Below are 259791 nucleotides of genomic sequence, written 5' to 3'. Positions count from 1 at the left end.
AGTACTTTCCTTGTTTGTCATAAGTCTTAAAGTATATATGTATATATTAAATTCAACCAGAAAAACATATATGACATAGAGAATCTTGCCTTATGTATGTGGAATTTACCAATTACAAGTATAAGATTCATTGTGTAACACAGGAATGCCTGGTTTTATCTATTACCACTCCGGTAATAGATTTTTTCTTTATTAAGCAAGTGGCCATGACTTTTCTATAAGCATAGTGCTGTATAAAGATTTTTACTGTTTACTGTACTATACTTGATGTTTATGTCAGTGAACTGGAATGTTTTTATCTAACAAATATTTACCTATTTAAGTTTCTATTAAAAGCACAGTTGTTTTCCACAAACTACTGTATGTACTTTATAGTAACTGACAGAAAAAAGAATAATATCACGTTAATTAAAAAATTTTAAAAAGTCATAATACATTAATGAATAATATATTTGTTTATGTGGCTTTGTCCTCTTGTGGAAAAAATAGACTGATTTTAGTGTCAGACAGAATGTTATTCTCTTTTTCTTCTCCTTGACCTATTAATTAATACATCATAAGCCCCTAAAACTTCTTATGGGATAACTTTGATATAATTTATTTTTCATTTTATGTGTACTTGTGTTTTTTTGCAATTATTTTCTATTTAGGAAAATACATGTGCTCAAAACACAAACTGGGACAGATCATTTAAGGAATATGGGCTTGCATCCTGACACCAGAGGGTGCTGAGTTTCTATTTCCCACAGTGTATCCTCATTGTGTATTTTCTCAAATAACATGCTCCTCATGTATGCTGTGTGAGCAGTGATTCAGAACCAAATAAAGTGGACAGCAACAGTCTGGCCTGTAACGTCAGCTCCATGAACAGCAGCCACGCTCATTCTACTGCCTCTGAGAGCAGCTAGTCAGCAAAGTATTTATGTAACATACCAGCCTCGAGTTTGGAGAGGCAGATCTGTAGTTGAAATCCACAGAGCCGGGCTGGAAAATGTTGCAGAGGAAACATCTGCCATAAAGGTGCACTCCTTGAAGGCACCTTAACCTCGTGTGCTGCAGTGAAGGTGCTCTCTGGCTGACAGCAGGCAGAGTGTAAATGTGTGCATGCAGTAAATGAAAAAAAAATACTACTCACTGCTCTCGAAATCTGTGGTTTCCACCTCATATGTGTTGCCTGAGCTACAATCATTACACTTCCTGTTATTTAAAGCAGGTTGTTCTGTAAATGCAGACTGTTCAAATACATGTTCCCTATTGTGAAAAAATGAACTATTTATATTAACTATAAATCTCTACAGAGTTACACAGCAGTGTACTTACTGATGTTGGCAACTAAATCCTGCTTCAAATATCTTAAACATAATGTTCACATAATTGTTAAACTAATTCCTATGTGGATCAACACCACAAACAGCTTAAAAACTGTCCCCTGAGCATATCTTTTATGCAGTATTCATCTCTGAGGAACACATTTTTGGGAAATATTGTCTTTTTCTGCTATTTCTGGCATTTATTTTATGATAATGACAAACAATTGCTGTGCAGCATATTTGTTTTCTAAGAAAAATGTTGTTTTTTATGATAACAAATGTTTTATTTGCTCTGTTGAAAAAACATGCAGTATGTGCCTTCACTTGGTGAATTTGGCAAATTCGTTATCTCTTGTTTGGAAGATGGTAAACAAAGATGTTGCAGTAAAAATGAAGATAACTCAAGTGGAATGAATACTTCTGTAGCATTAAGAGAAATAGACTTCTTTGTAACACAAGTCTGTAGCTTTCAATTTTAATACAGACCATAAGTAATTATATGACTTCACAAATCCACATTAAATCTAGTGTAATCCACCTTTCCTCATTCCTGATGTAATCAAAAGAGTCACTGTATCAACATGATAATCATACCAAATCAAATAAGTCATCATTTAAAAAAAAAATTAATCAGTGCTGTATATAGGTGGCTTTCCCCTTATGTCTTCCTCCAACAGCCAACTTGTACAGCACTCTCTTTTTTTTTACCATTCCCCATACATGTTACATTAATTTATATTCTCCCAGGGCTTCTTCCTCTCTGACGGGTACATCCTCTCAGTCTATTTTCCCTGTGCTCCTCCTCCTCTTTGTGTTCCTTCTCCAACTCCAGAGCTGTTCCCAAACCTTGCTCTCCTCCTGTGCAGAGTCTTGTTTATTCATTAGGGAGGCGACCAAGATTCAACCATCTTCTTCTTTGTTTTTCTCATTTGCACTAGCCCCCTTTCATTTAGGTAAGTCCGCATTTTACTCAACAACATTTGACAATTTTTGATGCTCCCCACTGTCTATTTAAATCTTTCTTTCTGATGTCTTTCCCCACTCTAGGTGGGTTCTCTTGTTGAGAACAAAAATCCAAGAGAATATGTCTGTATCTCTCAGTCTTTTGTATTTTAGACCGTATTCTCTTTTATGCACTTACATTGTGCATCGCTGAATGGAGCTTTCAACATCTAGAACATCTTCTTAGTTTGTTTGTTCCACTCAAGGCTACCTGGCAGCATGGACAGATTATCATGACCATGGGCCCTGGACACAAACTCGCCACAGACCCCTACCTGCACACGGAAATAGTACATCCAGGTCATCACCGGCACAGCTGCTAACAGTAACACCATCACCTTCGACCTGTTTTTTGGTGAAAAATGTTGAAATAGAAGGTATTTGTTGTAGAAAAGTGGCATCTTTAGCTTCTTTTTCTTTATTGACTTTACGCTTTTGCGACCCGCTAAGCGCACGTTTCTGATTTATTTGGCTAATTTACAAAACAGTCAAACAATGTCATAATCATCCTACATTTTCAAAATCACATTTACTCTAATATTTAAAAAAAAACAAAAATACTTTACACATAGATAATAATAGATAACAATAAATCTTAAGGCTAAGGGCCCATATTGGCTCCAGGGCCCTGGGCACGTGGCCACTTTGCCCATGTGGTAATCTGTCTATGCCTGGCAGGTTGAAGGCTATATTAGAGGTTCTGTTCAATACCAGCCAGCCTACTAAATTTATTCCTTGTTATTGCTCATAATGAGAAAATGTGCCACTGGTGATTTCTTTCAGCTGGTGCTTTTAAGGCTATATGGTCTTTGTCTACTTAACCTGCTCTTCCACTTCTGGTTCAGCTTTAAAGAGATTCGTTCACTTAGAAAACTACTTTTTATTTTTCCACCATCCACCTGCAGGTTCTGCTGACTAATCTCCAATACTTAGTTGTTTTACTGCAACGTTTTACGGAGAGCCACGTCATTCAATTCCCCACCCAAACTTTACACTGCCTATCCAGTTACCAGATACCACCTATCCAGTCATCCTGCTCTGCCACCCAGTGGACATTGTACGCGACCCAGTCCACAGCGCAGAGCGACCCAAGACCCAATTTGACATTGTGCACTACCCAGCTGGTTAGTGCTGATTGGATAGAAATTCAACCACCTCTCTTAAAATGTAAGTAGATTACTTTGAAACTTTGGAAATAAGCTAAAATCTAGTCTGTTGGTCAGTTGTACCATCATGGCTAATACGAGAACCTAAACTTGATCTATGCATACTGAATAATAACAAAAGTTATCAGGAGACATAGTCAAGGAAGTTAAGTCTCATCTGCAACAAGAATGGAGTTCATATTTACAGATTAATGATGGATCAAAGGATCCAGAGAGCGTGAGAGTGGCATTTGGAGTAACTATTCCTGAGTTAAGAATTAAAAACGGACATAGAATTTCAGATCATATTTCAGTATTCACAGCAGAGATGCTGGGAATATTCTGGGCACTTTGTTGGGTAGAGGACAAAAAACCAGAAAACTCAGTCATAGCAGCTTTAACTACAATGAGAGAAAGCAAATCCAAGTTCAGACCTGATATCTTGACAGAGATTTATCAAACGGTATACAGAATTCACAAGGCAGGGTGTGAGGTGGGATTTTGTTTGGATACCAGTACACATGGGTGTGGAGGGAAATGAGGAAGCAGATTACTTTGCAAAGAATGCTGCTCATGAGGATAGAGTAGAAATTGCCCAACAATATGGACTCTCAGAATACACTTCAGTCATAAACAAGTCAGTGAAAGAATTATGGCAGAATATATGGGAAAAAGAAAAGAAGGAGAGGTCTTACTTTACAATATAGAAAACAGTGGAAAAAGCAGGACGTAATTTTGCCCGCAAAAGGAAAGATTCAGTTGTCATAACCAGGTTTAGGCTTGGGCATCGTGGGCTTAGGAGTGGGTTGGCTCTGATTGGGAAACATCCGGATGGCAAATGTGAGTGTGGAGAGACAGTAAGACACATCCTCATCCAGTGCAAGAATTACTCACTTCAAAGGAAGAAGCTGTTCAAAGACCTGGGAGCAGCTGGAGAAACTGTTTTTACCTTACTCAACCTGGATAACTAGACTAAAATGAAGAAGCTGATGGAATATTTGTCAAGTATTGGACTTTATATCAAAATATAAATAACTGTCAAAAGGAACATCAATAACAAACAGTAGTTCAAGTTCAATTTTATTATTTGTCCAAAATGGGAAAGCATAAAAACACACAGTTAAATGTAAAAATATACAATATGCCACAGAAACATACAGTTTACATAGACAAGTAAATATCCACCATAACCCCCCAAGACATCGGCAAATCATCGCTACAAATATAATGTACAGCCCTTATGCCTTTATGAGGGAGTGTTGTTAATGAAGGTGATTTCTGCTCATCCGAAGCATAATTTGAGATCCACCAAGTAACTGTCTTCAATTATTTATTATATCAGGCCTGGTTCACTTATTGTCACAGCATACAGAATACAGCAAGGAACGATAGACAGAGGAAAACAGGTTGTAATCCCTTATATGGTCCACCCACAACATCTGGAACACTCAAAGTTCTTGCCATACATCCATTTGGCATAGAGTCAAAGGCACATATGTTTTCCATAAGGTCCTTCCCACAATTCTATACATTATAGCTTTAAAGTCAACAGAAACTAACATTCCTGAGGAGTGTTGTTTTCTCTTCTAAGACGTTCAGAAACCATGTGACCCTAGGCCTCTTTCTTAACCTTCAATATATATGGTTAGGTTAGATGATAGTTAAAGGTACGCCGAATAAACATTAACTTTGCATTATCATAAACACATTATATTAGCCCCTCAATATTAATGATTGTCACAGTCTCTGTATCATTATCATCATCATCGTCATCAACATCATCACCATCACTGAGGTAGTGGACTAATCATGCATGCACAAGCATGAAGCAGTATGCCATAGGAAGTAGGTAGCTATAGCATTACAGAGAACAGACGAGAAAGAAGGTGGTGTCTGGTTACTGGAAAGGTGGCGTGCAGTTTGGGTGGGGTTTTGAATGAAATGGCATCTTCGTAGATCTCCTACATATTGACTCACTCTAGCATCAGTGGTCGGACACAAAAAAGCTCTTGATCCTCTGACCTCCATCTCAGCAGCCATAGTGAGGAATTTTCCAGCTGAGCCATAAAAGACCGCTATATGTAGAGAGCTGAGTTGAGTGGGCCATTTTGGGCAACGAGGTCTCAGACTGTTTGATCCTGAACTGCTCAGATGACTCCTGAGATTTCTCTTACAGGCTCAAATACAGGCTCGGTGAATGCAGCCACATCTATCAGTGCTGTTTTACTTGCATGAGAATGTGAATCTATTCTGGGTTTAACAACTAATAATGGTGATGTGAAGGACTGTAAGATAAGGGAGTCATTATTAGCAAGTCAGTGTTATCTATTTTGACTCCATTTCTACCCCGAGACTGCAAAAATCTAGTTAATTTGTAAAAAATGTTGGACCAGCACAGGCATTGACTAATTAGAATAACACAATGAGTACCACATTCACACTGGCATGACTGATATTGTTCCTCTGTCTTCAAACATTGTGGATGTAATAATAGAAATGATGATAAAATAGAAAGTTTCGCAGATGATAAATGTTATCAGCAACCAAAGCAAAACATTCAAACATCCCCATAATGATACGCTTCTGTTAATACATTCAGAATTTGATTTTAACTCTGAACCTTGAGAAGGGTCTTTTGACTGAGATGCTGACAATAAAATGAAAGAAGCAGATGCGATATGGAGTCCTTTATGTTTAGTTTTCTGCACCACTAAGAAGAGAGTAATATCTCCAGTAATATCAGCTTAATCAGTAATATTCATTTTCTTAAAAATTAGGCTTTTATACACCTAAATTAGATTACTGCTGATCTTAATCTGTTTTACAAAAATGAACCACAGGCCACTTTTCCTCATTGGGTCTAAACTGTGATCACTGAGACCTTTGGAAATTTTTGTTAAGTGTCCAATCATCCAACTTTTGTTTTCATTCTTCCTGTTTTCATTCTTCCACCACTTCTATGTGGTGAGTAACTACAAAGATGGATATTCCTCACTTGGAACTGACATTGCTGAAGGGATAAATAAGGCTTAAGTCCAGTCACGGCAATGGAAACTAATACTTAAAGCTTCCCTAAGCTTAACCAAAGTCTATAACTTTATCAGCATGTTTGAGTGAGAACCATGAAGTGTTATAGGAGACTGATCAGAAAGGACTCCTTTTGGTTGTTGTGCATGGTCCTTGTCTGGCAGCAGGATTGTCCTGTTTAAAATGATCTATGTGGGGAACAGATGGCACAATGTAGCAGAATCCACAACACAATTTGCAGTGACCCATGGGCTTAAAAATGTAAGGCTACTTCATGAAAAGATAAATAAATTAACTGCAGACAAGTGGCAGAAGTTACGATACAGATCTGGGTTGGCACAACTGTGCAATTAACTTTTTTTTTGTCTTTTGTCTTTTTGTCCCATTAAAAGTATGAGTTACTCTGAAGTTATGTTTAAAATGTAGTACAAAGTCAAGAAGCACAACGAGCTAGCAGAGCTTTGTAAACAGAACCGTGTTCCTGTGCATGCTCAGTGGCATCTGCCATACAAGAAACTACTCTCCGGAGACTGAAAATGTGATCGCTATTATTAGTCTTTGGAGCCATTTCTAAACAAACTACTGTGCCCAGTGCACTTACCCAGTGCAACAGTGTGGCTCATTCACATGTTTCTCATCAGTTTTTGGACAACAGCTGATGAACACTGCACAGAGGAATACAATATATCTGGCTTTGGATGCACACACAACACTAGAGATGAATTCATTGTTGGTTTGTCTCTGCACATGAGATTTGTTGACAATAAGAAAAATATAGAAAATCACCTGCTATGTCCTTTAACGGATCACCAAAGTTATTACAATTCATCCTAAAGGGGAACATGAACATCTGTACCAAATTTCATGGCATGTCATTCAATAGTTGTAGAGACATTTCACCAAAAACAAAAGTGTCAACCTCATGGTGGCGCAAGAGGAAAAGTCAGGGGATTCCCAAAGTCATCAGAATTCATCTCCTGGGGACCATGAATGTCTTTACAAATTTTTTATGGGATATTTTAGTCTGAACCAAAGAAGTGGCGGACTGAAATTGCCCTCCCTAGAGCCATGCTGCCAGAGTGGCTAAAAATTGAGCATGGAGCCGGCTGCATCACTGTTAACTATTCAGGCAGAACTTTGGGAAGAAAAATAAAGTCTTACCACTGTGCTGTCACAGCTTTTGGCTTGGAAAGAGGGCAGGCTTGGGTCTTGAGGTTTAAGAGCAGAGATGAGTGAATGCCAAAGCTGGAGCAGAGTTGGCATGGAGTTAAAATGGACTCAGGGCCAAAGTGGAGTCATAGCCATATCAGAGCAGAGTCAGTGTTGGTGCCAATCTGGCCGAAGAGTCACCGAGGAGATGGAGCTGAGATTGAGCCAGTGCCAGAGACATTTTTGAGCATAGCTTGAGCTGATGCCCATTCTGGAGATGAGTAGGAGTTGATGTTAGAGAGGGAGTCTCGCTTTTACTGAGGAAGCAGGAGCTGATGACGAAGAAGACGATGAGTGGAGTCTGAGTTGCGTCAGAGTGGAACCAACCAGATAATTGCTGGAGAAGAGCCAGCATAAAGCTGCTGGAGTCTGTACTGAAGTCAGAGAGGGAACTGGAGTGGGGGAGGAGAACTAAGATGAAGAGTTGTAAGACACTGGGGATTCACGAAGACTTTCTTTCATTTTCCATTTTATTCCTTTTCTGATCTTAACAATGTGTTGAATTTAAAAGCGGAGAACAGTGTGAAGCTGACGAAGAAAAATTGTGCTGTCAATGAATATGTTGAGCTTGGCAGGTGAGGAGGAGTGACTTGATATGATGAAAAGGAATCTGTCACTCTGGCTGGAGACAGAACATTTTGCTCTGGACAGTTGACAGACTAGCTGGTGGTAGCCGCAGAAAAGAACAATTTCTTTTTTTTTTTTTTTGCTATAAATATTGTTGTCTGCAGTTCTTATGCTGACCTTTTAACAGAGGGACCACTTTAGAGCTCGAAATCAAATCAGTCATTAATCTAATTTACTCACAGATCATAATGTCATCAAGATAATTTATACCGTCTCTTCTGAATCAAGTAATTCATTAGAGCAAATTTTGCAGATGGCCCATAGAGGCATCTTGAATGGCGATTTTGTCCTTTTGTCTCCCTACATCAAATTATAAACTCCTGTTTCTCCCCCAATATTAGATTAAAATATTTTTTCTGTCTTCTCTCTAATTCATTCAAAGAGCATTCATTGTTATGCTCTCTCTTTGTTGATGTGTCCACTTTATCCACTAAAGAAGTTACCAGAATTTCTGCAATATATTCCTTGAAAGTTCTTTCCCACCTCCAGAAGAAGGTCCATGTTTTCCTTGTGTGTCTATTCTTTCATTCACAGTAAGTAAGTTAATATGATTAAGCTAAATCATCTGTTATATTCTTTTTTTGCCCTATAGATCCACATCTCATGCTAACTTCTTTTCTTCCCTTCCTCTCATTTTCATCCTGAGATCCTACTTTTAGTCTGCTTTACTGATAAGGTGACCTGTTCTTCCTTCTATACCTCAGTCTTGTGAAGAGCCTCAGTGAAAAAAAATTGCATTTTTGTGTTTAATCTGCAGGATTGATTCGCAGTATACAGTACTCAAGGGCTCCATATGTTCAGGATATACAGTATAAAAGTATTGCACCCGAATGATAGTCAGTTGCATGACCTTCATATGCAGTTGCTTTGATTTTACAGATGTGAGCCTTTACTTCAATCATTTGCTGTTCCCAGCTGTGGGATAGAAAAAGCATGTGTGCCCCAAATCCTTATGATAAAGTGGTCTGGGAAAGATGAGCAAGTCAGTATTATTTCTAGAACTGCAACAATTAGTCAATTTATCGATTAGTTGCCAACTATTGAATTAATCTCCAACTATTTTGGTAATCAATTAGTCATTTTTTAAGAAAAAAATTCTGTGATTCTAGCTTTTCAAGTGTGAATATTTGGTGTACTGTTGGTTTGGACAAAAGAAGATATTCAAGGTTATGCCCTTGGGCTTTGAGAAACAGTGATTGAGATTTTTCACCATTTTCTGGACATTTTATGGTTTAAACGAATTGATTAATAAAGAAAATAATAGACAGATTAATCGACATTGAAAACAATTGTTAGTTGCAGCTTTAATAATGTCATCAGTACATTTCATTTTATACTTTGTCTCAACTGCATAGAGTAGAGAGCATGGAAAAAGCTGAAATAATAGATCAGATAATAGTGCATCTAGTCTTTGTACTACTGACTACAATATATAGCACAAAGCACACAATGAACACAATAACATGACATTGATAAAGCACTGGAAGTAATGAAAGGAAATCATAGCTCATAGAGTTCATGGTAAGTTCCTTATTCATGGCCATACATTTAATACAAATCCTCACCCGGGAGTATAGTAGACTAATTGTCTTGTTGTATTTTTCATGTAATTCGATTCTTTGGGATTGTGTGTTTTCTTTTTAAATGAAGACTATCTTCAAATGATTTATGTTCTTTTTAAATTAGTAATCAGCTACTATAATGATGAAAAATTGATACATTTCCCCTTTCACTGATCTAGCTGACTGTCATTCCAGTGGTTTGAAATGTTGATGTTGTGTTTTCAACTCAGCTGATTGTAACATCATTTTGCATCACCTACTTTTGAATGCCCTGAGAATATTAACACTGTAGACTGCTTTCTAAGAAAAACAATCACATTTTTGATATTTTTGGGAAATACGTTTATCCACTTTCATGCTGAGAGTTAGACGAGAGGATAATGTGTTAATTAGTGAGTATTAGAGGTATTAGATGGTAGATTTTTTTTAAACTTTGGACAGAGCTGTTTCATCTTCATTGTAAGCTAACTGCTCCTGGTTGTAGCTTCGTATTAAACAGACAAATGTGACAGTGCTGATGTTCTCATCTAACTGTTGCGTATTTCCAAAACTGTGGAACTATTCCTTTGAACAATTTAGGACTATTTCATTTAACATATTGATTTAAAAATCTATGTAAACTAATCTTATTCCTGCATTTGATTAGAATTCTCTCCAGTTTACTTAACTTCTATCTTAATACCTTGAAACCAGAAAATACAACTGAGTGTTGATTAGTCCAAGGCAGTTTTCCTCACTGAAACGTCCTTTGTGACATGCTTTATGAGCGAATGCATCAAGTATTTAAGCACATATTGACATTTGCATTATCTGTAAATGAAAATGTGTACATTTTACACCACAGCCGACCACCACTTATCACCATTTACAAACTCTACCTCCATTTCTTTCACCACTATCTCCTCTTTTGTTTAATTTTATTGTGACAGCGCGTGTAATAAGTACTGAGGCTGAGGCACAAATGGAGAGGAACCAGTTTGTAGCTTGCGATGATGAGGTGGCAATGACTGTGTGATGGGTCAGATCAGAAATTCAGCCAGGCCACTAGAGAAAGTAATTGTTTTCCAGGGATGGCAAGGGTTACATGTGAGAGCCAAAGGAAGAAATAGGGAACGAGAATGGATACAGGGGAGGGAGGGTATGAGTAGGTATGCAACATAAAGAGCCGTTCTCTCCTCCTCCTCCTCCTCCTCCTTTTCTGTCATTTGTATCACTCTGTCCCTCCTCCTTCTCTCCTCCCGTTCCTTGTCCTTATCAGATAAGCGAGGACGCCTTCATTCTAAAGGTGCTACTAGACATCTCCAGTAACTATGTGTGTGTTTATGTGATGTGTGTGTATGTGTGTGCGTGTGTGTTTTCATGACAGTTATGGGAGCTTGTCATCGTGCTCCTCTAGATCAATGGAGCACAGTTGCCTAGCAACCTGCTGATCAGGAGGAAGGAGGCGGGAGAGAGAAAGAGAGAGAGAGAGAGAGAGAGAGAGCAGCATAAGATTAGAAAAGAGAGAGGGATGGAGAGTCTGGAGAGAGAAGGAAAGAGGGAAGAGAAGTGGGTGAGATCAACAGTAAAGAATGCTGTGGTTGGATGACAGGAAATAAGACCTAAGACAGTAGAGCTTAGCATGTCAAATCTGTCTTTGTGTGTACTGTAAGAGAAGGGTGAGAAGGTGTGAGGGAGTGGGAGGAATGTGGGGTGTGAATGCATGAATCGTGCATATGTGTGTAATTGTGTGTGAGGTTGTGCAACAGTAGTTTGGGACTGATGAGTTGATGTTGATACTATCGCGCTGAAATAGAACATCAAAGCGCTACCATGGTGACGCCAGCAGCACGCTCTCTCTCATTTAGCTGCTGATTTAATTATCTTTATCTTAAAGGGGAACAAAGTGGTTAAACGCACTGCATTGGGAGGGAGCGGCGGTAGAGATAAACAGCAGGGAATGAGTGGGAGGAGGGGGGAAAAAATGGAGAGGGAACTTGGAGGGAGATGAATTTGGACAGGAGGAAATGAGGAGAGGGGAGATGGGCATAAAGAAGGAGAGGGGAGGAGAGCAAGGACGAGGCGAATGAAACAAGAGTGTGAGAGGGATGGATGGAAAGAGAGTCTGATGATCAGGTGTTGGTTGGCCTCTTGAGAGATGAACACATATGCTCCACATCGTCTATGATATTTACACAGTCTCCCCCTCCCTGCCAGTGATGGCAGGAGGAAGGAGGAGGAAATGAAGGGGTGTGAAGGGAGGATGGGGTGTCATTATAAAGGAAAAAGAGGGAGGGAGGGAAGAGACAGAGGAATAGCTGTACATCCCAGAGGTATACTCTGTGACTGAGTTAGAATAACATGTGGAGGCAGAGTGGCTGTTAAACTTTATGGAGGATTGAAAATGGACAATTAGCATCTCAACGATCTCACTGTCACCTGGAACACCCCCCCCCCCCCCCCCCCCTCCTGTTGTCATAGTAACCCTCCTCTCCCCGCTCACACTTCCAAATTCATGCTGCCCCGCTCCACTATGGCCTGTGCGCATAGTGCACATACCTGCACCCGCACACAAATGGGGCACTTCCTGTGTATAATCATATAAATAATCAATATTGTGTGTATTTTTGGTCTGCGTTTTTTTCCCTCAATTGTTCTACAATTCTGCTACAGCATAGAGTGATATTTTAGACGATAGTGTGCTTCCAACTTTGTGGTGACAGTTTCGGGGGAGGCCTTTTCCTGTTTCAACATGACGGTGCCCCCATGCATAAAGCAAGGACCATAAATAAATGGTTTTCCGAGTTATTCTAGTCTGCACAGAGCCCTGACCTCAACCCCATCCAACACCTTTGAGATGAACCGGAACTCTGCGAGCCAGTGCCCATCCTCGCTAATGCTCCTGTGGAGGCTGATACAGCTGCATAATAATGCCCATGGTTTGGGAATGATATTTTCAACAGCAGGCATTTTTTTTCACAGCAGACATTTTGTGTTGTCATAGCAGGAAAAGCACAGGTGTTACTAATGACATTAACGAAACAAAGTGTCCCAGTAAGCCATGACAGTGTGACAGTGTGCCAGCATACTCAATACCAGAACCCTGAAACTGAATTTGTCATTTACACCTGCTGTGGCATGTCAAAATGTCTATCTGACATGTTTGGGTGTTTGCATACCTTTGGCCATATGGTGTTTGAGATGTTCACTCATGATTTGTGTGCGTGTGAACTGTGCAGTATGTTTGATCAGGTATGCAGGTGTATCCACTCTATTTAATTCTATCTTTGCTCTGTGAGGTACATGTTGCTTCAGGCAGTAGGGCGATGGAGTGTACTTCTTGCGTGGTGTGCAGTTATTATGACATTTTGGAGGGCACAAAGTAAAAGTTCAAAGGTTAAAGGTATGGTTATAAGGTTGATAAAGAAGGCGGGCTCTGTGCTGTGGACTGCTCTGGAGTCCTTAGAGTTGGTTGTGGAGAGAAGGTTGTTACACAAGTTGCTCAACATAATGGACAACACTACACACCCCCTACACACCACACCACCACAGAGAGTCCTCAGTCAGAGGCTCCTTCAGCTCTGCTGCAACAAGGACCGTTACAGGAGGTCATTCCTGCCCACCGTAATAGCATCTACAATGACTCCCCTCTGTGCCTAGAAGGGAGACTCATCCACTGAGTGGCAATGGACATTTTACATTTCATTTGCACATTAATAGCAATAGCTATCTATTTAAAATTCTTTTTTTATTCTACTTATTTTTATTTAGAATACAACTTGTATTTCTTTTCTTTTCTATCCATCTACCTATCTATCTGTCTATCTATCTATCTATATATATATCTATATCTATATCTATATCTATATATCTATATATCTATCTATCTATCTATCTATCTATCTATCTATATATATATATATATATATATATATATATATAATAGGCAACAATGTGTTCCTTGTTACTGGCTTCCCTGTTCATTATCCGCTCTGAAAGTCTGTTCTACTGCACAAAACTGCTGACCCCTGACCCCTTACTGTAGGGCATGGAGTGCCGCAGGCTGTGAGTGGCTGCATTGCCATGACAACCTGCAGCAGCACACAGGTCAAGATTTATGGTCATTCTGATGTGCACAGACTCACACGAAGATTTGCACATGTACACACACACACACACGCACAAAGGTAAATCAGTACTGTGAGGATTGTAATGACCTATAGATCTTGAGTTTTTTTTCCCCCATTTGGCCACACATGTAAGCAAGCCCACCCTGACACACACACTCCTCCCCTCCTCTCATTCAGTCTCTTCACCCACCTCTGTGCACACACACACACACACACACACACACACCCAATCAGTCGGGCTTTGTTTGGTCCTTGTCGGTCACTCTCCATCTGCTGGTCAGATGATCAATGCTAATGCCTGTTGAGAGTTCTAATGACACACAGATCCATACGCAGATGGACTGTGCATTCGCTCGCGTGCCTGAGTGTGTGTGCGTGCCCGCGCACGTGTGTAGGTGTCCGTGTGTGCATGTTTGCGCACATAATGTTGTTTGTGTTTAGAAATTGCAATCCTTTGATGAGGACAGGTCAGCGCTATTGTTATAAATGAGAGTAAGATTGCAGGGAGGTGACCTCTCCCACCTCACACACAGAGACACACACATACACACACACGTATACACACATGCGCACGTGGCTGTTTGCACTATTGGCAAGTAGAATTAGTAAATGTATGAGCTACACAGAAACTCATTACAACACGATTAGAGACAAACCTCCCATTTAATCTCATTTAGAAAAGGGTGGTTGCCTGTCAAACACACTCACGTACACACACTAACTCACTTATGCGCATGCACAGAGATACACACATTTGTACCTACACAAAGACCACCCTCCTTGTAGGAATGACAGCAGGGGTGTCTTTCTGACTCATATGACACCCTTCTAATCATATGCTCTCACTGCACTTGTAAATACTGTGTTTAAATTGAAATACAAAGTCTTCTACATACATAATTCTACTGTTTATATCATATCACCTTTAAAAACCTGACATTTCTCTGCATGTGGCACTTCAGCTCCTCCCTTCCTCACCCCCCTCTGCCCCGTTTGTCACCATTCACAGCACAAACTAGGTAAACCTCATCGTCTCAAGCTCAGCTCCAAACACTGTAGCACAAACTGACATAAATGCAAGCACAAAAATATGGGCACACAAACACAAACTCAAACACACACACACTGGATGCTGACAGATGAGTTTTTATTTTTGGCTGTATATTCTCTCTGCTGGCAGTTCAGACACATATTACCCCCTGCACAAGCGCTCCTGCACACACGCACACATATATAAAGAAAATATCTATACACACCCAGACACACATACACAGTGACCTTCTCTCTGCTGAGTAGGCAAAGAGTCAGGGGTCACTGCCTGCTGTCAGCCTGTCAGAGAGAGGAAGGGAGAGAGGAAGTGAGGAGAGGCAGAGGAAGAGCAAACATGGTTGGAGGAATGTACAGAATGGAGTTCCTCCGCTTCATCATTCAATAAAGACTAATGCAATCAGAGGCGGCCCATATCTGTCACGGTTAATGCTGGCTGATAGAGTCGCAGCAATTTAAAATGCTCATGGTATAATGCATTTTCCTGTGCCTCTTACAGACTGATGATGCATCACATCACGCCTTGATGGCTCTTGTAGAAACAGATAACCTGCTCTGCAGCATGCTGGATCAGGCCTCCATTATGCCTGACCATTTTGCTCGTTTATATCTTAATCGGCTACAAAGAAGTTTCATTCCAAAAACCATTTGAAAAACAACAGTTACCTGAAGTTCACTGCTCAGTCTTTTAGAATTATTGCAGATAATTATGGCCTCGGTTACTCCAACAAAGGCCACAAAGGATATCCATTAAGGAGTTTCGCTGTAATTTAATAATCACTTTCCCAGAGTGGCTATTTTTTCCCCAAATGTGAATATGCTGTATTTTAGAATATCTTAAAATCATGTTCATACATGATCAAGTATTTTTTGTCTCATTATTGAGTCATAAAATGTTTTTGTCAAGTGTATTTTCTTCTTGATTGTAATGCTGTGATTTTGCACTTTCTTCTCTCAAGATACTTACAATTATCGCTTGAAAATTCTTTGGGATAATCTTTCTGCACTGGCAGATTCTTCACATTTGAAGAAAAGAACACATTTATTGATCAATAACGGAAAAAAATTACCTGAAAAGATCCATATTTTTGCAAAATTTTTTAGTTTAGAATATCTTACTGTGTTAAATGTGACATTCATTCTGTCAAAGCAGATAATAATATCGTGTACATGTGAATTTTACCTTCTGTTTGTGCACGTTCGTCCTCTACACTGAAAAGATGTGTTTCTACCAAAAATTTCCCTGGTGTTTTTCATTGCACTGGGAAGAGATGGAAGAACGTTATTATTTGATAATGCCATTTGGTCCAAAAGGTCAGCTTGGCCTGGGGATGGGGGAAGAGAGAGAGAATGGGGAGGAGGCAAGAGAGGAGTACAGTTTGGAGAGCTATGAGGAGTGGTGGTGGTGGTGGTCAGTCCAATGGGAAACCAGGTGCTGATGCTGAGATAGTTTCCATAGTAACTCCACCTCCTCCTCCCTGTCTCTGTCTCCCTTCTTCTGTTTCTAACACCCCCCTCACACATAAGAACGCACACAAAACCGTGTGCAGAACTGCATGCACAGACCTCCCCTCTTCATCCCAGTACTGCTCTCAGTGGTCATCCCAGTTTGCTTTAATATCTGTTGAATATCTGTTTCATGTTCCAGCTGTGTGGTCATACAGATATACTGTAGCTCAGCCATTAAAATTCCCTCTCTACTAGTTGCCTGCCTTGCTGGAGTAAATATGTACCTAAGCAGATATCTTATAGCACCCAACAGCTGATACAGATTGTACAATCCCCTGCAAACACACACAGATAAAGATGACAACTCCTGTACAAAGACAGGAATAATGTATGTTTGTGCAGTTGACAGCTGCACATCACTAAGATAAAATGCCATTCTATTTATCGTTCTCGCAGAGTGCATCTCGAATCAACATCTACGATCAGGTCACGGTTGTTCTTTTTAAAGGAGGCCTTAGCCTTCTGTTGCGAATTTTTCAGCTCTACTATTCTACGTCATTCAGCTACAGCACTCGATGAAGGTGAGCAGTAAAGCAGAGTAAACAGAGTAAAGCAGCTGTGCTGGCTAGTCATAGACAGACAGATATAGATGGATAGAGAAAGAGAGAAAGAAAGAGAGAGAAAGCGAAGCAGCAGCAGCTGGCCCACGGAGCCCAGGGAGAGCACCTCTGAGCTGGGCTCAACACAGCTGGAGTGCCTCACTGGGACAGGCTGGAAAACAGCCCTGTGTGTGTGTGTGTGTGTGTGTGTGTGTGTTTGTGTGTGTATCTGCATGTGTGTGTTTGCTGCTGATCTTGCACAGGTTTGTGTGTACAGCATATTTACGAAATTTGTACACGTAGCAATATAGCATGAATGTAAATACACTACATGACCAAAAGTATGTGGACACTTGAACATAACACCCGTATCTGATTGTCCGACTGCCTGAAGAAAGATGTACCTAACAGGGATCAAATGAAGGGGATTCGTTACACACACACACACACACACAAATCACAAACCTCAATCAGGTCTTATACATTTAATGGCTAACTGGCTGCAGGGATTTGCTCCCATTCAGCCACAAGTACATTAGTGAGGTTCAGTGCTGATGTTGGGTGATAAGACCTGGCCCCCAGTCTGAGTTACAGTTCATCTCACAGAGGTGTTGAATATGGATGAGATCTGTTTGTCCACATCAAATTGAAAAACTGTTTCTTCATGGACCTGGCTATGTGCATGGCAGGGATTGTCATGTAGAAACAGGGGGGCGTACCTTAAAGGATAGGTTCTCAGTTTATCAAATCTGTCTTAAAACAATAGTCAGGTGCCCAAATGAATACTGAAACAGTTTTTGCTCGCTGTAATCATTCCTCCAGTTCATACCCTTATAATGCACTTACAATTTAAGTGATGGGGGACAAAATCTATATTTTTGCTCATTTTGAGCCAGATTTTTGCTCATTTTGAGCAAAAATGTATTTTAAAGTTTATCTAAAGATAATATAAGGCTTCAGCTGTCTGAGTTAGTTAAATAAACTGGATATCATAACAAAAAGAGGGAACTCAGCACTAGAACAACAGTAACTTTGAAAGATATTGACATGATATGACTTATTTGGATGGCTGAAGCTTCATATTAGCTTCAGGTAAGCTTTTAAATACATCTTTGCACAAAACAACTGTGGATTGTGTCCCTCATCACTTAGACTGAGAGTGCATCATAAAGAGATCTCTTAATTGTCAGGGTGAACAACAGGGATGATTACAGCATTGTAAACATGTGTCAATGTTCATTTGGGTACCTGCCTATAGTGAACCTGTCCTTTAATCTGTTGCCACAAAGTTGGAAACACACTACTGTCTAAAAATCATGCGACATTAAGATTTTCTCTTAATTGGAACTAAGAGGCCTTGCTCGAACCATGAAAAATAGTACTTAAAAGTATGAGGACAGGGGTGTCCGTATACATTTGTCCCTAAGTGTGACTCTCGAATCTCGCTCACAGGTATTAAGTATGTGTTTTGTATAAGTGAGCGTAACCGTGCAGCATATGTGTGTGTGTGTGTGTGTATTTGGGGGGGGGGAATAGAGTGAGAGAGATATGTAAATTGAGGCGGCCTGTCGCTGTTTCCTTTTCATTCCGTCCTTCCCCCCCACAGTTCACTGAATCGCTGTCTCCCTACACTCGCTCCTGTGGCGCGAGAGAGGTAAAGGCCATCGTCTGTCACTCACGGATTTAATCATTCGGATCTACCGCGGTTCTCGCCCGTATTTTCTGCCTCCGGTAATTGCGTTTCTGTTTCGTGCTGGCGGTTGAGTGCGCGCTGTCCAAGGTGCTGCAGCAGCGCGCGGCCCCGCCCATCCTCCTCTCCTCTCTAACTCACACATACACACACACACACACACGCACACACACTTGCTCTCTCTCTCTCTCTCTTTGGCAACCACGTGACTTTCCCTCTGCCGAGTCTCGCGGAGAGCATCAGACTGCACCTTTTCCTCTTCAAGAGAAACGGAGAGAGAGAAGAGAGAGAGAGAGACATTGAGTCAGACAGAGACAGCGAGCGCGAGAGAGGGACGGAGAGCTAAAGAGAGAGAGAGAGAGAGCGCGAGAGAGGGGAAGACCAATAGCACCTTGTAGCCCGGAGGCGAGCCCGTGATAATTTTATAACTGCCCGGTAGACCTACCACCAGGTGCGCGGCTGCTCTCTCCTCTCTCTCGCGGCTATGAGATTCTCCTCAAATGAGAAGGGAAATCGATGAGGCGCGCGCGGCACTGTTGCCACGGAACCACAGGATGCGCGAGAGGTAGGTCGGTCGGTTTTCTAGCCTTATGCTGTAAGCTATATGTGTCTGCATTGAGGAAAAAGCCGCTGTGGGCTTGTTTTTTGTTGGGGTTTTTTATTTACCGGGGCGAGGCTGTCACATCACCGGTACAGGTAGTGATGTCAATAAAAAACGAGTGTGGAAAAAAAAAAGTAATTACCGTGTTACCGGTTAGCTAAGCTGTTAAGTGCTAGGGCGCAGGTGATAACTGAACCCCGGTGTAACGGGCGCGCAGAGAGAGAAAAATGGAGAGGAGGTAGGCTATGGCTGCGAATCGACAATCGATATTTCAACCGCATTCATTCACCCCGTCTATCAATAACTGTGATGTCCGCCGCTTTTCGCCTTTCAAAGGACCCGAGACGCGGAGAGGAAAGTGTAGCCCGATGTGTGTGTTTAATTGAACCCAATGTGTTGTGTGTGTGTGTGTGTGTGTGTGTGTGTGTGTGTGAGTGTGTGTGTGTGTGTGTGTGTGTCAGTGTGTTCACTTGTTAGAAATGAGCTCGGAAGCCGTTAATTCGATAAAGCGAGGCGGTTTGAGTCATCCGCCGCAGCGCGCGGTGCTGCTCCCGCTCTTTGTGATGTAGCTCACAGCATCCTTGACGGTGGCGCGAGGTGGCCACCGTTTACCGTTATTGATTCCCCTTAAGAAGAAAATGACACAAAAAAAAGACAAAAGCCATTGGTGACGGCGTTTCTTTCAGCATACTGTTAAGTTTCAGAGGTGATTTAAAAATATGCTTAATGGCGTTTAAGGTAGTCGCAGGTATGCCACCTTATAAAAATCTCCTGCGGCATGATGGGAGCTCTGTTGAGGAGCTGCTTTTTGTGTATGTCTATGTGTATGTGTATGCGCGTGCCTATAAGCTTGAGTCGTTGTTGTGTGGGTTGTGTGAAGTAAAATAAATCTAGTTTTTATTATGTATGTTCAGTATGTGAATAGAGGCTTAATTTAGGCCTTTTAAAATGTGTAATGTGACAATGTGATGTGTTTATGTGTGTGTGTGTGTGCACAAAATGTACGAGAGAGAGTAATTTGAGAGTAATACCAGGCTGGGCTTGTGTATGCTCTGTGTGTGTGTGTGTTTGTGTGTGTGTGTGTGTGTGTGTGTGTGTGTGTGTGTGTGTGTGTGTGTGTGTGCTGAGAGTTTGTGCGTGCATGTTTACGTGTGTGTGTGTTGTGTGTGTGTGTGACCCTGGTTGATTGTGCCGTCTCTGTTCTCTCTGTAGGTCGCTGGAGAGAGTGATGACGCGGCAGTGAGAGACACACATACCTCACTCGCGCGCACACATATACACACACACACACACACACACACACATACACACACACACACACACATATTTGCCCACACACACTTTAAGTCTTGCCCTACTAAGACAAGGAGGAGGGGGAGAAAATTCTGCTATGACGGTGTCATTTCTCTCCATTACCAGTGTGTGAGCCACACACATACACACACACACACACACACACACACACACACACGCACACATACACACACACACACACACTAACACTCCGTGGGGAGTTGCCTGCATGGGGGAGAAGGCCCTATCTAGGCCACAAAGATGGAGTTCACATCCTATTCGTCACGTATCTAACACTCACACAGATGTACACACAAACACACACACCTGGAATCTCATATGTCAGAAGTGAAGAATGAAAGACTGAATGGGAAAGACATTAGAACATCTCAGAGAAGACACAAACACCAGGCCGAGGCAAAAGAAGATGCATCAAGTGTGCTAAAAAGGACGGAGGGAGCTTCTGTTTGACCCCTCCCCTACTGGAGCTGTATCTTATAGAGGCCTCCCCTTGTAAAGAGCACAACCAAGAAAGCAGGGTGCACCTGAGACACCTAGAAAGTGTTCTTCGAAGTGCCCTACAGTTGTCACAATGAGCTGTAGGCTAGCAGGAACACCCCTGCTCTAGCCTCTATCTCCTGTGTGTGTGAGTGTGAGCGCGAGTGTGTGTATGAGTGTGATGGCGGTGTGTGTTTGGGCGGCGGCCCCCCTGCTCTTCCTGGGGCTGTGCCTGTGCAGCGTGGGGGGCCAGGCCCAAGGGGAGGTCCTGGAGTTTGGAGGCGTGTCCAGTCAGTGGGGGCGGTTTCCAGTGTGGAACGCCTGCTGCGAGAGTGTGCTGAGCTTCAGCCTGCGGACTCACAGCCAGGAGGGCCTACTGCTCTACCTGGATGACGAGGGCTTCTGCGACTTCCTGGAGCTGCTCCTCCTCCATGGCCACCTCCGCCTGCGCTTCTCTATCTTCTGTGCTGAGCCGGCCGAGCTGCAGTCAGGCGTGGCGGTGAGCGATGGGCACTGGCACGCAGTGCGTGTCAAGCGGGACTGGAGGAACACCTCGTTGGAGGTGGACGGGCGACTGGAGGGATGGGCGGAGGTGAAGAGCAAGAGAAGAGACATGACAGTATTCAGCCACACCTTTATGGGCGGGGTGACGCCAGAGCTCCACTCCTCACCCCTGCGCCTCACCTCCCCTTCGGTGCGGGAACACCCCGCCTTCCGTGGCTGGATCACGGCGGTGAGCATCAACGGCTCACTGGTGACGCTGGACAGCTCAGAGGGCGTCACAGTAACAGCTGGATGTGGGCCGGACCACCAGTGCCAAAATGGAGGGGTGTGCAGCGTGGTCAACGACCAGGCCGTCTGCGACTGCTCTGACACGGGTTACCAAGGCAACGACTGCAGCGAAGGTAAGGCCCAGAACCATGCTGACCCATCATATACATCTCATCCCTTACATGCACACACTTTAATAAACACACACACACACACACATTCGGTTACTTTTCTGGATACATATCTCCAAATTTATACCTCAGATTTCAAACACCAGGTCCCTGAGTGTAGACATGTATTTTTCATTCACACCTTCACTGCTGTGTTCAGTAGGTGTGTATGGACCAGCAGCCTTCACAAACAGTGCAAGACATGCATACTGATTATGTTTGATATTGATTTCTTATGGCTGCCAATGACTCACTATTTAGTATGTACCTCCACAAGTCAGAGCTAAGCCCCCTCCCAAGAAGTGCAGCCAGTTTATTGGAGATGGAGCTGAGAGCTTGAGCTTGAGCTTGAACAGCTGTTCTGAGCTGCATTTGGACCGTGAAGCTGGAGAGTCTGGAGATTTGAGACAAATTCCAGAAACACAGAAAAACCTTACCTGGCTGACTGTGTTAAAGCCTTGATGGGCTCAGTTGGTGTGTTTGGCAAAACACAATAACCATATAGATCCATTATGGATTTGGTTGTTGGCTCATGTTGAGAGACTTTAATTGGAACTAGGCTAAGAGGCTGAAAATCAGTGGTTGTTACATGTTTGACACCTGGCTGCCTGTGTTAATGGATTTGCATTGATTAGAGATGGCCTTCACAGGTACTATACATAGGGAGTTGAAATGAAGCGTGTACAATCTATTGCCTGCCATTATATTGAACATGCTCTGTTTGTGTATGTGTGAGTGTGTAAAGTATGTATTCTTGTGTCTTGTGCATTATAAAAGAGGAAATAGTTTCCTGTCAGTAGTGCTTTATAAATATGAAGAACTGTGACAATATACAGCCTTGTATAAAAATAAAACTTGTCTTTGCGTTATTGGAAGAGGCAAAAGAAAAATGCTGTTTCACAAATTATTTAATATATCAACTCTACAGAACACCCTCCCTTAATACTGTCAAATAAGCCTTTGGTCAATACAAGCGCCAATATACAGAGCACAGTAATGATGTCCATTACAAAAACGAAACAGCTGCTTAATGAACTCAGCTACCTTGTTATGGGCCAATACTGCAAATGCTTTCATTTCCCCCTGCTTAGTTGTGTGTGTCGTCAGATTTGCTTCAGTTCATTCACAGAGCAAATCTGCATTCTTAATCAATAGCACTTTTAAGTACTGTATGTCTTTTTTTTTTCCCCTTTCGACGCCAAAGATGGCTTTCAGCGTTGCCTCAGCGATTGATTTTTTTAATGATACAAATGCATCAGCCAAAAACAGCAGAGTGGCCTTGCTGCACGGCCACCGTTTGTCACTGGCCTGACCTCACACCCGACCCGGCACCGCTGTCAGCATCACACATCCCTTTAGCCATCCACCATATAGCATTTAGCGGACAGTGGGATGGCCTAGGTTACCATGGAGACAGAACTAATTGGGAGACCTCATGCCAGGAGTGTTTCTTCGTCCTCGCTCTTCCTGCCTTCCAATCCTTAGCCTCCCCCTCCCGCACTCCTGCTGCACAGCTCTCTCGTCTTCTAGTGACTTCGACATCATGGCTGTCACACAAATCTTCTATATTTTACATGTTTGTGGTAGTGAATGATGTGCACGTATGTTCATATGTATGACGGGCATCCTCAAGGCAATAATGGCTGTTTTGACCACTGGTCTTAATTTTCCAAGCAGGTGGGGCAGGTGGTTGTTGCAATATGCAAAATGCAATATGCAATATTTTCATTATCGATTAATCTGCTAATTATTTTCTTGATTAATTGATTAATTGTTTAGATTATGAGTTGTCAGAAAATAGTGAAAAATGTGTGATATTCCGCTTACTGTCACATATGATACATAAAAGCAGCAAATCTTCAAATCTGAGGAGCTGAAACCAGAGAATTTTGGCATTTTTGTTTGAAAAATGACTAAAATGATTAATCAATCATCGAAGTAGTTGATGATTCATTTTCTTTTGATTGATAAAAATCGACTAATTGTTGCAGCTCCTCTCACTAGTACTGATATGGTTATTCGATTGACAGAAAAATCATCAATGACAAAAGTACTTAATCATAGCTATTTCTAAAGCAAAAACATTCTCCTTTTTCCAGCTTCTCCGTTTTATATAATTGCAAATTAAATGCCTTTGGGTTTTGGACTCTTGGTCTGAAAAAACAGCAATTTGAAGACATCACCTTGTGCTCTGAGAAAGAGTGATAGGCATTTTTCTAGATCTGCAACAATTAGTCGAATACCTGATCAGTCGATTAACAGAAGATTAATCTGCTATAACTATTTTGATGAGTAATGAATTGTTTAGATAATTTTTAAAGCAAAAACGGCAAGGAATCAATGGTTCCAGGTTCTTAAATGTGAGAATGTGCTGTTTTTTTCTTGGTCTTACTTTATAATAAATTGAATATGTTTGGGGTTTTGGACTGTTTATTGGACAAAACAAGATATTTAATGACACCACTTTGTGCTCTAGGACACTGTGATAGACGTTTTTCACTGTTTTTTGACGTTTTATGACCAAACAAATAATCGATTAATTGAGAAATTGTCAGATTAATTGATAAGGAAAATAATTGTTACTTGCAGCTCTACATTTTCACTCCTTTCTGTCGGTTTATAGACTAAAGGCTTAATTGAGGTATCATAATAAATGACAGCTCAATCTATAATGAAAATAATTGTTACTTGCAGTCGTAGTTCTCACTGCAGCATGGGGGTTGTCTATACATTCAGGAAGTGACAGGTGAAGCTATGATCAGCGCTTTGTGGAAGCTCACTGCTGCGCTGAGAATTACATGTGATCTGAGCCTAATCCAGTCTGCTGTTATTACTGCTGGTTAGGGCACAGTAGGAGACACACTCAGCGCTGACACATGCATACATACCTGCAGTAACACATGTAACATAAACATACAAACCCACAGAGAAACACATTCACACAGTGTGTAAGCTCCACCACCACCACCACCACCACCACCACCATTAGTCACATCGCCAGTGAGATTCCTAACAGCAGTGTAGCTCTACAGACATTTTACATAAAGGCTCTCACCTGATACAATACCTACTTTGGACTGGTACTTTTGTTGCTCAACAAGAGGCTACTTATACCTTTCATGGGGCTGTTTTATTTTCCTAGAGATGGACTCACATTTCAATTGTGAGTGATGCCAAGTGTTACCATGGAGCACAAGTGCTACATTCATTTTTTTTTTTCTCTTAGCAGTAGTGGCTAATGTTAGTAATAGTAGTCTCATAAAATAGTCCCAGTTAGGAGGTCTGCTTGGATGGATGTACATGTTTTGAGCTGTTTTGAGCAATATTTGGTTGAAGTGGTACATCAGATCTGCCAGCAGCTTGCTCCTCCGGGCCCCCAGTACTTAGCTATGACGGGGGGGGGGGGGGGGTCGAGGTTTCTGGAGGTTTCTGCTCTGCTGCACCACGCTTGTGGAACAGCCTTCCTAACCATCTAAGGGCAGCACAGACCCTAGACTCTTTAAAAAAGGCCTAAAACCTTATTACTATTTTCTTTATGTTGTATGTTCTGTGTTATTAATACTGTAGCACTTTGAGTTTCACTATAAATGAAAAGTGCGGTACAAGTTAAATGTATTATTGTTATTATATATTTGATTGTGGTACATTTTCTATGATGTGAAATCATATCACATTACCAGAACAACATAATGCTCTCTTGCTCCATTATTGAATCTTAGTATGTGATTGTTGTTTCTGATCAATAGTTTCCTCTTCTTAGATTCCCATACTAGAGTTTGGGTAGAAATTGCTGCAGGGTTTAGAGTATGATGGTGGCAGAAATTGATGTTGGCTTAATGGTTTACTTGGTTACTCACTGGTAATTATATTACAGTCATTTATTGACATTAGCTCACAAAACGTACTTAAGGGACAGAGCTATATTAAACAGCAGCAAATGGGGCCAGGAAATAGAAACTTTTAAAGCTTTTAAACTAAAACACTGCAAAAAGCATGGAGTGCAACAACATGTTAAGAGTACTTCCGATGCTTGGTTTCTTTCAGACCTCTGTGAATCATAAAACTCGTCTGAAAATAGTTCAGAGAGATACAGAGAGGTCTGAGAGGAGAATCAAGTAGATGATGTATTCTTTTGTGGATGGTTTAAAAGTTTTTGGAGTGCTGTGTTCTGGTTGAAAATGTTTTTTTTTATATTTTTAAACTGGCCCCATGTACTGTGGTTCATTTTGGTCTTACAAGATGCTGGTTCACTTGGATATCGCTGACCACAGGATACACAGGCTGAGCTAATATCCATGCATCAATATCACTACTAGTGAGTAACTCAAACCAACTTAGAGTATGTCAGAAATCTCTTCTCAGGTGCACTCTAGGTAGGAAAATCCAAAGGCTGTATCTGAGAAAAATGAGATGGGAGGCAAAGGGAGTAGGGAAAAAAAAAAGCTCAGGTCAGAATCCCCCTTTGACTAAAGTAAAAATATTATGTTAACAGCATCTATAGTTTTGTTTAATGGTGATTGTATGTGGTGGAATTGTAGATGTCTCTTTGGAAATGGGAATCATTATTTGTGAGTATATGAGTCCAGGCTTTGTAGTTGTTTTGTAAGAGCAGAGGCAGGGTCGGGATGAAGGTATATCTCTTATATGCTACCTTCAAATTATTATGTTATTTTGAATCCAGCAACCTCACTGAAGCTGCACAGTAAAGCTTTGAGATAAAATTATAACCCTCTGAAAATTAGAAAAAAATTCTGTTATGAATCTTTAATAAAGAATGAATATGCTCTGCTAGAGGAAAAAATGGATCCTCGGGATCGTATTTGAAGCCAGAAATAAGCAATTCGACTGTGGCAGTGCTAGTTTCCTTACACGTTTACAATTACATGATATCTTCAAGGCTCCTTAATGATCCACTTTTATTCACATTCATATTTTCACATGTTTGTGACAAGCTTAGAAACATGATATTATTATAGACTGTATGCATTTTTATTCTCCCCAGAAAGACAGTATATTATATATTTCATTCACGGGGGTTGTTCCAAAGCACTAGAATATGTCAGTTTTGGAGAAAACTCACTATTTGAGATATTGAAAATATAGCTGTAGTAAGAGTTTGTGCAGGGTTATGCATAGATGTAATTACTGTCTTTCTGCCCTCCAGTGAAGGCAGAGTGAACCTTGCTTGTTAGGCCTGGCCTGGCTTGCATTGTCCTTGAGGGCAAATCGCTGTTAGCATGCTAATGGCTCCACCTGTTTCTGCCATGCTACTAGCACAAGGGCAGAGTCAAGGAACACTCAGATGAGCAGAAAGCTCAGAAAACACACACACACACACACACACACTTACACAGAAACTCATATGCACACAAACACACACACACACTGTCCCAGTATTGAACCATGCATGCCCCTCGTCTTCCTGCACTGCTAATCCATCCCTACATGTTTCCCTGCTATTTCACGTCATTATTACTGCCATAGTCAATGTAAGTATGTGTGTGTGTGTGTGTGTGTGTGTGTGTGAACGACAGATTGAGGGAGTGATTGTGAGACTGAATGTGTGTGTGTATATGTGTGTGTGTGCGCGTGTGTGTGTGTTGCATGCTATCTGTCGGGTGCTCAGGGGAGAGGAAGCTGCTGCAAGGTAAGTTCTGGGGTAAACGGCTCCTGAATCCAAATATACAGGTAGGAATGTATATTTTCGCCCACACCCCCCTCCACCCTCTGTATCTACAAGTGTGGGTGGGTATGTGTGTGTGCGCTTATGTATGTATATTTGTACACATGTGAAGTCATAGAAAGAGATTGTGCAATATTTTTTATGCAGCTTTGTGCATATATATACTATATATATACAATAATAGACAAACCTCAGTTTTGGCTACCAGTGCAGCATGGTATCCATTGTGACGTTTGCGTGGACTTTGCATGTATGTTACCACGGTAACCCTGGACGGGTGTGCATGTACAGTAAGTAGCCATGGTAACCCAAGGGCTGAGCATGCATGTTAATGAATGTCTGTCTCTCTCTTTCCTCGCCCGGCCCCGACACCTTCCCAGAGCACAGCTACACTCCAGGTAGGTTGCACTTCTCTATCGCTATCTAACAATCAATCAATCAATCAATCAATCAATCAATCTATCTATCTATCTATCTATCTATCTATCTCTCAATTCCATCTTTGTCTGTCTATATTTGAGTTTCTCCTCCTGCTCTTCACTCAAACATTTCTTTCTTTGCTTTTTATCTGATTCCTTCTGTTCTTTTTCACTTCACATTCTCATTACAACCTCTATTGTGGAAATACAGTACAAGGTATCCAGCGTATATATATATATATATATAAATATATATATGTTGGTCTGTGTGGGTATATAGGGGTTGGTTGCTGACATCTGGTAAGTACTACATCCAGTGTGTAATCATTTGAAGTGGCTCTTGCCTCAAGGTTACATAGACATAGACACACACAAATACTGTACTTTATACAACCTAGTTCATGGCTGTGTGCAAACGTCTGTGTGCGTACCTGTTTGTGCGTAGGATCACTGCCTAGGATGAGTAAGTGACTTCAAAGCGAGTTTTTTTAGACATTTGGAATAATTTAGAGGACTCATACACACACAGAAACACACAAAGAGAACTTTAGCTTTCACCAGCATGTCATTGGCAAACTCCTGTATCACACAAATACACATATATATATACACATGCAAACATACACTTCACACCCCATGATCCTTTGCTGTGCTGACTGTGCTCTTGTCTTCCTTTAAGGTCTGGCACACCTGATGATTGGCGACCAAGGTATGGCCTCCTCTTACCTCACTTCCTGTTGTCCTCTGCTATACCATCATTCCCTACCTCCTCACCCCCACACTCACAACTCCCTGTATCCCTCCCCCCCACTTCATCACCACCTGGCGCGAGAGGAAGTTGTCTCTCTAGGCACTGAAGTAAGGTCAGTTATTTTCAGTAATTGAGATTTCTTCATTCTATAAACGGTCCCATTTGGTCTCAATGAAAATTTCAGTTGTAATTTAAACTGAAATGGATGACTTGGGCATTTAAAGTGGAACAATTAAATATGAAATATGGCTTTAAAGATAATTTCTGGTTTGATTTTTGAAGAGAATGATGAGCCTGAGAGCAACTTCTGCTGGGACATATATATATAATCATGGCTGCTGATGTGGGAGGGATTAACAGGAAGGTGTAGGTGGTTGCAGCTTGATGGCACTTCGCTGGGTTAGATTTGGCAGGGCTCCAGGTCATGGAAATGGAGCTAAGGCCCGACTGACCGACTGACTCCATGGATGGTTTGATTTGGTCCTTACTCTTCCACCTCATTTCATTTTCTTTCATCTGTATAAGAGTTTGATCGAGAGGATGGAGCATTGAGTGTGTGTGTGCACGATGTTTACATATGTGTGCACGTGTGCCTTTACATCAGGGTTTGAATCAACGACTGTGGCAGTTTTCACAGGAACTCTCATCCACATCCATCCGTGGCTTTTCATCAGCTTCCAGCATGCTTTGCTCTGCAGTTACCGGTCCGCGCATTTTTTGCTTCTGTTCCTACATTGGCGAGCGCATGTGACAGATGTTCCTGCTGTGTATGAAAGCAATTCTGTTATACTTCAACCCCCCCAAGTTGTCCAGTGTCTTTTGAACACAACCCAAAAACAAATGCCACTGGTCTTCCTTTTGAAAATTGTTCACTGATGAACAAAACTCTCTCCTCTTGCCCTCCTTCTCCTTTTTTTTCCTCCCCTTCCTTCTTTGTTTCCTGTCCTCTTTCTTACTGTTTGGGACACCACCCTCTGTGAATTTAGGAAAGCTCAGAGGTACCCCCCCTGATTTTGTCATGTGTATGGCTAATGGGCTGTTCTGGATGGTTTTGAAGTTGAATGTATTGACAGGCTCTTGTATGTATGGTAATGCAGACCTTTAGAGCTGTATGGCTTCAATTTGCCATAAAATTGGAATGTTTCATTTATGAAAAAGGTAAGCTGTTGCATGCATGTGTGTGTGTGAGCGTGCTCATACTTACATGTGTGGTGTGTGCATGCGTGTGAATGAATAGGAGCTACGGCCTACAGTGCCTTTGAAAATCTGAAGGTAGGTGCTGCTCGATCAGTTGGCTCTGCATGACGCTGATGAATACACTGATTGGCCCACATGAAGACAGGCCTGACTGTGACAGGCTGAGCTGAGTCTATTGTGGTTTTTTGATTGGATGAGAGAGGACATGATGACGGCTGTCTCCCATTGTGACAGGGCCGGCGCGTATCCAGTTGAAATGTGCTATTTAATGAAATGTTCATCCAAGCTGGTGGATAGAAATATCTTGAACAGAGCGCAAATTATGTCTCTAACCATCTATCACAGTGAGACATTCTGACGTGTATATTTTTATCAGAGCATTTTTACTATGCTTTGATTGCTAAGTAAGCTCCTGGTGCAGGAGTTTCTGCCTTAAAATGTCTGCCATGAATCATCCAGGTGGCAGCGAAAATTTAATTGCTTCATCTGGCTTATGCTCAGCATTTTAAATCACCTACTTAAGGACTGACATGTATTAACATATGTTTCCAGCATTATTACACAATGTATTCGGTGTATTTGTGTATGTATAGTGGATACCCTCACTATTACGGATGTTTGGATTGTGATAGGCTGAAGGTAGAACTGTCGCTGAATTTTTTTTCTCTTCTTTTTTAAAACCTTTGAAGTCTCTTTCAGAAACTCTACACATGAAAAAACTGTGTGTGTGTATATGTGTGTGTGTGTGCGTGTGTTTGTGTGAGTGTGTTTTTGCTCTGCATACTGAGATGTAAAGGCTGTCAAATGGTGCAGACGAAGCCTAGCTTAGGTTAGCTCAGTGTAAAGAGGCTTTTTGAGGAGCCTGCAAAGCTGAAATGAGTTTCTTTGAGGGGGCGGATTGGGTGTGGGGAGGGGTGTCTTAGAAAGATATATAGCATGTGTGTCTGCTTGTGTGTGTGTGTGTGTGTGTGTGTGTGTATGTATGTGTGTGTGTGCTGGAGAAATTGAGAAAAAGAGACTGCGCCTGTGAGAGAAGAGCTAAAGGAATGAATGATAGAGGTAGTAGAGAGGGAAAGAGAGGAAGCGAGAGAGAGATAAAGTGAGTCGTCTTCGCTTCTGTGATGTAGAGCAACTGCCTGTATCTGCAAAGGGACAGCGGTGCTCCTGTCTGCCCTCCCAGCCCAGTCATTCTCCAAGGGACATCAGCCCTGATGGGGAGCCCCGGACCTTTCCCCTCCTCCATAAAACACAGCTATCATTCTCCCTGGAAACGATACCCACAGATCACTAATCACTTTGAGTGGGTGAAAATGCACGAATTGTAGAGGGAAGAAAGAAAAGAGGGAGCCAAATTGGATTTTCATAAGTATCGAGCAGCCAAAGGAAGAGGGGGAAAAGGATTTTTTTTTTTTTTTTTTTTTTTGAAAAGTATTGAGCAGCAATAATCTGGATGGAAAATGTGCTTAAAGCCAAGTAGCAGATTTTGCCCTTTCTCTTCTTTCTGTCTGGCCAAGAATAGACCGTGAAGAGTTCCGGGTGAATGAGCAATTGGAGGTTCTGAATAGGATTGAGGAGTGGCTCTTGGACGTAATTGGCAGCGATACTTGTTTATGTTTATTTATTTATTTGAGCTTTGAGGTGCTTTGTCCGGTTAATAACGGTTGTTGGTCCGCATGTCCAAGTGTTCTCGATATCAATCCGACAATCTGTGCGCAGCATAGACAAGTGGTCAGCCTGTCTTGAAGTGACCTTTAAACATGCACGTACGTGAACGGATGGACAAACAGACACACGCTCACACACAATAACCTTTAGAGAGTGCCTGCTGAGTAGGTGAGTGAGTGTGTGTTCAGTGTAAATATGCATGAGTAAGGCTGCCTGCACATATTCTTCACGGTCAGTGGATGAAGGCAGGAGAGGGAACGAGGTGTGTGTGTGTGTGTGTGTGTTTGTATGTTTGTGTGAGTCTTGTGCAAGTGCGTGTTTTAGGGGAGGTGGATTGTGAGTCATCGCTTGTGACTCATAAAGCGTCGGCAATCAAAGCGGCTCATTTTAACACATTGTCTTATGGCGAAAACACACAGATGGGCGCACACTCCATTCAGGCACAGGCTACACACACACATGTTTAGTGTCACACTCTTTGGATTCCTCTTTATATTGTCGCTTTCGTTTTTGTCTCTCCTCCTCTCTTGTTCTCTCCGGGAAAAGCACATGTGCGTGCTTTCCTCACAAACACACATACACACACACACACACACACACACACACACACACAGCGGACCGAGCTCCGTGCTGACTCCACCATATGTGGGATTGGGAGTGGTAGCAGACGCCAAGACAAGAGGAACCAGTCAGTACCAGCAAAGTACAGCTTGTCTCCTACCTCTTACTCATCATGATCCAGTAGTCCTAATAATAAATCACACAAAGACTGATTACTTTTTAATAAAATACAGGCCCACATGAGACTAAATTAAAAAACAGATTGTCATTATTTTAATAATGCCTTTATAATTTGTCATTTATCTCAATCATGTGTGTGTGTTTTTTAAGGTAGTAGGCTAATGATTAGTCAATCGTCAGAAAATTAATCAGCAACCATTTCAATAATTCATAAATTATTTTTAAATACTTTTTCTTTTTTTTTTTTTTACTTTTTATGCAGAAAATGTCAAATGTGTTCTGGTTGCAGCTTCTCAAGTGTGAGGATTTGCTGCTTTTCTCTCTTTTATATATAATAGATTCAATAACTTTGGATTTGGACTGTTGGTCCATTGTTGGGAATCTAAAGATGTAAGTTTGGCTCTGGGAACTTTTTAGTGGTATTTTTCCAATATTTTACGAGGTTTTAAATACAAAATGATTCATTTATTAATTTAAAAAAAAATAGAACCAAATCCAACATGCCAAGAACCGAGTACTCATTAAAAAATTTGAATTTCAGTTCTGCTTATTGGTTCCTAAATGTGTTAATCCTTCATTATTGCAAACAAAGGCTACATATCTGCAAGGACCTGTCTACATCATGCACCAACACAACAGCATTTTAGATATAAGCATGCATGGCTAACATCACAATAATAGTAATATATGTAAAAGATGGACCGCAGTAAATCCACAAAAGTGTGGCTAAATTTATTAAAGAAAACAACAGGGCAAAGTGCAATGCATGTGGGAATCTAATTGGCTGAAAATCAGGTTGCAAATCAAATTTGACCAAACATTTAAGGCAGCACGGCATCAATCTGAAACAATGTTCAGTATTTGATGTCTTGCGGTAGAGCCAGGGATACCCGTGACACACCGTTCTCTTTGGCAATAAAGGGAAAGACAAAACTGAGGAGTGTTACGTACTACAGCATCCACAAGAAAATGTATGTACTGACTGTGGATCATACATTTTTATTGTATGTATTTGTGAATGTTCAGTTAAAAAGACTAAAAGTCAAAGTAAACGCTAAAAAGAGTAAAGACATTTTTGTTATCTACCTCTTTTTTTTGCCATATTAGAATTGAACCGATAAGAACTGAAAAGCTGATCAGAATCAATAAAACTCAAACGATACTTAGTCCTAATTGTAATTACTAATTGCATAATAGTTGCAGCCCTGCTAGACTACTAGGAATAAAGGATGTTGCCTTGTGTTTTTGTCTGTAGGTGTACTGAATCAGCTGTAACTTTGGTTTTAGTAAACATAAAAGAAAAATCAGTTTAATATATTGACACTATTATTTGTGACATTATAATTATTTAAAATCACCAAAGTGTCTAATAATTCTTTGTCAGCATTCCCCAAATTTCTGTAGCTTCTGTAAGAAAATCTGGAAAATCATCTAAGCCTTGAAGTAAATACTATAATACTACTGTAATACTGTGTATATGTCAGTAGAAAAATATTTATCTGACACATACAGTATATTAGCCACTGTAGTGGTAATGCTTACACAATTTAGCAAGACGGGCAAGTGAGCAACATCCAACTCGAGGTGAGAGAGAGCCGCTTGGTGTTAAGAGGCAAGTGTCTGGTGATTGGCTGCCTGCCGGACTGACTGGCATGAATTTGGCTGCTGATGGCCGCATTTTGAGCTGTGAAAAAAAACTCTTAAAACTAAGTTGTGCCCCCTCCGGCCATCAGCGGTGATAAGCAATTGCAACCAAGTTTTTACTGAAAAATGTATCATTTTTACTTGATATACCCTCTTCACTAATGGGGCTAATTCTGCTTCCACTCTCTACTACTAACATCCATTACAGTACTGTACTACAACACTCATTAATGCTTAACACCCATGCAGCTCTTGTAATGAAAGTCCCAGCACCACATACAGAGCTCTACCCCCACATTATCAGGGAGATGCTCAGTTACCGAATTCACCATGGGAAAAGTCTAGCAATCCACATGTAAATGTACACATTTACTGCTAATTGTATGCAATTACCATCCTGTTAGCAAATGTATACATTAACATTTTTACACATTCACCGCAACGCTAATAGGGAACACACAAAGCCGCTGCACCCTGTAATCGCCTAAAAATAAAGACATCAAACGGACTCCCCATTTACGGAGGATGAAGGGGAAAGATAGAGTGGAGGCTGGCTGCGAGTATATAAGGGAGGGCGGGAGGAGGGGTGGGCGGTATAAGGTAAAAGAGTGTAGAAAAGTGATGGTGAGGAAAGATAGGAGCGTATTCAGAAAGTGGGAAAAGAAGGGTGGAAAGAGAAGGTCGGAGACGCAGAGGGAGACAGGAAGGGAGATAAGACTGCAGCGTTTCTCAGCAGGGGCGCCTGCATCTCTCCTTGGGCTCCTTGACTTGACACAGTCTCGCGTCAGCCAGGACGGTATTCATCAGTGATGCAGATACCTTATCCACGCACACGTTCCCTTTAGAAAGAAAAAGAAAGAAACAGGCTAGTCTGTGCTCCTATTGTTGTTGTTTTTTTTACCTGTTCTCGCAGTTTCCATTGTGTCTGGGTGGGTGCTGAGGGTAGTGGCCCAATTGGCAATTCACTCCAGTGCCCCATCCGGCATTTGAAGTTTTCTTTGTTGTTTGCCAAAACAATAAAAAAACACATGAACACGCACACACCCACACACAAGCACTCTTTTTTTTTTTTGTACTCGTCTGGCATAACTACAACAACTGAAATAGCCACAGCATTCATTAAAAAACCCATTACATTACCTTTATGAAAAGAGGTCTTTATGCTCTTGTTATTTGTTAACAACCTGCTGTAAGAGGGTTTCATTAGGCGTGCTGGTGTGACGGTGTGTGTGTGTGTGTGTGTATCTCTGAAATTACATGCATCCAAACCTGAGCATCATTATGTGTGTGTGTGTGTGTATCGGTTTATTTAACCTGGCTAGTACATGTGTTTGTGTGCTCGCCTATGCGGGTGTATGTGTGTCTAAAAGGGATGAAACTGACTCTGATCTTATCCAGCTTAAGACAAATACACTGTTCTGCCTGCAGACATTGTCATGGAAACAAGTCGGTTTCCCTGGGTACCGGAGAGAAGGCCAAATTTGAGCTACAGACAGAAAGAGAGCGAGAGAAAGATGAGCATAGATAAAAAAAGAAACAAAAAGGGACACGAAATAAAAGATTTAACATAAATTCAGCAAGTGTGCTGTTCATTGTTTTTGCTTAAAATTAAATTCAAAGGAATTAACGATTTAAAATATTATGTAGTTATGTTCTAGTTGTGTATCAAGGGAAAAAGAGACTTTATCTGCTCAAAAAGCAACATGTTTTACTTACAGCTGCAACTAACAATTCTTTCCATTATTGATTAATGCGTTTTTTTCCAATTAGTCGATTAGAACAGCGAAGATTAGTCAGTCAACAGAAAAATATCAATTACCTTCATAATTGATTCATCGTTTAAGTAATTCTTCAAGTAAAAATGCCAAACATTTGGAGTTTGGACTGTTAGTTGGACAAAACATGACATCACCTCCGGTTTTGAGAAATTGATGAATCCAGAAAACAACGAGCGAATGAATTATGAAAATAATCGTTAGTTACAGCCCTATAATTGATAAATCATTCACAGAGTCAAGTGTGACGTCTTATGCTTGATAAACGAGTCTTAAGTTACCAAAATGGTTGTTGATTAATTTTATAAGTATCAACCAATTAAATCATCAAATACTCTTCTCTGGTTTCACTTTTTGTGACAGTGGAAGATTTTTGTCAGAACTGGTGTCACATTTATTTTACTGCATATCTCATTCTGGGCATGAACGCCTTCAATTTAACAACAACCACCACCACAAAGAAAAAGGAATAAGAGATCAACGTTGCGACAACCAATCTGTCACTTGTGTCCTGACAGTAATATCCTCCTCTACAGTATTGCTCCCCTGGCTGTGATGTGATAGTCCAATCGCTTTCAAAGCCAGATGCTGTATATCACTGAATAGAGATGGAGACGGCAGTCATAGCCTTTAGTGAACTTGGTAGTGTAGATTTTCACACTTTAACTTAATATAGAGACTATGCATATGTTATACATACATTTACATACATTTCCTACACTGGTCATCTATATATACTGTACGAGTGCATAGTTAATCCACCTGTCTGTTATTACGTAAGGAGGGATGCCTTCATGCAGGTTGTTTGAGTTTATGCTGTGTGTGTGTGTGTGTGTGTGTGTGTGTGTGTGTGTGTGTGCGTGTGTGTGTGTGTGTGTGTGTGGACAGTCTGAAAGGAGCTGATAGCAGAACTGCATGGTGGGCTAAAAACGAGGTGCAGGGGAATTGCAGTGTGCTATCTCCAGAATGACAGGGCTGCCATGATTGAGGCTTGCTACACTAGGATTTAGATACACCAGCATTTTTCTCTCTTTCGTTCTCTACAGCCATCCATCCATTCCTCCCTCTCTGCCACTCCCTTCCCTTGTCTCTTTCTTTTTTTTTTCCTCTTCCATTTTGTGTTACTCATCTCAATGAGTCTCTCCATCTCTCCCTTTTTTTTTTTTCCCCACTTCGTCTTTCAAATTCCCCCTGTGCATCTTTTCCTCTTCTCTACCCTGCTTCATTCCACCCTGCTCCCTCTATCAGGTGCTGTATAATGTAGGCTCCCCTGATGTGCTCCCAGCCTCCATCCGCCATTTTGATTCAGTACAGCTGTCCATGATAATGTACTGTTCACTCAATCACTCTTTCTCTCTCTCACCCTCCTTCTCAATCTCTCTTCCTGTCTCTCTCTCTCTCTCTCTCTCTCTCTCTCCCTGAAACACACATGCACAAACACATTCATATTTGCTGCAGCCCCTGAAACACGGGGTTGCCATGGAAATGACAAATTAGTGTGTGAAACGTTGAGGAGGAGACCCATGAGAAGAGACAAAGCCATATGAGACGCGCGCACTCACACTCGCCATATGCACACAAACACACCGAGAAATCCAAGTGATGTGTGTTTGATCGTTGGAGGGGCGGTACGGTTGCAGCTGGTCCCAACAGCAGCAACCATCAGATCAGTTATTCACTCTTTCTCTCTCTCCTTTCTGCCTCCCCGTAGACTGCTTTATTCATTAGAGTAGTAATGTTTAACACCAATCACCCTCCACCTTTACATTTTTGTCTATTGCAACTCCTCCTATAGCCTGCATAGTCCATTTTTGTTAAACTTTTTTTTTACTAGTTGCTCGCATATTTATTTCTTACCCTGTTTCATAACTCCCTGCTTTCCATTCTTCATGCTCCCTCTTCTCCTTTCCTGTCTTTTCCTCTCTTTTTATTTTAATCAGGTAGTCTCTCTGTGATTGAAATCTCTTTTTCAAGGGAAAACTGGGGAAAAAGAAAGACATGTAAAGTGAGATGGGGTCGCAACTAACAAGTAGTTTCATTTGTCTATGAATTATTTATAACAGATGTTCACAAAATGTTAGAAAAATGTGGAAAAAAATACCCATCAGAATTTCTCAGATGCCAAACTGATGTCTTCAAATTGCTTGTTTTGTCCAACCAATAGTCTAAAATCCAAAGATATTCAATTTAGTTGTCAGAGAAAGGCAGCAAATCCTCATATTTCAGACCCACAACTGTTTGGCATTATTGCTTGATAAATTATTTAAATGATCCTGAAATCCTAAAATTGTAAAATTGTATTCATTTTCTGTTGATTGAGTAATCTATTATAGAAATCAACTAATTGTTTCAGCTGTAGAGTCTTACATACAACCACTAAACCCGCATACAAGACAAAGTTAACACAGATGTAACCAATAATCAAGTGACATTAAGAAATAATAGAGATGTTTACAAATATGAGTAAGAAAATCTGATTATAAAGCTTTAAAATCTCCAAAATCTTTTAGAGAATTTCTTTTCCTTTACAAGCTTTATTTAATCAAGTAGTCTGGATGAGATCAAGACCTAAGAACAGAGACAAACTTTTGCAGTCAAACCTTGAATCAGTCAATAAACTGAGTAATCCTTTCAGCACTACAGTCTGATTTTAAACGCAACACAACCAGCATACAAAAAACAAGAAAATATTGAGTCCAACAACCAAAAATTGAGCAACAACGAGAATCAATCAGAAAGAATCAATTACATGAGTCATAAAAAGAATCAGAAAATAATCCTTTAAAATCTCCAAAGGAAATGAAAGCACTCAGCTCGAGAGATTTCCTTTCCCTTCCTCTATTTACAAAATTTATTTAGTCATCAAGTGTCATCGAGATCAAGGTCAAAAACATTTTACAGTCAGTTATAACACATAAACAGCTCACAAGAAACCATTACAGCAGTTAAACAAATAAAAAAAACATAGTGCTCAACAAGAAATTGAATATTTTTCCTCTCTTTTCCTCTCCACTCCCTCCCTCTTTTTTCTCCCTCTTTCACTGTATTCCTTCATTCTCCTGCTCCCGTGCTTTGATCGACAGTGCTCTCCACAGGATGAAGTGTGACATGTGGTGTGTATGTCAGTGTCTGTCTCACTGTTTACTCTGAGCTAATACTGACTCACTCCATTAATCTGAGCTACAACAGATCCACTCCAACCTGCCCACTTGAGAGTGTGTGCGCGTGTTTCTGTGCGCACGTTTGTGTGCTTTAGGTATGTCAGTGCTCTGAGTACATGCGTACAAGACACATGGGCATGTTCTACAATCTGTTTGTCATTTTCCTTCCTGATTTGAGTGTGTATGTGCCTGTTGTACATGTGATGTAATAGAACAAGGAGTGAGCGTTTGCGGGCCAGAGCTTCCAGATCGATGCAGTGATGCTTTATGTGCTCCTGTCTGGTCTAATGACATGTCTGTAAATTAGCACCAGAATGGTGGAGCACCACACTGAAACCTAATGGCACCTCTGTAAATTACCGCTAGAATGCTGCCGGACGGCTGCGTGTGTTCTCATTGTGAACAACTTGGCTTCCCCCCCTCGCTCTGCCACCTCATCTACATTTGTCTGCGTGTCTGCTTGTGTGTGTCAGTGCGTATATGTGATTGTGTTAGCATTTTGTGGCTGCTCTTTCTGTGTATATGTGTGTGTGTGTGTGTGTGTGTGTGTGTTTTTTTTGTGTGTCTCCCTCCTCCTCCTCGCTCTCGCTCCTCTCAGTAAAGACTAGCCCGAGGCCCTGAGTTGGTAATAGCTTTTCTGACAGCAATACACCAATATTTACAGAGACCAGCACCCACCCACACCCCCGCACATTTCATGCACACATAAAAAGCATATACTTGTCCGCATGCACATACACATTCACGTGCTTGAACACAAAGTTGCACACCATTTTTATCTTTTCGAGGCATGCACACACACTCTCTTAATTAACATGCTGGGAGGGAAGGAATCACACACTAGGGGGAACTCACACACATGCTGGCAAACAACGTGTGTTGTTTCTCACTCATATTGGCATTCACACTTGAGTTTTTTTTCATGCAGCTGAAGCAAAGAAAGACAATTTGCCACAATTGCTCTTTGAATTGTGATATATTCTCACTTTTTCCTTCTCATTATTCTCTGTGTTATATTCATTCAAGTGCGGCCGATTCCATTTCAACACTCTTCTCTCTGCCTCTCACTACCTTAATAACCTATTACACTTCAGTCTATTCATTACATGGCAATCTTCGCCCCCCACCCCTCACCCTCCCCCCCCCCCTTCTCTCTAGCGGTTCCTTACCGAGCGTCTGTCTTGCTAAAGCCTGACCTAGTGTGTTAAATTCCCCTCTGTTCTCCTCATTATTGGGAACTACAAGATGGTGGTTATGCCAGAGGCTCCATAGAGCCGAGAAAAAGAGGCCAACGAGATGTGCGGAGAGGAGTGGTGGCGTGAAGCTAGAAGGGAGGTGTGAGAGATATAGGGATGGTGGTGAGGAGAACGCTGGAGCGGATGCGGAGGAAGGGTGACGCTTTTGGGGGGATGGGTGTGAAGGAGACAGATAATGTCGCCCCTGCTTGTGTATGCTGGCACAATAGTACGATCATTTTTTGAACACAGATGTGTGTGTAGGTGTGCATATTTGTTCCTCGGCTCACTTGCGTATATGGCTGTGCACTTGTGTGTGAGAAGGTGTGAGAGAGTAGATAAGAGAGTGTGAGTTTAAGGATGATGGATTGCAAAACCTTGGTCTAGTGTCCTTGGGGGTCACTAAGGGTGTGCAAGGTAAGTTGCTATTGGCTGTCTGCCTGTTAGTCTGAATTCTAATTGGCCAATCCTGCCTGCTTTGGCTGCCATGATGCTTACAGGCTGCTGTTCTCCATCTTCATCGTCAGTTGTTGCCATCTTTCTCAAAACCTTTCTAACCTCTTGTGCTACCGCACATACATGCATAGACACACACGTTCTGGCATTTGACGAACATCACGAAATGAGCCATGTTGTCAAACAAGACCACATCACTTCAGACTGCCAGCACAGCTGTTCTCTCAAAAGAGAGGATGGCAGGTTTCATAACGAGTTTGGAATGCTACAGACTCACGACTGTCTCTCTCGCATCCACACTGTTTAATCTCCAACCCACATGAGTGATCAAAGCTTGTTTACACACCACTCCATGGTACGATTAGAGGTATGGAAGGAAGTGTTTCTTCCAAGTGCTGGCATCAGTGAGGCTTTGCTTGACAATAACAACATTTTCAGCATCTTAAACAATATGTTTTGTACTGCACATCCGAGTCAAATTTAACCAGGCCCAGCTGAGCTTTGTTTTACTCGGCTGGCTCTGATGAACACCCACCATTTTATCATCTTTGAGCATATTGTGAAGAGCAGTGTGGGAAGAAGCGACATAGCTTGGATATTGTACTAATCATTATGATAATGTACAACAAGAGTGTAATGTTTCAACACTTCTTTTTTCCTCTTCTTCCTCTTCCACCTCTCCTTACCTTATCTCTCTCAGCTCGCGAGGAGTATGTTGCCACCTTCAAGGGCTCTGAGTATTTCTGCTATGACCTGTCACCCAACCCCATCCAGTCTAGCAGCGATGAAATCACGCTCTCCTTCAAGACGCTGCAGCGCAACGGCCTGATGCTGCACACCGGCAAGTCAGCCGACTACGTCAACCTGGCACTGAAGAACGGTGCCGTGTCGCTTGTCATCAACCTCGGCTCCGGGGCCTTTGAGGCCTTGGTGGAGCCCGTCAACGGCAAGTTCAACGACAACGCCTGGCACGACGTCAAGGTCACCCGCAACCTGAGACAGGTAACCAGACAACAGGGGATGGAAGAGTGAGCAGCCGAGCAAAGAGGAGGAGAGGAGAGGAGATATAAGATTAGAGGAAAAATGGCTATAGGGAGGGAGATAAAAATGGCAAGTAGTAGATGAACGGATGGATGGAATGTATGTGATGAAATGATTAGCAATTGACAGAAAATTAATTAACAACAAGTCTGACAATTTTTATAAATTCTTCAAGTCATTTATCAAGCAAACATACCAAACATTTACTTGTTTCAGTATATTAAATGCAAATATTTACTTCTTTTCTCTCGTTTATATCATTGTAAATTGAATATCTCTAGCAAAACAAGCAATTTGAAGACTTGGACTGTGAGGAGTTGTGATTAAATGATTAATTGATTAATTTGAAGAATAATCAACAGATGAAAAGTAATCCTTAGTTGCAGCCCTAATTTCAATTGCCTGTTAAGTCGTTTCAGTGTGTATCTGACGTTGGTGAACCACAATGACTGCTGCAGATGTTTCAGGGGCTGTGGGCAGCAGAAAAGACTATAATCCGCAGCAAGAATCTAATCAATGTAGAAGCTACGGTCAGTGGTCTGTTGTCCAACTGCAATGATGCTGTGGTAGGAAGAAAATACCTGAGGTTTTGGTCTTAGTTTACAGTGGGTTAACCACCAGACCAGCACTGCTTTCAGCTCTAGGTGAGTGCTTTTTCAATTGTGTGTGTGTGTGTGTGTGTATGAATGAGTGAGTGAGTGAGTGTGTGTGTGTGACTGAATGAGAGGAAGAGTGAACTAGAGAACACTGAGGGTCACGAGCACTCGGGTGCTTGTAACCCACCTGTACCCTGCCTCTACCGTTTGCCTGTGTGTACTACTAACTTGACTACTAACTTTACTAACCTGCTAGTGAAACTAACCACCATCCATGGAATGATTCATTCTACTAACCTAACCTGTGCCCTTCTCCTAGCGAAACCACTCCAACCAACCTACTAACCTCACCAGAGGCCTTCTAGCTTTCCTTTTTTTGTTCCCGAAGTTGTTCTGTTCACAGTTTTTTGCTTTCCTTTCTCCCCCTCTCCTACAAAGCACTCAGGCATTGGACACGCTATGGTAAACAAACTCCATTGTTCGGTAGATATCATTCTAATTGTTTCTTAGTTTGGGTTTGCCCCGTGTCTATTTCCTTTTGAACCATAGACATCAAAACTAAACCAATAAAAGGATAAATGCGGTTGGTAATCTTTTACGCTTAAAAAAACCCGTCCCCCCCCCCCCCCTCCTTGCCAACCACTTTTTTCTTTAAATCCTCCCTTTCTCTCCCGTTTTTTTCACCCCATCACTATGTGACTGACATGTAGGGGTGTACTGATTGGCTCATCCCTCACCTGCACGCAAGTGGCGAGCCCTCCCTACCCCCTCCCCCCTTCCTGCATGGTGTGACCCAGAAACCCTTCCCCTCTCTGACTGGTCCGTAAAATGGATAGAGAGGTTCCTCCTTCCCCTCTTTTTTTTTTTTCTTTTTCTTTTTTTGATTTTTCGTCCTCCACTCTGCCACTGCATGTTCTCCATGGTGCCTCTGATTCAAGTCTCATCTGTTGTTTTTTTAATCTCCTGTGTCCTCTTTGCTGGTGGCTGCATGCAGAGAGAGGAACAGGCTGCATGTTTATATATTTATGTATGTGCGTGCGTGTGCGTGTGTGTGTGTGGAATGAGCCGTAACCCATCTAACACCTGTGCGTGTGTGTACATCAATATGTGTGTGTTAGTCAGTGTGTCATCTCATTCAGACTCGCTGATCTAACAAACCCCCTTGACCACAAAGTAACACCATCATCACAACTCACCCTAACAATACACTAACATAACATCATCACAACTACTAACAGCATTGCAATCATTAACCCTAACCTCAGTAACCCAACACAGCTTGGCCTGACACATGTAACACTGCTGTGGCTGCCAGCAGTGCAATAACTAACAACTACTAACAAGTAAATAGTACTAACGCCTTGTGTGTAGCACGAAGATGCCTGCAGAGACTTTACTAACACCTGCCTAGCTGGGCAAGTTTGCCTGGCAATGATAAGCATCATCAGTGAAAGGGAACAGGGTAATAACATACCACTAACTGTGACTTACATGTGAAAGGGTTGGCAGTCAGTGCAAGCTATAAGCCCTGATACAGGCTATAAGAAAAGCAACTCCAGTGTCACTTTAGGGGGATCACTGAGGAAAGTTGTTAGTAAAACAGTTAATCAAATTGCATCTTCTGCCTTAAAGGTAGAGCAGCTAAGAATCTGTGGGAGACACATAGGGAGGAAAATGTTAATGTAAAGGTTGAATTAGCTTACTTATAGCAGGCGAGGCTAGCCTTTTACTGCAGTGTAACCTTGCACAAACTGGGTTGTTTCACTATGTTTTGTAAAGCCAGAACTATCCTATGCTGTGACTGAATAACGGACTGGCTTTCAAAAGGTAGCCTTGGTGTGGACACAATCCATGGTCCACCAATTGCAGTACTGAGACTTTGGATAGCAGTAAATGGTTGTTCATCCCACACAAGTTCTATTCGTTTTCTTGTACAGAAGTCTTACTATTGACAGACAGGCTGAAGCAGGCAGACCACATAGTATGATTCCAGTTAGAGTGTATAAGTGGTAGCTGTGGCTACAGAGTGTATGACTAACTGTAGGCAGAATGTTAAATCTGGAAGTTGGCATTTAGTAGTGTATAGCAACTTATTTCTAATGCCAGTAATACCAGCAAAGGCAAGAGGCAGCACTACCCATTTACACCACACAGTTAGAACTGATCCAACCACATGAATCAAAGTCCCAACAACACAACTGGCCAATTCCCAAAACCAATTAGGCCTTCTCCCCACCAGAATGCATACACATTGGTTGCCAGAATAACGGGGGCTAATTTGGCTGGTCAGCGCCTAGCTAGCGCTTAGCGCTGCCTTTGGTGTGAGTATATAGCGTGTCCTTTCCCTGTGCTTTGTTGTGTAGGTGACCATCTCTGTGGACGGCATCCTGACCACCACGGGCTACACCCAGGAGGACTATACCATGCTGGGCTCTGATGACTTCTTCTACGTGGGAGGGAGCCCCAGCACCGCTGACCTCCCCGGTTCTCCAGTCAGCAATAACTTCATGGGCTGTCTCAAAGAGGTGGGATGCAAGCATGATTCACACGTGTAAACCTGCACATAGAAAACACATTTAGAGGTCCATACTAGGGCTCGACGAAATGGTTGAAAGAAACAGCATAACATAAATAACAATATTTATCCTATATGATATACAGTGATATACAGAATGGGCATAATCACTATAGCAAACGTGTATAAAATCACATATGAAACTGCCAAACTGCTTTACATCAGACAAAACTCTGAACAACTACTTCAATAACACATGTTGCTCAGAAACAGTAAACACCATGACCATTTCATCTCAATGTGTTTCCAATGAAAGTCAATAAATGGTAATATTCAAGTATTGCTGCACAGATTTTGACACACTCAGGTTTTAAAAAACACCAGTCTTTCTCTTTTTCACTCTTTTTATTTCTCCCTTACTCTTTTTTCCTTTCTGTCATGCATCACGCAAACACTTTACACACATTATTTTCTAAAACACACACACACACACACACACACACACACACACACACACAGAAATGCTTCCATTTGGCAGACTCACAGAAACAGTCCCAGACACACACACCCTCCCCAGCATCAGAGAGAATCAGTGATGAGTGTCGTTGAGGGAGTAGATACAGCACTAAGCACTAACATGCTAATTAGCTACGCCACAGAGACGCTCCATCCATCCGCTGTGCTTGAAATGGGCCACAACACCGCAACAACAAAAACTCACATGACACGCTGATAAAAACACACTCATACACATGCATGTGCACATAAACACAATCCCAGCATGTACTGTATACACAGACGTGTGCATGCACATACATGAGCAGGATTGCACAAATAGACCCGCTATAACACACAGACAAAAATAGTCAAACACAAATAAACATACTGTACATATGCACAGCACACTGACACAACAGAACTCCCAAATACATCCTCACACCCATAATATACACACCCTGTCTGAGTCTCTCTTTCATTCCCACAGACTCACACAGAGGCATAAACAAATAACCAAACAAGCCGACAGATGATGTGCCAAACAGAGAGCTATCTGTATCAGTGGTGAATGCGCTCTGTGTTGCTTCATTAAGACTGATGGTGTTTAAATGAGGCTGCCTCTGTCAAAGTGAACCCTCCACTGGCACATTTACATATTTAATACGATGATATGATAATCCGTGTGAGCAAATTAAGATGTATGCAGTGAATCACGCGCATGAACGATCGCGGCTGTAACAGTTTTGTGCATTTGATGCGACGCAGGAACACTCCTCCATACACACACACACACACAAACCCACACACCAACACCATTTTGCACACTTGCAGCACTTGAATATTCAAGAATCACCCTCGTTGCCCTACACACAGAGACAAAAGCACATGATATACAAAAATTTAAAAACAGAGGTGAAAAGCCAGCGCAGAAGAGGGATTTTGTGATGTTGCCGAGTTGCTCACAGGTCACAGAAAGAGGTCTGGATTAATAAAGCAGAGCCTGTGTGTGCTCGACTCTCTCAACATCAAAATGCTCAGCACAAGCACACTCTTTACACTCGCTGCTCAGTCAGAGAGCGTACTGTGTCAGGGAAAGGAAAGAAAAAGAAAAGCGAAGAAGAGGGAGAGAGTAAAAGCGATCATGCAAGTGGCAGGGACAAATGGGAGTTATCAGGAGATGAGGCTGGAGTGCCTCGCTGGTCTTAAGGTAGTCGCTTTCATATGAAAATACGTGAACACTTGAATAAAAAAATATGTCTCCTGGGTTGGAAGATTAATGGATATCTCATCCCCTCTATATTTCTTCAACATCCTGTTTGTTATTTCTGAAAGAGTTTATCAAAGCAGCTCTTTCTCTTTTTGCATTGTTTTTTGATTGTTGTAATGAGACAGTGAGTTAAATAAAGAAAAGTTGCAGTAGTCCAATTCTGTGCCATAGCATAAGTATTTGAAAGGAATCCGAGGAAAGGGCACATCCGTCAAAAGTGAAGGAAAAGCTTCTTGGTATTTAATTCAAAGGTGAATTCATGTGTCATCCTTTCCCCCTCAATCTCTTCCCCTGAAGGTGGTGTACAAGAACAATGATGTACGGTTGGAGCTGTCTAGACTGGCTAAACAGGGTGACCCAAAGATGAAGGTATGCATTTTAACAGCATGTTCAACTTGAGCCAGACAACACATTATCCTTTCATACACGCCACGCAGTCATCTTTTTGTGTCACAACCTCCCGTCAGCAGTACTGTAGGGATTTAAAGAAAGTCGCCACTCAGTAAATAGGATTATATTTTTGAAAGGTAGCCACAAGCTTTTGTCTTTTAGTGGGTTCACAGCCAGGAGGAACTGGCTGTATTTCAATCCCAGACTACAAAGAAACCATTTTGGTCTTTATATCCACTGGACATCAGACTAAGCACCAAACTTTTCAAATGCTAGAACCTCTAAACATGTCTTTTTCTTTCAACTTGCGACAGGTAAGTGGAGTGGTGTCCTTTAAATGCGAGAGTGTAGCAACGCTGGACCCCGTGACCTTTGACACCCCAGAATCTTACGTGGCGCTGAGCAAGTGGACAGCAAAGAAGGCAGGATCCATCTCGTTCGACTTCAGGACCACAGAGCCCAACGGGTTGATGCTCTTCAGCCACGGCAAACCCAGACAGCAGCAACGCAAGGACCCTCGCACGCCTCCTACTATCAAGGTGGGAAATATACAATGTAGATTTTTTAAAACAGGAAAACTTAAAACTAAAAGGAAGAAGACTAAGACTCTTGCAAGCAGCTCTGTGAGGCTGTACTTAGCCATATGCTAATGTCAGCCTGCTAATATTCTCACAATGACAATGCTATCATGCTGGTGTTTAGCAGGTATGATGTTTACCCTGTTCACCATCTTAGTTTAGCTTTTAGCATGGTAAAATTTGCTCATTAGCACTAAACACAAAGTAGTGGCTGAGGTTGAATTTTGGGGCTAATGTTAAAGTAGCTCAATTTCTCTCTATAGTTTATTTTCTTATTGTTTAATCTGGCTATTAAAAGAAAAATCTTTTGTGATATTTTGAACAGACAAGATTTCACTTTGTGCATTTACAATCAAAGATGGATGCCAGAAATTATGCTTTTAAAGATGGAGTCAGCAATTCTGGAGAGAGCTTGTTCAATACACTCTGTCAAATTCAGCAAATATCTCCTCACAATCCATTAGCTAGTCCGTTCTGTGTGTGCGCTGAAAAAAAATCTGGTGTTCATACACAGCCCTGGTTCTGTAAATGGGAAACAAAGCGGCTTAGACTGAGCCACACAACACTATTCCAGTCAATCAACAGCAGGGGGCGTTCGTGCTCATGCACAGGACAGGGGGGAGTTATCAGAGCAGCTGCCTGTGATGACATTACGGTCTCCCATCTCCAGTACCCCCACAAACTAGAGAGAGAGAGGCCATGGCCAAGTGGTTTTAGAAGCGCCTTTGACGTCCGTCACTTGCGCGTTTCATGGAACAGATACGCTTTCATCTTATTAAATGTATCAATCCACACTGAATCCTAGACATGCGCAAGTGAAACACATCTCACGGAGACCCCCTGCAGTTTTTTTACACTCCAAGTCTGTCGTGTTAAGTGGAGGGTAATCTGAGCAGGCAACTGTTTAACCGTTCTAATGTGTTAGAAAAGGGTTTACACCTTTTGTGTTAGCGGGTCAAATTTGACCCGTGTTTGAATTCATTAGCAAACACTGAAAAAAAAACTAATTATCATCAAGAAACATGTTTTATATGCTAAGTGACTTGTTATTCAACTATAACCATAATATCTATATTCTTACTTTGATATTTTATGTACCTTAGACCACATTTACAATGTACAAATCGTTTTTAGTTTAAAATAGGCTAAATTTATCTAATTTATTGCTTATGATGAACAGAACAGGCAAATACATTATAAGACCATGAGAGGTTAATGATCATCCCTGGCATGGTGTGTGTGTGTGTGTGTGTGTGTGTGTGTGTGTGTGTGTGTGTGTGTGTGTGTGTGTGTGTGTGCGTGTGTGCATGTTGTGCCAGATGTGTGGTGAGATGTGAGAAATAAAGCACGAGAAAGCCCAAATCTATATACTGCTATAAAGCTGGGGTGAAGGGGAGGGGGGGTTGTGCTTGGGATCATATTTGCTACGTGTCACTCTACAATTGAATTCAAGTCAACACGCTTCCTTGGCATGAATCATAATTTTAGTATCATTACATAATATTATTATACTATTTTGTATAGGATTTTATTACAATTATTTTTGTTTTGTTGTATTTTTTGTTATTCATGATGGTTTGGCATCAGTTAATATGTATTTCTCGGCAAGAAATAGATCCCAACCCATAATTACTACCGGGTCAAATTTGACCCATAACACAACAGATGTAACTTTTTTTTTATAGGCATTTAAAAAAAAGAAAAAAAAATCAAAATGTGTTTTATCATATTCTGTAGGCCATGTTAACGAAGCCTTGTTTTGATCAGAAAAAAATAAAAGTATGTTTCACACATCTAAACTTGAAAACGGGTCAAATTTGACCCTAACACAATAGAAGGGTTAAATAACACAAATATCCTGCTGTATATGTGTTTTGAACTTATTAACTGTACTTACATTGATTGGTCAAGGCTTACAGTCTTTCTGTAAGCTTGTCTGTTTCACTACAGGCAGATTCCCCTCACTCGCTACAGTGGGTGGGGAAATAAAATCAATTAATCAATAAATACAAACACTGATGATTTCTTCCTGTGGAGCCGACACAAAAACTATTTTGGTTCAGTAAATTTCTGCTGTCAGTCAGCCTGGTTGACAGTTTGTCCGGCCGCTGTCCTCTCAGCTCCCCGGGAGCTGCAGCTGACAGACGGCTGCTTCTTGTGGACAGAGATGCTGAACGCAGGTCGAGTGAGAAGCTGGGAGGCCGCAGAGAGGCGGAAAGTGTAGATGGACTGTTGTGTTCACATGAGATGAAACATTTTTTCCGCTCATGATAATGTATGAGAGGAACAGAAGTGACTCTACATCTGACGCCATATCTCTCTTTAGGTCAGCCAGCCCAGTTGTAAGTGTTGTTGCCATGGCAATGTGCATCCATGAATTTGGGGGGGTGGAGCCTCTGAAGGAGCACGAAGCGGGGGGTGTATTTGTTTGGGTGTTAAGTTCAAATATCAACAATCTTTCTCAAGAATCACTACTCTACCTTTAATCATTATTATAATCATCTGTACCTTTTCCTTTAGTAACACCGGATTTGTGATTTTCACTGAAAATTTGGGTTTGGCCACCAGAATCATGACTCTAAGCAGTATAGAAATCCTTATTTCCCCACAAATACAAATGGCCATTATATTGACATTTGGTAAAATTCCAATTTTATACAATGTATTTTCCAAAATCTCCACTAAATCTGAACAACTTTATACAGGAAACCTGATAAAAAATGGTTAGACTGGAGTCTAATCTCCTTTTTGTAACTTGCAGCTATAATTAGCATGTTAATTGCCAGCCATCAACTTCCCTGCTTTATACAGAATACTGATGCTGTATCTGTTTGACTTACAGGTGGATTTCTTTGCCATTGAGATGCTGGATGGGCACCTGTACTTACTGCTGGACATGGGCTCAGGGACCACCAAAACCAAGGCCATCGACAGGAAGGTCAATGACGGAGAATGGTATCACGTGGACTTCCAGAGGGACGGGCGCTCAGGTACACTCACTGCTCTCTCAACTCTTCTTTTTTGGCTTCCATCTGCCTGCTGTCTGTATTGAATTCAAACTGTCGTTATTGAATCTGATTTTAAGTGTGCTGTATAGACCATTTTAACACAATCAAAATACAGTAGTAGCATTGTCAAATTTATTGTAATGTGTTGGTTTAATTACCATAACAATTACGACTATAATCAAAGCAGTTGGTAGCCTTTTTATGCCTCCACACCCACAACAGCCATGGCCGGAGGCATTATGCTTTCGGGTTGTCCGTCTGTCCGATTCTCGCTAACACAGTATCTCAGGAGTGCCACGAGGGAATTTCTTCAAATTTGGCACAATATCCACTTGGACTCAAGGATGAACTGATTAGAATTTGGTGGTTAAGGTCACTTTGACCTCACAAAACACGTTTTTGGCTATAACTCAAGAATTCATATGCTAATTATGATTAAGTTTCACACAAATGTCTAATAGGATAAAATGATGAAGTGATGACATTTTATATCCAAAAGGTCAAAAGTCGACTTCGCTATAACTCCATAACTCAGGAACAGAAGGGGAGATTGTGACCATATTTCACATTTTGGTCAGATATTGAATTGGTGACAATTAACTTGAGTGCCCACCTTGAAACTGTGGTGACTGTATAGATTTTCTGTGCTGCCGGGTTGAAGATGTGTGTGAAGCTTCCACGTTTTAGAATTTGTAGCTTCTTTGCATTTTGGTACTTGTGTAAGTCCACCCTCTTCACTTCCTCTCCCTGGATGACAACCAGGACAGGGAGCCTCCTGTTCCTCTGGTAGTCCACCACAACGTCATTGGTTTTGCTGATATTGAGCTTCAGGTGATTATCGTTGCACCATGTGACAAAGCTCTCTATCAGTCCTCAGTACTCCTCTGTAAAAAATAGTCTCTAAGTGAAGACAGCATGTTTCTCACTGGAAATTATTCACTGGAATCATACATATCAATATAGTGATAACTTCCATTTTGCCAAAAATACACTAAATACCTTTTAAATTCCTTCAAAGTCTTCACTACAACTATTTTTATATTATATGTATATATATATATATATATATATATTATATGAGTCTAGACAGACAACTGCAACTTGACTGGTTGGCAGAGGGATACAAGTGTGAGGCAGCATTTCTAGCTCTCATCTTGTAGTGCAGTAATGCTTTTCAAAATTATGACCTCATTCATCATAAACCCCATGCTTCCTGTGATAAATACTGGCTACTATCAGGTAAATAGAGACATGTGATGTGATGGTTTTTAATCTCCCATCTCTTCCTTTTAGCACATTTACCTTAAACAGTACATTTTGTTGTCTTTCACAAATGGTTTTTTCAGCCGGGGATGTAGTCATAGTCTGCATGTTGATTACAGTCTAGAAACTTACAGTAGAGGCTGCCAGTTTTCTCAGTGAGGGTCTCGTTTGTTTACTATAAGTGTACTAATGTCTAAAAATGAATGTATTAATGATTTATCGATGACAAAATGTTGGACATAGCACTTTTAAAGTAGTATGCCTGAACTGAACTAAGTGATGACTAAGGCTTGTGTAGTTTTAGATTTGCATAACTTCTGATTACAGCAGTGATGGGTGGTGGTGATGATGATGAGGAGGAGTACAAAGAGAGAGGGGGGGGAAAGACGATGACGATTTCAATGATGATAAAGATGATGATGATGATGATGATGACAGTCACAATGGTGGTGGTGATGATTGTAATGAGGATGTTCACACTGAAGGTCATAATGATTACTGATGTTGTTTTGATGTCTCGTGGTGTATTCAGGAACCATCTCAGTGAACAGTGTGCGAACTGCGTACACGGCACCAGGAGACAGTGAGATCCTGGACCTGGATGACATGCTTTACCTGGGAGGACTACCTGAGGACCGTGCTGGACTCATCTTCCCTACAGAGGTGCGTGTTGATGTTGTGCGTCTGTCCATATCTACAGTATGACATACAAAGCTCAATTAGTTGATTAATCAGTCCGTCAATCTGCAACTGTTTTGATAATCAGATGATTGCTTAAGTAATTTTCCAATCAAAAATGATGAGCATTTGATGCTCCTATTGTAGAATTTGCAGGTTTCATATCTTACATGATGGTAAATTGAGTGTCTTTGGGTTTTGGCTGATTGGTCAGGGGAAAAAACTATTTCTTACCATGAGCTCTAGAAAATTGAGATGTGCATTTTTCAGTCTTTGCTGTTTTTATACTGAAGGATTCATCGATTAAACAAGAAAATAGTCGTCAGATTATCAAATGAAAATTGTTAGTTGCAGCCTTAGTTGATATACTGTAAGTAATGAGTAACTCTAAGCCAACATATAAAAAAATCATTCTTTGAGCTATTATATCAGATCTTTTCCGATCAGACTAAATTAGATTAGATTAGAGTTTTTCCCAGCTTGTTGTGCTCTGTTGTCATTTACATGTTGTCCAATTTGTCTTTGCTGCTTTTCTTATATTTGTTTCTTTTTCGATGGGATTTTACAAACTGATCAGTAACCGTCTCTTTTATTATTATTTGCAACAGAAGTAAAGAGAAATGTTGAAGAGCGATATGTTTTTTAACTTCTGTAATTAAAAATAGTTACACTGAAATATAAAATTGACAGGATTAGGATTATGTATATATGTAAATATAAATATAAGACATAAAATATACATATAAAACACAACATACACAACATATAGCCAAGGAGTACAGATATTTGTTGCACATTTTCATTCTAGACTGCAGTCTAGACCTAAATTTGGATTGAAACAAACTAGTTTGCAGTTTTAATTTTCAAAACGCTCAGCAAATTTTTACTTAATACAATAAGTAATTGAATTGGAACACCTGACTTGTACAACTTGTGTAAGGAATAAATAAATAAAACCAACAGCAGCGTGAAATTATGACAAAATATCTTACAAGTAGCTGGCAGTTGTAGTTGTTAACTGTGCCAAACACAATTTAATTTTGAGTTTAGTGTACCATCAAGCAACTGAAAAATGTTGTCACATTCCTGTTTTAATAGTTACTGTGCATGCAGTGAAACTACTCAACACGACTGACCTTTTCCTCAGGTGTGGACAGCTCTGTTGAACTACGGTTATGTGGGCTGTGTCAGAGACTTGTTTGTGGACGGGCAGAGTAAAGACATCCGGCGGCTGGCAGAAGCCCAGAGGGCAGTAGGCGTGAAGCCCTCATGCTCCAGAGAGCCACCAAAACAGTGCCTCTCCAACCCCTGCCAGCACAACGGCAACTGCAGGGAAGGATGGAACCGCTACGTCTGCGACTGCTCCGGGACGGGTTACCTGGGACGCTCCTGTGAGAGAGGTGAGAGTAACATAGTAGGAGGTCATAGAGAAAAGGACATGATAAATACTTAAACTGGACTAGTGGCAGCTTGAATAGTAATTTGCATTTACTTAACAGCAACATTTAGTGAGAAATTCATATCATGATGCAAAACACATAATAGCAGCTTTATTATTTCCTTTCTGGCTTGAGAACATAGTGTAATGTCAAAGGGATGAGTGACAGAGAACAGATGGTATGGGGTAGAAAATCTGAAGTTTTAAAGTCAGAAATAACTCAATCAACCGCTGAAAATATATATTATGATCATCAGTTATATTAAACAATAAAATCTTTATTCATTATACCTTTAAGTTAGCCTATCCGAATACAGATTACATCACTTTGATAGCACTTACTCTGATGTGCGCTAAAAAGGTACCCTCATAAAGATTTATGGCTGATAAAAATGCAGCAAAACCATTATTCACATAAAAAGGCTTGCAAATTGATTTTCAGTAGGTTTCCCCGCCACTATGTTGTGGATATGGAGAATAGGAAGGTGAGAATGAAAAGAGGATGACAGGTAGAAAGTAGGTAGGGTTAGTGGGAGATAGAAAATAAGGGCAAGCTTTCCAAGAAAAATAATAATAGAGCAGGTTTTCTATCTTTGGCTGTATCTTCTTTTTATTCAGAAACACACATTTTCTATCTGAAATTGAGAGTAAGATGGAGGCAGGGAATGGAGAGGAGCAACAGAGGTGAAAGAGAGGAGGTTGGAGGAAGCAGAGCTGCAGACAGGAGTATTGGACTGCTATAGGATGTAGAGACTGGGAATCGATGGGAGAGGAAATGTGCAGAAAGCAGGGAGCAGGAGCTGTGACAGAGGAGGGTGGAACCACCGGGCTGGAACCGCCATATGACAGCAGGTGAGAAGATGAGGAGGAATGGGAGACGGGAGTAGAAAATCTGACAGAGAGAGAGAGTTATGAGAAAAGGTATGAACTCGGACCGAGAGAGAGAAAATGGAAAGTAGGAAAGATTGGCAGAGGGACTGATACAGGCCTGTTGAAAGAAGCAAGATGGAGTCAGACAAGGAGAAGAGAAGAAATGTTATTCGTGCCACAACTGCTGACGCGTCTCAAGTGATGACTGTACTATCATCTAACAGGAGATATATACACACACACATACACACACACACATGCTCTGAAGGGTGTTGATATGAAAATGTTTTATTTCTGAGGACAAACATCCGCAGTGTATGTTTATCATAGCAATGCACCCCCTCTCTCTCTTTCTCTTAGTCTGTCTTCCTCTTTATATCTTTCTTCATCCCTCTCTGTGTGCATTGAGGGGTCACTAACTGGTGGTTCAGTGGATTAAAGGAAGCACAGATGGACAAGCAGATGGAGAGAGTGATTGGCCATGTTTACGCCTTCTACCTGCGGTTTCTCCCTCCCTTTTTTCTCCTCCCTCATTCTCTCACTCTCCTTTGTTCCCCCTCTCTCTCTCTCTTCCTTAATGAACAAAGATGGTTGCCACACTCTCAGCTCCGAGATGAATTTCTATTTTGTAAAAAAGTGGTCCCAGACATATTTCTGCTGTCACAGTTGTACATCTCTTAACACATTTCCAGTTCTTTCCTCCTGCTTGCTGCCCTGCTTTCTCTATGGAAGCCCATTCCTGCCACGAAAAGAAAAAAAGAAGAGATGTAATGTTATGAATTACAAAAATGTAAATGACTCTTAATTTTTCAATACAAAACAAATTCTATAGTCAACCTATTTTTATTTTTTCAAACTTCTTTAAAACACATATTGAAATATGGATAAGCCTAACGTATGTCTTAGTCAATATACGGTTGCCCTTCTTTAATCTACGTTCATATTCTTAAAAAAAATCAATTTTTTTCAGGAATGACAAAAATAAACTTACTCATGGATAGTCAAAATAAGTGAAAGATTATGAGATACTAACTCAAAGTTATGAGAATGAAAGTCAAAATTAAGAGATACTTCTTACTACAACTACTAATACAGAATTATAAGATAGTGAGTCAAAACTATAACATAATAAGTCAAAATATGGATTTGCTGAGTCAAAATTATGACTTTTTTTAAAGTCCAGCTAACACTTACAGTACAGACGGGGTATGAAACATGTCCAAACACTGACTATTGTTTTCTATGCATTGGTGAGTGTCGATGCATCAACATGCCTCGACCCTCTAGAAAAGCATTAATTCTTTCATGTTTGCTCTCAGTACTGGGAAATCACAGCTATCACACCTTAAAGGATAAGTCTGGTGATATTCTATAGTTTTCTTGTCAAGAAATCTTATGGAAAGACCAAAACCAACAATGAATTCATCCTATTAACAAGAATTATGTGTAGTCAAAGCCTTATGTGCTTTTTACCTTGTTGTTTCCTCTATTTTCTGTCCAAAAACTATTAAAAACACATAAATTAGACACATTGCTGCACTGGGTGACATATTACTTTATTACCATAAACACGGGCAATGCCACACACTCCATCCTGCTGCCATAAACTTGGGCACCAAAACACTCCTATTTGAGTAATAGGTTTGCTAAAAACAACAATAGCCAGCTGTTTTAGGAAATTACTGAGCCCTTTTTGAAGACAAAACTATATATTTGTGACCCATTTTAAAGATTGATGTCTTCAGTAGGAACCGGCGTACTTGGGGCTGTGAGTGCCACGGACAGGAAATATATAATATGACCAACCTTATCCTTTATCTACTTTTTCTGTCTTTACGGTCTGCATCTGGTGTGTGCTACAGGCATCAAGTGATGCAACGGTATGCGACACAGCCAGTGTGTTTTGCACTGAAGTCCAATTTTTTTTCTTTTCCTGACAGAAATGGGCTTCCATACTTTCCTTCTCTCTAACCTTCCTTCCTCTATTTGCCTGGTAGTGAGTCAGGTGCTGTGGTGTAGAAAATTTAGTCAGCTGTCTCCCTTATCAGAAATGTGTGTGTGTGTGTGTGTGTACGTGTGTGTGTGTGTGTGTGCGCTTGGATGGGTGTATGTGTGGCTGTTGGTTATGTTATCTGTGATATAACAGGCCAACCACCTTCTTTTTTCCTCAAGTTAATGAGGGTTCATTTGCATTTTAGCCAAGAGCTTTTCTCCCTTTCCTCCCCTCCTTTCTCTCTGTCTTGCTCTGTCCCTATTTTCTCTCCTCTTGCGCTCACTTTACTAAACCCTCCTCTGTTCACACTTAAATTCACTCACTTATTCTGACATGCACACACACATACACACACACTATCTCTCTCTCTTTCCCTCCTTCTTAGCTCATCAGTATTCATGAGGCCTCCCTCTCTTCCTGTTCTCTTGTTTTTGCCTTGGCTCCAACAGTCTCCCACGGAAACAGGGAGAGTGAAAGGGAGAGAAAGCAAAGTAGGAATGGAATGGAGAGATACAAGAAGAAAGAAAGAAGGAAGAGAGGGAGAGATAAAGACAACGACATAGAGAGTGTGTTTAGCTGTGTATGTAATTGGCCAATAAAAAACAGGGTCCTCAGAGGTAAACAGTTTAGCGGTCGGGGACTGGCCCCAGCAGGTAGCAGGGAGAGAAGATTATGAATATGTAAATGAGTATGCAAAAGACATTAAAGCGGGATCACCTGAGCTTGTTACATTATGACTCCAGGGTCTGGGATGTCAGCAACGGTGGCTAACACACTCACCGCCATGCATTCTGATTTAACCGGATAATAGGGCCAGCCAACCAGCTGCGGCTATTTTTACATCCTCTTTTGTAAGGCGGAGGGAGTGACGATGAATTAAGGGTGGGGAGTGATGGGGTAATTTTGTAGGAACAGGTTCTGAGCTTCAACATGACGTGGCGGGGAACGAGGGAGTGTAGCCATGTTGCGACGTACTTTGTCATGTTTAAATCTGATTCACTCAACGTCAAACTGCTTTTGTCTCCTCCCACCTCGTGTATTTTCTCCTTGTCAATCATCTTTTTTATCTTTTTTTGTGTTTTTTTTCGTGTTTCTACTCACTTCGCTCTCCTCCGCACATCCTCCCTTCCTCTCTCACTGCGTCCTTGTCTGTCTCCCTGTCTCTCTCTCTTTCTCTCTCTCTCTCTCTGTGCATCATGTACAGATGCGACTATCCTGTCGTACGACGGCAGTAAGTTTATGAAGGTGCAGTTGCCTGTGGCGATGCACACTGAGGCGGAGGACGTCTCGCTACGGTTTCGCTCCCAGCGGGCCTATGGCGTTCTCATGGCAACCACATCCCGTAACTCCGCAGACACCCTCCGTCTGGAGCTGGATGGGGGCCGTGTCCGACTCACTGTCAACCTAGGTACACACATGTCCACACACACAAACGTTCACATGTAGATTCTCAAACATTATTCTAATTACCTGTCAGGGGAATGCAGCTAATACTGGCCTCTTGGCATAGGAATGTCATTAAATGTTGATTAATAATATGTTATCCCAGGAAAATAAACTTCTATAGATACCGTAATGAAAACAGATAGCACTGATAATTCTACTGCGCTGTTTATATTTGATATATTCACATGGGTTTCACAGGCTTTGAAAGAAACTTTATAGCATTTGGATTCACTTTATGGTGTATATATATATAGCTTAACTTCAAAAATACACACACAAGTGAAGGTTAGTAGTACTGTTTTCGTGTTGAACAGAGGGTCAAGCCTCAAGCTGCATTCTCTGCTCACTCCCAGTGGACCTGTGCATCCCTAACACCTTAAAACAATCAACACAAAGACTCACAAATCATACACCGCACACATAACTGCAGGAAAAACACATCCCTCTATTTTTTTTTTTGTACATTTCTCTCCCACAGTTCAACTGCTAAACACATTTCCAGCCTCGCTCTTTTACAGTCACACATTTTCACATTGATTGAAAAAACACATTCACATGATAACACACACAGACGCACAGAGGGGTGCATGTGTTGGTCTCTGGTTGTCTGCAGCCACGTCTTTTCTGTGGTTGACGCCACATGACACACCAAGGCATCATGGGTAAAAAAAAAAAAAAAAAAAAAAAAACAGTAATAATAATAATCATGATGGGGCTGAATCTTCCGGCCATTTGCGGAGATTTGTGCTCTGGATAGGCGACAAAAATTGTGGGATGTGTTCGATGTCATCAGACAAAGTGACACACATAACCCATCTCAGTCTCCCGGTGCTTTTGATTGGTGACTGAATCTGTCGCCCAGGCCAGAGCAGCCAATGAGCACACAGCTCATGCTGGGATACACCGCTCTCCTTAGCTGTTCCATGTAAAGATCCAATAAAAATCCAGGTTTTTCTAGAGTTTATTCTCTCCTGGCTGAAAACCAAAGTGTCACATTTTGAATTTTGTTACACACTGTTGTAAGAAAATGCACGGTCCAGCTTGAGGTCCTGTGACAAAGGAGAGTGTGTGTTTTCTCAGCAGTGTGTGTGTGTGCGTGTTTGTAAATGCGTGCAGGGTGTGTCGATGTGTGCGTCCCCAGGGCGTGGAGAGTATGTGTATGTGTGCAGCATTAACCCTCTGCTCTGCTCTCCCTCCAGACTGTATCAGGATAAACTGTACATCCAGTAAGTGATCCTCCATCTCACCTAACCCCCCCCTCCCCCTTCCTCTTCCTCCTCAGTATGTTTGTGTGTGTGCGGCAGTGTGTGTGTGTGTGTGTGTTTTTGTTAATGTCTGACTACTTTTCAATCTCTCTGTCTCATCAGTCCATCTGATCTTAATCTCTGATTCAACATATCTTTGTGCCATGTGTCTGTGTGCATATATGTGTGTATGAGTGTGTGTGTCGGAGAAGGGGAGGTGCACATATGCGTGTTTGTGTCTGCATGTTCAGCTACACCACAGGAGTGGTGCGATTTTTGCTGAGGGCCAGGGTTTTCCAGGTCGGCCATTTTAGCAAAGAAGGATAGACGGAAGAGAGGACGGTGGGGGTTGGAGGAAGGGAGGGGGAAAAAAAAGAAAGAGAAGAAGAAGGACAAAATCTGAGTATGAGGTGTTCAGGTAAAATTAGGTGCGCTGAAAAGTGGGAACTAAAGAGACAGAGTGGATAAATGCAACTCAGAGCTGCAGGCTAATTACTTCTCCTTCATGCCGGAGACAAAAGACGTGTTATCACTCTGTTTCTCTCTGTCGCACCTTCATCCCAGCGTCTGTCTGGTAGCTTTCTTTGTTTGCTTGTTGTTTCTCTCTAAACAGTACATGAGGGATTTTTGGGTAGTGTTTCATTCAGTGTGTTTAGTGTGTGTTTGTGTGTATAAGAGAGTGCATTCTGTTCATTCTGTATTCTTTTCGTTGCCCATCTGTGAGTGTGTGTGTTTTTCTGGATGTGTTTTCCTGTGTGAGAATGTGTGTGTGTGTGTGTGTGTGTGTGTGTGTGTGTGTGTTTCTGTTCATGCTGCTGTGAGTGGATCTGAATCCCTGATGAAGTTTAATTCCCTCACGTGGAGTTTCTCTCTGTCACGACCACAGAGAAAGCGAGAGAGGGAGACGAATGCTCCGTGATGGCAAAGAGGTGGTGAAATGGACGACTGCAGTTGCCATAGAAACCCTACTAGCCACACAGCACTGTTGCTATCCCGCATGTCTGTCGGACAATTTTAGACCGGTTGTCTCAATGAACATTTCAGTAGGCAGCCACTTTTCTGGCACACCGTGTGCATACAATAAATTATACATCTGATATTTCGAGGGGGAAGAAAAAATTTATTTAACAGCGAGGCGCCACTGAAATAGTCCACTCAGCAGTCAAATAAAAGCTTTAGCATTGGAGAGATTTGAGGCTTATCCAGCAGCAAAGCCATTTGTTATTTAGAGCTAATGAAATATGAAATGCTTTTTATCATTTTGTTTTCATTATCCTGCTCTTATAATCTCCAGTAGCTTCAATTTGATTTGAATTGTATTTCTCTTGCAGCAAACAATCCCTCTTCTCTTTCTGTTTGAATTGTCTCGCCTATTTGTCTTTTGGTTTAACAGCACAGATTGTCGACTGTCTGCTGACCACAGTGATCGCTAGTAGCTAAAAACTCACCATGGTGTGGTGGAGTGCACTGGCCCAAAATAGGTGCACATTTGTGTGTGTGTGTGTGTGTGTGTTTGTGCCATTCCCGGCTCCCAGGTTGACACAGATCACTGCCTCACTCTCACATCAGTCTGCTCATTCTTTGAGTACTCGGTTACATATGCACAAACTCACACACACATGCTCACACATACATACATATATTCTCTCCTTCACTCAGTGCTAGGCAGTGATCCATGGTAACAGGATGAGATGCTCATGCCCAGAGCACAGCTGAGTCTCCTCAGGGGAACCCTGTGTCCTCTCCGAATGCACCACACACTCTTTTAGCTGTAAAAACACACACCCATGCATTTCACACTACCGTATCCATTTTGATTTACTTCTCATACATTTAATTATGTTTGCGTGTCAGCCTGCCTGTTTGCCTCTCTCTTTCTCTTTCTACCTGTGTGTGTGTGTGTGTGTGTGTGTGTGTGTGTGTGTGTCCCTGCTTGCGTGCCTCCATGAGTGATGTAGGCATGCTTGACATTTTCTGCAGCAGAATCCGTTCGGGTCAGTTTACTTCTCACCTCCCCCATCATTACCTCCTATAGGTCACTGTAAGCAGACTCACTCACACTCCTCAAACCAACAGGGCTTAGAGGAGGAGGAGGGAAGAGTGTTTATGTGTGTTGGGAGGTGGTGGGTGTTGTGTTCAAGGTTGGTGGGGTGCTTGTTGTGAGTAGGAGGAAGGGGACAGTGAGGTTTTTGGAACAGTCAGTCTGTCAAATGTGTGCAGTCAACTATGTGAAGATATGAGCTGGTAGATGGGCAGAGAGAGAGACATCACGAGAGGACAGCTCAGCTCCTCTCATTCTGCTGCACATCAGCACCTTGGAGAGCTCTCTAATATACCACTGTGTGTCTAGTGCCACCATGAGGCTCACTGCAGTATTGCACTCTTGTGCAAAATTAAAAAAAAAAAAAAAAAAAAAAGATCCTGCATGCAGGCGCAGAGGCTAATATATGTTATATGTGTGGGGGCGTGAGGGTTGTGGAGCGGTTTGGGAGTCAAAGGGGTGTGAATGTGCTGTCTGTGCATGTGTGAGTATTAGGTGGTCATCATGGCGGTGTGATCTGTCCACAGATGGATTGTCTCAGCGTGGGTTTGTTGTGACTCACAGTCTCCATCTTAGGCGTCCATGGCATCCATTTATGTTAATCTTTCTGTCTGTGTCACATCATCTGTCTTGCTGGCATATCTGTAAAGAGATCTGTCTGCCTGTCTATCTGTGGAGAGAGTGTGTTGACACTGAGGTGTTTGTTTCCCCAGGATATGTATGGTCCCTCCTTGCGCTATTTCCCACACCCCATTTCCTCGCTTTTGTCCTTAAATTTGAATTCAACCTGCCTGGCTTTCTGCTTCTTCTTCTGCTCCTCCTTTTTTTCTGTCTCTGTCTCTCTGCATCTCTGTCTCCTTTTCCTCTCTCTGTCTGTCTCTCTCTCCACCTCTATGTGCATATGTTAATGGTGCTCTGGGCTATGTGTAGGTAAAGGCCCAGAGACCATCTTTGCGGGGTCGGGCCTCAATGATAATGAGTGGCACACAGTGAGGGTAGTCCGGCGTGGCAAGAGCCTCAAACTCACCGTGGACGACATGCAGCCTGTTGAAGGTAACCACATCAGCCTAACTTAAACTTCCTCTAGCTTTTCACCACAAAATGATACTCCACACTACACCCAGGTTTTGAGACTTATGTGTAATCTGCTTGAATTCTGTGTAAAAATGTTTTATTTGGTGAATTACCTGTTGATTCTTTTTTTATTTATTTAAATTAGTGGATATATTGCTGTAAGACCAACATTAAGGGTTTTAATTCCTTTTTTAGAGAACATCTGTACCTGTGTAAGTGAAAATAGTAGTTCTATATTTTATAATTATAACTATAATTATAAAATTAGTGTGTTTTGTCTGTTAATAATAGATCTGTTTATGTATTGAAATAAACATTAGTAGCAGTATTAGCATTTGTTTTAGTTTTGAACAGTTCCACTTAAAACACAACTTTCTGTAGCCCTCATCTTTGAAGTTTACCCCCCACCACCAGGTCAGATGGCGGGCGATCACACCCAGCTAGAGTTCCACAATGTGGAGACGGGTATTGTGACGGAGAAGCGCTACATTCCTGCCGTGCCCTCCAATTTCATCGGCCACCTTCAGGGCCTGACGCTGAACGGCATGCCCTACATCGACCTGTGTAAGAACGGCGACATTGACTACTGCGAGCTCAATGCTGTTATCGGCTATAAGACCATCGTGGCAGACCCCGTCACCTTCCGCTCGCGCTCCAGTTTCGTCACGCTGCCCACGCTACAGGCCTACTACTCCATGCATCTCTTCATGCAGTTCAAGACAACCTCCCCCGACGGCCTTATTCTCTACAACAGGGGAGATGGCAATGACTTCATAGTGGTAGAGCTGGTTAAAGGGTGAGCTTTACAATGCACAGTGCGTAGTATTTAGTCAATGTTTTTTGAGTTAGTGCATATAATGTAAAATGATGTGTACAAAAATGCATTGAAAACAAATAAAAGGTAAACTAATGAATAATAATAATGTAGTTGAGTATGTGTTGTAATATCTGTCCTGCAGAAATATGTCCAATGTTGCCATTTTTACGACAATTAACGTTGTCCTTGATGAACAAAAAAATTTAAAGTTCTTGACTGCCGAGCTGAAATATCAAATAAGAAAAATTAACAGGTCAAACAGCTTTTTTTCTTCATTCTTGTAATTACGTTTTGCAAGACAGATTAAAATTTGGAAGACAGATTATAATACCCTGAAGTGTATGACCCCATGTTGCTCTTCATCACGAATATGATTCATTTGCCTTTTCACTGCTGACTTGTTTAATCCTCTCATCTCTTCTTTCCTTGTTCCCTTTCTAGCTACCTTCACTACATCTCTGACCTGGGCAATGGAGCACACCTGATCAAGGGCAACTCCAACAGTCCTCTAAATGACAACCACTGGCACAACGTGCACATTTCCCGAGACACTAACAATCTCCACACGGTCAAGATTGACACCAAGGTCACCACGCAGACCACCACGGGAGCCAAGAATCTCGACCTAAAGGGTATGCACATACATACATTTCAAGCAGTAGCTCATTTAGGAGGAAGGGATGCACATAGTTGCACATACAGTATATACATATTAAATTCTTGGGAAGAAGCTGACGTTGACAAATTATGAACATATATTGATGATTATTAAAACTATTTCTTGTTTTTTGGATTGTTGGTTGAAAACAACAACCAATTTGAAGACAGGCTCTCAGAACTTGTTGGTATTTTTTTTTCCTTTTTACAAACAAAATAAAAAATAATGGATTGATCAATCAATAAAGAAAATCATTAGTTTCAGCCCTTTATTGATACAGTCTGACAGAGCATTAGTAGTTCATGAAGCTGCCATTCATTGTGTTGCTCCTCGACAGGTGATCTGTACATCGGGGGTGTTTCCAAAGAGATGTACCGGGACCTGCCTAAGCTGGTCCACTCCCGCGAGGGATTTCAGGGTTGCCTAGCAACAGTTGATCTAAATGGCCGGCTCCCTGACCTTTTGGCTGACGCCTTGGCAACCATGGGACAAGTAGAAAGAGGCTGTGAAGGTGAGGTGAAAACACATTGGCACATGTGTACCAGTCCCATGTCCCTATTGTTTTTTCTTTCAGTTTCCATTTAAGTCATGCTCTCTGTTATTAAGGATAACCCACTAACACAGCTTTTGGTCTATTAGATGTAAATTTTACTCTTTTCTTCTTCTCATCTCTTCCTCTATCTTTGTGCACACTGTGTTTTCTCTCTCTGTTCCACTCTTTCAGCAGTTCACAGGCATCTGTGTGCATTGACTAACCATCTAACTTAATTTGCTTGTTTGCTTTTTTGTTTGGCTGACAAAAGTTACATTGATGAAAGCTGACTTGCAAGGTATATCGCTTTGTGTGAGCATGTGAGACACGTGTGTGAGAGTGGGGAAAATGTGTGTGTGTGTATGTGTGTGCGTGTGTGCGCGAGTGTGTGTGTGTGTGTGTGTGTGTGTATGTGTATGTATGCTTGTGTTGAAACTACCCAGTGGTGTCCAGTGTTGTGTGGATCCCAGTGATCCAGAGTCAAAGGTCAGAGGTGACCTATCCTCTCCTAGCCTCACCATAGTGACTTCATCACAGTAGTGACATCACCACCGCTTGACTTGAGTTGACCACAGCTCCACCACCCGAGTAGCCAAGCAGCATGCTTTCTAACCCCCCTCCTACTGACTCCCAACCTAAACTTCAATACTCCATTTGTGAATCATTTCACACCCTTTCCTCCATGCCTCGTGTTAGAAGAGGAACAAAGGAGGACTGACGGCCAAAATACACAGGGTACGGACATGGAGCGACACGTCTGTCGCAGCATGGCCTCAGCAGAGCACCATCATTATAATTAATTGAAGCTGCTACACTGACCACGCACGTGGGCGTCGCGCGACTCATCTCTATTTTTGCGTGGTTGGTCTATTTTATTCTTTTTTCTCAGTGTGTGGTTACGCAGCCCTCCAACAGGTAAGAACTACATAGAACTGTGTAAAAAAATGAGTACAAACTGTGAAAATGATTAAATAAATACCTTATTGTAGCAGAGGCAACGCAACGCAACAGTCCAAAACATCGCATATTAAAATAAATCAATCAAATCGATGTGTATCCATGATCCTGTGGTTAAAACAACCTTGGTAATTAATTTAATATAGCCTACGCTTCCAAACCCTGCATAGCCAACCACATTATCACTTAGCAAAACTCAATATGCATGCAGTGACCGAGACGGAGTCTGTGTAGCAGGTAGAAAATCCCGCTCCGCCCCGCCTACGTGACGCGTCGTGTCCGTGCCTGGTGTATTTCAGCTATAAGATTAGAGCTTTAATATTCTCCTCCTGTGTGGTTTTAGCACGAGGCAGGGAGAGAATGGTGACAGACTGCTGAAGAGAGAGTATTGAGATGAAGGCCTTTAAACATAACTCTGCCCTCTTATGTTTAACTCCTCCTCCTGTCCCTGCCCCACTCATCTAGCCTCACTACCTGCATGCTTTCCACATTTGGCTCTTTTCACATAGCAGAACAGATTCCAGTTTAGTTTCAGTTGATTATACAGAGAATCTAACATCTTCTGTAAGTTTAAAATCTAAAAAAAATGGGAGCCTATCCACAATATCCAAGTCTCACAATGATCTTCTACTAATACTACTAATCATAATACCATTGCAGCACTACAGACTACCCACCCATTTCAAACTGCAAAATCTTTCAAGGAAATGCGGTCTAAATATAACCATACTGTACTGACATACTGGGCTCCAGACAAAATCAAGACAGTGTGTCTGTTTATCTTCTCCTAACTTTTGCACCCTCCCACACCGCCACGTCTCTTACTGCAGGTCCCAGCACTACCTGTCAGGAAGACTCCTGCTCAAATCAGGGAGTTTGTTTGCAGCAGTGGGAGGGCTTCACCTGCGACTGCAGCATGACTTCGTATGCTGGGCCACTGTGCAATGATGGTGAGTCTGTGGGTTTCATTTTCTCTCTCCCAGACGTGGGTGGATGACAGATCATTTCAATTTTTCATGGTGTAGACTGCAGGATGGGTTGGATTTTTATTTTACTTCTTGTTTTTCAGATATTTAAACCCCTCCCAAAAAACAATTTTAACTGTATGTATGACCTGTGAAAAATCGTAAATATCTGCTTGGGTATCTAGATTATAAAGCATCAGATGTAAACCTGCATTTGTAGATGACACATGAACATTGTGTTTTTACTGAGGTAAAAAAAATATGACTCTGTCAAACCTTCATCCTTACAGTTACTATCTTTGAAGTGCAGACCCACACTAAATTGAACCTTAACCTCAACTTTTAACGTGTAGAACTGTAGGTTTATAACTGGTGCTCTTGGATGATTGATTTGGAGCACACACAACAAATCAAAGCATTTTGTGTGCATTTTATCAGAGCCGCCACGTGAGGGCACTGTCAACTGTTGATTCTGAAGTGGCACGAAAACATTACCTGCACAAAGTCTTGCTGGTTATTCTACTCTTGCCTCCCTCGTCTTTACATTTCCTAGCTTTAAATGCTAAATTATACTTATCCGGCCCCACAAGCAAGAGACCTGATGATTATGTAGTCATCCTACAGTGAGTCAAATAATCATTACTTGTATTGTGAGTCAGTTATTACAGTCAGCCTCCTGCAGTGAGTTTGAGAAGTAGTTTGAAAAATACTGATTTTTTTTCAATCGGTTGGAGGAACAAGAAATATGTGGAGGGCCAGTCAAGGGTGACATTTTAGAGTTGTTATTATTATTTTCCAATACAGCCATCTTGTATTAAGATAACAGGCAGAGGTGCCACCTGCAGTAGGGAACCTCTGATGATAGATAGCACTGTTTATAGCGTATAGATGTGCTTGCAATTACATTTTTTATCTGTGTGGACCAGCTGGGACCACTTATATCTTTGGCCGTGATGGAGGCGCGGTGGTTTACACATGGCCCCCTAATGAACGTCCGAGCACCAGGGCAGACCGGCTTGCCCTTGGATTCAGCACCCAACAGAAACACGCCATTCTGCTCCGGGTGGACAGTGCGTCTGGCCTGGGAGACTACCTTCAGCTGCAGATAGTAAGTACACATGCTCACTTTCAAACAGGAGGACAAGAAAATAAATGGTGATTATTTTTATACTTGTGTACCATTTAAGTTGCCTTTCCTTGAGAAATTGATTTCTGCAACGCATACACTGACAGAATATGCTTCATTTATTAATTTTATTTAACCCTTATTTAACCAGGAAGTCTTGTGAGATACATTTGGTCTGTCCCAATAGCCACACTTGTGATTTAAAGCAAGTGTATCCCACGTCTGAAAAATGCAACTGCATTGAACTGACGCTCATTTGACACCCATCCTAATTCTGCTTTGGAGCGAGCAGTATCCCACAATTCACCACGCTCCATTGGCAGCACCAATCCAGCTGTTTGCAGTAATTAAAACATGAGGAAGTTGAAGTTTATGACATGTTGAATTCAGCTGAATATTATCATTCATGTCCAAACACTACGCAGTTATCGCAGAACCTGCACAGATGGTTGTCACTCAAAAATCTTTTCTTCTGGATCAGACTGATAAGAATAATATTGCATATCTGACATGACAATACATAAATAATTGACAAATATGTTTTTCAGCTAAAGATGTTATCAGACCAAAAACATTCAAAATAATATCACGTTGTCTCTTCTATGTGAAGTAAACATACGTATTTCCATTAGTCGATTTAATGGCTTCATTAACTGTATTACTCCTCTCTGCTCCCGAATGTGTGTTTGATTGTATCTGATCGTAACTGTGATGCTGAATGGTTGATTCTACTTATCCATTCATTATGTGGAAATGAAAAACAAAAACAAGAGAGCATCTGAGCTCAATGGAGGGTACTTAATCGTTGGAGGCAGTTTGTGAAATATATCACACAAGTAGGCACTTGACTACTCGCATATCATAAGTGTGGGTATTTGGACAGAACCATTAACTTCTTCACAAGAGAGACAAGGCCAAAATGTCAGTAGTAAGTAGTTGACACAAAAACACACACTGTCACAGTCACATGGGAACACACAAGCAAATAGTGCAATAAAAACGGACCTGAAGGGAGCGATAATCTTGGCTCTTTAAGACAATTACATTCCTCATGAAGCATTTTCATATCTCCCCTCCTCCTCTTCAGGACAAAGGCAACATTAGAGTAGTGTTTAATGTTGGCACTGATGACATCAACATCGAGGAGAGCTCCAAGTTTGTCAACGATGGGAAGTACCACATAATTCGGTTCACCCGCAGCGGAGGCAATGCTACCCTCCAACTGGACGACCTGCCGGTCATAGAGCGCTATCCCTCAGGTAGGCCCTGCCCCGCCCACATAAGCCCAACCCACCGACCCACCACGGCACTGCCTGGCAGGGGCAGAGCTGACTACACTTTAGTTCAAATCAGCCCACCTCCTGATTGATGAACCACATCAGTGTTCCTATCAATGTTTATATATTTAAACACTGAGGTTGAGAAATATAATTGCAGCTTTGTTTTATGTTATTGTGTTTGAAATGAAATATGTGTGATCTGATATGAAACATGACTTTTTAAACCATAAAATGAGATAGTTATTACAATAGCTTGTATACTAGCCAGCTATGTTATGTTAGACCTGTTAAATAGTGTTAAAGGTAATTTATGAAAATATTTAATTCAGGTGTCAGTTGTTTTTCTCATCATAAAAGAAAATAATAACAGTTGGTGCATTTTTGGACAAACAATAATTTAAAAACATGTCATATGTTGAGTTAAATGTTTAACTAGAGAGAAAAAATAAGAAAAAGAAAAAAGTGTATTTTGTTGAACATAGATTTTGTTTTTATATTTGTTGGTTTTTATATATAAAGTGGTAATCTTAGGTAGTCGTCTTTAACACAACGAGTCCAGGCTGAAGGTAGCTGATAGCTAAAATGCTAAATGCTAGTTGTTGTGAGGTGTGTGTAAGGGTTCTTCCTGTATGTAACTCTAAACTCAGTGAGTCATATAGACAGTATGTGGCAGCTGTAACATTATTTCCCTGTGCTCTTGCAGATGTTAACCCCTGAAATGTCTCTTTAAATTAAACCCAATGAACAGAGAGTAAGAGTCCGCTCACTGGAAACATAGTGAATTCAGCTTCTCTTCTCTTAGCACATTAAGCTGATCTTAACGCCGTGACATGCTAACAATGAGCAGACCATTACTTTCTTTTCATTGCTGTTCTTTTTGTATCCAGCTCCTGTACCACGTTTGGATGTGCGTAATTACTACTGTGTTTTCATCTCTAAATTAAAGGCAACATTGATAACGAGCGCCTGGCCATCGCCAGACAGCGAATCCCCTATCGGCTCGGTCGAGTAGTTGACGATTGGCTACTCGACAAAGGTAAAAACCCTGATTAAAATTCCTTAAAACTTTGAGCTTAAAAAATACAATTTGAAGACAGTTGAATATACTATATTGTGCACCATCAACTAACATCTAAAAATCTAAATCCATAACTAAGTATTTAAAAGTTGGGCAGCTGTAGTGTGTAATACTGTGTAAACTGTAGTGCCTGTGAACGTATCTTGTTAGTGTGTATCTGATAATATCAGGTTAAAGGGACGATGGAGAGATTTAAATGTGAATAAATGAGAAAATAGAAAAGAAGTACTGATAAAAGATGCTTTATTAAGACTGGTAAATAATTTTGTTTATTATCAAATTGTAAACAATAAAGCATTTACTAAAGATTATATACTCATGTTGAAAAACAATTTTGTAATCAAATTAAAGTACATGCAAAGTATTGTGACATGTAAGAATTATGTAAATTTGAAATGACTAATAGAGCAATGCTTTTTGAAAAAATGTAAAAGGTTTCCTCCTAAACTTCAGCAGAGCTCCTTAAATTAGCCTCTAGTCCCTTTAACAGTGAGCAGTGCTAGAGCTTATAACCTGTGCATGCTTCATAGGGCTGTTACAACAGTTCTCTAGATCTCTGTCTCTCTGTCTGCCTGTCTGTTGCTCCTTCAAATACAATGTCGTGCTGCACAGCCATCACCATAGCAACCATCTGTCAGGCTTGTCTTCTCAGGGCCCTCTGACTCCTCTCATCTGCTGCCTCTTCCTCGTCCTTCTGTTCTTTGCCTCTTCCATCCACCTAGACTTCTACCGTCTCTTCACGCTCTCCCCTCCTCTTCTCTGCGTCTTCTTCTTCTGTTTTCTGTTTCTCTTCTCTTCTCCGCACTTCTTATCTCTCTCTCAGTCTCAGCCCTCTCCACGGTTCTCCACAGCTTCGATTTGCTCTGCCATGCTTAATCTATCCCATCCTCTTCACCATGGCTTGGGGGTGAATTGTGTAACACTCAAACACTCTTGTGTGTGTATGTATGTACGTATGTGACCACTGGTATGTGTGTGTGTGTGACTGTATTTTGCGTGTGTCTGTCCACCTTCTTTCCTGGTGTGTCTCTGCGTGTTTGGTGTGTGTGTGTGTGTGTTTGCGGTTGTGTGTGCGTGCGTCTGTGTAGGTCGCCAGCTGACTATCTTCAACAGCCAGACGACGGTGCGTGTAGGTGGAGGTGAGCGAAGCGCTGGCATGTTCCAGGGTCAGCTCTCCGGCCTCTATTACAATGGCCTCCGCATCCTCAACATGGCCGCCGAGGGGCACCCGCACATCAGGGTGGAGGGCAGCGTGCGACTGGTGGGCGACATGCCGTCCTCCTCCATCACCCCGCAGTCCAGTGCCGCCGCCGGTGGCAACCGCTCTGACTCCGCCCCTTCCATTAGTGACATCACAACCACCACAGCCTCCAACAGGAAACAGGGCGCCACGCAGCAGGTCAGCGCACACATTTACTGCCTTCACAATAAAATGTTCACCTTTTTTTTGTTGGTTTTATGGTTGGATATGTAACACCAGCTAAACTCATGCAATGTATGGTCATTAAAAGATTTGCTGTTCAAGTGTAATTCCTCAGATATCTTGTACATGTATGTCCTATCATCCCACTGCCATCCTACTTCTGTGTGACAACGGGTAATTAAAAAGTGTTAATTTGCTTTGATAACTTCCTTTTCTAACTCAGTAAGAGGATTAACACACACACACAGCAAGGACTAGAGTAAAGCAAGATGTGTCAGGAGTGGGATTGTTTTAAACTGCACTCAAGGCAAGGCGAGTTTATTAATACAGCATATTTCATACACAAAGTGTTTTACATAATTATATTAAAACTGAAAGAACTACAGTATAAATCTGAGTCTGAAATACAGAACAAATGTCAAAAGATAAAAATAAACAGAGGAGCTCAGGATCTAAGCACAAGGTGGATACTGATGAATGCTCACGATTCATTCAAAGGCAGAGAAGAACATAAAAGTTTTAAGTAAAGTATTTTTCAGGCATTTTAGCCTTTATGAGATAGTACACAGTGGAGAGCTGACAGGAGATAAGAAGATAATTGGGGATGACGTGCATCAAAAGTCCCCAGCTGGACCCGAACTGAGGACACTGCAATTACACGGTCAGTGTCCTAGACATCCATGGCCTCGAGGACGCTTCAACATCAAAGTTTTTAACTTTGATTTAAAGATTGTCAAAGACAAATCTATTAAATGTATCTGAAAATCCCACTAATGTGAGCTGTATCTCACAGTTAAAAGAGATGGAGAATTTCTTATCTGACACAACCAAAGAATTAGTGTATCATAAGAAAACGCTGCTGTAAAATAAGTTTTACCCTTAACTGATGTTGCAGTTCTTTCTTTCAGGTAGTGCGATATGTTTTCGCACTTTCTGATGACTGGTTAATTGTATTTTATCATCTATATCAAACATTCTTTAGATTCAAAACAGAGCCAAAAACGTTTCTTCAATACAAGGCTCACATACACGATTCTTCTCCTACATTCAAATGAATGGATTACAGGGCTAATTCTCGACTAAGTGGTCCCTTTCCACTGAATTACAGGAGGAGAAATGTTTGTGTTAATGGACGCTCTAATAGCTTTTCCATAATATGCGTCTAGTAAACTGATGCAAATGGGACTCTACAATAGAAACACATAAATGTTATGGAGATATTTATAGCGGATGCAACAGCAGAGTCGATGTTAATGTCAGAGGGTACATTATCAGCAGGTACACCACAGTCGTCTGCTCTATTGTTCAGATCACTACTGAGCTCTTTGTGGGCGTCTGTGTGTACTGCAGTTCTTCTTCTGTGTCCATAAAACTGTGCCTGCTTGCTTGCCGCACTGAAAGATTTTTTTTTTTTTTTCCCAGTGATACAAGTTGCCATGGAGATAGTGAGCCCCACTACCTGCTGCTCGATCTCTCTCTCTCTCTCCCATCCAGACTCCCATAGAGAATAGCTCCTCTGTGTATGAACCGCCAGCTGTTTCAGACATAAATAATAGAACGCAGAGAGCTGTGAGCTAAGCCTCAGGCATCAATAATGGATAGGAGAGCTGGATGGATAGCACTGCAGAGTGACAGCGTTGTCACAGGGGCATGTTTTCGCACTTCTCGGTCTCTCCCTGTTCATGTGTATATGTGTGTAGTTTTAAACAAAGTATTCCTGCTCCTATGATATGCTGATGTCAGTGTTAAATCCGGGATGCAGAGTTGTGCACTGGAGTCAATATCACTGTATGAGAACTAGGTCAGACCCGCTATATGCTGAACATACTGCAGTGTGTGTGTGTATGTGTTTGCTCGTCTGTGTCACTCCTGCCGGCCCCCAACTCTGTGTGTTTGTATGTGTATTTGTCTTGTTTAAGAAGAATCTACAGCTTCTCCATTGAGGCTGCCTAGTGTTGCCTGGCAACCAACCTGGCCGTAACCAGAGCACACATACAATGTAGAGACGAACACAGAATGCACGCACACACGCGCACATGCAAACACACAGGTGGATTGAGAACAATAGACTTGAGTTGCAGCACATTGCATCAGAGGAGGGGCAGTGAGCGATATCTTTTACAGGGGCGACTGTTCTGAGCAATTTATCGATTTCACGCACACGCCCCAAGTTTTGGGTGTGTTGAAGTGGATCTGCTGAAGTCGTCCCCTCCCTCCTTCCCATGGGTTTACTCCTATTGTCGGTACTTTGTGCAGGGAGAATATGTTATGCGCCTCCTCCTGAAGTCCACAGTTTATTGAAATTTTTTTTTTCCTTGCATGTTGAAAAGTGGAGGGGATTAATAATGCATGACAGCTGAGCACCAGCGAGGAGAAGAGAGGAAGAGATTGTGCGAGCGTGTGTGTGTGTGTGTGTGTGTGAGTGTTTATGCTAGAGGCTGCTCTGAGTCACAGAGCTTGACTTTGGTTTTTGATGTTCGGTGTCTTGTCTGTGGATGTGAGTGTATGTGTGTACCTGTGTTTGATGGGAAGACTGATAGAAGAAACCTTAGGCCCAGAGCGGCGTCCGATTGGGTATCGGGAATCAGCTGACCCAGACAATTCCACAAGCCTTCTGAACATCTATCTCTCATTCGCTCCCTCCCTGTCTCTTTTTTTTTTTTTTTCCTTGATATCTTCTTTGCTCTCTCCACATCTCTCACATCTTTTTCTCCCTCTTGCCTTTCTTCTGCTCGCTATCCATCTTCCGGAGATACTTTCTGCCTCCTCCCTTGCTCACTTTTCTCTTTTCCTTTCCTTTCACTCTCCTTTGCTTTCTCTCTCCTTCCATATCTTTCCATATTTACCCGTCACTCCCCCCCCCTCCTCCTCTCCTCCTCTCTCTCCCTCCCTCCCTCTCTCTCTCTCTCTCTCTCTCTCTGTGGTTGAGCTCTAGTGATAGGCTGTTAATGCAGGCGGTGTATGAGTCTATCTCACCATCTGCAGTAGTGGAGCTAGCTTCTCTCTTCTCTCGTCAGGATCTCTCCATCAGCCTGCCAACTTCAGCCTGATTTTGTGTACGCATGTGTGTCTGTGTAGATGTATGTAAATAGAAATAGACCAATGGAGCACATCTGGTTATTATAGAGCTGTGTGTGTACATGTGTGTGTGATTTACAGTTGTGAAAGTAGCAATCTTCTACAAGAGTGTGTGAGAACAGAGTGCAGATACAATGTGTGAACTAGGCAGTCAGGGAGGCATGGACGGTCGTTGGCACTGTTCGGCTGCTCAGGTAGAGATTTTGCTCTTTCAGCATGCAGAAATCCTTCTCTTCACGCTCTCTCACTTCCTTTCTCTTTCCTTCTGTCTCTTCTTTTGTTTTCTCTCCTTGTCGTTGTGCGTCTTCGTCCATCATTATGTCAGCATGCTCTGTTGGTAGTCTATGAAAAGACTTGCAAAGATGTGGACAAAGAGGGAGGGACGGAGGGGCGGAGGTTTCTTGGATGTACATGTCTTTAGTAAACTTCTGAGGCTTATTGACGGGATTTAAGTTGTGCTTGGTATGTCTCTAGTTTTCCTCGTGTTCTTTGTCTCCCATGGGATCAATAGTGCAATTGACATCCTCCCGGTTGAGTGGGGTGGTCAGCTGACAGAGTGATGTCACAGATCAGAGGAGGGGCCTTGTTAAATTCACTTGTCTGCTTTTATTTTTTTAATTTTTTTTTTGTTTTAGCTGAAATCAGGATTCAGAGCAGGTTTCCATGGAGGGAACATAGGTGTCTTTCAATCAATAATCAAGCATGGTGGCCCGACATTGATCAGTGACAGATGTCAGGGGTGATGTGTTTCCTACTGGCTGATTGGTTCTTGTGCTATTTGGATCCTGGCAAAGGCACAGAGGTTTATTGACTGGCTGGATTCCAGAGGCTAAGCTCACCCTAGCAGCATTTGACAGCCCAGTGGGCAGAACTGATTGGAAAGGCAGTGGAGGAAAGAGACAGAGTCAAGCATCAATAACCTAATGTATGTTTCAGGCCAAACTAAACCACAGTAGACTTGTCAGGACTAAGACCACACCATACAAGGCCCGTGTAGGCTTTTTTTCCAAATGAATAAAGTAACTGGTTGCTTCTCTAACCTTATGTAATCTATGTTCTTACAAAGAAAAGGCAAAATAAAGAACCAAGGATAGAGACGCAGCTTAATGAATACTGACTTTAAAATACTGACGGTAGGTTTCCGCTAAGGCATCATCGACTACTAAGTGCTTTGATTTGGTTCAGATTCTGTTCCGGTCTGGTTGTAATCTGCCTCTAGAGCTCGTTCTTTTTTACAGCTCTACCGCTCTCTCCCCTCTCCTTTATTCTGAGGGTTACTAACATCTACTGCAATGCATCACAATCCAATTTTAATTTAGTGCTGGCACTGAGCACCCAGTGTGGTTAAAACACACACACACATGCACACACACCGACACACACGCATTCATATCTCATGCCGAAGCGTCAAGGCGGGTGATGTTTAACAGTAGTTCATGAATATGCAGAGCACATTAGCACGGTGTTAAGTAAAGACCGCAGCACTTTGAAGTCCTCCTCCTCCTATCCCCTCTTCCTTTCTGTCTCTCTCTCTCTCTCTCCCCAATCGCCTCCTCCTAAAATTCCTTTTATCCATCCATCTATCTTTCAACTCCCTCCCTCCTTACCCCCCCCCCCCTCCTCACACTCTGGCTAGAATGGCAAATCAATGCACAGGTCCCCACTGAGGGTGCACACTCCTGTTTTTTTTTTTATTCCCCATCATTTTTAACAGCCTGAACTTAGAGTTGCCATGGCAACAGGAGGAGCAGGGATGGAGAGGAAAAAGGGCGCCTTTTCCATAGAGAGGCAGTGAGGCAGGGAGAACGAGTGGTTAGTTGGTTGATGTAGGTTGGAGGCTGAATATAAGTGGGTTATTGACATGATGCTTATGGAGAGGTGTTAAATAAAGGAGATTTTAATGAACAACTGAGTGCTTGGCGAGAATATTTAATGAAATCTCTTTAGCCTCACACTGCGCATTCTCCAACGCACATGAACATTAGCCGATATCAGATGGAGAGAGCAGAACAGAGGGAGACAGGGAGGTGTGGAAGATAGAAAAGGCCAGAGGAGAAAAAAAAAAGAGGGGGAGGGTCAAGAGAATAGGAGATGATAACTGGCTGTCCCCTTGTGGTTTTAAACAGGATCCAGTGTTTCTCTCCTCCCTCCTCCTTTCTTCTTCTCTCCTCAGTACCCTAGTTTTGGCCGCCTGCCATTGCTGGGGGCTGTAACAGGCAAAGTGTTTGTGGCAAACTGGAAAATGGGTGGGCGACGGACTGGCTCTGTCTATTCACACATGTAGAAAATAAGCAAAAAAATCACAGCATCGGCCAGGTGTTGATTACTGAGCCCTGAAATGTTTTTGTCTTTCTTGGAGATTTTATGGATAAATGCGTGTCTATGTAGCAGTGGGGTCCAAAAGTCTAAGACCACTAGTCAAGATACCTCTATTTTGCATTTGTATCAAATGTAATATTTTTTTTTTCATTACAAATGATAAAATCAGCTTAACAATTTGAGTGACAAGTTGAATTTTCAGTATTTGAGCTGGCATGGAGTCCACAAATTTGGTCTTCAAGTAGTTCTAGCAAAGCTTTGAGGTGTGTTTGGGGTCATTATCCTGCTGTGGTATGAATCCTTCTCCACAAAGATGCAAACCAGAGGGTATAGCATGTCACTGAAGAATGGAGTGGTACCTCTCCTTGGTCGGGGTGTAGTCGGCTCGGTGCAGGTGTCCAACTCCAGACTTGAATATTCCCACCGACATGTTTCACTGTCAGTTTGATACACTGCGGCATCATTTCTCTCTCCTGTTTGTCTCGTTACATACACCCCTTCTGTTACTGCCATAAATCTCAAACTTCGATTCATCAGTAAATAGGACTTTTTTTCCAGTCATCCACTGTTATTTCTTAGCCCACCTCAAGCGTTTGGCCTTGTTTCCCCTCCTGAGAAGTAGTTTAGAAACTGCTACTTGTCCTCTGAGACCACGACAAGACAGTACTTCTGCTGATTGGAGTCTTGCGTTCTTTATTTAGCAAATTCTGCGTCTGCGATGAAGTTTCCTATCTCCCAGGGAACTAAGTGTTTTAGAGTTCCTTAGAAACATTTAGTCTAGCCATGATTTGACGCTGAAAAAGCCCCTCTTTGCTTAGAATAACAATTTGACATCAGACACTTTCACTTAGTTATGATACCATGTTTTCCACTATCACGATGCTATTTAGTAAGCAACGATCTGCTGGAAACTTGAGGCACGGCCATATTTATAACAGGTGAACACTGGCTGCAAGTTGAGTTACTTGAACGAGCCTATGATGAGTAGAACAAATCAAAGTTTCAAATGAAGAGACACAAATCTGACCTTTTGTACAAAGGAGTTAAGTTGGTCAATCCCACACATTTGCTTAAATTTGATTACTGACCTAGAAATAGTGCAGAATCTAGAAATATGCAGAAATATTTCTTCTTCATTTTACTTCATAACATCTTGTGTTTTAAATGTTTCTCAATCCTCAAATTTTCTGATAATTTCCAGGTTTATGTGAAAATAGCAAAGACTTTTGGATCCCACTATGTGTGTGTAATTTTTCTGTATCCTCTCTCTGTAGTCGGCAGATGACTTGCTGGTGGCATCAGCGGAGTGTCCAAGTGATGATGAAGACATTGACCCCTGTGACCCCAGTTCAGGTGAGATCCCACAAAAATACACATCACACTGCCTTTTTAAGCTTTTTTTCATGTTTCCTCCACTCTCACTGTTTCTCAGGGGTTTTTTTCTACCACTTTGTACCTCGCTGCAATGAATTTTTCATTTCCACTTAGGTTCCTGCCTCCAGGCATTACCTAACACTCTCCATCCACTCCCCAATCTTCGTTTCCATCCCTTACTTTGCTCTCGCCACTCTTCACCTTCCCTTTTCCCTTGTTGTTAATCCTTTATTTTTATATCACCTGTCTCTATCCTTTTCTTTTCATCCTTTCCTACTTGCAAATCACATGCAAATTCTTCTACCTACAGTCATTTAATATGGTGGCATATATCACTACTCTGCAGCCCTCGCTCCTTTTGTATGTCATGCAGTCTCAAATGTATGTAATAAAAATTGATATAAGTGCACCTGTTCTCTGGCCCTCCTCTCAACACTGTGTAATATAATCTGTTTACACATTATGTGATAATATGGAAACAGCTTTAGCCCCAAGCTGCAGCCTTCCCTTGCCAGCATGTAGCATTATGCAAAACTCATGTCAAATAATTCATCATGAAAATGCCTTGTATCTTCTTGCTCCAGCTCTCCACCCACCATCTTGACATGTAATCCAAATTAATAATGTATGCAGTAAACTGTAATGTAACATCACGTTCTTCCCTGCTCTCTTCACAGCCCGTCCTCCCCTGCCGGAGGTGAAGGTGTTCCCAGGTCCGTCCGAGGTGGTGCGGGAGAGCAGCAGCACCACGGGCATGGTGGTGGGCATTGTGGCAGCCGCTGCCCTCTGCATCCTCATCCTCCTCTACGCCATGTACAAGTACCGCAACCGCGACGAGGGCTCCTACCACGTGGACGAGAGCCGTAACTACATCAGCAACTCGGCCACACAGCCCAACGGCAGCGCCAAGGACAAGCCGCTGGGCATCGCCAAGATCTCCAAGAACAAGAAGAACAAAGACAAGGAGTACTACGTCTGAGGCGGAAGATGTCCGACACACAGACATATACGCATACACCTTTATATATAACGGTATATGTACATAAATAGATATATTCTCAAAAAAAAAAATACACACATGCACACTGACATAGACATGCTGATGTTAATGTTTACTCTCCAATAATCACACCTGCACACATACTGGCAAGCACATACATACACACTTTCAAGCACACATACATTTAAGCACAAACATACACACACATACAGACTGGCCTGAGGGCAAGGACCCTTACTGTACAGTATTTACCAATGAGCAGAGCCTCTGAGAGAGGCTTGTTTTATGAACATATACACCATTCCAAATGATTTAGAAAGCACCAGTTCAACTCCCAGTTAAGAACCATTTCGGGGGCAGCCAGCTAAAAAGATGAATCACACCCCTGCCACAGTCGGACCTCTCCTCATGGACTCAGAGAGGTCAAGGAAGACTTTAAGTGAAGCACACGGCAGACTGAGTGTGTTGAGCGAGAGGGCAGAGCACCAAAACAAAGATGATGTAAAAGCACCAGGATAAGCACTAAGTGTCTCTTCCAAGCTTCTTGGCCTTCCTCCCTGTTAGCAGACGGGACTCAATGAAGCACTGAAGATGCTGAAAAAAAAAAAAAACAAGCACACTGACGGTCCAAGTTTAACCCCACGCAACAGGACAGGAAATCAGGGTGTAGCCATAGAGACAGTGAATTATGGTCGAATAAGCAGAGGCAGGGCTGGTGCCGTTAATATAAAGGATGGGCTGTGGTTGTTACACTGCAGAGCTGATGTTTTATGGCGCCCTGTAAATCATGACGGTGGAATCAGCTGAAAACTGAGAGATATTTCCTGGACAGGATACTTGAGACTTCAGATGCTACCTACAAAATACACCAGTCATGCATGACTGCGCTGTCACACACATATTACAGTACACACGCACACACACACACACACACTGACACATGAACAAATACCAATCTACACATGCAGACATACACGTACCTGCAATGCTAAAGACCCACCATATCTTCACAACTGAAGACTATACGAGAAGACAATGGTGAAAATGACAAAGACCATTATGATAATTGTTATGGCAATGATTATGATGAATATGAAGAACATTTGGGCAGTATAGACTCTTTGGGGAAGGGAGGGAGGGGGGTCTTATTGCACGTGAATTATCTTACTCCGTGTGATTTATACCGCGTTGAAACTCCAGAGGTTACACCTTGACGCACCACCATCATAAACTTACCACCTTGGCTTGAAGTATACCTGAATACGCACTTCAAATGGTTTTTCAGTCTGTGGGATTCAACAATGATTTAATCTACGAGTCGACTCTCAGTTCAAACCCTCATTGACAAAGTGTGACCATCTCGAGTGTGCTGCATGCCTGAGTCTCTGAGCTGTGCTGTGGAATGGTGGCGTGTGCCACTAAGTCCAGAGGTGGTAGGTTTGTTTGTGGGGGTAGGAGGAGGAGGAGGGTTGCAATGTAACTCCAGTGCAACGCCCGGATGTGTGCGCCCACCGCGGGCCACACCCTGTTTTCTAGCCTGATGTCTTATAGGCCACGCCCACTAAACCTGCTCTAACCAACCACCTTCTTTTTTTTTTTTTTTTTTTAGCAAAAACCAGCCGAGGAAAAGAATCAAAAACAGAATAAAGTAAATGTTACCATGTGTTGCTAATAGATAGAAAAGTCCAGTTCATGATGCCATTGGCTATTTGACAACTTGAGTTGCTTTGATTTCATTGGCTCTCCCTTTTCTCTCTCTCTTTCTCTTTGCGTCCTTTGTCTTCATGCTATTGGTTGACTGATTTATCAATCCTCATGATGTGACCAATACAGGACAGACAGATGGGTTTTCCGATGGGCTACAGTATAATTATCTGTTTATGGACTTCTGCAGTGTCTGAGCCCTCAGCGGCTCAAGAATTGTAGCCCCATGATATATCAATACGAACCGTGCCATGACGTGAACCAGCCCCTCCAGTTCTTCCAAACAATGTAACCAACCAGTCAGATGCATGCAAAACAGACGAGGGCAAGAAAGGACATGAAAAAGACATGTGTGTGAGATTTCAAAGTATAATATTGTCAAAATTAACTTAACATTTTCCCTTATTCTCTCCATCCTTAACTGGCCTTTCAGACCTCCTTTTCCTCCCTTCTCTTGTTTTCCCCTCGTTTAGTATGTTTCCCTCTCTGCCCTCCCAGTCCCCCTCCGTGTCTATCGCTTTCTTTTCCCTCTATCTCTGTTGTGTTGCCATCTGAAACAAAGGAGGTGTCTCAACCAATGGGATTCTACATCTAGGTGTTCATTAACCATGTTTATTTTCTATATGTACAATTTTTCTACAGTATTTACTTTTATTTTTATTGTTACGGTTCTTTGATGAACATAAAGTGGAAATTTATTATGAAAAATAGTTTTGAAGATTAATGAGTAAATAAAATATTACCCAAGTGAGCCTGGAGTGCATTTGTGTGTTGGCTTTTGCAAACCAGTAGCGACCAGCAGTGTGTTGACAAGCAGATCTTTATTTTTTACTTATGAACTATCTACAAAAAGTCATTCCCTCTTTTTCCTTTAACCTCTCGTTTCATCAAAGTGAGAAGCAACACTCTTCCAAGTCCCACTCCTTCTAACTGGGACAGTAGACACGCAAGTACATAAATACACCGAGCACAGCTTTGAAGTATGACTCAGTGCAGTGAACGGTATAAGTCTCTGCAGAGTTGCTGTTTGCTGGATGAAAGATCCCTGAGACTGCAGAGTTGAGTTTGTGTCCTCAGGTGAGAGGAGCTACAAGGACCTGCTATTTAAATAAACACCTCCCAAGTCTCGCTATCGTGTTCTCTCACTTTTTCTCTCCCTTTTACGTTCTCTTTGTCTTCTGCTGAACAGTCTGTGCTCAACAGAAGGCTTGTGTTAAGCTGTAACCATCTGCCGCTGTGTTGTCCTTGACCACAGCCAGCTAGCACAGAGATAAAGACAGCCCTGCTATATTTATTGGGGTAAATAAGAACCCCAATGCTCACAAGTGGCCAATCAGTTACCTTTTTTTTTAACATACAACATTTAAAGACCTACACCAGCAGTCCCATGAGGTGTTTCATTACACATCAAAAAAACAAAACTGTTGGATGGATGACAACTGGAGAGGGGACTGCACTATTCTTAGATCCACCACTAGTGAAGCCAAAAATGTGATGTTTGCCCTGGGGATGTTGCCAGAGGAAAGGCCATGTTGTTACCTTAATAAGAAAGGTTTATCCTTGACAGTGCCCATTTTATAGATTGTTATCCCAGATCCAGGACCAACTAAGTATCGCTGGCAATCTTCCAGAACTTGGACTGATCCATTCATAAATGTATTACAGGAAGAATGTTGAAAATAAAAAAACTCACCAGATGGTAGGCAGATCACTTTCAAAGTACATCCAATCACTGCTAACAATAAAGGTGAAAAGAACACAAATTGAGGTTGATAGGCTTGTACAATCATCAGTAAACCTTTTTAACGGCTGCCATTTTGACTTATCGGAAAACCACAGGTGGATCTAACAACATTAATGATGGCTCCACTCCACTGAAGTTTCCCACTAAGCTAGTCCAATAAATCAAAAAGCTCAATAACAGGACCCTGGAGGTGAAACATCCAAATGAAGTGCATCCATTATTATTGGTATCACCTGTAGTTTGGTCGAAATCTTCCTGTGAAAACAGCATATTGACTTTTTAATTTTATGCATTTATTGGTTTATTGAGCAAAGAGGGAGTCATAGCTCCTTGACATTTTCATCAACACATCCCCTGCACAGGTGCAGAATACTCAGCAACATTTTTAATCTACAAGTTCATATCATGAATCAGAGACACACTCATACACACGCACACACTCCTTTTCCTCGGGGCTGTCATTTCAACTCCTTTGTGCACCTGCATCTCTCAGAGTCTGTCTATCTGCCTAACTTTCTCTCGCTCTCTCTCGTCCTGTTTCTTTCTTGCTGTGTGTGTAACTGTGGGAGAGTGAATGTGTGAGGGTGTGTTTTTGTGTGTGGTCGTGTCAGGAGCTCAAGGCTGCGTTTTTCCTCCTGCTTTGGAATAAATCACAAAGTGCTCTATTTCTCCACATGAAGTTCCCACAGTGCAAAACACACACACACACACACACACACACAACTATGTTTCAATACAAGAGACGACAAAATGTGAGAGAAAGGAGAAACTGAGGTCGCATAAAGGAGAAAAAGTCAAAAAAAAAAGATTGTTTGTTGCATAAGTGTGTGTCTGTGTGTGCGCACATGAATGCAGAGTGTCCTTGCAAGCTGGCTGAAGTGTGCTTGGCTCAGCCAGCGGAGAAGAAAGGAATATTATGTCCATCGTTATCAAGCTGTGCTCATCATTCCACACAAATATGATGAAGGAGACAAAACAGATTCACGTCTGCTCCCCATAATTATTCTTACTGCTGGTTTGTTGACGTGACTTTGAAGCTAAAAGAGACACCATCAGACCAAAATAAAAAAACATATTTCTCTAGAAAACTGTAAATAATATAGACTAACTTGCCAATAAAACAAGCATAACAAGCAAAAAAGGATAAACTGGCATCCACTACAGTACGTTCTTTTAGAAGCTGAAACCTTTGTGAAGTAAACAACTGCAGCTCCCATGAAAATTTATGGTAATGCTTTAGATTGCAGCTCGCCGCACACACAGCGTAATTGTTCCCAATTTACAGTGTAATATTTTGTACTAACGGTGTACCAGTAGAGTACGTACCGATCCAATACTTACATGCAGGTACATTAAGGGAACACGATGTGAAGTTAAGGAATAAGTGGGTAACAATCTGTGAACTGTCAAACTTCTGTATTTTTCAACCCTGACCCGATTTTGCTATCTTTTTGTGTTTTTGTGTGACTAATGGGGACAACAGTTTTTGAAATTGATGTAGTATTGAGCGAGAGCGCTTCAGCCAGCAGCCATGAAACAGGCTGCAATGTAATCCTTTGGGGCAATAGCACCCGTCAATATACACCCACTGAAAGTGCTTGTTTTTGACACTGACAGGCTCAGACCGTCATTATAAGTGTGTGACAACATTACGGAAAGGACCATACAGAGAAATAAAACGTTTTTCTTGACCTTTCACTTGATCTGGTCTGTTTGTTATTGCATCTAACCAAGTCTCACTCAAACTGAAATCTCACGAGATTGAGTTGTTTTCGAAATCAGCTAAATATTCAGCCATGACAGAGTTGGAGTGCCAGGAGGAGTTTGTTGTGTTGGAGTACAGAAAGCGTAGCACAGTGTTACCTAAGACTTTCAAAGTCTTGGACTTTATTGCGTCCTCCATGACATTTGATTTGATTCAATGTAGTTTTTCTCATAATATCAAACTAACTACACTAAAAACTTAGTATTAGCTAAGTTTACTGGCCGAAGCACTTGTCTGCATTTTGTCAGTTTTGGGGCTCAGTCATAAGTGGTCTTGTTCAGGAATAAGGTTAAGTTACTTCACTTATGTATATTATAATTACTTTTTCCCTCCGTTTTTTTCTTTGTTTGCTATAATACTTTCCTGCTTTTTATAAGAATTCACTTTTTGGCGACAAATAGGAGTCTTGTGGTCAAGTAGGATTAATGAGTGTGTAATTTTCAAATCTGTTGAATAAGAAACAAATGTGTTCAAAGAAGTGTTCAAAGGCATCTTCTGCAAATTTAATTAGCATTTCATCCTGAAACACTGTGTTATTTTCTGTGATTGCTTGTTTGTGTGATTTCATCTGAAGAGGAAATTTTAGGAGTCAAAGTGTAATGACTGGAAACTGGGAAGTGTATAATTACGTCATTTGTAAAATCAGGAAATGTCCTTATCAAAACATCTGGTTAAGATCCATGCTCTGCTGTGGTGATTTTCACACACACACACACACGCACACACACACACAGACACATACACACTACCCAGCAGAGACCTCCTACATCCTCATAAACCCATAAAGCTTTTCACACACCCCCCCGGTATTCACAGCTGCTGGGCAGACAACAGCAAGCGCCTTACACTTCTTGTCTGTTCGACCTGGCAGTGAACTCTGAGTGGAGTGACGGACAAACGGACAAAAACAATCATATCAAATGTGGAGTGCAGGCTCTGGTGGAAGGCCGGTGTAGATGTAAAAAACCACGTGGGAGACAGAGAGAGAAGAGCCGAGAAAAACCCAAAGAAACCAAAAGATAACAACCTGGACTAAGAGACAGACTGCAATGATGCTGTTGATGATTCTGATAATGCTGACGATTGTGTTGATTAGGACGGCATCAGCCTCGGCGCCTGACTGCAAGATGGATATCAAACCTGGAGTTGGTATGGAGTTGGCCAAAGGAACCCTGCCCTGCTACCAGCTCAGACCTGGAGTTACAGAGATTCCCACCAACATCTCCACAAACACCCAGTGCCTGTGAGTACACACACACACACACACATACACAGTGGATGCACACAAATATATGCAGCAATGATGGGAGACAAATGTAAAGTTGCTTCAGTCATCGTAGAAGTTTACATCCTGCTGCTGCACAATGTCTCAGAGAAATTCTTTGAAAAGTTCTTCTGTGGTATAACAGGCAGCGATAATGCGGTTTAGCTCTGACTTCATCCCTTTTCTAGTTGGCAACTGTACAAAAACGTAAAGGATATAAGCTTTATGGAGCCTTATATAGAATCAGAATCAGAATCGTGGGCACTCTGTCAGTCATTTTGGAGGAGACAGACACAGATGCAGCAGACACAGATTTCCTCCTGTGCTCTGTCAACAAGCCTAAATCCTAGTCTTCCTAAGGCTGTACTGGGAAAGAGTTAATTCTAACTCTAAATAATAATAATCTGTTTTTCTTTTTTAATTACATAACTAATAATGTTTTGAGAAGAAATAAGTTAACATTTTGCTATGATGGTTGTTTCTTACAGTAGTTTATTCTTGTTGTAGTTTATTATGTTAAATATGTTGGTAGGATGAGGGTTAAATACACATAGTAGGTATATACTGTAGTATTCTCAATATATAAGCAACAACATGTTTTGTCCTGTTCTTCTACTCTATTTTAAAACCATTTATCTATTCCTGTAATGTAATTTGGCGTGCTACCTGCTGTAGATACGACAGGCTGTCTCCTGGTTTCTTTCTTTTTCAAGCTGCTTTCTGAAAACGTGTATTTGTGGTTGTATTTTATATTTTCATATTCATTTTTGTAATTTTCAGAAATTCAGTATTGTACTTCCATAAAGTAATGGGACGTTTCTTTAAGATGGGGGACAAATTGGAAGCAGCAGAGGCCAAGATTTTCTGTTTTCTAGTCTCTAGTTTGGGTCAAGCTCCAAAAACACTGGATCCTACATTTCCCATTATGTGACTCAATAACATCTTTTAGACCCTCCATGCATGGTATACTCCCACATCTTTCAGATTTCACACCTCCAGTTTGTTTCCACAGGATGGATAGTACTTCTTATGAAGAGTAAACTGACATCTCTACTCATCTACAGCAAGCGACATGGATCATTATTACATAGAATACATACATACAGTAGTATTTGCTATTAACCATCTTACCCCAATAGAGATTAAGAAGGTATACAAATCAAAATCCCATCTCATGACCATGCATAATCATTTAGACTTTTCTTTCTAATCCTTGGATGAATTTTGCACCAAACTTGCCAATGCTGGTTTTATTAAATATTCATTTATTCGAGGAGGCACATCTGTTCGTCCTCAGCGATTCACAGTACAACCACAGACTTCTACTGATGGCCAGAGAATAAGTACGAGTTAAGTGTTCAGACTTAATGGTTTCAATGGTTCAATCCACCCAATCTTATAATACATCCATGGTTCAAACCCAAACTTTTAGCAGTGTTGATTGACTGTAACCTTTGCAAGCAGCAATTTCGGGGTGAATGCTAAAACTTAGTATAACAGGAGCACCAGTAGACAAAAACAATCATAAGCTAACATTAGCCACCGTAAGCTAATGGTCATAACAGACCAAGAAAGGCGGTAGCAGAAAAACCCTTTAGTGTACTGAATCGAGCAAAGGTGTGTTTTATTACTTATGAGTTCATCTTTTAATTTGTAGAAGAAAGATTGTGTTTTCCCTGCTTTCAAAAGTTCCATGGTGTCACTTTAACCTCCAAAGGTGTTAATTGAAGGTACTGCAAGATGTTTTGACACAGTGACACAGAACTGGACGAAGCAGAAAAGGGTGATCGTCACTCGGAGTAAACACTGACCTGTTGTTTTGGCCTTTGAAACATTTAGAAGGAATCTCAAGGCCAGAAAGGGAAGGGAGGGGGGTGAGGGTCTGTGTAAAGATTAGGACTGCATGAAGGTTTTGCACAAACATACACCTACACAAGAGCGGAGTGCACGTATACATAACGGTAGTCGCAAAAGCATAGAAACAAATACGGCCGAGGACATGCTTTGTGGCAGAAGTAGCGACATTTCCCAAGAGATGTACTGTGAACTCCCAGGTGGCGATGTGTGTGTTCTCATCTGTTCTGTTCTGCTCAAAGGTCAAGGCTCAGGAACAGTGGGGATATTTACAAGTAAGCAGCAATGGATGGCCGTTTCAGATGTGATCTACAACAACCAGATGCAAAATAAGCTTGGGATCTTTTATAGATATTCTGTACGCTAAAAGAAAATCCCCAACATGAGTGTGTAACTGGTCATGGCCTCATTGACCTCCTTCATTATACGAAGATGCAAATATGAAAATGATCCCACCAACGTCCGCGACACCCACAATTCAACAGTCTGATAATTGTTGTGATAATTATTCTTTAAGGTTTGTTCTTGTGATTACATTTCTGAGTGGCTGTTTTTGCATCAACAGGGATGTTAAGAATACGCAGATCAGTGTGATTCCCCAGCGCGCCTTCACCAGCCTGCAGCACCTCAGGATACTGTGAGTGTGTGTTCTTGTGTGTGTCTGTGTCATGTTTATTCTTTGATGTGTAACATAATGAACTGAGGAGGTCAAAACACTGGAGATATGAATCATCAAAACAAAGGAGAGAGAGAAAAAAAAAGTACCTTTGTTGCAGCACAGTTTTATGTTTATGTTTTATTTACAGCACAAAAAGCTTCAGTATTAAAATTAGACTCAAACTACATTCAAAGTATTTCTACATGACTTTAAATTATGAAACTAATGGAGAACAAGAAAGCACAAAATACAGAATTTGAGTGGTGTTAATATTATGTGGATAACAGCAAACACACATATTTGTTTATTGAACACAGGGGAGATATCTGTTTGCTCAGATTATTCTTTGCGTGATAATAATTTATCTTTTTCTGTGCTCAAAATTGAGACAGAAATATGATGGCATGCAAAATTGTTTTTGCCCTTTAACAAGGCATACAGTATCATATCTCCCCTTTATTTTATTTTATGTATTTTTCTATTTAATTTTGTTTATACATCTTTGGATGTTTTTCTCTTTCACTGGGCTTTATCATCACCTGTACCTCTATATTTATATTTGTGTTTAATTTTATCTTTTATATCACAGTGTTTCCATATATTGTTATCTTTAATTGTGTAAAGTTATAGAGAAATTAAACCTTTGCATAGTTGGGTCAAATACAACTATTAATACAGCCAAACTTTAGCAATCAGGAAATTAAAATCTCTAATCAGACTTAGGATATAAAGAGGACATTAACAATCAGAACTATTGAGAACGCTTGGCAACACTATAAATATTTACATTGGATCTAACTGTGCAGGTCCATTATATTCTCCATATATACGTTTTTAGCCTTCTTGCATCTCTTCATTTTGTTACTAGTATGGTGATCTTTTCAAAAGTGTAACAATAAGTGTAACATCCCCTGTCCTCCTGTCTTGTGTGTGACTTAAGCATTAATGAAGTAAAAAAAAAATCATCTATACCACCAGTTGTTCACGTTATTTTTCCTCTTTTCCACTAAAACCTGCATCCTCATCCTTTTCTTTCTCCACTTCCTCGCAACCTTAGCACCATTTCGGAGAACAACATCCTGAAGAATATCTCTGCTTTTGCCTTCGCTGGCCTCCCTCGGCTCATTCATATGTGAGTATGCAACTTTCTGAGAGCTTTTGCACGTGATGTATTTTACCCAACGTGCTCCTAGTGTTTAGTCTTCGTTATGGAACAAGAGGAAAACTGATCACCCAAACAGTTGTAGGCAGGCCGGCGGATTCAAAATATGTCAAAGAATAAGTGTGATTGTAGACGTAACAGCTGGATTTTTTTAGTGCATTACATATTTTTCTATTTATATATTTGTGTTTCTCTTAGTGACATCTCAGGTAATGGTGCACTGGAGAGTATTGGAGCTTTTGCCTTTGCCGGCCTCCCTCAGCTGACTGAAATGTGAGTGTAACACTTTCTGAAAGGCTTTGTGCATGACGTATTTTATCCAACGTGCTTCTAGTGTTTAGTCTTCGTCATGGAACAAGAAGAGCCACAAACTCTGAGAAAACTGATCACCCAAACAGTTGTAGGCAGGGCAGTGGAGTCAAAATACGTCAAAGAGTGTGATTGAAGATGTAACAGCTGGATTTATATTTATATATCTGTGTTTCTCTTAGCCACATTTCAAAGAACGAACCACTGGAGAGTATCGGAGCTTTTGCTTTCTCTGATCTTCCTGAACTCAGTCATATGTAAGTATAACTGGCAGAAACCCTATAATTTTGAGACCAGTGGTTTATATTAGCGACTATGTGACAATGTCTTTCTTTCAGAACCATATCACTGTCACAACACCTGAGACACATCCATCCAGATGCATTCATGAACATTGTAAAACTACAGTATCTGTGAGTACGGCAATATGTACTTATTCAATGTGTGTGGTTCAAACTAATTGTGAGTCCAAAATGGGTCATGGGTGACAGGCCTACTTCTGACGGGCCCCCACACGGCCGGAGGCATCATTTTTTAATTAGCTTGGATCCTCTGGAAGAGATATCAAGTGTCACATTTCATCCCAAGGATGAAGTGTGACAAGTTTCCCACAAAATAAGTTATCCACTATTTAACTCTATGAAACCCATTTGGTACAAACAGTGATCTTAAATTGGATTGTTTATACTTTTCCAAACAAACAGTTTATAAAGGACAGTATCCCTCATGGACATTATCATAACTATTACTGTTAAGTTTGTCCCAATTTATGAGAACTGGGACACATAAACAGAGCAATTTATGGTGAAAATATGTAAATGATTAAACTTTTAAACTAGGGCACATTAGTGCATTTTGAATTACATCTAAAATATTTCTGATTTTACACAATGAAATGTCCACAATGTACCCAAAACCCTGTCTTGATTAAAAAATTAAATGTATTGCCTCTTAGAGGTTTAATACAAAGGATGATTATCAATAAAACCTACAAGGAAACAATTCAAGGTTTAATAAAAAAGAAGCTAACGAAAAGCTAACATGATTATGTGTATGAGTAATGCAGAAATGCAGTTGAAAAAGGGGCAAAACATCTCTGCTGACTAAATATGTAAAAAAAAAAAAAAAAACATTCATTGGTGTCTGTCGGTGTTGAAAAACCTTTTAACTTCTAAAAAATGTTCCATAATCTTTTCAAAAAAGCAAGGTCTTTTTTTGGAGGTTTATGCTTTCAAATTGAAAACCTGTTGTGCAAAAGAATGTGTGTTTTACAGACTGAAATATTTTAGAGATAATTGTCATGTATTTTTGCAAAAAGAAAGAAAAAAAGACATTTTCATTTGGAACATAGCACCCCTTTAAATGGTCTGATTTATCTCTCTGCCACGTGAGCTTCTGGCTGAATTGTCTTGGATTCCCTTCACGTGTTAATTTTTTTTTATCTTGGTTAATAAAATGGATGCTACATTGTCCTGATTTTTTTTCGCTGTGACTGAACTGCAAACTAAGTGTCTGCTGTTTGGAGGTCAGGGTGTGAATGTAGTAACATTTGTTTGTTAATTTGCACATCACAGGACAATCTCCAACACCGGCCTGAGAATTTTTCCAGATTTGACCAAGATCCGCTCTACGGCCCACCACTTTGTGTTGTAGGTTGACACGCTTTCAACACGATATATAAATGAACTAAAGACACACGTTCACACACCCACGTGCCATAATTCCCATATGCACTGAGCATATAGGCTATTTTACACATTCAGAATTAAATATGCCCGGAAGAAATCACACCGTTAGACATAAAATAGTTAAGCTGAAACCTACGCACTGAGTAGTCCATACAGAAGAGCTTATCAGGAAAGCAAACCATCTGTCCATCGTCTCAAGCCTTTAAAAAATCCATCTTTTAACTGTCTCCCATCTGACATCTACAAATCAGCGTCATAAAGGAAGTGGATTTATGCATTCCTTATATTTTGCTCACTAACTGTATATATATCTGCTGGTTTTCCTGCTGGTGAATCAGTATACGTTGTTTATCGTGTGTGTTTTTGTTGTGCGTGCTGCTTAGTGACCTGGAGGAGAACAGCCACATAGAGCGAGTCCCCGCCAATGCCTTCAGAGGCCTCTGCACTCAAACCATCAGGGAGATGTAAGAGATTCATCACTTTTTTAGGAACATACGCACCACCCTCACATAGCTGCGAGTGGGCATTAGAGGCGCAGTGATGAATGTTCCCTGAAATGCTCTCTGCCCTCTTTCCTGAGCTCTATCTTCTGCAAAACTCCTACTTTGTTGCTTCCTCTATCTATCCCCCTTTTACGCTGCAGATCAGGATCCCTGCTGAAAATCGTGTTTTGAATCAGGCAAAGAGTGACGTATTTTAATGTTGCGCTATATATTTGTCCTACATTTTGCTCATGTGAATAATTCAAACGGTGGAAAACTAATGGATACATTTGCTTAAGCTGAATTTTGAAGGACTTCCTTGAATATTTCCATATTATGTTACTTAATACTTCTACTGCACTACATTCACTACTCTCTGAGAGCTGGAGTTACTATTTACTTGCTTTACAAATTAATATTATACAAATTATATTACCAGCCCATAAACTATACATTTTTCTATATTGTGATGCATTATTATAGATTAAACTATCAAACCAAATAGTTAAAATGAGCTCAAATTGCATCTTAAAAAGCAGCTTAAATGTTAATACATCACTAACTATTATAATATAATGCATAAAAACACCAACAGGCACAGTTCCTGCTGCATAAAAAATACTTACTTTACTTTCAATACATTTATAATTTTGAAGGACTTACACAATAATAATGTGTAATATTGTGTTTGACCCAAAAAATCCTGCGTATCCGTACAGTTTTTATCACTGCAAACACTAAAATTAGCTTTGATAGTTCAGATAAGTTTACTGTTGGGAATGTCCCGTGTTGGAGCCACGTGACTGTAATTTGGCTTCGCTTTCTCATGACAGACGGCTCAACAGAAACGGCATCAAGGAGGTGGAAAGTGACGCCTTCGGCGGCACAAAGATGGGCAAATTGTGAGTCACAGGCAGAGACACAATTACAAACAAAATAAATCTCACATGTTTAATTTCTCTCTCTCTCTCTCTCTTTCAGGTCCCTAAAAGGGAACCAACAGCTTACTCACATCAATCCCAACGCCTTTGTGGGCTCCAGTGAGTTGGTGGTACTGTAAGCATGACATCCAACAGTAACTCATGCCTACATGATTCACCCTCCTCATCATCACTTATTAAATTCAAGATGTAGGAGAAAACAAGAAACAATGCGGCATATGTGGGGAAACAAAAAAAAACCTTTTAAATATGCCAGATTTAAGGTAAAAATAGAACGAGAGCAAGTGAAGTCAATTCATTTTAACCGGAAAGAGGTTTTTTGGGGGGTTTTTTTTAACCTGTTTATTCCCCAAATAAAAAGACACCACTGAAGCAGCAATCAGAAAAAAACACAGGGGTTTTTTTTTGACTGTCATTGCTGTGATGTTTTTTTTTTGCACTCCACATTCAGGCAATCACTTGGCAATCACATGCTGGCTCTTTCTGTGAATTTTCTCTTCAGGAAAGCTGAATTTCATTGTTTCATTCCAAGCAAACCTGGAATTTAGCTGGCACATTTCTTTTTTTAAATCAGAGTTTCTCCAAAGAGAAATAAATAGCAGGTTTTATGAACCAATCATAGGTTGCATATTACGTATAGCATAACAGTTGTTGAAAATGTCATGTATTCTGATATGAAAATGCCAGCTTCTCATACTCCTCTGTTAAATACCCATTTGTTTGTGTTTGTGCTTGCAGGGACATCTCCCACACAGCCCTCAGCTCCCTGCCGGACTCCATCCTCGGTGGACTCGAGTGGCTGATCGCAGAGTCTGCCTTCCATCTGAAAGAGCTCCCTCCTCTGCACTTCACCAAACTCCACCTGGCCAAACTCACCTACCCGTCACACTGCTGCGCTTTCCAAAACATACGCAGGAACAGGTAGTCTGCACAAACACTGACAGTCAAAAGGTTTCTGAACACCTTATTCACTTTCTTGCCGAGAGTGAGATGAGAAGATACTGTAGATAATGTCACTCTCATACCTCTTTGGGTAAATATGAAGCTATGAACAGTCTGGCTCTGTTCAGAGGTTTAAAAAAACACCTACCAGCACCTCTAAAACTCACTAATTAACATATTTTATATAGTTGGTTTAATCTGTTCAAAAAGCGGACCATTCACTATTTTACAAAGGGTTATATACTGGACTATTTCTTGGCTTTAGGGACCAGTAACTTTCTGGAAAATCTGCTGGTTGCCTGGCAACGGCTTCCGGCCAAGAGGTAGTCCAATTGCCCGTTAAACCACAACTTGTCATTTTAACACTTATGTTCTTGTATGAATTAAACAAATTGTTATGTTAATTAGTGAGTTTTAGAGGTGCTGGTAGACAGATTTTGTGTGTGTGTGTGTGTGTGTGTGTGTGTGTGTGTGTGTGTGTGTGTGTGTGTGTGTGTGTGTGTGTGTGTTTGGAGCCAGGCTAACTGTTTACCCCCATGTTTCCAGTCTTCCTGCTAAGCTAAGCTAAGCTAACTGACTGCTGATCCAACTTCATATTTACCACAGAGACATGAGAATAGTATCAGTCTTCTTATCTAACCCTTATTCTCTGCAAAGAAAGTGAATAGCATATTTTTCCATAATGTTGAACAATTTCTTTAAGTCTCTGGTTATGTTATTGAGAATTTCTTGTAAATATTTACCTAGCGAGGCAGCTGGATTCCTGAGATCATGACATCAACCATCAGGCACATCAGGTTATGCAAATACCACTAAATAAGAAACTTACTGTAAATAAGGAGTGGGTATATGTGAATTGAGAAATGATGTGTAATATTTTTCCTACTTTTTTCTAATCTTGATTACTTGATTTATTGTTAGCCACTCCACTTCTAATGAGACTCTTAATTAGCGCTTGATTAAAGGCACCTGTGCACTGGAAAGGCCAGTTTTAAGCTTGCATGTCAAAAACAGCAATAAAGTCTGTTTTAAGTACATTTAACATTACTGTAGGGCTGCAACTAACGATTATTTTCATTATCAATTAATCTGTCGATTATTTTCTTGATTAATTGATTAATTGTTTGGTCCCATAGACTATTAAAAAAAAAATGGACGTAGGCACAGTGACGTCACTCATTGGTTTGTTGACTCCTGTTTTGCTCTCTTTTAACATCCATGGTTTTGAAGCCTCGAGTTTGCATTTTCACCGTTGCCATCTTGTATTTTTGGAGCCAGAAGTGACCATATAGGTAGGAGAGGGTGGAGCTGACTCTGACGCTAGGTGCTAGCCTTGTTAACACGGTGTATTTACAGTCTATGGTTAACTGTGACAATGCTAATGCTAATGCTAATTATTGCTAGTGCAAAACAGGCTTAAAACCATTAAAATAAAATGTACTTACCGGAAAAACTGAACATCCGACTCCTTAGAGTCACACACTGAAATAGCGAGGGCTACGGCTATACTCTGTGAATCTAAGGATACGCCATGGTTACGTTACATAATCAACGTTGTCGCCGTGGTAGCGACTTGCCTGTGACAACACCCACCTGTCACTCAAAGCGGCCATACCCTTGATTATGCATAACTTTAAGCCTTAATAAAAATTAAACGAGTGAGTTATATACATATTCACCCCCCATATAGTTGTCATGAATGGGGAAATTAGCTATAGAGACTAAAACCCTTTTTTGTACCAGGCTGTAAACATGTTTATTTCTGCTGTAAAGTTGGGCATTTTAACATGGGGGTGAATGGGAATTGAGTCACTTTTGGAGCCAGCCTCAAGTGGCCATTAGAGGAACTACAGTTTTTTGGCACCCCATACATTGGCTTCATTTTTTAGCCCCGGCAGTTGTTTGGTCCATGGATTTGGTTGATCAAATGTCAGAAAAAGGCGAAAAATGTCCATCACTGCTTCACAAAGCCTAAGTTGATGTCTTCAAATGTCTTGTTTTGTCCACAATAGTCCACAACCCAAAGAAATTCAGTTTAATGTCTTATAGCAGACTAAAGAAACCAGAAAATATTTACATTTGACAAGCTGGAATCAGAGAATTTGGACATTTTTTTATTAAAAAAATACACAAAACAATTAATCGATTATCAAAATATTTGGCAATTCATTTATTAATTAGTTAGTTAATTAGTTAGTTAGTATAGCAACTAATCAATTACTCGACTAATCGTTGCAGCTCTACATTACTGTCTTTTACCATGATGGTGTCAGTACTATTTTACTGGACACTTAATCCCATGCAAGAGTGATTTTTATTCTTACAACTGACAAATTTAACTTTGGACAATCTTCTGCTATAGCTTTGTATGTCTTTCGTAGATTTTATGTCTTGGCTGCCTAAAGGCAGTTTTATATTTTCAGGTCAAGGTAGAATTTATTCTCATTCTCTCCATATACAATACTCAGTACGCAAGGGAATGAAATTGCATCCCCTCAGTGTAACGGTGTACATGAGAACAGATCCAGTGAAAATAGTATTTGCTGGTCAGTATGGTTGTCGTATTGTTGTATATCACTGTACACTTTATATATGTTATTTTGAAATGATTTACCAACACCTTATGCAACTGTACTACTTTTTCCTGTTCCAAAATTCACTGCTTTGACTGTACTTCTCTTGCAGCTGTGACACAGAAGCTGTGTACAAAAATCACACACTATTTGCTTCCACTGTATTTGCTTTCCACACTCCGCTGAGTGTTTATTGTGTAGGGAATAGTGAATGAGTGAACAAAGGCTTGAACAAAGACCCAGCTTTTAATTTCCCTGTGAGGGAATAATAACATCTTAGGATTGTCTGTGAGACAAAGAGACAGTATGCTGTTTGCTCCTGTTATCTAATTATAGTGATCAAGATTCAGATCATCATATTCACTCAGACATACTCAACAACCTTTTTTTTTACTGTGCCTGGAAGCTTTAAAGAAATTGGGAGACGTGCTTTTCAGCACCATCAGACTGGAATAATTTGCCTAACTCACTCCGATTGATAACTTCTTTCCAAGACATCAAGACTTCTTTACTTGATTACCATAAATCTACTTTTTCCTGTTTTTGATTGTATTTACCCTAATTTTAGTTTATAAGTGGACTCTGTACTTTGACATAATATTATTTAATCTATTCATTTATTTTATTTATCGTTCATTCTTCGTACAGATGTCTAGTGTAACAGATGTAGCGTGTGGGGTTTGGCATGGTGGGAGATCCCTTATGTGTATGTCCATGTTGATTTTGCTTTGTTGATTGTTTTGTGTTGTTGTATTGTTTAATTTATTAGCATTATTATTACTAATGTATTTTGTTTTGTTTAAATATTGTAACTTTTATGTTTTGTGCCTTAGGACCCCCTCAAAAAAATGAGATGGTGCATCTCAAGGGGTGTATCCTCTAATTAAAATTTGAAAAAAGATTGAGTAATAATTTATAATAATAAATTAAACAGTCAGAATCATATCTTAATTTACATTTACCTGTTCTAAATCCATATTACTAATTTTAGGATATTTATAAGTAATTGGACAAGCAAAATACATGAGATTCAATCACAAATTCCTCGCAGGATAATGGGTTATTATGGCATATATGTACAATAGATGTCACATACAGCCACAGATATTACAGCAAGATTTTACTATACTTTTTTATACTATACTATATATTTTGCTATATACATATATATATATATATATATATATATATATATATATATATATATATATATATAACTCTATGACTCTATGACTCTATGACTCCATTATGGTCAGTTATCATTAACTGACAGTGCTGAACTGGTTTTATTGTCATAATTTAGTAGAAAAATGTCAAAAACTGAATACTTTCTTAGTGGAAAATATTAAGAATGCAAGCATTTTTTTTAACGTGTGTGTACTTCATGTGTGTCAGGTCGAGGGGGCATCCCCTGTGTTTTCACCCGGAGGCCCGTGAGCAACGTCACTTCTACAGGGACCACTGCTCCAACTCCACCTCCATCACCTGCAGCCCAACCCCAGATGACTTTAACCCCTGTGAGGACATCATGTCCCCCGTCCCGCTGCGAGTCCTCATCTGGGTCATCTCTGTCCTCGCACTGATGGGGAACACAGCTGTACTCCTTGTCTTGTTAGGTACTAAACGAGAAAATCATCGCTATCCATAAAACACATATGTGGTCTTTTTGTTTTGCCTGTGTGTCTCAGATGTTGTGGTGTTGCTTTCAAAGACGGAAGTAACTAAATATATTTAGTCAAGTACTGTAAGTACAAATTAGGTGTAGCTACTATTCACAGTATTTTGTAGTTAAAGTTCCCTTCCACTCAAAAATGTGTTTTGCTTATTTTTAGTTCACTTAGATGTTTCACTGTGCAGAGGGATGTATGTGCAGAGTTTGACACTAGAAGGCTAAAAGGGGAAGGTTTCTCTGTGCTCTCCTTAAATCTGAGTTTAAGATGTGTACATATGGTTGTTGATTTGTGACAAATTTGGAACATTTACAAATGTGGAAAATGTGGCAACTAGAAGCCTCCATTAAACATACACTGAAGATAGACTTTTTAGGGTAGTTGGAGACATCTTGTGTCCAGAAGTTAAACTTTTGAAATTAACAATATTTGTTTATTCATACATTCTAGATTTTTTTCAATGAGGGAAAAGGAGTAGATGTTTGTGAGGGTTTGCCGAGTAGCCAGGCACAAAAATGAGGAGTTGTATGCAGAGTTCAGAAGTCCAAGTGAATTTTATTTGACATCAGTGGAGTCCAATGCAAATACTTACAGTGGACATAAAAAATGTCTGGTCAAAGTAGAAAGAAAATGAAAAAAATAAAATAACTAACTAACCAAAAATAACGCTTTTCTCAAAAATAGGGGAATACAAAAAAAAAATCAACTCTAAACTACACTTTGGCTATGCCCCCCTCAGATTAGGCTCAAGGCAGGAGCTGCGGACTCAATGTATGACCAGAAGCCTCCAGCCACCCCAGCCTTCTCCCTTTTATACAGGTGGACTCCACCTACTCAAGAGAACAATATCAATCATCTCTTAAAAAACACTCACAAGGACAGCAGTGTTAAATAACAATATGCTGTCAAATAGAAATTCATTTAATTTTACTCTAAAACATGTTTTTCCTTAAAAAAAAGAGTACTTTAACATTCAAATCCCCCAAAAGAGGCAAAACCTCTCTACTTTGCTACTACATTAGCTCGAATTTGCCAGTTCCTGGTCTGACAGAGGAAGAGAGAGTGCAACAGAGAAGACAGATGAAGCACAATTTAAATTCAGTATATTTAACACAACTGCAATGTCTCTCTTTTTTTTTTTTTCCCAACATTTTAAATGTGTGCGTTGTACTGTATGTCAATGTTAGCAAACACCTACACACTAAGTAAACAAGCTGTCGGATAAAAATCTCTGACCAAAAATAAGATTGAGAAGAGAGGACTGCTGATGCGGAGGTATTTTAACTTTTTATGTAGCAAAGCCATATCAGAAACAAATTATTATTCCAAGTAGAGTATTTTTATTTGTTGTAAAACATGTTTGGAGGGTACTTTTTTAAATATTTTACAGACTCATCGTGACTCATCTCTTCCTTCCATCTTTTCCTCTTTTCTTATTGTCTGACTTCCTTTTCTGTTATGAAAACAGGAAATAAGACTGGAGATTTTCATAGAACAGAGAGATTAAGATCTAATCTTATTCATAAAGACAGATTAGTACACATTACCAAGTACATTTGACTACATATTTCTGCTGATGCTCGTTTACTTTTGAGTACTTTTTTTCTTTCTATTGTTGTGTTGCCAGGCAGCAAGTCCAAACTGACTGTTCCTCGTTTTCTCATGTGCCACTTGGCATTTGCTGACCTCTGCATGGGCATTTACCTGGTAGTCATAGCGACTGTAGACACGCTCACTCGTGGCCAGTACTACAACCACGCCATAGACTGGCAGACAGGCCTGGGCTGCAGTGCTGCAGGCTTCTTCACGGTGTGTACGCAAGGAGTTCATTGCATACGTAACATATGATAGCCCTTAAATCAATGATAATATTCATTTTTTAATAGAAATGTGTGTGTTTGTGTGTCAATTGCAGGTGTTTGCCAGTGAGCTGTCAGTGTTCACATTAACAGCAATCACCCTGGAGCGCTGGCACACCATCAAACATGCACTTCGGCTGGACCGTAAACTCCGTCTGAGACACGCCTGTATCGTCATGACAGCGGGCTGGATCTTCTCCACCCTGGCCGCTTTGCTTCCCACAGTCGGGGTCAGCAGCTACAGGAAGGTGGGTGCTTCATAAAGTCTGTACAATTCTTCATTCATTTACTCTTTCCAGTTTGTTTCCCAGCAATTTAATATATGTATATTCTTTTGTAGAATTTGCTCAGGTTCATGTCATTGGGGATACAAAATGGTGCATGAACTCATACTCTACAAAATGACTTACAATATGCTTTAAAATATACAAAAATGATGCAAAACAACAAATGTAATGTTCTGCATGTCTGAGATGACATCCAATCAGACTCATACATACAATATGTTGTCAGGAACACCTAAATATGCATTTTCAGTAACAAATCTACATATTTATATCTATATATTTAAACAATGTTATCTAGCTGTATGAAATGTTAATTATAAAATGCATTCTTTTCTTCATTTGTAGAAATTCAGCTTGTATTCAAAAACATTTACCAGCAGTTATTTTCAAAAATCCCCTAAGCCTATGTCCATCTTGCTGTAGTACTGTGATAGTAGCAGTAGAGTTTTTTGGCTTGGAGAAACGGGGCGACAGCGTTATAGCATTTTAAGATTTTTTACTTTAAGGCATTTTTTACTTTATTTGATAGAGTGACAGTAGCCTATAGAGAGACAGCAAACATGGGGAGAGAGTGGGTCTGATGACAAAGACACAAAGAAGAAAAAGCTGGAATTGAAGGTTGTAGTTACATATGTCTTAAACTACTCGACCACCAGGACCCCCAACACTGTTGCTGCTGTGTTGGTGCAATATATTAACAATAATTCCCATATGTTTTTATTTGCTGACCTTTAGTTGGTGGCTTAGTTTCTGTGTTCATTTGAATATGAAGCTATTTACAGCTCAGTTTTTGTTGCGTAGTCCACAAACCCTCTGAGAGGATTTCAGCCCAGGCTGTGTGGAAATTAAGCACATTGAAAGCACATTGTGTGATTTTTGAATACGTGTTTGTTTATGTGTCTGTATTTGTTTGTGGGATGTAGGTGAGCATCTGCCTGCCCATGGATGTGGAGTCTCTGGAGTCTCAGGTCTATGTTGTGTCTCTACTCCTCCTCAACATCCTGGCCTTCTTCTGTGTGTGCGGCTGTTACCTCAGCATCTACCTGACCGTCCACAACCCTTCATCAGTGCCGGCCCACACCGACACCCTCGTGGCCCAGCGCATGGCCATGCTCGTCTTCACCGACTTCATCTGCATGGCTCCCATCTCCTTCTTTGCCACCTCGGCCGCCCTCAAGCTCCCTCTCATCACCATCTCTGACGCCAAACTCCTGCTGGTTCTCTTCTACCCGATCAACTCATGCTCCAACCCCTTCCTGTACGCTTTCTTCACCCGCACCTTCAGGCGGGATTTCTTTCTTCTGGCAGCTCGCTTTGGTCTGTTTAAAACCCGAGCGCAGATTTACCGAACAGAGAGTTCCTCCTGTCAGCAGCCGGCGTGGACCTCTTCGAAGAACAGCCATGTGACGCTGTATTCCTTAGCCAATATGTCAAGTCTAGATGGGAAACAAGAGTGTTGACTGTTTTTCAAAATTTCATAGATACAGACTTGGTCTATTCAAATTTTACAGGTTTTTTTTTAAACTAATATTTCTGTCCTCACAGAAGTCCTAAATCTTTGAGGGAAATAAAGCAAAACTGTAGATCTTACAAAGGTATTGGCAGAACTTGCATGATAACCTCTTCAGGTATGAAAAATTCAATGTTTAAGGGTGGCACTTATTTTCACCTGTGCATGTTGAGGACATGAACCATCAGACTACTAATTCTTCAAAAGGATGTCACAACTCATCATTATTATGGTTTGTTTGATCTTGATTTATGTTGACAACATCTTCAACCAGCATATCAACCACTGACTCTTCAGGCCTGTCCTCTGACCCGCAACAACACGGGACATAAAGGCTCAGTATCCTTCTGAAACCATGTGACCCACGGGTGCACTGCTACTTCTGTATGTACCGTAGCAGTCCAAGTAAAGATAGCTTCAGAACAACTACAGATACTTTGACCAAATCTAGGTCAAATTACTGTGTCCTAGATAATTATTTCTATTTGTTTTAATTTGAGTGGAGTGCCAGATGGGTGGAGTTTACTGCATCATAACAATTTAGATTACAAGTAGGAGAAAATAAGAGTAGAAGAAGAGGCAGAATAAGTGAATTTGTTTCATTTTCATTGTCTTAGACAAAAAAATGCCATCCATCTGGTGTCCCAGGACAATGAAATAAACTTTGAAACAGTTTACCAAGGCATGACATTTGGGATATCAGCATATGCACATCGAGAAATCCACATTCATTTTGAATGATATTCATTAAGAAGCACACCGCAGGGACTTCAACTGATTAATAATCTCCTCATACACTCTGTCTGCTGTAGCTCTCCATGCCTCCAAATCCTCCCTACCCTTCAGTTTCTCTATTTAAAAAGAAAGAAGGATGTGTAATTATCTTTGTAATGTAATTATGTTTATTGTTTGTAAATGAAAGTATTAGTAACCTTTTTTATATCTGTGTGTTCTGTACAAAATAGATTTTTGGGATGTTTTTTTTTAAATATCATTTATAAAGATGTTTATTATATCCTCTGTGCTTGAGCAGATTTTGTATGGCGAATGTGAGTTCACACACACACACACACACACACACACACACACACACACACACACACGTTGTCCTAGGTCACTTTTGGGGACATTACATAGACGTACATTCATTTCATAGAGACTTACCCTAAACCTGACCATAACCATTACTTGCCTAAACCTAACCTTAACCTAACCCTAACCTTGACCACTGACCCCAAAAAAAGCTTTTGTCTGAAATTTGTCCCTGAAAGTAGCCTATGACAGACCCCGCTCCCCTCCCCAACACACACACACACACACACACACACTCAATTTAGTTATCTTTATCTTGAAATGCTGTCCTTCAGAGTATCCAGTGCATTCAAGGACAAAGTGACCCTACAAACCTCTGCTCTGTGTGACAGGAAGGGTGTGTGTGTGTGTGTGTGTAGGAGGGGGAGACCACACAGCTGCTCATTCTGCTTATTACAGGAGGACCGATATGGCGACTAGATAAGGTTCGTGTGCACACACACATACACACACACACACACACCCTCTCAGAAGCAACCCAGGGTTTCAAGGCTGCAGCTGCAAGAAGGAATCCATCTCATTGATATGGATACACTGCCTCCTTCATGCCAACAATGAATGTGTGGGTGCTTTTATACACTTTAGCCACCAGGTGATGCTACTGATGCTGGATTTATTGTGATCTCTGCTCTGCTCTGAGCACCCCTGTTAATTGCAACAAAACCTCTTCTGATGGCAGCACAGAGCACATATATGCAGTTTTAACACAGCAATAATAATACAATATAGTATTTTCTGACATTACATGCACATTTTTCAGCATGTCTTCACAGCTGTTGGCATTCTTTCTCAACTGGTCTTCGTAGCACAATCAAAGCAACATAGATTGTATAAAAGACATACAAGATTACATCTGAAAATGCTGTCTGCAGAAAGGAATGAGAGACTGGAAATGAATTTAGAATGGTACAGTCTCAGTTTTGCAGTGCAATCCTGGATGAAGATGATTTTGTTAAAATGGATAAAGAAAACTGCAAGGGTCACACACTGCAAAGTAGAGCTTCTTGCTAGACAGAAAATAGTTGAATACCAATGAATCAGCCTCCAGAAAAGGATTCTTTACACAAGCTCTATGTCAACAGCACTCTCCTGACATGTCAACCTTTTTATTCATACCTCTACGAAATTTCAATCACAGCATTTTTGCGAGTATTAAAAAAAAAGATTCAAGGGATTACATCACTCTGGCAGCCTAATGGTCCTTAAATGTTGCACTCACTAGGCCTACTAATAATTATTGATCCCTGCTTTTGTTCAGTTCAGTGTTGGGGTGAAGGGTGTAGTACAAGCTCATACATATAAATCTTCTCCGGACAGAAAACTAAAAGGGGAAAATATAAACAATCTCCACATAGAAACCTGTAACAATCTAAAAAGACAGTTTCATTGAAAGGCTGTGTCCTCAAGTACTCTGAGATACTAACCCAATAGCAGTCAAACAATGCCCTCTGGTGTTCAGATTACGTAAAACGATACTAATTGACTAAATGTGTTTTATTAAAGTGATACTCCACCCAAAATCTATATTCTGTGACTCAAACACTCAACTCATACAGGCTTGAAAGGTGGCTGTTAATAGATAAAAGAGTGGAGGCTGTAGTCAGCTTGCATTCATGTGAATTAAAATGGACTCCAATTACACAGAGAATGAGTGTGCTACTGGAGTAGTGTATTTTGAATGTATATTAGACTCAATTAATAAAATGTTGGTTATTAAATTCACTAATGTGTCTGCCTATATTCATATTCACATCCAAGTCACATTTTTTTTCTTTCTTAACTTACTTGTTATGTATTGTTGTTAACAATGTTGTGCTGTGATATCGTTGGATTGGTGGATGTGTGCTGCTTTTAGTCTGTGCATATTAATTATATATAATTTTATTTAAATTTTAGGTTGCCTTTTTAACATCTGGCCAGGGGACAACAGATGAAAATGTGCCTTTTAGGCTAACTCTGGCTCATTTACACCTCTCTTTTTTCCTGTTGATTAATGAGCATTGTCAAATAAATAAATAAAACAAAATAAAAATCTATTTCTTAGATTACTTTTATATTTTTAAGTGTCTATAAGCCATTGTTACAGCAGAATAACCCACACCTATGTGCCATATCTTAGTGAAAATATAAACATATATTTGATAATAAGATAGGATAAGATAGCAAATATAAATACTCAAGTAGATAGAAAATATTTACACAAATTAAAGATTGACTTGCAGCTTTTTAAAACAATACACTGACTGTTAAATATTCTGGAAACGTTAGCTTTAACATTTAAGTCTATTCCTGGTCATTATTGTGGCACATTGTTGCACATTGCACTGACATGTATATGTAGCCTTGATGCACTTTTGTACCTCCAGTAATGTGAGCTGGACCTGCAGTGTGTACATCATTGTAGTGGCTGTAGAGTCCATTGGCGTGTCCATGAATTTATCAAATCGCCGCTTGACCGATTCCGAACCCCAACAGAAAGGTTTGTCAAGTCGTCTGATACGACGCTCCTGATTGGCCGCTGCAGCAAGAGATTATAAAACGACAAATGTGATTGGTCAAACAGACACTCTGCTCTTTTTTTCTCGCGATTGTTTCCCGTGTGGGTTAATGGCTCCTCCTGCTACAGACTGAGACGGAGCTGGCACCGAGCAGCGATACGGGGGGAGCAGTAACACCACGGAGGAGAAAAAAAAGGCGATTACACCCCAAATACCAGCGGGTTCTTGATCGCAATTGTTTAGGTGTATCTGGGAAAAGGCTGCCCGGGTGGTAGTTTGGGGTCGAGGGCTAAAATTAGGAGCGGGCGGTCGAGGATAGCAGTCTATTTTTCAACAACCAACTCCCCAGATGAACTCCGTCAGAGCCACCAACAGGAGACCCAGGCGAGTGTCGAGGCCGCGCCCGGTGCAGCCCGAACGGAACAACGGGGATAGAGGTAAAGCTAGGCCATGTTCAGCTAACGATTTAAAACAAAAGTCAGGCGATAGCAGCCTTCACGTAACGCTTCGGTTTTCCTCCACTGGCCTGTTTTTCACACATAGAGGCGGCGGGTTCAGCAGGAAAACCCGAGGCTTCTTGCTCTGTGGCTTAGGCCAGGCCGCGCTTTGTTTGGCTTGAGTGATTGGGGCTAGCTAACGCCGCTAGCTAGCTACCAGGTTAGGAGGAGGTTGGGGGTTGTCTTCGCCTAACGTAATGCGTATGTAGCTAGACGGTTACAACATTAATAGCTGATATTCGGGTAACCTCAGCTGGAGGCAAAGGGGATCGACTCCATACGCTGAAACCAGGATATTCGTGTCTGCTCGGCCGTTGCATTCCCAGCTGTCACTACCGATTCTGAGGGTGTAAATCTGCGCTGTCTTTCAGACTGCCATTTTTTTGGGGTGTAACGTTAACAAAAACATTAGCAGCGAATGGGGGCAATGCTAGCTAGCTGCCCCGGCTTCAAAAGGCCACACAGATCAGCTGTGATAGATGATACGGTGTGATTTTTTTTATTTTTTTTTTAGGTGAATTCACTGTGTCCATTTTGTGTGCTCGGAGCTGCTGTTTAAAAGCTAACGCAGCCAGCAGATTGAACCATGTCCCCTTCCTTGTTCTCGGTGCCTGCTAGCCCGAGCTCGATTTGTTTACACCGCGGATTTGCCAGCTACGCAGTTCGGTTTTTAGCCATTAGCCTCACGTCTGATCGACTTCATCTGCGGCCCTTAATTTGACAGCAGCACAAAGATGAGTCTGATCCTGCACACATATGACCCAGCGACATATACACACTGCCCGATATCAGCTGGGAATGACTAGACATGAAAGACTAGTAATGTGGCTGCAAGGGTGCATCTGCCATTATCAATCACTAACCTTTGTCTGCCATACCAACTATTGCCCTGTCTGTTAGCGCAGTGTGCATACAGCATGTGAGCTGAATGCACATCATTCTGTCAATAAGGGTAAGGAGAATAAGAGGGTCAGTGGTTTTTGTGTTTACTGTGATTACTGGAGGAAATTTAGATGTATAATTGTGCACCCAATGACATACACTGTGGGTTTTTTTTTTCTTTTGTGGCATGTCCTCGCTCTATACTGCAGCTTTGTGCATTGAAGTGCCTCTTTAGAAAGTGGTATATGTATAGCAAATCTGTTTGCCCTTCTGTCCAGATGAGGAGGCTCCTGCAGCAGCCGCAGCAGAGATGGCTATTGAGGAGTCCGGCCCAGGAGCTCAAAACAGTCCCTACCAGCTTCGACGCAAGACCCTGCTTCCCAAGAGAACCGCCGCTGCCTCTGCCACCGCCTCTGCCTGCCCCAGCAAGGGCCCAATGGAGGTTAGACTGAAACATTTAAGTGCATTTTTTTTTTTTCATGCTGCAGTGTGAGGGTCTGCAGACTTGATTGTGTATGTGGATGAGAGAGAGAGTTGCTGATTGATTGTGTCCTCCTCTGAAGGAACAATGATTTTGTGACAGAGCAGTAAATTTCCAAGTTGATTACTTAGTGCTTGAATCTTGGCATGAAGTTAATATCCTACTTGCCCTCTTTTACAGGGAGCTTCCACTTCATCAACAGAAGCCTTTGGCCATCGAGCCAAGCGGGCACGAGTGTCCGGTAAGAGCCACGACCTGCCAGGTGTGTGTTAAATCTTTGGAACTGGGGCAGAGAGAGTGTTAGCTTTTTTTATTTGAGTCTTTTTATTGATTTTTTTTTTTTTTTTTTTTTTCTGTGCGTGCTGGTAAATCTTGTTTTTTTTTTGTTTTGTTTTTTTTGCAATCCATTAAATTGCACAACTCCATAGTTTAATGTGCTTGGAGTGAAGAGATTTTTCAGTGCTTATATTGTGAGTATGTGTTTGTGTGTCTTTTAGCAGCCCCAGCAGAGCAATATCTGCAACAGAAGCTTCCAGATGAGGTTGTTTTGAAGATCTTCTCCTACTTACTGGAGCAGGACCTTTGTCAGGCAGCTTGTGTTTGCAAGAGATTCAGCCAGCTAGCCAACGACCCTATCCTCTGGTCAGTGCTGCTGAAGAGATGGAAATGTCTTGGTTTCTGTTTTGAATATCAAAGTCATTAAAGTGCAGACAGCTGAAGTTTGTGGTATGCTGTTTTTCATTATCTAGGAAGCGTCTATACATGGAAGTGTTTGAGTACACGCGTCCCATGATGCACCCTGAGCCGGGCAGGTTCTACCAAGTCAGCCCAGAGGAGCATGAACACCCAAACCCCTGGAAGGAGAGCTTTCAACAGCTGGTAAGTCAGTCCTTATAGTTTCTGGGTGCGTTGTCTTTTTGTGAGGAAGAAAGTGCCTCAGTGTCTTTGTAGATCTGGTTTGGTTTATTCTCTCCTTACATTTTCTCTCTCTCTACATATATGTGTATATACATATATATTAAAAATAAACAATCTGCAGTTTGAACAAGGTGAAAGTGGCTTTGCAATAAAATCCATGCCAATCACTTCACTGTAGGGTATCAATGTCTGACATAGGGAAAAAGAATGCATGTAAAGATAAAACACTTTGTACACACACACACATATATATAAGAAAGCAAATTAATGTGTATTTATTTTTGAAATATTGCAATATATACAGGGACAAATGGAAGAATGGCTTTAACATGACTATGTAACACAGTCATTAACTTAGCAAAATGTGCTTTTATTAATCGGCAGTAAATGAAACACAACAACAAGGTGTAAAGTAATTGATCAAATGTGACAGATTTTGTCATATATATACATATATAATGACCTGACTCCATTAAATCCCTTTTGAAAAGTGGTTTAGAAACACTGTCAAGCCACTCATGCATCTCCTTATCATGTTTCTTCTGGGGGAAATTTTTTGTCAAACTTTAATGACCAGTAGCTGTCAAAACCACATAGACAGTATTTCTCAGAAGTTCAGTCTTGCGGTGAATGCTTTCAGTTCATCCGCACACAGATCGGTTTAATATCTGTATCACATTGTTGTTTTAAGGCAATGGCAACAGATGTATGTATAAAATGTCTTACCGTGGAGTTAATCTCATTTTCTAATTATGTCAGTCCAGACTAAACTTGGTCTAACCTCCTCAGGCTACTGGAAAGTAAACATGTTTGCTTTTTATTGATCATAATGTAGTAGTGAAATCAAAACACTGGTCGTGTTACAAATTGCAGTTTTACTCTCTTCTTCTGTTTTTACTGTAGTTGTACTCCTTGTAATTTTGATGTCTAGAAACGAAATTAACTGTGAATCACTCTATAATCATTGTGAAAGTTTGTACCTCGGCATATGTTATGTTCTGTGGTGGTTGGTTTGCATATATTCGTGTGCATCAACGTGGGGGTTGAAGGATAAATCTGAGGGTTTGCAAGATGGTTAACAGGACAGGACTTTGCTTCATCTAACCTTTTTTAAATATAAATGCAGAAAAAAATAATTCTGCGGTTGCTTTAAAGGGCCAGGAGCCAAAAAAATCAGGAAGGTCTGATGTACACAAACTGTCACCTTACAGCAATTTGTTGAGTAGCACATTCCCTTCTTGTCTGTGTTCTTCATTCAAAAACTTGCAGACTTTTTTTTGCTTTACTACCTGCTGGAAAATGTTAGTTTGATACCCAGGTTGTATGATGACACTACCTAACAGCAGTGTATGTATATTGACCCTGGTGTTTTCTGTGTTGCAGTACAAAGGTGCCCATGTAAAACCAGGCTTTGCCGAACATTTTTACAGTAACCCCGGCAGATACAAAGGCAGGGAGAATATGCTGGTAAGTCAAAACCTCTCTGCTAAAGAGAAATCGTTAAGGATTCATTTCTTTGGCCATAGTACTTAAGTGTATACTTTGCAAAGCCAATGTAAACATCATCTTGCTTTTCCAAACTGTCCTCTTATGAATTGTATGTGTTTCTTGTCTTCTGGCAGTATTATGACACCATTGAAGATGCGCTGGGTGGGGTGCAAGAAGCCCACTTTGACGGTCTAATCTTTGTCCACTCTGGCATCTATACGGACGAGTGGATTTATATAGAGTCCCCCATCACCATGATTGGTGCAGGTAAGTATGATACCGAAAAAAAGTATGCCTGTGCCACGTGTAATCATTATCTCTCAAGTTAGGGATACAGTCTCAGCAGTGTTTATATATGAGGGTGTTAATGAGGGTTCTCCGCTTTCTCCTCAGCTCCTGGTAAAGTAGCTGATAAGGTGGTGATTGAGAATACTAGAGACTCAACATTTGTCTTCATGGAGGGCTCAGAGGACGCCTACGTGGGATACATGACCATCAAGGTAAGCATAGTAACTTGAACCTGAAGAACCGGCTGTATATCAAAGGTCTCTACCTTCTAGTCCTATTACAGGGCTCCACTGTTGAGCTGTGTAGTCACAGTGGGGAAAGTCAAGGTTGGCCTCCAGTTTATCATTTATTCATAACTGAGGATAAAATTATTATTTCTCCAACAGAGACTCTTGGGTCTGAATCACAAAAGAATAAAATAAAAATGGGTCTCGTAACAATTCTCATGAACACCTAATAACGACTGCAAATTGTTGTCTGTGCAGTTTTCCACTGTGACAAACCTGTGAGAGTGATATTTTTGTTTTAATGAACTTTTAGAAGATACTAGTGTAACTGTTTTGTCATAAAGGTTTGTTCAGTTGCAGATTGTTTTGCTGATTATCTGTTAATTAACTGTTTTAAAATGCAAATTAGGTTATAATATGAATTGTCATATTTAAAAACCAGTAGAAAATAAAGATTATGGTTTGTGTTTGGCTGATGTGTGAAACACCTGTCTTGCTTGTCTTGGACAATCTTTTATGTAGTGTTAAAGCAATAATTTGTAAGTCATAAGACAATTTTTAGATAGAAAATTCATCGCAGTTGGCGTCGTACTGATTATTTTATTTGTCTTATGGTGTAGATTTCACTGTTTCCTTGTAACATTTCGTTATCAGCTACAAGTATTATTAGTGTCACTTATGCCTCCCAGTAGGAAGAGTCAGTCTGGATGTGGTGGGTGGACAGAAGCCTGATGTGTTGTCAGTAATCGCAGCCTCTGTCTGACCTCTGCTGCACTTCTCTCCTCAGTTTAATCCTGATGATAAGTCAGCACAGCACCATAACGCCCACCACTGTCTGGAGATCACAGTCAACTGCAGCCCCAACATCGACCACTGCATCATCCGCTCCACATGCACAGGTAACACACACACACACGGATCATTCATATACAGGGGGGGGGTCTCAAAAATGAAAGTTGACTTTGCAACCTTGTTGATAAATGCAACTTTACCTTTTGCAAAAGTAGCGTTACTGCAGGGCTCTTGTATTGTTTTACATGATGTTGTGCATGTGCTAACACCCTGTATAATGATTTAGAGCCATGGTCTGCTATTTTAAAAAGCACACAGTGTCCCTAACTTAGGTATATCACTAAATGATCAGTATGTTCCCTCTGAGTGTGTGTCCCAGCATGTAACACTAAATTTGTCATTTGGGTCTTGGACTGAAAACCAAGAAACCCTGAAGCAGTATTTTTTTTGGCAACTACTTTTATTATGACAGTTTGTTCTAGTGGAAAATTTTCAGGTTGTTTCAGTGAAGTTTTGGAAAATCAATGCCAGTATTGCTCAGTATAAGACCATCTCTTGTGTATTGAGGCTTTTTCTTTTTTTTATCAGCACAGTGTGTTATCTGTCTTGTCTGATTGAGACCATGTAGTACTAAATGTCAGATCACATTTGGCATCAATGAATTGTACACTACGGGAGTACTACTTGAAGAAAATATCAAAAGCCTCGTCGTTGTTTATCAGTGAGTATAATGTTGAACTTGTATAAGGTGGCTGCTATCTGTATCGCCACACAAGTATCACCAAATTGTAGTTTTATGGATTCCTGACAACTCTGCTCGAGGGGCTGCAACTCCAGTCCAAATTGTATCTCAAGTCATACATGTGTGGCACACATTTGACCAGTGGCCTTATATACAGGATGAACATGCTTGTATATGCGCTGTGGAAGGGTTGATTAAATTTGGCAAGACTACTGTAAACACATGACAGCATCAATGGAGTTGTGCCAAAATGATGAATCGAGTCAATAAGCAGAAAATTAATTAATCAAGTTTGATAATAACAGGACACCCCCTTAGCTCAGGGGTCAAAACTCCAAACATGAGTCACAATGCCCCCGCTTTGAATCCAGCTGAGGACCTTTGTTGCATCTCTCTCCTTTGTTTCCCGTCATGTCTCCACTACTGCTAATAAAAGCATAAAGTATTTGTTAATCGTCCAACACTGTCATTGTAAATTAAATACCTTTTGGGTTCTTTGACAGTCGGTCAAATGATAAATTAATTTAGAGCTAGAATAATTAGTCGATTGGCAGAAAATTAATCAGTAACTATTTGGATAATCGAATAATCTTTTAGTCATTTTTCAGCAAAAACGCCCAACATTTGCTGGTTGCAGCTTCTCAAATATGAGGATCTGTGTTATATGATAGTAAACTGAATATCTTTGGATTTTGGACTGTTCATCATGACATCTGAAGACGTCACCATCGGCTCTAAGAAGTCATAACAGGCATTTTTCACTCTTCTGACATTTTATAGACGAAACGATTAATCGAGAAAACAATCTACAGATAATGAAAATGATCGTTAGTTGCAGCCCTAAATTAATTGATAGTGTTAAGTGATCATTATGTGTGACCCTTCTGTTTTTTTTTTTGTGTTCAGTGGGTTCAGCTGTGTGTGTGAGTGGCCAGGGAGCGTGCCCAACCATCAAACACTGCAACATCAGCGACTGTGAGAACGTAGGACTGTACATTACAGACCATGCACAGGTAAAAATAGATTTAACCGCTCATGCATACACACACATACAAATAGGTTAACTCTGTCACTGCCTCTGACTCCGAGTCTTCTTGTCTGTTTCAGGGCATTTATGAAGACAATGAAATCAGCAACAACGCGCTAGCGGGAATTTGGGTGAAAAACCACGGCAATCCCATCATTAGACGTAACCACATCCACCACGGGCGAGATGTCGGAGTATTCACTTTCGATCACGGCATGGTAACTAAACATAAACTATCAAATATTTTTTACTTGAAGAAATTCTGGTTCCACTCTCTTACTACCCCCACATAATGATCCAGCTGATCGTTCTTCCTCTCTGTGTGTTTTCAGGGTTACTTTGAAAATTGTAACATCCATAGAAACCGTATAGCAGGTTTTGAGGTGAAGGCCTACGCCAACCCCACAGTGGTGCGTTGTGAGATCCACCACGGCCAGACGGGAGGCATCTACGTCCACGAGAAGGGGCGGGGGCAGTTTATAGAGAACAAAATCTATGCCAATAACTTCGCCGGCGTGTGGATCACATCCAACAGTGACCCGACGATACGGTGAGAACACATGCTTCACAAAATAAAACATTATGTTATTATGATGTGCATGTTTACTTCATGTTTGTTTTTTTTCTTTTATATCCAGGGGAAACGCTATATTCAACGGTAACCAAGGAGGGGTGTACATATTTGGAGACGGACGGGGTTTGATAGAGAGTAACGATATCTACGGTAACGCCTTGGCGGGAATCCAGATCAGAACCAACAGCTGCCCCATTGTACGGCACAACAAGATCCACGACGGACAGCACGGGGGCATCTACGTGGTAAATAACACTCTTCGCTTCACAAGTGGATCAAAAAAGCCACCTTCTCCAGAAAGATTGTCAGACAGCTGATTCTGTTTTGTGTTTCAGCACGAGAAAGGCCAGGGGGTGATCGAGGAGAACGAGGTTTACAGCAACACACTGGCCGGAGTCTGGGTGACCACAGGCAGCACTCCCGTCCTCCGCAAGAACCGCATTCACAGTGGCAAACAGGTAAAAACCAACATACTTAAATGTTTGCCCCTGTGAAACTGTTACAAAACCTGAAGAACAACATCCTCAAATAGTCTGTAACTGATTAAATGTCATGCTTTTTAGTTCATTCTCTATATTTAGAGATACAAATCTTTCTTCTGGCACTGTGAAGGAATGCATGTGTCAGAACCAGGTGGAGTGAAGAGACGTTTGAGTGATGATACATTTAGCTAAACATATAAAAAAAGCTTTAATGCCTTGAAGTTTTACTATTTTAAGTTCTGAATTTAGTTCTTGGATTTTTGAGAAATCTGGTTTTGGTTTAACGTCATGTAGTTAAGATAACTCAGGAAAGTTTGCAGTTGAATTTTGCTAAGAGGTGAAGTGCACTGAAACAACAGAAGGGATATTTTGCCATGTACATGTACTTTTAGTTGACTATTTTTTGTGTGTGAATATTTTGTTAATTGGATTACTCTTGGCAACAGGGAGACTAGACTGCAGGGTGTCAAAGGTTAATATAAACACCCTCAATTAGCTCGGGTATGATTAGCACCTTTATGTGAAAGTAAACATGATGTCACACATTTTTCAAATAGTGAATTTCTTACCTTAAGCACAAAATATTCCTTACAAATACCCCGCAGTCTTTATTTCAGCCTTCCCACTGTGTTACAGAACATATCCTAATTGGAGTGGGCTGTTTTTTCTTCTATATTGAATCTATATATCTGCAATTAATTACCTTTTTATCTTTGTATGGACGTTTCTTGTGTCCATTAAATCTTATGAATATCTGCCTTTTTTTTAGGTTGGTGTATATTTCTATGACAACGGGCATGGCGTGTTGGAAGACAATGACATCTACAATCACATGTACTCTGGTGTACAAATAAGGTAACGTGTTTCAGCGGTTTTTTGTCTCACAAACTTTGAATTAGTTTTATTTATCCATCGATCTGCGTCTTGTCGTTTTATCTCTTAATCTGCTCGTAACAAATAAAAAGAGCTTGCATGCTCACTTTCAGCAATAAAACTGTGGATTATGTGGCTGATTATTAGAATCAGTTGTGAATAATGTTTCATCTCGACAGGACGGGGAGCAACCCAAAGATCAGGCGCAACAAGATATGGGGAGGCCAGAATGGAGGGATTCTAGTCTACAACTCAGGTCTGCATTTTACTTTTCCACTGTTAATCTGTTATATACCGTGTGGCTACTCCTATATCTAATTCTGGTGTTTTAATGTCAACAGGTCTGGGCTTCATCGAGGACAATGAGATCTTTGACAATGCCATGGCCGGCGTGTGGATCAAAACCGACAGCAACCCCACGCTGAGACGAAATAAGATTCACGACGGCAGAGACGGAGGCATCTGCATCTTCAACGGAGGCAGAGGTAATCCCAACATATTCTGTAACATCTTCCACAAAACAAAGATAATTAAGAAAATGTGTCGTAGCTTCTGAAAATTTCTTTGATTTGAACTGCCAAACAGTACAACCAACCATCAGTTGAACTTAAGTTTACTTAAATTAGCAGGGATGGATTAGCAGGGCAAGTTTCTTTGCCCCAATCTGAGTCATTTGATCTTGAGTATCTGCCTAGATAATACAGCTGCACACTTCAAGTACATTAAAGTTATTAAAATCAACCCAGTGTATATGCTTGATAATTGAATAGCTCTGCAATGCATTAAGAAAAACATTGCCTGCATCCAAGCTGTTCCTTTAAGGTTTTTTTTCGATTTTTTTTTTTTACAAAATAACTAAGTAAACAGAACTCCAAATTTCTGTGGTAAAGCCAATAGCAGTCACATCTGCTAAATGACCTCATGGGTGGTCAGGAACCTTGTTTTAAAGGTCCGATAGTGTAGAGAGGGTAGCGTGTACAGTGGCTCGCTACTGCAGTGACGGGCCGGTCATCCAAAGCAATGAATTCAGTCACCCTCTCTGTAATCTTTTTGGCCTTGTCACAGTCTCAAGAAAATTTCTCTCTTTTATAACAGTGTCCTCCAATATTTGTTGCATGAACTCACTGTGTTACGTCGAGTGTTTCTTTTTTTTTTTTTTTTTTTTTTTTTTTAGGCGCTGTATCAAATTGAGCGCAGGTCTGTTACTGCTGCCTTGCGAAACACTCGCATTGCAGACATTACAAGTGGATGTCGGACTGCTTCTGTTTTCCGATTTAAAACATTTCCGTACTACAGATATTTTAGCCGCGGGTATGTCAGAGTACGCTTCTGTGTCCTGCCACAAACTGTGCTCTCCATTTACAACACCTGTGTGAGAGCTGACGATTGAAAAGAAAGGATTTGGCACAAATTCTCACTCAATATAGCCAATACCGTTCAGTTTAAAAAAATGCCATGATCGGCACTGATACCGATCTTTGAGATTGGCTCAGGACATCCCTATAAATTAGAGCATAGCTACATATTAACAGTTACCTTGGTGTTTGCTCCTCCTAATTTGGCACCTCTTTGTCTTATAGTTTGTGTTATAAAATCTTTTTCTCTTCAGGTCTGCTGGAGGAGAACGACATCTTCAGGAACGCTCAGGCCGGCGTGCTGATCAGCACTAACAGCCATCCAATACTCCGCAAGAACCGCATTTTTGACGGCTTTGCTGCAGGTTAGCTTTGTTTACAATAAACTCCATGTGACAAAACATATCAGATTGTATCTAATTTTGGTGCTGATGTTTCCTTTTTTTTTTCCTCTCCAGGTATTGAAATCACTAACCACGCCACAGCCACCCTGGAGGGCAACCAGATCTTCAACAATCGCTTCGGAGGGCTGTTTCTCGCCTCGGGGGTCAACGTCACCATGAAAGGTAACTTAGTGTTTTTGCGGACATTAAAGCTTAGGTCAAGCCGTGGTATCACCCTGTTAATTTTCTGTTGTGCTCTCTTCTGTTAGATAATAAGATTCTGAATAACCAGGATGCCATTGAGAAGGCTGTGAGCAGAGGACAGTGTCTCTATAAGATCTCCAGCTACACCAGTTACCCCATGCACGACTTCTACAGGTAAACAAAAGGTTCAGAGTTGGAAAATAATCAGAAAAGATTAAATCCCTGCTAGATTAGCAGTGGTTAAAAACACTTAAGTAAGGTACTGTCTCATGTTTAACTGTTTATCTTGTTGTCTTCTGTCTCTGCAGGTGTCACACCTGTAATACAACAGATAGGAACGCCATCTGTGTTAACTGCATTAAAAAATGCCACCAAGGGCACGACGTAGAGTTTATACGGCACGATCGGTGAGCCTCTTATTCCTCTCTGACACTGCTTCTCCAACATCAGGGATAATAATCTTGGGGGTTTTATAATAATGATCATCAGTTGCAGCCTTGATCGAACTGAAAAATGTGTAAAAATCCACTTAACTAGCATTTGCACCACAAATTTAAAGGGAGTATGGCGTCTAATCCCTGATATATGTGCCTTCCAGGTTTTTCTGTGACTGCGGAGCAGGAACGTTGTCCAACCCATGCACGCTGGCCGGAGAGCCCACACACGACACAGACACTCTGTATGACTCAGCGCCGCCCATCGAGTCCAACACGCTGCAACATAACTGAAGGCATCCAGTCGAGTTACACTCTCTCACATAAGCATACAAAACACATTACATTGCACACAGCCATACACACACACACACACACAGACACGCGCGCACACAGGCACAGTGACATACACACATCCATTTGGAGCCATAAGGACCCAGAGAGACTCTGTGATTGCGGCGCTCTCAGACGGGATCGAGGTGAAAAGAGGCTGCAGAGGAAGCAGCTTCCTGCCCGCTGCAGTCAAGACACACTGCAGCGGCGGCAGACTCCACTAGAGGGAGCAGTGGAGCAAAGAGTAGACTGACAGAACGGCCACAAGAGATTCCTCACTCGAGTATTTCTTATTGCAGTCTGTAGACAAAGAGAAGGGAAGAGAAGGGCTCTGAAGAGAGGCTGTCAATGGCGGCAGCACGTGAAGATCCCCCCCCCTCCCCTCCAACCCCCCCCCCTTCACTCGGTGTTAATTCTCAGCTCCCGGCCCACTTCGTCTTCTTCTTCTTCTTCACAAGAACTGCTGTCAAAGAGACTTCCTGCTTCCTCGCAGCTGCCATCCCCATTGGCTGCCCAGGCAGTTGTAACTAGGCAACATATGGGCGGATGTTGCTCTGTTGTGTGTGGATAAAGAGCAAGATTGTGTGTGTGATGGAGCACTTGGGCTTTTTTTTTTTTTGTTTGTTTTTTTAAAAACTATGTTCTGATCAGTGGATTTTATTTCAATGCTTTCTCATGTAGTTTTGTATTTTCAAGCAAAAAGCTGACTGTATTTGAATGTCTTTTATTTTAATATATATTATTATAATTATTATTATTTTTCTTTGGTTTAGCGTCCCTCCTCCCACCCCCGACACCCAGGCAAACTGCAGAAACTCAAAAGGTCCCAGTGGTGAAGTTCTTTCTGTGAAAGAGAATCTCGTTTAAACACTAAAAACCCTCTCCAGTATATTAGCTTAAATGGCAGGTGGAGGGGCTCCACAGTTGTATAAAGGTGTGTATGTATGTGTGTGTGTAAATGTGTGTTGTGTACAGTGCAAGTTGTGTGAGAGTGTGTGTGTATATGTTTATAAGTTGATGCAGTCAGTGTTTTATGGAGAGGGTTTTAATAGGAGGCGTCAGAGCTCCTTTTGAACTGGAACTGAAGAGTCGGTCTGCAGTCTCCCCCCGTGTCCCCCCCCCCCCTTCCCCACCTCCCCCTCCCCACCCACTCCTCCCGTCCTCCCCCGTGTATCGTGGTGACTGTGGCTCCTCATGCAGCCTGAATCGTATGCATGTACCATAACATCTAGACTTAATATATTGTGAAGTATTCAATAACCATTATGTAGATGCTAGTTGGAATTCAAAAAGGGGTATACTTTCTTAGAAAGACAAAAAAAGAAAACAGGAAACTGGCCATTTCTAAGAAAATAAAACTTTATTAGATCAGAGGTGTCTTGTGTTAAATTCACTTGCTGTGAGGAAAATTCATTCTGCGAAACCACCAATAGATGCATCGTCTTGTTAAACAAATATGCTGCTAAAAGTACCCTAGGAGTTGATGTTTGGAAGTGAAAAACTGCCCTAAAAACATTGTTCACTTGACAATTTGCAGCTGATGAGTTAGAAAACCTGCTAATTAAATTGTACAGATGTGATTAAGAGCAACTTCTTTCACAGAGAAATTGCTACTGAGAAAATGCTGTGCAATATTTATCTCCAACAGCGGGTGATTTTTCTTTTTTTTTTTTGAATTTTTGAGGTGATGTGTCTTTTACAACATCCCTATTTTATTATGTTACCTTTGTCAAACCTGTGCAGATCTTACTAAATGGTTTTCAGTGTTCACAGGTTGTTTGGAGACATTGTTGTCACCACATGCAGAAGAAACTTAACAGATGATCTCAACAGACCGTCAAGTGTTCAAAAGCTGCTTCAGAATTAACAGTATCAGATAACTTTTCACTTTCAGTAGCTCAAAGGCTGCAGTCCATCAGGTCTGACATATTTAACAGGCCTGAAATTTTTTTTTTTTTTTACCAATTCATTGAGTATATAAAATGTTTGTAAAATGCTCATCTGCAGTGATGTCGTCAAATGATATGCAGCTTAGACAGAAGATGTAAGAAAATGAGCTGATATTCATGTGTGAATACGATCAAAGCCACATCATATGCAAGTTATTTTCTACAAATATCAATAGTTATTGAAGCCTGATAAAATCATTTTAACAGCTGTAATTGCAAACCTCTAATTTGTATTTTGAGTTAAATCTAGTAGCTACAAAGTGCATCTCATAACTCTTTGAAAGTGCCACAAAATACATTGAAACCCATAGTGAGTTCAAGTAGAAATGTTTGTAGAACATGCTGGTTGGTAGATTGTTGTAGTTCTCACAGAGGTGGCACTGATTTACAGAGAATACAGCTGTCTACATTTTGATAACTTCTTCCTGTGTACTGTACACAAGGAACATTTTTAGGTACATTATTTCACTGCATTAACTGTATGTGGTGGCTGTAAAAACTACACAATATAGCAGAAATGAGCTTTTTAGGTGTTCAAACCCACAGAACATGTCAGGCTGAATTTTGGGGAAATGTGTAAAAACAAAAGATTACATCTAGAATATCGTCATTTAATGTAATAGTGCAGCTGTTAAAACAAACATTGAAGCTTGGATTTTAAGTTTTCATCGAAGGTATCAGTAGCAAAACAAACTTTGGAACAAAGATACTGAAAATATGTGACACTGTTGCACAGTGTGGAAAAAGATTTTTCCCTTTTAAATTAAAGAAACATACGGGTAAAATTTAGTTAAAGTGGTAAATCTGTTAGTGGGCTGCACTTATACTTTCTGCACATTCAAAGCTGTTACATGCAGCTGTGTGGTAGAAATGTATTCATCAGTGTCCAAACACATCTGATCATAAAAAAAAGCTAATGACGCACCACATGTTGTCATGTAACTACAATAACATGGTCAAAAAAACAAAACCAAACTCAGCACGTCCAGGAATAATTCTTTATTGAAAAACTATACAATAGAAGCGCTTTAGTGTGGTTACCTACAGTATATGAGCTTTGACGGTCATGAGTACATAGATTTGAGCATAAAAAAATCAAGCAGTTTTTACAGGAACACAGCGTGCGAGGATCTCTGAGATGAACGTGTTTTTCTTGGCCATCAGCTCCTCCTTCATCCTCTTGAGCTCGGCCTTCACCTCTTCTTCAGTCATGGTGGCAGCAGGAAGTGACTTTGCCTTCTCCAGGAAGTCTTGGATCAGGTTTTCCCCGACCTGATAGAGAGAAAAAAAACATATTTCAGACAAGATTACAATTTTTACAATTTGTTCCTTATTTCCCTGCATGGGATCAGTGAAATTTATCTTATCCCATCTTTGTCTGCATCAATAGTGCATCTAAAGGACAGGTTCACTATTTTCCTTTCTGACTTAAGATAACAGTCAGGTGCCCAAATGAACACAGAAACTGGTTTTGCTCGCTCTAATCATTCCTCCTATCAAAACAGCCTGATCTGCTGTAGCTCAGGTGAAAGAGCAGGTTTGCCGTTAATCACAGGGTTGGTGGTTTGATCGTCAAATGTCAAAGTGACCCTGAGCACGACCAGCTGAGTCAGTCCACCTGTCAACTATGCAGACAGGATATGATGTCACGTATCTGGGCTGGGATGACAGCAGGAGAACTGAGCCCTACTTGTTTATCTGTTCGTCGTCTCTTGGCTTCGGGCTCTTCCTCCTGTTCCGACTTCTCCCCTGCAGGCTCCTGGAACTCCTCCAGCTCTTCGGCCTTCTCCTTCGCCATGGCAACCACCGATGGCGGGAAGCAAGCCAGCTCGGCGACATGGATTCCAAAACTCTGGTCACACACACCTGAACACACAGTGAGGGCTGCGTCAGTTTGGAGCCTTTTTAATCTTAACTCAAGGTCTACTTACTAACAACAGGACTTGAATCTCTGCAGATATAAGAATATGAACAGGAAGTAGAAAGACGTTCCAGAGAGAAAACTAAATAAAACTAAGGAAAAAGTTCCTTTTTATCAGTTTACATCCATATTAGGGATAGAAAATGCAGAAAACTGACCCGGTTTGACTCTGTACAGCATGGTGAGTGTGTTGTGGGAGGTCAGGGCCGTGACGTGCAGGTTGTGGACGGTGGGCTGCTGTGTGGCGAGCGCCGTCAGCTCGTGGAAGTGAGTGGCAAACAGGCAGAAGCTGCCAATCTTGGAGGCAATGTGTTCGCTTATGGCCCAGGCCAGACCGAAGCCGTCGTACGTGGACGTGCCTCTGCCCAGCTCGTCGATTATGATGAGCGAGTTTTCCGTGGCCGAGCTGGAGATACAACAGTGAAGTTGAGACGAGGTTTGTGTATCACTTTTTTTTTTTTTTTTAGTGGACTCGTGTGTGTTTTTACCGCAGAATGGCAGCCGTCTCCAGCATCTCGGACATAAAGGTGGACACTCCTTTCACCTGGCTGTCTCCCGCTCCTACCCTAGCCAGGACGCTGTCAATCACGCTAAGCTCCGCCTTCTCACAGGGCACAAAGCAGCCGATTTGAGCCATCAGAGCGATCACGCCCACCTGACGGATGAATGTCGACTTGCCGCCCATATTTGGTCCTGCAGACAAGAAGAGAGGGTAGCTAGATAGTGTATTATGTGTGATGAGGTACAACAAAGATACAGAAAAGTTAGTTGTTTAAAGATAATCCTGGTTTGCTACAACTTGTTTTGGCGTCTTCATTCTCAGATTTCAGCAATTAATTTGTAGCTCCTTGCAACTTATTAGTTCTAGAAAAAGGAACTAAACTCAGGCAAGACTAGAAACTACAAGTCCCTTTTGTGCATTCTAGTTTAGGTTTCCACCACATAACATGATGATTTGTCTAACTAGACTGATGACAGATTAAAACACAACAGCAGTGTTTGAAATGCATTTTCAACAACATAAAGTTGTCCTGTCGTTCTCGGTGTTAACTGTAGAGTGATGCTGATGTTTGAATAGATGTAATGAATGACTGAGAAGGAGACTGGAAACTCCTGACATGATGTCCGCACCTCTTGTCCTTGTATTGATACAAGAGTTGCCCACTACTTCTTATTTTGAGAATGAAGCTGTATGCAAGCTGCCGCATGCTTGGTGTCTGTGTTTGACCAATCAGTGACGTTCAGCCCTGGAAAATCCGCCCAATATGTGAACCATCTGACGGTACAGTAGCAGGGCCTTTTTTGGCATTTCTTAGACCCGTGGGAAAGTTACTGAGGAGACAGCCTGTTGGCTAAGAGGAATTATGGCCAAAACTACAAAGATAAGACTATTCTTAAATCTTTAAAGCTGTGATAATCGTTTTTTCTTTTGCCCAATTGGGAAAAGAAGAACTCCAAGGTGTCATTAGCACTCATTTGAGATCATGTTTCTGTAATATAATCCCGGATTCACTCTCCTTTCAGCTATAAAGTGCATATTTTTTTAAACTGTGTATGTCAGGTGCAGTACAAATGCCTCTGTTTAACCTGTTATAATATAGAAGCTCTTCTCTCCCTGGATGAAGGTGATATCGTTGGGTATGAAGGCGGTGTCTGCGTCTGTCTCCATGCAGGGATGCCTGGCCTGCTGCAGCTCCATACGCCTGCAGCCATCGTCCAGCAGACGAGGCCGAACGTAGGGCACGGGAGCGGAGACGGAGGCCACAGCGAAGCTCACCACAGCGTCCAGCTGCGCTATGACATCGCTCAGCGTCTGAAGCGGGTCCACATAGCCTGGTGGTTCGAAGAGTTTAAAAACTTGAAATGAATTATCACAGAGATAGAAGTCTGCTGCATGTGCCGGCTCCAAAATGATCAATAAAAATGATCAAAGAATTCCATCAGACCACAATCTCAACAAACCTGTTATTCAAAAGCTCAAAGCAGTGTACAGTTTACTGACCTTTGTGGAAAATGTGAATGAAATCAATTACTAAAGGTCACTCGACAAATTCCATGTGATCATCACTTCCATGTAACTCAGACGTCGTCATTTCTTTCATCTGTCAAAATCAATGCCATGCTGCTGAGACACAGTGAGCAGCATGTGATGAGAGTCCTCACCTGAGGAAATGTTGATGATCTCTTTGACAATGGCGTTCTGGGCCTCCTCGTACTCCTCCCTGCTCTTGGTGTAGTCCTCGTTCAAGGAGCTGAGCTTACTGTAGACACGTGAAAGTGCACATGCGTGAGCGCGGACCGTCAGCTGACAGAAGGAGTGGGGTTATCCGAGGCTGACATTAGATGTGTGACAAAGTGGGACTGACCTGTTTGTGAAGCGAACTCCGTTCTTCTGAACATCCAGCGTGGTGAACTTCTTGTTGTTCCTCAGAGTCTTTTCCTCCTTGCAGGTGACTCGCAGGTAGAAGCCCAGCATGGCGTTCGACTCCAGCTTCACTGTCTTACCGGCATCCAGACCTGGAACGCACAGTTCCTACAGTGAGCTCAAACTTAAATCCAAGTATAAAAAACAAAGATTTAGTACACATGGATATAAAACGAACTGTTTACTCTTAATCTGGAAAGAACAAGAATTTCTGGTGTAATGCTTGTGAGCATTTTGTCTCAAATTGTTTTCATGTGTTCTGTCTTATTATCCACTTGTCAGTGATCTGTGAAGCACTTTGAATTGCACACAACAAATAAAGACTGATTGATGGATTGACAACATCAAACAAATTTCAGAAACATACATTCAGCAAAACCATCCCCACTGCGACATTCTGCTGTGTAAATCAGTTGAGCGGACTCCGATTCATCTTTCTTGGCAGTGGGTGTATATCGAGTCGAGGGGGTTTCCACTTGTGTATTGTTGTTTCCTACTTGTGTTTGTGTAATATAAATAAATCAATATACAAATATAAATCATCATGCTCTATCACAAAGTGAAAAGCATGTAAACACAATTACTTCAGCTTATTGATTGTAGGCAAAATGTTCCTGTTGTCACATTACAAATTAATTCAAAGAATGTAAACACGAGCACTCTGGGATATATAATCAAACCACATCAACCATGTATAATGCCACCTTAAGTTAGTCATATAAGAAGCATTTATAATGTGGTGAATACAGGACAAGACAAGCAGCAACATTATTCACTGACTTGCAGAGGAAGCATGTTGAGATATTAGGGTATTGTGTTATCCTTCTACAAAATGCTCTCCAAACAATGATCAAGTTTAAAATGATAAACTAAGAAAATGTTGTTCTTGTACTTTTAATATGTGAAGAGTTTTTGCCATCCACACAACTGGCCAAAAAATTAAAGGACAACAATGAAAACAATTATGTCAATTAAAGCTCTAAAACCAAATCTATATTGAATTTAAATCTAAATGACAAAAAATTGTACAATACAGAAAAACACTGAGGTAGGGACAAATAGCTCAAGTTACTTTAGACTAACGTAAGGCTTTCTGGTTATCAGACATGATAAATTTAGATGCAGTATGCATTATAACCCAAACACTGGTCTTGTATGTCTGTAATGGGATAATAATAATTAACCTTCTAGTAAATAAAAAGAGACAATAATAACTCTAATGTTGTTAAATGTTTTATTTGGGATTTTAAAGTCTACGGTGACTCCACATGGAGAAGGATTCATTACAAAGCAGACATTAAGTCTGACCTTTTATGTCAGTCTTTGAGTCAGAGGGATCTGCTGAATTTCCCGCAATCAAAATATTTGGTTCTGAGCACATGACGGCTGCATGGTGTAATCGACTTGCTTTGGCTTTTGGACGCTTTTGCATTCTTGTCACACCACAGATTTAAAAACTCATCAGCAGACGCCTCCCGTGCCTCACTTCCTTAAAATACAGTTCTAAACTTCTTTTAAGACTTATCTCGGTCTCGGCATGTTGTGATATACGGTATGTAATTGTGTGTGTGTTTGTGTGTGTGTGTGTGCTTTGATCACCTAGCTCTCTCGCTGCGCTGTTCAGCACGGTCTGCATGTTCTTCTCCAGGGCGTCCATCTTTTCTCTCAGCTCACTCAACACTGGATCAAACGACGCCTTCACCAGGAACTCATGGTGGTCAATCTAATGTATGTATGTATCACACACACACAGTATATGCAAGAGAGGACACATGTAAACAACACTCAAAATAGATAATATGCAGACAAAACGCACAAAACAATCTTCTTACAGTGCACACATCTATAGAAACACAAAAGAAAAGACCTGGTTCATGTCCAGAGTCGTCTCGATCATCTCCTGATACTTAGTGAAGTCATTCTGCAGGTCTCTGAGAGGGGAGAGGAACACTGCCTCCAACAGAAACTGGTAGCTACCTGCACACACACACAAAAACAAACACACCTCAGAAATCAATGAATATACTGTATATGCATGTTGGATAGGAAGATAGAAATAGGCAGTATGCACGAAAGATGAAAGAATGCACTATTCTGTACATATCCAGGCTATTAATGTGTTGCTAGTTTACTAGGTACACAAATCGTAAAAAACAAATCTTGATATATGACATGACTGCAGTGTGTGTCGTGTAAATCAGGCGGACGTGCATCTCTAGCATCATTGTTTAACTCAGCCTGGCATGATAGATGAACAATATGTGCTGATTCTTGCATCTCCTAAACAACTGTGGATCAGAAAAAGGGGTGAGAATAATGCAAACAAATTGACGTGACATAGCCAGAAAATCATATCTGAATTCAACATTACTGTGAAAAAATGCCATCTCAGAATGGCCGCTTTAGACTAGACAAGAAAGAGCGCCATGATCCTCTCATTGTAAATCAATTTGGACAAAAGCATCATGTTTGGTATCAAGAGTGTAACAAGTGTTTAGTGTGTGTCTCCTATGACACACTGAAAACCCCTGAGATCCACCAAAGAATGTTTGAAGAGTGCAGAGTATCTGATCCATCTCTCTGTGCCTACAGTTTGACCACACTGGCATCAAGGCGTACCTGAGTATCTCTCCAGGGCCGTGATGAGGGCAGGGATGTGGCTCACAGCCTGGTAGACGCGGTAACAGTCCTGCAGGGTCGCCGAGTGACGGTGGAACTTCTTGGCCAGACGATGAAGATCTGGAAACCGCCGCAGCAAGTCCTCCTGACAGGTCTGCCTCAGCTCAGAGTCACACACGAAACTCTCCACCAGGTCCAGCCTACACACACACACACACACACACACACACACACACACACACACAGAGTCAAGAGTATCCTCAACAAATGTCAATCTATCCAATAGTTGTTGAAGTATTTAACTGTTGATTGGTGTAAAAAAAGTACATTTAATATGAATTTGTGACACTGTAAAAACAAAACTATATGACAAAAACACAAAGTTCTCCTTCAAGACACTAAAGAAATAATATATAGTATATATGGTTTGCCCAAATAGCAGACTCAAAGACAGATCCTCCACTCTGAGGTTAATGTAGAACAAACGACTCAAATCTCTAACTAACAGGACTTTAATGACCTGTATGACACATGACTCATGGGTAGACACACGATTCATAAAAAGTACACACTTTTATTTCAATTAACATTGTAGAAATATCAGATCTCACACTTTATTCCCATCCTTGTATTACCTCTCCTCTATTTTGGTTTTGTCCATAAGTGGTTGTTTGATCCACTGGTTGACGAGCCGCTGACCCTGAGGTGTACGGCACTTGTTCAACAGACCGGCCAATGAATGAGCTCCGCTGGTGTCATCGGGTGAACCCTGGAGGACACAACAACAGCATGTTTCAATAAAATGATCAATGTCCCACACGGCTTCTGTACTGCTGATCCCGGAGTATAAAATATATGTTTGATCATTATCATTAGCACGTAGAATACATCTACAAATCTACCTGCATGGATGTGGGAGAACTTGTTAATAATGGAGAAATGTGAGCTCCTATGAGCCTGGCACTGACCTGGAAGAGGTTAAGAGCCCTGACGGCAGCGTTGTCCAGCCTCATGTACTGACCCAGGTCCAGAGTGGTCAGACTGAAGGAGTTGAAGTTGGACTCGTCAGAGAGCAGTTCAAGGAAACGCACGACTGCAGCCAAGCATGACATAGCCACCTGTGAATGAAACCAAACACACGCACGCACTTAAGCCCTTTCAACTATTACTTTTCATATAGTCAATTTGTCTCGCAATGGGTTAGCCTAACCTGACCAGGCTCACTTAAGGTGGGCTGACTTTTAAGGTGGACCAGCTATTCTCATTTTAGTGTCAATCTGAGCCGCTCCTACTGTAAACAGAGAACGGAGAAACATCTGGCTGCTGAGTCTCTCCCGAGTTTTCGTCCAACAGTGTACAGGAAGAAGATCTTTTGTTTACCTGTTTGTCCAGTTCAGGCAGTGTGTTGCTGGCCACAGTCTCTCCTCTTTTGGCTCTCAGCAGCCTGTTGAGATCCTGGACCATGTCCTTGCTGCTGAAGTCTGCTCTCTTCCTGTCAGAGACCAGCATGCCGCTTCGCTGGACCACCTGCACAGACACACAATGTATTCACACCATAATCACAGTGTGACAGACTATGTTTATGCTCTTATATCAGAATATCTGCGAGTTTCATCAAATTACATTAAAATGTTTAATTTAGAGACCCCCTCAAGACATGTGTTAATATTCTACTTGGAACAATAATGTGTCTGATATCATTTTTTCACAAAAAAGTTCAATGACCTCGTTAAAATCCAGAGGCTACATGTACATACTAGGGCAGCAACTAATGATTATTTTCGTAATTGACTAATCTGACAATTATTTTCTCAATTAATCACATTTTTTTATAATAAAACATCAGAAAATAGCAAAAAAAATCTACTACAGTACTACTACTATAGTACAATTTGATGTCTTCAATTGTCTCGTTTTATCCGAGCAAAAACGTAATTTCAAGATTTATTAAACTAAATTTGAGAAGTAATATGCTATTTAGAGCTTAAATTTACATAAGACCTTCCCAGGAATTGCTTCAAATATATATTAAGTTGTATCGAGAATAACTGACTTTAACGTACCTCCCGTAGTTTATTCCCTTCAGGGTTAGCTTCAGCCAGGGCTAAGAGACACTCTTTGGGGCTGATTTGGACAAGCAGGGACTCCAGGTTGGAGAAGATCTCGTTGTCTGGAAACTCACACACTCCCATCGTCCTCTGAGCTGCGTCCACATAGCCCACCCCGACCACACGCTGCCCGTCAGCTCCTGTAGCAAACCGCACAGCTACAACTCCGGCGCAGCCCTCCGCTCCGCTTCCACCGCCAAACAGGATCTCCTCAAACTGAGTCAAGTTTCCTGGAGAGGCCTGAGTTCAGAAGAGACGGACGAGGGGAACAGAAAGAGGCACAATGACGGGGAGAATCATCAGCTTTCAGAGGAAACATACTGTGATTTTCATATTATGTTATTGTTTTTAAAAAGTCAGACGTCCAAATTCATGACTTTAACTAGTTCCATTTTATGTAGCTGATGTGTCGCAACTTGAGAAACAGGTAAAATCTCTTTTATTGTAAAGCACACTGAATAGTTTTGTTTTTTTTAATCAGACGGACAGAGGAGTCTTTGAGGATTCTGGAAATACATTCAAAGATGTTTAGTGTTGATAAAAGACCTACTGGGCTTTTTTCAAACCTTGCCAGGTATTTATCTTTCAAAACAACTGATGCACTGCGACTCAAATGTAATAACACATGAGACGCACAAACCAGGGCTAGATTTCATTTTTTATTTAAAAAGCTAACAAATAACTTACTGATGTTTCTTTTTAATTTTTTTTTTTTTTAACATGTAGAGTTGAACCAATTATCGAATAGTCAACAAATAAATGAATCAGCAACTAATTTGATTAATAATTTCAGTAAAGTAAAATCAAACAGTTGCAGGTTCCAGCATCTCAAATGCTTTTCTTTGTCATATATGATAGTAAGCTGAATATCATCCAGCTTTGATAGCATGTGATCTCGAAACAAGAGCCTAAATTGGAAAAGAATCTTATTATGTGAAAACCAGAAGTACAGACAGGCTATTTGTAATTCCCGATGTCACTGGAAGATATAAAAGGGCTAGATAGAAACCAGACGATCTGCAACCTTTTTAATGACAACCGTCTAGGAGACGAGTATATTTCTGTTTGAATGTAAGAATGTAAGCATAATGAATTACAGGGAAAGGTGTTATTTAAACCGTCCATGTATGTTTAAATTAATTTTGTTATTACAAATCAGATAAGCCAAAAGTTATTTTTAAATTAGGTGGCATTTTGAACAATATCCTTCCTTTGTTTAAGTAGCATATGTTATATTTTATCCATGTGTGTGCCATTGCTTTGTTATTACTATACTGTATGTTCTGTTTGTGCTCCATCATGTGATTATGGTCTTGCGTCAAAATAAATAAATGAATGAATGAATTGCTGGTCTGATAAAACAAGCTATTTTAACATTTCACACTATAAAGGGCATTTTTCACTATTTTCTGGCATTTTAATGGCCAAAACAATTAATAAAGATCACGTGCAAATTAATCGATAAAGAAAATAACTATTAGTTGCCTTATTTACATGTATGAAGAGCTCTGTCAGATGTTATGTGTTCCAAAACAAACAGGTCAAAAACTGTGTGTAACATAACTTAAATTGTTTCTGAGAGATCTGCTACATATTTAGGAATAATATTGGACCGGTCACTCTCTTATACATCTGTTGTTACTAGAATATTATGAGAGTGACGGTAAATTTAAGTTCCTGTGTTGCAGAATGGGGCATTTTGATATTCCTAATATGAAACTTCTTGTGTCATCATCGATACAATAGATTTATGATCATCCCTGTTGGTGATACCCAAAATAAATGTATGTATTTACTGAATGAGTCTTCTTGAATTGAATTTAGAAGTGCAGGATTGCTGCCTGTCAATAGAGAACAACAGAATCTGCATCATATGTATAATATCAACAGTGGGGATCCTCAACATTCAACATGGCTATAATACCAGGGCCATTGTGTGATCATGCAAATAATGTAGCCAGAGACTCTTTTTATTCTGACAATGGATGTTTTGTGTCATGAGGTATGAAGTTGACAAAAACTAAGAGGGACTTTCAGTGGTCAGGTCAGAGCTAATGTATGGAATAAGGTTATTAATGAGATTTTATGTGTGCTTTTAATCTGTTTTAGTTGTATTTTGGTGGATATTTATGATTTGGATTAGGTTGCACTCATGTAGTTTTAATAATCTAAAGTTCACTTTTACATGTTCTCACTTTAATATGTTATTTCTTGCACTGGTGTGTTTTTGTAGATCCAAACATAAATCAAAACAAAATGTGATTACTTTTTTTTCTGTACACTTGCCATCAGGGCTGCAACTAACAGTTATTTTCATTATCCATTATTTTCTCAATTAGTTAGTCGTTTGGTCTATGAAGTGTCAGAAAATGGTTATAAATGTTTGATTACTGATTCTTTCTCTACAGGGTCCAGTGGAAATCAAACATACATGTGAGGAAAAAAGAAAACATAATAAATATAAATATATAAAAAACAAATACAGAACTCTGCATCCCTGAGTAGTAAAATAAATTAAAATGTTATAGATTAAAAAAAAGCCTGACCTGATGTCCTCAAATGTCTTTCCTTGTCCCAACCAAGTGTATAACCCAAAGATTATATATGACTAATCGTTGCAGCTCTATTTTCCATACGTTGATACTTCAACCATATCAGCCAGCCTTTGTTAATATTATAATATATTCAACACAGACACATAATACACAAAGCAGGACAACACAATTCACAACTGATACAGTGAAAGTGGGACATCATCATTGCAAGACAGCAGCTCATCTTTATTTAAAAGGCTAGATGAAATATAAACAAACACAAAACCACAAAGTCTGATGTCATTGTCAAAACAATACCTTGTACTCAATCTTCCAGTCGTGCTCCTTGCTGCTCTTGCTGTGGTTTCTGTACACTTCAACCCTGTACTGCCTCACCAGCAGCAAGTCTTTCACAAAGGCCTCAAAGTTGAGCTTGCTGAGGACCACACTCTCCAGCTTGCGACTCCCTGTTGACGAAACAAGCTCAGATTAACATCACAAACTACACATGAGCCCACGATGCCTCTGCTAGCTTTCTATGCTAGCACGGGTATCCGTCTCTATGCTAGCTTAGCTTGCGGACACATCTAAATCTGAGTCAATGCATAAGACAAAAACACGCAACTAAATTAGCATGCTAAACAATAACCTGTCACTAATAAAATACATTTTGCAAGCTAGCCAGCTACGTGGTTAGCTAGACTATAGAGGCTAGGTTACCTGAGCCCAAATTTTTGATGACGCCATTCGTCTTGAAAACCTCCTTCGCCGCGAATATGGCGTCTTTCCCGTGAACAGTGTAGTAGTCGTTGCGGTCGAATATTCTGAAAGTAGAGTCCGGTTTCTCGGGCATGGAGAAAAAGAAGTTTAGGAAGCCATGCTCGGCTGCACTGTCCATGGACAGGTTCTGTTTCGGTTGCACCGCCATGCTGGATGAATCTCCCGCCAGGGCTCCCTGCCAAACAGGAAGCTACGTTGCATTGTGACGTGTTGCCATGGAAACGGGGCGGAGCTAACTGTCAGTATCAAACAATAAATTTCTTCAATATCTGAATGTACGAACAAAAAAATATGTAAGCTTTACAAGATGTTTATTTAACTATATTTTAATTATACCCTTTAATCAGCTGGCGTGTTTGTAGACTCAAGTTGTATAAACACAAGTGCTGTAAAGTTGTTGTATAATTGTTTCAATAAAGCTGTTTATAAAAATTAAAAAAAAAAAAAAAAAGTAAAGTTTTTATCAGCAGCTTTGTCTTTTTTGTCTTGGAAATGAAATGTATTACAAAAAATTGGAGAAAAGAATTTAAATTCATCCATTCACTTTAATCATTGTCTTTTCATTTACAATTATTGCTCTTGCTTTGACTTTGCTAGTGCTTTCTATACTTTTGATCGTTAAAGATTCCCTCCAGAAATGTTTTAAGTTGTAGATAAAATACTCTACTTTGAATAACAATGTGTGTCTAATATAGTTTTTCCACAAAAAAGTTCATTTATCTTATTACATCTAAGCCTTCTCCCTTATTAAAAATCCAGAATCTATAAATATGCAAATTTATTTCATTTCAGGAGTTTAACTGCTGGTCAGAAGATATTTCTTCTTCACTGTAAAGTTCATTCTCAGTATTTGTGCACTGCAGGCTTCAAGTTTCCACATCACACTTGTGTGAGTTGAATATTGGACCAGGATTAGCTCCAAACTATTTGTGATGTCACAAATCATGCTTGTAGGCCTGCGCCTTAAAATTGGATTTTCAGTGAGCACAGAGAAACTTTCCACTTTCTGCAGATTAATGTGAAAACAGCCTTCTGGTGTCATGCACCATTCTGCACAGTGAAGCTCAAACATCCAACTGTAGGAACAAGAAGAAAAACATATTGTTGAGTTTTCTTCCTTTTGTTTATTTTTTAAAGCGGCTTATTGGCAAATTAATACCACCAACTGCCTGAATAGGTGTAAAAACTCTTTCATTCCTCTATCAGTGAATGTCCTAAACTCAGTTCATAAGGAGGGTGTGAAATGAGTGGGTACATTGCACATATTTGAATGCATAGCACACTTTAATTGTATGTATTTTTTATGTGGCAGCCTTTATGTCCAAGACAAATTTCCCTAGGGACAAATAAAATAATCTTGAATCTTGCTCCATTGTCTCCAGTGTCCACTACCAAAGTGTTTGTGTGTGTAAGAGCATGTGAGAGGTTCCTTTCAGGATAACCGATACCGTGTTACATAACAAATTGGGTTATATTGTCTTTCAGTAGACATATTGGTCTTATAAAAAAAAAAACATTTCACCTCGACCAGTTTTTTTTTAGAAGCATTGCATGCTAGTTTCATGTAAACAGCTTTGAAACAATTTCATAGAATCGTTTTTGTACTACAAATATAATAAATGATCACATCCAATAATACAAACTTGCAGAACATTAAACATTGCAGTCTATTTATATCACATACTCTAAGATTATGGTTATGCTGGGGAACATTTAGGTGTGCATTGCATTATTTGTTGTGGTCATTTAATTTTCAAATGTTTGATGATTTTTAATCATTAGTTCTGAGGATTTGTTGTTGCATTGTGGCACAGGCTACAACAATAATATTGCATGGACTGGATGGATGTAGCAAGTATTATTTTCTTATAACAGGCTACAGCAGGAAAAACATGTAATAACTCAGTAGAATAAGAAGAAGAAAAACAGTGATCTTTGAAAGCTTAAACATTTTTTTAAATTTATATTTTAGTCTTTTGTTTTTATCTTACATAATGGAAAGGAAAAGCACTAAAATGGGATGTTGAATTGTTTATTTGTTTGCATTTACACCAGTTAGTTTCAAGTATGTATTTCAGTATGTATATTGTGGTTTCACTGCTTTTGGGTATACAATTTTTGGGCATTTTGGGGTATATTTACAGTACTTTGAGTGTTTTCACTTACTCTGGCTGATTAGACAGCTACTCAGGTTGTAGGTGAGATATGCTGGAAAAATATGTGAGATCACCTCACTCTATGTACCAAAAATAATCATAAAAGCGGAGTTTGTCCCACCTAGCAGGTGCAACAAAGCTAACAGCAGAGAGAGGGACATGTCAATCAAACACAGTCTGAAGACGCTCCCGAGAAGATTAAGCAAAATAAGTAAAATCATCTGTGTGCGCCTTTTTAGAGCAAAACATGAAATTGTTCAGCTGAGGGGAAAATCAAGCATAGAAACAAAGGCAAGAATTGTTGTGTTCTGGTGACTGAAGGGTAAAAAGTAAAGGTAATTACATGCATTGCGTGCGAGTATATTGACAGGTCTGCTCCCTTTTTCCAGGATCTGTGAAAACACATGCAGCCATTGAGATTCCAAGAAACTGCATGACTAATGTCTTCAGCTGCGGCCCCATTACAGTCAAACATGCCCTGTTGTTCCAGAATAGGAGATCATACTTTGTTGTCACTTCATTCTCCATTACTGCTCCATAACTGCTTGTATTACCCAGGTTCATTCTTACAAATACTTGGGTGTACATATCGACTGTAATCTGTTTTGGAATGTCCATGTGAGTTCTGTATGCAAAAGGATCCAACAACGACTTCACTTTTTGCAAAGACTCAGGGTGTTTGGGGTTGGACAGAAGGTAATGATGTTATTTTATCATGCTGTGATAGAGAGTATATTACGTTACGTGTGTGTAAGAGCATGTGAGAGGTTCCCCTCTTGATAACTGATACCTTGTGGGTTATATTGTCTTTCGGTAGATATATATATCCCTCTATTATTCACTCCACAGGTCTCTCTAGACAAGCTACAGTTGTCACTCGCAGCTGGCTGTTGGATACAGTGGCGACCTACACCCTCCAAAACTACAACAACTATACAACATGACCGGTTGTATCATCACCATTATCCTGTCCTGCATTGTCCTCTCTTGACCCTTTTTACAACTCTTTTTTTAATGTCCAGTTCTGTAATCCATCTGTTTTGTGGATAAACAGAAAGCACTTTCTTGTGTGCACATGTGTTCTGATGTACATAAAGTTTAACCAACTGAAGATCCTTGAATTGAGTCGTGTCTTGTTGTTGTCTGTAACACAGGTATAAGTACACACAAGTACAGCCATCATAGAAGATACAGCTGCTATATTCATGTGGTCTTATGACAAATGATCAATTACTGCACAAAATAATGAATGTTCTCTTTCAGCCGTCTCAGGTGATCTTAAAGAAAGAATGAAAGAAAGTCTGTCAAAACAAATGTGTAATAGCGTAATGGTGGCGCAAGAGGGAAAGTCACCAAAGTCATTAAAGGGACTTATGTCTGGGAACTATGAATATATCAATCCATCTGTTAGATGTTGCAATTTAACCCCCTAAAAGTGTCGACTTCATGGTGCTGGATGAAAAGCCAGGGCTTTACCAAAGTTAGTTAGCGTCATCCTCTGGAAATGAGGATTGTCTGAACAAAATTTCAATGCAATTCGTTAAATATTTATGAAGATATTTCAGTCTGGACAAAAGTGGTGAATGGACTGAGAGATTGATACCAGTAGTCAAACATTATTTACAGAATTTATTATTTTTTTTATTGCAGGAACAAGTTGAAGTTTTAGGAAGCATCTAGGTCAATAAACACCCAAAGTCCAAACTGTCTGTTGTCAAGTAATATACAGCTGTAACCCTTAAAACTGAGTTGACTATGGAGAATTTAAGGATCAGGAGAAAGAATTTAGGATTAAACTTTCCGTTGAAACCAATTAGTGAACTGTAAATTACCATAATGGTCACACATCACATTAAGGAAGAGAGAAACTCTCAGCCATAACAGGTTAAGATTAAGGAGGTTACGGTGTCATGAGCCTACCAGCATAATCGTCCTTGTTGGCTGATACTATGTACGATTGTTTTGACTGTTTGTGTTATGTACGGCTATGAAAAGTGTCATATGTGTAACTGTGTCAAGAACTGAAATGAATTTCAGTGTAAGCTGAGAATAATAAAGTGGTATCGCATCGTAAAACAGCCGAGAATCTAAAGCTCACTAATTAACACATTTTATTGTTTATTCTCAGGCATTTTACACCTTGATTCATGTTAACTGACTCTCAACAACTTGTAAATGAAGTTTAAGTGCTGGAGAAGACTCCCCGCCTATCAATTAAAACGTCTCTGACTCTACAACTTCAGTCCGGTAGATTATTCATTTTGACATGACATTATATTATAATTTTTGATGACACTGAAGCTTTATATCCTCCTCTTGCACCAAACTCTGCAATAATTTACATAAAATACAGTTTGCATGCAATTCTTTTCTTTTTATGTATGGAGAGTCTTACTTGTGACACATGGTCAATAAAATAGTTTTTGATTAGTTGAAAAAAACAACAAAAAACTGCACTCTACCGGCATCACAGAGTCATCCATGTTTCATCCATTATGATCCTGCAGTTGCTGAAATGAATTGATTATTTTACAGAAAAAATAATTGGAAACTTGATAACTGTTTCAGTCATTTTTCAAGCAAACATGCCAAAAATGGTTGCAGCCTCTCAAATGTGACGATTTTCGTCTTGTCTTCTTCTTCTTCTTGTCTTGTCTTATAACACTGTAAACTGAATATCTTTGTTTTGACGCTTGGTCAGACAAAACAAAAAATTTGAAGATGTCACCTTGGGCTGTGGGAAACTGAGATGAGCATTTTTTTTGTCTGCAGATGTGTCTTATTGAATACGGGTTTGAAATAAAGATGTCATAAAACTCTTGCATTTGTTCAAACACAAAGCCTCTGGTATATTTATGGAGATATTTATGTTATGGGAATATTCAGTTCACACCAATACAGCAGTAAATTATACCAGTGGATCTGCTTCAATGACTTCACTTGAGTAAATGTGTGTTTTAAGACTTCTGGTACTCTCCTCTTACCCTTCACACCTCTAGATGATCAATGATTTCTCTAGTGGATTACTGTGGACCTGCAGTATATTTTTCAGTCATTGTTTAGGGTTTATCAGATGGATTGGATTTACATGGAAAGAAGGACAGGAGGCCGAAATGCACAACATATCCACGTGAAGTCATAAGCCGCCCGTTTGCAAGAAAGCGGTCTGTAGAGTTTCTAGTAAACTAACAATCAGAACTAATGAATGGAGACAGCTGATAGGCTATTTGCCAAGTGATGAGAGATGCAGAAAATTAGGTTGCATGCCCTGCTCGGGTTGGGAGGGGGATTGCTCTCTGATGACCCCGCTGACGAAACTAGATATTTTGACGTAGGCGGCAACTTGACGAATCGGGAACGGATGCACACGCGGCACCGGGTAACGCCTTTATAAGCGCGGTGAGCACCGGCAGCAGGAGTAGCAGACCTGCTGGTTTACACAGCCTCAGGACGTCTCTCCATCTCATCTCCCGTCTCTTCCACTGAACATCCAGACGCGCTCCGACATGAACGGCCACTGCAACGGAAAGGTCAACGACGCCGTGGAGGACTTCCAGCGCAACAACAGCTTCAGCGACCTCATCATAGACACCAAGAGGTCCGCCGTGCACCGCAAGCACGAGACGTCCCGCAAAGTGGCGGAGGACGAGTCCCGCTTGCCTACGCTGCAGGCCGCCTACACCAGCATCCTGCGGGAGCTCGGGGAGGACACGGACCGGCAGGGGCTGCTGCGCACCCCGCTGCGTGCCGCCAAGGCCATGCAGTTCCTCACCAAGGGCTACCATGAGACCGTCGATGGTGAGTCAACAGGTTGATCTGGAAGATGCTCTTTGCAGTGATTAATGGGATATGATTACTCTTATTGGCTACAGTCAGTGGGTGATTGGTTCATTTTTAACGGGGGAGGGTGGCCCGGTGGGAGGGTTAGGGTCATGTAGGCTAACCCAATTCTTGATAGTATAGTTGCAATTATAATTTCAATTTAATAGAACTGCTATTAGGCTAAATTTTGTGTAGGCCTATTCTTTTACTGGATGTGGACATTAAACATCTTAATAATGCATATTTTTCAAAACAGACTAGTTTTGACTTTACCTTGAATAATGCAGACCAGCTTGACGCCCACTGCTACTACTATTATTATTAGTCATATTTCTATTATTTTTATTGTTGTTATTGTTATTATTGTTGTTGCTGTGCTTCTCTGTGTCTCTAAACCCAACCTGTCAAGGTATATGGCCGCTGACCTAGAGCCCAATTCTGCACAAACCTGAGTCAGATAAAGGATCAATGAGTCAAGCAGACTAGACTAACATATTTAACTAAACAGCCCCTCTGCCCCTGCAATCTCTCTACTACTAGGGGATGGAGAGGGGGGATGCATTTTGGTCATTTTGCTAAGTACGTGGATGGAACACCCCCACCCCACCCTTAAATCGCCTACTGGCTACAGTATTAAGAAGTTGTAATTGTTGACACTGTCTGAGAGGTGTGATTCAACTTTAAGAACTGCAACAATTAGTCCATTCATCCATTAGTCATTGAAATAAAGTTCATCTGCAACTATTTTGATAATCTTTTAGTCGTTTAGGTCATTTTTTAAGCAAAAATGCCAGATTTGATAGTTCCAGGTTCTTAAATGTGACTGACTGGATTAGAGACACAACAGATTTATTGATATTAACCATAATCGTCAGTTGCAGCCCTAATTGAAATAAACAGTGTTTATAATGTTTGTGCTCCTCCATAAATGTGCACATCTGGTAGACAAATTATTAGAAATAAGTCAACACAAGAACAACTAAAGCAGAGCTTCCCACAAAAATGATCACTTTTAGTACACTAGTATTTATGACAGAGATGTTAACAACAGCTGTCGTAGATGAGATACTATTCAAAACTCACAGGAAACTTCTCATTGATTTCCTGCCACAAACTTTACATTATTTTCAAATGAACCAATGTGACCTTTATTTTTCTGCATTTCCTCTCTATTTCTAATTCATGTTAAAGCTTACTGAATCAGTTAATTGGATGATATTTCTTAAAGCGTGTTTGTTTGTGCTTTTGCCCGCAGACATCCTAAATGACGCCATATTTGATGAAGACCACGAAGAGATGGTGATTGTGAAGGACATAGACATGTTTTCACTGTGTGAACATCACCTGGTGCCCTTTTTTGGGAGGGTAAGTCTGTATGTGTGTGTGTATTAACCTAATAGGAGTTTAAAGCTCCAGTGCGGGACTTACATATAAATGAGCCTCCACTTACATTCAAGCCCTTGCCAAACAAGTTAACACAATGCTAATTAAGCCAATCACCGCAATGTTAATCTCTCTGTATTTCACTTTATACAGAGTTTTAAAATCTGGTGTTTGGTGACTTTCCCATGCTGGCTAGATAAATGCATACTTGGCATGCTCCATGGGCAGAACATGCACACCAGGGACTTTTGCCAGCCGAGCCGACTGACCGGTTTGCCCTCTGCTAACGTCAATTTGGTTAAAACATATTAATCATGCGGCTCTTCTAGACTTTCCAAATGTTATCAGACCAAATGGATCAAATTCCGACAGTGAAACGAGTCATTTCACAGGGGTTGTTTGACACTTAAAACAATTTTTCCGCCATGAAAGCTGTAGCTGATGTAGCGACGAGGTAGGCTACAGCTATGACATAAGCACGCTCAACAGTGTTTTTGTAATTACTCGCACTGCCAGAGGGGAGAGACAAAAGTTCCACACTGCAGGTTTAAGACAATACATGCATAAATCAATCTTAAACACAAATAACTGATCTGAAACAATGTATTTGTCCAAGTTTGTGGATGTGACTCTCCTGTGTTTCTGCTTGTGAGCTGATGTGTGCGTTTTTTGAGCATATAATAGGGTCAGCACTGAATTGCTAATATTAACCAGCCTTTGCTCTCATTATGTGACCTCCGCTCACACTGGCTGTCATCTCTTTCCAGGTTCACATCGGGTATATTCCCAACAAAAAAGTGGTGGGACTGAGCAAGCTGGCAAGGTAACAAAACACACACTATACCCTCTTGCTGTCACTGTGGCTGTATGTTTCTGGTGTTATCTCCGGCTGGCTGCGTTCTTCTGTTATCTCAGTGCATTGACCTGGAGGCTTAGAGTCTAAGCCCACTGGCCATCATCTAGTCCCCTCATCGAGCACACTCACAGACACAAGTCTAAACTCTATCCGCTCTCGAACCATGAGAAAATCCCTTCGGACCTGTGGGAATCACCAGTTATCATCACAGCCTCTCTGTCAGCCAGTCTGTCTCCTTAACTCCCTTTCCTACAAATATCGCACCACCTCTGAATACACAAACCCAGAATAACAGCAAAGTCACTGAGGTTTTTAGACAAACTCGCTGTTGGTGAATCTTGCGTGAGATTCAGAGAATTCTGTAGGGTGAATCATTCACAGATGAAGGGTCTGTACAGTTGGATGGCCAGAGTTGAGGCTCGGGGTCAGGGGCCGATGCCAGTCTGTGTTTATCGAAAGATTAATCATTATTACGTTTGATCTTTAATCAGCTTGTGTTCTGGTTTCTGCAGGATTGTGGAGATCTTCAGTCGAAGGCTTCAAGGTACCAAAGAAATTATGCGATATTTGACTTTACATATAATCACAGCACTTTTCTTTGGTTTGACCCGAGAATTTGAATAAAATCTGGTATTATCTGTTCACGTATGTCCAATTATTTTGTTTCTTTCAGTTCAAGAGCGTCTGACCAAGCAGATTGCCATGGGAATATCAGAAGCTCTGAAGCCAAAAGGTGTAGCTGTGGTTATTGAAGCAGCGTAAGTACACACTCACACACCACCAAGATACTTCACATGAAAATGTGAAAATGTCATGTTTCCTTAATGGATAGGTTCACTATTTTTTATTAAGTCTGTCTTAAAACAACAGTCAGGAGCCCAAAGGAACACTGAAACAGGTTTTGCTCACTGTAATCGTTCTTCCTGCTAATACTGGCCATTAAAAGATACCCTCCAAATGCACTTAGAGTGTGATTGGGGCCAAATCCACAGTTGTCATTTTGTGCAAAAATGTATTTAAAAGTCTGAAGCTATTATGAGGCTTCATCAGTCTGAGTTAGTTAAATCAAGTAGATATATCTTCCACAGTTACAGTCTTTATAGCATAAGATTCCTTGTTTTTGTTTCCCTGTTGAGCTGCGATGGAAGGACAGTAATGAAAAGAGTGAATTTGGTACTAAGAAGACTGTAACTTTGAAAGATATCCACTTAATTTGACTAATCTTCATGGCTGAAGTTTCAGATAAACTTTTAGATTTTGTCCCTCCTCACTTACATTGTATGCACAGTAAGAACAGGAGGAATGATTACAAGAAAAACCTGTATCAATGTTCATTTGGCCATCTGAATATTGTTTAAGACGGACTTGAAAAACTGCGAAAACATATCATTTAAACACATGTTCTTTAGGTCAAATAAAGCATGTTTAGGCTGCAAATGCAGTTGAAAATCTGAGCCAAACATTTGCGTGTTTGCAGGCACATGTGTATGGTCATGCGTGGCGTCCAGAAGATGAACAGCCGCACAGTGACGAGCACCATGCTGGGCGTTTACCTAGAAGACCCCAAAACCCGGGAGGAGTTCCTGACCCTCACAAACCACGCTTAACAGGCGTCATACACCATTCACTCCCGAGCCTCTGTATACAGTAGCACACAGAAAGCTCTAGACTAAAAGCAGATCCGCATCTGACTTTAGTTTACAAGAAAATCATCATAAGAAAGCTGATGTTTGATGCATGATCCGAGCCAACTCTGGAGCTCACCTCAACACACTGAAGCCTGAAAGATTTCAGTCCTGCTGCTGAAATCCATCATATGAAATCACTGTGAACACAACAGGAAACATAGGGTGCCTTTGATAGATATTTTACAGTCTTACATGGCAAAATTGTTGTTATTAAGTATGAAACTTGGGTGCAATGTTGTAATGTGACAATACCTTCCTTTACTTTTTTTTCTGATGGGAATATCCTTGGTGCTTGGTGCAAAGTGGTACTCTTACACCTTACCTTGCTTTTATTATTGTATTTCGTATCCACTGATTGTACGAATTTAACAAATGGTCATTTATAAATACCTTTATAAAGTCTTTGTAATATATATACATATATATATATATATATGAAATTTTTAAGATACCAATCAAATTATTATTTCTGTAGTCCAAAGAGTAGAACAGATGGATGTACTGACTAGATTTTTGGTTTTATCAATGACCACTGTAGTATGTATTTTGAAGATTCTTTGCTTAAATAAAATGATGCAAACATTATGGAAGTTGTCCTTTGTGTACAACGATGAGAAGTAACAGCCCATGCAAAGTTAGTGTATTGAACAGTAACAGATAAATTGGCATTTCCATGCTACTTAAGTAAATCTGCTTGATTCTGCTGTTGATGTATACCGCAGTCCCAAAATGCATTGCAAAAAGCAAATATGGGGAGCTACTCACAGCTCCAAAAAAATAGATTGTGGATGGTGATGAGACAGCTCCAAAAGAGCTGTGTGTTATCATTTCCAAGTGTCAATGGATGTCTTTAAATGTCTTATTTTGTACAAACAACACTCCAAAACCCCAGAGATAATCAGTTTACTATCATGTATGACAAAGAAAAGCATTAAACTAGAGCTGCAACGATTAGTCAATGTTATTAGTTGCCAACTATTAAATTACTCTCCTCTATTTTGATAATAGATTAATTGTTTTGAGTCTCTGGTTCCAGCTTAAAAGTGATTATTTTCTTGTTTCTTTAGTTCTCTATGATAGTAACCTGAATCTCTTTGGGTTGTGGACTGTTGGTCAGGACAAAGCATCTTATGTGCATCTTGATATTTGGGAAACAGTGATTGACATTTTCCACCATTCTCTGACATTTCATAGACCAAGAAACTAATCGATTAACTGAGAAAATAATTGACAGATTAATGGATAATGATAAATAATTGTTAGTTGCAGCCATAAGGCATATCCTAAATACATTTTCAGTGCATTGAGGGCTCTGTGTTATAATAGGTATAAACTGGGATAATATTGTACTGATGTCCCTGAATGCACCACAACACAGAATAACTGGAGCCAAAGGGCAGTGATATAACAAGCAAACTCAGAATCTCATAAACCAGTTATTTAATTTAAAGTAGACTGTTTTTGTTTTATTTTTATTTTAGATCACTTTCCTAAACAGGTCACTGTGCTAAACCGGCTTCTGACATCTGACTCATTCCCTCCATCCAAACATTCGCTGTATTATCTGTATCAGCTGGAGACTGATGTTGTTTTTGTTCTGCGGTACGACTGCATAAATCAATAATGAGACGTAAAAAAAAGAAGTGTGCGCACATGTAGCTGAAGGCCTGAGGGAGAGCAAGGCCTTTAAATATCACGGGAGGAGCCTGTCGTCAGACAGACTGTGAACTATAACCTCTAATAGCACTGGGGGTCACACCTGACAGTGCTGCATGCTGGTTCCAAATATGATTATGTCACAGTAAACCAATTATTTCAGGCATACAGAACAAATGTGGGTATGTTGTGCGTAAGAGGCTAAAATGATATCCTTTATGCCCTCAGGCAGATGCACAGAATAATTCCTCATGTCCTCATATTGAATGCTTTAATTCACTCAAAAAAAGCAACACTTGATATATTACACACAGAAAACATTTTTAAAAAAAGCAAAAAAAATTCAGTCTAAGTATTGAATTTAAAATTAACACAAAACGTAGAAGCCTCAGGTTAAGAAACTGGTGATAACTGGTGGAGTATTTGGAGTTAACAGTGCTCGCCTGTGTATGGCCACTGTAATAATTGCAGTGGCATTGTATAATAGTTTATAATAAGAGGACAAAGCCATCTCCAAATCTCTTTCTTTCACTGAGGTGGGAAGAATAACAGTAAAGAGTTAAAGCTGTCTATCACAGGACATTGTGGGGAAAATGTGAAAACGATGACAAACATACACCTCAGTCCCATCCTTACATCAGTTCTTCTGTCACATAACTGTTCTCTGATCAGCAAACTGTCACACAGATGTCTGCTTGTAGTTCTTGGTGTCCAAAACTTTCTTTCCGCACATTGCACAGATTCCTGGAAAGACAAAAATATATATTGTCAACATTGTCAGTGGAGAGAAAACAAGATAAATGTCAATGTAAGGAACAGATACTGCACTTCTTGTATTATGTAGCACGTAAAAGGACTATACTAGTGTGTTTGCAGGCTTTAGCTTCTTAACTACTAGTCCCCCTTTTGAATGCATGCAACATTATAGATTTTCTATTTTTTGCTGTTCCAGGTAGGTGTTAATTATTCATGTATGCACAGCAAGAAAATCAGAAAGTTATGCAACAGTGAACAAGTCTGCACTAATTTTTGTCAATGTTAAATAATGATATACAGTAATGCGGATAGATATGAAAACTTTATGAATGTAACTTTGACAAAAATGAATGCAGACTTGATATTCACTGTGATAGATTGCACTTCAAACACTTTTACACTTTGCCTGAAACTGTTCAGCTTCATATTTACTCAATAGTATGTGTTATCTATTTTATTTACTCCTGTCTGATCTTATATAAGACCATTGACTGTATATAAATATATACTGTATATATTTATATACAGTCCATGTATAAGACATTTACTGAATGTCTGTTCATCCTGGACAGAGGATGTAGTAATTGTATGGATTGTAAACTCCTCTGAGAAAAAGTTTGTGATTTTGAGCTACTGTTAATAAACTTGACTCACACATCAGCAAGTTTAACAATATGCTGATTGATTTTCATACAGTGTGGAAATTAATAGAAACCAATGGATGCCTGGAAAAACATGCGCATTTCAAAAACACATCAGCATTGTTTGCAAAATGGTCAGTTGTGGTGTATCATACATTATTTACAATAAAAACATACTATATATATATATATATATGGTCTGGTCCTTTATTCTTGTCTCTGCAGTGTATGAACTGGAGCTGGTACTTAAACAGTGAACTGTTATGTATTATACTGCATGTGACTTCTCTGTTGTAACTCCCCTGTCATGAAGTCCACATGTGGACAGTTAAACACACAACTACACCAGCTTTATCTGTGACGCACTGAAGCTGTAAACACTGTGGTATTCATAATCCTTAACACTGTTTTGGGTTACGATTTGTGAAATGTGCAGTTTGTTGGAGTCCACTGCAGCTATTGTCATTTTTGGTGAACCGTCTTGGACCCACACCTCGGGTATCTGTAATGTTTAATGTGTGTCCGCTGCAGGTTTAGCTGGCCTGATTTCTGCAGCTGAGACCAACTGACCTGTTATTTGGATTTCATCATCCACTTTAAATATTAGACGTTGGCGCAAGCAAACAAATCTATAAAGTAACTGAACCTCTTAATTCTGACGGCGTATCTTCTGTTTATTTATGTATTACTATTACTCACTGTTGATCACTGATGTTTAGAGCTGCAATGATTAAACGATTAGTCGATCGACAGAACATTAATCGTGAACTATTGATATTGATAATCTGTTATTTGTTTTGAGAGACAAAAATGCCACATTTCTCTGGTGCCAGCTTGTTAAATGTCAATATTTTCTGGTTTCTTTAGACTCTATGTTAGAAAGCTCTGGACTGTTGGTTGGTACAAAACAAGACATTCTAGGTTTAATCTTGGGCTTTAGGAAATGGTAATTGACATTTTTCATTTCAAGGCATTTCATAGACCAAACAACCAATTTATTAATTGAGAAAATAATTGACAGATTAATCAATAATCATTAGTTGCAGCTCTGGATGAAAGACATTTTCAGATGGTATTCTCAGTGGATAAGTTGTGTAAAGTCATCTCTAGAGAAAGACAACAGGTTTACCACAGATAATTTCTTTCATCTGTATTTTAAAAAGATTACTTTTTTCCATTATTTCTTTAAATTTTAACTACATGGCACTACATGGCATGCTGCAGACAGACCAAAGGAAACTCACAAAAGAAAAAAAACACACTGTGAACCGAAACCTTGTGGAACATAAGCTCATCAGGATTTCGGCTCATTATAGGATTGAGAATCTTGTCCAAGGAGACTGAGTTCATACCTTTCTTGTAGGCGCAGCCCTGGCAGTAATGTGACCCAGACTGATGCACTGAGCTCTTGCAGATCCTACAGGTTGCAAAGCCTGTCTTGCTGTAAGGGTCAAACCTGTGAGGAAGATGCATTAGAGATCCATCACTGAGGATGAACTAATATGTTTTTCAGCCTTGTTGGCGGCACAGCTCAAGGGAATAAACGAACATGCTGAATGCTAATGTGCAACCATCAGAGTGAGTGGATAAAAACTACTTTTGTGTGACCTCTTGTAGAGAGAACAGAGACAAAAATGGTAATATTCCCTCACAAACAAAGTACCAAGTCACATGAAATAATGCTTTGATTTAGAGTCGGTCTTTGTCGAGCTACTCACCTGGCTTTCTTAGAAGTCAGCATCTTGTTTTCATTTAGCTTGCGCCCACCGCTCTCTAAGATAAAGATAAACATGATCATCTAAGTAACATTACATCACAATATGTCATAAAAAAACAAACAAAAGAAACAAAGAAATTTCAAATCGTTTGAAAAAAAAGATTTGTATGTATGATTTCCTCCAAAAAAACCAATATAATAAGAAAGAATGTCCAGTGTTTGTGGGTTTAGTAAATAAGGAAAATGTGAAGTGTAGATCAGACACAAAAAAGAGGGGTCAAGCTTATTTTTGTTGTCAGTAATTGATATTTGTACTTGCAAAAAATGGGTGTTTTGTATTGAAAACAAAAGTGAAAAAACAAATGGTCTTCATCATATGAACAATACATCAGTAGATTATACAGTCTGACGATGACCAGTTGACCTATCTGTGAAATTTGACTTTGTTGAGGCCAAAGTAAAGAGTCACACATGACATTGGGACCTAAATATTTCACGATTTACAAAACAGACCAGAAAGATCAAGGACACATTTTCTAGGTCAAACTGCTGAATACTGGGAGCAACAATGCAACTTGAGACTGATGATGTTGTTTGGGAGCTCCTGACTGATTTGAAGAACTGCCTGATCAGATATGCCTGATCTTACTTAAATGTTTTTCTACAAATCAGGCAACAACAAACATACACTTTCTACAAGTGTTTTAATATGCTCTAAACTTGAATAAATATACATGGTGCACAAGATGATAGGGAGACTTTCTCTTTTATAAGTACCAGTGCTGAAACAATTAGTTGATTAACGGATTAGTCGATCAACAGAAAATTAAATGACAGCAATTTTGATGATCAATTAAGCATTAGGTCATTTATTAAGCAAAAAATCCACATGTTCATAGTTTCAAGCTTCTCAGTTGTGAGGTTTTGCTGTTTCAGTGATGGGTTAATCCATTAATTGATTAATCAATTAACAGCAAAACAAATCACCAGATTAGTGGCAGCCCTAGTACACTGGTGGTGACATGAATCCAAGTTAAAGCTGTTATTCCTTGTTGACCTCCATTAGGTAAACTACTTACGACCACAAATACATCACCAATACTTTTTACAATTTGCATACATGCCTGCAGTGTAACAAACACTTCTATAATATTCATTGTAACATTCTATAAAATGTCAGAAAATAGTGAAAATACATGTCATAATTTCACAAAATCAATGGTTACATCTTTAAATGTCTTATTTAGTCTGAACAACACTCCAAAACCTAAAGATATATCAGTTTACTATCATGTATGACAGGAAAGTATTAAACCATCACATCTAAGAAGCTAAAACCAGCAGATTTTTGGCATATTTGCTTAAAAAAATTAGCAAAACAATTATTCAATCATCAAAGTAGATGCATATCAATTTTCTATCAATGGACTTCTTGATTAATTGACTAATTGTTGCAACTCAAATGAAATAATCTCTCTTTAAACCTAAAACTGATCACATCAGAGAGTTCATTCAAAGTGGCTTTGAAAAGACTATTAAGATGGTGTCTTAGTACTTTGTAGCGTGATCTATATTATCAAGAGAGCTTGGAGTACCGGTATGTAGACTTTTGGTACTGATATTACAGTTTAGTGTTGCATTGTGTTGTTTGTTGTATGTTGAAGGACAACATTGGCAATAAACTGTTTATGTCCATGTCTGTGTCCACACAGTCATTTTGTACAAAAAAACATTTTAAAGTTTATCTGAAGTTTATATGAGGCTTCAGCAGTCTGATTTAGTCATATCAAGTGGATATCTGCCATATTTAGCATCAAATTCCCTCTTTGTGTTTCCTCGGACAGTGTTTCCCTGTTGAGCTGCAGTGGAAGTATAGTAACAAAAAGAGGAACTTTGGCACTAGAAAGACAGTCATGTTGAAAGACATCTACTTAATTTGACTAATTTGGACAACTGAAGCCTCATATTAGCTTCAGATGGAATGGTTACAGCAAGAAAAACATGTTTCAATATTCATTTGGGCTCCTGACTTTTGCTCTAAGGCAGACTTATAAATAAATAAATATGAATTCAGCTACTGTTTATGCACGATTGCCGACGTTTCACTGAATCTGTGTCCTCAGTTTACCTGTTGTATTCCGTGCTCCATCCTTCCAAGTGTCAGGGGTGATGACTTTACCAAGCTTCTTCTCGCCTGAAACAATACATAAAACACAAATAGTCGACCCATATTAGTTTACTAATGTTTTCTGTTGTTTATTTGCTTTATAAGACACCTGTACGTAGGAGTACAGAAACTCAACTGTTCGAGAATTGTGTGGCAGCGGTAGTTTCCCAATAAAAGGATTGAACCTGACTCTTAGACTTGAGACTTTCTCGGATCCGGCTTATAAGTTTTATTTGGAGTAGCCTCAGTCAGCCATTCTTTAATTTCAAAAGTAACGAGGACAGTCATGAAAACAGTTTTCAGCTAAGCTAGCTTTCGAAGAACCTCCAGCCTTCGCTAAAATAACAATAATAATGATAAAATGAAGGTCAGGATTTGAAGATAGAGAGCATCTGAATAGTATCATACTTACACTTTTCACAAACCATCTTTCCTCTTGCCCGTTGTAAGCTGGGCTTTTAGACGGCAGGTCAAAATTCCAAAATGTTATGCTAAATGTTAGCTTGCTAGGTTGATGTTTGTAAACTTCCGGTCGTTTCTTCCTTTTGCTCCTATTCGCAGCAGTTTGATTGGGCAAAGCCACGACAATCTCAAATTTCATTGGCTCATAGTCCTGTCCGTCAGAGAAGATCCCAGGATACGTCACCTGCCCTTCTGTGATTGGTTTACGCGATGGCTTTGGGGGGGTTTTTTGTTTTGGTTTTTTTTTTTTACTCATGTACCTTTCTCAGGTTTGGTATTGACAGAAAAATGAATTCATATAAGCCAAACAAATGTAGACTAACTAGCAAGACACAATTTCAAGAACCAAGAGTTAATGTTACCAAGTATTATAAAAATGAAAAAAATAAATATATCAGAAATATCATGATGTTACCTTCCCTCAGTGAGGTGTTCAAGGGCATCCTTTCATGTGGAATTGAACTGGCATAAGATATAGTAAACTAGTGTAAACATTGTGTCAGTAATAAATTAAGAGAGGTTTATTTTAGGGTTTGTTTTATCCAGTAAATTGTGTTGGAGAGATAGACTGTATATTATATATAATTGTGATTTCTGTGTAACAGAAACTACTTGCCATCTGCTCTTTTATAGTACAGTGTATATACTAAATATTCTGGATGGAAGTTGAGTATTCTTTGAGGAGAAAGACTTTGTTTTGAGGGCTACAGGATACATGATATAGAAAGAATAACGGTATTTGCAAATTCAATTATGTCAGCTGTCTACAGTTAGATTTAAAGAATATAAATATTTATAATTATGATGACAATCTATACACAAATACAAAATTTCAGTTTGTGCTATGTGGGTCAGAGGTCAATAGAGGTTAAATCCATAGCAAGCACACATAATATCTTGAGCATAAAACTAAATCTATCTTAAGAATTAGATTCACTGTAATACCCTTACCACAAATATCAATACCAGCTGGTTCTTGGACAGCATAGATATAAAATGTATGTGTATATATATTGTGTATTTTATCAATTTAGGGACAGACATTGCAAATTAGCTTAGGTTATAAATGCTGTGGTATGTGGCATAAGTTCATGCTATATGCTTTTTTGTATTCATTTATTAATGAGTGCAGGTTTAACAGGCATCCTGTTGTGAAGAGTTGGTTCAGCATATTGCAGGAGCAATGTAATTCCAATACTCCCCCTCATTTGTTTATTCCAATTCCCCATGCTGTATACTTGTCCCTATACAAATAAATGTTAAATAAATTATGATTTAAGTAAACTAGTGTTCTCTTGATCCTTTTTGTTTCAGTTCAGTGTGTCAGCTAAGCTTAAATTTACTATGTAGAAACATTGGACTTTTATTGTGAAGGCCAAACGGAAAACGTGTCGCTCCATATTTACGGAAGAAAGGTCGAATCGGGATTCGCCGCGAAAGATCTCGCGAGAGTTATATTTTTAACCCAAATCATGATCTTTTCCCAACCCTAACCAACTGTTTTTTGTGCTTAAACCTAATCAGACCTTAACCACGGCATTGTCACATCATAAAACATAATTATTTTGTACTACGCGCACAACGGAGAAACAACGCATACAAATCTCGCGAGAGTTTCGCAAATCTAGGGTAACCATCAAGACACGACCGTCATTCATGGACGGCTCTACTTCGTGTATCTGGTGCTAGTTTAACATTTTAAAGCCTTTATTTGCATTTAGTAATATTCTTGTGTTTTAGATAGATACAGTAGCCATCATGTGGGACCATGAAATCAGAGCCATGGCGTCCACTCACGCCATCATCGCCGCCTCGGTGTTCATGGCCACCGTCCTACCTGCGGTGTTCGTCCCGGGCTTCTCGGTGTACGGTGCTCACCTGCTGTGGATATACTCGGTGTCCGCTGCGGTGATCGCGGTCAGTGTCGCCGTCTTCTGGCTGCTCGGCATCACACCGCCCACCAAGAAGCACACGGTGGGATACAAGGTGAACAGGGGGCTGAGGGCTGAGGAAATGTGTCTGTTGTACTTGGAGGGATAAGTTACCTGACAACTCCCTATATACTAATAGTTGTGGTTGCTTATTAGCATTGTGTATAAACAGTGGAAAGTGGAAAGTAACTAAGTACATTTACTCAAGTACTGTACTTAAGTAGCCTACAGTTTTTGAGGTACTTATCCTTTACTTGAGCTTTCCATTTGATGCTACTTTATACTTCCACTCCACTACATTTCGGAGAGAAATATTGTACTTTCTACTCCACTACATTTATTTGACAGCTTTAGTTAGCTACTTTTCAGATGAAGATTTGACACAATGGATAATATAACAAGCTTTTAAAATACAACACATTGTTAAAGATGAAACCAGTGGTTTCCAACCTTTTTGGCTTTTGACATCTTACAAACAGCAGTGTGTAGTCGGGGTCACATTTCACATGTCTATGAGTTGTTAACAGCTCCACCAAATAGTGATTTTTCCCTCTAAACTTCTCACATGGTTTCATTTCAATAAATGTTCAAATAATCCAATATTTCAGCAAAAAAAAAAAAAGATTAGACAAAAAGTCTAAAAACTGAAAACAGATTTGTGTATCAGATCTCCCATGAATCATCTCACAACCCCTCAGATTTATCTGGTGACCCTTTGGAGGGGCCCGACCCATAGATTGGGAACCACTGGACTAAACTAGCTAACTGTATATAAAGTAGTTGAAACTAGCTCCACCTCCAGCAGCTACAACAGTAACATGCTGCTCTAACACTGATGCTTCAGTATTAATAATCTAATGATGTCATATATAGTAATATATCAGTCAGAGGGACGAAACAAGTACTTTAATACTTTAAGTACATTTTGCTGATAATACTTATGTACTTTTACTGTAGGATGTAGGATTTTTCATGCAGGATTTCTACTTATAATGGAGTATTTTTACATTGCAGTATTTGTACTTTTACTTAAGTAAAGGATCTGAATACTTCTGTGTATAAAGTTTTGCAAGTTTGAGTGTGAGTGTCTACAAGCTATATTTTCAATGATATTAGTTTCTCTCAAACCTGACTGAATGTGCTTCACTTGAACTAAGTGGTCAGGTTCTTTTTGTAAGCTCATGATGCTTTTGATATTAGTAGAGGCCCAATCAGTACTTGCTCAGATCATATAAACTACAATTACAGTCAAACATACATGTAGAAAGTTAGATCTCTAAACAAAAGTCATCTTTTTCTGTGTTTTTCAGTTTAAATTGTGAAGTTTGGACTTATCACCCTATTTATTGTTATCTCATTAAGTTTATACAGTTAGGTAAACCCGGAAGGACGCTTGGTTACAACACCATTACACTATTCTATGCATCTTAAAGAAAACTTAGACTCTACATGCCTCCAGACACACCTGGCAGAGATCTGCACTCTTCTAGTTCTTATTTTGTTTATATAGAAATAATGGTGGATTGTAAATACTTAATGTTTTTGCTTTGAACCTGAATGAACCAGGACAATTTCTCAACAAAATGAACTTTTTCTAGCTCAAGAAACATCATCATGTCTGTGTATTAAAGGCTTCATCCATCAGTCTTTAGTCATTGTTTTTAACATCATTATTCACTTTCTCTCTGCAGCTGTCTAGGTTGTTTCGTTCCTGTCTCTACTTCTTCCTTTCGTGCCTGTTCTTCCATACTGTGTTGGTTCTCTATGGAGCTCCGCTGATCGAGTGAGTAGCCAGTGTTGCTTTAGTGCTGTGCTCATGTGTGTGCTTGAATGAAAGAGAATAATGAGTGACACATCTTCAAAAGAATCACCTGTAACATAAAATCACAAATAAACACATGGACAACAACTGCTTACAGTGAGTGATCACCAGTAATAATAGAGTGGTTATATGAATCTGCACACCCTGAAATTAGTTTTCAATTGATATTTATTTTTGTCATGATACAAATTTTCATTTTTTTCTCACATTGTCTGTATTAGGTTTTATACCATGTAACTGGTCAGTTATTATTATCACAGCCATTGTTTTTTTTTATAGTTCTTGCTGCATCAACAAAGATTCTGCCTGTACACAATAAAATAAGACTTTATTGATCCCCAGAGGGGGTAATTTCATGTTACAGCAGTGCAGGAAACAAGGTAACTGAACAACACAACAAAATAAAAAGCCAAGTAAATGGAATTCAATCTATATACATTATAAACATTATACATATTACAGTACTAGGCTGCATGCATGTAGAAATAGAAAAGTTATGCAAAATATGTGCATTAGTAATGGTTCTGGTAGATGTAGCAACATATAAATATGTATATGTTATATAGGTGAAGTATTGAATACAAAATAAATTAAATATGCAGTATTGTTACTTACATATACTGTATATATACAGTACCAGTCAAAAGTCCAGACACACCCCCCCTCACTTGAAATAGAAGGTGTTGTCCTGGGGAGGGGGGGTGGTGATGTTGGGTCTCCACAGCTGTTGTATCCTGTTGTTACAGTTCTTGTTGTACAGTCTGATGGCAGTGGGCACAAATGAGCGCCTGAATGCTCTTTGATGGAATTAGTCTGTGACTGAGTTCACCATAGAGAGGGTGAGAGTGGTTGTCAAGGATGGCACTGATCTTGTCCCTCATCCTCCGCTCTGCCGCTGCTTCCAGACTGTCCAGTTCCAGCCCACAGATTTGACCTTTCTGACCAACTTATTAAGTTTGCTGGCATCAACAGCCTTGATGCCTCCTCCCCAGCACATAACTGCAAAGAATAGTGTGTTCGCTACCACAGACTGGTAAAACATCCTCAGTAGCTTGTTGACTTGTCCTTTCTTGAAGACAGCATCTGTGTTGTCTGACCAGTCCATGTTGTATACCTGAAAGTTTGCACTGTTACACAGGGATATCGTGCTTTTTGCTATGGTGCTATTTGGTGCTTTGAGTCTTAAATCTCTGTGTTTTCTCAGATTCGCCTTAGAAACTTTCTCCCTAGCTGTACTGCTGACCTCTCTAACCACACTGAGGTGTCTCTGTGTCCTCGGCCCCAACGTCCAGGCTTGGATACGAGTGTTCAGTCGCCACGGGTAAGCCTGAAATCTGCTTCTCTTTCTGTTCCATGTGTTTATCTCTGTAAGTTTTGGAACTCATACTCCTAGCTTATATAATGTTTTACTTCTTAATGATGACTCATTAATTAATGTTGCCAAATCTCAGAGAAGACTTCTACTTTTAGGTCTGACAGCTGCTAAAAAGTTGTTAATATTACCCCATGAACTCCAGGATTCCCAGTGGATTCACTAATTATTAGATATCATCTCTCTGGAACTCTTTACAGCTCGAACCAGTGGTGCAAAGGGAAATACAGCTGACACCTTGTCCAAGGCACTGGAGAAAGTTAAATGAATCTATATAACCCAAATTGGGAAATAATATCAGTGATTATATGCAAATATTCATACCATCATCAAGGTTGTATTCTATGGAGCTTATTACGGATGTCTCCTCTTTCTGTCTTTGGTCTTTTTGGCACCCATGTGCCCTCCGGGGTGGGGGAAAGGGAGGTGGTGAAACTTTAAAGAGTTGGAGGAGCAAAGAGGAACCCTTCTAGGGCAGTTGATGAATTTCATAATGTACATGGATGAACAAGAATATGATGTTTGTATGCTTATGTCAGAATAATCTGTGTTCAGTATTGCAGATGTAAGTGGGGGCAGTATTGAAAAAAAATCTCTTTAAATGTCTTTTAAATTGAATATAACTGTCCTTGTTTTGCTTTATCTCTGGTTCCAGAGCCATGTCTGTGTGGGACACCTGTCTACAGATTACAGTGGCCTGCACATTGGTAGGAGCCTGGGTGGGAGCCTTCCCTATACCTCTGGACTGGGACAGGCCTTGGCAGGTCAGTGCACACTGGGAATTCCCTACCGAGGGATCTTTATCCTCATAATGTGACAGCAGTACAAGCACAGATGTTTCTAAAATTACAGGCAGCTCTATTTTGTGGTCATTTATGACACTCGATTCCAAACCTGGGGGGTCGGGACACCACGGAGGAGTCACAAGATAAATCTGAGAGGTTGTGAGATGATGGAGAGGAAAGTAGAAAAACATGTTTCTGTCACACAAAATTCTTGGTTGGACTATTTTTTTCTTGTGAATTATTTGAAATTTTAACCTCTTAGGGTTTTAATAAATAATAAAAAACATGTGCAAGTAAACAGAACTTTGTTTTAAGGCTAAAATGTTTAAAAGTGTGTCCCCAATAGCAGGAGTAATTGTAAGTTTTTACTTACTCCACAGTTTCCTGTAACAGTATTAAACCTCCATAGAGAGTGAACTCACTCAGGCTTTCCGCTCCAACATAATAACTATTAAATCCATTATTTATGACAAAAAAAAGAAAAGATTAAAATTATAATTGCAAAGGGAGCACTCAATAAAATGACTGGAGAAAATGCAAATTAGAAGTAGACTGTGGTAATTGGGGCATAACTCTAGATGACACTGTATTTTTCCTTTTAGAAGTTCCTCTTTAAATTAACTGAACATTAGAAGTGGAGACATACTTGTGGGTAAAAAAGATGTCTGATAGTTTAGCTCCTCTTCATCTATCAGAGCAACGGTGAAGCGTTTAATCACACTTCAATCACCAGACTCACTTGTCGTGCTTTTTCTAGGTTTGGCCTGTTTCCTGCAGCCTGGGCGCCATGATCGGCTTCCTGACGGGGCTTGTTGCTGCTCCTGCGTGGATCCACTATCATCGCAAACAGCTTACCTACAAGTGCAAGTGATGGACAGATATATAAATGTGTGTTTGAATGTGACCAAGAGGGTATTTCTTGTACTCCTTTGACTTTTTTTTGAATTATTTATTAGGAACATTCACTCTGTTTTCTGCCAGTAGGAATGATGATTTTGTAATAACGCATCATTATTTTTTATGCATGAAAGCTGAAAATTGTTCCTGAAGATTTTTGACATGAATAAAAACATTTCTTCTGTAACAATGTGCACTTTTTTTTTAAATAAAAGGTTAGGAGTTTATAGATGAGATTTCCTCAATATAAAGTGACTTGTTTTTGAAGGATTTAATCTACAAATGCTCAAACCTGTAGGTGGAGCTGTTGGATCGCCGTGTGTGTGTGTGTGTGCGCGGGTGTGTGTGTACATGCAGACGAGAGAGTTTAAATGAAGAGAAGAAATTGAGCCTCACACTCAATTGCAAAGTAATACAATGCAATCAGTATTATGGTTGGGTGGTCATTTATTGAACTACTCTGGGGGGAAAGTTAGAAAGTTAAAGACAAAGTGTAATCGTACTGCAAAGTGTACTTTTCTTCTGGCACACACACACACACACACACACTGACCCTGCTGTTCTGCACCTGAAGCCGACTACTGATGAATGCTGTTCCTTTTTAAACAATCGTTAATCTTGCTCCAACTCTATTTCAAAGCCCTCCTCCTTCTCCTTCTCTTGCTCTCATTCTCATTCCACCTTTTCATGTCCTCAGGCAACCATGCTGATTTACTTTCATTTTAGGGACATTAATTTTCCTCTTTTCATGCCGCCCACATCTCTTGTTCTCCCTCGCAGCCATTAACTACAATGAAACTTGCATTTTCTGTATGAGTGTCAAATTGCAAGTAAATGAGGGATGCAGTTTACCGACGGTATAGAGACTTGTAGTACAGTACAATGTAAGTAATTATATTCAAGAAAAAAAGCAAAATATGTGAGAAAAAATGGAAAAATCAGTCATCTTAGCAGTGTGAAATTTGTTGTCTTGTATTATTGGCGTTATTGGACAGTTTGAGTGTAGAGCCAAGGGCAGAGCTGCAAATTGATCCTGTGTTTGAACTCTAAAAAACATAAGGTTATTGCCAAGGAAAGGCTGAGAAAATCAACCTGGAGGGAAAAACACATTTTCAGGAACAATACAGTGAGAATTTCAAAGCCTTTTAAGTGGCATACATACACTTACAACACCCATCAGCACACGTTTTTCATGCTTCAATCTCTCCATCGCTCTGATGAAATTCAATTTGACCTCATGCTGTTACCTCCATTATCCTTCTTCTATTTTCCATTACGGCTCTGATACATCATTACCTGTGGAGAGAGCGGAGGAAGTGGCAAGTTGGGCCCTTAAAGAGCAAAAGGTGCAATCAAACTGATTTTGCCCTAACTTGGGCTAAATCTCAGCCTGATTTCACCTCCGGGGCCCTCTTGTAGTGTGAATGTATTTTTTTCAGGAGCGCTAAGATGATTCATCCATGTCACTGCGGAGGGGCATGTCACATCTGGTGGTTTTCTTATAGGTGTAATCAATGTATATCCAGAAATCTGGATGGAGTTGCTTTGTTCATGTCCTCATTTCCACTTGTAGTTGTTTCACCTGCGAGACGAGCACAAGGCCATTTGTTCTCTTGCAGCACGTACACACACAAAAGCTGCTGCCTCACAAATTGCTCCCCTCATTCAATCTCAGAGAACTTTATTTATTCATTATTTGTTCTCAGGCTGTGCTATTGAGGCAGAGCATTGTGAGGAGAAGTAATTTGTCACTCCCTACACCTCCTCCCTCCCCAGTCTTTTCCGCAAGGCAGTTGTAGCCAGAGCTGTTGTGTTTCTGCATTGTTCCTCTGAGAAGGGAGAGACATAGTAGTATACTCTGAGTTAATGTCCATTCTCTGCTCTCTGTGTTGGATAGTTTCACCCAAAATTAAACCTGCATTTTTAAAGAACAGCAATGACTCAAAGGGTATACTCTGAGTGCTGAAAACACTGATGATTAACATCCAACTTTGCAGCTCTAAACAGCTTTTTTAGCCACTTTTGACTCATTTTGGTTTTACAGCTTGCAAATTTTTAATAAGGTTCAGTCTCAAAGCTCTTATTAACTCTGTTTCCAGCTACAGCAAGCAACCATTAGTCTAATGGTTCTCAAAGTGGGACCCCCAGGGTCCTTGAGGGGGTCCCTAGCAAAAGGGGAATCATTTATTTTTACTATAATTCCATCCATAAGTAACACAATGACAGAATATATGACTATTCATACACTTTCTGTAATAAAACATCTAAAAGCAAAAATCTTAACAGATGGGGGTCCAAGGTCTAATTTGTGTCAGTTTAGGGGTTGATGTGAAAAAGTTTGAGAACCACTGCTTTAGCCCACTCAACACTACCCAGCACCAAACTTCAGACTCGCAAATTTAGCATCTAGCTGCTGAGGAAATTCAAGAAAAACATCTAACGAGCTAAAGAGACAGATATCTTTCTCAGGAGTTGGTGTAAAAACACCCCAGTGAAAATCAGTGTGGATATTGGATTTAGCTTCGTCTGGTGAAACATAACACCAAATTAATGTTATTGTTGCTCTGCATCAGTTCGATGTGAAAATAGTTTGCTGACAGTCAGCTAGAACAGTTTTATAAGCCAGGATATTGTGTTAGCTGTGTGTCTGTCAGTTTGTTTTGATGTTTCTCTGTCCCACAATGATTTACCATTTCCAATTTTTTGTGATTTGCAACAGCATAGCAATGGTCAGCCATGGAAATCAGCCTAACTCCAAACACACACCTTCCTTAATTTCTCATTCAGAACACACAGAAACAAGAGGATCAACCAAAACACAGTAGAGACAAAGAAAAAAAACAAACAATACTGAGAGACAGAACAAAAGGGCAGCTGCCAAATAGAAACCAGCCAACTTCTACATCATCCTTTTGCTTTTGCATTTATCAAAGAACTATATTCCTCACTTACTGCTGTCTAATTAAATATCCTTTATTACATTCTTTTATATGCAGGAACTTTTCCCAACACTGTCACCTAATCTTGATGAGGAAGACCTCCAGGCGTCTTCCAGTTCCATATTGCTGTCTGGGTCCAGTCCTTCAATCATTGATGAAAAACAGATAGTAGCTCACAAAATATATAAATAAAATATAAAGTTACAGACAGAATCTGCAGGCCTGCAGCATTCACAATATAACTCTTATATTTAAGAGTTGAAGACTGTTGAAGACTCTAAAAAGTCTTCATCCACGTGTCCACAGTGTATAGTGCACCCTCATCTCTCCATGCACACAATTTCATATTTTCTCTTTTAAATTTTTAGTTTGGATCAAACAATCCCGCCCATCATGTGTAGAATTTGAAATGTTCTGACATTGAATTTTGATTTAAATTTCACTTTTTTCTTCTGGTGACTCACACTCTCAATGTAACAGTCTTCCTCTCACACACTCACCTGCCCCCTAGTGGCCAAAAATCAATGAGTGCAGCTTTAAAGTCTTGAATAAAAACCTGAGATTACGCTGATTCTGATATAAGATTTGAGAAATAGCGTGTTTTTGCATCTTTCACCGTTATGTTGTAATGAAGTAGAAACTCCTTTATAGCCACATATTGGACCAGAGGACTGGTTTTGTTCCACCTCCGCTCAGCCTTCGTGCACTCTCTTTTATAGCTACTAATACTTTTAATTTAACCAAGGTTGCAATTTACCCTTCGCTTTAACTCTGTTTTTGAGGGAGCTACTCTAAAGATGGACAGCATAAATAATTAAAGGGGTCAACTAGGTCATTGGGCCAGAGTTGACCCCTTCACGCATAAGTAGCGGACTGCGATTCACAGGTAAAAATGATGTGTTTGTGGTCAGACTCTTCAAGATTGACACTTCACGCCCAGGGTAAAAACTAAATCAAAGGTCTAATCACGGTTATGTGTTGGGCCATAAACATGTTGTACAAGGTTGAAGGCAAGAGCATTGGATGGTTCATCAATGCGAATGTTAAAATCACCACAGAGAACAACCTTGTCATAATGTACCACAAGTACTCTCATAAAAATTCACCATTTGATTTTGGGGACATTAAATTGAAACCACAAGGACAGGTTGAGAAACCTTGAGTTAAAACATTAGCACTTCAAAGGAGGAAAACTCAGACACAGCTGAATGAGCTGACTGCTGTCATTAGGATATAACAAAGACTTGGTTAAAAACATGAAATCCAGGTTTGCCGACAGAATTAAGTCATTTAAAATAAAGTTTTACAGGAGAGAGACCTTACATTAAAAGGCATCTTTCTAAATAGGTTGACTTTGTGTTCGGTCTGAGCTGGTGAATCTTAACCACATTGTTCATGTTTCTGTCTACATGCGTGTTTCGTCCTGACATCAAACAGATCTATGAGCAATAATGACAGTAATGTTAATGATACTAGGAACAGTGCGAGAGAGACAGACTCACCCAGCATCAGTCACTTTCAGTAGTTAAAGGGCAACGTTATCATTCATTTGGAGTTGTGTTTCTGTCTCCCTGGTGAATGTAAGTCCAATAGTCACTCTCTTTCAGCTCTGTTTTTATTCTCTACCATCTCCTGAGGGAAATATCTGGCTCTTTAGCTGCTAAATGCTAACCCTAACACAAAAGACGACAGAAGTAGTCTAATCAGAATGCCTAATGATAAATAATGGCAGGCCGGTAGTCACTGAACTCCAACAACTCCAGAGTGTATTTTCGGAGTATTGGGCCATTGGACCAATAAGACTTTGTTTTTGTAGATAACGGGCTGTTGGACTAATGGGCTCCTGCTCCAATAGGAGCAATTTTTTGAACTATTGGGGTTTAATAATGAATAATAGGCCTTTGGACCAATGGGCAGTCCCCCCACTATGTTCACCAACGTTCCACTGATCATGTTTCCTGTTTGGTGCTGGGCAGGTAGTTTACAGTGGATTTTGAGAGCTTTTTCTCTGAAAACATCTGCCTGCTGCAGCCAAAAACGAAGCTATGAGAGCAGTAAAGTTGCAACCAGACAGCTAAACGATGAGCTGAGACTGCATGTGAGTTGTGTGATAATTCTCTGTAGTTTCATCACTATGAGCGACACCTCTGACAGTACACATTGTCATTTGATACATTAATAATAATCAATTCTAACCACTTTAAAGCCACTATGGCTAAACCTTCAAATTTTCTGATTTAGGCACCCCCAAACGTTTTATCAAAAAGACTCTCAGCTCAGATACAACCTGAGGCAATGAATAAACAGACTGAGGCTGCATCAATTATCAACAGGACTGTCTCATTTTTCGACAAACAATATGCCTTCGCAGTAAGTTGAAGGATGTTATAATCACATAAATATACACTACGCTACCTACTCGATATGATCCCATAATCAACAAAGGATTAGTGTGGAAAAGTAGTACGAGAGGATAGAAGTGCCTCCTGCCGCAAGAAATAAATAGCTTCCTTGTGTACTCATCTGGTACTGCTGGGGAGAAAGCGAATAGCTGTAAAGAGGGATTACATTTTCAATTTTCTTCTGATAAGTCACACCCATCCTCCACACAACAGCCTCCTTCTGACACTCTCGTCCTCCCCCTCCTCACACCCCACTTGCTTCCTGTGTTTTGTCTCTCCTTTTGCCCCAGTTTCCTGTGTTCACGCTCCCCCTGGTGTGTGCTTCATTAACATTTGGAGTGCTCTGTTATTGAGTGGTAAACATGTTATTGCAGAGCTCTCATGTCTCTCCTGTCGGGTCTTAGAGTGACAACAAAGGGACCCATTGTTACTGAGGGACGCTCAAGTGGGCTGGCATGACGGAAAAAGGATGGGGGGAGACGGAGGGGTGGAATTAAAAGGATGCTGAAGGTTTCCTTGGTGAAAAGCAGGTACAAGATTCATTATCAAAACAAGACATTAGGTGCATCTCTTGACAATTTAATGTGTACATATCATGATTATCTTTTTCTAAGAAAAGCCTCAGTGGGAGGACAGTGACTCAACAACTGAGAAATGTGGTTGAAAAGAGAAACTGGGGTCTGAGGGGGGGATTTCCTCCCTGAGACACTAACAGGCTTTTTACTTCCATTTTGCACCTGAAATTCAAAAAAGTCAAGTCTGTACAGCAATAAAACATCCCCTGTCCTTAGACTCTTGATTGGAATAAGGAAAAACTCCCTAAAAAAATCCCTTAAACAGGAAAAAAAAATGGAAGAAACCTCAGGAGGAGCAACAGAGGAGGGATCCCTTCCCCATGACGACAGACGTGCAACAGATGTTGTGTGTACAGAATAGAACACAAATTACCGAATACAGCATTGAACAGGGTGATCAATTATAGTGGGTTTATAATATATGTGAAGAATGTGATGAAGAGGAAGCCAAGCAGCTTCAGGTGTCACTAGAACAGAATAGGACCTGAGCCACGCGACCTCCATCACCATGGAGACCAGGGAGGAAGACAGACTACACATGGACACAAGGGAGACCCACATCACACCATTCACATACACGGGAGAAGAGACAAGAAAAGACATTATTCACAGAGGAGAGAGAGAAGGATAAAGACACCATTCAGAGAGAGAGAGAGAGAGACATGAGGTGAGGCTGAACTCCTGCTGGACGGGGGACCAGATCCAAAATCCTCAAGAAATGGCAACGACAGCCGTGGCAGCAGAGTGGTTTCAGGACGGGTGCTGGTCCAGCAAGAGATGCCTGAGAGACAAGAGAGGACAGGAGGGGAAAAAGGGAGACAGTGGGAGAGGAGCACACAGCTCAGACACTGATGTGTAAAATACCTTTTTCCAACCAATTAAACTTTATTTTTATAGCACCTTTCATACAGGTTATTGCAATTCAAAGTGCTTTACAGGTGACTGACAAATTAATAAAAAGACAATGCATATTGTTTTGGGAAATACGAGATACCTTCACCTCTTCGAGTCTCTAAAAACTATTCAAATGAAACAATCTTAGAAGGGAACAACACTCTCATCAGGGGTCGGGAACCACTTTTGACTGGTCTATGTAATAGTGTGGTGCCGGCTTAACAGTTGCATAAAAATACAGACTGGGTCATCAAGTCTTAAAGTTAGCCACCCTGGTCCCTGAGCTATGTTTCCATGGCAACAATCAAGGACATCCGCTCATAACGGATTAAAGAGGAAACCATGGCTTAATTTGTGGTTTGCTGTTTAACTCATCGTTACCCAAGTGTTTCCTCCAGATGCAAAGCACATATTTGAAGTCCCCCTCCACTCAACATGGTCTTTTTTCTTCTTGTTACTTCTTAGTTGGATGTTTGAGCTTCACTGTGCAGGATGACGTATATGTGCAGAGTTTGACACTGAAAGGCTGTTTTCACGTTTATCTGCTGAAGGGGGAAACTTTCTCTGTGGTCAACTTAAATGTGAGTTTGAGGAGTGGGCCTACGAGCATGATTCGTGACCTCATAACTAAAGCTTTACAGTTTATAAGAAGTTATAGCTTGATAGAGCATGTTTTATTGAGTTTAAAGAGTCCTTATTTATTCCTTATGATTACATGACAAATTAGTCCTATTTAAGATAGCCAGGACCAGGAACCAGACATTTTTTTTGTTGCACCTAATAAACTAGACATCTACTGTATCTACTAAAATCAAATATTGTATTTTGCAAAGCCAACCCCAGTCTGTTTTTTGCAAAAGTCAGAACACAGAATGCATCACCTCTGGAGCAGTTTTCAGCAGAAATGGTTATAGATGCAACACCAGCCGCCCTCCAGTCGCTGTATTGTATATCAAGGTTTCTGGGCCGTCCTGCCCCCCTTTTTAACAGGAGGGGATTCACTGTTCAAATTATGCATTGTGTCTTTTTTTTTTTTTTCAAACGGTATTAATTATTTTTCCCAGAAGGTCATTTTATTCATTTTTAAACCAGTGCCATCGTCAATTATCCATCATAAGGTTTCTTCAGAGTGTCAGGTGTTGATGTCATGACAAAGGGTTAAATCATATTGACAAATGAAGGTGCCATATTTCAATAAATAAAACTCTTTCATGGCCACACATTCATTTGAAAGATGATCACTGCCTTATTTTTTAAAATGCGTAAATTTTTAAGGTTTTCTGGAGTCCTTGAAAGCTTTTAGAAAGAAAGACATTGATGTCAGAGGCATAACCAAGACCTTACTACACTCTTTTAGCTGTGTTGGCTCTGTTTTTCAGCACATTGGATTTGAAAACGAATTTCTGTTTTTGTGCAAAAAAACATGGACAATAAAGTTGTTTAATTGATTTGATTGAAATGAAACAGAGGTTAAGTTCTGACTCTCATCTTTAACTTGAGGGTGTTAAGCCACATCAGATGAATAGTGTGGAAACTGACCGTTGTCCTTTATGAACAGTCTCCTAATTTGAGGGGACAGAAAGCTGAAGCTCTGCCAGACCTTGCTCTGCAGCCGCCTTCGCTTCTGTCTTATTTCGGGGGGCTTTTTGCCTCCAGTCTGGTCTTCAACAGTGAAACATATTATCTGATGGACTGAGGTCAGATGTCTGACCTAGACAGTCAAGAACACTCTGCTATCTTGCCATTAAAAAATACTCACTGATTACCTTGTCTTGAGTTTAGGATCAATCGTCTTGCTGCGCTGGCCTCGTTTTAGGACACAATGTACAAAAAGTCAAACAGCTTTAACTTGAAGGCGTCTATATCCGTGTTGGGAGGAGTACAGAGCTGTACTGTACATATACGATGTACTATTTGATGATTACAAGTGGGCGAGCACTCCATGAGCACTGTACCAATCAATTAAATCAACAAAGACCACCTCTTGTGAGTGTTCAGCTGCCATGCATCACATGACCCTGCCCAATCAATACACACACACACTCACACAGAGAAAATCAACACATACACATTTAAAACATACCATCAAGACAAGAGAGAAAAGGCAGAGACTAATTATCAGTATTTCAGCAGCATGATGACGGACTGCCAACATGTCTTTCTGAAGCGCCCTCCCTACCACCCTCTCTCAGAACTCGGCTTGGAGCATCTGACATCACAGCAGGGCCCACACATATAAATACTGTATGAGACGGTACTTAGGCCAAGTGAGCAGCAGCTATGTTCCAGACGGGGTGTCTCCATCATGCTTGCTCTCGGTCTCTCTTGCGCACACACACACGATTATTTCTGCGCTGCCACAAGCTTGTTGAAAGCTGTGCGCATGAATCTTTACGTGTCTGTTTCTATTTTGGCATGTTTAAGAGCTGAGAGATGATGCAGCTTTCTACCTTATAGATGGCTTCATATATGATGTCTACACATCTTAAAGACACCTCAGATATAGTCAGTGCTAATTAGTGGGATATAAAAGCAGGACATAAAGTTGTAATCTTGACAAACGAGGATGAAAAAGACTTGAACTCAGAATATTTTAACTTTTTTCCACTTAAAATTTATTAATTTACACTGTTTTTTTAACAAAGAAGACATTATTGTTGTTATCATTTGTGTGACATTTTGTTCAGCTGGCGATAAATTCTCAAGAGTCCCAAGAGGTGGCATGGCGAGGGCAGACGGAAAATGTGAATGTTTGGTGATAAAGCCGTGACATGGCAGAGGTGTTATGAAAGGATCTGTTGTTCCCGGGTTTGTGTTGGTCACTTATTTCTGGGCTGAGCTGCGATGTAAAGAGCCACCAGACAGTATAGAGCGCCTCCTACTGTGAGAGCCATGGTGGTGCGGTACAGTAGCTTGTCGGGAACGCCGCGCTTCAGATGGATGGGGACACCGTCTGATGTCTGAGAGAAGAGGAGACAGGAGGGGGAGGAGCAAGAAAAAAAGAGGAAAATAAGAAAAATCAAATAATGAAGTTGTGGCAGAGAGTACAGAACAGATAGTAAAGAGTATCTGCTGTGTAAGATAGGCCTCAACATTTTGAGGTATTTGGGTCAGAACACCATTTTCCTTGAACTCTTTACCTACTTTTTTCTCCCTTGTAACACAACAAAAACACAAAGTTTCTAACCAAGTCAGCACATTTTTTCAAAGTAAAATTTTCTCAACGTTTACTGCAAAATGTAATAAACATTTTCAGATTGAAAAATTGTTACTGAAAAATGTGTTTGGAAAAACTAAAATGACTAATGATTGATTATAATGAAAGGTAATGTGTAATTTGCCTCGGAGGGCTGGAGTTTCTATACATATTTGTACACTGGAACACATTCGCTTTCATAATAAATGTTCTTGCAATTAGAAAAGTGCAGCAGTCAATATGGTAATTTGGATTTGTTTGAGTGATTGCTCTGCCCAACCTCACAGTCTCTTATTATTTCCCACAGTGCCTCTCTGGTGATTAATTCTGAAGGGGGAAGCAGAGGGCCATTAACATCAGAGAGTCAAATAAATACCTGTCATCTCCTAATGCTGAAAAAAAATCTTCATATTTTTGACTGAAAGTTGACTTGTCCGACCCAAGAGGCAGCCAATTTAGCAGATCACTCTGAGGACTTCTTCGAATTAGCAAAAGCAGACTCAATGTGAAAACTTTATAAGTGTCGTGATTAAGGCTCCGCTTATTGCAGTCTGTGTTTTTACCTGGAATAGCTTCTGGAACTCGGGCACCTTGTTTGCTCCCATGTACTCCACGGTGGCCCCGGCCTCTGAGACCACCTTGGTGGGTGTGGCGAAGACCATAGCTGGGGTCTCCACTGGCACGCTTGGCCTCAGCCCCTGTACATAAATAACCGGTTGGTCACAAATGCACAACTCCGCTGTATGTCAGTAATCAAAACCAAAACAATAACCCGTTTCACATTACACACAGTCTTTTGATCCATTGTTATTATAAAAATATTGATTTTAGCTGCTTTAAGTACAATAAAAATCCAAGATGGTGTGCTCAACGCTGCTGTGTATATGCAAGTGAGGGAAAAAAAAAAGGACTCTTGCAAGGACATTGATGTAATCCGTTTTTTTGTTACCTTTTTGTGAGAATATGATTATTTCTACTAAAAAGTTTAAGGTTAAATCCAATAACAAACCTTGGACATCATGTCTAAGGCACTTAAGTCTAGTTTACAGAAGAAGCAGCTGTCCTTCGGTCAAGGAGGGGCTGCTGAAGTAGATGCAGCCAAAAGGGAAGTGAAAGTCGAAATCCTAAGGGCTAAACAAAAGTATAAAACTGAAGTAGAGAGCAAACTTAAATAAACTTAAAAAAAACTTAACTTAAATACAAGTGGCTCTTTGTCCTGGTGCAGAGAGAAGTTGAAAAGTCTTTCCTTTCTCTAAAGATAAACAAGAGCGCTGGTCCTGACAATATCAGTGGCAAATTACTCAAGTCTTGTGCAGGGTAATGAAGTTCTATCTTTTATGATACTTTCAACATGTCTCTGAACCTACAACGTGTACCTAACCTGTGGAAGCAGGCTCTAATCACCCTGAAGGCAGCGAGCCCCAAAGCTTTTAATGACTTCAGGCCAGTCGCCCTCACTCCTCTTGTAATGAAAACCCTGAGAGTTTGAAAGGGAAACCATGCACCCTATGAAATTTGCCTATAAGGCACACAGAGGAGCTGAGGATGCTACAATCACCCTACTTAACATTTTGTTTAAACACCTAGAGGGGGATAAAAACCATGCTAGATTGCTATTTATTGATTTTTCTTCAGCCTTTAATACTTTGCATTCTAGCCATAAGGCTGACAGAGCATTTTGAGTTGAGTCACAATCTGGTGGGTTGGATAATGGATTTTTTTTGACAACAGAACACAAAAGGGTGAGAGTGAATTTCATCAGATTCATTATGTTCTTCTACTAGCTCATCCCAGGGCTGTGTTCTCTTACATTTAATTTATATTCTATACATAAAAATGAGCCAAAATGAGCATGAGGACAGGACCATACTGAAATTTGCAGATGAGTCAGTCTGCTAATGATTTCAGCCATGGCCCAGGTATTGATGAGTTTGTCATCTGGTGTGACGAATCTTTCCTGAAGCTAAACATATCCAAGACAAAGGATATGATTGTAGATTTCAGAACTTATGCTTCAATCTATGAGACTAAGATCATTAAAAGACCAGTCTGTGGATTGCGTAGAAGAGCTACAAATATCTTTGGACAGTCATAGACTCTAAATTGACCTTTGAGAAGGAGACAGCTCCGGTTTGTGGCGATCAAAACGATACAGAAATGCTTTTGTACCGACAGCCATTGCACTACTAAACAAAGCTAGCACGAGATGATGCACTTCATCCATGCCTGGCACTTTAAGCGTTTGAGTGAGTGGGTGAGTGTGTGTGTGTGGAGAAGCACTTTGTCATGACCTTCTTGGGAGTAGTTATACTCTGATACTATTTTTTGATATTGTGATGATACTTGTTTTAGTGTATTTGTTTTAATGTCTTTTGAATCTGTATTGCTGTGATGTCTTCTTTTTTAACTCTGGAATACTGAATCTCCTTTCTGCACAACAAATTTAGCCGTGGGTACTAATAAAGAAACCTTGAACCTTGATTAATCTCATCTTTTGAGTTGTTTCCCCACTTGTGAGACTGTTCAAGTACTTGTTACGATTATTAAAGAGCACCCCAATTAGCAGTTCAACACTACAAACTACAGTATTTTAACATCTAGGCTTATTTTTGTCTAGCGCTCTTCAATGTTATATCTGTAAGCAATATCACAATATTTTATTGGGCTCCTAGTCTACTACAGCCACATATATATATATATATATATTTTTTTTTTACACAGTTTCGACCTGTAGACACCTGCTTTGCTGTATTCTTTTGGTGTGTGATCATTTCACACCCAGAAATCTTCGATCAGTGTGATTTGGACCAGTAACTTTGCTATTAATCTACACAAGTCATTAAATTTCATACTATTGTTCTATTTTTCAGACAGTAAACACTGTAAGTAAAGATCAGACGTGCACTGTATATTTAATGAAGTACAAATGTGCCTCCTTAATATCTTGTCACTTGGAGGAAGCTTCTCACCCACCTTGGTTTGAAAAATAATTGGGAGACCAATTACCTTGTTAGAGTGTGTGGAGGTAGATAGAGTGGGAGCAGGGAAATGAAATCTGACATATGAAAACGCAGAGGCACTGAAAGCAGATTATTTTTACTTGCTATTTAAAGGGAACGTATGCTTTTTTGCTGGTTTTCCGTTATCTATATACGGTTATGATGTCGGACATCTATGCTAAACATGGTCAAAGTTCCGAAATTTGAGGTTAGCATATGTGGAAATGCTGCCTACAAGCCAAAAGCCAGGGCTTCAGCCTGCTCTGAACGCTTCGTTTTAGTGACGTTTTTTTCTATCTTGATGTCAGATCGTCACGCATGCACATATACGGCCGTCTGTACCGTAGCCTTGGTTGCTAAGGTTTTTCCATGTGTTGTTTGCGTCGTCTACTCTCATATTTCAGATTGGATTGTGGCTCAAATATGTACAGATGCATTTGAGAAGATGACATTTTGAGTGAAGAAAAAAGTAGCGAAATCCTTCTACTATAGTTTGTTGCATGGTTTGCTGATGTAGTCCTGTAGCCTGCGGATGTCTACTGAGGGGCAGCTTCCAAGAGCTGGCCAATCAGAACAGAGTGGGCTCCCCTGGAGGCGGGCTTAAAGAGACAGGAGCTAAAACGGCTTGTTTCAGACAGAGGCTGAACTGAGGGATTGCATAAAGGGTCGGTAGAAGATAAATAAGTAGTTTTTAACCTGTGAATCATGCAAAGATATTCCAGTAGAGCCCCAGACTAAAAATATAGACCTTTAAATGTGTATAATATGTCCCCTTTAAGAAAAGACTTTACTAATAGTGTTTGCAGCAGGAATTCATATTTGTGCATTGTACCAGAAATGAAGAGAAGATTCCTAGTATGTATTTTTGTAGCTTCTCTTGTGTAACTTGTTATTACAGGAGAACATAGAGTGCTTTGTGCAGGAGGCTGGGGAATAATGAGCTTTTCTGTGTCTGGTTAGAGTTTCCTAGTCCCTACACATGCAGGTCGGGTGACATTAAGCGTGAACATTGTCGTCTGTTTTAATGAATCTTTTGACAGAGGCAAAAGATCAAGGTTGACAAAGAGAGTACCAAAACCAAAAGAAAGAGAAACAACCAATGTACAGTGAAGCGAAAGAACATTTTAACAACCTGTGTCAACCTGTGAATAGACAGCATAACCTAAGGTTTCCTCAGAAAGTGAAACATTTCAAGGGAAAAGCACTGGCAAGTCACAATCAACAACAATAAAAGACAAACTAGGAAAAAAACCCAAGTGCTTAAAAGATGGGCTCGGTATATCAAGAAAATATATGTGGATCGAAGGACAGAAACACAGACGAATCGAGAAACAGGTTATATAACTGGCAAAGAAATGAATGAAATCACAGAGGAAGAAATTCAGGAAGTGATAAGAAGCTATCCAAAAGAAAAGTATGTGGAGCAGATGGTATCCAAGCAAAACTAATTCAAAGTCGAGGACTAGAGGGAATAAGAAACGTCAAAATGTCACAAACAAGATCTACAAATCAGGAAAGCTACCAGAAGAATTTCTGAAGAGCAATTTCATTCCTCTACGGAGAGTGAAAAATACTCAAGCGAAGAGCACAGGCTGGTAAAGTATTAGGCTATAAGTTATGGGTCAAAGATAGTGTTGCATATAATCAAGAGAAGTATAACCAACAACATTGATATCAGGATTTCAGAATGCCAGCAGAGCTATAGAAAAGGAAAAAGAGATGGCGTCTCCACACTAAGAACAACTGGACAGAGAATAATAAAAAGGAACAAAAAAGTTTACATGCTGTTCATAGACTCTCAAAAAGCTTTTGAACAGGTAAACCATGAGCGACTAATTGAGATACTGAAAGATGAAGGAATTCCAGCACGTGATATAAGAATAATAAAAAAAATCTATATTGAATCCAGAAAGCAGCTGTCATTACAGAAAATGGAGAAATAGAAGTAGTAGACATCTTAAAAAGGACGCATCTTATCTCCAGTTCTCTTTAATTTGTACACGGAGAGGATGATCGAAGAAGCACTACAAGAGAAGACAGGGATGCAGATAAATGGGGAGCGCTTGACGAGCATCAGGTATGCTGACAATACAGTTCTTCTGGCAGAAGATGAGCAGGAACTCCAAGAAATGTTAGAAGCTGTATATCAGGCAATGAACAGCAGAAAGACCAAATCAATGATTATGGGAAAAGGTGAAATTGAGAAGATCAAAATTAAACTGGAGGATTCAGAAGTAGAGCAAATGCACAAATACAAACACCTGGGAAGTCGAATTTACGAAGATGGATGCAGAATCGGACAAGAAAAAATAGTTTTCTTGGAAAATAAAGAACTTCTAAGAAGCAACATCAACATCAAAGTAAGGAAAAAGATCACTGAAACCTACTGTATATCTTTTCTGTTCTTACATATGGATCAGAAACATGGACACTGACAGAGGAAGCAAAAAAAAAGGATAAATGCCTCTGAGATATGGTGCTAGAGGAGAATGCTGAAGATCAGCTGGAGAAGATTTGTGTCAAAGGATAAAGTTCTTGAAGTGGTAGGGGAAGACAGACAGTTTAAGGGAGGGAGGAAGAGGAAGTTTGAGGTTATGGGGCACTTGATGAGGGGGTCCAGTGGGAGGCTGATGAAGGGTTTTGGAAGGGATGACTGAAGGGAAACGAGGAGTGGGAAGACAAAGCATAATGTGGCTTGATGACATAAGGAGATGGAGCAGAGAAAGAAGACAAACAACTCAAGAGAAAGGCTGAGAAGACAAACAGTTGGGAGGACTATGAAAGCCAACCTTCGGATCAAAGATGGCACAAATGATTAATTGATTGATGGACTGGAAAGACTAACAGCCTATCTATTAACCTGCCTCAATCTATATACCACGTTTGAGCTAAGTTAGGCAACCCTGAGAGGATAAAGGGAGATGATGTCACATGATCTGCTTTCGAGGTGACAATTACTTTGTAAGTGTGAAAAGTTGAAGCTGCGGGACTGTAAAAAGAAAAAAAATGTGTCAAAACCTGAGTAAAGAAGTTTCTCTAAAATCCTACAGTATAAAGTATTAATATATGAAATTAATTGGTTTGTTTCAGACAGCTGTATAGGTTTATCTCTGTCGTTTCTTCTTCTTTTATATTTTATGGCATCCTATAATATTCTATATTGATCTGTAACAATATTTAGTGCTAGAATAAGTATCTAAATATTCATCAAAATACTCTGTTACAAGTAAAACTACTTTAGTATAAGTATATTATCAACAAAATGTATATAAAATATAAAAAGTAGCCTACTCATTGTGCAAAATGGCCCTGTCATTGTTATAACATTAATAATTTATTACTGATGCATTATGATGTAAGCACCATTATAATGTTGTAGCTGGTTGAGAGGAAGCTATTAACAACAATGTAATTTGATTCATTACTTATGATTTAAGATTTTTTGTGGAAAAACAACAGTAGACACAAGGTCATATTTTTTTTAAAGCAGAGTATTTTTTTCATATCCTAACATGTCTGGAAGGAACATAGAAAAGCTTTAAATCTTCACATTTGAGAAGCTGCAACCAGCAAATTTATGGCGTTTTTTTTAATCAAAATAGTTGTTGATTGATTTTCTGTCGATCGACTAATCAATTGATCCACTAATTGATGCAGCTCTAATTTTGTATGTTCAATCTTTATCTGAAAAGTAACTGTAGCTGAGAAATAAATATAGTGGAGTAAGAAGTACAGTATTTCCTCATGAAATATAGTGGAGTAGAAGTATAAAGTACCATGAAATGGAAATACTTCAGTACAGTACAACTACAGTAACTCAATATTGAACCTTAGTATAGTACTAAATGTATTATTTCTGCCACTGACAGTATTTATGTTACAGGCTAATTTTTGTACAACTAAAAAGAATGTAAATGTCAGATAAGGGACTAAGACACAGAAGAACTTAAAGGCAGCCTAACACCCCCATCAATAGAATAACAAGGAGGCTGCTGTAGTATAAAGGAATAATAAAGGTCACATCTGGCCAATGCTTTGAGAGGCTATTGGCTATAAAGTCACATGAAGGCCAGATCAACAGATAGGAAATAACCTTTCAGAATAAAGGTTAAATAAAGGTTCTGTCATAAGGCAGCAATGCAAAAGGGTAATTACATACATAATAAAGACAGACAGGCAGGATGCATCCAGTTAACCAGAATATGTGCCAACGACATCATGACAATGTAACCTGGTAACCACATGGTTGTCGGGAAAACGCAAGTAGGATTAACGCAGGAAATGGCAACATCTATAGATGTATATATATATATATATATATATATATATATATATATATATATATATATATATATATATATATATATATATATATATATGGTGCTAGGAGCCTTTCATGGAGAGTGGGGTAAAATCAGTAACTACTCACCGACGAAACAGAAACGTTGTTAATTGGTCTTCACTTGGTTGTAGAAAGACCTACCTGTCCCTGTCAACCAGTGCCTCCAGGATTTCGATTTTTTTTTTGTGATTATAGTGGCCAAAAATGCTTAATTTTGCAGCGCATTTTCTCAAAGATTGCGATACCATTCGCAATGTTTTATGTGCTCTTTTTGCGGGAAAATTGCAGGAATTGGGAAAAATTGCTAACAAAGGAAAATAATGCCATTTAAAAAAAACTACTACCAATGAAGAGTCATATGTAATCACTTACTTCAATAAAAAGCATACTGCATATCATAAAGTCAACTGTATTTCAATAATATTTTGATAATTTTTACATTTATTTTCTGAACATGAAAACCATGGGCTCAAAATTATATAAATAAGAAAATAATGTACTTGAGTTCCATCTATAACCCTTTATTAAATAAACTTTCACCTCAACATTAGCACCAAATAAAATCAGTCGATAATAATAATTAAAATAAATCCCTTAACGTAAAAATATAGTTTAATTTCCAAAGTGCCCGTTGAGTGTTTGAGGTAGATTATGTCCATCTTTGTTGTCTGAACAACGCATCAACTTGTATTCTTCTGACTAACTGAACGCAAATCTCATTTGAGAACATTTGGGAATTGTTTTGCTCGGTCTATGGCATCATTTTTATTGGTAGGTGAGATCCGTCCATCGTCCACCTGAATCCTTGACCAACACACTGCAATGACAAGTTACCATGACACTAAATGCATTAATTGGTCCAAATCACAAGCCGTATGTTGTTTTGGCCATTTCATGCTGAAAAGTTGAATTAATTGCGCAAAATTGCAAGCTCTTGCGAATATTGCTGAGATTTCTTGAATTTGCGTTAATTATTGTGATCACAAAATCGCAATTTCCTGCAGGGACTGATATATAATATACATATTTGCTGCTAGGAGCCTTTCACGGACAGTGGGATAAAATAAATAACCACCAAATGTCGAAATAGCAACATTGTTAAGTGGTCTTCACGTAGTTGTAGAAAGACATGAATAAACTGGCGACACACGACGTAGGGCCTATATACGTCATCAGAAACATACCAAAATAAGTGGCATCACCAATAAGTCATGTGTTACTTTAGGCAGCTTTTTTTTTTAAATGGTGAAAGCAAGTTTTACAGGTAATAAGACGAATGCTTGGTTTTCACAAATGAGATCAAACAGTACATTGATTCAATTTGATTTTCCTTTCATCCAAAGGCTGAAAAAATTATGAATTCCTATTTTTTTATGTTTCAACTCTTTGTATGAACCGTAACTCCACCTAGCTCAATTTGTTTTTTATTTTTCTTCTGCAAACCGCAAGATGAATATTTTGATACTTTGTATAGATTCATTTTGTGAAAGAAGAAATTTGTAATTGTTTTATATGTCAATAAGGATAGAATAAAGCTTTTTATAGTGTGCCTGAAACTTTTTAAAAGTTAAATTACTATATAAAAACTGAAGATGACTTTAGAAGACATTTCTGGAGAGTGAAATTGCTGAATTGAGGTTCAAATGAAGTTCAAATGAGGACAGTTGTAACGGTTAACGCTAGTTTAGCTAACAACCGAGTAACTAAACAGGAAGCATGTTAACGCCCGTTAATAACCGTTATTTCTTCAACTAAGAAAACAATTAAAATACAAGATCCTAAATTTAACCGTCCATTAAAGTATTTTATGTGATTTTAAAGCCCTTGTAGCTGCAGTTTCATGGTTCGTAATCCAGCACGGTGACATGAAGGTCATCCTCAGCGGTTACCGGCTCGCTCTCTAACCGACACCGCGACTCCCGGGCTCACCTGAGGGCTGTAGGCCGTCGTGGAAGAAGACCCCGTCAGCTTCTGGGTGAAACCGCTGAATTTGTAGTACATTTTACGGCTGAAGGGCAGGGGACGACGTGTTATCCACAACAAAATCACCCGGTGAAAGAACTTCCTGCTGCGAACGTCGAGGGAAAGTGACGTCAGAAGTCAGCTGGTCTCAAGTGTGAGGGCTGTAGGAGGCACGTGAGGAGATGTTGCGTAAATGACACCAAAACCAAATACTTAACTGATAGTCACTATACTCTCTGCATTGATCATTTAGAAACTGCGTTTTGTGTGTTATGGTACATAAAGTGGGGTGATGCTAGTGGTGGAAAGTACATTTACTCAAGTACTGTAGCCTACTTAAGTACAATTTTGAGGTACTTGTACTTTACTTGAGTATTCCATTTTATACAACTTTATACTTCCACTCCACTGCATTTCAGAGGGAATGATTGTACTTTATACTCCACTACACTTATCTGACATCTTTAGTTACTTTAGTAGTCGGGGTCACATTTCAGATGTCTATGAGTTGTTAACAGATCGACCAAATAGTGGTTTTTCCCTCCAAACTTCTCACATGGTTTCATTTCATTTCATTTGATCCAATATTTCAGCAAAAATCAAAGACTGAGAAAAATTCCAACTGAAAACAGATTTGTATATCAGAACTTTGTTTTTTCTTATTTTCTCTCCCATTAATCATCTCACAACCCCTCAGATTTATCTGGTGACACTTTGGAGGGGCCTGACCCCTAAGTTGGGAACCACTGGATTAAACTAGCTAACTGTATATAAAGTAGTTGAAACTAGCTCCACCTCCAGCAGCTACAACAGTAACATGCTGCTGTAACACTGCTTCAGTATTAATAATCTAATGATGTCATATATAATAATAAATCAGTCAGAGGGACCAAACCACTACTTTTACTGCAATACTTTAAGTACATTTTGCTAATAATTATGTATTTTTACTTAAGTAGGATTTTTAATGTAGGACTTTTACTTGTGATGGAGTATTTTTACATTGTTGTGTTGATACTTTTACTTAAGTAAAGGATCTGAATACTTCTTCCACCACTGGGTGCAATGTAGTCATTGGTTCTTCAACCAACACATGAAACTATCAATCGAGCAAATAATCATGAAACTGCTTATTATGCTTTCCATAATAATTGTAGTCTAACAACAGAATTAGAAATGCATTAGCCCTACTTAAAATCAAATTTAGGTTATTGATAGGAACCTGATACTTAATATAGATAGATAATGAAAATGTTCATGATAACGTTGTATTTGCATCTTTGTTACAAAGAGTCCTTAACTGCCTCCTCTTTAAATGAGGTTTAAGTCTATAATCTTTTTAGGAGAATATTACAATGATACATCAAAGTGTAAATCAAAATGTGATTAAATGATTTTCTCCTGAAAAATATGCAGAGAACATAGTGGTAGATTTTTGTTCCTATTAGTGTCTGCAGGTCTTCCCTCAGGCTGCATACAGCCTCAAAAACTCCATTAATTAGAAGGTTAGAGCACCCACGTAAAAAAAAACAGTCCACAAGGCACTCACATCTGCTAAAGCTTTTTGCTGTGAGTGCACAGTAACAACTGCAATTAGTGTGTCAACATTTTTATCATGTGGATTTTTATGATGTGGATTTTGGCAGCTGGGAAGGCAGAGGACACTGGAAAGAGGACACACGGTATTTTTCCTCATAAAACACCATATTTTCATATGTTAAACTATTTATTCACCACATGGGTAAACTATTAGGTCCACTAAACCCCAATCAAAAATCAGTCACACCATGTGGCAGACAAATTTGGTGTCTAACCCAGTTTACAATAACAAAAAGTCCTTCACACATGGAGAGTGTGATAAATAAATTAATGACTAGGGAAGCAGATGCTCCGATACAAGGCAAGAGGGGTAACTGAAAATTATGTGAAATTTGCTGTGTCTTTTGCAATCACAATGTCTGAATGAACCTAACTGAACATAACTGAAATATTAGATGTCAGACAGCACTCTCCAACACCACCATCATCAAAAAAAAATGATGAATTTGAAATGGGAATTTATCTTGGGGATGGTCTTAATTCCTCCAGAAGAGAGTTGAAGAATCTTTGCCAAAGAGCACCGAAGCTGTTGTAGACACCTTAGTAAGACCTTCTGTTTATTTTCCCTTAATTTGTTAATGTAGGCATTTATATTCAACTTCAGATGTATATGGAAGAAACTTAACAGGAGGGATTTGCTTTTTTTTTCATAAAAATGTGATACTTCATTTATGTTTTATTTATGGATACATTGAGCCCCCTTATTTTTGTTTGGGTTTATTGGTTTTATGTTTTTTCTGTTACTTGTTCTTCACTGATTTACTGTAATACATGATCTTGTGTTCCATTTAATGAAAACAAGTTGTGTTTTGTATATATTGTAAAAGTTATTAAAAATTTTACCCAGTTTGAGTCAATATAGCACTAATACAACATTGGGTTATCTTAACACAGTAGAAATATATTATTTTGACCCAAGCTTTAGCTAAAAACTGTCACAAATGTATTGTTTCTTGTACAAAACATTGTGCATATGACATTGAAAAGATACACAGGTTATTAACAATCAATAACAAACTGTGACATGTAAGTTTAAAAAGAGCAAAGTAGACTATAACAACCTTTAGTTTGGGTAAATAACCTAACAATAAAATAAAAAATAACACTAAAACTGAACCAAAACAACCCCATGTCTTGAGTGGCTCTCAAGAGTTACATTAACCCAGTATTGCGTTGGTGCTATATTGACCCAAACTGGGTAACATTTTAATTCACTGATATTTTAGTGTGCAAAAAAAACCTTGTGAATACTGAATGAGCTGACTGAGAAGGCTTGGTTACTGATAAATGTGGAACATTTTTAAAACGCTTGAACCCTGAGAGAGCAGTGCAGCAGCAGCCGTTTGTGATTCTTTGTCGATTTAACCTTATAACAGTACTTCGTGAACCAGACTGTGGCACAATGTTCACCATAGTGTGAATCTGATGAGTGCACCGAATGCCCTTGCCAACAGGCTCAGGTGCTCCTCACATTGAGTGTTACGTTTCATTGCCTAGAGAAGGCCCAGAGGTGTAAATAGAGTATCATCACATAAAGGATCAGGCTCTATCCGCCATAAAAGCCTTATCCATGTATCACATCTTGAGGTCATATGACATAGTACTATTATTATAAAAATGCTCTGCTTTGAATAATAACTTGTGGCCAATGTGTTTTTTTCCCATGAAAAAAAAGATAAATGACCTAGTTAGAAATTCTTAAAATTAAACCTTCTCCTTCTATCAAAAATCCAGAATCTACATATAGGCAAATACTTAAAATTTCTGAAGTTTAACCACTAGACACAAAATGTCTCAACCCAATCGCCAGAATAAAATGTTGGCATTGTACGTTTCTGCAAACCACAGATATGTTGAATGTTTACATTTCAATGTTGGCTGTTGTCAGTTGAATAATGATGTTTTATGACGCTGTGGTTAAGGTCTGGTTAGGTTTAAAAACCACTTGGTTAGGGTTACGGAAAGATCATGGTTTGGATTAAAATAAAACTATAAAATAAAATAAAAATGGCTGCAAATTGAAGCGGGAAGCAGGCATTGATTTTTAGGTGGTCTCAAACAAAATCTGCTGATTTCCAACTTTCTGCCAACAACTTTCCCAGCCATCCTCTGACCCCTCCTCCTCCTAATACGAAAGTCAGCTCATATAGATGTCATGTGAGCTACGTCACTTTAGAAATGTTAATATAATATGTATTCTGGAAATGTTGATAAACATATTTTGGAAATGTAGATATCCAACGTATCTGTGGTTTGCAGAAATGTACAATGCCAACGTTTTATTCTGGTGATCAGGCTGAATGTCTCCTACTTCATTGTAAAGTTCATTCTCAGTGTTTGTGCACTGGAGGCTTCAAGTTTCCACATCACACTTGTGTAAGTTTCATAACGGACCACAATTGGCTTCCGAGCTAGTTGTGATGTCACAAATCGTGCTTTTAACTCAGATTTTCAGCAAGTGCAGAGAAACTTTCCACTCTCAGCAGATGAAGGTGAAAACGGTCTTCTGGTGTCAAACTCTTGCACGTACATCGTTCTGCATAGCGAAGCTCAAACATCCAACTGAGGCGAGAAAAACAAATTTTTAAGTCGGAGGGGGACTTTAAAGGAATAAGTGATGTGAAAAACCTGAAGATTAGTATTCCAACACTGTGAAAAGCAGATAATGGAGCCCAATGCCTCTGAGGTCACAGCACTTAAATTTGACAATTTTTATGGTACAGTTTGATTTGTAAAAAGCGATTACACATTCGCAGACATTTTACACAGAGTCATTTTATTATAAAAACTTGCACATCGGTCACATTAATTACAAGTCCATAGACTACTGATGAAAAAGTTTTGATTGATGATTTCAATCAGGCCTGGACTAAATTCACTTGGCTATAAGCTATACATGAGTTCAAAATTATGTGTTTTCACCAGTAGGTAATAAAATACTGATTATCCTTAATTTTTTGAGGCAGTTAAACTATTTAAAAAGCATGTTGGTACTACAAAGACGAGGATATTGAGACATGTACTGTTTATAATACACACCGCAAAATTCATGATGAAATACCAAATTTTGACTTTAAAGTTGAGGACAGACTGATAATGAACATACTCATTCATTGTTTAATTTCCTTTGCAACAGAAGGGAAAGAGCTTGATATGTGTGTGTGTGTGTGTGTGTGAGCATGGTGTGTAAAAAGAGGATGGTTGATGGCAACAGGAGGAAGATGAGAGAAGATGCAGAGAAAGACTGTTGTGTGGGAGAGGTGTTGACTTGTTTGTTTGGATCATGTGTCTCTTGGCAAACCGTGGACAGTGGAAACATCTCATTCACCGAATGTCAGAACCATCATCTGTGACAGCCTCTACTGTTCATTTCTGTTTCCTCTCTTGGTTTTCTTTTTTTTTTTTTGTGGCAATTTTAAACTAATCCTGTGATGTCATATTCCCAGTAATCACAAAAAATGCTGCGTGCCAGCATGGACATGTGCGTGTATGTGGCCTATTTGTGTGTGCACGTTATGATTGACATGTTGGAGGATGAGGTTGCCTTGGAGACGCAGAAATACAAGATGCCTTGCATTCTCTCACAAATGGAGAACACACACTCCATCTATTCAGTCTTTGTGCTCCAGCTTGTTCATATTCTGTCGTCTGTCATTTCGTCCCGTCGTCTTTTATCCTCCCGTTTCACACTCCATCTGCCCTGTCATATCCGTCAACCCTTTATTTGTCTGACACCTTGTACACCTTGTTGACCTGTATCCATATTTCATTATCAGGTTTATGCCACTCCTACACAATAAGCCCTCTGTGTACCCCTTCTCCATCTCCACTTTGCACTCACTTGTTCACTCCTTCTTTATATTTCATAGGTTTAACAGAATGTATCTAGGTCACATATCAATCTTGTGTAACTGGTACCATCTGGGTGAGAAGCTTAGACAAAGTGATGGCCAGACAAAGACACACACACACACACACAGCACTTGATGCAACATACAAAAAAGCAGCCGTCTCTGCCAATGTTGTAACCATGGAAATACAGTGTAAACAGCAGCCACTGTCGAATCTGGATTGACTGCTCCTGTGTGTGTTTAATAAATAATTATTTGCGTATTCCTATTCTTCTGTCCAAATGGTGTTGTTAAGGAGACGCGCGCGCAGCATGCTGATTGAAGATGATGATTGGAGATCATCAACACAACAGGCAGGAATTACACGGGCCAACAGATGCAGCTCAGGCAGGAAACAGGGCAGAGCAGAGTTGAGCATCATTTCACAAGGGGCATCAGCAGCTCTTCTGGTTTGTAGAGTTCCTTTCTGATGTAGCCGGGGGCCATAGGTGTTTGGTATAAATGGTCATTACAGTATCTCTGTTGACAGGCTGCGAGCGTATCTGGCAGAGCGGAGTTTGAGTTCATGGTAGCACTGTACAAAACTGTGGTAGATGAATGTAATGGGCAGCGCAAGTAGAACAATGCCACTCACTACACACATGCCCCCAAGCACCCGTCCCCCAACTGTCACAGGGTACACATCCCCGTACCCAACTGTCGTCATGGAGATGATGACCCACCAGGCGGCGGCAGGGATGCTGGCGTAATCCGGGTTCTGCGTGCCCAAATCCAAGCCGTGCTCCAGCAGCTGGGCCAGAGCGCTGTATATCGCCATGGCGACGAAGACAAACACCATCAGCATGACCATCTCCCGGTAGCAGCGCCTGAGCGTCAGCCCCAGTGTCTGCAGCCCCAGGAAGTGTCTGGCCAGCTTCATGAGCCAGAAGACTCGCATCATCCTCAGCACCCGAAGTATTACCCCAGCAACCCCGAGCCCGGCACCCGGCATCCCTGCCCCGGCCATCACCATGGTGACATAGTAGGGTGTGATGGCAATCACATCAATGATGTTCAGCGGCCGGCGGAGGAAGTCCCACTTGTCTCTGGCCACCAGAAAGCGCACTGTGCACTCTGCTGTAAACCAGCCAATGCAAACGGCCTCCACTATCCTACAAAACAGAGAGGAGAAATATGAGTGTGACAGACTGTAAACAGGAAATGACAGGGGACGTACAGAGAGATAAAGATGATATGAGATGCTGTTTGACAATCAGTAAATGTGGGGGAGAAGGAAGCAAAGCAGAGTTAAAATAAATTATGGGAAACAAGGAAGATGTGACGCAATTCAGGGTTGACACGAGTAAACACAGGGGGAAAGATATATAGTACAATATGGACGGAAGACAAGAAAACTGCCAGGAAACTGCACAGAGGGAGGAATTGAAAACCTTCAAAGAGAGAGAGACACAATTACCCCATTGATTAGCACAGCAAAGCCAATCAAAATGAATTAGAGTCAGGTGGTGCTTGTATTTGACATAGAGCCAGTCAAGGTTGAGCACAAACACCACAGAGCCTAAGGATAACTACATCAGCACAATTAGACCAAAGCAAATTATAGAGCAACTGAGAGAATTGCATCATCTACTGGGATGAAATGAAATTGGAATCCTTTTGACCCCATGTATAAACTACACACTTATCTGATTACCTAACCACTGTAACTGATCCAAAACTCAAAACTAGGTACAGTGAACAGAATCCAGCCTTATATAGAGAAAGGCCGCCTCAGGCTTCCTAGAGGGGACAGTCTGTCTGCGAGGGGACATCCAAGGATTAGATGCGGCCGAGATAATGTGAAGACAAAAGTGCACTTTTTATCCTTTGACCCAATCTGAAGCTAAAATGGAAAACGTGGAAAAGATAGCCAGTGATTCCTGTGAGTGGCTTCATTCAGTGTTGTTTGGTTTGCCTAATTTATAATCCCTCAGTACACCATGTTCTTTCAATTCATTACCTACTGGAATATTGTCAATCTGTCAGTTATCTGATATGTTTGTCTTTCTTGTGTACTGTGCAATGTCAACTAACCGAGCCAATAAAGATATTCAAATTAAGGGTGAGGAGGGGAGAGAAGGAGAGGAGGGAAGAGAGTCAGGAGGAAGACAGAGCAGAGGGAGGGCTTCCTGTGTAATAATTAACATGACCCTTTTTGTAGATAATATGGATTGGTAATTGGCCTCCTTGTGAGCTTGTCTTTCATGTGAGGATCCTGGTGTTTAATTTGCCTAATGTAACTTGTCATTGTGTGACCTCTGGGGGGTTCAAGTCACCAAACACAAGGACGATTTCTTCTGCATCTACTGATACTTATCCATAGGCATACTGTCCCTGTTAATCTGTTGATCTTTGACCCTTTCTTATAGTGATAAAGACTAAAACATTACATTTGGACTCAAACAGCTGGGATGTGACAAAAGCCTCCATCCATCACCCCTCTGGATGCGCAATGTTTACTGCGTTGAACGCATGCAGGTGCTATCCCCAGGTGTTTACGAGAGGAGAGATATTTATCATCTCAAAAACGTATGATTTAGTCTACTGAGCTCATGACATGAGTTTACTACTCGCTTTTACGCACCAGACCAGCACAGTCTCTCTTCTCTAGGACATCCACACACCTTGCGCCTAAACTTATTTAATTACAGGCGCATCCTGATGAAGGGGTTCTTCTGGCTCATATTCCTCTAAACTTAAGTGACCCTGACTCTCGCCTACCTGTGCTCCTCCACAGTATTTCTCTTGGCTGTATCCCAGTCCGGCAGAGTGCTGGCACACAGCATGATCATAGAGACGATCACAAAGATCACGGACACTGAAGCCAAAACCTGCGCCGCAAGCGAAGAGTCTGGCTCCTCGAATGTTTTGCGTATCAGCTCGAGCCATCTAGCGCGACCGGTGAGCTCAGTCCGTTGTACCGGCTCGCTCGGATTCTGGGACTCATCCGACGATACTCGGATGTCCTCCTCAGACAGACTGTCCAGTCCGATCTCGGACATCCTGTCGTCCAGGCGTTTCTGGCAGCAGGAGTCCAAGTGCGCGCTCTCCAGCCCCCAATAGAGCATCTCTGTGTAGAAGGACAGTTCACACACTCCAGGGACAAAGCGGAGTTTGCCGGAGCGCACATATAGCATAATGAACAAGAAAGCCTGCGCATGGCGGTCGAAGAAAAACTCATTCCGATCCCGGTCGTAGTCATCGCATAGTTCAAGAACCTCTTTCTCGGTTGCGCAGGCATGCAGGCGACTGACGCGCCGGAGAGGGAAATCCCTGATCACCTCACGGGTGAAGGCGTACCGGGTTCCCCCTACATTGAGCACACAGATGCTCTTCCCGAACTTCATCTTGTCAACCTGTAACCTCACTAAAACTCCTCTTCACAGTCCATCCCTCCCTCCAGGAGTTTGGACAGTTGGGGTGGAGGGGGGCCCTCAGTCTCCCCCTGTCCCCGGGCGTGGTTCGCTCTGAGTGGAGGTGGCCCCTGCGCTGAGCTCCGTGGCTGATGGAAACTATTCCTCCTGTCCCTCACTCTCCTCTTCGTCTCCCACTGTAGCCTGTGGAGGAGACTCTCCACCCCAGTGAGGGCGAGCCAATCCCAGTAGTGATGTCACATGCGCGCGCGTGCACGCGGACGCACGCACGAAACGAGAAACACTCGTGAGTGTAGTTTTACGCACATGTATCTCCAATGTGGATGCTGCCTCCATAGATATAAAACAGTAGCTACAAATATTTTTATGGGTGGTTCTCACACTTTCCCCCCTTCGCTTAACTCGCACATAAACACTTCAAACACAAACATGAATAAAATAACTGTAATAAACTTTTGTGCGCAAAGTTGTTCAGTTGCATCAAAAGTAATTTATTACTTTACTTATTATTATGTTAATTATGTTAATTATATATTTTATTATGCTTATGATACGTTTATTAGGAAACAATTAACTTCTTCCTTATCCCTGTTTCTATAATATTAACCCTTATCGTATGGTTGCATTGTAAATACTTTATCTCTAACATCATGATATTATTATTGCATTTAGAATAAAATACCTTGTTTTTTTCAAATATTATAAATGATGACTTAAAGGTGTGTGCGCGCGTGTGTATATGTGTGTGTGCGTGTGTGTGTGGGTGCCTGTGTTTGCGCGTGCGCGGCCCCCCTCCCGACGTCACCAGTCAGTGGTTTTTCGGGTTGATCCGACTTCTTTTGGCTGGTGTGAGTTCACTGTATTGTAAAGGGTACTGTGAAGCGTAGAAGGAGGGGGGGTTGAATTGCCAAAATCCTCCAGATTGGGTACACATCCGGAGTCTCGACGATCATAAATTATCGCACCTTTACGTTTTAAGAAACCGGGTTTTATTGTTTTTTATTAATTTATTCTATTTCTCTTAGTTTATGGTTTATGTTAACACTCCGGGAGGGCAGAAATGGCGGCCAACATGTACCGGGTCGGAGGTATGTATGTCAATGTGGATCTTTTTTTTTTATCAAACAGAAACCTCTTCCAGTTTGCATCCCGCAGGGGGGGTTTATGTGGCCTTATTTCAGTTCGTCTGCATTTAATAGCGAGATACAGGCTGTGCTACACTAGCAGAGATGCATTAAGTTGGAGCAGGAAGGTGAGAATTTCTAAATATTTGGGATTCAAAATGGGTCAGGCCTCGCGTCTGTCGCGGCCACAGCAGCTAGCCGCCAGCTTGCTAAACGGCTAACGTTAGCTTACAATGTAAACATTTTTCAATTGTCGGCACCTTTTGTTGCTCTTTGGTTTTTGGATAATTACACCGGGGATACTGCGAACTGATAACCCGCGGGACCTCTCGACCAGACATGTGTTTAAAAGGTTGTTAAAATGTTATCACGGGCAGTCTGAGGCTGCCTTTGTATTTGCCTCTTCTGGCATGCAGCCATTAGTACGAGTCCTTATTTAGCTAACGTTAGCACCAGCAGTGGCTTCACTAATTACCATTATTGCAGCCAGATCGCCCGTTTTACAGTATTTGAGCAATGCATCTAACAAGGAGGGTGATATTAGATGCTGAATATTGCTGCACAGTCCACCTACATACACCACAAGCACAATTAATGAGCAAATTGGCTAGCTAGCTTGTTAGCAGTCTACTGGAATTCAACATCAAATTATTGTCTCGGTTCATGGCGTCGTTGCGTCGCGTTGGATAAACCTGAACACCTCTGTTAACACGCACTCGGGCTTCAAATCTCTATCAGGACCATGAATTAGTCTAAATTGCACAGACGCCTGACATGTCACGTAAACAATAAGCATCTTTACCCTGATTATATTACTGGCAACACTTTTATCACTGGCGTGTCAGATTAGTTACAATGTCTGTCGGTTTGTGTCCATATGGTCACCTCTGGTGCACTTCTGCTGCCTTCAAGTGCTCTTGGTAACTCCCAACTTATAGAAGTTAAAATTCACAGGTGCATTCAAGATTTCCTGTCTGAAATAATAACAAATGTGTCATGAAATGAGTCAGTTTGAAATATTGCTTGCCCTACTAATGCTATAATGGCAAATTAAAGAATGGGTTCACATTTCTTTTAAAAAGTCTGTCTTGAAACAACAGTCAGGTGCCTAAATTAACATTGTAATGTGTTTTTCTTGCCATAATCATCCCTACTGTTCATACTGACCATTAGAAGATCCCTTCATAATGCACTGACAGTGTAAGTGATGGGGGCCAAAATCCACAAGCTTTGGATTCTGTGCAAAAATGTATTCAAAAGTTTATCTGAAGCTAATATGAAGTTTCCAAAGTCCCTGTTTTTGTTATTATACTTCCACCGCAGCTCAACAGGGAAACACTGTCGAGGAAACAGAAAGAGGGGAATTTTATCCTAAAAAGACTGTAAATGTGGCTGATATCTAACTGATATGACTAACTCAGACTGTTGATGCATTTTTGCACTAAATGACTGTGTGGACACACTGTGGATTTTGGCCCCCATCACTTACAGTGAAAGCGCATTTGAAGGAGATCTTTTAATAGCCAGTATAAGCAGGAGGTAAGCAGGTTCATATGGGCACCTGACTGTTGTTTTAAGACAGACTTGGAAAAACTGTGAACCTGTCCTTTTACTCACAACTTGTTGAACTTAAAATTCACAGATGCACTCAAGTTTTCCTGTCTGAAATGATAACACATGTGTCATGAAAAGGGTCTTTTTGAAATATTGCTACAGTGGCAAATTAGAGAGAATCATTATTTTATACAATCATTACATTAAGAGGATGACAGTCTGGATCCAGAGACAACAGTAATATTTATATGCACTCACTGAATGTAACTGAATATCACACCATGACAAGTCTGACATATATATATATATATATACACTCACTAAGCTCTTTATTAGGAACACCTGTGCAATCTAATACAATCTAATACAATAGTTCTGCTATAAATTCTACTTTGACAAAGCTTATACATTCTCAATTTTTGTTGACATTGTCAGAAAGCTGATAATTCTACTTTATGTTTATTATTGAGGTTGTAGTGGGTGGTGGTGTACTGGAGTGCATTACATTGAAAAGTGTTCCTAATATTTTGCCTCATGTATGTATGTTAATAGGGTGGACAAAATATTAGGAACACTTTTCAACATACTGTATGTGCTTCGTGAAAGTAGAATTTATGGCAGAGCTGCCGTGTTGGTTTGCGTTAGATTGCACAGGCGTTCCTAATAAAGCTCTCGGTGCGGATGTATCATCTTATTTGATTTCAGACAGCATTTGCCAGGGGCTGATGTTTTACAATGTTACTGTACAGTCTGCTCAGTCAAATTTGAATCACACTGAGGCTCTGTCCCTCAGGTTAGATGAAGTCATGATATGCTGGATTTTGTTAATGGGGCAGCGGAAAATCTATTATGGCTTCCCTGTATCCCTGTCTACTATTTTTTTTTCGTCTTACAAAATCAAAACTGTGGTAACTGTCTCTTCAGATGTGAACACCCTACATTACACATATAATTGCCTTTGACCTGTTTAACTCAGAAATCTGATATTCTCTGTGGTGCCTGCTTGTCACAATTATCCAGTTAGTTACCCACTAGTGGTCTACAGATCTGTTTTTTTTTTAAAACCTCTTTTTCTAAACCTAACAATCGCTGACAGTCATGAATTTCTACACATTTAGACAGATACACATGACGGCCTCACTCTAGCAGTAGTTGTTCAAAGGTGTATTTAAAAGGGAACTCCACCGATTTTGCACATCAGTCTGTTTACAGGTCTTTGGAAGTACTACCGCATGTGTTGGGAAAAAAAAAGTTGTATGAAGACTTATGTGGCTCCAAATGCAGCTTCATGAGGAAATTTTAAAATTGGGGGGGGGGATCTGTGGCTGTTAGGAAGACGTGAGGTCACCAGACCTCTATAGCCCGCTCTTCATCTCTGCTCAAGGCTACATTAGCCGTTACTACTATAACACGCCCAACTCCGACCACACTGTCAGTGGTCGAGTTGTATTTTTGGTAATGTCAGGTTTTGACAAGGAAGAAGAATGTATGGGATTTAAAAAAAAAAAAAAAAAGACAATAACTGGTTCTTTTCCATCAATTTTGCTGCTTTTTTAAAAACTGTCCAGCGTGATTCTGACAATATTAAGTGAGTTCAATGCAAAATCTGTGGAGTACTCTTTATAATAAACGAGGAGAAAGGCTAAAATATGTTACTCAACCTGTTTCCCCTCCCTGAATCATCCTTTGGTGTGATGTGAATAGGATGGTGGTAAATCCACAATATACACACATTTAAATATGTTGTATTATTTTCACTTTGTTTGACAGGATCATTCAGCATGACGGTGATCAGTTTGTGTTTTCTGTTGCAGATTATGTATTTTTTGAGAACTCCTCCAGTAACCCTTACCTGATCCGCCGGATAGAAGAACTCAACAAGGTATTGAGGTGTTTGTGTGTCATTTTTGTGTGTGTGTGTTTATGCCTTTTTTTTTTAATGCCTGAGGGTGAATAGCTAGGATTCCTCTCTGTTCCTGCTTCCACCAACACCCTCCTTTTGCGATGGTTTGTGTACGTTTGGTCATTTTGCGACGGGAAAGTGTTTGTAATATGATGGAAAGAGACAGGTGTTCCCCGGTTCTCCTAACTGCTGTTGATATCACAGGAAACCTGTGGATAGTGTGCTAAACCTTGTATTGGAGTGTATGTGTAGGCGGGGAACATTAGTGTAATGAGCATTTCAGGAGCTAGATGCAACATATTTATCGCCAGACTGAGTATCAGCTGATAGATATTTTTTTTCCTGCCAATATTTGATCAGATGTAGAATTTCCTGTTTTGTTTCTAAGCAGTGTGTGACTAATCTCAATTAAGAACACACCAAAGCTAACATAGTCTTTTATTTTAAATACCACGCAGCTATCTTTAAATGGAAGTGTCAGAAAAGCTTTTCCTATGTTGCGACATACCTCGATAAATGCTTGTCATTATCAGATGATGTGGGTGGGAAAATGTCAGATCAGGTCAGTATCAACCTGACAAAAAAACACACTGAAGTGCTACATTATATCAAAAAATATAATGAGACTTTTGCTGAGACTGCCTGCTCATGATTCAGTGTAATACAACAAGTAACACCTGTATGAAGCTTTTGTTTGTTTTTGTTGAGAGTGAGAAAGAGTGATTGATCGGCCTTGATGGACATTTTTTTGTGGCTGTCGCATGTGGTGCTTTTGCTTTTGTATTGCATTATACTGTGAGGTGTTCTTGTTATTTCGTCCACATCCTTCCTCCTGTCATTAAATAATATTCACTCTTATTGTACAATTGTAAAGCAGCAGAAGTTGAAGGCAGTTTTCTCAAAGCATTTACCCTTAAATCCATTCTTTCTCCGGTCAGTCACAGCATTTAATACTGAGTCTTCAAGCCTGTCGGGCTAATTATACAGCAAGACAATCAATCAATCATCTGATCAAAAGCGCTATCGCTGCCCTGGTCAGCTTGTCATAGCAACATAGCTTGACGAGCACACAATGGAGGCAGGTCTCTTGGGAAATTAGAGGTTTCTGCAGGGAAAGGGGGGGGGGGGGGGGGGGGAGGTTGTTGCCACCTCTTTCAGTCAACCCGGATCTCTCCTCTCTCTCTCTCTCTCTCTGTTTCAGACTGCCAGTGGGAATGTGGAGGCCAAGGTGGTTTGTTTCTACAGAAGGAGAGACATCTCCCACAGCCTCATCCAGCTGGCAGACAAACATGCAAGTGAGTGGTCAGCCCTGTCACATAATCAGACGTACAGCTCTCTGTTTAAGTGTCACATGTGAATGAAAGTCATACTTCCTCTCATGCAATTAAACGTTGTGAAAGACAACGGAGTGTTAACCTCTTCTACTCCACCCCCTATTTCGGAGCGACACATATTAACACGTATTAAAATGGCTGTTGCTCCTGAATCGCAGTGACTAAATGCATAAACGAGGTCTTTTCAGAAAAGAAACATTGAAAAAGTTTCTCGTGAAAGTGTCAGAAACACTCTAGTGATACAGAAACAGAGCAGAAGGATGAAAGATTTTGTCTGCCTAAGATAAAAAAAAATGTTTTTAGTCTAAATAACTGTCTGTGCCTTTATCTGTAAAATTCAAGGGCAGTGTAGGGCTCAAAACAAAATAGCAGTGAATACGTGGCTCAAATTTGAAGAAGATAGCAGACAGTATGACAGTTCTTCAGTGTGTTTACATGAAAAGGTTCAGGCAGATTTCCAAAAAGTACATTTAGAGACATTTAGAGACTGGATATTGTTTTAATACAATGTCTTCCTGATTATGACAAAAATACAACAAACAGAGAGAAGGCAAAATGTCAGACACTGTTGTCTTAGAGGAGTTAATGAGGTTATTGCACATTTAACTCAAGTGTGGAGGTGAAACAATTAATTAATCAGGTAGTCGGTTGATAGAAAATTAATAGGCAGCAATTTTGATAACTGATTAATCATTCATTTTCAAGCAAAAATGACAAAACGCTCTGCTTCTATCTTCATAAATGTGATGTTGAATATCTTTAACTCAAATGTATTTATAACAACGTGAGAAAAGGAGCAAATCCTCTCATTTGAGAAGTTAGAATCAGTGAGTTTTTGCCCTTTTTTTTTCTTGATAACTGACTAATTAATTGTTTAATATTGTTTTACAATTACTAAATAATCGATTGCCAATTCAGCACCTGTTTTTAAAACTATGTGGCTTTCAGGTACGGTTGTATTTTCAGCCATCCTCATTGAGGGCAGCTGTCATTATTGGCTTTGTACTGCATGTCAGTCACCAGTGTTTCCAGTTAGCACGCTACTGCACATTGTAACATTTACTGTCAATAAGCTGATTTTTTTTTTTTTTCATGTCAGCTATGGTTCCAGTGTGCAACCATTTAGTCATAGCTATTTTTGGGGGGATGATGCAACTGAAACATAAATAGGTGCTCCAGTGTGACTTGAAAATATGACAATATTCATATTTATATATATTTCACCAGGAAAGGAGTGAATTGGTTTGTCAGTGTGACTTAATGAGGAGAGGGAGGAAAGGAAGTAGGGCTGAACAATTAATCGAAATTTGACTACTGCAATTTTCAAATCACAGGAGATGTAATATTTGTTAAAGGTGAAATATGTCATAATACCATTTTAAATGACGTCCTGGCCTCCACGTCATATTCTACACACTTAAGAAAACATCTTTGTTTGGTACAAATCCCCACAAAAAAATCACACCACAATCATTTTAATATGTTTTTCAATGAAAATGAGAAATAATAATGATGTAAAAATGACACAGATCATATCGCCGTTGCAACATCAGTCAAAAACAACCGCAATTAGATGTTTTTTTTTCAAAATCGTTCAGCCCTAAAGGGAAGGAAAGTGGTGTTATCACAACACCAAATGTTCTGTGTGGGAAGCCTTCTTCTACCTGTTTCCTGTGATGTTTCATTTGGCCCTTTTGGTCGCAATAAAACACATTTTTGGATGTTTTCTGACAGTAAAAACCTCTGCCAAAGAAATTCCACAATCTTGGCGAGGAGGGTTAAGATCAGGAGACGGCGGCAAGGGAGCCAGTTGAAGAAGGTTATGACTAAGCATTAGTGTTTCCATCAGGAATGTTTTATACGAGCCCTTCTTCAGACATGGAATATGTAACATTGTTCGCTCGGTCTGTCTGTTAATTTGAAGGCTTTTTGTCACTCAGACGTGGACGTCGATGTTCCTTATGGCTTCATTCAGACATGACAGGACATTTATAGAAAGAGTCACAATGCTCGCTCGATATTTTGTACAGAGAGACTGACTGATATGACAGCAAAGAAGAAGACTGTTTTGTGTTCTGTCTGTGCCACTAATGGATAATTAAAGTTAATTTGCCGTTTAAGCAGTCATTAAAAATGTTGCATCATTAAGGTCGTTGCTGTAAAGTGTTTTGCTCGATGTCGATTCATTATTTGGCAAGAATGAAAACTGAAGATATGGATTGTGATTCTACGTGTTTTTTTTTTGGGAAAAAAAAAAGATTTTCATAGCCTGACCTCTTTAATAACTTAAAATCTGCTCTTTCAATGTGTTTCCTGGTTTATTAAACTTATTTTTCTTTCTTTTTGCATAAGAGATTATGATTGAAATTTAGATTTATTACATAGTGGATTTAATCTCTCTGTGTGTGCATGTTTCACCTTGTGCTGCTGTGATCTTACTGCATTTCATTCAAATTTGTGCTGTGTTGAAAGTGTTACGAACTAGTGAGATTGCCGTCGTGACTTGTGCAAGTGACTCAGGTGCTTATTTAGACACGAGACTAGGGTTGCAACTAATGATTATTTTTATTATTGATTATTATGCGGTTTATTTTTTTTCCATTCATCGCTTACTTGTTTGATCTTCAAAACATCTGAAAATGTTGAAAAATGTCAATCACGGTTTCCCAAAGCCCAAGATGCAACTTAAACGTCTTGTTTTGTCCCGACCAACAGTCCATGACCCAAAGAGATTCAAAGAGATTCAGTTTATTTTCATCAGAGAACTTAAGAAACCAGAAAATATTCACATTTAAGAAGCTGGAACTAGAGAATGTTTGCATTTTTACCTAAAAGAATGACTCAATATGATGAATAAAATAGTTGGCAATCAATTTTCTGTTGATAAATTAATAAACTCATCGTTGCGGCTCTACATGAGACCAACATGTTAAATTTCCTGCACATTTACACAATGAGGTGCATGTCTGGAGGGGTCTTAAGGTGGCTGTATCCTCTCGACAAGCTCGTTGGACGGTGGAAATGACTATTAACCCCCTCCCCTCCCTCCGCACCTTTCCGACGGCGGATAAGGGAGCGCTGTGCACGGCCGTTTCTGTAACTTTCAGAAACAAGACAAGCCGACATTCATACCCGCTTTCATGCAGCGATAGGTCAGCTGTGCGGAAGTGAGAAAGGAGTCACGGTCTCGACTTCTCTCTCTAGCTCTGCCTTTTCATTCATGACACAACTATTTCTGTCATGAATGAAAAACACTGTGCCTGCTTTCCAGGAGAGACCGTCTGAAAATCTGCACCGTTATTCCAGCGTTTTAAACGATATCGCGTCTTCCCCCGTCCCCCCTTCTACTCTCTGTGATGGTTGGCTTTTCACTTCACCTTCCAGTGAAGCTGCTCAGAACAACTATAAACGGTCGGACTACACGTCGTATCTACCAGTTCTGAACGACCATAAATTGCACAGTCCTCATTAAAATGAATGAGAGGGCGGCCGTTTTTCATGCATCGGTCTGATTTCTGCCAATGGATGCCCCTAAATCTTACATACCGGTCCTTTAACAGGTTCCGCTAAACCCTCATTGACGTCTAGACAGTTTTTAAAGTGTTTGCCACTGTGCTGCTTCCTCCCCATGGACTAATGACTCCGTGAGGGATAATGGAGTAGAATATAATTTTGTTTGTGGCGTTCAAAGCATCCAAAAATTAGATTTGGAAAAACTCAACAGTCTGTTCACTGTGGCTGCCTTCTCTTTTACTATTTCTACATCACAGTATCTGAGAACATAGATTTACTCATCCACTAACAAAATCCTGAAAAATGTCCATATCCCGCTGTGTAGACCTAGAAGTCAGTCGCTAACTTCAATGACAAATGCAGCTACACTTCCTGTAATGCCTCACAATGAAAGCCTTCAAATAGTTTGCAGGTGGAAAGCTTTTAAAATGATTCAGCAGCAGAAAAATTTTCATTTTGCGTTAGTTGTATCTTTGCACAGCAGTCAGAGCTGTGATACATCAGAGAGCCGATAAGAAAACAGTTCTACTGCTTTCTTCTAGATTACAGTAGTTTTTTTTTTTTCATTTCACACAACTATTACTGTCATGAATGACAAACGTTATTTCTGCCTTCCAGGAGAGACAGTCTGCAAATCCGCGCCGTTATCCCAGCGTTTAAACGATATCACGTCTCCCTTCGCTCTCCGTGACAGTCGGTTTTTCACTTCACCTTTCAGTGAAGCTGCTCAGAACAACTATGAACACATTTGATTTCCGACGTGGTTGGAATACATGTCGTATGAACCAGTTCTGAGCGACCATAAAACCCACTGCCCACATTCAAATGAATGTGAGGGCTGCTGCTTTTTTTTTTGACGCATTGCCGTATTTGGTCTGAATGCAGCCTAAGTCTACATGACTGCAACACAGGACTGACAGGAAAGACAGGAATGAATTGTGGGTCTAAATACAGTCCTTTCTGTTTGTTTGCTTATTTGGCCTGAGTCTGTGCTCAAGGTTAAGTTGTTTTATGTTCACAAACATCTAAGAACGTACAATATGCAGGGACATATGCATCGATGGCGATACTGTGCCAATTCCACAAGCTATTTGGAGTCTACCAGCTGGTCAGCAGAAGAGACAGAAACAACAATAAAATGCAACACTCCCTACCACACAGTAAAAAAAAGAATTCGCATAATTTATGGCTCAGATTAGTTCAGGGGGGGAAAAACAAAAACTCATAGCTTTACTTCATACCAAACCTACAGATTTATAGGTTGAGACTGAAAAATATTGATGTGTTGTTCTGAAAGTTTATTGGTTTTCCTACAGATTTCAGTAGGGAGCACCGGTTCCCTCGGTGGAGTGATTCTGCAGGCCCGTCAGCAAAATTTGCATCTGTTTTGTCTATCGTGTTGATTAATCTTTACAGACCAAGATTAAACAACGGCTGACGCTAAACAGAGTTAAAGGACCAGTGTGTAGGATTCAGCAGGATCAAGCAGTGAGGTTGCAACCTGACTAAATACATTTATGAAATTCACTCAAAAAAAATCCTGAGAGATGTCCATATCCTGCTGTGTTGACCTAGAAGTTTAGCAACCAGTCGCTAACCTCACATGCTACACTTCCTGTAATGCCGCAACGAAAGCCCTCCAGTGGTTTGCAAGATGGAAAGCTTTTAAAACGAATCAGCAGCAGAATATTTTCATTTTGCGTCAGCTGTGTCTTTACAAAGCAGTCGAGCAGCGGTGATACATCAGAGAGAGGCGAGAAACGAGAACGAGAAAACGGCGGTGCTGCTTTTCTTTTAGATTAAAGTAGGAACAGGAACATACAGTAGAGACGTTATGTTATATAGAAGCGACACAAGAACTGAAAGCTGAACAAAGAGAGACTTCTTCTAGAAATGTTGAACCAACCAGAGACGCAGGTCGGTTAAGTGGACTGTCAGGGGATCAGTACGCTTCAACTGAAGTGCTTGTCTGAGGGTTGAACAGCATCTCACCCCCCCTCCACCTTCACTCATCCAGTGTTTGAACGGGGTCGCATCTGTCAGTTTTTGTTGTAACTTTTTAGAAAAACCTATCGAGCACGGCCACTTCACGCTGCGATTGATCAGGTGTGCAGAGGGTAGAGAGTATTGATTTCAACTTCTCTCTCTCTTTTTTTTTTTCTCTCTCTCTTTCTCACACAACTACTTCTGTCACTGTTAATGTGTGCAAATGGCTGCAACGTCACGAATGCCTTCGAGGCTCACCCTGAGTGTGACCGACAGCTGTTATTGTCTATAGACTCGTCTGCGCGGCCTAGTTTGTTTCGACTATATCCTGGTATAAAAGGTTTAGGTCTGACTGTCCCTGCTGTGATGTGGTCAAAGCTAGAGCTAGATTAGTCACTCGACTGAAAATTGATCGCCAACTTTTTTCATTCATTTTCGTTCCAGCTTTTTAAATGTGAATATTTTCTGGTTTCTTTAGTCCTCTATGATAGTAAATTGAATATCTTTGGGTTGTTGACTGTTGGTCGGGACAAAACCAAATCTTACGTTGCGTTAGGTCGGGATTTGAGAAACGATGATCGACATTTTTCACCATTTTCTGACGACTGATTGAGAAAATGATCATTAGATTAATCAGTAATTAATATAATTGTTAATTGCAGCCTTAGTCACAGCCTGTCATGCCTCAGTGCAGCTAAATCGTGATCCACTGGGAGTAGAAATGGAGAATCTGGGGTCGTGTAGGACTTTCTAAGAGGGATCAGAAGCTGTACAAGTGCTAATACAAGCTGCTGAAAACAACACATGTAATAATAAAAGAAAGGTGCCAATTGCAGATAATCTATTTATCTATTTAAGTATATGCCTACACTGCACATTATGATGTGTAACAGTGATTTAATGTGTTTATCCGCTGCCTGATGTTGTGTGCTGACTCATCCGCAGCACACCAGCTAATCCAGTATTTATGGATGAACACTCTGTTCTTAAAATTACATTTCTAGTAATAGTCCTGGACATAATAGCTTGGGCGTCTTTAATGGATGGCAGCAATAGTTTGTGATTGCAAAGCCCCCGGAGAGCCATTTTACCAGCCTATTGTTTTATATTTGAAGACAGTGATGAAATATAATTGCTTCGTATGAAATGTGAGAGATGAATGGATGAATTTTGCTGAAACCGTTTATGACTCGTGATAATCTTTCAGTGGAAAACGGTGCAGAAGTAAATACTTCACTCACAGCTGCTTTCGTCTTACTTTTAGTTTTCACAGCCTCTTTTTTTTTTTTTCTCTCCAAATATTTTTGTTGTGAGGTATATGTGCAGGAAGGGTACATAATTTTGTGGGGTGATTGTAATGTTTTTCTTCAGATGTATGTCAACAAAAGACAAACAGTACAAGGGTGGAAAAATCCCCCAAAGCAAAACAAACAAAAAAAACACACAAATCACCTCACAGACACTTTCTTGTTGTTTTTTTTGTGGTATTTTTTTTTTCTTCACTGTGCCTCTGTTAACACCTAAAGGGAAACTTTGTCGATTTTTCAGCCAGCACTGTATCATTATAATGTGGGTAGTATATGCAAATGAGCCATGTTTAACTTCCCTCCATTTTGCCTACACCCAGAGCTCCCTGCTCATTCACCGGGTGACACAAAATGAGTCATCACGTGGACTTTGGAAATCCGTCTTAGACTACAAACTATGTTTCCTCATTTTCTGTAGTGGTGCCTTCAAGGACGGTCAAATGTAGGTCTCCCAAAACCCTCCCAACTACTATTTTTCTGCTAGCGAGCTAGGTAAAAGCTGACTTAGTAGTAGTATTTGGAAGAAAACTAGTTTCACAGTGCTGAGTTTCTCCGTGATTCCTAACACAAACAAACAAGTAGCTTTACAATATAATGCCGGAGCAGAGATGTGGTGCCACTATTACAACTGATGAGGCTGAATATAGTGCTGTGGAATCAGACAACAGTGTGAAGGAGGAAGCTACCACCACTGGAGCTACGTTACAGCGGCGATGCTTCAACGAACTGAATAGTATATTAGACTTTAACTCTGAATACAAAACAGCGGCTATTTTAAGTTACCTGCAAGTTAATTTATGCGGCTGCATCCAGCTCGAGCACAATCTGGTGTCCTCGTCTTCAAAAATACGTGTTTGGTCGCCGTTTCTTCACACCGTCATCCACAATCGTTTTCCAAGACAACTTCAAATAGAGACAGCAGACTCGGGTGGTGTTTTGACTGTCTATTGGCAGCTCTGCCTTGCGTGCAGCCGTGCAAACTCTTGGTAAGTTTGCAATGATCAACATAAATGACTCCAGCACGCCGTTTATTTTATGATCATTGCGCACTGGTATAATATATCCAGACTCGGGTGAGGAAAAAACGTTTTGTAAATGAAAATGAGCCTTAGTCTTTGCCGCTCTGCTGGCTATAAACACACCTTGAGTAGAGTCAAATCAGTCTGATTGGGCAGGATGCGGCGCTGTGCATTCTGGTTGTTGTAGGATTCCCCCCTTAAGAGCGGTAAGGGGGAATCTACAGCCTTTTTCTCTAGTCATAGGGCACCAATTTCAAAAATAATTGCACATTTCTACTACATAGGTGACCTAGTTTTCAGAAATCATCATATTCAGAGGTGAATTTTCCCTTTAAACACAATGTTTTTAATATATTCTCTAATGTAATTTTCCTCTTTGTGTCCCTTTTGCAGAGGAGTTGGAAGAGGAGAAGGAGAGCCCGATAGAGACAGAACTAACAGAAAAACAGAAACACCAGCTTCGCCACAGAGAGCTCTTCCTCTCCCGGCAGTATGAGAGTCTACCTGCGACACACATCAGGTACAGTAAAACGACTCACACACACACACACACCCACACACACCGGGCCCTGCAGCTCATCATCTGCAGGCAGTACCCATGAATAGTTACTCATTTAGCCATGAACACATAAATCGAGCACTGCTCACTTCCTGTAAAAGTGTTTTACATGGTGCTTTTTCTCTTTTTCTCAGGGGGAAGTGCAGTGTCGCATTATTGAATGAGACTGAAGCTGTTCTTTCATACCTTGACAAAGAGGTACGATGACTGTTTTTTTTGGTTTACCACATGCTGTGTCAAAGCTGACATAATCAACAGAGGCAAAATGTTGATTTAGCAGTTGCAGCAGTCCTCTTCACCTCCCAGCAATTCTGAACGTTATTATTTTGATTTGAGCATATTTCTGTCTGGCTGACAGCACAGCAAGGATTATTCTTTTATACACATGCAGCTATTACAGGTGTCCCACCAGAATCTCTTGGTAATCTTACAGTTTCAATAATTACATTTCACACAAGGAAAGTCTGAGTTTGACATCAGGGCCAGTATAGGAACTCCAGAGCCCCTCACACATAACCTGTTCGGTTTAAACAAACTCTGGGGAGCTTGTCTGTTAGGTTCTGTTTAGGGTTTTTCCAATTCAAATCGATCTTCATGTACATTTTCCAATATCTATTCATAAAATCCAAGATCAATCTTTAATTTATATGTCTTTTCCTGTGAATTTTAAATCCAAAATGAGTCCAGACCTCTGCCTTCAGTGCAAACCCTGGCTGTGAAGCCAATTTGACATAACGGCCGAACCGTGTTATTACAGCGTCATGTGATGCTGTTGACCCCAAAGAGACATTTTCCCGTTTTTCCCCATAAACTTAAATTATGAAAGAGATGTCTGTAAATCAGCGGATGCATTTTTTTTTGAGCATCACAACCCCCATGAAATCCGTCGATCCGTTCAGTACAATCACATTTCGAAAGTCTAGAAAAAGCAGCACGATCGAATTGTTTTCTCTCCGTTCAAGGTAGCCGGAGGGCTAAACCGGAAGTAGCATGCTCAGCCGGCAAAAGTCACTAGTGTGCTTGTTCTATGGGGCCCACAGAAACGGAAGCAATGCGGACGAAGTTAAAACTTTTTTGGTTTCATGCACCACTGAGCAACTTTCATAGGAATGAATGGGGCCCCATCTCTGACGCTGTATCCAGTTCTCTTTATACATCCGTGCTTCAGTGGAGCAGCTCCCACCATGTTCAACAAGATCTGGTCATGAGATTTCACACAATGAGATCTAGCGGCCAGATCTTGTTGAACATGGCGGGAGCACCGCCAAGCTTGTTGCGCAGAAGCTTTGTGAGATAATCAGAGCAAAGTGTATGTTTTCCGGAGGTATTAGTGATGTTTACGTTATAGTCGGTTTGTTTGTAGCAACCATATTTACACTGACTGCCTGGCGATTTGATTTAAAAGTTGTTGTTTATACTCTGCACTACAGAAAGCACTTATCGGGTCACTCAGTACTCAGTGACTGTAGAGTCTGTAGAGTTGCACTATATTGTGTGACTGCTGCAGTGTATTCATGTTAAATAAGAAGTACATTAATGTAACTGCTTTGGGGTCAATTCTTACTGTAAACCTTCATATTTTTAATAATGCACCAGGTAGAGGCTTCCTTGTACAATTTACAGCATTAGTTCTCTGAGAATCTCTTTCATATCCAAAAAAATTGGTATTATAACTGAAATATCCCTAAACGAATCAATATTGAATCCTTGTGAATCGTAATCGAGTTGAGAAATCCGAATCAATACTCAGCCTTAGTTCAGTTGGTTCAGGCAGGTGTAAAAGCTGTCAGTTTGAACCCTGGCGTCGACTAAAAAAGGCAAACTAACCGACTCCGGTGCGATTCACGTGTGGCGTGAAAACAGACCCAACTACAGGACGTATGAATTCAACAGCTAAACTGCTATTAAATCCATCTTATGGCCACTAAATATAAAGAAAAAGATCTGTATAAGCTACATATATGATAGATTTATGCAAATTGTAACCATGGTAATGTGTAAACATGTTAGCACGCCAGTAAAGGGATTTTCCAACATCAACTGTCAAGTGAAAAGCAGTTGAAACGGGTGTGTTGTGCTTGTTTCATACTCTTTGTATTTTTGATTCATCACTAAAAAGTTAGTGAATACGACAAAAAAAAACCTATTTTTCCCCCTGTTCTTTTTTTTTTTTTAAATTAAATGATAAAAACAGTTAATAAAAGACAAACAAAGCAACAGAAAACATCAAAACAAACCAAAATACAACATCACATCTATACATCTTTATCGTTGACACTTATCATCGGGCCTAACAACCTAAGTAGGCAACAAAACATTAACGAATAGAAAAAGGAAACATTAGCTCCTACTACATATACACAAATCAATCTCACTATTAAATGTGAAAAACAGTTACATAAATTTGATATATTTGTTTTGGTATCTTCCCAGTTTAGTACAAAATTCTCACCAGCTGTCAGCTTCAATAAACCTCTCCCACCTTTCCAGATGTTTTTAATATTATTCCTGTTTGCAATATATCCTTCCAGAATATTTAATAAACCTTTTAAATTGATTGATGCTCAAGGAGTCCACTCCAGCAGCTTTAAAAGCAAATATTTTTCCTAACATAATAATCTGATATATCATAAATCTATTTGTCTCTGTAACATCGCCGAGTACCACAGAGAAACACAGTTACTTAGCTGGTCGTCCTTATTCATAAAACTAAGTTGACTTGCAATCTAGACTAATATTGCTCATAATCAGTTATTTTTTTATGAGCTCTTTGTGACTCCAGACAAGATAAATAAACAAATGAGGCATAGAAAAGTGCAGCATGACCTGCTGTCAGTCACCAGAATTAGATTTCCCCCACGTGGGTCAATGATGTGATGATGCTGGCCGCCAGTCGCCAGAACTAAAAGGCAACGATGTGTAATATATTTCCTCTGTTGAGACCGAGTGAACTGAACTACAGGTGTAAAAGCACCCTAAACATATGTGGAGGCTCGCTCTTAGTTTTGGTAACTGTTATGTTGTTTTCTTCAGGATACCTTCTTCTACTCGCTGGTGTACGACCCGACACAGAAGACCCTGCTGGCCGACAAAGGAGAGATCAGAGTGGGACCGCGCTTTCAGGCAGACGTACCTGAAATGCTACAAGAGGGTCAGAACTGCACACGACTCATTAATATCTGTGTCAAAGCGTTTTTTTTTCCTTCTCTAGCTTCATTATTCACAGCTCTGAAGTGTATTTGGTCTCAAAGGGTCACGGCAGGAAAAGGTTATTTTATGGAGTGGTGATAATATGCAGGTTAAACTCTTAATAATATAGGGTACAGTGGCATTTTGTCCCAGTTAGTGATCAGTAAATCAGTCGTTAAATGGTTGACACCCCTGGTTCAGAGGGTGTATAACACGAACAATGAATGATATTGTCCCGTGACCTGATTTTAAGCCTCTTTCACACATACAGCTTGAAGGATTCTGTTAATCTTCCATCTCAGGGTCAAGTATTATTGGTAACTGGAGTCAATAGTCCAGAAATTGAAAAAAAAAATTACTTTGGGAAATAACAACCTCATAACTTGAGTGGAGAGTTAGATTTTTTTTTTCTTGCTAATGTAAATAAAAGCTGTAAAAATTTGTGGGATTTTCCTTTTGCAGCTTGCCTGCAGAAAGCATTTCTTAGCTGAAAGTCTGAAAATCAGTCATGTCAGCAACGTGTTTACATATGTTATATTTAAAAACAAAAAAAATCTGCATATTAGACTCACAGAAGTCGGAGCTGCTAACCATCTTAAAGTGTAGTTCATTCTACATCCTGCTAATTAACTGGGGATTAGAGATTATAGAAGACAGATTTCTTCACCTTGTGTTCAAGCTGCCGTTCTGTCTGTGTGTTTTTCCTGCAGGTGAAGCAGATGACAGGGACCAGTCCAAGCTAGAAGAGAAGCTGTGGGATCCAGAGTGTCCACTCACCAACAAACAGATAGACCAATTCCTAGTGGTGGCACGGTAAGCCTAACCCTTTAACCTCTGACCCTTGTATTGACAACCTCCAGACATTTAATTAACCAAATAGTGTCACATGATACTGTTATGGACTTAAGTCCTCTGATCTACAACTTCAAACAGATGGAACAGTTTTTAGTATTGAAACGTTATGACCCCTCAGTGCTGTGAAGTTAACAGCTCATTCATTGTTTTGCTTTGTTTGTGTGTGATAATGTAAAATATGGTTGCAAAAGTAATAAATGCACATTATTGTTATTTGAGGGATAATAGTTAAAAAGTTAGAAATATCACACTTAACCAAAAGACACTTGGTAAAATAATTAATTTGAATGTGTCAACCCCCTTTTTGTGCTTTGGACATTTTTTATTCTTCAAAAATATTTGTGGATTTATCACTTTGTGTTTTGGATATAAAGAATTCTTACATAGAAAACTAATAAAACAAAAAACGTTTAAATCAGTTCAAATACTGTTTAGTTTAATTGTTTATTGTGTTTAATGTGTGATCAACTAATTTGCATTTACTCTCCATTTTTTGCTCATTTTTGTGTATTCTGAGCTTTGCATCTGTTTCTGTTTACGTCTTTGGACAAAAAGAACATTTAACAATAACAATGAGCCCTACTGACTACAATGAATGAACGTGGTGCCTGAATCTTCCTGTTAATTTTTCCATATATTCTGTATTTATGTTTATATTTGTGTGAACTTTTTCAGGGCGGTTGGGACCTTTGCCCGGGCGCTGGACTGCAGCAGCTCAGTTAGACAGCCAAGTTTACACATGAGTGCAGCCGCAGCCTCACGAGATATCACACTGGTGAGTTTGGACTCAAAACGCACACACACGCTCACCCTGCCGACAGACAGCGAGACAATAAGATTCTCAACTATTTCTGTGTCCGTCGGTTGCAGTTCCATGCGATGGACACGCTGCATCGTCATAATTACGACCTGTCCAGCGCGCTGAGCGTGCTGGTCCCAGCGGGCGGCCCAGTGCTCTGCAGGGATGAGATGGAGGAGTGGAGCGCCTCGGAAGCTGCCATGTTTGAAGAGGCGTTAGAGAAATACGGAAAAGACTTCAACGACATCCGACAAGACTTTGTAAGTGTGCTCAACACCGCGCTCGCACTACGGCTTGTGCTACTTTTTTTAATGTTTTATTTTGTAATTTTTACTATTTTACAAGGCGTCTTTCAGTGTTATATTTTGCGTTATTGTCACGATTCTGCCCTGCAAATTAACAAGTTATAGGTTAGCTCAGTTAGCCAAACATGTGGCTTTGCGTCTTTTCCCCTGGACTCCAAAACTGCCAGAATAAAAAGGCTCTTTGTTTGTCTTCATGAGAAGGTGAGACAAGAAGAACAGGAAAAACATGCTACACTTCTCAACATCCTGTTCGTCCTTGGTTGAGAAAGTGTAATATCTGATTAAAGTCTGTCTTTTAAAGGCTTGAGAGGTGACAGTTTAATGTGAGTAGTATGAGATCATGTCTGTCGTAATGCACTCCAAGAGTGACCAGGTTTCATGTCGGGGAAGAAGGTATGAAAACATCCTCAAATCACTCCTCCATCATAATCCACTTGACTGCCGCCCAGTTGCATTAGAGCTGCAGTCGATTAGTCAATGTATAGTTAGATGGAAAATGACTCACCAACTATTTTGATCATCGATTAGTCATTTAAGTCATTTTAAAACTCTCTATGGTAATAAACAGAATATCTTTGGGTTGTGGACTAATGGGACAAAACAAGACATTTAAGCTTGCATCTTGTTCTTTGGGAAACATTGATCAACATTTTCCAGCATTTTCTGACATTTTATAGACCAAACGATCACTCAGTTAATCAAGAAGATGATCGACAACCGTGAGTTGCAGCCCTTACTTGCCAGTCAAAAAATATCTCACACATTTAAGCTGCTGGTGATAAACTTCAGCAAATGTAATCGACCAAAAAAGCCACAAATAGAAGCCGTGTGTTTTAGACGGATTGTCGTGAAGAATACCACCTTTTAAAAATTTACTTAGCATGACAAATTGACAGTGGAGAAGTTCGATTATGCTGCAGGAGTGATTTTGAAAAGTTTTTATGGACATTTCGACACTTCTTTCCCCCCTCAGTGAAAACTTGTCACAATGGGAATCCAATGTAATCGCCATGAATTCAAGCTGGCCATAGTCGCTGTTCTGTGAAGGATGAAATTACTAATTTTAGCAGCCACCTGTCAAGCCTAAAGACGGTGACTATTTGATTTTATTGAACTTTCCTTCCCACCTTGTACCTATACTCTACAATAAAGGCAGGATATGGGTCTATTCAGTGGCACCAGGTGCTCATGAATAATTATTAAAATGTGCGAGTCTGTGTGTGTGTGTGCGTGCGAGAGTGTGTGTTTTCCGTCTGGGACTCAGAATCAAGTAAAGCCGGTAGCTTTCAGCCTTATGTGGTCACGATGCCTCTTGCTCATAAATATACATGAAGGCTTTCGCACCCAGATGGCAAGAACATGAGATATTAATATCATTAATTTGCTCTCTGTCTGTCTCTCTCTCTCTCTCCCCTCTGCCTCCACACTTCTTTTATTTTTTTCCCTTTTGTGAAGCTGCCATGGAAGTCTCTGACCAGTATCATAGAGTACTACTACATGTGGAAGACCACAGACAGATATGTGCAACAGGTGAGACTTAATTCAGTATTTTCAAAACAACAACATCTTGAAATAGCTTTCTCCCGTGATGGGAAGTCGTCTTTCAAGGACAATTTCCAGTTTGTACCTTTTTGAGTCCAAGCATTAAAGATGCCCTGTGGAGTTTTCTTGTAAACAAAGTTTCTGTTTACATATAATGTTTCCTACTAAAACACACTGAGTGCATCCTTGAAACCGACCTCGTAAAACATTAACAAATCAGTTTTTTTTTTCTTTTACACTTTAAAACCTGCATTGTTTATATCAACAAGAACAAACAAAACAAGTCCCCCTCCTCCCTCCCCTCATACAAATGTTGCTCCATTGTGCTACAATTGAGTAAAAACTCCACAGGGTACCTTTAAAGCTGCCTAAAATAAAAAGAAACAGAACAGAAACAGAAAATTTCCTTTGTACTTGGACAAAATGTTTGTCTGCCTTGAGGGTGTTGATTTATTTTTGTGTTGTTGTTTTTTTGTAATGTCTGTGTATATATTTTATGTATTTCTGTCTTTGTTTTCTTTGTTTTTTGTTGTATTTTATTAACTGCTGCAAAGCTGATTTCGCTTGAAGGGACAATAAAGTCAACATAACCCGGTTTCCTAGTAGGGGTTAACGTTTCTTGCCGAACCATTTCTCATGTGATGAAATATAAATCAACTTCTCAGTGGAGAACGCCCCCCCCCCCCCCCCCAGATGTCAAGAAGAAGGGAAACGACACCTTTTTGAAACGCATCGACACGTTTAATGATTATCTTTCCAATCTCGCAGCCCTATTTTTAGACCGCCCGTCAGTGTCAACTCTGAAAGGTGTCGAACTCTGAGAGCATTTTTATCAAAGACAACTGTTGATTTCTTATTAATGAATTGATCTGCTGTGTTTTTCCTCTCTGAGCAGAAGAGACTGAAGGCAGCGGAGGCAGAGAGCAAACTGAAGCAGGTTTATATCCCCACATAGTGAGTGACTTGTTTTCACATTTCTATATTCACATGTAGATGTCAGTGTTATTTATGTACCTGTGGCTGCAAGATGGTAATATTTATGCATAATTAATAGGTTTTGATTTAAAGCGCCGTAGAAAGCAGCTGCAGCGTTGGTCTGTTTCTTAAATCTTCTTCCTCTTCTTCTCTCTGACAGTAATAAGCCCAACCCCAACCAGATCTCAATGACCAATGGCAAGATGGCGACAGTGAACGGAGCAGGCCCAGGGGCTTACCATGCAGCGGGCGGTGGCAGAGCCTGCGAGAGCTGCTATAGTGAGTTTTGTTTGTTGTGTGTGTGTGTGTGTGTGTGTGTGTGTGTGTGTGTGTGTGTGTGTGCCTGTTAAAGCACAGCACGTGTGAAACTAAATCACAGGGCCAGTGAATTTGTGGGAAATTTAGAAAAGTGGAAGAAATTCAGTGTTAGCCAGCTAAAGGTTGCTGTTTATCTTGACAGCTGTTACTAAAGCAGGGATCAGTATCTCCCTTTAGTTTGACCATCTATTAGGGATAGGATCAGGATTTGATGAGAAACAGAATTGATTAGTAGAGTAAAAATCATCAAATCCAAACGATACCCAATCCTATTATATACTCATGTTCTCTTTTACATCTCGTGCAGGCAGAGTTTCCTCAGATGTTTAAATCACTAAAGGCACTAATCTCATCAGCTGATAGCAGGCCTTCACTGTGTCTCTCTTATGCACATTGATAAAATCATTTATGGACATTGATGAAATCATTTAGGAAGAGACTAGAGACAGGTGAAGTGAGATAGATGTGCTTGATAGTCTTTTGATCAGTTTTCCTCTGTGATGTCTCTAACCAATTTCCTACATTAACAGCCATGCAGTCGGCCCAGTGGTACTCATGGGGGCCTCCGAACATGCAGTGCCGCCTGTGCGTTTCCTGCTGGATGTACTGGAAGAAGTACGGCGGCCTGAAGATGCCAAGCAGAGCAGAGGGCCCAGAGGAGAGGACCTCCCCCAGTCCGGCAGCCAATGTAAGCTCAGTCAGAAGGCCTGAAACACACGGGGTGTAGTGGGGTATATGTTGAGTCCAGTGGTCCAGTTAGAAGAATAAATGCCCCCCCAAATTATAAAGATGCTGTACAGAAAACTAAACAATATCAGAATCTGCACACTGCAGGTCTTTTAAACTGTAATGTCTACAGGTACGTCAGTGATGTTTTGAGCTGTCAACATCAATTATTCAGTGAGCTCAACACATCACACAGTGCATTTCACATATTAGCTCTTAATAAACAACAAACAGTCCACTTTTACTTTGTGGATTATATTTTTTTCTGACTAGCAAAGAGAACTTGTTTCTAAATGTCCTCAGCTGGTAGTTGAATAAGAAAATTGATCCTTTACATCAATTGTAACACGTTATTGTTTATTATACTGATGTACAGTGAATTGTAATGTAAATTTCAACATGCTATAGTAAAGAAGATTGGCATATAATATTTTAAAGGCAATAATACAAATAAATATGCCATGTTTTATTCATTTCTAGAGATCCATCTACATTTTTTCTTTACATAGACCCAAAGTCCCCCCTTGTTTCTGGGCAAGATAGACCCTTTTCACGTGACAGCACCAGAACCCTGGAATTGGCTGATATAAATAGAGTGGAGCCTTTATTTAAGTTATTAATTATACCTGTGCTTTTACTTCACAGGTGGTTGATTGTAGCGAGCTTCTGCTCCACTAGCCTCCATTTCACAATGTTCACTAAACTACCAGTTTATCCAGTTCAGTCTAATACAGCAGCCCTGCGATACTACCATCATACCATCATAAAAGTTGTAATGTTCAGTTTTTGTTGAAACTCTTTCAGGGAGGTGTTGATTCAACTTCATAGTCATTTGGAGACTGTAGTTACCTTCATTTACATAAATGGTGCAGACAAAGTATTTGTATCATCTCTCAGTATAATTCAATATAGTTCAGCAACACTGCAAACTGCTGCCTCCAAAAATGACCATGTTGAATCAGTACATCTGTAAAACTGTTGTAACAAAAACTGAACTTTGTGACCTTCATGAATGTAGGGTTTTTTGTTTTTTGTGTGAGGTGGTAGTGGTATTTGGTTGATTAAAAACAGCTGTTAACTTCTGTACTTCAATAAAAAAAAATGTATTATATTTATATAACAAGTAATATAAGTGTACATTTTTAAAAACGTTTTAAAAGAATTTTAATTGCTTTTGTTTTTATACTGTTTAAAATGTCAGATGTTAAACATGGTCAAAGATCCAAAGCATAAGGTGAACATACAGTTTGTAAAATACTCCCTTCAAGTTGAAAGCCAGGACTTGATGATGCCGTCTGTTCCGTAGTCTTTGTCGCTAAGGTTTTTCGATGTGGTTTTTGCGTTGTCCACTCGCATACTTCAGATCAGATTTAGGCTAACAATACAGATGTATTTGAAAAGTTTCCAATTCAAGTAAAGAACAAGGGGTGAACTGTTGTTTGTTTATGTAGCCTCTGGAGCCACCAGAAGTTGGTCAAGACAATCAATCAGAATAGAGTGGGTTCATCAGGAGAGGGCCTTAAAGAGACAGGAGCTAAAACAGCCTGTTTCAGACAGAGACTGAACTGAGGGGCTGCATAAAGGGCCAATATAAGATTAATAAGGAGTTTTTTGAACTGTAAATCCTGCAAAGATATTCCAGTAGAGCCCCAGAATATAATTATAGACCTGGAAATTTGCATAATATGTGCCCTTTAACGTTCAAAAACTACAGCTTCTGCAGTCAGTCGGCTTTAACTGCACTGTCAGCTGTGACATGAAGGCTAATGGAACAGAAAATAGTGTGGGATTGAAGTGGGACTTGAAAAAGCATCTAAATGTCTTTTCATCAGCTGTCAATAGGACAACTATTCAGTGGCCTTTTTTTTTCCTCTGCCTGTCCTTTCTCACTAGGAGTCTCGTTCACGGAGTCACGGTCCTCGCCAGTCCAACCACATGGTTCCGATGCGAAACAGCGGCAGCCCCAAGTCCTCCATGAAGACCAAGCAGGCTTTCCTGCTGCAGGCTACCCGCCTCACCAAGCTGGCCCGGCACATGTGCCGTGACATCATCAGGCTGCGCCGTGCTGCGCGCCGGCCCTTTGTCCCCATTAACTGTGGGGCCATAAAGGCAGAGTGTAAGAGCTCTTTCAATTCCTCCTAACTTCTGCCACATGGACACACCTGCAGACAAGACACAACATACGCAGACATACAAACAGACACACACACACACATACACACACATACACACACTCACCACCCCTCCTCCTCACCCTGACTGCCCCCCATCAACCCCCCATCAAACCCCCCATCTCTGCCCGTCTCTCCCCTCTGCCCGACCCCCCCTCCCCCACCCCTTCCCCTCCCATCTGTCTCTCTTTCTGTTTTTATTATTATTGTTATTATTATTTTGGTTTTTTGTATTCTCCCACCCCCTGTTTCCAATAAAGACTGCCTGTCCTCATAACTATGAGTTTTGATCATCTTTTCATTCGTGCTTTCATTTTTTAAAAATTCTTTTATCTGTTACGGTTCCTAGTTAACTGTGAACTGAAAGCCATTGTTGGAATTATACACAAAGATTTATTGGTTAAACAGGGCTATTCTACATGAGCACGCCTGCACACGCTTTTAAAATACAGACACAATTACTGATATCGCTCCTGTAATTAACAACTAGGTTGTAATAGGATCCAAAAGAACTCATATTCTAGTCTGAGCCATATATTTGCTGCAATTAGATGTAGAGAAAATGTATTTTACTAAGAGAGGCTCTATTTTGCACGGCGCTCCTGGCGAAGGCGCGCTCACTTTGTGCTGAATGTTTCATCCAGGATGATTGTTTATTGTAAATATTGAATCTCAGCTTCAGTGTGTTTGCCCTCGCCATTTTTTTTTTTTTTTTTTTTTTAAACATTTTTGTTCCATTTTGCGCACATATTTTTCCATGCTGTAAATCGTGTGTTTTTTGTGAGTGTATTAGGCAATTCATTGTCCAATTGTGTTTGGATTTATAATGAGCTTTAGACAGATTTGGACTGATGAATCTTGAAAGAAGGGAGGTTAAAAGCTGAAGTAATAACTAGCTGCTCTTGACTGCTTTGCTGCTGGCTGCATCCCCCACTGTAGATCACCCATAAGGAGACCTCTACAGGGCCATGACCTTACCGCACCATCCACTCAGCTATTTCCTGTGTTCAAATCATGCAATATTCATACAAATCCATCCTGTTGCCTCTTCTGTCTTGTAAATCCTGCGGCCAGGATTTGCCACTCAGAGTCATTCTCCCCTCCACTTTGCCTCCTCCTCCTCCTCCTCCTCCTCCTCCTCCTCCTCCGTTTTTCTAACGACAGTTGCAATATTTCCATCTCATCTTCTACCTCTTTTATGCGCTTTTTTCTTTCATCACTGTGTGAATGTGAGAGTAGACCTCCAAATAAAGTCACACCTGAAAGCATCTCTTCCGAGTCCTTGTGCTTCATGTGTCCGTGTTATCTGTCCATCAACTCCACCACACACACTCTCTGGTCGGCTGTCGAGCCCAGAGGAACCGCAAAGGCACGCCTCCCCTCCAGCATGGACTCCACCTTCAGTGCCTGCTGTCATACCGCCCTCATGTTGTGATGTATGTGCATTTCCAATATGTTTTTTTTTTTTTTTGGGACATGTGTGCATGTAAGCATGTACTTACATCTATCTGTATGTGCATGTGTGAGAGATTGTTCCTCTGTGGTCATGCCATCCCCCTGGAAGTAAGTTACCATTTTAACACCTTGAATTGATTTGCTCACCTGCATCCTGTTTTTGAAACCATGCATTTGTTTGAAACATGAAAAAAAAAAATCATTTTCATTGAACAAATCATGAACACCATAAAGACGTTTTGACCAACAACTTATTTCACACAGAATTACATCAGTCTACTCACATGAACTTGGTTTTTATTTGCATGATTTGCAGAAATGTTAAAGACTATTTAATATTCTTGTTCAGTCAGTAATTGAAGTAAAGGAGGGCAGTGGGAGAGCCACTGCAGTGCTTAGTAAAATACGTATTTGTGTGTGTGTGTGTGTGTGTGTGTGCGTGCATTTGTGTGGTTTAGACATGTTAAGGGTGTCGGAAGGGCAGGGGACTCGCCTACCCAAAACCAGAGCCGCCCAAAGGAGCACTCTGACCAGTGTTCTGCAGTTTCTAGGTAAATCAACACACACAATTAAGTCATTTGACCCTAATTAGTTTAATTTGACTCCAATGTCCAATGAAAGAGTAAAAAAGTAAAAAAAAACTTAAGGTGGCCTGTAGGAGCCAGTTGATGCAGCCCCTGTGTGGTGTCTCTTCCAGAGTCCCGTCCGGCAGCCCACGCCCCTCGCTCCCACCGCACCGCAGGCCTGCAGACGCCTCCCCCTCGACGCCTCCTCTCCTCTCTCCCGCACGGACCCCACGGCATGCTGGGAAAACGCAGCTACCATCACCACAGCAGGGCTGAGCCGGACAGGCGCTCAGGTACACACACACCGACACACATATCTTAAAAGCAGAGCTATAAACTGATTCTGCAAAAGTAATTATGAGTTGTATCTCAATAAGACTGTTATTGCTTAATCCTTCCTAGAAGCAGAAAGTCCTACTTGTGTTACATCTGTTACACCTCCCTCTCCCCCCAAAATATTGGAAAATGCATCCCCTCTTGCTTTTAACGAAGTCAGTTATGATGTTAATGACCCTTGGGGACCAAACAGTGTTTATATCCAATGTTTTTGTCATCCTTTTGCTTGATAAAAATCAAATTAGTGGAGATACACCCGGAGTTGATAACCTTTTCTGCCATTTCTTATCTAAACTAGCTCGTTGGAGAGAATGACAACTAATTCTAATGAAAACGAATCAGCAGATGGGGGTCATTTGGATAATTTGGATGATTCAACTTCAGTCTGACACTTTGTTTTTTATTGGTAACGTCACTATTTTTACTGAAATTGAAACACAGTCATTTGTTGCACCACTTGTTACTAGGAAAAGTAATAAACTAATCAATACTATTCACAACTGACAGATTCCCTCATGCATACTTTGCATCTCTCTCTCATTGCTCTGGCTTTGTTTTGCAGAGAACCCAGGTACAACAGGTGGACCTCTCCTGGTAGGTGTCTTACATATTTTATTAAACAATTCCTACATGTTCACATCACTGCTGATTATTGAAGTTAAATGATATTTAATCATCTTTTCTCAGCATAACGGCCGCAACAGCAGCAGCGGAAACACCCGGGGAGGAGTGATGATCCGCAAGAGACGTCCCAACTGGATCGATGCCCCCGATGACAGCTTCTTCCTCGTCACCCGGGAGACCAGGTAAGCAAAGGTGACCCTTTTCCGACCTCTGATGGCCTGACTGTGTGTATGTGTGTGTGTGTGTAATGTATGAGAAAAGAAATCAATGTGTGCTGAGAGCTGAGCGACAGCAGATGAGAAGAATTGAGCTGTGACAGAAAAGGACACGTAGTTATTTTTGTCCTGTTGTGATTTCACACAGCAGTGTAGTACAAACACCCACAACCGGATACCACATAATTCCCAAGTGCTTAAAATCACACAAATACTAACAGCTGTTCATGCGGCTAAGAAAGACAGTAAAGGCCCTGATTTAGACAAACTGAACCAAGATATTTTTGTGATCTCTTTATTTTAAAGAGCTAAATAAGAAAACTTCATTCTAGAAGAAACTGATGAAAATATGACATAAACAAGGCCGTAACTACCATGTTATCTTTATTTTGGGGTGAGATTTGCTTTTTTTTTTAGCATTCTACACATGAAAACCTGATTTTCAATATTTCGAGACACGGTTGTTTAATTTCTGTCTGTGTGAGGACGGCTTTGAAACAGCATCTAGACCTTCATGTTTGGAAATAACATAAGAAAGGATTCCTGGAAGAAAAAAAACAGTGTAATCTGGTTCCAATAGGCCTTTTTCACAGCAACATTTTGACTTGTCCCAGAAGGAAAAGCACAGCTGTTACCAATAACAGTAACGATGGCTCCTTTCTATTCAAGCGTCCTCGTAAGTCATGACAGCTTGACAGTGAGTCTGGATGCACGATACCAGGACCCTGAAACTGATGCAGCTAAATGGAATTCAGCCATCATTAATTATATTATTTGCACTTTTCCTAATGTGAAATGTCAACATGTCGTCAATGAAAAAGGTCTATTGGGAAAAGAGACAGCTCTCAGGCTATTAGTTTACTAATGTGTGTTGAGTTTATAAGCACTTGCTGATTTACAGAGGAGGAAAAAAAATCATAATAATAATAAAATAAAAAGAAAGAATTTTAGAGAGGGGGTTTTTGGGGGACCTGACATCCATTCATGACCTTATTTAAAAGCTCCTGGCTCTCTGAATGTAGACACGCTGAGCTGTTTTTTTCTTTTAAGGCTTCATTTTTGCCATCAAAATATATTAAATTCTTCAAAATTGTGGTTCACTGTTAGGTTTAATTATTGTTGCCTTATTCAGTTCAGTTATTTTAGCCATGCTAGCCATGTGGCTTTATAGTGACCGCAAATCCTTGGTTTGATTCCAGCCAAATACCTTAGTTGAATACATACTTCTCTCTCTCTCCCAATATTTCTTGTCTATATCTACACTATCAGTGGTCTAATAAAGACAAAATACCTTTATTCATATTTCTTTTATGACCAAATACCTACAAAAGTAGTGATATTCCCTTCAGTCTCAGCTCTACTTCGTGTTTACATGCTAATGATCAAACATTGTCATGCTAACACTCTGAACTAAGATGGTGAACATGCTGAACACTAAAACTGCTAAATATCAGCATGTTAGCATGCTGACGTTAGCATTTAGCTCAAAGCACTTAAAGGATAGGTTCATAATGTTTCATGTTTGTCTTAAAACAACAATCAGTCTGTCCATATGAACATTGAAACAGATTTTTCTCACTGTAATCATTCCTCCTGTGATGTAAGTGATAGAGGCCAAAATCCACAGTCAGAAAAAATGTCTTTAAAAGTTATTTAAAACTCAAATTGAATGAAACAAATGAAATGTGAGATTTGATGATGCATTCAGTTGTTGCTGAAAGAATAAAAATTAAATCAAATCAATAAATTGTAAAACCTCTAGCACTATCAGTGTGTAGTTTGCTTTTATAACCTCATTTTATGATATATTGTGGGGTTTCATTCAGAAATATGTGCTCATCCATAAACAGCTCTTCACAATATTTGATGTGATGCCTCAGCAGTAGCCTAATATTCTGCTTACAATTAATAGGAATATGTCAGTATTTCTTTTTTGCCTTGTAAATACATAAAATGCCAGTGAAAGAAAGCGTTTAAAAAAAACTGCTGATCTGAATATCTCAAGAACCCAAACAACAGGTTACTCAGTGCAAACACTGGACACACTTTGTGTTAGACATAACTGAATATAGAGCTAAATAAACACACACACACAAAATCTGTTCCTTTTTATTTTCCTCCACACACACACACACACACACACACACACACTTATGCACAAACGCACACTCTCTCATACACTCATACACACATGTGCGTGCGGATAATGAGTCAAAGCTTGCATGTCTGTATGTGAGTGAGAAAGATGTTCTTCCATTAAGCCTGTGTCTAAATGAGCCATGGCGCCCGGCCCTCACAGCCGCCTTCGGACTGCCGAGGCTAAAATTAGAGCAGCTAACTGGTGCAGATGGGCCAGCGAGGAGCCAGGCACCGCTGGGGTCTGAGTGGAAATATCATTACCACATTAACCATGGCTATGGATCACTCACTCACCACTGACATCAACATGGCTGTGTGTGAGAGAGAGAAAGCATCGTTATGAACACTCTACTCTTTGTTACATTATACTGTCATTCGCTCTTCTAGCACTCAATTAATGCTTCTCTGAAATAGAAGATGTTAATAGATCTGCTCTGAAAGGCTTCTGCTAATGAGAGATGATCAGAAGTTTCATTTTCTTCCCCTTCTCCGTCTCTTTATCCCTCTCTTTTTCTCTCTCAGCGCGATGAAGAATGCAGTGTGTCACAGAGCAGAGAGACGTGGGAGTGGGAAATCTCTCCCACTTATTCAAGGAGGCAAGAGAGACAAAAAGAAACTGAAAAAAGCAGCAAAGTAACACTTTTCTTAACACAGGTTACAAAGTGCTTTACAGAGGGTAAAAAAAAAAACAATTCAAATGGGACAAAAATAACAAAATAATAAACCTATGAGCTATTTTGACCTGATGATGAAGCTTGATAAAATGCCAGCGGACCAACAAATGATCACAGTTCTGTCGCAGTGCAGTGACAGACTATATTTTGAGATATTTCACCGGATAACTGAAACCTTTGACCTGCTGGTGGAGCTACATGGAAGGTCAGATGATCACCAAAGTCAGTGGGATTCATCCTGTAGGCACCATGAATGTCTGTGCAAACTTTCATGCCAATCCATCTAAAAGTTGTTGAGATACGTCCCGAGACCCACACAGCTAGCATGGTTAAAAAATAGATCTCAGAATTATATTGTAGTGCACAAAAAACACTGTAAAAGCATGTCCTAAAAGGATGAACATAGAAAGCTAATTAGATACTGAGATACCTGATACAGAGAAGTTGAATTTGGACAGACAAAGCATCAGAAGTTGGAAACATGAGGAGAGAGAACAAGAGAAAGCACAACTGACATGTAAATGAGACAGCTTGATATGTTTGACCATCGATTTACATGTTTGTTTTTACTCCTCCCAACAGACAGCTGAACAGACAAACAACAGAGCTTTAGATTAACTGCCACCGGAGCGAAATCTGTTCTGTTCATCTCTGTTTTATATTCTGCTCCTACTTTTATATTCTGCTCGTGGATTGGCATGGGGGCAGTGGAGACCTAAAGGTTAGAGAAGCGAGCTTGTGATCGGTCGTTTCAGTCCCCCCTCCCTCGTTACCACCACCGAGGTGCCCTTGAGGCAACCCTAACTGCAGATCAGACTGTGGTTCTACTGAGGAGCCTAAAGGTGTGAATGTGTGTAACTGTGTGAATGTGATCAGGGCTTCCTCTCAGTGAAAATTCCTTGAATAAATAAAGAATAATAATAAAAAAAAAACCCTCCAAGTGACAATATCAAGCTTAGTGATAATCAATCTCAGAGTACATTGTATAGACAAATGCGCACTTTCAGGCACATTTACTGTACTTTAATATGCAGGCACACACTGTGCAAAGAGTCTTCTTGAGTGCTCTAGTGCTTATCTTATCATCAGCAGGGATCTGTAGGGAACTGGTGTGTTTTCCTGTTCAGTATACAAGAAAAACATCTCGGTGCCACTGAGTGCTGTGAAAGAGGAAGAAAATACAGAGCACATAAAGAAGGCTTTGCTGTGCATTACATCTAAAAGTGTTTTTCTCGACACCCTAAAAGGAACCATGAATAATCACCTATACGTTGTGATTATGTATGTTGCATTTGTCTCCAAATGAATTCCATTAGTGCTGTTTCCAACACATCTTAGTGTGCCACACGGTCTTGGGTTTAGTGTTATCGGTCGCTGTGGGCTGTTGAAAAGAGCCTTCCTGCCACAGCACAAAACCCACTGCAGTCTGGAAATTACCACCAAGCTCCCTTCATAAGCCACAAAAATCCTGCAGAGATGCGCCTCTCTCTTACCTCATAACGGAGATGTGTATTAGTGATTCTAGTCCCGATGCTCAATAAATGTTGCACTCCGCTTTAGTGAATCCTCCTGAAATGAGAAAGAGCGGTTGTTTATAATCACTTTCTCAGCGGCGTGGAAACTCAATTCGGTGCCCTCGAGCTGAACTTTTCTGTTTACAGTAAATCATCAGAATCACCTTAAAGTTCACAGTCCTTTCTCTTTATTAGTTTATTTATCTCATAGACCGGACACACTGAAAATAGAATACGGTGTCGATTTATGACATACTTACAGCCAAGTAATTAGTCCAGTAGGATCATCGCTATTAAACTACTGGTAAACCATTAATATACATGAGAAATGAACTCTTATAAAGCACGACCCAAAGCCAGTTATCACCATTGTTTCTGTGCTGGCACCTCATTCAGCTGCAGGCGGTTTCTGCCACATTGCAGTATGGAAGTAAACAGCTCATAGGTGGCTACAGTTATGAGATATAGTAAGAATGCTAAGAAATATCATGAATTTTTGGCGACTGATTAATATTGAGCTCTATTATTCAACTTTAATAACAAATCTACAATAGCAAATCACAGCAAAACTGTTACAGTCCACCTTAACTGTTAAAAACAGCTAATGGCAATGGTCTTGTATTCCTAGATGTACTTATTTTCCTAAAGATCAGAGGCAGAGAGGAAGTGTCTTGTACACCACTAAACTCAATCGACCAGGATGCAGTGCAGCCACAACATATGTTGTGATTTGAGAAGCAGTTGTAAATCAATTATATCTCGAACTGAAAGAATACCCTCTGTTTCTCTAGCTTCTGTAACTCAATGGGTTTTTTTCATCTGTTGTTGTCCATATTCTAAGATAACAGTTTCAATGAGGCTCTGGTTGCATGCCAGTGGTTATGAAATATGTAATTGTAATTCTTTCTTGTTTAAAACTGCACTAATCAATATTTGACCAACTTTTTTTAAAATTATTTTTTGATTAGTTTTACACCATTCACACAGAACAGGACAAGCATATTGATATAACTGATTGACAGATAAATTCAGAAGAAAAGAAAGACAAAGACGGAAAAAAAGAATTCAAGAAAACAAATTAAAAGAAAATTGGATGTTTTGGTTTATTCTTACCGCTCTCATTCATCTCGTCCAGTCTCTACAAGCAGCTGTTTTCAGCAAAAAAAACAACTGTACACTACCTGCCCAGCACAAAACAACTGAAGGATCAAAGTTAGTGACAACAACACAGTGGAGCATTTCCCATAGGAGATGGTGGAGAAACAACACAACACAACACAACGCCAAGTGAATGCTAATGTTGCTCAGTGTCTGCTGGACATGTAAATAAGCAACTGGTTGCCTAACACTTTTGACACAACAACTTCCAACATGTCAATGTTGTATTAACAGCTTTTTCTGCTGCCCTCAAGTGGTCAAAAATAATTTAATGCTGCTTTAAAATGACAAAGGGGTTCAAATGTTACCACCCAGCAGCACAGCAGTAGATACCCATTTATCTTAGATTAAAGTCAGAGACTGAGGAGAGACTGAAGAAAGAAGCAATCTATGAGAAAAACCCATTAAGTTACAGAAACTTGGGAAGAGAGGCTATTCAGGAGGAGGAACAGGATTCTGGGAAATATAGGAAATGACAAAATAGGTATACCAAAAACTAATAACTACCAATTGGACAAACTGGTGAGATTGTTTTGTCTATACTGTGATTACTGTTAATACTACTAACCACTAATATTTGACTTTTTATTGATATTAGGTTTGCATGGGTAAATCTTCTTCACTCATGGTCCTGTCTTGTCTCCACCTTTCCAGGAGGGCCAGACGGCTGCTGTCCCGGTCCCAGCTGAGACACGCTTGCCGGCAGCCCTGCGAGCAGATCACCCTGCGCAGGGTCTCCCAGGGCCCGCCGCAGGGGCTCGTCCTGGCCCCTCCGCACCCTCACCCCAGCCTGAGGATGCGAGGCCCCATCGTCATCCACGACTGATCAAACACGGACCCTCCGACCTCCACACACACTAACAAATCCCCACCCCCCCCCCTCCCGTTCTCTCATAAAATCAAACCCTCCTTTACTTTTAATCCTTAAAATACCCTCATAATCCTTGACCACTTTTACCCAGAAGGATGTGATGAGCCGTGATGCAATAGAAACATACACCTGACCTGACTGCAAGTGCTGCCTGTCTTTAATCCAGTGGGAATGTATATGTATATGTACATACATGGGTGCATGTGAGTGTGTAACAGAGATGTAGAGAGAAAGAGTGTGTGTGCGTGTGTGTGTGTGTGTGCGTGTGTGTGATCATGCCAACGACATGCGAGAGAATGAGGGGATGTCGTTCTTAGTTTCTATGGATGGCCATAATGACGGAAATTCGTGTGACTTTTGTGTTGATTGTGAATCGTGAAGTTTTATCAGTTTGTATAAAGTTATTTTGGGAAGGGGGGGGGGGGAGGGGCATGGGGCTGGATTGGGATGGGAGGGGGGTAGGTTTTGCATTTGTGGGGGCTAACCTTCTTTTAAAGGATATGGTTGGTGATTTTCTATATTTTTGTCAACAAATCTCATGTGCAGAGCCAAACCAACAATGAACTCATCCTGACAAGTATTGCGTGTGTATCCATAGTCTGATATATTCTATAGAGACATAAAGACATAATATGTAACTTTTTTGCATGAAAACGTCTAAAAATGACCAGTCCTATGTTATATATTTGGTTGAGTTGTGTACTTACATTATCCCAAATATTTCCAACAATGTTCAAACCCAGAGAAATCTGTAATTTTAATCAAGGTAACGGTCTTCACTTGGTCACTTTACTTGCTGTAACTTCCAGGGAAACACGGGAGAAACCAGATGATGTTTAAGAGAGGGAGGAAGGAACTCAACGAACTAGCTAACTAGCCACTCTATTGTTTACTATTGTTTGTATTGCTCACTGATAATGGGCACGATTGATATTCATTGTCATTTGCTGTACGTTCTGTCGCCGAAGCTGTCCCCGTAAAGCGAACGTTAGCTAAAGTTACTTGTGGCTATATAACTTTAATACATTACTGCGTCTGTGAACACAATTTCGCCTCTCTTCTTTTCTTCTGTCTGTCTAGTTAAACAATGAAGACAACAACTCCCATGATCCCACACTACTTCACGTCATCAAACTCCATCTTTTGTTATTGTTGTGATTGAGAGACCCCCTAGTGGCAGAAATAACATACTGTGCGTTTAATGTTAATATAGAAACTCAGGACTCGCCTGGATAATGTAACGATCCTATAAGATCGTATTACGAGCACATTATTTCAACTTTGTTTCTGAGAAATCATGTTTTCTCTGTGATTTTGGGGGATGGCTAAGATTATTAGAATACCCATGAGCCTCGACCGTCGTGGCTATGAAGAAGAAGCCATGGGTGCAAACAGAACCTAATGAATTTAAAACACTTTGTCGCTGAAGTTGTAGCTCGTTGTCCATCTTTTGTTTTCATGCTGATTCAAGCCGTAGAAGAGCTCAAATTGTGAGAAAAGTAATGTTGTCTGTGGGAAAAATTAATGGGATTTTTACTTCTGGAACCAAGAGTGCCAGAAATAACTCCCACTTTGCAACTCTATTCCTCAGTGCTATAGACCTCCTGTTGCTGCCAAAAAACTATTAAAAATACGTCAATGAGCCACACTGTTGTTCACTATTATTAGTCTTTGGAGCCGTTTCTAAACAAATTACTGTGACCGTAATTTCTTTGGCGAAGGAACTTGTCACTCAGTGCAACTGATTTGTTTTTAATAGTTTTTGGACAACATTTGAGGTCTATGGCACAGAGGAATAAAACATATCAGGCTTTGGATACACACACAAAACTTATAAGTAGGATCACTTCATTGTTGGTTTGGCGCTGCACATGAGGTTTGTTAACAATAAGAAAATAGAAAACAAAATATTTTCCAGCCATATCCTTTAACATTGGAGAAGTGTCCAACGCTGACATTAAAAAAAGAAAAAAAGAAAATGCACTATATGAAGACTGAACTGGCGGCCTTTTAAGAAACGGCTGCTTCAAATTGTGTTTCACCTGCAGTTTTTCATCCTTAAGGCTCAAAATCAGTGAGGTGGAGCTGGTGTTGACATTGAAGACATTATTTAACAAACCTTCTATAACTCCACCTAACAAGCTGTCTGTTATTCATGAAGAATCTGCAGGATAACAAGGCAAAGAAATAGCAGCATAGCGCTAAGCCTCCCTTATGAACAAGTGTATAATACATTGTATATCTCATTACAGCACTGTAAATTCTACTCATCCTATTTCTATGGCCGACTGTACCTACCTAGCCCTAACATGGGTACTAAAGCACTTCCTTTGCAGCAGAAAAAGGGCATGGATCTCTAATAATTTACTCAAGGCCGTGATGTACCGGCAACGTTTTGAGGCAAAAAAAACACAAGCAACTTTTGCCAGCAGCCGTTTGCTATTTGCTAACAAATTTTCTTCAGTGCATTTGTTCTTTAAATCCAAACAGTCGAGTTTATCCTGTTTTCGAACCTCTCCCCCGCTGCATGACAATATTGCCAGAGGGCGTTGCCTCAAAAAGCTGCCAGTTAATCCATTCAGGCCTTCAGGTGTGTTTATTCTGAGTTTCGAATCTGGCATCGCCGCCGCATGTCTTTGAGGTGAGAGCCTCAGCTGATGACCGATGGGTCACATGATTTCTTCTCTTTCATTACGAATGTTTATGTTAGTGTTTCCTGTATGTCATGTGTTGACTTATGAATATGCTGAGAATAATAAAAAAAAAACAACAACAACAACACAATGCCAGATTATTGGTGTCCAGTCTCAGTGAGTCATTTAGTAGTGTTACATTCTGACAGGCTGCCTTGTCTCTCATCCACCTACTCCATCTTTATGTCTCTCTGTTTCTCTTTGTGTTGCTCTTGAGGGGGTGTGTGATAGATGAGGCCTGATACACACTGCGGCCTGTGTGAGGATATCGTAAAATACCCCCACAAAATATGGCAATTTGACACAGTGATGAGAAATGAGGAGTGCTCTCAGAATATGAACCATGTTCTTGGAAGCTTATAGCCTGCCTCAAGGTACTTTACTCTGTGTGTATGTGTGCGTATGTGTTCAGAAAGGCTTCTCATTTTCAGTTTACACCTCTCGTCACTGCACGCAGCTTTAGAAACGTGACCACAGTCAACTGCTGGTTTCCCCCCCCCCCCCCCCTTCATCTTTTCTATACAGTTTCTGGTTTCCACTGAAGGGGAAAATCAGAAACAGAGGGAGAGTGTGAATGACAATATTTTGATTGAACCTGACATGTTGTAATTGGATTTGTCTTTCAGCTATAGGCACGTGGGACTGCAGGGGATTAGAAAAGCCTCAACAGATTAATTTTAACATGTCATCTGTTCTCTACTAATATATTTTAACAGCTGCACATTTGACTTAAATTTAGAGACTACTCCAGTGGCCAAAAGTGTGTGTGATTGTTGAATTTCTTGTCCCAAAACCACGGACATTTACATATGCTGCTGTAACTGCCTCCATTCTTCTGTGAAGGCTTTCCACAAGATGTTGAAACCTGGCTGCAGGGATTTTCTCCCATTCAGGCACAAGAACATTAGTGAGGTTTGACACTGATGTTGGGCGATAATGCCTTGCTTGCAGTCGGCGTTCTAGCTCATCTCAAAGGTGGATGGGGTCGGGGTCGGGGCTCTGTGCAGGCCTTTCAAGTTCTTCTCCACCAAACTTGGAAGAGCATTTCTCTGGACCTTGCCACAAGGTTGGAAGCACACTTAAAAGATTACTGTCTTCTGTGGCATGAAGATTTATCTCAATGAAAAACAGCCCCAGACCAAAAGTACACAAAATGTAAGTGGTGTGTCCGTATACTATTGGCAACAGTAAGAGAAACACCTGTATGAATGCTGCTGCCTTCATGTGCTGCCAGGAATATTATAAATATCATATGTGCACATACAAAAATGCTTTTAATGAGTTTATGTTTCCTTAGCAGACAGATCCTGGAGGACAAACAAGTCCTCCGAATTAAACTCAAACGTAACTATATGTCATTTTGGGGCATTTTACAACCTTTTGTGTAGTTTTTCTTGAGAGGACAGTCTCTAGACATGTAGTAAAATGTATAAATAGAGATTTTACAGATTGGTGCTGTGGCATAAACTCAAACATGTCATTAAATTTAAGGTATATAGCTGTATTAGGCATGTAAACACACATCTGTTTGGCCAAAATCACAATGTGGGACTGCAAAAGGAAAAAAAAAAGGTTTGGTTTTTTTTTTTGTAGTTTGTAGTTTTCCCACACCTTCTTAAACATCAAATTAAATGACTTTCCAGGCCCAATTCCCTCAAATTCAAGGACCCAACACAATATGGTTTGAGACATGGATCAAGGTTAATTACGGTTATAACACAGAATTTTTATAATGATAACTATCAGGCTTTACAGAAGCTCACAGACTATGTGGTCTCTTGCTTTCTCTAATACAGCACACCAAAACATGATTCTATTCTTGCACAAAATCTATAAATTCAAGCACTTTCAATGACCCATGTCCACCATGTCTATTATGTCTACTTTCAAAAACTTTCAAGGCCTTGATTTTTTTTCCTCAAATTCACAAACGTTCAAGGACTTCAAGGACCCATGAGAACCCAGTTCCCAAATAAATTCCTGTTTCTGATATGGTTGGAAACCTTCAATCCATCCACTTCCCAACAATCTGTGTGTAAGGAGAGTGAAAACTTAGAATTTACTAACAAAGAATTTTTTTTATTAGGCTAAAAAAATATTACATTTTTTCATGCCCCAGGTGTTTTCACGCAGTCCGTGACGTGTCTTGATTTTATATTTCACATATTAAGTGATTTTGCTGTCAATGTTGTTCTTTGTAAAACGCTCCACAGCTGTATTTTCATTTTTTTAATTTCTTTTTTGTGAGATACCTTCATAAAATCAACATAATCCTAAACAGACACAAAGACATTATTATTGTAACAACACACTTAATGTCTTTTTTACTTTTTCCCCGAACAACAACACGCTGAACTTCACACAAGTTGCATTACTCATGTTGATATTTGGAATTCGGAGCTTTATGAGAGGTACGTGAACGTAGCATGTGAGTCGGCTCTATATAAGCTGCTGAAGCCTGAACTCTGTGTGACCACCGGCGTCCCGACAGGTTTTCATCCGGTCCCCGCTGTTTCCAACGCTTCACTGACTGAAAAACAGACATAAACACAAATAGAAGACACAAATCTTACACAGGTCTCACGCAGGCGCTCGTGTCTATTCTTAAATCGTTTTCCCAGCGGCTTCACGCCGTAGCTCCAGTGGCGCAATCGGTTAGCGCGCGGTACTTATATGACAGTATTCAGCAGAGCAATGCCGAGGTTGTGAGTTCGAGCCTCACCTGGAGCAGAGTTTTTAGACTAACCCTCACCTGTTGTCAGCACCTGGTGTCGGCAGGTAAAACCCCCTCAGGAGCTCAACGAGAGGAGACTTCTTGCACTGCGCACCAACGACGTCTCACACTAATCCCCCCCTTTACAGTTGTGCTACATTCAGGTACAAACGAGCATATAGACACCAAGTGATAAACACACCTTCCTCTATATCATCAGGTGTGTTTAATCCAATATGTTTCAACGCTGCAGCTGTGTACTGCTACAGATAAATGATCAGTAAAGTCTGGGCTCAGTACAAAACTGGACTAGTGTGTTTGTATAATGCAAAAGAAGGTTTTTAGGACTTTATGTGTAAAACAAACAAGTTTAGGTGTGATAATGTAGGCTATATTCGTATAACTTACCTGCATACACACACACGTGTAATTTTGGATTAATGTTGACTATTTTATAATGAGATACACTAAACCAACAACACAATGTAGACTCTCTTTTACTACACTGAGATGTGCAATGTTGTTCTTAATAATATTTCCAAAACATAAAGAAAAGCAGGGCACGCTTATTTGTATAAAACCTCGTAACAAGGTAATTCAATGTTATTTACATCAGATATTTAAAAAAGACATTAAGAAATAGATATAAAGGAAACTCAAGAATCAAATGGAAGATGTGAGGTGAAGTAGAAACTAACTTTACATCTGCTGTAACTCTGTCTTTGACCTTCTAAGTTATTGTTAAATATAGCACTGAGTGGTATTGTAATCATATTTTAATGTAGTTTTATGTGTACATCCCTTCAGTCATATTTTCTGTTTATACATGAAGTATGCTGCATGTGTTTTGACATTGATGATAATACTAAAAATGCAAATAGCTAAAAAACAATAATTATAAACTAACTTCCGTTTGCTTCAGGGACTGCCATGACAATAACTATATTATTTGGTATTAACTTTAAAAGTGATAATTACATTTATATTGACACATTTATCTTTTATCAAACGCTCATTATCAGTTGATGATAATCATGAATACAGACAAAATATCTTGGATTTTTCCTATTGGACACATTTGAAAAAAAAGAAAAGAAAAGATCACAGAAAAATAAGACATTTTTATGCCAGAAAAAGTATATTTTTTGAATACTCAAATACTTTTGGAAACTTTAGTTCACCTGTCTTCATTCGGTAGGTTGTTCAACAGCGCCCTCTCAAGGTCAACACCTGGAACTGCTAGTCTATTGTAAGAACAGCTTCTCACCACTAGAGGGCAGAACAACTGCACCACACAGAGCATCCTGGACTTTTTGCATGTTTTTCAAACTGTTGAGATACTTTTTCACACTTGGAGGAAAAAAAAAAAATCGACAACTGAAGGCTGCAGGACAGTCTCTCAGTCTAGTATATGATATCACATTATAACATGGTTTTGCTTATTTATATTCTCAAAAATCTATATATAAACATACATTTTCAATTTTCCCTGCTTCAAGCAAAATCCAGCTGTAAAGAAAAGCTTTACTTTGGCACACACACAACCTCAGAGATGTCTGCACCTCCGGTTTCTTCACTGTGTCTTAAAATCCGTGTTACTAAAGACACTAACCATCATTTTAATCTTTTCAGACATCATTTTATCTCACTGTTTACAACCGTTACATGCTGTATATATGTGTGTACCCGTGTGTGTATGTGTGCTTTGTGTGTGTGTTTGTGTGCAGGTCTGTCACTCTAAGCCCTGTAAAGCTGGGAATGAACAAGCAGAAGATTGCAGTAATGATGTGACCCAGATGTCCCCGGGTGCAGATCTCCAGGCTGAAAATGAGAGTGCAGATCAGGGCCTTGTACCTCCCGTCACCACCCTCCCTCTTCTGTCCTCCCTCCCTCCCTCCCTCCCTCCTCCATCCGGCCCGGGACACAATCACAGGGTATTTAGCAGCGGGGAATATGTGTGTATGTATGCATGTAAGTGTGTGTATTTGAGAGAACGCTGTCATGTCTGTGCGCGTGTCATTGGCGTCTGTGTGTGTGTGTGTGTGTGTGTGTTTGTGTAAGCTCATCTGATCCATGTAAACATGAGGGATCAGATTTTTGGAGTGTGTGCCACTTGTTCTTGGTGCTCCGGATTAGACGTAACAGTTTTTTAATTTACTCTCCTCAGCTGCCTACATAAGACGCTAAAGCCTAGCATTTCACCACCAGAGACCCTCCCCTCCTCCTCCTCCTCCTCCTTCTCCTATTCCCCCCCCCTTCCTTGCCCCCACTCCTCCCCCATCCCCTGAGGTGACCAGGTGGCTGAACAATCACACACCACCCTGACAGTAGGCTCAGCGGGCCACTTTACTCAATGAGAAGCTCGGCAGTTGGAGTGGCGCGAGCGTCTGTGTTTGTGTGTGTGTGTGTGTGTGTGTGTGTGTGTGTGTGTGTGTGTGTCAGGGATTGAGGGGAAAGGGGACAAAAGACAGAGAGTTTAATATTTGGGATAAGCTGTGATTGAACATCCTGAGATCAGAGCAGAATGATCAAATTCTGCCAGTGATAATCCCTCATCTTGGAAAATTAAATACCACTCTGCTGTCTCTCTTGTGCTCTCTCACACTCTCTATCTGTCTGTAACATGCCCACACACACACACACTCACACACACACACACACACACACACACACACACACACACACACACACACAGTATTTAAACTGGGTCTTAATCTGACCTGTGTCTCATAACCCTGGTTGGTTCCTTAAGGGAGTTCTGATATCTGATGAGTTTTTCATTAATAAGAATCAACTCTAATCCCGAGAGAGAAACACAAAATGACAACGGATAAGCCCTGCTTTCCCCATCCTGCCATCACACACACACACACACACGACTCGGATTCACTAAACATCTTTATACACGCACTTATACTCTTGTTTATGTTTTAATCTCCTCACCCCAGTTTTATTCACTCCAGCCTACTTTTTATAGCTTTATAGCTATCTTTGTTAATCGAATGAATGAAATATCACTTCTCTTTATATACCGGTCATGCAACTGATTGGTTCAGGCTTCTAAAAAAAATATGCATATTTCTATTCCTCGATTCTTTCTTGCGCTGGGCTCTGAAAAAGGATGTGATGTCATATTTCTGTTGTGGCTAATTAATAAATATAAAACTTGGCCAATTTCTGTGTAGAAGAGGGTGTGATTGATGAATTCTCTGTTTCAAAAGTTAGAAAAATTGTTAGGTGCAACCCCCACGATTCTGCCATCAGACAGGGGAACAGACAGATGATCTGCATCTCTGCAGGCATCTGTACCTCCATACTTTCTTTTTACAGTTGTTTAAATAGCCTAGTGTAGTAATACTTTAATCCCAATCTTCCAAAATAGTACTGTTGTCTCTCTCTTTTTGTCAACACACATTGAGGATGTGGTCGTCTTATTTCAATAAACTTTATAGGAATTGTCAATGGTCAAAATCAGTGTGTCATGATCGGTCGGTTGATCTGCACAGTGTGAGCATAGAATTTGTACGTTTTAGTCTTGCAGAAAGGCCGATTAAAACATGTAGCGTAGAGTTGACACAACTAACACTCTGCTCGGCTTTAGAGGATCTAACAAGCACTTCGTCTTAATCATACTGGCGCCTTAAGAACCAGTTGCATAGATTAACTGGAGATAAGGAAAGCATTCTTTTGTAACACTGTTCCAAATGAGACTCTCTCTCACTATAAGACCAGGAAGAGGTCACGTAAAACATTATGTCATATGGGGAACCACCAGGCCTACTGCAAATCATTGACCTATTTTGGAGTTTGACGTCTTTCATTGCCATGAAAAACTCTCTTGTTTCCTATTTTTTGCACCAAAATCAGGCAGTCTGCTGCACTGTATCAGGCCAAGGAAGAGAATATACAGAAAGTGAATGAATGTGGTTTCAAATTGAAGCTTGCAGGTACATTCATGGCCAGATAAACCTGCCAGGTGGCTCCAGGACAACCTCCCCCCTACTCTTAGTACAATCTGTACAGTTTTCTACACTGACAAACTACCTGTTGACACTTCTCTTGCCCCTAGGGAAGTCCCCTCTTTGCTTGGTTTGTAGATCAGGCTAGAGTCAGGCTGGCTACAGTGTTGTGGTTTTTTTTTGTAGACTGCAGTTCTTCCCTAAACATACAATACTAGAGCAGTTATTGTCTGAATCCCTCAGCTGGTTAGTAGAATTTAAGATAAGCATGGGAGTAATTACTGTACAATCCCCCTAAGGTATAGCTATATAGCCCCTATAGCTATGATCAGTGGAGATAATGATGGTGCAATTTCTTTTGACTTTTACTGTATGTAGAGAAAACTTTATGTGTCACATGATAACGCAGGGGTCAATGTTCAAGTGTTGCAGTTTGTTCTAGGCAAGGTGTAGCTGCATGTTTAAAACCAGATAATAAGTTAAAAACATGATATGAGAAATTTTTGAGTGGCACAATCAAGACTACGTGTGAGCATAGCATTTTATTTAGCTGTGTCAGGTCCATCACCCAGAAATGGTGATAGAAGTAGGAAGGCCTGGCATTGGGAAATTTTAGAGTTGCATAATTTTAAAGAAAAGGTGCAATTTTATTACAGTTTGAATGCCCCTCAGTTTGTGAGAGGTTGTGACTAATAAAAAATAGGGGACCATTAATTAAAGAGGTCAGTCAGTCACATGTAGGCCTACATAATGAGCAATTATTATGTTATAAATACCAATTTATAACAAAGGGGGACCGGGCCTTCTCGGTCAGGGCTCAAAAATTATGGGATAGCCTGCCAGAGGATTTTAAGCTTGCAGATTCAGTACACACTTTTAAATCGCTTCTGAAAACATACTTTTATAGATGTGCTTTTATATGATTTGGTCTTTCATCAATTAGTACTCATGGTTTTAACTTCTCCATTGATTTCCTTTTCTTTTCCTTTACCTTATTCTGTGGGCATTGTTTTATTTTGTTTTAACACTTTAATTTAAAATGCATTGATTATTCATATGTGCTTTTTTTGTTGTGTGTTTTGTTTATAATGTGCAGACAATGTTAAACACTTTGTAAACAACGTTTTTAAAAAGTCCCATATAAATTAAGCTGTTATTATTATTATTATTATTATTATTATTATTATTATTATTATTATTGTTATTATTATTATTATTGTTATTATTATTATTATTATTATTATTATTATTATTATTATTACCATTATTATTTTTGTTGTTGTTGTTATCACATTGTATATTTGATAAGATATTTTGTCATGTTTGATGTAGTTATGACGTGTGTAACTACAGTCTACATGAAACATAAGATACAGATATAACAGATATAATAGTAGTAGTTCTTGAAATATGATAATTTCTGGTGAATTATATGAAAATGCTTTTATTGGAGACTCCCTGGAACCCCTTCAAGCGTCCCTGTTGTGCTTGAGTTAGGTTGCGCTTGTTATTGACTCCGGGGCGTTTGGGCTGATGTGTGGTGCAACTTCCAAACATATTATTATATTAAAACACTTCAAACTAAACTGTGTCACGCTTTGTTTTCTGTTATTTTTCTTTGTTGCCAGGTTGAAACAGCTCAACCAGCATCCTCCGCGGGGTGAACGTTTTTATTTCAAGGCTGACTCCGCTTGAACTGGTCAATTCCGGCGTACGCAGGTATAACTCACGAGTGTCTACCTTTTAGATCCAGTGCATCATAGAAGTTCGGTAATAGACCAATGAAACGTAGTATTGGTCAGGGGCAGAGCTAATTGACAGAGAGATCAGCCAATTAACGGACGTTTTGCCTAGACGTTGTGACCAATCACCGATCATATGCCAAAAATAACACCTCCTCTTGTTCAGCACCCAAAGTCGAAGGATAGCTCTGGCCTTTCAATGGAAGAAAGTGCTAGATTTGTCAGCGTTGTATAATATAACCGATTCTCAGTGTCCATATTTGTTTTGGAACGATCGGAATAGTCTGTATTTAATGTGAGAGACAGAACTGGCGTCAAACATGCGTAAAAATCAACGCTGTCCAAGCAGGGAACCACCGAGAAAGGAATTATCGCCGCTCATCTGAGGCCAATCTCCATTATTTTTTGTCAAATAAGGAAACATAACATAGCTAGCTAGCTCACGTTAGCTCCGTAGATAGCCAGGTTAACGACATATCTTCACACAAAAGCAGAATCCAGCAGATCATCAAGATTGGATCAACATTCGCATAACAGCAGGAAAACGTAAGTAGCATGCTAGTATGTGCGCTAACGTCATTAGCAGGGGAATTGCGTTGGCTTCAACGGCAGCTAACTGTTCAGTTAACATTAGCGAGCCAGCTAACGTTAGCTCACATCAACACACCAGCAAACTAGGCCTTTCCGCAGAGGGACCATTGTAAAGAGGAATGGAGTTCAGCATGTGGTCAGTGGATTGGTATTTAACACAGAAACGCATTTTCTAAATCAGCCAGTCGGGTTCATGTTTAACATAAACTGTGTTGTAATAACGTACGTTACGTTAGCGTGCAAACAGATCATAGTCAAAATAAAACCTGGTTCCTCACCTGAAGTTTCAAAGTAACTTGGCTAACGTTACCGCCATCATTTAGCGAGGCAATTCTGAATGAAGCAAATTTAAAGTAACACTGCTGTTATCAATCAAACGACACGTTGGCCTTCAGTGCTTAGTCTGGTCCCCAGCAAGCTAATCTAGCATGGTATAACTACACTAGCTTTAACCAGCTAATGACAGCTTAGCGGACTTTGTCATAAGGGTGTCAATGGTTAGCAGTCTAATGGTATTTCCAACGGTCTGATATTACATTTACACAAACACAACGCCACAGAATGAAGCGAGATAAGTGCAAGTCACATTCATTTCAATAAGTAGCTATGTGGCGATAAATGTCCAGAGCTAATTGTGTCAATGTGTCAAACATTAACTGCACGCAGTGCCAGTTGCATTGCTGCTATATGTTCTGTTGTGTGTGTGTTGCGACCTTAGAAGGTAATTATAACCTCAAGGCACGTCTAGTATCTATGTTGAAGCCCGTGAAGTCACTCAGTACACATGAAATGCAATCTAAGCAGATAACACTTAATGTAAGTCACAAACTGGTAAGGTGTTTATAACCAGTCATGTTTCACTGCGGCAGCAGCAATTAACCGGTGGTCACCAGCTCATTGTTTACCTTAAATATTGCATATTCAGTGATACACACAGCTGTATAACAATGTACAGCTTAACTAAATTTTCTTGATCTAGCACAGTTGGTATTGTGCAGGTGAGATGCTATCAAAATAACTGTGAAATGAACTATGAATTAAGAAATACTGAAACTTTATCTTAACATACAAGCAAATAATTTATCACAATTGATTTAGTTCAAACTTAACTCATTGTCTTGCTTGTTAACTGGTTAAGTACTGCGGCAAGTTACACTTTGTGCCTCATGTCTCAGTTGATTGATGGTACTGCAAAGTGAGCAGCTATGTATGTTAATGTCTTTCTCATATTTTATATATATTGTACAGTATATATTCTAGGCTGTATATGGGAGGGGCAGATCCATAGGCGCAGGACAGCTGTATAAATGTGGAGGGAATGTCTTGACCATAAACATGGGCTTGGTTGGTAACTCCTAACTTTGCTTCAGCTGTATAGAAATACAGGAATTTATGAGCACACATGTTCAACCATAACTCAGACTATTTTAAAAAAAGATTTTGGGTGCCCATTGAATTTGGGTTTGTATGAGCCATTGTTCTTGATTCACAGTATTTTCTTTCTCATTTTGAGAGCAACCAACAAATAGATGCTGACTGCAGCTACTAACATTTGAAACCTTGCTTACTGTTCTCTTTGTAGAGTATAGTTAGAGCTGCTGTGGTATTGTTTTTTTTCTTACTGTAAAAAATTAGCAAAGCCATTCAAACTGTCACAGTAACTGCCATGAAAAAAAAAAAGAAACCTCAGATGTTATAAAATAATTGGCCCAAATATAAGATGACCCCGCCGCCCCTTTTCCAACACCTGTTTTTGGAAAAATACTTTTTGAATATAACTTTCATCAGAGTATAGTTACATACTCACACCCTCTCCTACCAGGCTCTTGGAAGTGGTCAAAAATTATTTTCTCCCTCAGTTAGCATTTATAAGACTGCCTGTTTGTCATTTTGAGCTCCTTTTCATCTGTGACAGAAAGCTACAAACAACCCATAATGCAGCACTCCATGTAGGAGTTGGTTTTACACTGGAACTTTATCCAGCCAAAATAATATCTGCTGTTATGAACATGTTAATCATCTAGACCCTGAATGTAAGGCGACCCCACTTTTTCAGACGTATTCCCAGGAAAAAAACTTAAATTCGGACCAATACAGTAAACTTTCTGAATGCATTTATTCCTGTAGTAGTCTATTCTTTATAGCATCTATAGTGTAAATGTCTAACTTTATGCCAGTGTTGTCATAAATAAGCCGACTTTGCAGCAGGAATATTGGTCGGCATTCAGCAGGTACGTCATTCTTTATGTCCAGCCTGAGAGAATAACTAATGTCCCATCACTTGAACCGCTCACTCAGCGGTGATCAGTTTGACTCTGCAGTGGGTGTGATGTGATTGCGTTACCGCGGTAACTGCGGCAGCTCTAAGTATAGTAGAAGTATATTAAAACATTTCATAATGTGTCTGATATGATCAGAAATAAGTCACCCCCTCTAACAACTCAGATCAGTAATCAAACCCATTTCTATCAGATTTTCTCGTCATATCTTCCTCCCAGTATTGTGATAGGAATGTCTGAAAGTTTTCATGCAACCTGGCCTTATTCCCAGTTTGACACAGTCTAAACCCAAGTCTCATCTAGGCTTTCAAAATGACAATTTCTACCCTGACTTTCCATAATAATAAGCAGGCACCCCTACCAGCAATGTGAAGCGTATTCCTCCAAGAATCTTTATAGACAGTACTCCCTCAACTTCTGATGTGTTGGCTTAGCACGTCCTGGTTCAAATGCAAAAAAAAATGTTTGCCAAGGGCCAAATCTCTGAGCAGACAAACCTGGGTGTTTCAGTTTAATCCACTTTGGGAATCTTATATGATCTTTAGAAAATCATTGTTGATTAAGCCCTTGCTCTACTATAATTCAGACATGTGTTATCTAAGATAAGGATAATGGTAAGTTCACATTTCATCATCAATTTTGTATTACGCAGTGCTGAAATTTAGCTCAGTGGCCACTCTACTCACCTTCTCCAGTATATCAGATTGCGATAAGGTGCCCAGGTGAAGAGTACATGACATCACCTGGTGTTGGGCATGTGTCCTGCTAGCCAGATACGGGAGGAGTTCAATAGCTGATAATCTTATCTTAGTCAGCAGTCACTGTGTAAAGACTGAGGGGCAGATGAAACACAGTGTCAGTGAGAGCTTGAGACAGTCAACAAGCTTATTTTAGAGTTTGACAGATCTTTACAGCCTTGGCTGTGCGGTGATGGAACTGTAGGCGTCACAAGGTGCTTTCAAAAAATGTGAATCACTGTATGAACCCACATTGGTCTTCTGTCGTAGGGAAGAATTAGCACTGGTTTGAAAAAACAGTCCTCACTTTGACAAACCCGTTTGACAATTTTCAGTGGAGTAAATTAGTTCAACTGCAGCTTTCTCATTCATTCATAAAGATTATTCTCTGAGGGCAACAAGTGCATACCAACATGAAGGCATCTGGATAACATTTACTGTTGAGCCTTTCAGATATGGTTTTTGTGCTGATTTCATTGATGAAATATCCTCAGAGTATGAGCTATTGCATATGGATAAAAGGCTTATATTTGCCACTAACAATGGTGCACTGATATTAAGTGCTGTTGCTTTATGCTGGGGTCATGTTATTTATAGACATTTTAGAAAATGTCCATATGTATTTGCATAAGGACATCTGGAATAAAGACGCAATGAATGATATATAGTACAACTGCAATGATTGGTTTATTAATTGATGAGCTGTTAGAAAATTAAATGACCAACTTTGATAGTTTTATAAATTGTGAAAGTAGTTTTTTAAGGGGGAATTGCAAATATTCACAGGTTTCAACTACTCAAATGTCAATATTTTCTGGTTTACTTCCCCTTTTATGATAGTACACTGCTCAGACAAAACGAAATATTTTAAGACGTCACCATGGACTCTAGAAACTTGTGCCATGTTCACAATTTGATGATATTTTATGGATCAAATGAGTAATTGATAATGAAAATCACAACTACTTGCAGCTCTAATCTAAAGTTTTCATTTTTAATCAACTAGATTGTTGATGTTTCCTCTCAGATCCATTGAGAAGAGTGATGCCAATGAGGAATCAAAATCTCAACCATCCCTCTTTGCCTCTGCTACACGGAATAGCTGTTAGTAACTCAATATGTATGGCAGCAGTCAATATGTGTTTCCAAAATTTATATTATGTTTGTTACACTTTGGGAGGATTTAAAGGCTTGGCTAGGTTTCTTTAAATGTACCTAGATACTCTTAGTTTTATTTTGTAAGTCACTCGTGAAGGAAGGTGATCTTGGTATTAAAAAGGTTTTAGGAAACTGCTGCAGGATTGTTAGTTGTGCTGTGTTTGTTGTTGAATGGTGTAGGGCTGCAACTAATGATTATTTTCCAGTGTTTCCCCTATAATTGTACAGACCTGGCGGGACGCCAGGCCAACGAGAACCCCTGCCAGGCCAAAAAAATCTTTTTGTTAATGCCAAAAATAACGCCAAATATCCATTCATTCGGAAATCAATAGCTTTTGGGGGCCTCTCTGTGCAGCACTGCTCTGAAACATGAGTCAACCTCTGTGTTGTTGCCTGGGAAACTCTTGGTAGTGTAGCTCCTTTTAAGGAAATGGGCAGTGCGTAATGTGTGTGCATAGCGAGTGAGTGGTTGAGCAAGTGCGAGTGGCAGAAAAGTGACGGTGAATGTGAGCAAGCAGAGGAAAAGGTTAGCAGTAAGTTGTCTGGCAGTAAATGTACGGTACAGACTACAGTGTGTCAGTTAAAAAATGCTGCAGCTTCTCAAGACCAAGAACAGTCTTGTCTGTTGTTTCCCCAACTGCTTGAAATCAAAGGGGGTTAGCCCCAAAGTTAGCGACAATGGATTAGCCTAACCTGACAACACTCAACAGAGAACGGAGAAATGTGTGGCTGCTGAATCTCTCTCAAAGTTTGCTTAGCAATCAAGTCAACCTAATCAACCCAGGAGAAACACTGTTTTCCTTATTGATTATGTTGACTATTTTCTCGATTAATCGATTAGTTGTTTGGTCCATAAAATGTCAGAAAATGGTGAAACACATTGATCACTGTTTCCCAGAGCTCAATGTGACGTCCTCAAACATCTTGTTTTGTCCAAATCAACAGTCCACAACCCAAAGATATTCAGTTTACTGTCACAGAGGACTAAAGAAATCAGAAAATATTCACATTGGAGAAGCTGGAATCACGTTCATGTTCATGAATCATGTATTTTTCTTAAAAAAATGACTCCAAATGATTAATCGATTATCGAAGTAGTTGGCTATTAATGCTGTATTTGGCAACTAATCTATTAATCGACTACTTGTTGCAGCTCTAAAATGGAGTATCCATGAAGCTTGAGCTTTGTCATGGTGTACAGAGTCAGACAACACCGTTGTCTGTTAACTGTTGAAAGGACCAGTGTGTCAGATTTAGGGGGCTCTATTGGCAGAAATATTGGTAGAAATGAAACTAAGAATTGTTGTGTTTTTGTTACCTTAGAATGAGCCCTTTATATCTACAGAGGGAGTGGGTCCTCTTCCAAGGAGTCCACCATGTTGCACTGCCGTGTTTCTACAGTAGCCCAGAATGGACAAAATACACGCTGGCTCTAGAGAGGGCCTTGTGTTTTTTGCGAGTTTTGCAGCCCCCATCCTACACACTTTGAAGGGGATGGTGAGGGGAGGGGTTATCAGTTGGTTGCAATCTGCAACCTCACCGCTAGATGCCACTAAATCTTACACACTGGTCCTTTAATGGCCGCTCCCTCCATGAGGTACAACCACAGACTTTGAGAATCTCTCAGGTGTATAGTGTGGGTTGTTGATCTCCACACTCCTTTTGTCACTTAAGGATCGCAGGGATTCACCATGTCACATTTGGCCTTACTCTGAAAAACACCATTGAAAACATGTAGGGTAGCCTCCTTTCCACTCTCTTCACATCTTCTTTAACTCACTGCAGTCTCATTGAGCATTTCTATCACTGCTCTTTCTGAAAAAATCAAGCATTTTCCTGAGGTTTACTTCCAGATTCTAGGACAAATTTGCATCCACTGCAGCACTTACTATTAGAAGTTGAAACCTTCATGATTTTGACAAAGTTTAATGATTACTTTGAGCTTACAAAAAAAACTACAGCCCCCATGAAAATTTAGCAGTGTAGCAGTCAGTATCTGTTAAATTCACCAATACTCTCCTTTAAAGTAATTTTTCTAACTTTATAGCTGCAATCTCTGGTGTCTAAAAACGTCAACAACGCTGATCTTCTTTGTCCTGCCATATCTTAACTAACCTTGTATATGAACTCACCTCTACTGTTGGCTTGTAATGTTTAACTCGCAATGGTTAAAGACTTATGGAAAATGCTGTCTGTTAAAGGACACTAAAATACTTAATAGACAATAACATGACATGTTTTTTTAAAATTACATCCCTATGTTGACATACTGAGTGAACCAATAAACTAAAACTATGTTCTAAGTTTGGATCTTCTGGAACAGAACCTGGAAGTTCTGGTTTCACACTTTATGGCCGACTTTGAATGTGTTCTGTAGCAGATTAGTGCACCATGGGGAAATGAAGAAATGGCAGGTCAATAAAATGTCTTTAAGTGTTGTATGTTCTTCTATGTGTAATAAAATCAACTTAAAAAGAGAGAGCGGCAAGGTCAGAGTTTGATTATAGTAAAGGTCAGAAAGGGTTGTGGCGGGAGACTGTTAAGAGTGCTAGATAAGATAAAAAGGCATATTTAAATATGTAACATGAATTCATTTCATGCGTGTGAATAGATTTAATAGGGAAGGTGTGGCTTTAGAAGTTATAACTGTTACATGGGCACCAATTACACAACATGAGCTGTGTCCCAGTTCAGCGTTGGCTGCTTCAAAGTCCATATTTCAAGACTGAATACGTCATAACAGGTCGACACGGCTGCCCCATTCCAGAGGCTCCTCCAAATGCGGCTGTGAAATGTGACACGGTGTATCCTTTGCAGTCCTCACTCACTATCCCACAATCCATTCTCGGCTGGTTACCTTAATGGTGCATTCAGGTAGTTCTCTTCACCTCGTAAATAGAGTAAATACCACAGGACCATGTCATATTTACCAGGTCATTTCCTTCAAGTGGTCATCAGCCACTAAATAATGAAACAAAAACAAAAGGTTTTAGTACTTAAGATAGTTATAATCTCTGGTTATTTCTGGTAGCTGCCTGGATATGTCATACAGGGTCTTCAAGAAAAGATGTATGGACTAATTGACTTGGTACATTGTCAGCCAGTTCTTGAGGTAAAATTTTTCAACTTTGCAATGTGATTTCTGCTGATATTAACCACTTTGTTTGTCATTTGAGGGAAACATTGGGGGGGGGGGGTAAATTTGGACAATTTTAACTTTACAAGTCGCAGAGAATGCCTGAATGCTTCATTAAGGTGTGTTTGGACAGAATGTGAGGTGAATGGCCCCTGATTTGGGGCCATTTCACATGGACACAGTTCTAGTAGGACCAGCACAGCATTGTGTAATTATCAGACTCCATACTATCAAATTCTTTTGTGTCTTGAGAGGTCCTGGGTGCTCCTTTTGATTTAGAAATATTCCGTTCAAAAACTATTGTGCCAAGTCCATTACATTTTTGTTGGCCAGATATTCAGACTGAATGGTCATTTCATCGCCACTCCCTCTTTCAGTCGGATGTTGTGTTCCTATTTTTCTGTGGGGGAAGGATTCCATTTTGGCCTAACCAATCACTAGTGAGTAACATATCCGGCCAAGAGGAGGTCAAGTGTTTAATTGACTCAAAGTAAATTATTGTGGCAGCCAAGAAGATTTATTGAAGACCTGACCTAGCTAGTGTGTTATCCATTTAGCAGTGTGTAACAGGCTGGCTTAGCTTGCTGGTTAGCTTTAACAAGCACGCTAGCAAACCTTGCCAAATTCTTACCTGCTGTCCTATTTTACCCTCTCTAATTGGGTTGGGTATTGGCCAAAATGTCTACATTGTCTAAATTGAGTTGTTATACACAAATAGCTTACCTCTAGATGTAAGAGTAACAGAGATGATAGTTGGTTAATGGCTTTGTTAAGTAGTACAGTCCCCCAAACTGTGATGTCATTAATTCGGCACAGTTTAAGGGACTGTCATGACTCCAACTGGCTCTAGATAGTGAATTTAATGGTCGCGCCTACAAGAGTTATGCACTAAAAAAAAAAGGTTTGTGTTGTTTCTGTTTGTGTTTGCGATTAGAGATGACGCCACAGGGACTGATGTAAAAGTGTGTGGATTGCACCCTGTTCAGTCTGCTGCCAGCTGTCTCTAGGAACACAAAAAGCAGGAGGAGATGAGACTTTTCTGCTCTATCTGTGCTGAAACTGATTATTGAAGTGTATATCCGTGCTGTACCTATTTGAAACCTCTGGTATTATCAGCCCATCTTTATATGCACAGTGATGAAAGCCTTGTAAGTGGTGCAGTATTTCATAATTCTTGCTCAACTGCTTTGCACATGAACGCCTAAAAAATATGGTACGTATCAGTATTTCTGCATTTTACAAGAAAAGAAAGATTTTGTTTTTTTGGCCATATCGCCCAACTCTTCTCTGAGCTATATGTTCACATTTCTAGTGTAATCTCTCAATGAACACTTAAGATTAAAGAATGAAAGAACTAGCAACTAAAGCTTTGTTGTGACAACAGCTGGAAAAATAGTTGTGTTGACTGTAATGCCAACATGTTAGCTAATGTTGCTAAATATCAATGTTAGCCAATTAGCATAGGCAGTTTTTTTCCCTTATATGGTATGATAAATTGTTGTAACTTTCAGATATCACTTTCATAATAGTGTTGTCTACTTAAGTGCCCCCTGTAAAGGCTCTGATTGGCTCTCTTTTTTTCTGTATTGTGGAAAACAGTCATTCAAAAAAGCATCACCAGACAAATTTGTATTGCTCGACAAAATTTGAGATGTGGTGAAGTGGGGATGGCACCTTGAGGGTCTGCACATTCCTGGAAAAAAACCTCTTGAAATCTCTAAAATCACATTATCTAAATGTAAGGTTGTAAACAATCTTCAGTAATTTATTTATCTCAGATACTCAGAGCCTCAGACTATAATCAAAATCTCAAGACGCTGAATTGTGGAAAATGTGACAACTCATGAACCTGCAGGGCAAGTGCAGGTGAATTTCAACATATTGATTTGTACACATGGATAGTGCTGGAAGCGGTGTGTTAACCTTGCTTCCAGGATAGCATTAACTGTTTTTTGCGAGTGTGCCTGCTCTCAGAGCAGCACTCGGGCTCTCTGCAGCATTATGTAATCCCCGACCTTCCACTTCCCTCTTCGTAGCCAGTAGTTTTTGGCAGACATGTGCGTCTTAGCATCAGGGGGTGTTGGTTTCGACCTGCGGTTACAGCACGGGTGAAAGCAGTTTTGAGGGGGTTAAGTGGTTGAGAGTTCCTGGTTTCAGTCTGATGTCTCAATTAAGATATTTTCTGGGGTTTTCTGCGTATGTGTGTGCGTGTGTGTGTGTGTTTTCCCAGCAGTTTCTTGCACCATTGACGGCCAGGGAGATCTCATAGTATCTGCATGTGCTCTTGCAGTCTGCATGTCTCCTTTCAGGGTCTGGTTGCTGCGACTGCTTTAATGGATGGATGATGCAACTCCCCTTTCCTCTCTCTACCAGGCGACTGAGTGTGTGTGTGTATGTGTGTGTGTCTCTTAGAGCGAGCGAGTGAGAGAGAGAGAGACATAGAGAGGGGGATGTCGCTGAATGAAGCTAAGCCTGGATGTTTGCACTGCAGGGTGGGTGGTTGCTAGGCAATGGCAGTGTGTTTGTTTTATTTTTAGAGAGAATCACTGCTGGTGAACATAACAGATTTCTCTTTCTCACACACACATGTGAACGCTCTTTCCTACCATACTTGAACATATAGACTACTTCTGAGTGTCAGTAGTGGTGGGAGCTTGATGGAGGGAAGTCTGTTGATACAATCACGGAGTTGAAAAGAAAATAGAAATGTGAATAACGTGGCCCACTGCCCCACCCTGGACATGAAATCTAAACCGGCCTGGCGTATTTATAGAGTGTCTTTTTCTCGCACATTGACTATGACACTGCACACATGCGCAGAGCAGACACGCACACACACACACACGTTCTTCTGAAACCAGCTGTAGTCGCTCCTCGCATGTACCAGCCTTTTTTGGGCACATGCCTGTCATGCCGTGTATGCGCTCATGTGGGAGGTAATGCAGAGGGAGAAATCAATATGTTGGAAAAAAAAAAAAAAAAAAAAAAGACGTGCCCAGGGCGCTTCTGATTTGTATCGCTTTTTATTGATTTCAAGATCTCATGAGTGCTACAACCCCAACCAAGCAATACTGTAAGCAGCTGCTGACATTAGGTCAGAATTGATTGATATGATGGAAAAAATAAAGTCCAGGTCAAAAATGCTAGAGATACATGTGGGGTAAGTAGACTGAGTATTGGAAGACTGCGGCCAGTTTAAGGACCAGGAGGTGCTGCTAGTGTCTTAAGGTACAGTTGCCAGTAAATTACAAACAGAAATGTCCAAAATAAAGACCAAAATAATAAACGTCTTTTAAAATAAAAATGTAACGAGCAATTTTTAACATCTTTTTATTACCGTATTGGTCTGAATATAAGACCCCTTTCCCTTGAAATGCATCTGAAAAAGTGGGGTTGTCTTATATTTGGGGTCTAGACAATTATGTGTTCACAACATCAGATATTAATTTTGAATGGATAAAGTACTAGTGTAAAACTGACTCCTACACAGAGTGTTGCATTATGGGTTGTTCGTAACCTTAACGTTGCTAGGCTAGCGAACGTCTTAAAGTCTGTTTGTAGTGAGTGTGTTAGAGTCAGTCTGCCTTAAAAGTGTTTCGTTAGTTCAGTTTAACCTGCAGGAGTTTCTGAAGGCTCGTGTAACATGTTTTTCTGCCACGGAGGAAATCAATTCATGGCGAGTGAAAATGAGTCCAAAGCGTCTTCCGACTTTTCTACTGCAGAAATGGAATATGTCAAGCTGCCAAATACCACTGTGACAGATAAGGAGCTCAAAAAGACAAACAGGCAGCCTTATAAATGCTAACAGCTGGAGAAAATAATTTTTGGCTGCTTCCAAGAGCCTGGTAGGAGAGTGCGTGATTATATAACTATACTATGAAGTAAGTTATAGCTTAAAAAAGTATTTTTCAAAAACAGGTGTTGGAAAAGGTAGGGTGTCGTCTTCATAAGGATTATGGTTGCCTTATATTCAGGTCAATATGGTACATTTAGTAGAACGGAGGGCACTGGCATAAAATGCATAGTCATCCGACAAAAATAGTTAAATCTCGCTCAACTTCTGCCCGAATCTACCAGCATACATCCCTGGGTAATGAAATTGTAAAGTGAACACTATTTTAGAGCTGTAATGATCAGTCAATTAATCAGTGAGTTGTTCAATAGAAAATCGTCAACAATTTTGATAATCAAATTATTGTTTCAGCAATTATTTGAGCATAAGTGGCAAAAATACACTAGTTCCAGCTTCCCAAATATTAATATTTTCTGGTTTTCATACTCCTCTATGATAATAAACCAATTATTTTTGGGTTTGGGACTGTTGGTTGGATGAAACAAGACATTTTGAACTTGGTGATCGATATTTTTCACTATTTACTGAATCTTATGAACCACACAATCGATTAATTGAGAAAATAATCGTTAGCTGCAGCATTACTGTATTTCTAGAGTGATTAAGGCAATGAAAGATAAAACTATTGCCGCTTTGATAACTTTCCAGAGCAGTAAAATCTTTCGACATATTATAAACCTCTGTGCAGTATTTTGGCATCTGATAACCCTTCAAACGCATGGATCTGTTACCCAAACTGGACTTCTAGTACCTCAACCAACACACCCCCCACCAATACATCCCCTTGCATTTTGACAAAGTTTTAGTAGAGGCAAAGAGCAAAAACTAACTCCCAAAGATAGATTTCATCCCCATTCAGCACTTGGCAGGTGAGAGTTTCAGTCTCTTCTAATGCAGTACTGTCACACTCTATTTTCTGCCAACAAGTTAACTAATAGTATTAGTTACCTTGTGTTCAGATAAAAAAGAGGCTCTGTGTGCTCAAAGAAGCAGATGCAGTGTAATCCTCAGCTCTGTGGTTCCTTCTTTGCTATCTTTGTCTTGTCAGGATCTCATCGTCCATTGAGTAATTAAAAGCACTCTATAATCACAGTACAAAGCAGCCTACTGAACTACTGACACCAAAACATGGTGATTTACGGAGGGATTTATAGAACGGAGGATATTATTATAGTCTTGGCTATATATAGAATATTATTTGATATAAAGAATTGATAAAAGGAGTTAGTAACTACGTATTGTATTTGTGATGTTTTAAACACTGAACATGCACTTGATCAAAAAACGCTTATAAGATTTATAAATCTAGCTGAAACGTAGTCAGTGAAATACATTTTTTGATTGTTTCTTGATTTCATATCATCTCAATTAATGTCAGATCATGAAAACATATGAAATCAACTAACTACAGCGGCATTATAACGCTCCTTCTCAACTGAGTTCTCATTTCTGCTTTCACAACTCAAAACAATTTCAAACATGCAAATGAGAAGCCGTACACACCCATATTACCAATCTTCTAATTCTGTATACAATATTTTCATGATACTGTGGTGCATTACAGTAAGGGTGGCTGACTTAATAGTATATGGAGGATGTTGTAACATTTCATGTGTTTTGTTTCTCTCTTCTCTTTCCTTGATAAATCTCCAGCTATAGGCAGCAATGGGTGCATTCCTGGACAAGCCGAAGACGGAGAAGCATAGTGCCCACGGTGAGGGCAATGGGCTGCGCTATGGCCTGAGCTCCATGCAGGGCTGGCGGGTGGAGATGGAGGACGCCCACACAGCTGTGGTGGGCCTCCCCCACGGACTCACCGACTGGTCCTTCTTTGCTGTTTATGATGGCCACGCAGGCTCCCGGGTTGCCAACTACTGCTCCGGCCACCTGCTGGAACACATCTTGTCAGGAGGGGCCGACTTTAGTTCAGGATCCGGCTCCGTGGAGGGCGTGAAGGACGGCATCCGCTCGGGCTTCCTGAACATTGACGAGTACATGCGCAGCTTCTCTGACCTGCGGCAGGGCCTGGACCGCAGTGGATCCACAGCTGTGTGCGTGTTGCTCAGCCCGACCCACCTCTACTTCATTAACTGCGGCGACTCGCGGGCCGTGCTGAGTCGAGACAGCAAGGTGGGCTTCTCCACCCAGGACCACAAGCCCTGCAACCCCCGCGAAAAGGAGCGCATCCAGAACGCTGGCGGCTCAGTCATGATCCAGAGGGTAAACGGCTCCCTGGCTGTGTCCCGGGCCCTGGGGGACTACGACTACAAATGTGTGGATGGTAAGGGCCCCACGGAGCAGCTGGTGAGCCCTGAGCCTGAGGTGTGCGTGCTGGAACGGGCGGCCGAAGGAGACGAGTTTGTGGTGCTGGCATGTGACGGAATCTGGGACGTCATGTCCAACGAGGAGCTGTGCGAGTTTGTCCGCTCACGACTCCTGGTGTGTGATGACCTGGAGAAGGTCTGTAACTCAGTGGTGGACACCTGCCTGCATAAGGTAAGCTATTGTTTTTACTCATGATGTAAACAAAAAAATCATGCAGTGGAGGTGAAAGAATATATGACCCCCTTTACATCTTGCATTAAAATGTGTTTTGGGTGATCAGATTGCAATCGGATAGCGCTTGACCACATGAAAGTACAGGTGTAAATGCACCCAAGACGCATTGAGGACGGATTGTGATCTGATTGGCCAAACCACCTCTGGAGGTGGTCAAGGACACATTGTAACCACATTGAACACAAGTGTAAATGCAATGATGTTGGCGGAAATGCATTATTGCACGCAACTGTTCCAAACCAACAGGGTAGCAGCCATTAGCCAGTTAGCGAGCTAAGCTACTAGCAAGAAAGCTATGGATATACAAGACACTCATGGATGAGATCAACTGTCAGCTTCTTCCCCCTCTTTGAAAAGCAAGTAAAAGTCCATACAGTAGCGCAGCTTCATGGATGGCTACCATCTTTTATTGTTGTTGTTGTTGTTGTTTTTTTTGGACCTGTGCAAAGAGAGGAGGATGTGATGTTCAGTTGTTTGAGCTGGACAGAACGATCGGATCTCAATGTTGACATTGGAGACACATATTAAAACCAGGTGTAAATGTAATCAGGTTAAATGATATCTAGATACAATCTGGATATGAGACGCATTTTAATGCAACGTGTAAAGGGGGCCTATGTTGTTAAATGTGAACACATTTTTTTTTTTTTTTTAAATGCACAAAATTCATGTTTTTCATCAAAATTAAACTTTTGTTGTCTCCCAGTGTGGTTTATAGGACCGAGATATGTTTCAGGATTAGAAAGTTACAGATAATGTGAGAATGATCATACAATATTCTGGTGATAATGGTTTGAATGTTGAAAATGAAATCTGAATATGTTGAGGAATTTGAAGCAGAATTTGAGTACTAATTAAAATACTTCTTTAAACTTTTTATTGTTAATCCTCTATTGTGATGGTTACCCTGATAGTGTTGATGAGGGAATAGTTGAAGCTGTCTAGTGTTCGCTTTGACTAATATCTTGACAGAGTGGGTGAAGATGAGGGTTTAAACCGTCATCAGATCTCTGCTCTCGTTCTTAGCATTGGGGAAAATGTGACTTGTTCGAGAACAAAAGCTTCAGGTATTCATATTTGGAATGATAACCAAATTTGAACCAAATATGTAAATAATGGATCAGTATCACAACGTAACAGAATGATCTTGCACATAAAGAATGTAACATCTCAGTCTGAGATCAGATCATCCAGATAAATGATTTATTCATTCATCAGTTACTATTGGCTGTTCTGCTTCACTTGGCAGCCTAGTTAAATGGTGCATTATTGCTTTCAAATCTGTCCCTGCCCATTGGCCCTTTCAGCTATTGATAAATCACTCTTTGCCTCAGCTGAACTTGTCCATAAGTACACATCTTGAACTTTTGCCTTCCATGGATCATTTATTTTGCGTCTAGAGTAGTCCAATAACCAGCAAGTACACAGCAGTCTAGTTATTTTTACCGTGCTGGACGGGTTATCTCAAGTAACAGCCACACGCTGTCATAAATCTTCTGCGCTGCCAGTGCCTTTTGTGATGCATGTAACAGAGTGTACATTAAGCGCGGGACGATATGAAATTTCATGTCATGATTATCCTGACTGACATAACTGCGATTCACGATATTATCCCGATAATCATCAACATATGCCTAAAACTCTTAAAATGCCACTAAAACATACTAGAATCTCTTTACCTTACATTTTGTTAAGAAATAAATATTTTTATTGCATCGCAGATAGGACACACATCTTTTTTTTTTTTTTTTTTTTGTGAAAAACATTCAAGCAGTGACGGGAACAGGCTCCCCCTTGTGGCAATTCAAAATAAATCAGGAAATCAAAATAGGACCGTACGCTAGCGAGCGAGACAGCTTATCTGGTCACTCGTGAGGATATTCACGATTATCTCGATGATGGAAATTCACCACGATCAACTCGTGTTTTTTATCATGATCCACGATAAAATCTTTTATTGACCCATCCCTAGGGTACACTTACAGAAAGTTACTCTGACCACATTGACTTTTACAAGGTAATGACGAGATGACTATTCATTGGTTTAAAGCCAGGGCTCTATTTTGTCTGCGTGAAGCCATTTAATATGCTGCTCAGAAGTTGTGTAATAATACACATATTACAGGTGAATAAAAGCCAAGTGTTAGAGGTTTCTAATTAAAGAATTAAAAAGACGACAGTGAATTATCAGTTTGAATTATCTCTCAGTAACTTGCTGTATAAAATATAAATGTCAGTTTGTGTTGTGTTTGATGAAGAGGTATTAAACCTACCTGCTTCTGTGGTATTGTATTACATCCATGATATATCACAAACAGTTTATTACAGTCAGATTGTTGATGATGCATCCTTCATTTATAATCCTAGCAACAGCAGGAGAAAAACTAGTTCTGACATGTTTTACTGTGTAAAAAAAAAATTCAGAAAATGTAAAAAATGTCCAAAAATGACCTCAGTTAAAATAATAATGATTTTCATTATTGCCAGATTGACACCACTTCACAACAAAACCTGTACATAATGTTCACTAGAAAGCTGATGATGGTGAAAAGCAGCTACAGAAATTGTTGAATTTATCTTTTTACGGTAGGACTCATACACTGCAATGCTTGTCCTAGGTGTTGTTTTGTTTTCCTTAAAGATTCCCCCCCAAGACATATTTACAATATATATAAAATACTCTACTTTAAAATGATCTATCCTTCTCCTTCATTAAAAAAATCCACAAGTTTTCCTTCTGGATACTAGATGTTTCCTACTTCACTGTAAAGTCCATTCTCAGTGTTTGTGTGCTGGAGGCTTGAAGTTTCCACATCATCACACTTGTGTAAGATGAATACTGAACCAGGATTGGCTTCCAAACTAGTTGTGATGTCGCAAATCACGCTCATAGGTCCGCCCCTTAAAATTAGATTGTCAGTTCAGAGAAACTTTCCACTTTCAGCAGATGAAAGTGAAAACAGCCTTGTAGTGTCAAACTCTGCACGTACATCATCCTGCACAGTGAAGCTCAAACATTCAATCGTAGGAACAAGAGAAAACACGTTTGAGTGGAGGGGGACTTTTTGGTGAGCATTTTCCACATCACTTGACAATCTATAGTTAAGAGTGGAAAAATTCCTATATTTTAAATAAGAACAACAACTCTGTGACTGTTGCCAGTGTCATGTTGATTTTAGAAATTGTTTTTGCGTCACATGTTTGTGTAGTTGCCCCTCTACTTTGTGTTTGTTTTAAACTTTTATTTGTTCTGTCCCTGTCCTCGTCCTGCAGGGGAGCAGAGACAATATGAGCGTGGTGTTGGTGTGTTTACCCGGAGCCCCCAAGATCTCAGAGGAGGCTGTGAAGAAAGAAGAGGAATTGGATAAATACCTGGAGACCCGTGTTGAGGGTCAGCATACATGACACGTGTACACCCACAACTACACACAATACATATAGGCTAATAGACTGACAGTATGCATGATGTTCAGTAGAGACCTTTTACATTGATCTAAAATTAGAGTCACAAATTTACAAATCAATATTAGTTTCAGTGTTGCTACCACACCAAGCACTTAAACTATCACAGGCTGATATGCTGTAATGGTTTGTAATAAACATATAACTGCTCAGTAGTAGTTAAAAGCCTACACTGCATGTTTTCAATGCCTATTTGAAAAATGTTTTTCTTAAAAGGTTAAGTGAAACAAGTGACCACGCACTATGCTCAGTTACTGTGTACACAACCGGGACAAAATAAACATTCTTTAGGTAGTACACATATTTGAAATCAGTCTGCTACACTGTGCTGCTTCCCCCCGCCCTACTTTGGACAATTTCTCAGCCCAGAACTTGCTATAACTTTGCCTTGGTATACAACATAACCTCTCACAAACCCCCTTGCCACCTTTTGTGTTTGCGTGCAGAGCTGCTGGGGAACTGTGGGGAGGCGGGAGTCCCTGACCTGGTGTCTGTCCTGAGGAGCATTGCCACAGAGAACATCCCCAACCTTCCACCCGGCGGAGGCCTGGCCAGCAAGTAAATACACAGCTCGGGACAACATTGAACTACATGTTTTACATTTCAACCACACTGTTAAATAATATAGGACTCGACTATCCATACACATTATGTTGTTACTGGTAACAAACTTCTAAAACTCATGATTTACCACCAGAATGCATTTTAATGAACACACAAGTCATAATTAAATGTATTTGCTCTCTAACCTCACAGACTGCCAATAATAACAATAACTTTATTTATTTTTTATAGCACTTTTAAAAACGTAATAAGGTTATACAGTAAAAAGTAAAACCAGATAATTAATAAATAAGAAAGTCAGTTAAAAGCCAGTTATAAAAGGTGTGTTTTAACTGACATTTAAAAGAAATTGCATAACTAGCATTGAGGATTTTACTGGCAATAGATTCTGAGGGTTCACGACCTTTTAGCCTGTTTATTTTGCAAAGATATGAATATTTATCCATGCATATTTCTCATGAAATTGCATGCACTTGAACATTTTCATGATTTCATTGGTCTTGAATTTTCCAACTTGCAGAAGCAACCCAACATGCATTACTTCATTTATTAAGTGCTGATTACTTGACTATTTTTGATAAATACCTAAATACACAATGTCAGAGTTGAAAGAATTAGTTGAATAATCGATTATTCAATCAACAAAAAAAATAATCATCAACTATTTGAAAAGCAAAAATCCCAAACTTCTCTGGTTCCTGCCTTTTAAAATCTTAAAATCTTTTATTTACTTTACATCTTGGTTAAATTAACATCTTTGGATTTTAGTCTGTCGTCAGACTAAAAAGAGAATTTGACCTGGGCTCCGGGAAATTGTTTGCAGTTTTAATTAGTTTGTGATGTTTTATAGATGTTTAATCGAGAAAATAATCATCAGGTTAATTGTTAATAGAAAATAATGAGGACATGCAGCTGTTTCATGTATTCCAACAAACACACACACACGCTTTTCAAAACTTCCAAACATGCAGACAACACTGATCGAAACACTTAAATGTATATATGCAGAAAGAGAGTCTTTGAAAGTGTCTTTGTGCACATACTAGCAGATACTCAAATATCGACTCAGATGCTTGCTTAGTTCCATTTCAACGTTAATCAATACACATTTGCAAAGAATGAACAGGGATTGTTTGTATTATGTCAGGAGTCGTTCTCTCCTCTAAGCAGCGAGCTTGTGTGCTTTGTGTGTGTGTGTGTGTTTGCAGACGGAGCGTGATCGAGGCGGTGTACAACAAGCTGAACCCTCACAGAGAAGAGGAAGGGGTAAGTTCATGTCTCCCTCTCTCTCTTTCTCTCTCTCTAAACCCCTCACCTCTTCAACCTTTCACCCCCCCCCTCCCACCCTCCCAACATGACCTCATAAACGAGAGTAGCACATACACCAGCCCAGACAAGGACACCCTTTTGTGTGTGTGTGTGTGTGTGTGTGTGTGTGTGTATGTACGTGTGAGAAAGAGAAGAATGAATGTGGTTAAAGTGTGAAAGAGGGTAGAGGATAGACTCAATAGAATAACCTTGGCAAGTTTGGTGAAACTTTATCGACTGCATTCCACGTTGAAAAGCATTGAAGCACCGCGCGTTCAATTTCGATTTTGTATTTATCATTGAAATAGGATATACAATAAAACGTAGATAAACCTCTTGAACTCCTCAACACTGAATGCACATCCTTTAAACCAGCATAACCTGCAGATGACTTAAATGTGACTAAATGAAATGGTTTGATATTACTAAATGCTTCATGACCCTGAATAAAAAATGATCTGCATTTGACCTTTTTATAAGCATTTTCAACCGTAACTGTGATAGTAGACTTTAACAAATAATATCCTCAAGAAGCAATTTACTCTATTTTGTATTCTTCTGCCTTATATTTCTTAGTTAAATAAATAGCATGACATAATTCTTCTTCAGTCTGGTTTTCAGGATTGTTTTTTTTTCCTGAAAACAAGTCCTGCAAACTGAGCAGAAGAAAGAGAATGTCATGATGATTCAAGGACACTTAATAAATACAATATGAGAAATAGAATAAGAAAGTTCTCAAAACCAATAGCTACTCTGGATGCAGCATCTAAACATGATACATCCATACATTTTAAAAACAACAAAAATGTCAATAGATAATACTCTTCTGGCACAGCTATTCAGTTTTGAATAAACTTGCTCAGAAATATTGCCTCGCGCTTTCAGAAACCCATAAATCATAGTTATAACACACCGAATTTATATCATAAATACTGTATTGGCCTGACTAAAAGATGACCCTGACTATAAGGTGACCCCCCTCGTTACAACAGCTGTTTTTGAACGAAGACTTTTTGAAGATACGACACACTTTCACACTCATCCTGTTGGGGAAAGTTTCCCCGAGATGATATTAATCCAAGAAGAAGAGAGTCCCAAATCCTTGAAGCCATTTCTCTCATAAAAGTGCAATACTTCCGTCCGCAGAACATAAATCTCACATTTTGAGCATCTTTCAGTTACATACTCACACTCTCTCTCTCCTGTCAGGCTCTTGGAAACAATCGTAGTTATTTTTTTAGCATTTTTCAGATTTTTTCAGTGTTTTTTTTCAGTCTGTTTGAGCTCCTCATCATCTGTGACAACAGTAATTCTTGGCTGCTCGACAGGCGATTTGGACCCCGTCCTGTTTCTGTAGTGAAGACATCAGAAGACACTTTTCACTTGTTTTCACTCGTCTAGAAGACTCACAAGTCTGTTTGTTTATAGTGAGTCTTTTAGAGTCTGTGATGAGTGAAAACAAGTGCAAAGTGTCTGCCGATTTGGTCAATCACTCGCTAGCCTAGCAACATTAAGGCTACAAACAACCTATAATGCAACTCTCTGTTGGTGTTGTATATTCGGGCCAAACAGTGGTAGAAACAGGATCAAATTAAAATGTTATTTCAAATGCTAAACATTGTAAAAAAAGATGGATGTTAAGAAATACACTTGAAAATGGAGTTTCCCATCCACTCCAGTCCACTTGAAAAATTTCAGCTATGCAACCGCAAATCTAATGCCAGCTTGAGAATCAGAGCTCAAAAATTCAGTTTATATTAAATTCACATGTAGTGTAGCGTAGGAGGAAATCTCACATCCAGTATCTTGCAGCAGACACTTTTACAAATATCATTCTTATTCTAAAGAAGAAATTAGCATCAGGTGTTCAGTAGTCTGGAAGGGTGGATGTGATGGTGTGTGTGTGTGTGTTTGTGTGTTTGTCAATATGTACGAGGGCACATGATTGTATTTGTCATATTAATGGCATTGAGGTCTTGACTTGCAGGGCTCTTTTCTCAGAGCTGTGTGGGTACTGACCAACCCCCTTCTCTCTGTTATACCATACAGCAAATATCACAAAGGGTTGTTGGTCACAGGGTCAGAGGTAGCGTTTGCATGGGCCTGTCCTACTGGTGCAAGAATGTCTCTGACATCGTCACGCTAGTGTGTGGTAGATATTTGTGTGACAATGATGTGAGTACTGTGCCACTGCTTGTTAGATGTGTGTATGTGTGTGTGTGTGTGTGTTGGTGTGTGTTTGACCGTGGAGCGTGCCTGCAGAGTCTGACCCCTGGCGTGTCACCTCAGGCCTGTGCGGGGGGAGAGGAGGAGAGTGAGGAGGGAGGTGGCAGCACGGCGGCTCACCTTCTGGAGGCTCTGCGGCAGTTCCGCCTGCACCACCGGGGGCAGTACCGCACGGTGCTGGAGGAGTCCCTGGCTGCCTATCACCTGCGGGGGGACAACACTGCCGAGGGAGCAGGGGAGAGCAGGAGGATCTCCGACGACGACGACAGCAGCGAAGGCCGGGAGCAGCCCGCCTCCCCTCCCTCTCCCCCCTCGCCCCCGCCCTCACCCGCCACCGCTGAGCCGGAGACCTGCCAAGACGCGCCCACTCCTGAGTCCGATCCCTCCTCTGACTGAGCAACCCGCCTGCATACCCAACCACCCACCCACCCATCCGATCCTGGTCCCAGAGCTCTAGTCAGATGCGCTATGACCTCTCCTCCTCTTTCCTTCATCACAGAACTTGAATGGACACTCTGGCCACTTCCGGCTTTATCACAGTCTGCAACTACAGCCACCGTTGCCATTCATGATTATTTTAATAATGCAATGGAAATAAAAACGGCCCTTCTGTCTATTCAAGTTCTGTCTCCCGGAGCTACATATATACCTTCCACCTAATGAGGACCCCCCCTTCCCCTCCCTTTCCACTGACCACCTTGGCTTGGATTCCTAAACTTGTCAGCTACCTTTACGACTTGGCCACACTGATGTGACTGATGTTTACAATAGAAAATAACCCATAACAATCATTGGCAAAAGTGGCTGGTTAAGCACTCCCCCATAGCCTACATTTACCAGTGTTGGCTTCTGGCTGATATCCTTCCTTAACCCTTCCCCTCTCCCCCCTCCAAAACCTCAACCCCACACCTGCTTACAGCAGACGAACTGAAACAGAAAGAAGGAGAGGAGACCCTAGGAACTGCAGCTGTCTCAAACACACTGCTCTGTCTCCAGGCCTACTTCATCTACAGACTCAGAACACACTCTTTTGTGTATATGTATGTATGTGTGTCTGCATGAGTTTGCGTGACCGAGCAAGAGACCAGTCATCACTACTGAAATGTGTGTTTTTGATAGTGGGGAAGGGGGATACTTGAGTGTTAGCCGGTTTATCCACATATTCAGCAATCTTGGGTCGTTCAAACCAGTCTGGGTACTGAAAAACCAGGCAGTCTGACCACACAGGGATGCTTGTGTGGATGGGTGGGTGGGTCGGTGGGTGTATACTTGAGGTTTGATTTAAATCATTCTCCCACCACATCACCACATGTTAGTATGCTGCTTCACAGTCACCACAAAGGAGCTGAAATGTGTTCCTGGTTGGTGTTCAGGTGGATGTAAATTTGAGTAACTCTCAAGAAGGCAAAACATGTTAGGTTACCAGGCAACCAAAGGAGACATAAAATTTAAATGAAAACCAGACTGAAACTCTAGAGCCACACCAGCGAGGCTGTAATGCTCATCACACACTTGCAAAGAAAAAACAGAAAGTTTCACTAGGAGGACAAAAATGTAAAGTGTGGCCTGAAGGTGGCACGATAGGAAGTATTAGTGAAATCAAAAAGTGTTATCCTTTCTACAGTGGGTATGTCTTTGTGCTAAGCAGCACTGCATTGTGTGACTTGGCTCAGCTTTCGTCAGTCATGTGTCTGCTTCGACCCAGCAACACAAAGCTTTGTCAGTTTTAGTTTTAAGCTGTCGTTAGCAGCTCAAATCACAGCTAATGTTGTGTGAAGGTTTTCATGTTAACGTGCCTACAGTTAGCCTGTAAACATACGTGTTTATTGGATGCTGTCGGTTGTTAAATGCTAACATTAAGATGTTTGCATGACGTTAGCTATTTTGAGCTGAATGCTAACATTACAATGGTGACCATGCTACTTAAGCTTTCATCTCAAAGCGCAGCTGAGGCTGATAAAGTGCAGCTTAGTCTAATAAAAGTTGAGCTAAGTCAAACTGTGTAGAGCTGGAAAAACAGTCTGGCCAACATCTTTTTTTTGCCAAACATGCCAACAGTTAGCATGTAAGCACACATGTTAACGACTAGAATATTAGCGTTTTAATATGTAATGTTTATCATGTTAGCTTGATGATATGCTAAAATTTACTGTGTTAACGTGCTACATGCTAGCATGCTATGCTATCATTCATTCATTAGGTTGAGAGGTATTCTGACCGGGAAAAATAGACCTGATTACTGCGCTTGATGATATATTGAGATCACAGTGTTTTCTCCAAATATTGATCCATCAATCTTTTTTTCCCCAAATATTTTAATTTTGACCGACAGACCAAGTTACCAATATTTAATCCATAGAGTCACACAACACAAGCGTGGCTGTAAATGTCATTCCATTGAATTCCATTATAGGCATTCAAGCCATGATGTCCAGTCAGGGACTTTAAAACCTGGTTTAGCACCTGTACGATCGATGACACCTGGACAACAATGAATGTGTTACATGTGAGATGGTTGTGTGTCTGTAAATTCCTAGTATGGCTGAAGTATTAATAAACCAGGTTTTAATTAGTCACCCTCTGCTCATGCTGACTGGCATTAACTGTGGCAGATTAAAGCCCCACATACAGTATATATTCCTTTACTTACAGGTTAACAAAACAAAATGCAATCTCAAACTCTTACTTCATTGTGAAAGTTTGATTCAAACAAACAGCTGAAACCTACAGTGTTTATTTCTCTTCTCTGTGAAAGCAGGTAGAAAGAGGTTATTGTGAGCCTGTATAATGCCCTGTACACAATGACTCTGGTAATGCATGCACTGCACTTATCTTTTCAATATCTAAAGGCACTTAACTATATGAGGGGAGGTTATGCTTAACACTGTGTGTATGTATGTATGTGCGTTTGTGTATGTATGAGTTGTATTTGTATGCGGTTACGTGGGCCAAATCAGTCCCGCACAGTTAAATGACAAATTAACAAATAAAAATGATTTGAGGTATAATGCCATGATTTGTGTCAAGTGTATGAGCATCTCTTAAGTGTAACTTTTGTCACTCGGTCCTGTACCAAATCAGTCACCATGCAAACGTGTACATCAGGGTTGTGATTAGGGATACAAAAAGCAGGAAAAAGTCATATTTTTCCATTTAAAATGAGTTGTGTGTCCCAAAAAGATGTTTAAAATCCCTAATATAGAGATAACAATATGGTGGCATTTGATACAGGGCCATTCCCCGAAACTTCTAGAGGACTCAGTCAGTGTTTCTATATTTAATGTGTTCTATATGTTTCTGTGTAGGTTGTGAAGTTTTTGGTAACAGCTCGAGTAGAAAGTAAACCCTCACCTTCCTCCTCGCCCTCCTCTGTCAGCTTTTAGCTCCAGCCTAGACTCGAAATTTCATGTCAGCTGCTTGAAGACGTGTTAATCTGTCATCTGCTTTTGGGCTTGTCTTAAAACAATAGAGGCTCTTGAGGGGGGGGGGTTTGAAACCTCCAAAATAAAAGCCCGCCGCTGTGCTTGAGCTGGCGGCGACAACTGTAGGGACTCCTCGGTTCTCTTAATTTCTCCCCTGTTTTTCAGTCTTGACAGTTGGCCTTGTGATTCTCCGCAAGGTGAGTCATCAGAGGTCTGGGTTCTGGTTGTGTTAAAGGCTGGGCAGGGGAGTCACATTGTCTTTCACCATTATCCATTCATTTTGAATAGATGAAAGGGCAGCGAGGTTAAAAAATGTACCATCTTCCAGTTTAAATACACTTAAATCATCAGGAGCATCTTAACAACAACTCTTAACGCACCTCTCTCTCTCTCCATCTTCTTTCCTCTTTACTCACCCAGAATGCCGGTGAGCTGGAAGACCCCTGGTAGCCGTGGCAACGACCCCGTGTCTCCTCCCCCGGTGATCGGTGCGTCCGCCCAGAGGAGGAGTGTCTCTCCATTGCGCCATGTCTTTCTCCACTAAAAAGAGGACATGTGGTGTGTGTTGGAGTGCGTGAGTGTGCGTATGTTGGTTGTGCATGTGTGTGTGTGTGTGTGTGTTTGCAGCAGTGGGACAAAAGACGACAACAACAACAACTACACACACACGCAGACCGCTTTAAACCTGGAGGGAAAAAAATCACTTTTCAGAAATGTCAAGATTTTATGAACTGAAGCATTGTGATGGTAGAGATGATTTTTACCATTGAGGTGTTTTTTTTTTTTTTTGTTTTTTTGTTTTTTTCTTTTTCTTTTCTTGAATGTTGACGTTGAACACCTGACTTCACAATGACATGAGGACCTTGTGTGAGTGTGTTTGTGTGTGCAAGAGAGAGCTGGTGTGTGAGAGTGTTTTTTTGAGGAGGGCCAAGAGAAGACAGATGGTGGATAAAGACTTTGTATGTAATTCTTCTTCTCCTGGACTTTTTTTTTTTTTTTTTTTTTTTTTTTTTGTGCTCCTGGGTCTGATAATTGCCTAACACCCTTGCTTCTCCCCTCTTAAAAGACACACACACTCTCTTTAACACACACAGGCACACCAAAAACCCATAAACACCCCCTCTTCCCCCCCTCCCCCACCCCTCCCCCCCCACCTACCCCCACCTCCACCTGTGCACGTATGTGATGTGCCACCTTAGCAGGGCACTGCATGAGGACTGTGGTTCCACATGTACAGCTACGTGGTTTTCTAGTCGACCGGGATGGACGGCCATTGGTTGAAACAGACTGAACCCGAAGGACCTCTGGATTCTGATTGGCTCCTGCCGTGTGAGAAGTGGAAATGATTTTTGGATTTTTTTTTTTTTTTTTTTTCTCTGATGATACTATTAGGATGATGATGATGATAATCATGATGGGGGGAAATGGGAGGTTATCTAGTTCACTGAAAAGCCGAGTGCACGTTGGACTCATGGAGGTGGGGGTGGGTGTGGGGGGGGGGGGGAGGGGGGCGCTGTTGTATCACTGGTTGGACTTCCTGTAAAGAGGTGGGTGGGAGAGTAAACTGGCTTCCCACCTCCCTCCCCACCATCGCGGTTGGAAGTGCACATGACGGCGGACTGTCCTGACAGAGGAAAGTTTTTATTATTTTTTTTTTTTTTTTGTTATTTTTATGTTGTTCATGAGGTTACTAGCTGCTCGCTGTGTAGAGTGAGTGAAATCCCTGTTTTAACCCTGTTCCTGGTTCTCAGACTGCATTGGTAATGTTTGTATTGCTGTTGTTTGATTGCACTCACATTTGATTACAGAAAGCGTCTATATATGAAATAAAATACCTGCCAAGGACCAGTGGTGGCTGTGCATTTTATATAGAAGTCATTTCTGGTTCTGTATGATCGTGTACGTCTGTAGGTTCTCGACATCTGTGTCTTCTTTAAAACTGTAGTTTCCACTTCCAGGACAGATTTTAAAACAAACATGAGCTGGTTAGCGGTCATTCAGAAAGCTACATCCTGCATAATTTCAGTTTTCAACTGTCTTTGCTTGTTTTGTCTCATGGTTGTTGCTCCTTGACAGTTTAATTTCTTTATAGGATGAATTGTTTCACAGTGCAACCTGCTGGAGTGCAGCTCCAGGGATCCTGTTATGTAGCCTAATATTTTTTTTCCCCACCAGGATTCTGCAAAGACCTACTCTGCCTCTGATTGGCTAGTACTCGTTGCCTTCGTTTGTTAGGTTGGTTAGGTTTAGGCGTGAAGAGTGAGATGGTTGGGTTAGGGTAAGAGTATCAGTCAGAGCCAATCAGAGACAGAGTAGGGGCGGGTCTTTGCAGAATGTGGATGTGGAAAAAAATAACACTGTCATATAGTCGATCTTGACCTTTGACCTCTATGAAATAATGAATGTGCAGAGACTTTCCCACAATCTTCCAAATCTAAAGAGGAAAACTGGACTGTCCTGAACGATAAAAGGTTGTAAGGACAGCAGATATCAGTTATACAAAAATGTAACAATTCTAAAAAATATTATCTGTGGGCCATCCTGGTGGCCTGTTTTATTTTATTTATTGTTTATTTAATGGGGACAATGCATATTTACTGTACCAGATATAGCTAAAAGCTCATTTCCATTTGTCTGAAAGCCACCAGTGATGCACAAGTTGCTGAAGTAAAATCTAACAATCAGTTGTGGTGAATTAAAACATTAACACTTTGAAAATGGCCACAGTAAAACATCAGTTTTAGATGTGGTGGCCTGGTGGCTAAGGCACATACCTTATACTGTTATCATGACACCCGTGGTTCATTTTTAGCTGGGGACACGGGTTGTTTTTCCTTCTCTCTCGCTGTCTAATAAAGGCAAAAATAATCTGCAAAACCACATCAAATATTAAACTAGAGCACACACATACATAAGGAGCAATGTGCATGAGATAGTATTCCAACCCCAGTGTGTAGCCTAATATAAAAAAAATGAATATGTGTAATGTGTGCACAAAAAAAAACAACCAACTATTGTCCATCATATAAAAACTATAGTGAAGTATTTACTGCGATAGTTTAACATAATCCTGCAACACTTCAGTAATCAGCTGAACATCTGCAAAATGTTTTCACACAAATTAACCTTCAGACATGAAGCAAGTCACTTAAACTTTGACGAGAAGTTTAAGCTTTTTGCCCATTTTTTCACAATCAAGGTTAAGCTTAATTGTCATTCCAACTATTAATTAATAGAACTGAAATGACATTTTGAGCTGATTTACGAGCAGAGTTTAAAAACATGAAAACATCTACTGTAAAGTGTAACAGTGCATCATAACCTGAGTGCAATAAATGATCCAAGATATACAATATATGCAGATATACATACTTCTGTATATAGACTAGGATAGCTCAAAAACTGAACAGGTTTTCATGAGGTTTGCTTGTATGAGAGGTTTTGTGTTAAGGAAAAATTCAGTAGATTTAGATAATAATCTAGTTCATCAATGCCTACAACTAGAAAACTATTTTTCTGAAGGACACATTTATTCATCCATCCACTTCACAGAAGTATTTTGTTTTTCCTCTTTTTCAAAAGCTTCTGCTAATCCTCTCTCTCTCTATATATACACAGTATATACTATATATGATGGTTTATGAAGAAAGAATAGTTGATAAATAATTGCGAGTGCTGCATTGACACCACAGTTCCTCCCCTCCTGCACACACACGCCCACACACAACCCCCGTCTAATCTGTCACTCTGTCATAATTTGATCATAATCCCTAATCATAATCACATAGTATCTTAAAGGTGTTCTCAATCTGGACTGGGATTATGGGATTGCAGAGCATGTGTGTTAGAGTGTGAATGAGCAATCCAAATATATTACACTGGTGGTGGTGTTTGTGATGTGTGTTTGTGTGTGTGTGTGTGTGTGTGTGTGTTTGGGGGGTAAAAGGGGTGAATTTAATTTGATGATGGTGGGGTGCAGAGTGTGCCCTCTCACTGATTCACCCACTGAATCCACTTTAAGCCTGATAAAACAACAATAGACACTGACCTGTTAAAATAGTGTGTGTGTGTGTGAGTGTGTGTGCGCGCGCGTGCACCCCTGCTCGGTTCATCTTTAATCTCTTTCACTTTAATTTGTTTTTGTAGCTGCATGACATAAAGCAAAGTCCAAGAAACACAGATCTCCCTCCTCTCCACCCATATTTCTTTTTAGACCACACCAGTAGAACGACTTTACCGGTCAGTCGTTCTGACCACCACTTTGATTCAGACTGGAATATCTTAACAACTATTGGATGGATAACTGTGAAATTTGATAGAAACATTCATGTTCTCCAGATGATGAATCCTAATGACTTTGGTGATCCGCTGACTTTTCCTCTTGCACCACCAGCAGGTCGAATTTTTCACTTATCTAGTTAAATATCTCAACATCTATGCAACGGATTGGCAAAAATCTTTGTATCATTTGTTGTCCTCAGAGGATGAATCCTAATTGTTACTTTAATCGGATGTTTGATCTCCACTGTACAGATTGATATATATATATATATACAGTTTGACACTAGAAGTTTTCACATTTGTCTGCGGAAGGGGGAAAATTTCTCTGTGCTAATTATAGACTGTATATAAAGATGGACGTAGCAAGGTGTGACATCACCCATAACTTGCATT

The 259791-nt window shown here is 40.2% G+C and overlaps 12 protein-coding genes, 2 long non-coding RNA genes and 1 other non-coding gene across 34 annotated transcripts; 9 read left to right on the top strand and 6 right to left on the bottom strand.

Moving 5' to 3' along the window:
* Positions 1-18950: 18950 nt before the first annotated feature.
* nrxn1a (neurexin 1a) lies at positions 18951-81005 on the top strand. Of its 8 annotated transcripts, none has more exons than XM_042396773.1 (25): positions 18951-19341; positions 20590-22073; positions 28173-28190; positions 28891-28920; positions 41537-41838; positions 42912-42935; positions 44837-44998; positions 47051-47122; positions 47458-47682; positions 50564-50711; positions 52525-52655; positions 53818-54070; positions 58176-58379; positions 59617-59643; positions 62633-62755; positions 63191-63572; positions 64035-64225; positions 64589-64762; positions 66571-66690; positions 67632-67813; positions 68919-69090; positions 70058-70147; positions 71278-71588; positions 78284-78362; positions 79061-81005. In XM_042396773.1, the coding sequence occupies exons 2-25, from the start codon at positions 21341-21343 to the stop codon at positions 79360-79362; spliced, it is 4455 nt and encodes a 1484-aa protein (XP_042252707.1). In that variant the 5' UTR covers positions 18951-19341; positions 20590-21340; the 3' UTR covers positions 79363-81005. The 8 variants fall into 8 exon arrangements, with proteins under 8 accessions (XP_042252707.1, XP_042252711.1, XP_042252714.1 ...); XM_042396774.1 differs by lacking the exon at positions 18951-19341 and adding an exon at positions 19567-19615; XM_042396775.1 differs by lacking the exon at positions 42912-42935 and having other exon boundaries at positions 18952-19341.
* LOC121886629 lies at positions 50683-53890 on the bottom strand. The gene is made up of 3 exons (XR_006092795.1): positions 53807-53890; positions 52608-52686; positions 50683-50764 (listed from the first exon to the last, which is right to left on the bottom strand). It is a non-coding gene; the product is annotated as an uncharacterized LOC121886629 (long non-coding RNA).
* Positions 81006-85318: 4313 nt separating the features above from the next.
* fshr (follicle stimulating hormone receptor) lies at positions 85319-102759 on the top strand. Of its 3 annotated transcripts, XM_042396714.1 has the most exons (15): positions 85321-85839; positions 88280-88351; positions 89430-89504; positions 89733-89807; positions 90026-90100; positions 90182-90256; positions 91418-91492; positions 91915-91995; positions 92847-92915; positions 92995-93069; positions 93693-93875; positions 97865-98085; positions 99767-99948; positions 100055-100246; positions 101209-102759. In XM_042396714.1, the coding sequence occupies exons 1-15, from the start codon at positions 85646-85648 to the stop codon at positions 101743-101745; spliced, it is 2181 nt and encodes a 726-aa protein (XP_042252648.1). In that variant the 5' UTR covers positions 85321-85645; the 3' UTR covers positions 101746-102759. The 3 variants fall into 3 exon arrangements, with proteins under 3 accessions (XP_042252649.1, XP_042252650.1, XP_042252648.1); XM_042396715.1 differs by lacking the exon at positions 89733-89807 and having other exon boundaries at positions 85319-85839; XM_042396716.1 differs by lacking the exon at positions 91915-91995 and having other exon boundaries at positions 85319-85839.
* Positions 102760-105447: 2688 nt separating this feature from the next.
* fbxo11b (F-box protein 11b) lies at positions 105448-118736 on the top strand. Of its 4 annotated transcripts, none has more exons than XM_042397733.1 (22): positions 105448-105822; positions 107043-107206; positions 107426-107486; positions 107746-107887; positions 107995-108124; positions 109547-109630; positions 109786-109918; positions 110045-110151; positions 110954-111065; positions 112607-112713; positions 112808-112945; positions 113060-113277; positions 113366-113546; positions 113637-113759; positions 114553-114638; positions 114836-114912; positions 114998-115141; positions 116266-116376; positions 116470-116577; positions 116664-116772; positions 116907-117005; positions 117197-118736. In XM_042397733.1, the coding sequence occupies exons 1-22, from the start codon at positions 105735-105737 to the stop codon at positions 117324-117326; spliced, it is 2652 nt and encodes an 883-aa protein (XP_042253667.1). In that variant the 5' UTR covers positions 105448-105734; the 3' UTR covers positions 117327-118736. The 4 variants fall into 4 exon arrangements, with proteins under 4 accessions (XP_042253667.1, XP_042253666.1, XP_042253665.1 ...); XM_042397732.1 differs by having other exon boundaries at positions 107743-107887; XM_042397731.1 differs by having other exon boundaries at positions 105449-105822; positions 107426-107507.
* Positions 118737-120298: 1562 nt separating this feature from the next.
* Positions 120299-131896, bottom strand: msh2 (mutS homolog 2 (E. coli)). 2 transcript variants are annotated; one of them, XM_042398210.1, is made up of 16 exons: positions 131642-131896; positions 131240-131388; positions 128343-128627; positions 127660-127806; positions 127248-127397; positions 126915-127048; positions 126280-126479; positions 125528-125637; positions 125260-125383; positions 123602-123752; positions 123399-123496; positions 122823-123068; positions 121724-121928; positions 121394-121641; positions 121005-121180; positions 120299-120586 (listed from the first exon to the last, which is right to left on the bottom strand). In XM_042398210.1, the coding sequence occupies exons 1-16, from the start codon at positions 131847-131849 to the stop codon at positions 120410-120412; spliced, it is 2808 nt and encodes a 935-aa protein (XP_042254144.1). In that variant the 5' UTR covers positions 131850-131896; the 3' UTR covers positions 120299-120409. The 2 variants fall into 2 exon arrangements, with proteins under 2 accessions (XP_042254144.1, XP_042254145.1); XM_042398211.1 differs by having other exon boundaries at positions 121005-121184; positions 121398-121641.
* A 4690-nt stretch (positions 131897-136586) lies between these two features.
* gch2 (GTP cyclohydrolase 2) lies at positions 136587-142010 on the top strand. The gene is made up of 6 exons (XM_042397592.1): positions 136587-137655; positions 138935-139044; positions 139830-139885; positions 140431-140462; positions 140592-140676; positions 141396-142010. The coding sequence occupies exons 1-6, from the start codon at positions 137364-137366 to the stop codon at positions 141523-141525; spliced, it is 705 nt and encodes a 234-aa protein (XP_042253526.1). The 5' UTR covers positions 136587-137363; the 3' UTR covers positions 141526-142010.
* Positions 142011-143519: 1509 nt separating this feature from the next.
* Positions 143520-149086, bottom strand: cript (cysteine-rich PDZ-binding protein). Its single transcript, XM_042397521.1, has 5 exons — positions 148956-149086; positions 148505-148570; positions 146378-146432; positions 146012-146115; positions 143520-144006 (listed from the first exon to the last, which is right to left on the bottom strand). The coding sequence occupies exons 1-5, from the start codon at positions 148969-148971 to the stop codon at positions 143942-143944; spliced, it is 306 nt and encodes a 101-aa protein (XP_042253455.1). The 5' UTR covers positions 148972-149086; the 3' UTR covers positions 143520-143941.
* A 1394-nt stretch (positions 149087-150480) lies between these two features.
* pigf (phosphatidylinositol glycan anchor biosynthesis, class F) lies at positions 150481-156057 on the top strand. The gene is made up of 6 exons (XM_042397476.1): positions 150481-150634; positions 150746-150991; positions 152628-152719; positions 153963-154079; positions 154786-154894; positions 155673-156057. The coding sequence occupies exons 2-6, from the start codon at positions 150764-150766 to the stop codon at positions 155784-155786; spliced, it is 660 nt and encodes a 219-aa protein (XP_042253410.1). The 5' UTR covers positions 150481-150634; positions 150746-150763; the 3' UTR covers positions 155787-156057.
* A 9172-nt stretch (positions 156058-165229) lies between these two features.
* On the bottom strand, positions 165230-175265 carry LOC121886378 (cytochrome c oxidase subunit 7A-related protein, mitochondrial). Its single transcript, XM_042396293.1, has 3 exons — positions 175089-175265; positions 166382-166516; positions 165230-165582 (listed from the first exon to the last, which is right to left on the bottom strand). The coding sequence occupies exons 1-3, from the start codon at positions 175158-175160 to the stop codon at positions 165442-165444; spliced, it is 348 nt and encodes a 115-aa protein (XP_042252227.1). The 5' UTR covers positions 175161-175265; the 3' UTR covers positions 165230-165441.
* A 4249-nt stretch (positions 175266-179514) lies between these two features.
* On the bottom strand, positions 179515-184237 carry kcng3 (potassium voltage-gated channel, subfamily G, member 3). Its single transcript, XM_042396944.1, has 2 exons — positions 183332-184237; positions 179515-181722 (listed from the first exon to the last, which is right to left on the bottom strand). Exons 1-2 carry the CDS (start codon positions 183955-183957, stop codon positions 181080-181082), a joined length of 1269 nt encoding a protein of 422 aa, XP_042252878.1. The 5' UTR covers positions 183958-184237; the 3' UTR covers positions 179515-181079.
* A 551-nt stretch (positions 184238-184788) lies between these two features.
* On the top strand, positions 184789-209205 carry mta3 (metastasis associated 1 family, member 3). 2 transcript variants are annotated; one of them, XM_042396942.1, is made up of 15 exons: positions 184814-184832; positions 185010-185072; positions 188477-188544; positions 189767-189860; positions 198118-198244; positions 198418-198481; positions 201317-201434; positions 202183-202285; positions 203003-203102; positions 203198-203386; positions 204887-204961; positions 205869-205927; positions 206109-206227; positions 206797-206954; positions 208886-209205. In XM_042396942.1, the coding sequence occupies exons 2-15, from the start codon at positions 185045-185047 to the stop codon at positions 209132-209134; spliced, it is 1551 nt and encodes a 516-aa protein (XP_042252876.1). In that variant the 5' UTR covers positions 184814-184832; positions 185010-185044; the 3' UTR covers positions 209135-209205. The 2 variants fall into 2 exon arrangements, with proteins under 2 accessions (XP_042252877.1, XP_042252876.1); XM_042396943.1 differs by having other exon boundaries at positions 184789-185072; positions 208889-209205.
* A 1193-nt stretch (positions 209206-210398) lies between these two features.
* LOC121886718 (metastasis-associated protein MTA1-like) lies at positions 210399-218700 on the top strand. The gene is made up of 6 exons (XM_042396946.1): positions 210399-210599; positions 211077-211169; positions 211316-211477; positions 212083-212114; positions 212208-212326; positions 218499-218700. The coding sequence occupies exons 2-6, from the start codon at positions 211079-211081 to the stop codon at positions 218668-218670; spliced, it is 576 nt and encodes a 191-aa protein (XP_042252880.1). The 5' UTR covers positions 210399-210599; positions 211077-211078; the 3' UTR covers positions 218671-218700.
* A 5344-nt stretch (positions 218701-224044) lies between these two features.
* trnai-uau lies at positions 224045-224138 on the top strand. The gene is made up of 2 exons: positions 224045-224082; positions 224103-224138. It is a non-coding gene; the product is annotated as a tRNA-Ile (tRNA).
* A 5821-nt stretch (positions 224139-229959) lies between these two features.
* ppm1bb (protein phosphatase, Mg2+/Mn2+ dependent, 1Bb) lies at positions 229960-256232 on the top strand. 4 transcript variants are annotated; one of them, XM_042397227.1, is made up of 6 exons: positions 229960-230368; positions 243230-244072; positions 247409-247526; positions 248044-248155; positions 249370-249427; positions 251759-252316. In XM_042397227.1, the coding sequence occupies exons 2-6, from the start codon at positions 243242-243244 to the stop codon at positions 252089-252091; spliced, it is 1452 nt and encodes a 483-aa protein (XP_042253161.1). In that variant the 5' UTR covers positions 229960-230368; positions 243230-243241; the 3' UTR covers positions 252092-252316. The 4 variants fall into 4 exon arrangements, with proteins under 4 accessions (XP_042253161.1, XP_042253164.1, XP_042253165.1 ...); XM_042397230.1 differs by lacking the exon at positions 251759-252316 and adding an exon at positions 255538-256232 and having other exon boundaries at positions 229961-230368; XM_042397231.1 differs by having other exon boundaries at positions 229961-230368; positions 251721-251759.
* Positions 232710-236847, bottom strand: LOC121886879. 3 transcript variants are annotated; one of them, XR_006092871.1, is made up of 4 exons: positions 235906-235949; positions 233379-233524; positions 233054-233132; positions 232710-232776 (listed from the first exon to the last, which is right to left on the bottom strand). It is a non-coding gene; the product is annotated as an uncharacterized LOC121886879 (long non-coding RNA). The 3 variants fall into 3 exon arrangements; XR_006092872.1 differs by lacking the exon at positions 235906-235949 and adding an exon at positions 236720-236847 and having other exon boundaries at positions 232716-233132; XR_006092870.1 differs by having other exon boundaries at positions 232716-233132.
* Positions 256233-259791: the final 3559 nt, after the last annotated feature.

The sequence above is a fragment of the Thunnus maccoyii genome, chromosome 20, assembly GCF_910596095.1.
Source record: "Thunnus maccoyii chromosome 20, fThuMac1.1, whole genome shotgun sequence".
In the NCBI taxonomy this organism is placed as follows: Eukaryota; Metazoa; Chordata; class Actinopteri; order Scombriformes; family Scombridae; genus Thunnus; species Thunnus maccoyii.
The sequence above is the reverse complement of the archived record's forward strand: the minus strand, read 5'-3'. Positions and strand labels throughout refer to the sequence as shown.

Bases quoted from the DNA above. Each gene is read 5' to 3' on its own strand.
- nrxn1a (XM_042396773.1), top strand. From the start codon at position 21,341: ATGAGTGTGATGGCGGTGTGTGTTTGGGCGGCGGCCCCCCTGCTCTTC. The intron at 42,936-44,836 runs GTAAACAAACTC...TTTGTTGTGTAG, and splicing joins CAGGCATTGGACACGCTATG to GTGACCATCTCTGTGGACGG. The intron at 63,573-64,034 runs GTGAGCTTTACA...TTCCCTTTCTAG, and splicing joins GTGGTAGAGCTGGTTAAAGG to CTACCTTCACTACATCTCTG.
- fshr (XM_042396714.1), top strand. From the start codon at position 85,646: ATGATGCTGTTGATGATTCTGATAATGCTGACGATTGTGTTGATTAGG. The intron at 85,840-88,279 runs GTGAGTACACAC...TTGCATCAACAG, and splicing joins TCCACAAACACCCAGTGCCT to GGATGTTAAGAATACGCAGA. The intron at 100,247-101,208 runs GTGGGTGCTTCA...TGTGGGATGTAG, and splicing joins GGGTCAGCAGCTACAGGAAG to GTGAGCATCTGCCTGCCCAT.
- fbxo11b (XM_042397730.1), top strand. From the start codon at position 105,735: ATGAACTCCGTCAGAGCCACCAACAGGAGACCCAGGCGAGTGTCGAGG. The intron at 107,207-107,425 runs GTTAGACTGAAA...CCTCTTTTACAG, and splicing joins CCAGCAAGGGCCCAATGGAG to GGAGCTTCCACTTCATCAAC. The intron at 115,142-116,265 runs GTAATCCCAACA...TTTTCTCTTCAG, and splicing joins CATCTTCAACGGAGGCAGAG to GTCTGCTGGAGGAGAACGAC.
- msh2 (XM_042398210.1), bottom strand. From the start codon at position 131,849: ATGGCGGTGCAACCGAAACAGAACCTGTCCATGGACAGTGCAGCCGAG. The intron at 123,753-125,259 runs GTGATCAAAGCA...TGTGCGTTCCAG, and splicing joins CAGCGCAGCGAGAGAGCTAG to GTCTGGATGCCGGTAAGACA. The intron at 123,497-123,601 runs GTCAGTCCCACT...ACGTGTCTACAG, and splicing joins GGAGTTCGCTTCACAAACAG to TAAGCTCAGCTCCTTGAACG.
- gch2 (XM_042397592.1), top strand. From the start codon at position 137,364: ATGAACGGCCACTGCAACGGAAAGGTCAACGACGCCGTGGAGGACTTC. The intron at 137,656-138,934 runs GTGAGTCAACAG...TTTTGCCCGCAG, and splicing joins CTACCATGAGACCGTCGATG to ACATCCTAAATGACGCCATA. The intron at 139,886-140,430 runs GTAACAAAACAC...TGGTTTCTGCAG, and splicing joins GGACTGAGCAAGCTGGCAAG to GATTGTGGAGATCTTCAGTC.
- cript (XM_042397521.1), bottom strand. The intron at 146,433-148,504 runs GTAAACTGAGGA...TCTTTATCTTAG, and splicing joins TGGAGCACGGAATACAACAG to AGAGCGGTGGGCGCAAGCTA. The intron at 146,116-146,377 runs GTGAGTAGCTCG...TCTTCCTCACAG, and splicing joins CTGACTTCTAAGAAAGCCAG to GTTTGACCCTTACAGCAAGA.
- pigf (XM_042397476.1), top strand. From the start codon at position 150,764: ATGTGGGACCATGAAATCAGAGCCATGGCGTCCACTCACGCCATCATC. The intron at 150,992-152,627 runs GTGAACAGGGGG...TTCTCTCTGCAG, and splicing joins AGCACACGGTGGGATACAAG to CTGTCTAGGTTGTTTCGTTC. The intron at 152,720-153,962 runs GTGAGTAGCCAG...GTGTTTTCTCAG, and splicing joins TATGGAGCTCCGCTGATCGA to ATTCGCCTTAGAAACTTTCT.
- LOC121886378 (XM_042396293.1), bottom strand. From the start codon at position 175,160: ATGTACTACAAATTCAGCGGTTTCACCCAGAAGCTGACGGGGTCTTCT. The intron at 166,517-175,088 runs GTGAGCCCGGGA...ATTTATGTACAG, and splicing joins CGACGGCCTACAGCCCTCAG to GGGCTGAGGCCAAGCGTGCC. The intron at 165,583-166,381 runs GTAAAAACACAG...CTCTTCTCTCAG, and splicing joins AGTTCCAGAAGCTATTCCAG to ACATCAGACGGTGTCCCCAT.
- kcng3 (XM_042396944.1), bottom strand. From the start codon at position 183,957: ATGAAGTTCGGGAAGAGCATCTGTGTGCTCAATGTAGGGGGAACCCGG. The intron at 181,723-183,331 runs GTAGGCGAGAGT...TCTGTTTTGTAG, and splicing joins AATACTGTGGAGGAGCACAG to GATAGTGGAGGCCGTTTGCA.
- mta3 (XM_042396942.1), top strand. From the start codon at position 185,045: ATGGCGGCCAACATGTACCGGGTCGGAG. The intron at 188,545-189,766 runs GTATTGAGGTGT...TCTCTGTTTCAG, and splicing joins GGATAGAAGAACTCAACAAG to ACTGCCAGTGGGAATGTGGA. The intron at 189,861-198,117 runs GTGAGTGGTCAG...TCCCTTTTGCAG, and splicing joins GCTGGCAGACAAACATGCAA to AGGAGTTGGAAGAGGAGAAG.
- LOC121886718 (XM_042396946.1), top strand. From the start codon at position 211,079: ATGTTAAGGGTGTCGGAAGGGCAGGGGACTCGCCTACCCAAAACCAGA. The intron at 211,170-211,315 runs GTAAATCAACAC...TGTCTCTTCCAG, and splicing joins CAGTGTTCTGCAGTTTCTAG to AGTCCCGTCCGGCAGCCCAC. The intron at 212,115-212,207 runs GTAGGTGTCTTA...ATCTTTTCTCAG, and splicing joins CAACAGGTGGACCTCTCCTG to CATAACGGCCGCAACAGCAG.
- ppm1bb (XM_042397227.1), top strand. From the start codon at position 243,242: ATGGGTGCATTCCTGGACAAGCCGAAGACGGAGAAGCATAGTGCCCAC. The intron at 244,073-247,408 runs GTAAGCTATTGT...CTCGTCCTGCAG, and splicing joins TGGACACCTGCCTGCATAAG to GGGAGCAGAGACAATATGAG. The intron at 248,156-249,369 runs GTAAATACACAG...GTGTGTTTGCAG, and splicing joins GGCGGAGGCCTGGCCAGCAA to ACGGAGCGTGATCGAGGCGG.